Here is a 288,358-nt window from a genome sequence, read left to right as displayed (position 1 = left end):
AACAATATTCCTCTTGGACCAAGGTACAAAACACAGCACTGACATTCATGCACAGCACAAGGTACATTTGGCACATACCAGACAGCACATTTCCACCAGAGTATATTCTTCATAACCTTTAGTATCAATCCCAAGTACTTTAGGGTCACTTTATAAAATTTATTTTTGCATCTGCAATTTCTATAGTTGTGAATGAGTTTGGAATGGAAACCCTGTGCTGGGGGGGGGGTACTCATTGAACAGGTGCACATAGTGACCTACCCATACAATTGATGATTACTAGCTATGGACCTTTACACAGGCATAATTGGCTTTGGATAAAACATTCACATTTATGCTGTAGCCTTTACATTGATTTTGGGTGTTTATTGAAGGCAACACTGATGATACTGCTTCAGATTTCTTCCATGTTTTTGATACAATCCAGATTTCACAGCCATAAGGAAAGTTGGGTATAACTATGGTACTATACAGGGAAAACTTAGATAGATCATGATTGTAGAAAACTAGTACATTAACTTCTTAAACGCAGAAACTATGCATACAATCTTGTATTTTTTGTTAATATTTGTTTCCTAAGAAAGAAACTACCTTGGTAAGCAATGCACTCTGTGTTGTTCAGTACTTATGAATTAAGTCAGGGTGGGAGTGTGGGTTGCATAGAGTTGGTGCAACACGTTAGTTTTTTTCATTGTCATGCTTCAGTCTGATCAGCTGGGGGCGCCAGAACTCTGACGCTCCTCCTCCCATGATTGTTAGTTGATTATTTTCACCTGTGTCAGGTTTTAGTTATCGGTGCACCTGTGCATTGTTCTGTTTCTCCACTTAAGTTCCCTCTGTTTTAGTTATCTTTCTTCAGTCTTGGATATACCTGCCCTGTGTGGAGTGATCCTTGATTCCCAGCCTGTGTTCTCTACAAACCAATCCTCAAGTAAAGATTCTTTGTTCAAATCCACCCTTGTCTCCAGTCTCCTCTGCACTTGGGTCCACCTAGTCTATGTGTTTCCTGGTAGTCCACTGTTTAAAGATATGGAACTGCCATAACAACCCTGGTTCAACCCACCCTGGCAATCACCCCTTTTACACCAAGACTGAGCCACAACATGGAGCCAGCAGCTTATGAGCATCTCCAATCAGATCTGGTCAAGCAGGAAGTCATGGTGAGTTGACATGAGTGTATGACCCAGGAGGTCTTGACCGTTCTGCAGATGCCCACTGAGATCATTCGGCAGAGCCAGCAAACCTCTGCTGCTACCCAACTCCTGAGTTTCTGAGCCTGTTGGTGACCGAGTGATTTGATGGCAACACAAGGACATGTAGAAAGTTTCTTATTTGGTGTTCTCTCACTTTCAAGTTGCAACCCAGCAAGTTCCCTTCTGACTGCAGCAAGATGGCCTATATCATCTCTCTCCTCTCTGGCAACACTCTTGCCTGAGTTACACCACCCTTGAGAAGAACTCTCCAAGTTGTGCATTTTCACCAGGAAGAGAAAGAGTGTCTTTAACTATTTCTTTAGTGGTTTGATTGGGGCACAACTGCGCAAGCATGTGGACGTCAGCCAGTTGGAACAACGAGAAGAGTTCAAAAGAGGACGATTATTTTTTCAGTGGTTTGATTGGGGCACGACTACGCAAGTGCATGGACGTCAACCAGGTAGAACAGCGAGAAGAGTTTAAAAGGAGACAGCTTTATAGAGTGGGCATCGGAGGAGTGGGCGATGGAGCAGATGGAGACAGAGTAGGAAGGCTTTGGTTCAATAGAGCTTTGGCAATAACGGGTTGAGTCGAGGTAGGTTGCCTGTGCAGAATACAGAGAGGAAGAATGTGTGTGAGGCCTGTGTTCTGCACTGTGTGTCAGATGTGGGATGTCTGAGAGACTCCCAGCCTCCCAGACAGCCATATCTGCACCAGCTGCATTGAGCTGCAGCTCCTTATGGACAAGGTTAGGGAACTGGAGATGCAGCACGATGATCTTCATCTGGTCAGGGAGAGTGAAGGAGTGACAGACAGAAGCTATAAGCAGGAAGTCACTCCGGTGCCTGGGGACACAGATAAGTGGGTAACAGTCAGGAGAGGGAAGGGCAGGAGTCATATATTAGAGAGCACCCCTGTGGCTGTACCCCTCGACAATAAGTACTCTTGTTTGAGTACTGTTCGGGAGAGACGGCCTACCTGGGGGAAGTAACAGTGGCTGTGCCTCTGGCACAGAGTCTGGCCCTGTGGCTCAGAAGGGTAGGGAAAGGAAGAGGATGGCAGCAGTGATAGGGGACTCTATAGTTACGGGCCAGCCAGACTATTCTGTGGATGCAGGAAAGAAACATGGATGGTAGTTTGCCTTCCAGGTGCCAGGGTCCAGGATGTTTCTGATCGCGACCATGATATCCTGAAGTGGGAGGGAGAACAACCAGAGGTCGTGGTACATATTGGTACCAACGACATCGGTAGGGAAAGGGAGGAGGTCCTGAAAACAGAGTACAGGGAGTTAGTAAGGAAGATGAGAAGCAGGACCTCAAAGGTAGTAATCTCTAGATTACTGCCTGTGCCATGCGACAGTGAGTATAGGAACAGAATAAGGTGGAGGATAAATGCATGGCTGAGAGATTGGAGCAGAGGGCAGGGATTCAGATTTCTGGATCATTGGGACCTCTTTTAGGGCAGGTGTGACCTGTACAAAAACAGCAGGTTGCAATTGACTCCCAGGGAGACCATATCCTGGCAGGGAGGTTTGCAAAGGCTATTGGGGAGAGTTTAAACTAGAATTGCTGGGGGAGGGGGTGGGAACTGAATTTAAGAGACGGAGGAAGAGGCGTTGGCTCATAAATAGAGAAAGCCTGGAGACGGTGCGAAAGGGAGAATAGGCAGGGGATAGAGAAGGGACATGCTCAGACCGATGGTTTGAGATGTGTCTATTTTAATGCAAGGAGTACTATGAACAAAGTGGATGAGCTTAGAGCTTGGATCAGTGCTTGGAGCTATGATGTTATGGCCATTACAGAGACTTGGATGGCTCAGGGGCAGGAACAGTTACTTCAAGTGCCAGGCTTTAGATGTTTTAGAAAGGACAGGTAGAGAGGCAAAAGAGGTGGGGGGCGTGACACTGCTGATCAGAGATAGTGTCACAGCTGCAGAAAAGGAAGAAGTCATGGAGGGGTTGTCTATGGAGTCTCTGTGGGTGGAAGTTAGAAACAGGAAAGGGTCAATAACTCTACTGGATTTTTTTTTTATAGACCACCCAATAGTAACAGGGACATCGAGGAGCAGATAGGGAGACAGATTCTGCAAAAGTGTAATAATAACGGGGTTGCTGTGGTGGGAAATTTTAATTTCCCAAATATTGATGGGCATCTCCCTAGAGTGAGGGGTTTAGATGGGGTGGAGTTTGTTAAGTGTGTTCAGGAAGTTTTCTTGACACAATATGTAGATAAGCCTACAAGAGGAGAGGCTGTACTTGATCTGATATTGGGAAGTGAACCTGGCCAGGTGTCAGATCTCTCAGTGACAGAGCATTTTGGAGATAGTGAACACAATTCTATCTCCTTTACCATAGCATTGGAGAGGGATAGGAACAGACAGGTTAGGAAAGCGTTTAATTGGAGTAAGGGGAAATATGAGGCTATCAAGCAGGAGCTTAGAAGCATAAATTGGGAACAGATGCTGTCAGGGAAATGTATGACAGAAATGTTGCAAATGTTCAGGGAATATTTGGGTGGAGTTCTGAATAGGTACATTCCAATGAGACAGGGAAAGGATGGTAGGATGCAGGAACTGTGGTGTACAAAGGCTGTTGTAAATCTAGCCAAGAAGAAAAGGAGAGTTTATGAAAGGTTCAAAAAACTAGGTAGTGATAAAGATCTAGAAGATTATAAGACTAGCAGGCAGGAGCTTAAGAATGAAATTGGGAAAGCCTGAAGGGGCCATGAGAAGGCCTTGGCGGACAGGATTAAGGAAAACCCCAAGGCATTCTATAAGTATGTAAAGAGCAAGAGGATAAGACATGAGAGAATAGGACCAATCAAGTGTGTATGGAACTGGAGGAGATAGCAGAGGTAGTTAATGAATACTTTGCTTCAGTATTCACTATGGAAAAAGATCTTGGCGATTGTAGGGATGACTTACAGCGGACTGAAAAGCTTGAGCATGTAGATATTAAGAAAAAGGATGTGCTGGAGCTTTTGCAAAGCATCAAGTTGGATAAGTCACCGGGACTGGACGAGATGTACCCCAGGCTACTGTGGGAGGCGAGGGAGGAGATTGCTGAGCATCTGTCAATGATTTTTGTATCATTGATTGGGTGGGAGAGGTTCTGGAGGATTGGAGGTTTGCGGATGTTGTTCCCTTATTCAAGAAAAGGAAATTATAGACCAGTGAGTCTTACTTCAGTGGTTGGTAAGTTGATGGAAAAGATCCTGAGAGGAAGGATTTATGAACATTTGGAGAGGCATAATATGATTAGGAATAGTCAGCAAGGCTTTGTCAAACGCAGGTCATGCCTTATGAGCCTGACTGAATTTTTTGAAGATATGACTAATCATATTGATGCAGGTAGAGCTGTAGATGTAGTGTATATGGATTTCAGCAAGGCATTTGATAAGGTACCCCATTCAAGGCTTATTGAGAAAGGATGGAGGTATGGGATCCAAGGGGACATTGCTTTGTGGATCCAGAACTGGCTTGCCCACAGAAGGGAAAGAGTGGTTGTAGACAGGTCATATTCTGCATGGAGATCAGAGACCAGTGGTGTGCCTCAGGAATCTGTTCTGGGAACCCTACTCTTGGTGATTTTTATATATAACCTGGATGAGGAAGTGGAGGGATGGGTTAGTAACTTTTCTGATGACCCAAAGTTTGGGGGTTTTATGGATAGTGTGGAGGGCTGTCAGAGGTTACAGTGGGACATTGAAAGGATGTAAAACTAGGCTGAGTAGTGGCAGATGGTGTTCAACCCAGATAAGTGTGAAGTGGTTCATTTTGGTAGGTCAAATATGATGGCAGAACATAGTACTGATGGTAAGACTCTTGGCATTGTGGAGGATCAGAGGGATCTTGGGGTCTGAGTCCATAGGACACTCAAAGATGTTGCACAGATTGACTCTGTGGTTAAGAAGGCATATGGTTTATTGGCCTTCATCAGTCATGGGAATGAGTTTAGGGGCCGAGAGATAATGTTGCAGCTATATAGGACCATGGTCAAACCCCATTTAGATTATGAAGACACGTAGTCCTCTTTTGTTGTCATTTAGTAATGCATGCATTAAGAAATGATACAATATTTCCTCCGGTGTGATATCACAAAACACAGGACAGACCAAGACTGAAAAAAACTGACAAAACCATGTAATTATAACATATAGTTACAACAGTGCAACAATACCATAACTTGATGAAGAAGTCCATGAACACAGTAAAAGTTCAAAGTCTCTCAAATGTCCACATCTCACGTAGACTGAAGAAGGAAGAAAAACTCACCCTGCCATGCCGACCACAGTCCAACTCTGAGTCATTCGAAAACTTCGAGCTCTGATCAGCTCTCCAACACCGAGTACTGAGCACGATCTCTGTCTGAACGAGTCGTCCTCAACCTCAGTTGCTAACAGCAGGCACAGCCATGGATTTTGAGGCCTACCCTCCGAAAGATTCCCGACCACGTAGTAACGACGGCAGCGAACGAGCGTTTCAGAAATTTCTCCAGATGTTCCTCTGTGCTTTCACGTCCATCTCCATCAAATCAGAATTGTCCACGGCCCCTATTTAACAGATATGATATCATTTTACACCAGAGGGCTGCGCACGCACGGCGCGCTGCTCTCTCTCCTCCCGCCTCATTTGGAGTACTGTGCTCAGTTCTGGTCGCCTCACAACAGGAAGGATGTGGAAACCATAGTGAGGATGCAGAGGAGATTTACAAGGATGTTGCCTGGATTGGAGAGCATGCCTTATGAGAATAGGTTGAGTGAACTCAGCCTTTTCTCCTTGGAGCGACGGAGGATGAGAGGTGACCTGATAGAGGTGCACAAGATGATGAGAGGAATTGATCGTGCGGATAGCCTGAGGCTTTTTCCCAGGGCTGAGATGGCTAACACAAGGGGGCACAGTTTTAAGGTGCTTGGAAGCAGGTACAGAGGAGATGTCAGGGGTAAGTTTTTTACGCAGAGAGTGGTGAGTGCGTAGAATTGGCTGCCGGCGATGATGGTGGAGGCGGATATGATAGGGTCTTTTAAGAGACTCCTGGGCAGGTACATAGAGCTCAGAAAAATAGAAAGCCTGCCTATAGGTATGAAATAGGTAACCCTAGGTAATTTCTGAGGGAAGGACATTTTTGGCATAACTTTGTGGGCCGAAGGGCCTGTATTGTGCTGTAGGTTTTCTATGTTTCTACATTCTATGTAACCACCCAATCAGCAGACGAGAGGTGGTCAACAGACTTCTCCAACTTTGTCTGGGTACCCGTAGAGTGGCTGACTATGCAATGGAGTTCCACACCCTGGAGGCAGGGAACACTAAAACCCTAATAGCTATGTTCCACTGTGGGTTATAAACTGAAATTAAAGATGAATTGGCAGCCAGAGACTCTATTGAGGATCTCAAGCCTCAGCAACATCTCCATCCAGGTTTACAATCATCTTCAGGGAAGGAGTAGAGAGCGCTGCATTAAGTCCACTAGGAGTGCCAGTCTCTGGGTCCCACCAGCCATATTGTCCTCATGCACACTTCTTCCTCTCTACTTCCTTCAAAGAGTTTCTGAAACTGGGCCGAACCTGACTTTCTCCGGCTGAGCAGGACTGGAGAATGAAGGAATGTGCTGCCTCCACTGAGGTGAACCGGGCCACTTCCATTCTTCCTGTTCTGCATTGTCAGGAAAACATGCTGACTAGTCCAGGTAAGGGAGGCCTGTGATAGGTTCCACCACCTCTACCAGGTCTATTACATCTGGGTTCATGCTGTCCACCTCCATGCTCATGTGCTTGGAGCCTTTGTGGATTCTAATGCAACAGGCAACTTCATGGATGTTAGGTTTGCAACCCATGTCCAAATTCCCCTGGCCCATCTTAACCAACTATTAATGGCCACGGGTCTGGGCAGAAGACCTCTGGGCCATGATAAGTTCTGTCTCCTCACTGCTCCCATCTATCTATATATAGAAGTAATAGGTCTATCCAGGTTCATCTTATTTATTCTCCTGAGTTCCAGCTGATCTTGGGACACCACTGGTTGGCCCTTCACAGCCACAGATTGACAGATCTGTCAGTGCACTCCACAGATAGTCTTCTTGCTGGCAGGCTGGCTGCCTCCTGAATCCCGCGAGTTGCCCCAAGTTTCACCGGGTATGAAGACCTGCTGGTAAGAGATGGACCACGATACTCTCGCCTCATCAAACCTATGTCATTTAAAGTGCCCCAAGAAAGACTCTACTCCCTGTCGGCTACAGAAAAGGTGGCCATGGAGGAGCACATCAGAGTTGTGTCCCTGGTGTCCCGTTTCATCCGTCCCTCCACTTTCCCTGCTGGAGAGGGCAACCTCTTTGTGGCAAAGGAGTATGGTGGATTGTATAGATTGCAAGACCTCAATAACATCACAGTGAAGAACCTGTACCCCTTGCCGCTGATGACCATGCAAGGTGCAACCAGCTTTACTAAACTGGACTCTGAAATGTATACAATCCGGTCTGCACTCAGATAAGTGATGAATGGAAGACTGCTTTTAACACTCCCACTGACCACTATGAATATCTTGAGTTGCATTTAGTTTAGTCAATGCCCCAGTGGTCTTCTATGTCCTTATCAACAATGTTTTTAGACAGATACCAAATCAGTTTGTCTTCATGTACTCAAATGATAGACTCATTTTCTCCATATTCCACCACGATTGGTTAGGTACAACCTACCATACACAAAGCCATGCTGATTATCCCTAATCAGTCCCTGTCTATCCAAATATTCATTTATCTGGTCCCTTGGAATACCTTCCAATAACTTTCCCACAATTGATGTCAGGCTCACCAGCCTATAATTTCCTGGTTTATTGTTAGAGCCTTTCTTAAACAGTGGAACTGCATTGGCTATCCTCTGTTGTTACAGATGATTTAAATATCTCTGCTAGGGTCCCTGACTTTTCTGCACTTGCCTCCTACAGAGTCTAAGGGAACACCTTGTCAAGCCCTGGGGATTTATCCACCCTAATTTGCCTCAAGATAGCAAACACCTCCTTGTCTGTAATTTGTATAGGGTCCATGAAATTGATACCAATTTGCCTCAGTTTTATAGACTCTATCTGTCTCCTGAATAAATACAGATGTAAAAAAAAACATTTCAGACTCCCCCAACTTTCTTTTGACACCACACATGGATTACAGATCACCATTCTGATCTTCCAGAGGACCAACTGTGTTCGTTGCAATCCTTTTGCTCTCAACATATTTGTAGAATCCCTTAGGATTCTGCTTCACCTTGTCTGCTAGGGTAACCTCATGCCTTCTTTTAGCCCTCCTGATTTCTTTCTTTAGTGTTCTCTTACATTTCTTATACACAATAAGCACCTCATTTGTTCCTACCTGCCAATACCTACTATGCACTTCCTTTCTTTTCTTAACCAGGGCCTCAGCATCTCTTGAAAACCAAGATTCCCTAAACCTGTTATCTTTACCTTTTCTTTTGAAAGGTACATACAAGCTTTGTACTCTCAAAATTTCACTTTTGAAGGTCTCCCACTTACTAAGTATTCCTTTGCCATAAAATGGCCTGTCCCAATCCACACACGCCAGACCTTCTCAGATACCATCAAAGTTGGCCTTTCTCCAACGGATATGTCTCCATTTGAGTGACAGCTTGGTTATCCACCTCCTCGGCTTCCCGAGTCGGAATCCGAGGTGGGAGTCCTGTCTACTGAACAGCTAATCCGTCATTGGTGACAGAAATGGAGGAAAGGACAGATAACCCTGCTGAGTGCCACTTTGCAACAATAGCGACATGCCAACCATTGAAGTTGACTGGGGCCTTCATCTTATCCTGGTCAAAGTGTGTGACTCTGTTTTGTTTGCTTTACACAGTCTTGAGTTTATTTGCCTTGTGTGTAGTGATTCTCAAATGATGTCCTATGTTCTCTATGACCACATCCACAAGGAAAGATTCTTAGTTCAACTCCACCCTTGTCTCCAGTCTCCTCTGAACTTGGGTCCATCTGGTCTATGACTCTCTTGGTAGTCCTTGGATTAAAGATTTGGAACTGCCATAACAACCATCATTCAACTCTATCTGGCAACCGCCTCTGTTATACTCAATATTGGTAGTGAGTCCCTGTTCCTCAACCCTCTGCTTAACCTCTTGCTGGATGGCTGTAAACATGGTACCCTTCCCTTTTTTTCCTGATGCTCTGAGCTCTCTGACCATGCACATACCTTAATTCCCCAATGATTACTTCCATGACTTCTTTTAACCATTCTCCCTTGAGGTCCTCCATGGTGGGATAAGATAACAGTTTATTCTCTTCTCTCACTGATTGATTTTGTTTTTGATTTGCAGGCTAGTCTTTTTTTTAGTGGGTGGAGGGGAGAAGATGTGTCTCTTGCAAAGGAGGTGTAAAGTGCTCCTTTCCTCCACTAGACTGCAGGACACTCTTAAGCAAGGTGAGCACCTGCTTAGCCCCCCAGTCAGGGTCACATGAAGCCATGGAGCAGGTGGTGGATGATCATATGAGCAAATGGTGCATATCACAAGTACTAGTTATGCAACTACTGATGCCAGGCAAACAATCTCTGAAGGGTTTTGATAATGGCTGGGGTCAAATGTTCTTGTAAAGACTCTGCCCAGGAGAAGGCAATGGCAAATCACTGCTGCAGAAAAAATTTAGCAAGTCCAAGATCACCTACATCATTTGACACGGTAAATGATGATGATAAATCTTCTTTAACAACATCTCACACTGAGCCTACTACAGTGATCAAAATCTGTTAGTGTAATTCCCCTTTCATTCATGCTACTTGCTCTACCTGAGATTTCCTCAAACAGCTGTTCATAATCACTTAATATGTGTGTATTTATGGGCATTTACAACATTGTTGCAAACTTGCCAACATACCTGAGAAATGCAGAATTTAGACACGCCAACCCCATCTCAGACTCAATGACAAAACCACTGACATCTTTTCTACTGTGGTGCCCAATGAAAATCCTTCCTGGTACCCATATTCTGCAGTGTTGGTAATTGGTTCACTATTGTCACGTGTAGTGAGATACAGTGAAATGCATGCCATCCAGGCAGATCACTCCATACACAAGTAATCAGGATGGTACAAAAGGATAATCAATAATAGAGTGTTGCAGTTATAGAGAACGAGCAGTGCAAAGGCCATGACCAGTTAGATTGAGAGATCAAGAGTTCATTTGTTTTATCGTACAAGAGGTCTGGCCAAAGTTCTCATAACAGCAGAACAGACGCTGTCCGTGAACTTGCTGGGACTTTTCCTCAAGCTTTTATATCTTCTATCCTCTGGAAGGGAGGAAAATATTCTGTTGCATCACAGGCAAGTATGATAGCTGCTCTCACAAAGCCACAAGAACTTGCAGAGTTGTGGACACAGCTTAGTCCATCATGAAAGTAAGCCTTCCTCCTTTGGCACTGCCTGCACTTTCCACTGCCTTGCAAAATCAGCCAATACACAGTAATCATGATCTGCATCCAGCAGATGATTGTATTTCATGATTCTTGCTAGCCAGACATTTCTTACTATGCCTATTAGGGTCTGGTTCCCCATGGATTACCCAGTCTGTTCTCCTTTGGACAATTACAACTATCTGTTGTGTGGTTTCAGATCTGATAGTACTTTACAATATATTCTTATTGTTTAGGGAGTAATACGTACAACAGCAGAGTCTGATAATTAACTACCTGCAATTATGATTAATAGCTTGCTGACGAGAGGACAGTGTATTTGGGATACGAAGGGAGGTTCAATGAGCTGGCGACTGCCATGGTCTGCTTTATGTACCTGTGAGCTAAGCTTAGCTGGAATAGCCTCATTCACTGCCGCAGCCCGTTTACCCTGAGAAGGTAGTGGTGGGCCTTCTGAAAATGCTGCTGCCCTGCATTGAAGGGATGAATATGACGCAATCACCTTCTGATTTATAGGGGTAAAGGTTTGTTGTTTTTAAAAAGCTGCTCCCTCTTTATGAGCTGTGTCAGGAGTTCTTCATTGATTCCTCCAGGGTCAGTCTGGAGGAACCACTGGAAGAATCAGTAGTGAAGGTTGAAGCTCCCAGATTGTTGTTCAACTCTATATAGTCAAATGAAGAACCCATATATTGCCATTTCCATGGTGCCAGTCTATCGGGTAACTTGGTCATACGATGACGCTCAATGGTGACTCCTTTGTGTTCGTCTATGAAAACAGCTTAATTTCTACCTTTGATCTCTCTCCTTTTCCCTTTCAGGGCGGATGGAGTTCTATCGAAGACTCTGACCTGGAGTTACACTCAGATTTCTGTTCTTTGCAGTGGGGGGACTTGCTCCTGGAGGTTCCCAGCTGGCTGCTTTCCCAAGAACGTGGCCTGGAAGATGAGCGCTCCTTCAGGTCCCAGGGTTTCGTAGCCATGTGCATGAGCTGATTCTAAACCGGTGGCTGCTGACAAGCATCATGGGAGAAAACAGAACATTGGGAAAAGTGGATCAGCGGTCAGAGGCTCTACACTCGGTGAATCTCTCTGTCTCTGTCTCTGTCAGGAGAGAGGTTGTTGCCAATTCTCCAGGCGGAGAACTCCAAAAAATAAAAGCAGCGCGAAAGACTTTTAACACCGTGAATCAGTGAATTGTTTGTTATGTCTTCCCTCTCTCTGTGAAATGGGGACATCCCTTTTTCCCTTTATTAGTGAGGGAGAGAGCCTGTAGTATGCTGAGTTATCGGGTTAACTATTAATTTTTATTATACTGCTGATAATGGTCTTTACTGGGGGCTTTGCTATCGCATGGTTGTGATTTTAAGGTGCTGACGCTTTGTGGAAATGGGTGGAGGTGAGTCGTTGCTTTGCTGTTGCTTGTGTGCAGGAGGTGGGAGAGGGGGCTTTGGGGTTCTAATGTTTTTACTGTCACTCATTCTTTGGGGCACTCTACTGTTTTCATGGATGTCTGCGAAGAGCAAGAATTTCAGGATGTATATTGTATACATTTCTCTGACATTAAATGGAACTATTGAACTATATTCTCCAGTGATAAGAAACTGGTAGGATGCGGGGGAAGTTTGAGGTCTTTTGTGTCACCTTCTAGATTATAGCCTTTAAAATCAACCAATAGTGTCTTCAAAGAGGCTAGGATCAGAAAATTCAATCATGATTTCTTAGCTTTCATGAAATATACCCAATATACAAAATTAATTAATTATTAATCAATAGGCAGCTATAGTTAAAACACAAGAAAAAACTGTAGATAATGGAGATCTGAAATAAATTGACAGAATTCTGGAAATACTCAGCAGGGCAGGCAACATCTGTGATAGAGAAAAGAAAACAGTCCACATTTCAGGTCACAGATTATTAGAACATAATTATTCTCATTGCAATATTCAGAGTTCATGTATATCTTATGGTTTATAGGGTGACTTTTGATCTGTCCTGATGATAATACCTGTCATAATTACTAGAAATAAACTGTCAATAAATATAGTAAATGAAGGAACCAGATAGAGTAAAAGTCCCTCTACACTGGCCTACCAAAGTCTCCCAGGTTATGGACAACACACGTTACACAATATACCTCCCTCTGCACTGACACATCAAACATGCCTCAGTCAGGTAAAGGGCAGGTAATGTAGTGTATCTGTTACAACAAAGCAAAGTTCTACAAGTATCATTTTGAACCCCACTAAAAATCAACAATTTAAGGCTCATAATATCACTGTCAATTTCTGACTAAGAGACAAGCTTTCAGCAAACAATGAAAGGAACCCAAAAGACATTTTGTTTGACACCTCCAATATGAAGGGACAAAGGAAATTCTGTCCATCAATGCATGCCTTGTTCCACTTTGGAGATGAAAGAAGCATCTGGTTTTGACTGATTCACTCAGTCCCTCTCTTGTTAGTTAGCAGAATGCACATTAACCTTTTTTTATGTTTCATTGATTTTAGGCTGATTTTCTTTTCATATCAAAAGTCACTGAAACATTATTGGAAAAAGTCTATTGTGCTTCAGGGTTTTGTTGTTCTGCAAAGGAGATCTGGTGTGTTTTTTGATCGGTGAGTTTTAGAAACCAGCTTGAATAAACTCCTGGGAATTAGTTAGCCGCTGTCTGTATGTATGAGAAAGAATTATTAAAACATGATGCCCTTCTATTTCTGTCATGTTGCACATTTAGCAAGCAAGTTTTCCTGTGCTTCACTCTATTTTCATTTAATCATCTCAATATGAACTTATCGGTACATATTAGTTTATCTTATATTGAGGTCAGATATGAAAGAAATACAGAGCCATTTTTCAGTCCCTTTCCCTGCCTGGTTCTTTAGCGGTAGGCAGGGATGTAGTGCTGAGGTTGCAGTCTTACTGGGTGACTAACCATAGATCTATTTCTGTTTCAAATTCATATGTTCATCTGCTCATCCCATTTGATTCTGCACTCTTCCTATTTCTAGTGTGCTCCATGCAGAAACAAGCAGATATCCATTGGAAATAAGCTAGTCAAAGATGGTTTGTCTTCTGGACATGAGCTACCAGAGGAGGTGGTGATGGCAGGCACATTAACAACATTTAAAAGTCACTTGGATAGGAAATGTTTAGGAGAGTATTGGCCAAATGCAGGCAAATGAAAGAACCTTGGATGAGCATCTTGATCACATGGTTCGGTTTTTTGCTGTATGGCTCTATGACTTTTAGACCTGCTTCGAGGTCTCAGGGGTCAGAATAGAGCCAGCAGTTCAGTGGGTATGTTTTACATTGATTTTACTTGTGTGTTAAAGTATAGGTCTATCCCTGCTGCCCCACCCCAATGGAAAGCTTTGGACCTTCCTCACTTTTTGTTACATCCACAGGCTCCCTATCAATTCCAAAGTGGAATCCCCCTCCCACTCTTGGCCACCAGAAAGAAGATAAATTGGCCAAGTTTAGGCAAGTATTTATAATAATGTGGCCCAGTCACCAATGCTAGTCAGGTCTCCATGCTTTGTGTTCTTCAGGCACTCTGGGACTCCATATTGCCAAGCAGATTATGGTCCACACTGGACTCATTAGGTAAGTGTAAAGTTTGCTTAAGAACATATCTAAAACATTTGGTCAAATTTAGAGAGAGAGTCTGGAGAGTCCGGCTTGTTAGAAAACACATGCAAATGGTTAGAAGTTAAAACAACCTTCAGAATGCAAACTCATAATGTGGCAGAGCAACAATTCCCTAACTCTATGAAGTCCAGCATTAATTCTGTCTTGTTAGAAACACTTCTGATAGCGTCACACATCTCAGCATCAGTGTCTGGGCCACACTGACACTGACTGAGGGCTGCCCTGTCAAAAGAAACTTATGACCCTAAAATGATGTGTGGACTAACTCAGATCCTACCTATCATTCATAGAGTGACTCTTTTAATAATGTTCTTCGTAACAAAGCATTAATGATGATGATGGAAGAGGAATTTCTGATAGTAACCATCATAATGACCAAGTCAACCATGGAATCTCAGTATCTATGCTTAGGAAAACACTCCCTGTTTGTGGCATGACATTCTGTGGTGTTAAGCAGACTGCAATCACCTCTAAACCTGTCCAATCAGAATCACCGAAGTGTTCCTTTAAATGCTCTTCATTTATCTGAGATGATTACATGACAAACTCATTATCTATACAATGAACATAAATTGCATCAAAAACTGCAGATTATGTTGGTAATAACAAAAAAAGAGCATTACATCAAAGGCATCATTATTAGGTACATCAGTAATATGAATGTGGATGGATTGCAGGGTTTCCAGTCTGATTCCCGATGAGCACAATTTCATCCAGCAATAATCTCTAGCACAACCAGATTAGATCACTTTCAGGTGTTTGCACAGAATGCAAGTTGGTCCTATTTCTAGAGTACCTGATGTGGTCTATATCTGAAACAAGAGAAAATCTGCAGCTGCTGGAAGCCCAAGCAACACACACACAAAATGCTGGAGGAACTCAGCAGGCCAGGCAGCATCTATGGAAAAGAGTAAACAGTTGACATTTCCGGCCAAAACCCTTCATCAGGACTGGGGAAAAAAAAGATGAGAAATCAGAGTAACCACCACCCCCCACCCCCCCCCCACTCCCTGCCAGCTTCTTACTCTGACTTCTCACTGTTTTCTCCAGTCCTGGTGAAGGGTCTCAGCCTGAAACGTTGACTGTTTACTCTTTTCCCTGGATGCCGCCTGGCCTGCTGAGTTCCTCCAACATTTTGTGTGTGTTCATGTGATCTATATTTGAAATCTCACTTTCTGTTCTGACCCAACAGCTCTAAGTTAAGGACAGTTGGATGTGGCAATGAGTGCTTACTGCAGAATAATTGCTAACAAACCTCCTGGTTCCTCAAAATCTAATTTTATTCTCTTTTTATTTTCAATTCTTTACATAAATACTTCAAAATAAATTGGCTTTGAAATTGTCTACCATACAAAAATGTATTAAGTAGTCATTGAACAGTGAGTTCACGAATGTCATGTTCCCGGACCAGCTATGGTGGCTGAGTGTTGCAGCCTCATCTGTGTTCGGCTAACCCTGCAAAGTCAAGGCATGCCAAGCACACTGAAGACCAGGCACGAAGAGAGAAGAATTTGCAATCCACACTGAAGGACTCCAATTTTCCATTACATTTTATTTCTCTTGACATTTAACTGAATAGCACACTACAGTCTGGCACTAAACAATCTATTTTGCAGACAAATGGGTTTTCACATTTTAAAAGTTATTTTAAAATATTATTTATGATTTTCAACATTTAATATAGAAATCTGTGTGATAAATGGATATATGTGAGATAATTCCTGATATTCCATCTGTGAGAATTCTTTAATGTGATTGGCTCCTCGGGCACCCTGATGACATCACTCTGCTGGTTGTCAGAGATCCTTTGAACTATCTCTCAACAGCAGTAGATATTGCAAGACAGGAGGTTAGAAATGCGGAGGCAGCCAGATCTCTGTGAGGAGAATTCAACAATGGATGATGTTCCTTCATAATTGTGAACCAATGTGTTTTCAATTATTTTAGCGCTTTGAATTTTTTGTAAAATTCATCTAATTGCCTTGATTAAAACTCGAGTGTTCACAGTTCTCTCATGTACAAAGAGTCCCAGTAATTGGTTATAAAAAGGAAAAAAAAAGAAAAGCAACAACTTCCAAAGAACAAATGTGCAAGTGGACAGCTCATTGGCAACAGTAGGAATGAAGTGATATGATAAATAAAAGAACAGGGGATCTACCGTTCCTCCGAATCTGACTCCTGAATTATATTTCATCAAAAGAATTTGGTGCCTTTGGATCAAATAAACCTGTCCATTCATCAGTGCATCTAAGCATTTTTTTCTGTCTAATCAATATAGATGTGCATGATCCATAGAAATCAAAAGATATTTGCCTTTAATAAGAATTTCAAGTTCCTCGGTAGTGCCTGTTCCTACATCTTTGCAAGATGAATTATTGAAGATGAAGCAGCTTGTTCTGCAGCCCACTGGAGAGAACAGGATTCCGAGACTGTTGCAAATATTTTAACCATGTCTGATATCGTGTAGTTTTGGGGCTGATATTGAATGTAAAACCAAAAAGGTAGAGTGGCTATAAATCTTATTGATGAAGAGTGTTGCCTTCACAATCAGAGAGGGGAGTACTAGTATCAGTGAGCCCTTATAAACAGAGCCTTATTATTAGAGACCCCCCTTAAAGAGGTTTTCTCAACATCTGAGACCCCTTTTAAAGACAAAGTTTCAGCATAGGGCATTCCTTTTAAACTGAGGAGCTCATAAAAACACAAGAAAAAAGAAAAAAACGACACAACCCCTGGCATTCAAGATGAGCATGACTATCCACCACAGACCCCTCACCTCTTCTGTGGCTGATCCTCACAGTTCTCAATTCTTCAATCTCTCAAAGAGTTATCTTATCACTATTCATGTACCCTCGTGGATCAGTCCTACACAACATCAGGCTCAGCCTTGGTTAGGCGGATGTAGGGGTTCTACCTGTGAATCCAGTCTGATGACTCAGGCTCTAGGATGGAGGGCTAACCCCAGAGTGAGTGACAGGTACTCTGAGGCTGAATGTGTTTTGAGATGTTCCTGGTCTTGCTGACTGATCCTCAGAAGTGGATGCATCTTGGGGTACTATATTTCCTGTCTCTCCTGAAGAAATTGAAGAAGATCAGCTTTTTGAAACTGCCCATTTCTCTCCACACTTCCCACATCCAACAACATACTGAGCTTATCCAAACCAGAAGCCCTGAATGAACCAGGTGACTCACAGACTGCTGAGTGCTGGATGAGGTGTATGGGGTGTTAGGAAGGAGTAGTGCCTCTGATGGGGCAGGTATGTCATTGCTCCCTTGGGAGTAGCTCTCCCACCATTGCTCCCCACTTGGCACTCAGTTCTCACCTGTGGCTCCAAGCTGCTGTTTGCTAGTGACAGCAGCCACACCCAATCAGTGGACTAAACCAGGTGAGGGTAATCGAGGGGTGTTCAACCCTTGGTGAGCTTGGGCTTGTCTAGTGAAAACTAGACCTGGCAAACTGTGTGGAGGTAACCATTAGTTTGGCTCAGCAGGCAGGAAGGCAGACACAACAAGGCGCTGTGGACCAATTAGAGCGTGACGAGGCACTAAAGACATCATGGCCGTCCACTGCATCTGACTCCATCTCCAGCTGTCTCGCCACTGAATACAAATGGTCTCAGATGAGTGAGTGAGGTCGACGCTGTGCAACTCTTCCTCACTTTAAACTAAGTCTTCACGCAAGTCATCCATCCTTCCCATCCCAAGCTAGCCCAAGTCCTGGGACGACAGACGAGCAGTAACGTGGCAGGTGTGGGTACTCTGGAAGCCGTAGGTGCAAACCCACACACTGGCGGCCCAGACCACGGGGTCGTTATCCTCTGACATGGCACAGCTCTGGCCTTTAGCAGCAACTTGAGTGAATGAGCAGCCCCTTTCAGGAATGCACTGCTTATCTCAATGGTGTGAGGAAGAAACTGGTGCCCGAAACATTACCTATTCCTCTCTTTCCCTGGCTTGTTTACAGCAGCTGGCGGGGATCCTATCACAGCAGTCGAAATACATGAAAGAGAAAATTAAGGACTTTTCCTCTCACCCTCAGTGTGTGGTGTGTGTGCACACTTTGACAGAGTTGGTGCTGACAGATCTACAAACGTTTGTATAACAGGGGAGTGAGTTAGCCTGATATAACATCCAAATTGCAGCTCTGAGTCATACCCAGCTTGCAGGAAGGTGAGCTTTGTAAAATGGGCATGGGATACACGTTCTTTTGGAGTGGAAGAGGAAATCAAGAGCAATGTGTGCCTGGGCTTGGATTTGCAGTGAAGATGGAGATCACTGGCAAGCTTGCTGGGCCTCCAAAGAGCGTGAATGAGCAACTCATAACCATGAAACTCCCCCTGTTGCATGGTAGGAAGCACATCACCACCATTAGCAGTTATGCTCCAAGCATGACCAACCCAGATGATGTCAAGGACAAGTTCTATGAAGAACTGCACTCAGTCGATGCCACTGTTCCCAAAGCAAACAAGTTTATCATCCGTGGTGACAGCACCTCCTGGGATGGGGTCATTGGGAAGTATGCATTGCTACAACAGCAGTGGTCTTCTACTACTCGAGACATATGCCGAACATGAATTGTTGATCACCAACACTGTCTTCCACCTTCCTGCCTGTGACAGAACTTCATGAATGCATCCCCGCTTGAAGCATTGGCATCTAATTGACTATGACATCATCAAGAAGAGAGGCAGGCAGGAAGTAATGGTGACAAAATCTATGTGTGGTGCTGAATTCTGGGCAGACCACCTTCTCATTGTTTCTAAACAGAACATCCATATTGAACCCAAGAGACTCCCACAAGCAAAGGAAGCCCCAAGATGGCTGAACGTCTCCAAGCTGCAAAGCAACAATATTAAGTAGTCTTTTGTTGACTTGCTGGAGGACCACTTAAACTTCACTCCTCTGGACAATCAGGATGTGGAAACTGGTCAACCCTTTGAGAGCTGGTCTACAATACCACTAGAGAGATTCTGAGGCCTACTGCAAGAAAGCACAAGGAGCAGTTTAACAAAAACTGTGTCGACTTCAAACAATTGCTAGATGAAAAACATAGTTTCCACAAAGCAAAGTGACACTAACTCCATTTCGAAGAAGAATGCTTTCAATAACATATGAAGACCGTACAACACAAACTACGCCAGCTGCAGGATTCCTGGCTGAGCAATAAAGCTGATGAGATCTAGGCATGTGCAGATAGGTGTGACTCAAAGAACTTCTACTCTGCATTAAAAGACGTCTATGATCCTACATAATCAGGATCATCCCCTTTCTTTAGTGCTGATGGGAACACACTGATCATAGGTGGGCTGTGCAGCTTGACAGTGTTCCAAACTGTCCTTCGATTATAAATGACAAAACCATTGATCGCCTGCTCCAATTACCTGCCGATGAAGCACTGGATGTTCCACCGATCTTAGCCGAGGTCCAGAACGTGAAACGTCCTCTCTCTAGTGGTAAGGCACCTGGATCAGATGCAGTGCCGGCTGAGGCCTACAAGGAAGGTGGTGCAATGCCAGCAGAAAAGCTCCATCAGCTCCTCCAACTCCTGTGGGAGCAAGAGACAATCCTTCAGGAATCTAAAGACACATCCATCATCCACCTGTATAAATGAAAGGGAAATCGAAGGTCCTGTGACATCTGTTGGGGAATATTCTAGCAAGATCTTTGCCAGGCTTCTTCTCAACCCTTTCATATCACACCTTGACTGGAGACTCCTACAAGAGAGACAGTGTGGATTCTGGAAAAAGCGTGGGATTATCAACATGGTGTTTGCTGTAAGGCATCTGCAAGAGAAAATTCAGGAGGAAAACACTGATTTGTTCTCCTGCCATATCGATCTGACTAAGGACCTTGACACTGTTAACAGGAGGGTCTGTGGAAGATTACGGTCAAGTATAGATTTCCAAGGAAATTCATCACCATTGTGTAGCAATTCCATGGTGGCACGCAAGTTAGAGTTCAGGACAATAGTGAGACGTCCAAGCACTTCCCTGTCTCAAGCAGGGTCAAGCAGGGTCAAGCAGGGTCAAGCAGGGTCAAGCAGGGCTGCGTCTTGGTGCCAACACTATTCAGTTTGGTGATTTTCGCCATGTTGACTGATGCCTTCAGAGATGACAATGAGATCTCATCAGCATCAGATTCCACACTCATGGGAAACTGTTCAACCTCAGGAAGCACCAAGCAGAAACTAAGGTAATGCCAGACATCATCAGAGACTTCCTTTTTGCTGATGACTGTACCCTCAATGCTGTTTGAAAAGATGATATGCTGTGCTGTGTTGACAAGTTTCCTGATGTGTGTACTATCTTTGGGTTTACCAACAACACCAAGAAGGTAGAAGTATTACATCAGCCATTTTGAGGGAAACTAAACATCGAGCCAAACATAATCAATAGGCAAAGACTCAACCCAGTGAACAGGTCCATGTGCCTTGGCAACACAGAGCCCCAGAACATAGTCATTGATTATGAAGTAAACCCCAGGATCCCTAAAGCAAGTGAAGCCTTCAGCAGGCTGTATACCAGAGTCTTGAACAGAAGAGGTATAAGTCTACAGATGAAGCTGAAGATTTATAGGACCATAGTGCTTCACACTCTGCTTTATGCCTGCAAAATATAGACAGTGTACCAATGGCATGCCAAAACACTGAACCACTTCCACACGGTCAGTCTCAGAAAGCTCCTCAAAATTAAGAGGCAAGACAGAATCCCTGACACTGAGGTACTTACCAAAGTGGGCCTACCCAGCATCTGTACTATCCTGATGCTGTCCCAGTTACGCTGGGCAGGCCACAAAGCTCGTGTGCCAGACCATCAGATGCCCAAGAAGCTGCTTTACGGTGAACTACAGAAAGGAAAGCGTTCCTGTGGAGATCAAAGGAAACACTATGAAGACACCCAGAAAACTTCACTAAAGCCTTTGTCATCAAGCCAGGCACAAAGGAGCTTAACACCCAGGACTGGGTTTGAGTGGCTGTCCTCCCTCCGTAAGGATGCAGTGACACATGAGGCAGAAAGGGCAGTTGCAGCAAAGAGACGTAGGCTGACCAGGAAAGCTCGAGCCAGCAGCCCCAACCCTACACGACTGCCATCCTTTGTCCACACTGCCAAAGTATGTGGATTGGCATCTCCCCCCTTCTATGTACCCACAGACCAGTACAACCCTTACAAATCATGGATGATTAGAGTGGTTCTTATCTTTGCACAATGGACGAATGACAAAGGGTTAGGTCCATTGCATGCAAGACTGGCATACCAGAACCCTACAAGAGGTTCAGTTTGACTTACGAAAGGGCACTGTGAGAGTGAAAAGGCATTTCCATGTGAAGCTGGAGACAATCAGTTGCACAACATCTGTGGCTAGATCCTCATGTCTTTTCTTCATATAAGGGAAAATCTAACAGCATGAATGGCAAAAATTCAGATGGTGATGAGGAAGCATATGGGAGTGAGTTAGATCACATGGTTGAGTGGTTTCAGATCAACAACTTTGCACTCAAATTCAGCAAGATCAAAGAAATGCCTGTGGACTTCAGGAAGGGAAAGTCGTGAGAACATGCACCAGTCCTTTTTGAGGGGATAGTGGAGGAATAGGTGAGCAGCTTCAAGTTTCTGGGCATCAGCATCTCAGAGAATCGATCCTGGACACAAAACATGGACGAAACCACGAAGATGCCATGCATCATTAGGAGTTTGAGGAGATTTGGTACAGCACCTGAGATTCTGGTGAATTCCTACAGATGTATGGCGGAGAATATTTTCACCATCTGGTATGGAGGGGCCACTGCACTGGATTGGAAAATGCTGCTGAGGGTTGTTGACTCAGCTAGCCCTGTCTTGGGGATGGTGGTGTAGTTGTTACCATAACGCTTTACACCAGTGACCCAACTTCAATTCCCATCGCCGTTGGTGACGTGTATGGACATTCTCCCCATGACCACATGGGTCCTCTCTGCGTGTTCCTGTTTCCTCCCACATTCCAAAGACATACAGGTTAGAAGGCTAATTGGGTGTAATTGGGTCGTGTGGGATCATGGTCTGGAAGAGCTGGTACCGTGCTGTATCTCTGAATAAAATAAATAAATAAAAGGGTACCAGCCTCTCCACTGTCGAGGACATCTTCAAAGGTGATGCCCCAAACGGGCAGATTCCATTATTAAGGACACCCTACTACCCAGGACATGCCCTCTTTTCATTACTACCATCAGAGAGGAAGTACAGGAGCCTGAAGCCACATACTCAATATTTTGGGAACAGCTTTCTTCACTCCACCATCAGATTTCTGAGTGGAACGTGAACCCATGAACACACTACAGCCCTCGGGAGCAACCACCAAATTCAATAGTTTCAGAAATCCATTCCAGTCTTGTATCTCATGCTTACAACAGGTTTTTTTCCCGCTTTTCCTTCAGGTGTTTCGGACTTCGTTATTTATCCCTCATTCAGATATAAATGTTCACTGGTCGCTCCCATTCACACTCAGCAGGCATTGTGTCACAGAGCTGTAGAGTTGCACAGCACAGAAATGGCTCTTCTTGCCCGCCCTGTCGTGCCAACTGTTTTATCCAGTTCCTACATGACGATTGTATCCTTCTATGCTTTGCTTACTTACAAGAATAGGTAAATTGGTCTATCATTGTCAATATACCGAAGTACTGTTTTGTATGCAATCTACACAGGGTATTTCATTAGAACAGTGCAGTGAGGCAGTACAAGGTAAAACAACAGGAGAGAGCAGAATAATGTCACCGAGACGGTGACGTTACAGGTTGACAATAAGGTGCAAGGCCATAATGAGGTAGATAGTGAAATGAAGAGTCCATCCCATCACACTGGGGGAACCATTCAATAGTTTTATAATTGCAAGATAGAAGCTGTCCTTGAGCATGGTGGTACATGATTTCAGGCTTTTGTATCTTCTGCCTAATGGAGGTTGGGGAGAAGACAAAACGACTGGGGTGGGTGGGATCTTTGATTATGTTGACTGTTTTACCCCATTAGCGAACAGAGAGAAGTGCAGATATACTGCATAGACTGGGCAGACAGTGGTTGTCCAGATGTCTCTTAAATGGAGTGATTGTATCTGATTTCTCCACCCCCTCTGGTAGGTTTTCAACCACTCAATTACTCTGTGTAAAAAATAAACTTTTCACCAGATTACCGTTATAGCTTCTTCCTCTTGCCTTAAACCGATTCCTACCACAGGAAGAGATCCTGATTATTTACCCTATCCATGCCTCTCGTGGTTCTATTCACATCATCCTCTTTCACACCAGAGAAAACAAGCCTACCGTGTCCAGTGTCTCCCATCCAAGCAACATTCTGGTGATCTCTGCCCTCTCCGGTGCAATCACATCCTTCGTATAGTTTGGCAACTGGTACTGCACACAATAAGTTATTCTTCTCTCTCTCTCATCCTATCACAGCCATTCCTTTGGTCCTTGCCAACTCCTCTGCATTCCCTGCAACTGGAAACGTACTTGAGTTCTAAAGAGAGCGGAGTTGATCTAACTCTGTTTCTCTCACCACCGATGTTGTCTAACCTGAGTATTCATCATTATTACTTTTATCTATTTTAATACAGTATGCTGTGGCCCTTAAGCCTGTGCCACACAATAACATCCATGTGACCAATTAACCCACTAATTCATATGTCTTTGGAATATGGGAGGAAACCAGAGCCCTGGGAGGAAATCCACATGGTCATGGGGAGGACGTACAAACTTCCTACAGACAGTGGCGGGAATTGAACCCCAGTCCCTGGCACTATAGTAGCATGACGCTAACTGCTACTCCGTGTGCCGCCCTTCATTAACAAGGAAGAATATGGATGGTTTATTTCAGACCGGTTTTCTCCTCGTGGTGTTACACCCCACGTACTGTGGGAGTAGGTGTTGCAATGCGTTTCCTCCACAAAGAGCACACGGGTGATCAGCTTCACACTACTGAAGTAGAAATGCAGATTAGGAGGAACCCGAAGAACTCTTCTAATGAAGATCTCCAGGCTTTAATGCTTCTTTCTCCATAGATGGTTCCTTACTTGCTGGGTGTCTCCAGAATCTTGTTGCACATTGTAACATCCACACCCAGCTCACCTGAAGCCCAGTCATATCTACACTTTTGCCAACACAATTCAGCACTTGTGCATATGGTAATAAACTTCTCTTTGACTTTGACCTCTGCTGTCACTGTGCATTTCAGCACAACCTAAAAGCCCAAAGGTACCAGGGCTGATTGCAAGAACTCAACGCCATCATGCCAGGAATCAGCATGGAACCACTCTAGATCTGTAGGGCTGAACGGACTTCGTTTGATGTGGGGTACTGGATACATCTCAGAACGTACATTCTGTTGTAGCAAAGTGTGCTCGAGACATTTAACAGGGGAAGGGTTATATTTTATCTATAACTCATGCTGAACATGCCACAGTCATTGAGAGATAGTGAATAAATTAAATTTGACAGTGTATTAGGCTTCATTTAATTTTAGCGTGACAGGGTTAAGCAAAATAAACGAGCAAATTTCTATTTCAGAAATTACTCTACAGCTGATAATATTACCCAGACTGGTTGGTATTTCATCATTTTCTTAACTTATTATCGCAGGGCTATTGATGTTGTTTTCCGAGACATTTTTGGAGATATGAGGAACCACAATAGGAGCTGTTGCAATATCCTTAATGGGTCTCGTTAGTCCAGAGTGATTTGTGGAATTTAGTATTATTGTCATTATGATAATGTGTAGATTTCTGGAAACATTAAAGGGCTAGAAGGATCAAGGTAGGATAAGTAAGAAATTCTTTCGTATGAGGTTGAGCAGAGGTATGTACATGTGAGATGTAGGTGGATAAATCCCACTGGGCCTTCTACCAGTAATTAATCAAGGATTTGAGTTATAAACCATTCCTGTCTCTTCCTCTTATTATTTTCTAGATAGTCACATAGGCCATGTGTGGATTTTAATTGCTCTTGCATTTTCTTCATGCCTTATCTGATCATTCTGCAAGGCATTCACAATGTTTTCTCAATAGCAGAATTGTTAATTAGTAACTAATTATAATCCAAAACATGCTGAGTTTCTGCTTTCTGGGTCAGACGTGGCACTAATGACTTGTGTGTTTTCTCTTCAAATGATGTAAGGCAAAGATTAAACCTTCTGCAAAATGTTGCCCACTTTCCTGTCTCTGCTGACTTGAGGTGGGTCTGTAGCAGAATGCTGTTTCCTTTCTGACCTCCTGGAGCTGCTGGGGGTGGTTTCTCCATACACATGAGCTGCTCCCATGCATCACCCATCTTTCAGTCAGCTTTGTTTGAAAGATAATCAAAACAAAATACAGATCCTGTAAATCTGAAACGAAAACAGAAAATTCTGCAAACACTCAGAAAGTCAGAAAACATCTGTGAAGCCGGAAACAAGAGTTAATGTCGAAGCCTGAAGATACTTCATCAGAAAGGTTCTTATTTGCAAGGCCAATGTCACTGGAAATGCACCATTTATTGCCCATCCCTGACTGCCCCTCAGTTGTAGATTCACTTAGGTGTCAACCATACGGATGGGTCTGGGATCGCTTCTTGGACTGGATAATGATGGAAGAGTTTGCTTTGCTGAGAAATAAACAAGATTTATATTAATGTCAATCTGCTACTTCTATGATCACTGATCCTCACTGATTCCAATTTTATTTCATTAAACAGATTAAATTCTCCAGATGCCATGGTAGGACTCAATCTCTTGTCCCTGGACTGAGGTGTCAGGATTCTGGATTATAGCCCAATAACTCAACATCTATGCCAATTCACCCATGTTCCTATGGGAAATTTAGAAAAGACATATATTTTTACATTAAGCAAATTTCTACTCTATGACTCTACTCATTGAACAGAATCTGTCCAAACTACATTTTCCAGTGTTGGATAAGGGTGGAGCTGCTTCACCCTTGCTGTGGTCAACTGTGTGTCTGTGCGGACAGTTGAAGGTTGTTTTCAGTTTAAAGTGAAATAGTTAATGGGTATCTTCATTGGTCTGGACCATTTGGTATAATAGGCCATGCGAAGTCCAGAGTCCTCTTGGAAGGAGATGTCATTCTGCCAAAACACTTTTGCGACACAATGTTCCCTGATCTATCAGGCCTGCACAGGCCTGCACATTCCAGTCTCACCCAGCTAACAGGAGCCACCTGCCACTCATTTCCAACTCACCGCATGCAGCCTATTTAAACCTAGCTCTAATGCACAGTCCTTGTTCATCCATCGAACCAGCCAGCCTCAACCAGTTAATCCTAGCATTCAGTTACCTTGATGCCTGAGGTGTTTGGTATCTTCGCTCTTGTTTTGTGGTCCTTCAGGGCTTGTTATTTTTACAGTTTATTATTAAGGTTATCATTCACCATTGAATTGTCTCTGCTGCTCTCCTTTTGGGTCAAGCCTCTTCTGCATTTCCCAGCAGGATGCGTGAACCAGTGCTTGATCCGGCAGAGTTTGCTTGCCCTCAAGGAATCCATCTGCCAACGCAAGCACATGATCCTGAAGCAGAAGGAAACCACTGACCATCTGCTCACCACTTTCAACCAACTCTCCATCTCATTACAGTGCCCCACATTAGACATACTCCTTCCTTGGAGCCCTGGATTCTGGTGCCCGAATGCTTCAATGGATTCCCAGCCTGATGGGAATTCCCAACCCAATGTGTCTTACACTTTGAACTCTGGCCGTCTCTGTATTCTACAGATCAAGCCAAGATTGCCTTCATTAACTCTCTCTTGACTGGGCAAGCTCTGACCTGGGACACTAAAGCCACTATTTGCTATAAATATGAGGAATTCTCCACTGAGAAGTACTGGGTTTTTGGCTATCTAGGAAGTGGAAGGGAGGCAGCGGATCATTCCTTTGCCTGTGCCAAGGCTCACGCTCAGTGCTGGTTTACACGGTGGAATTCAGTACCTTTGCGGCAGAGTGCAGATGGAATGCAGAAGTGCTGCTGGCCCATTACCATCACGGCCTCACAGAGCAGGTGACAAAAGAGCTGCCTACCTGGGAGATGCCCACCGACATCAAAAACCTCATCAATACTGCTTGGGCTTCTGTCTTGACAAGCCTTCAGATCACCAGCCAGAACCCCAGTTCCCATTCCCCATTCCCAAACCCACTTCAGGCTGCGGGACCCTCACCAGCAATGCCCATGCAGTTAGGGAGAGCTCTCTTAAACCCCCAGGGCATGAGCGCCGGTGGAGGAACTACTGCGGAGCAGCCAAGCACCCATTGCATCCTTAAAACAGCACCACCAGTTAGTGCCGTGGGGCTTTCTACCTGGTGAGCTCCACCCGGCCTCTCGTTCCAGCACGACAGCCCAACTCACTCTCTCTGTCCTCCTCCACACCCTGATGGCTCCACACGCACAGGAGGCTCTGGGGGACTATGGCACACCTGGCAACTTTCTGGACCGGACTCTGTGTGTGGAGCTGGGGCTCATCTTGGCCATTGACAGACATCCCCTGGGGCCTGGGATGGTCAAAACATGCATATAGCCTGTGAACATGAGCATTAGAGAGCACCGTGAGTCCATCCAATTCCTCCCTATTGACTCACTCAACACTCCTCTCATCCTGGGTGCACCTGCCTCTCCACTCATGACCCTCACTACACCTGGTCATCTGTTTCACTGCTCAGTTAGGGTCCCACCTGCTGAAAGCTCAGTTGACCTTGTAAGTCCATGGAGACGAAAGAAACCCTCAACCTCACCAAACTCCCACAGGAATAGCATGACTTGGCCATCGCCTTCAGTGAAAGGAAAGCCAGCACCCTGCCAACTCATAGACCAGATGTCTGCGCAATTGATCTCCTCCCAGGCACCGCAACCCCTCCTCCACCCCAAGGTCACCTGTTCTCTCTCATCCCCCCTGAGATACAAGCAATGAATGACTACATTGTCAAAGTGCTACAGTGCAGCTTCACTTGAACATCCCAGTCCCCAGCCGGTTAAGAATTCTTCTTTGTCAAAAAAAAGACAAGGGTCTTCATCTTTGCATCAACTATGGTGGACTCAACAAAATTACTATTAAGGACCACTACCCTCTCCCCATGATGGATAGTGCATTTGAAACACTCCGCAGGGCCCTGTTCTTCTTCAAACTGGATCTATGAAGCACAAAAACCTGATCTGCATCCACGAAGGGGATGACTGGATGATGGCATTTATAACACCCAATGACTGCTGCAAATACTTGGTGATGCCATTCCGAATTTCCAACAATCCCACCATTTTCCAAGCCTTCATGAACAAAATCCTCTGAGACATGTTGCACAAGTGTATGTTCATCAACCTCAATGAAATCCTCATCTTCTCCAAGGACCCTCAAGAACACATCCATTCAGTCCTTCAGCGTCTCCTCAAAAATTAACTGTACTGCAAGTTAGTAAAATGCCAGTTCCACACTCCAGTTATTTGCTCCCTGGGTTATGTCCTTTCACCTGAAGGCATAACTATGGACCCAGAGAAAGTACACGTTCTCATTGAATGGCACCGACCATGTCACTCAAACAGCTTCAGAGCTTCATGGACTTCTCCAACTTCTACTGCTGTTTCATCCAAAACTACAATCAAATCCCTCAGCAAATCACCTCACGGATAACCTGGTCTGCTGTCGCACACCACGCTTTCAAGGAGCCCAAGAGATGCTTCAACCACTCCCATTCTCTGCCATGTGACCCTCTCCAGAACTTTTGTGGTAGAGGTGGATGCATCTGACATGGGAACTGGGGTATTCTCTCCCAGCAAGGTCCAGCTTTGCCCTCTCACGTAAATTCAACTCGACACAGTACCATTATGGAGTAGGAGACAGGAAACTACTTGCCATTAAATGAGTTTTGCAGGAGTGGAGACATTGGCTGATGGGAAATATTGAGCCCTTCCTGATCCAGACTGACCACCAGAACCTCGTATCTGTATAACAGTCCTGCTAACTCAGCCACCTCGGGCTCGCTGGGCCCTTTTCTTCAAGCAATTCAACATCACCACCTCCTACGACCCCGGCTCCAAGAACACTAGGTGGACACCCTGTCACAACAGCTGAAACAGAGATCGGCACTCAGCCCGTCATTCCATCTTTACCCTGATCATCTGAGATCCTGAGAACCAGATCTGCCAGGCCCTACAGCACGAGCTTGCTCCAACCAACACACCTGACAACCACAAGTAAGTGCTGACGGCCTGGCCCTCTGAGGCACTCCAGTGGGGATACTCCTCACTCCTCTCTGACCACTCAGGTGCATGATGGACTCTGAATTTTCAGTGATTCTGGTCCTGATGGCCTACCATTGCTGATGTACATCAGTTTGTCTCTGTGTACCTTCAATATGGCCTGTCCAAATCCTCCAACTCGCAGCCCCCTGGGCTCCTGCAGTCCCTACGAGTCCCTCAATGCCCATGCTCCCTCATTGCTACGGATTTTATCGGCTCAATTCAGTCACTTACTGTCTCCAGCTGCCACTGTCCCTCAGGATCACAACGACCTTCCACGTGTCCTGCCTGAAACCCGTTGTCCAAGGACCACTCAGCTCACCCGAGTCTGCACCTCGAGAACCTAGGATGGTAAAAGGTGGCCCAGTTGATGGATTCACCTCCTCGTGGAAGAGATGTGTAGTAACACACACAAAATGCTGGAGGAACTCTGCAGGCCAGGCAGCATCTATGGAAAACAGTACAGTCGACATTTCAGGCTGAAACCCTTCGGCAGGACTGGAGAAAAAAGTGTGTAGTATCTGGGTGACTGGGAATGGAATAGTCAAGACGAAAGGCCCTGGATGCCATCCAGTTTCATTTTAGATACATCAATAATTGAGGAATTCCACCAAATCCATCCAAATTATGCTGGGTCGTTGGGTGCCAGCTATAGGATGGGGAGCCCTGTCAGACCTGCACAGGCAGGGACCTCCCAATCTCCACAGCAGTCATCTGCCACTCATTTCCAACTCATCGCCTGCAGCCTGTTTAAACCCAGCTCTCATGCACAGTCCTTGTTCACCCATCGAACCAGCTAGCCTCAACCAGTTGCTCCTAGCCTTCAGCTGCCTGGTTGCGTGTGGTGCACTGTCTCGCAGCGTGGCCTCTTGTGGATTGTTAGTTTTGCAGTCTATTATTAAAGTTATTGCTCATCGCTGAACGATCTTGGCTCTTCTGCTTTTGGTTCAAGCCTCTTCTGCAGTTTCTGACACTGGTCTGTTCTGCACCTAATAGGGAAATGTCCTTTACCCGGAGCAGGAGTCACCTGAGTCTACAGTTCTCCCTGAAAATGCTTGATCCAGGGTATGTTAGAGCCATAAGAGATAGGAGTATCAATCATTTAACCCTTCGAGCTTCCAACCTGATCAAATATTGGCTCATCTTCTACCTCAGTGCCCTATGCCCCAGCTCTCAATTCCTTATAAAAGCCAGAAATTTATGAATCTCTCTTTTGAAGGTGATCTGTGAAGAAGTTCTCACAGCCCCATAGATATGAGATTTCCAAAGATGCACCACCTGTATCTGATGAAATTTTCCCTCATCTCAGTACTAATGGACAACCCATTATTCTCTGACCATGACCACTAGTTCTAAACTTCTCTACAAAGGGAGGCATCCTTCCTGCACTAACCTACCAAAAACTAGTAATTTTATATGCTTCAATGAGATTTCTGAAAGCAACATACACAACATGTTGGAGGAACTGAGTATGTCAGGCAGCATCAATAAAAAGAAATGAGCACTCAAGGTTTCAGGCCAAGAACTTTCATCAGGACATTCCTCACCATGGAAACTGCCTGACATGCCGAGTTCCCTCAGCATTTTCTGGATGCTGCTTTGGATTTTCAACATCTGCAGAATCCCTTGTGTTTAATGAGATTTTTCATCCTTTTGAACACTAGAGAATACAAGCTTTACCTACTCAATCTCTGCTCATAAACTGCACTCCCTCAATATAGGTATATCCTTGATAGGTACTGAGAGCAAAACTTACAAAATGCTCAGCCTCAATAAGGAGACAATTTCAATAAGATATCATTATGTTGTACTGGCCAAGTCACTGGATATATTTAATGAGAGGTTGGCAGGTTCCTGATTAGTAAGAGTCTCAAAGGTTACAGGGAGAAGGCAGAAGCCTGGGTCGACAAAGATAACAAATCAGCCATAATGGAATAGCAGAGTAGGCTCGATGGGCCAAATGGCTCCTATGTCTTATACTCTTATGGTCTTATTCAGATCCTCTCATAATAAAGATATATTATTATGATTTGACTTCATATGATTTGCAGTTGTAATCGTTGCTGCACTTGTACGCCAACATTCAGTGACCCTTTGAAGATCAACATGAACTGATCTGTCTCCATTTAGTCTTTTTACATCTTTCTTCCCACATCTCATCTCATCCAGTTTGGTATTATTTGAAAGATGACATTTGGTTCCCATGCTAAATAGTGAATATCGTTCATAAATAAATGAACCTTAAGCACTGAACCCTGGGTACCTCATACTATCCACAGTCTGCCAACCTGGAAAATATCCATTATCCCCAAAGATACTGCACAAGATATTGAAAAAAAGATGCTGGAATGTGGAGATGAAGCAAACTTCTGGAAGAACTTATTTAATCAAGCAACATCTGTGGAGGAAAACGAACAGTCAACATTTTAGGATGAGACCCTTTATCCAGAGTAGACTCTTCCAGACCAGAAGAAGGGTCTCAACCCAAAACATTGACTGTCCATTGTCCTGCACAGATGCTATTTTGATTGGAAGGGGACACTATCAGGGATGACAGCACAGCAGCAATGTTTGGAGTTTCTGGCAACAATTCAGAAGGTGCAGGATCCTTCCTAAAGAGGAAGAAGTCTTCTGCAGGCAGGATGACACAACCGTGGCTGACAAGGGAGGTCAAAGCCAGCATAAAAGCGAAATGAGAGTATATAATAGAGCAAAGTTTAATGGGAAGTTAGAGGATTGGAAAACATTTAAAAGCTAACAGAAGGTAATTACAAAAGCCAGAAGGGAGGGGGAGGGGGGGTAAGGATGAAATATGAAGCAAAGCTAGCCAACAATGTCAAAAGTTTTTGCAGACATATAGACTAAAAGAGAGGCAAGAAAAGATATCGGACCACTGGAAAATGCCACTGGAGAGGTAGTAATGGGGGACAAGGAAATGGCAGACAAACTGAATAAGTATTTTCTATCAGTCTTTACTGTGGAAGACATCAGCAGTATGCTGGGAGCTCAAGAGTGTCAGGGACAGAAGTGAATGCAGTTGCTATTACTAGGTAGAAGGTGCTTTGCAAACTGGAAGTTCTGAAAATACACAAGTCACCTGGACCAGATGGCCTACATCCCAGCATTCTGAAAGAGGTAGCTGAAGAGATTGTGGAGGCATTAGTAATGATCTTTCAAGAATCAATAGATTCTGGAATGTTTCTGGAAGACTGGAAAGTTGCAAATGTCACTCCACTCTTCAAGAAGAGAGGAAGACAAAAGAAAGGAAATTATAGGGCACTTAACCTGACCTTAGTGGTTGGGAAGATGTTGCAGTTGATTTTAAGGTTGTGGTATTAGGGTACTTGGAGTCACACGGTAAATAGGCCAAAGCCAAAAAAATTTCCGTAAGGGAAAATCTTGCCTGAGAACTCTGTTAGAATTCCTTGAGGAAATAACAAGCGGGATAGACAGAGGAGCATCTGCAGAGTATTTTGTGTTTGAGAATTGGTGGATGTTGTGTACTTTGATTTTCAGAAGACCTTTGGCAAGAAGGCGTACATGAGGCTGCTTAACAAGATGGTACTACAGGGAAGTTACTAGCATGGAAAGAGCACTGGCTGAATGACAGGATGCGAAGAATAGGAATAAAGGGAGCCTTCTCTGACTGGCTTTCAGTGACTAGTGGTGTTCCACAGGGATAGCTGTTGCGACTGCCTCTTTCTACATTGTATGTCAGTGACTTGGATGATGGAATCGATGGCTTTGTGGCCAAGTTTGCGGACGATACTAAAGTAGTTGGAGGCACAGGTAGTGTTGAGGAAGCAAGGAGGCTGCAGAAGGACGGGCAGATTAGAAGAATGGGCAAAGAAGTAGCATATGGAGTATATTGTCAGGAAGTGTTTGGTTGTGCACTTTGGTAGAAGGAATAAAAATATAGGGAGAAAAATCAAAAAAATCCATGGTGTAAAGGAACTTGGGAGTCTTTGTGCAGGATTCTCTAAAGGTTAATTTACAGGTTGAGTCATTGGTGAGGAAGGGAAGCACAATGTTAACATTCATTTTGAGAGGACTAGAATATAAAAACAAGGATGTAATGCTGAGGCTTTATAAGACACTGCTGAGGCCTCACCTGGAGTACTGTGAGCAGTTTGGGCCCCTTATTTAAGAGGGTGATGGGGTGAAGATATATCCCCACCAAAGGAGGTGTAAGGCGCTCCTTTCATCCACTAGTCTGCAAGTCACGGTTGAGCAAGGTGTAGCACCTGCTTATCTTGCCGCTCAGGGTCACATGAAGCCATGGGACCATGTGATGGATGGTCATATGATCAACTGGTGCACATCATAAATCCTGGTTCTGCGACCACCTCTGGAGAGTATTGATAATGGATGGCAATACCCGTTTTGTAAAATCACTGCCCAGAAGAAGGCAATGGCAAACCACTTCTGCAAAAAGTTTGCATACAAAATGGCACATAACAATGATGATAATGATTTAAGAAAGGATGTGCTGACACTAAAGATGGTTCAAAGAAGTTTCTCAACAATATTTCCGGGAAAGAAACGCTTATCGTATGAGGAACAATTGATGACCAGAGGGCTTAAAAGGAGGATTTTCATAGCAGTCATTGAATCCATTCTCATGTACAGATGCGGGATGTGGACACTCACCAAGATGATGTGAAAGTCTCTAGATGGTTGCTATACACGAATGCTCTGGATGGCTCTTGACATGAGTTGGTAACAGCACATGACGAACGTTGAGCTCTATAACAACCTACCGATGCTCACCACTAAAATCGTGGCAAGAAGACTGCAACTAGCGGGGCACTGTCTAAGCCACCCCGAGCTACCTGCCAGCCTAGTCATCATATGGGAGCCCAAGCTCGGGAGGATGAACCCTGGGCGACCTCCCAAGACTATGGTCAACACGCTCCTAGAAGACAGCAGCGCGGCTAATGTAGATGAACTGAACACACTGATGAGGGAGAGGGAGAAGTGGAGAGTCCGTCATCATGCCCGATGATGGCCCCCGAGGCCTGAGTCGACGTAGTAGTAGTAGTAGTAACAATTGATGGCTCAGGACCTTTACTCCCCGGAGTTTAGAAGAATGAGGGGGGATCTCATTGAAACCTATCGAATGATGGAAGTCTTAGATATAGTGAATGGAGAGAGGATGTTCCTTATGTGGGAGAGTCTAGTACCAGAGGGCACAGCCTCTGAATAGAGGGACATCCATTTAGAAAGGACATGAGAAAGAGGATGGTGAATCTTTTGAATGCATTGTCACAGGTGGCTGTGGAAACCAGGTCATTGGGTGTACTTAAGGCGAAGGTTAATATGTTCTTGATTATCCATAATGTGAAAGGTTATGGGGAGAAGACAGGAGAATGAGATGGAGAGGGAAATGGTTCAGCTATGATGAAATGGCAGAGCAGAATGGACTAATTCTGCTCCTATGTTTTATGGTCTTAAGGTCCTATCTGACCCACATATTTCCTCCAGAAGTTTGTTTTTGTTGTATTAGTGCCACTTTTTTCCTGACTCATTACATTATCCCTCTGCTCTGTGTGCTCTAACCCTATCAATTAACCTTGTCAATTATCCAGGTAGTCTAGTCAATATGCTATTCTTTGCAATGAGTTCTGTTAGTATATCTTTTATTATAGATTCCGGCATTTACACCTCGACTGTCATTAAACTACTGAGTTAATAGATCCCTCTTTAATTCCTCCTGTCTTTCCTAAATCATGGGGGTCATATCTGCTAATTTCCAATTCACAGGAACAATTCCAGAATCTATAGTCCTGAAACCAAGGTGTTCATTCTGTCTATAACCACCTCTTTCAAACTGCAGGGAAGTAGACTATCAAATCATTAGGATTCATTAGCTTTTAGTTTCACCAAAGAACATAACGGCCAGGTTGGTCCACATGATTCTATAAGCAGCAAGGTCTCCCCTCAAGTGCTCCAGTGCCTGGGTCAGCCTATGTGTAAAGATCCAGCTGTCATCCGTTTCATAAAGCAGGGGAAATCTATTTTCTTTATACACAGGAGTGCTGCTCACAAGGCACTGCCAGGTGAGCAGGGCAGTGGATTAATGGTGAGGGGCTGTTATAACTCATAGCATAAAACAACTGAGCATTGTCGCCTTGATCCTGCCACCTCCATCTCTTGGCCTTTGATCCTGCATTGACTTGGAACTGTTTGTGATTACAGGATCTGTGGACTCATCTTCGCAACTTGAAGGAGAAGAGCTCTGTTCTCAGCTCAGTCAGTTTCGCCCATCTCAGCTTCTTCAACATTATACAATCCTTTGACATCTCTGCATTCCTCTGATCCTCGTCTCCCTGATCACCCCTGGTTATATTAATTCACCACTGGTAAGTAGCTCTCATCTGCCAAGACCTTAAGCACTGGAAAACAATCCCTAACCTTTGTTGCTCTTCCTCTCTCCTTAAAAATGACCCCTTTGACCAGACTTTCAGTAATCTGTCTAGGAACTTCCTGCCCTTGCTATATGTTAATGTTTGCCCAAGCACTTCCGAAATTTTCCTTTGTAGATGTGATATAAATATAGGACGAAAATGAAAATCTAAAACTGCAGATGCTGGAAATTTGAAATTAGTAAAAGAAATGCTGAAATCACTTAGCATATCAGGCAGCATCTTTGGTGAAAAATACATACAGATAATATTTCTGGTGTAAGACCCTTTGTTGGAAGTTCTGATAAAGGGACTTTAATGTAATATGTTAACCCTGTTTCTCTAACCATAGATGCTGCCTGACCTGTTGTGTTTTTCTGACATTAAATGCAGAATGAGCTTGCAGTTAGTCTTAAGAGTTGTTGGTGAACGCAGCAGGCTAGGCAGCATCTAGAGGATGAAGTACAGTCGACGTTTCGGGCCAAGACCCCTCGTCAGGACTAACTGAAAGAAGAGCTAGTAAGAGATTCTCTTACTAGCTCTTCTTTCAGTTAGTCCTGATGAAGGGTCTCGGCCCAAAACATCAACTGAACCTCTTCCTATAGATGCTGCCTGGCCTGCTGCGTTCACTAGCAACCTTTATGTGTGTTGCTTGAAATTCCAGCATCTGCAGTTTTCCTCGTGTTTACAGTTAGTCTTATCATGTTTTTGTAGTTTGTACACCTAGGACTTTCCAATATTGTTCGTTATACCCATTTACCCACATTGCACTCTACCTGGTAACAGATGCTCTTCTGATACACACCAACAATTATATAAAGAATAGAGCTCCCTCTGTATTCCCAAGTTCAGTATATCTCAGATTAGACATACCATAAATCTCCCTCCATACTGTCCCAGGGACAGCACAGGTCAGACACAGAGTAAATCTTCCTCCATATTATCCTAACCCATACTTCACTGAAGTTATCTGAACTCAGTTTGCTGAGGTCATGTACTTGCTATGGTCCGGTCCGCGAAATCCGCATTCCGGTTCACGGTCTGGTCAGTGGACTCCGGGCTCCAGATCTCCCAGCTGTCCCTTGTTTCAGTTGGGCTTAATCATAGGCACCTGATTCTTGTCTTGGGGCTGGGAATATAAGTGGCCCTGGGAATGAGTGTGGTTGCTGGTTTGTCTTGTCAGTATCCCCTTGGAGTAACCTGCTCACGGAAGGCTAGAGCAGCCACTCGTGATCTCTAGGCCTGGTTTAAGGACCACCGCTTCATGGAGTCTTGTTGTCTGTAGTTGGAGCAGTCATCACGGTATGGATTTGGTCGTTTCTGGGGCCAGCTGAGTGGCTGTCTGCTACTCCAAGCTAGATATGGATTTGGTTGTTTCTGTAGCCAGCCAAGGTTGCTGTCTGCCCCGAGACTCGCAGCCACCCTGGATTGAGCTCCCTTCCTGTCCTTGCCTCTGTGGAGTAAGTCAGGCTGTCCTTGCCATTACCCTGCAGTTGGATCTGTCCCTTCCCGTCCTCACCTCCATTGGGTAAGTCAGGCTGTCTTTGCCGTTACCCTGAGGCTGGACTGTTCTCTTCCCCTCCCCATCTGAATCCCTGACAGTTTTCTCGGCGGTTTACCTCAGCAATCATCCTGGTCCCGCATTCTAGTAAGCATCCCGGCCGTGTCCTAGAAAGGGTCCTGGCCCTGCGTTCCAAGAAGGAGTGACTCGAAGAACCCAAGCCTCATACTTGCCTGGTTCCGGAGTCTGAGCCTGAGTCAAGACCCAGGTTCTGGGTCCTTGTCCAGTCTCTGGCTTGGAGTCCAAACCCAGGCTCCTAGTTCCCAGTTTCTTGTCTTGGTCCCACTTTCCTAGCCAAAGTCCTAGCCCAAGTTTATGTTCCTGTCCCAGCTCCTAGTCTGTGTCCAGTCCCGTCCCTAACTCTAGTCCAGTCCAGTTCCCAGTACTTCAGTGTCTGTGTCTTGCATTTGGGTCTGCCATCAACACCCACCTTATGACAGCATGAGAGAGAAGGGGAGGATAATATTCCAATAATATTCTTGTTGGTAGAAGGGGAAGCAGAAGAGATTCCAGTCTTGAAAAACAATGGCATACTTTGGATGAACACAGGAAAAGTGTCGGGGAAAGTAGAAGAGGATAGGACATCACAGAGTTGTACTGGAATTGTAATAACAATCATCAGCTTGTACTGTATTTGAACATCCCTCACACACTGATGACCCTCCCACCACTGATGCCTATCCCAGGATAGACGAAGCTATCTGGGTGAAGAAAACTTATTAATTCTTAGACTGGTCTCAGCAGCGTTCAGTAAATTTGGGTAAAGAGTTCCACAGAAGGTGGGATATCCCCATGGCCACTCAGGTGCTGACTATGTGGAGACTGCATGTTCTCTCTACGGGTTTTCACTGGGTGCTCTTGCTTCTTGCCAAATGCTAAAGGTGAGTGGCTTGGTAGGTTAATTCATCACTATGGATTGTCCCTTCTGTGTCAGTAGGTGGTGGCAGAATCTGGGGAGAGCTGACAGGAATTTGGCAGGACGAAAAAAAGAACTGGGATTCCTTCCTCCCTACCTTGCTGAGGGAATGGAGATCAACCTGTCATTATGGACAGGATAAAGCCACCTCACATGCTGGGGGAGCAACACCTCATATTCTGTCTGGGTAGCCTCTGACCTGAAGGCATGAACATTAATTTCTCTAACTTCTGGTAGTTACTCTTTCTTTTTCCATTCGCTGTTTTCGTTCCCTCCTACACCTTTCTTTTTCCTTACCTGCCTGTTATCTCCTTTTGGTGCCCCACCTCTTTTCTTTACTCCCAGGTTAATGAAACCCAAAGATGTAACGTTAGTAAACTTCAACTGTGGAGGGATGAAAATGACACTTCCCGATTTATTTTTTTTAACTTGGGGGGTGGGGGGGGAAGCTCTGCAAGAACGAGGCGCGGACAAGTGAGAGAAACACAATAAACTATTAGAAACTAAAGATATAAACTGTTAAAAGTGGAATTAGTAGTGAGTATCCCCTACCCTACTTACTTGAAAACTTTGGGGTGAAACCCCTGGGGGTGATACGATATCGATAAAAGTTTTATTGAAGTTACTGCTATAACGAGCAGCAGCTATAGTGGGACGATATCGGTAGAGACGAGTGTCCAAGATCTCTACTGTGTAGCCAGGAATTAGTTCTGTTAAATTATAACAAGGGATCTGGTTAGGTTTTTTGTGTGGGTATTGTGAGTTGACATTCTGTGAATGACACAGCAATTCCTCCAATGAACCAGGAAACAAGATGGCGAGCCACCCGAGATAGAAGAACAAACTTGGGAATGAAATGTTTCATGACGAAGTGGATTTAATATGGTTGGATGTACAAGTTTATTTTTCATTCAAAGGATCTGAATTTGATTTTCGGGAAGAACTGATTTTTTTTTAAAGATTTTAATAAGTTACCGAATGAGATTTTTTTAAAAAGTTGTGATGTTGGAGAATTTGTTGTGAAAGGAGTTAAGCTATACTGTGTATACAGGTGTTGAGCTATAGTGTGTGTGTGTGTGTGTGTGCTTGTGTGTGTATATGTTGAATTTGAATTTGTGGACATTCTGACCTGAACTGAAACTGGATTTAAACATAATACTTAAAAATAGGAATTCAATTAGTTTCCTACCTAGCTAGGGATAAGTAAAAAGGTATGTGTTAGTCTGAAAACTTTTAAATAGAGAATAACACTAAATCTAATTAGTTAGAGAATTTGGAGTAATAAAAGTTATTCTAATGAATGTCATTGATTATAATTAAAAAGGAATTTGGTTTTTGTTTGATATCTGGGATTGGGAACCTAAGACAGAATGCTGGAATTTTGAATTGCTCTTGCTCATGTAAATACTTTGTATATATTGCTATTTTTGTAAACAAATGTGCCTCCAGAAGTGTGTATTTTCTACTCACTGCCTCCTTTCCGATACCTAGAGTTTCTGATGGCCCACTAGCATCTAGTGTGGTACTACGTTACATGAGGTAAGACAAGCCCTACACAGGTGTTACACATGGTCCACTGTCCTCTCCTATCAGGTTTCTTCTTCTTCAGCCTTTTATCTTTTTCACCTATCACCTTTGAGATTCTCACTTCATCACCCCACCCCACCTACCTTCCCCTTCACCTGTTTTCATCTATCACCTGTCAGCGTGTATACCTCCCCTCCCATCACCAAATTATTCTGGCTTCTTCCTCATTCCCTTTTAGTCTTGATGAAGGGTCTCTACCAAAAATGTCAACTGTTTATTCCTTTCCATAGATGCTGCCAGAACTGTTGTGTTCCTCTGACATTTTGTGTGTGTTACTTTGGGTAACGTTTTCGCCTTTATCTATAGAACCATCAGAACAGCTGTGCCTTACCATTGCAACTATTATGCTTCACACTGGTCTTACTTTCCCAACCAAATCATTTCTTCTTTTTTTTTGTTCCTTGTTAATTATTCACCTGAGAATAGATGTGGCTCTTCGTCTTCATGACCATTGCAAACTCTTCAGTGGTTCCATCACCATTTCACCACAAAGCCAGAGCTGTACAGTGACAGCAGTGGGTAGAACAACTGCTTCACAATTCCAGCTAGCGAACTGGAAATAACATCTCCTCCCCACTGACAGTCAACACCTGGGCCTCTCAAGGATTTGTGCTTAGCCAACTACTTTACTCTCTCTATATTAAACAAAAGTTATATAAAACAAAGGTTCTGAACTTAAAGAGGGGTAACTTTGAAGGTATGAGACGTGAATTAGCTAAGATAGACTGGCAAATGACACTTAAAGGATTGATGGTGGATATGCAATGGCAAGCATTTAAAGGTTGCATGGATGAACTACAACAATTGTTCATCCCAGTTTGGCAAAAGAATAGATCAAGGAAGGTAGTGCACCCGTGGCTGACAAGGGAAATTAGGGATAGTATCAATTCCAAAGAAGAAGCATACAAATTAGCCAGAGAAAGTGGCTCACCTGAGGACTGGGAGAAATTCAGAGTTCAGCAGAGGAGGACAAAGGGCTTAATTAGGAAGGGGAAAAAAGATTATGAGAGAAAACTGGCATGGAACATAAAAACTGACTGTAAAAGCTTTTATAGATATGTAAAAAGGAAGAGACTGGTAAAGACAAATGTAGGTCCCCTACAGACAGAAACAGGTGAATTGATTATGGGGAGCAAGGACATGGCAGACCAATTGAATAATTACTTTGGTTCTGTCTTCACTAAGGAGGACATAAATAATCTTCCAGAAATAGTAGGGGACAGAGGGTCCAGTGAGATGGAGGAACTGAGAGAAATACATGTTAGTAGGGAAGTGGTGTTAGGTAAATTGAAGGGATTGAAGGCAGATAAATCCCCAGGGCCAGATGGTCTGCATCCTAGAGTGCTTAAGGAAGTAGCCCAAGAAATAGTGGATGCATTAGTGATAATTTTTCAAAACTCGTTAGATTCTGGACTAGTTCCTGAGGATTGGAGGGTGGCTAATGTAACCCCACTTTTTAAAAAAGGAGGGAGAGAGAAACCGGGGAATTATAGACCGGTTAGCCTAACGTCGGTGGTGGGGAAACTGCTGGAGTCAGTTATCAAAGATGTGATAACAGCACATTTGGAAAGCGGTGAAATCATCGGACAAAGTCAGCATGGATTTGTGAAAGGAAAATCATGTCTGACGAATCTCATAGAATTTTTTGAGGATGTAACCAGTAGAGTGGATAGGGGAGAACCAGTGGATGTAGTATATTTGGATTTTCAAAAGGCTTTTGACAAGGTCCCACACAGGAGATTAGTGTGCAAACTTAAAGCACACGGTATTGGGGGTAAGGTATTGATGTGGATGGAGAATTGGTTAGCAGACAGGAAGCAAAGAGTGGGAATAAACGGGACCTTTTCAGAATGGCAGGCAGTGACTAGTGGGGTACCGCAAGGCTCAGTGCTGGGACCCCAGTTGTTTACAATATATATTAATGACTTGGATGAGGGAATTAAATGCAGCATCTCCAAGTTTGCAGATGACACGAAGCTGGGTGGCAGTGTTAGCTGTGAGGAGGATGCTAAGAGGACGCAGGGTGACTTGGATAGGTTGGGTGAGTGGGCAAATTCATGGCAGATGCAATTTAATGTGGATAAATGTGAAGTTATCCACTTTGGTGGCAAAAATAGGAAAACAGATTATTATCTGAATGGTGGCCGATTAGGAAAAGGGGAGGTGCAACGAGACCTGGGTGTCATTATACACCAGTTATTGAAAGTGGGCATGCAGGTACAGCAGGCGGTGAAAAAGGCGAATGGTATGCTGGCATTTATAGCGAGAGGATTCGAGTACAGGAGCAGGGAGGTACTACTGCAGTTGTACAAGGCCTTGGTGAGACCACACCTGGAGTATTGTGTGCAGTTTTGGTCCCCTAATCTGAGGAAAGACATCCTTGCCATAGAGGGAGTACAAAGAAGGTTCACCAGATTGATTCCTGGGATGGCAGGACTTTCATATGAAGAAAGACTGGATGAACTGGGCTTGTACTCGTTGGAATTTAGAAGATTGAGGGGGGGATCTGATTGAAATGTATAAAATCCTAAAGGGATTGGACAGGCTAGATGCAGGAAGATTGTTTCCGATGTTACAGAAGTCCAGAACAAGGGGTCACAGTTTGAGGATAAAGGGGAAGCCTTTTAGGACCGAGATTAGGAAAAACTTCTTCACACAGAGAGTGGTGAATCTGTGGAATTCTCTGCCACAGGAAACAGTTGAGGCCAGTTCATTGGCTATATTTAAGAGGGAGTTTGATATGGCCCTTGTGGCTACGGGGATCAGGGGGTATGGAGGGAAGGCTGGGGCGGGGTTCTGAGTTGGATGATCAGCCATGATCATAATAAATGGCGGTGCAGGCTTGAAGGGCCAAATGGCCTACTCCTGCACCTATTTTCTATGTTTCTATGTTTCTATATTCATGACTGCATTGCAGAGCGCAGCCATTCTCAGTGGCCATTTTATTAGGTACGTTTGTACACATGCAAATACTTAATCGGCCAGTCTTGTGGCAGCAACTCAATGCATAAAAGCACACAGACATGGTCAAGGGGTTCAGTTGTTGTTCAGACCAAACAGCAGAATGGGGAAGAAATATGCTCAGGATTGGAGAAAGCTGCAGACGGTCGTAAACTCAGCCAGTTCCATCATGGGCATGAGCTTTCCCAGCATTGAGGACTTCTTCAAGAGGTGATGAATCAAAAATGCAACATCCATAATTAAGGACTTATGTCACCCAGGACATGCCCTTATCTCATTCCTACCATCAGAGAGATGGTGCAGGAGCCTAAAGACCCAAACTTAATGTTTCTAGAACAGCTTCTTACCCCTGTTGTCAAATTTCTGAATGGATCATGAACCCAAAATATTACCTCATTAATTTTGCTCTTCTTGCACTACTTGTTGAATTTTAAACAAATATCCCTTAATGTAATTTATAGTATATTTTATGTATTGCAAAACAGTAATTTTCACAATACACATCAGAGATAACAAACCTGATTCTGATTCAGATTCAGTGATCCAGGTTCAATTCTATCTCAGGTGCGGTCTATGTGGAGTTTGCATGTTCTCTCTTTGACAGCATGTGTTTTCACAGAGTGCTTTTGCTTCTTGCCAAAAGCCAAAGATGTGCAGCTTGGTAGGTTAGTTGATTACTGTAAAGTGCCTCTTGTGTGTTCATGGATGGAGGCAGAATCCAGGGAGAATTGACAGGAATTTGGGTGGTTAAAAAAAACTGGTATTCCTCTCTTCCCAGCTTGCTGAGGTGAAGAACAACTATCTCCCCCTTCCCAAAGGGTGTTGGTGAATTTATGTGATAGGGTGAAATAATAGAATATAAAAATTGAATAGTACAGGAACAGCTCCTGCATCCCCCGGTGTCTGTGCAAAACTCTTTGTTGAATTAAATTAAATCTCTTCCGCTTGTACATGATCTGTATTCTCTCCATATTCATGTGTCTGTCTAAAAGCCTCTTAAAAACTTGGCCTAAACTATCTTCCTTAAATTTCTTTCCTTGCACCTGAAGGTTCAGTAGATTCTGGCATGGTTCCGGAGGAATGGAATATTTCAAATGTCTCTCCACTCTTCAAGAAGGAAGGGAGACAAAAAAGGAAATTATAGGTCAGTTAGCCTGAGTCAATGTTTGGGAAGATGCTGGAGGATGTTGTTTTAGGGGTACTTGGAGGCACATGATAAAATAGGCCAAAATCAGCATGGTTTCCTTAAGTGAAATACTTGTCTGATAAATGTGTTAGAATGCTTTGAGGAAATGACAAGGAGGATAAACAGAAGAGAGTCAGTGAATATTGTGTACTTGGACTTTCAGAAGAGTTTTGACCAGGTGGCACACATAAGGGTGCTAAACAAGATAAGAGCCCATGGTGTTCAGGGAAAAATACTGACCTGGCTAGAGCATTGGCTGATTGGCAAGAGGCAAAGAGTGGGGACAAAAAGAGCCCTTTCTCATTGGCTGCTGGTGACTAGCAGTGTTCTGCAGGGTTCGGTGTTGGGACCACTTCTTTTTACCTTGTATGTCAATGATTTGGATAACAGAATTGATAACTTTGTGGCCAAGTTTGCAAACATTACAAAGCTAGGTGGCGGGGGGTGGGGGGGTGGGGCAGGTTGTGTTGAGGAAGCAGGGAGACTGCAGAAGGACTTAGATTCAAAGAATGGGTAAAGAAGTAACAGATAGAATACAGTATCGGGAAGTGTATGCTCATGCACTTTGGTAGAAGAAATAAAAGCATTGACTCTTTTATAAACAGAAAGTTCAAAAATTCAAGGTGTAAGATGACGTTGGAGCCCTTATGCAGGATTTCCTAAAGGTTAATTTGCAGGTCGAGTCAGTGATGAAGAAGGGAAGTGAGATATTAACATTCATTTCAAGAGGACTAGAATATAAAGGCAAGGATGACATGCTGAGGCTTTATGAGGTACTGGTGAGGCCTCACTTGGAGCATTGTGAGTTGTTTCGAGCCCCTTATTTAAGAAAAGATGTGCTGACATTATGGTTTAGTGGAGGTTCATGAGAATAATTACATGAATGAAAGGATTATTGTAGTGAGGAGCGATTGATGGCTCTGGGCCTTTACTCCCTGGAATTTAGAAGAATGGGGTGGGGTGGGGAAATCGCATTGAAACTTAGCAAATGTTGAAAGGTCTCAATAGAACGGATGTGAAGAGGATATTTCCTGAGGTGCGGTGTCTATGGCCAGAGGACACGGCCTCAGAGTAGAGGGGCGTCCATGCAGAACCAAGATGAGGAGGAATTTCTTTGGCCAGAGGGTGGTGAATCTGTGGAATTAATTGCCAAAGGCGGCTGTGGAGGCCAGTTCTTTGGGTGTATTTAAGGCAGAGGTTGATTGGTTCTTGATTAGTCAGGGCCTGAAAGATTACGGGAAGAAGGCAGGAGATTGCGGCTGAGAGAGAAATGGATCAGCCATGATGAAATGGTGGAGCAGTCTCGATGGGCCAAATGGTCTAATTCTGCTCCTGTGTCTTATGGTCTTAAGTGTATGTCTACTGGTAATTTCTACACTGCAGGAAAGAATCTGACTGTTTATCCCATCTACTGCATGCCTCTCATAATTTTATAAACATGAGCATGCCTCCCCTCAGTATCCATCACTAGTCCAAATTCTCTTTACAGTTTACATCCTGTACTAGAGACAGCATCCTGCTAAACCTCTTCAGTACCCTTCCCAGAGCTTCCACTGCTTCTCGTAATGCATTGACCAGAATTACACACAGTACTCCACCTACAGCCTAACCAAAGTTTTATATGACTGCAACATATCAATGCTCTTAAAAGTCTTGCCTTAGAAGGCAGCTCAGCTTATCCATTCATTAATGAATTGTTTTGGAAGAAGATGAATTTCCAGTTCATTAACAAATGAAGGAATTTGAATTAAATGGCCACAAATGCATCAGTCTTTTTGGATGGTTTGAGAAATGTGTGGTCCATGCACCTGTTGGTCTGTCTCAGACCTCTGTCCCAACACTCTTGTGTTATTCCGTACTGGAAAGCTCCTTAGCCCAGTGGAGCGAATAGTCAGTCACTCTGAGAACTTGCTGGATCACATTCCAGTCTCTGCCCATTCCGACATCCCGCACTGCAGGGCATAATCCCGTCAATCAATTTCTTTCAGGACTGTACGCTCACTGTCTGAGATATTTCACACGTGGCTGAGCTGTTTGCTCCTCAACCAGCTATTTTTGATCAGTGTTCATCCCTGTTCAAAGCGTGCCATCTTGCCTTGATTCACTAAGGAGCTTTGAAATGCCGACCTTTAGCTCTGAGCTTGAGCTGAGAGTGCTTGTGAGGGAGAAATGAGAGATAAAAATGGACTCAGTAATGCAAAGCAAGTGTGACAGATGCACAGAGAGATTGAGAGTGAAAGAGACAGAAGGTGAGTTTCATTGTTGATGAGAGGGAGCGCAGCAACTGAATGCTTTTCATTTAGGCTCTGAATCATTACGGCATTACCCCAGACTGGAAAGAATAACTCCCTTTTAACTGTGGTGTAGATAGACAGGAGCTGGTGCTGAGACACACGGACTATACTCTTAACCATGTCCAGATCGCAGTGTCATTTGTCAGAAACAATTTACATGCAGAAGTTTCCACCTGGGTTTGAGGTAATTATTAATCCATTTCCAGGAATTTAAAACTTAGTGGAATGTCGTGAGGCTGAATGATCGGTTGAGTATTTCATTTTTTTTTAAATTTAGAGATACAGTGTGGTATAGTTCCATCCAGTTCACCGTGCCGCCCAGCAACCCCTAATTTACACCCTAGCCTAATCACGGGAGTACTACAATAACAAATTGACTTACTAACCAGAATGTCTTTGGACTTTGAAAGGAAACTGGTGCACCCAGAGAAAACCCACACATTCCACAGGGAGAGTATATAGATCTTTACAGAAGGCGTTGGCATTGAACTCCGACCTAAATCGCCCCAAGCTGTAATAATCTCTACCAACCTCTATGCTATCATAATTTCAAAAGTGAAATTGATCTGACAGTGACAATTACAATTCTGTACAGGACTCCTCTTCTGTTGATTTTGGCAAGATACATGGTGCTGTAAAATTGGATATAGTTGATACCGTTAATGATTGAATCATCACGAATGGCCCTAAGTTACTTTTTTTTTAAAGCAGAAGATGCTGGAAATCCTCCGCAGATCAGGTAGTATCTGTGGAGAGAGAAACAGGGTCAATGTTTCAGTTGAAGACACTTTATTGGAAATGGGAAAGAGACAAATCCATTGGAAGTTCAGGGAGTGGCATCTGCTACAACTCCACCATGGACAGTCCCAAGTCTGCTGCAAAAGGAGGAGGGTTGGGCATGGGGCTAGCAACACTGTCTTGTAAAAACACAGTGCCTCTGAAATGCCAACAGTAGCTCCAAAGACCTCAACTCTGTGAGAGGAAGGATGCACTAAGAAGATGGGCTACACATAGGGACATCTTGAAAGACTAGCCCAAGTGGAAGACTTTGGTGAGCCGCTGTCAGCAGCCCATGCCCCAATGGGGGTGATGGACTCTATTTAGCCAAACCATCAGCTGCGACACATATTTCTTAACTTCACTAAAATCTTTGATAAAGTTGATCCAGGTCAGGCTATCAATAGAGTGTTCAACTCCAGCAAAGATTATGGTGAGATTGGAAACTGAGATTTAAAATGAGTTTAGAAATCTTTAACATACAAAAGTGTAGTGTATTGGATGTAATACCCATTGTAAAAATCAGAAATTACTTTTAAGCATCATGTCAATCATATAACTGTTCTCTGGATAGCAGTAATGTTGAAAGAAAGTTTTACAGAGCAAGGTTTTCCAACCTTTTTTTATGCCATGGACCCCTACCATTAACCGAGGGGTCCGTGAACCCCAGGTTGGGAACCCTTTTTCTAGAGGCAGTCTATGAAGAGTGCTTGAAGGAATCGCATATGAGTTCCTCATAGGTATAAATCTGACAGACTTCTTTAGATGTTAACAGCCTACAGAGCAATGCATAGTTCATAATGGGAATGCATAGCTGAAGGTTTTGCTACGCACCTCTGCCCTTGTTCTTCCAATGGGTAGAGATCATGTTTGGATCATCTGGTGGAATCTGTGTAAAATCTTGTGGGGTAGAGAGGGTGAATACATGCAGTCTCCTTCCCAGGTTGGATGTACAGTGGTGCTAGAAAGTTCTCTATTTCTGCATAAGTATGACCTAATTGTGATCAGATCTTCATGTAAGTCCTAAAACTAGATAAAGAGAACCAATTAAATAAATAACAAAAAAAAACTTGTTTATTTATTTATTGAGAAAAATTATCCAATATTAGATGTATTTGTTTGGAAAAGTATGTGAGCCTTGTACATCAATAACTTCAACCCAACATTTCTGGTAAATGTTGATTAGTTCTGCACATCAGCTTGGAGTAATTTTAGGTCATATCTCCTTACAAAACTACTTCAACTCTGGGATGTTGGTGGGCTCCCTTGCGTAAACTACTTGCTTCAGGTCCTTCCACAACATTTCTATAGGATTAAGGTTAAGACTTTGACTCAGCCAATCCAAAACACAGATTTTCTTCGTTTTAAACTATCCTGTTGTGGATTTACTCACGTGTTTCAGATCATTGCCTTGTTCCATTATCCAACTTCCATTAAGCTTCAGGTGATGGACTGCTACCCTGACATTCTCCTGTAAAATGCTTTGATATAATTTTGAATTCACTGTTTCCTCAACAATTGCAAGTTGTCTAGGCTCCGAGGCAGCAAAGCAGCCCCAAACTATGATGCTCCTTCCACCATAGTTGGGCTGAGGTTTTGGTGTTGGTTTGCAGTGCCCTTTTTCTTCCAAACATAGCAATGCACATTTCTGCCAAAAATTTAAACTTTTGTCTCATTTGTTCAGACTGTCCCAGAAACATTATAAAACATCCAGGTGGTCTTTTACAAACTTTTTTTTTGGAGAGCTATGGTTTCCTACCTGATGTCCTTCCATGAACACCATTCTTATTCAGTGTTTTTCCCACAGTGGACATATGAACAAAGACTAGCAAGTTCTAGAGATTTCTGCAGGTCTTTTGTTATTACCCTTGGGTTCTTTTTCACCGCCTTCAGCATTGCACACTGTGCTCTTGGTGTGGTCTTTGCAAGATGCCCACTCCTAGGGAGAGTAGCAACAGTACTGAGTTTCCCCCATTTGTAGACAATTTCTCTTACTGTGGACTGATGAGCACTCAGGTCTCTAGAAATGCTCTTGTAGTCTTTTCCAGCTTCATGCACCTCTACAATTCTTCTCCTAAGATCCTCTGAAAGTTGTTTTGATCAAGGCATGGTGCACATGAACGGATCTTTCTTGAGAAGAGCAAGCCCTGTCAGTAACCTGACTTTGTGTGTCTTTTTTTATAGGGCAGGGCACCTTTACAACCCACACCTCCAATCTCATCTCATTGATCGGTACACCTGACTCCAAATATCTTTTGTGGAAGGCATTACCCCAGAGGTTCACATACTTTTCCCAACAAATAAATGTAATATTGGATCTTTTTTTCCTCAATAAAGAAATGAACAAATATAATGATTTTGTGTTATTTATTTAATTGGGTTCTCTTTATCTAGTTTTAGGGCTTACGTGAAGACCTGATCACAATTTTAGGTCATATTATGCAGAAATAGAGAAAATTCTGCAGAGTTCACCAACTTTCTAGGCCCGCTGTAGATCTAGGGTGAAAGGGCAGAGATTTAATAAGAACCCGAGGGGCAAATTTTTCACATAGATGAAGGTACATATATGAAATGAGCTGCCAGGGGAAGTGATTGAGGTGGGTACATAAAGGACATTTAAAAGACACTTGGCCAAGGTTCAGAGGGATATTGGCCAAATACAGACAAATAGTTTGGATGGGAATTTTGATCAGCATGGACCCTTTGGGCTGAAGGTCCTGACTCTAAAATTTGGTAAGTTGCAGCAATACTGTACATCTGCAGCAGACGGTATGCATGCTTAGGGGACGTTTCCCTGGTTTAAATTGCCTTATAGATCAAGAGTGCAAACAAAACTTATTTTTGACTGCATTAGATCAAGAACAGTAGTCACTGAAGCGTAGCATGATTGTAAAAGGTAGACATACTTCAGGATCAATCGTTCACCTCATATAAATACAAAAAAGCTCATTCACAGGCCTTCAATTAATGCACACACTTCAATCGATGGCAGAGGTGGACAAATCAGCAGCTCATGCCAGACAATGGAAGCAATTACCAGAGGGAAATTAGAATCACATAAAGAATTATTCTCAATTACCTCCAGCCTGTCTTCTGAGAGACTCTTGTACCATGAGATATTGAGTAAAAGAAAACAGAGTCTACAGAGAGATCTGAACTCTGAGAGAGGACTTTCTGAAGGTGTTGCTTCAGTATAGGACAGTCCTATTTACGAGTATGGTTCCATTCTACACGGGACAAATGATAACAAAAACTGTTATTAAACAAGACTTTAATCTGAGAAGGCATCAGCCAAGCTTGTTCTTTTCCTTACACTGGGAGTGGAGGAGTCACTGTGAATTCTCCCCTTTCACACAGACCCACATGAATGGCTTCACCCTCAGTTGTGTAAGCACAACTTCAGAAATGGCTTCTCTTCCCAGTCCATTGCTCTTCATCCCAATTCATCTCCCTGTCTTCACTTTCACATCCTTTCCCAGCATTATCCACAGGTAGGTACCCCCGTTCTGTTGCCTGTTCATGGGATCCACACCCACCCTCATTATCTTGATGCCGTCATCCAACCTGCCAATGCTGCCCTAGGTAAACCTTGTAAAAATGACTCAGAAGGTGGCTACTTGATCCATCAGACTGATACCAGCTCCATCCAGATCCCATCAGTCCTGCCATCAATTCTTTTCCCTATTTCCTTACAGCCCTGCGCCTCATTCTCTATCACATGCCCCAACACTCCCCCTTGGTTGCTTTGCTATTGACCCCCATCCACAGGCAACTTAGTTAATCCTGTGAGTACATCTGTAGGAAGTGAAAGGAGACAGGAGCACCCATTAGAAATCCATATGACTGCAGAGAAGAGAATACACAAAGTCCAAGCAAAGAGCAGATCCCTGTAATCACTCTTTCCAGCTGCCTCTCCATAAAAGCCTTCTGCAATGGTACCTGTATTAAGAAAGCTCTCAAGCTGCATCATGTGGGCTCAACTGTGGCCTTACTGAATTACAGAAATATCTCCTAAGGAACCACATAAAACATCATATCCATATGCACTGCATCATAATATGGCAACTGATCTGCGCATGGCTGCAGGAAATCGCACAGGTCCTCCAAGACGACCACAACCTTGTCGTGGTTGGAGGCTGGCGTGCCTCACTGACCTGCAGAGCGATGTTGGTTGGAGTCAGGGCTTTATGCTTTGGTTCTTGGTAGGGTCACCCATGTTAAACAGGTCAAAGGGTAGAGGTCAGACTACGAGAGGTTCACTGGTCCTCTAGGTTCAGGTGTTCAGCTCAGGGCTAACAAACCTCTGGTAAAACAAAACTCTGGTGGAAACAGCATTGAAGAATCCTTCTACTCTGAATGTAATGGTATTCCTGAGACCTCACTAAGGACTTGCATGACTGTCAATAGTGAAAACTGAGAGGAAGCTACTAAAATGATGAAGGAAGCCCTGAGCACCACTAGAGATGGAGAACCTTCAATGATGCCCTAAACACCAGCGACATAATGAGCGGTAAGTAAGAACACAGTCTGCCAGGCAAATCAGAATTCCCTCCATTGACTCTGTTTAAACTTTCAGCTGCCCCAAAAAAACAGTTTATGTAATCAAAGGTCCCTCCATCTCAGTCATTCTTTCTACTCCTGGCTCCCATCAGGCAGAAGGTACAAAATCGGGAGCACAGATTCAAGAACAGCTTCTATCCAAGTGTTACCAGACTATTGAATGGACCTCCTGGATCTTTATGCTAAAGATGAATCTCTCTCATTGTGGCCCTTGTACTTTATTTTTCTGTTACGTCGCACTCTCTGTAAGTGTAACACAATACTCTGGAATCTGGTTTCTTTGTTTGTACTTCTGTACAGAATGATATGTCTGGATGGCACACAAAAGCTTTTCACTGCATCTTGGTGCATCAGACAACAAGAAACCAATTACCATTTACACCAGATTCAGGTCAGATTCCTGGCAGTAGAAACAGTTCTGGTGAGCTTAGTAGCTCAGCTGCACATGAAGGCCAGGAGCTGGACTTGGCTGTCAGAAGCTGTTTGAGGTGCCCGCCATTGGGAGCTAATAGGTAATGGGAGCTTGTCGCCATTAACACCCCCAGCTATAACAACCTTAAGGAACCTTAAGGGGCAAAGGTGGGTTTCTGTTGCCTTAAAACTAGTCGCTTTGAGCAGATGGAGCTCATCAGCCATGGTTGGCAGCACACCTAGGAGAAGGAAAACTCTGATCTCAAACTTCTTCTGACTTGTGGCTATACCCACTCATGGGGAAGGCTTCGGGAGTGAACACTGAGGGAAAAATCTGGAGCTGGAGTCCCTAAGGCAGTCCTATGTTGAGTTCAACACTGACGGGCAACTCTCGCAAAGCTGCTGGTACCAAATTGTAATGGCCTCTGCTGTTCATTTGGGTTCATCAGATGTGTGGAGAGGGGAAGCTTGCTCACCATATGGTACCCCCAGGCTTATGTATCTAGAGCTGCTAGGATGTAATATCCATCATTGAGCCTGACCAAAAGAGCCTCTCTCAGGTCAGATTCACTGCACTGATATGGTAGTGATCAAGGAGGCATCCAATTTGCTTCCTTTCTTCTTCTCAGTCCGGAGGTTCTGAGACTAAGAGCAGAAATAAAAACATTGCAATTGCTGGAAATCTTCAGAGCAGTTTATCTCAAAATACCGATGCTGCAAACAGGTGCAAAGATGCTGGGCTGAAGGCTGATGCACAGAATGCAAGAAGACCCCTTATCCTTTATAGGCATGGCTATACATACACCAAGAATGAGAAGAAGAATTTGGAAAGCCGGATGGACAGGATGGTAGGCAGAAAATGGCACTGGAGACAGGGGGATAAACAGTAACAACTTGTTTGGAAGGTGGGAAGGGAGGATAAGGGATTCGGGAGATCCAGTTTGGATCAAAGAAAGGAAGAAAATAAGGGACTCGCCCACCTTCCCCTCCACTGGTCTCATCTATCACCCTCCAGTTTGTACTCCTCCCTTTCTCCCCACCATCTTGTTCTGGCTTTCCCCTCTTCCTTTCTAGTCCTGTTACAGGGTCTCGGCCCGAAACATTGACTATTTATTCATTTCCATAGATGCTGCCTGACCTGCTGAGTTCCTCCAGCATTTTGTGTGTATCGCTTTGTACCAGAGCAGACTTGAAGGGCTGGGTGGTCTTCTCCTGCACCTGTTTTCTATGCTTTTATATTTCAAGACTGTTCTTTCTCGCAAAAATTAGTGAATGGATGATAATATTAGGTCCTTGCACACTTAAGGTGCGGAACATTATAAAAAGTATCACCCTGTGTTTGCACTGAAATATGGCTTACTATGGGACTTTCTCAGATATAGAGGAACACAACCAATGTCACTGACCAAATTTACATCATGCTCATCACCCTGACAGTATTGTGATTGGTGCACAGACACTGGAGGAATTAAATAGTAAAACTGAGGAAGTACATAGGTCTATCTGTCCACCATTCTACCTGGCACAGTAGAGTTCAATGTGACACCTTGAAATTAGCTTGACCCTGAATCTAACTCCCCCTTCTACCTGCCACCAACTGCTTGATATTTGCGGCTAGAATCGAACTTGTACTGCACCCGGCATTTCCATCTCTCACTGCAATGATCAGAAGGCTCTCCCCTTTGCTTGTTTTCTTTTTCTGTGACCTCTATGGTGAAACATTGGTCCTTGCATTAGCAAAGTAAATCAACCAAAGATGCAATGTCCTGAAGGAGACACAATAAAGACAGATTGGAGCTTCCTCAGGAGATTTTATCAACCAATCTGATGTGGACGAAGGAAACTGTGAGAAAAGAACAGCAAATTAAGCTGACCTTGACATGAAAATCATCTCTAAAATAACCACAATTCATAAGCATAACACCTTTGGTAATCTGTAATATAGCTGAAAAATCATTCCTCTTTTTTTATTAATTACAATCTTATTAACATTCTATATTTTGAAGGACAATCAATATGGCCCTATTAGTTCTATATCTTTCTTCAATAAGAAACCAGTTTCTATACTCTTCTATTGAACTTCTGGATGTTGACATGCTCAAATAATTTCTTGATTTTCATCCTTTTCCCAATCAAAGTCTTCTCCTGTAATCTGATGGAACATGATGTTGAAAGGTCTGTAAAACTTTCGCAGTCTATGGATTACATCAGGATCTATTTTTGGATGAGTTCTCCCCTTGGATTTCCCGAGGCATCTTGGCAGGCTGCTGTCTTCAGGTTTCTTCAGGCACGGAAATCCCTTGGTTTTGTTGAAGTAAAAATGCTTGTCTGTGACGATCCTCTTGAGGCCCAAGAAGTCCTGAACTTTTCCCATCTCTCCAGCCGGGTCAATGATGAGCCTCTCCCCGCTGACGAAATGGATCTGGGAAAGGGGAAAGAACTGGAGCCAGTTCTCCAGGTGTAAGGCATAGATCCCAATGCGGATGGCACTCCAAGAGGCATCGATCAGGCCCAGGGTCCTGTTCTTGAAGGCCAGAACCTCAAAGGTTGGAATCTCAGGTTTCTTGGACAGTGTCTGGGTGTAGTCTGAAATGGCTCTGGTTACTGGGTTCCGGACCACCACCACCAGCTTGGTGCCCTTTGCCATGGAGAAGATTCGTTTTGGTGCTTCTCTGGTGACAAAGTAACTGGGTGTTTTCTCCATGGTGAGCTGTCCGTCCAATGTCTTCGGCATCAAACTCCTAAAGGCAAAAAAGAACGGACACTTCAGAACACAATCCAATAGTTTATCTCCCCATCCACCAGCCTCAGACATTAAGAATAGTTCCATAGGCTGTTCTGGCCATTCTTAAAGCACAGCCAATATCACTATATCAGTTACAGGCTTGGCCGTTTATAGGCTCCCTGGCAATAGGCCCAGAGTTACCCAGATCTATTTTCTCAAACTTATGACTAGTACAGTAGCTAAAGCAGTAAACGAATGCATCAGAAACTGAGTGAACCAATCAGAATTGCTCAACTCAACACAGGGGAAGTATCAGTAACATCAGTAACAGAGGGGCATTACCACTGCATTTTAACTCTGGGTGGCATTGTCTGTAGCAGTTCAGGCAGCATCTGCAGAGGGAGGAGCAGAATTAATACCTCTGACCCGAAACAGTAACTCATTTCTCTTTCCACAGACATGATCTGCCCATTCTCAGCGTTCTCCACTTCCAATAGCTGATTTTCATTTTCTGCGTGCATTGATAGTATGTATATTCGTAGTGACTGAGCTGGTAAAGTACATAGTGTACAATCAGGAACAAACCTAACTTAAGTTCCTTACTGGTGCAATTGTATTGCAAATGAGGCCCTTTGCCTACCGGCACACTGCAGCATCCTATCCCAAATTATTTTCACTTACTGGGTGCAATAAATTCTTCCTGTTGAAAGATTAAGTGTAAATTTGTGATAGAGGAAGCTGTAGGACTAAGAGAGGGAGCAGGGAAACGAGCAGCAAAAGAACAGTGGCACGAGCAGAAAATTATGACTGGCCATGACGGCCCTCCTCCTGTGCTGCTGCTGAACGGAGGGTCAGCTGCAGCGTATGTGACAGATGGGAACAGACAGAGCATAACAGAAAGTGTGATTCTGTGACGGACCTTTGCAGTGAAAACAATAACATTATATGTTTACAGCACTCTACCATGTTTTTATTTAATTTGCATTGATTGCCATTTAAGAGGATGTATGAGAGCTGGGTCCCTAGCAATGCATCATGTATTTTAAAATATCTATATTTAGTCACCTACTAAAATAATTTCTCAAGGTACTTTTACACAGCTTAATTAGCTCCAGCAATCTTTTTTTTTTAACAAGGATAAGCAATTTCTTTATCTCTTTTTGAACAGAATCAATAATTCATCTCCTCTGTGGGCTTCTAACAATTTATACAACTCTCCAGACGGGGTGGGTTTGCTGGAGAGTCGACCTACATTTGGCTTGGAAGTGTGATGTATACGCTAAGTGTAGGATTGTCATCTCTGGAGGTGTCACCTCATGGCCTCGTTTGTTGTAGCACATTAGAACAATCCTGGGAGAGGGTAAAATCATAATTGTGTTTCTTACAGGATGCCCTTAAGGTTTGGATAATATCAGTCAGCCCAGATTCATTTCCCAAGGTGATGAAGAGTCTTGGAAATCTAGCATGTGTTCAAATCTAGCAAGATGTCCATTTGCATTGGTTAAACCACAGGACCATGAGACATTGGACAGAATTAAGCTATTCAGCCCATCAGGATTACTCCACCATTCGATCAAGGATGATCTATTTTCCCTCATTGTCTTGCTTTCTCCCCATAACCTTTGACACCATTACTAAACCAGAACCTATTAACATCCCCTTTTTTATGTACCCAATGAATTGGCCTCCATAGCCATGAATGGCAATGGATTCCATACATTCACTGCCCTCTGGCAAAAGATGTTGCTCTTTATCTCTGTTTTAAAAGGATGCCCTTGTATTCTGAGGTTGTGCTCTCTGGTTGTAGACTCTCCCACTATTTGAAACATTCCCCCCACATCCACACGATCCAGGCCTTTCAATATTCAGTAGGTTTCAATGAGAGTATTCCCCTCATTCTTCTAAACTCCAGTATAGGCCCAGAGCCATCATACGATAACCATTATACTGCTCATACATTAACCCTTTAATTCTCAGCATCATTCTCATAAACTTCCTCTAGACGCTTTCCAATGCCAGCATATCTTTTCTTAAATATAGGGCCCCAAACTGCTCATAATAGTCCAAATACGGTCAAACCAAGCCTTATAAAGTCTCACCATTAAATCCTTGCTTTTATATCCTAGCCCTTTGGAAATGAATGTTAATTTTGCATTTGCCTTCCTAACTATCAACTCAACACAATGAACTGTATACTAGGACACCAAAGACCCTTTGCAGCTCCAATTTCTGAATTCGCATCCTGTTTAGAAAATAGTCTAAGCCCTTATTCCTTCAACCAAAGTGCATGACTATACACTTCCCTACGCTGTATTCCGTCTGATACTTCCCTGCCCATTCTCCTAACCTGTCCAAGTCATTCTGCAGTTCCCATGCTTCCTCAACACCACCGATCTTTATATCATCTGTGAACTCAACCATAAAGCCATCAATTCCATCATCCAAATCCAAATCTCATACCTTCTTTGATAATAAATATACTTTGAATCTTGGAATCAACATAAAATGTGGAAAGCAGCAGGTCCAGTACCAACCTTTGCAAAACACCACTGATCACTGACGGCCAACCAGAAAAGCCCCTTATTCTTTACCTTCTGTCAGGCAGCCAAATTTCTGTCTATTCTAGTACCTTTCCTGTAATCCTATAGGCTGTTATCTTCTTAAGCATCCTCACGTGAGGCACTTTATGAGAGACCTTCTGAAAGTCCAAATAAACAACATCCACTGACTCTCTTAAATGAAAATGAATGCAAATAAAAATCATCTGCTTCACGTCCCAATATAAATGCATTGGGACTTTTACTCTCCTCCCATCCGGTAGGCGCTACAGAAGCCTCTGCTCCCGCACCAGCAGGCACAGGAAGAGCTTCTTCCCTGAGGCTGTGACACTGCTGAACCTCACATCACAGCGCTAAGCAGTATTGCATCTGTATTGTACTGTCTCAGTACTTTTATATTTGTGTGCTGTAGCACTTTTTTATTCACAGTTATTTTGTAAACAACACTATTCTTTGCATTTCTGGTCAGATGCTAAATGCATTTCATTGGCTTTGTAGCTGTACTTGGCACAATGACAATGAAGTTGAATCTAATCTAATCTAATCTAATTCAAAGACAGACCCTGATGGGAATTATATACAGGCCTCCAAATAGTAGACAGGATGTGAGATGCAAATTATAAAGAGAGATAGAAAAGGCATGTCAAAAGGGGAAATGTAACAGTGGGGATTTCAATATGCAGGTAAACTGGGAAAATCAGGTTGGTGCTGGTTCCCAAAAGATGGAATTTATAGAATGACTCGAGATGGCTTTTTGGAGCAACTTGTGGTTGAGCCCATTAGGGGAAAGACAATTCTGGATTGGGTGCTGTGTAATGAACCAGCTTTGATTAGGGAGCCTAAAGTAAAGGAACTCTTAGGAGACAGTGACCATAATATGATAAAGTTCACTCTGCAGCTTGAGAGGGAAAAGATAAAGTCAGATGTATCAGTATTGTAGTGGAGTAAAGGGAATTACAGAGGAATGAGAGTGGAGCTGGCCAGTTGATTGGAAGGGACCATCAGTAGGGATGATGTCAGAGCAGCAATAGCAGGAGTTTCTGGGGGCAATTTGGAAGGTGCAGGGCAAATACATTCCAATGATGAAGAAGTATTCTAAAGGGAGCAAAGGAAAGTCAAAGAAAGGAAAAGTGAGGGCATACAATAATTAGTGGGAAGTTAGAGGATTGGGAGATTTTAAAAACCATTGGAAGGCAACTAAAAAAAGACATAAGAAGAGAATAGATGAAACTTAGAGGTAAACTAGCCAAAATATGAGCAAGGTTACCAAAAGCCTTTTCAGATATATAAAGAGCAAAAGAGAGACGAGAGTGGAATGTTCATGCACTGGAAAATGACACTGGAGAGGTAGTAATGGGGAACAAGGAAATCACGGACAAACGTAATAAGTATTTTGCAACAGTCTTCACTATGGAAGAGACCAGCAGTACCCCAGAAATTCAAAAGTGTCGGGGGCCAGAAGTGAGAGCAGTTGCTATTGCAAAGCAGATGATGCTTGGGAAGCCGAAAGGTCAGAAGGTAGATAAGTTGCCTGGACCAGATGGACAACTCCTCAGGTTCTGAAGGAGATGGGTAGCTGACGAGATTGTGGAGGGATTAGTAATGATCTTTTAAGGATTACTAGATTCTGGAATGGTTTCAGAGGACTGGAAAATTGCAATTGTCACTCTATTCTTTAAGAAGGGAGGGAAGCAGAAGAAAGGAAATTATAGCCCAGTTAGCCTGACTTCAGTGGTTAGAAAGATGTTGAAGTTCATTTTCAGGATGCTTGGAGGCACATAATAATACAAGACAAAGTCAGCATGGTTTCCTTAAGGAAAATACTTGCCTGACAAACCTGTTGGAATTATTTGAAGAAATAGAATAGACAATGGAGAGTTAATGGATGTTATTTACTTGGATTTTCAGAAGGCCCTTGACAAGATGCAAAACCTGAAGATGCTTAACAAGATAAGGACCCATGGTATTACAGGAAAGGTACTAGCGTGTATAGAAGATTGGCTGACTGGCAAGTGACAAAGAGTAGGAATAAAGGGGGCCTTTTCTAGTTGGCTGCTGGTGACTAGTGGTATTCTGCAGGGGTCTGTGTTGGGATGGCTTCCTTTCATGTTATATGTCAGTTATTTAGTCGACGGAATTGATGGCTTTGTGGTCAAATTTATGGACAATATGAAGACAGGAGGAGGGACAGGTAGTGTTGAGCAGAGAGTCTGCAGAGGGAAATAGACAGACTGGGAGAATAGGCAAAGGAGTGACAAATGGAATGTAGTGTAGGGAAGTGTATGGCCATGCATTTTGGTAGAAGAACAAAGATGTAGACTATTTTCTAAATGAGGAGAAAATTCAAAAATCAGAGGTGCAAAGGGACTTGGGGGTCATTGTACAGAGTTTCCTAAAGGTTAACTTGTAGGTTGAGTTGGTGGTAAAAAAGGCAAATGCAATGTTAGCATTTGATTTGGCTAGAATACGATAGCAAGGATGCAATGCTGAGGCTCGATAAGGCAGTGGTCAGTCTGCACAGGGTATTGTGAGCAGTTTTGGACCCCTTATCAAAGAAAAGTTGTATTGACATTAGAGAAGATCCAGTGGACCTTCACGAGAATAATTCCAGGAATGAAAGGGTTAAAGTATGAAGAGTGTTTAATGCCCCGGGGCCTGTAATCACTGGAGTTTATAAGAATAAGGGGAAAATCTTATGAAAGGCCTAGATAGGGTGGATGTGGAGGATGTTTCCCATAGTGTGTGAGTCTAGGCCTCGAGGACAGCCTCAGAATAGAGGGACATCCGTTCAGAACAGGGATAAGCAGGAATTTCTGTAGCCAGAGGGTAGTGAAACTGTGGAATTTGTTGCCACGGGTGGCAGCGGAGGCCAAGCCATTGAGTATATTTAGGGCAGAGGTTCATAGGTTCATGATTAGTCAGGGTGTCAAAGGTAACGGGGAGAAGCTGGGTTTGAGAGGGATAATAAATCAATCATGATTGCATGGCAGAGCAGACTTGATGGGCTAAATGGCCTAATTCTGCTCCTATGTCTTATAGCCTTATGTCTCTGTGTGATTCCTAAGTTATGTGTTTGTGTAAGTATGTGTGCATGAATATAAACAATGTCTAATTGTTGTAGTGCATCTGTGCATGTTGTGTTTCTACTGTATCTTTCAGCCTGCCTCTGGATCAGTATCCTGCATGGATGAATACGTCAACATGCAATAAAGTCTGCTCAGACTGATCAACCAGCTACATTTGCCCCGGGAGAACTCTGGGAACAGCGTAGAGGGAACTTCACATTGCACAGAAGTTGTGCTGTACCAGCCCAGGGAGAGATTGATGAAACATTGCCGAGGGAGCATTGCTCAAAATAAACCCAGCATTGCATCCAACCTGTGAGTATCAGCTGTGACAGTGCGGTGAATTCATTGAATGGAAGCGGATCCGCTGTGCAGTGAAGTTTGATGTGTCTGGTCCAGCCAGGAGGTTCTCAAGGGAAGGTGGAGAGGAAGTGATTCTCCACTGCAAACAGATTCCTTCATGTTTATTCCCGGCCCCATTTTTAAAAATTATTTTATGTATACATTGTTCTAAAATTACTATAGTTGAAACACTAACAAAACACATACGAGAATGACGAAGGGTCTGTGATTTGAAAAGTTAACTCTGTTTTTCTGTCTGCATACTGTGTGGCCTGTTCCACTGAGTGTTTCCAAATTTTTTAACTTTCACTCAGTTAAAACGATCTCTTAAAATGATTCTCTTTATCTGAGATGCAGCCCACACTCTGCAGTGTCCCACCTATCCTAAAAAGCCTCCAGTCAGCCAGCAGGCACTGCATGCTTCCTCTCCAATGATACCCAGGCCCAAGCATAACCTAGGAAGATGGGCAAACTGTTGGTCCAGCAGATCCTATGTTCTCAGACTTGTGAATGGCCAAGTTGAGGGCAGACAGGCAGGAGGCTCCCAGATGACTCACAACCCTCCACACTGGGTACCCAAAGATCAGGAGTGTGGGACGGAAGTGCAATCTAAATTTCGGGAGCATCTCCTCCCCTACAAATCCTCAGATGGGGCCCGCAAACTCTTCAATTCCGTGGGCACATGAAATTCGGGCTCTCCCATGCTGGAAAATAATACAGCCTAGGAATCCATGAGTTGACTTAAGAATTTGTTGCATGGTATTGCTCTGTGCAGCAAACTCTATCCAAGTTCTCAAGCACAAAAGGAGAAAGACTCCCATGTAGGGAGATCAGCACATATCCAAACCCCCTTCACCTTCAGTCTAGATGGAAGTGAACAGCTTACAGTATCAGCCTGTGCAGGAAACCCTCCTGATCTTGTAGAAAGACCAGGGGGTGTTTCCGAGAGAAAGAACACTGTTTTAGGACCTATTTTAAAGGGTATCCAGTTGTGAAACTGATGGATAATTCCAGCTGAACGGGCTCAAATTGTGCTGCGCTCTTGAACATCTATAGAAACTGTAGTTGCACCTCCATCCAAGGCTGGTTATTTTACCCTCGCCTCTGTTGGTGGGGACATCTTGACTGGAGGCAACTATGTCCCAGGCTTGGAGAAAGTAGGTGACTCCCTCACAGTGGAATGGCTAATACCCACTGATCTTCACGTTGCTCTGTCTGCAGAGTACTGGTGGGAAAATATATCAGTAATATACAGCAACAGAAGGGTAGCTCTTGCATAGGCAATCCTGCAGGGTCTGATAGCAGGGAGTAGCAGTGCAGATACAGACTCACAACTGCCAGAAAGAGCCTCTCAGTCAGGAGATTCAGAACATTGCAGGGGACCAGGGTTTCCTCTCAGCCCAGAAGAAATCATCAAGCTTTTTCTTGATCTTGGTGGCAAAAGCGAAGGGTGACCACTGTGTTCAGATTATAAGCGCTCAGCCCTTGTAGGAAAGCTCTTTGTCTTCTCTGGTGGCCCAGTAAAGGGCATGACTTTCACCCCGGGGACTGCTTGATGCATCACTCTTTCCTAAAGTTCCCCAACATAAAGGACAATGTTAACTTATCCATGCGGGGGTTCAGGTATACTCCCCGATAAAGGATCTACATGCTGTTCCAACAAACCATCTCAGTCAGTCTGCCAGGGAGGTTACCCACCAGGAATCTGGAACACTTCCCACCAATGGATCCCTGTGCAAAAGGTGGTAAATGTTGAACTACCATTAATCTTCTGCAGAGCAACAGGACCTGTGACTGCAAGGAGCACATCATCAGTGTAAGACGAGAAGACCACCCCCTTCCCCTCACACCACGCCAGCTTGCACAGCCACACAGCTATCAAAGGTGAAGACACTAATGGCACCAAGTAGATGCCTCATTAAGGACTGGACAAGCCGTATGAGTGGGACAGCTGGACGTAATGGTGCATTAAGGTACCTTAATCTATGCACAATCCACTGCTAACCAAAAACACAAAAGATAAAGAGAGCTTTGAGCAGGGTGAAATGATACAAACATTATTCAAATCTAAGACTGATGGCTTATGGAGTATGAGATTTATAAACTTCATCACATAAAGAATAGTGATGGTATCTTTGAACAGCAGGAAATATAGCATTGATTTTGTTCATTAGTTAATACATGAAGTAGGATTGCTCATCACCTTCTCCAACTGGTATTGTCAAAGCAAAGAATTTCAACAGCTTAATGGAGTTGCCAGGAAATGCAACAAGCAAAATGATATGCTTGGAGAGAGAGTTGTGTGGTCTGCCTTCTACTAAATTGTCTATTGGAGAGCTGATTGAGAAGTCGGTGTTTTACAGCAGGAATAGAGCTGACAATGTTGATTGGATGGATTCCTGGAGATTTCATCTCATGACCTCTCCGCTTGGCTTAGATGCAGCTTGGCAAATCAACAGCACTTTTCCACCTCCAATATTTTTATACTTAATAAATGAGAATGTTCAAAGGCATTGAAATGATCACACCATTTGTTAATCCTCTATTTTTATTTCTGGGTTGCTCAGGGCCACGATGCAGAAATTAATCCTTAATTCCTGGAGAGTGAGACAAGTCAGGATGGTTGCCAATGTTAAATGAGAATATTTCAAGCTTACCTCATTTCCTTTGCTATCTAATTTCACCAGGGGCGGCCTAGGGGGCAGTGCAGGGCCGTGCAACACTTCAGCAGGCTTCCTGTGCTCATGTGTGATTTCAAAGGGACAGCAGCTTATCAACAGGACAGCTCTGAAGAGAGCTCAGTCAGAGATAGTACCTTTAGAGGGAGATGCAATAGCCCTACAGAATCTATAGCAGAATGAGAATTGTAAAAAAAATCTTTCAGAGACAAAATCCCTGTAAATCCATAGATCGGGACCATTCATGTTAACTATCGATTAAGAGCAATCGCTGTGCTGTGGATCAGAGATAATTGCTTTTGCAGTTTTCTTCAGAAAACATGGAATTAAAATTATCTCCAGCTACTTAGAAACTGTTCTGGCTGCAAGTAAGCTCAGAGAATGTTACATATATTGAAAAAGGTATAAACAATTATTGACATTTTAATGGGCCTCCACCTTTCCTTACAACTTGACTGACACTAAGAAACTTACCTTATGATTGTGAAATCAGATTTTCAGATATTTATTTCAAAATACTATGGCTTTTGAGTTCTTAACTGTGTTTTAAGTTTATAACCTCTCAAATTTGTCTCTAACTTTATGTGTATGTCCTAAACTTTATTTATTTATTGCGATATAGTGCAGAACAGGCCCTTCGAGCCGTGCCACACAGCAATCCGCCAACTTTTTTTTCCAATATTTTTATTATTAATTTTACATATAAGACATGGACTCACGCCGATTTAATCCCAGCCTAATCACAGGACTACTTACATTGACCGATTAACCTGCTAACCGGCAGATCTTTGGACTGCAGGAGGAAACCAGAGCACCTGGAGGAAACCCACGCGGTCACGGGGAGAGCGTACGAAGTCCGTATAGGCAGCGGTGGGAAACGAACCCGTATTGTCAAGCGTTGTGCTAACCACTACGCCACCATGCCCGCCACACTGTTAAAATAAAAATTGTTGATGCTTTTTAGCTGTGGGAATTCATCGGTGTGATTGGCTGCTTACTCAGCTGATGATGTCACAACTGCTGGGCACCAGGGATCCTGTCAGCTGATGGCTGATGTATTAGCAAAAGGGAAACCTATGCTGCAGACACTCTCACAGCTCTGTGTGCAGCTTTCTTCAAAATTACTGGCAGGCAGGAGTGTGAACAAAGGGTCTGAGCTACAGAGACATGCTCCTGTGCTATAATCATTAAATATGCATCCACATGCATGACTGTGTACTTAACATGCCCCTCTAAAACAAACTCTGGCAGCAGGGACTGTCACTTTGCTACTAATCAGGCTTTATAGAAATGCATTTGCTGCCACACACCACTGCCTGTCACGGAAAGGTACAGCACTTACAAGGCGTTGCAACTGCTGAAAAATTAAATCAATCACATTAACTCCCATTAAACTACAAGTCCTCTATCAGCATACAGTAAAGAATGCGCGGGTTGTCTGGCGAACAAGTGAGGTGGTATGATCACCTCGGTAATGTGCACACTGTGAGCAGTGAAGCATTTTATTGCCACTCTAAAAGGCATTGCGAGGAATTGATGGCCCTGTAGAGCTCGAAAAGCAACCAAAACGGCAGAAGCTGGAAATCCCAAATGAAAAACACTGGAACTATTTGGCAGGTCAGGCAGCATCTCCAGGGAGATAAATGGAGTCAATGCTTCAGGCTGCTGGCCTTTCACCAAAATCCCAAAAGTTAGGAGGCAAGCATGTTTAATTTGTGGGGATGTTTAGCAAAGGCGATCCCCAAGTTTCCAGCCGCCTGTCACTTTAATTCTGTATGCCACTCTGATCTCCCTGGCTTTGGCCACCTACACTGTTTCAATGAGGCCAGGGGACAGCTTTCATTGTCTGACATGGCAGACTGCAGCCTTCAGGACACGCAATTCATTCAACAATTTCCCATTTCCAGTTTGTGTTTGCACTGATATGCTGTAATCTCTGTAAGATTCAACAAAACTTTCCCAATGGCCCCTGTGGTCATTGCAACATTCTCTACGGTTTAAGATCTCAGGGTGGTTTTTGAATTTCACATTACTGTGACAAGAATGTGGGGCAATTAGGACGGGACTGTGGAGGAATTAGAGGTCAGGCTGGAGTATAAGACTCTGTTCCATGTTGGAAGGCCAGCAAGGTGGAAGTGGGACATCTGCGATTGGATCTCGAATGTCGGCCGGCAGACCAGCATGGATGAGGCCTGATGGCAGGTTGTTGGCGGGTCCCAGAGTCGGAGTTCTGTGTGGGCAAGAGGAATGAGGTCCGATGACCCCCTGGATGCGCAACTGGAATTCGAGGCCTGGTGCTCAGCAATCGGCGGGTCCTGGGACTGATGCTGAGGCCCAAGGGTTGTTCGCAAGTCCAGAAATCAAAGTCCATTGACTGGAGCTCTGAGTCTGCGAATCCCCATGCACCCGCTGGGGAAGTCAAAGCCTTATGCCTGTAAGTCTGGGCCCATTGGAAGCTGAAGACTTGAGGCCACAGACGCTTGTCTTGGGGTTGGAGAACGTTCTATGTGTATGGGTGGGTGGGTGGGTAGGTGGGAGGGAGGAACATGACTTGTTTGCTGCCATTATTTTGTTGCTTCCTGAGTTCTGTGTTGTTCTGCAGAGTGTTGTGGGCATGCTTTGTTTGCGCCAGAATGTGCGCTGCCCCAGCACATCCTCAGTTGTGTTGGTTGCAAATGAGACATTTCAATGCACACATAATAAATAAGTTTCAATCTTGAATCTGCTGGCATCATTATTTCGCTCTCTCTTTCAGTTCACTCTATTTTCATCTCCTTCAGATGAATCTTCTACAGTTAACTCGCTCTCCCACACTCCCTCAGTCAGCACCACCTTCATCTGCATCATCCAGTCTCTCTCTCTTACACTCACGCCTTCCTCAATTTCCTTTGTTCTCCCCATTCTCCAGCATGCCTGATTTCTAACAGGAGACACAAGAGACTACAGATGATGAACCCTGAAGCAAAAAAAATCACCCTGTTTCTTTCCCCTCTTGCACCCATTCCATCTGCTCATCACGCACCTATTGAATGATAAAAGGTCTAGGTAGACTGGCAGTGGGAGGATGTTTCCTATGGTGCTGGCATATAGAACCAGAGGTGCAGTCTCAGAATAGAGGGGTATCCATTGAGAACAGAGATGAGGAGGAATTTCTTCAGCCAGAAAGTGGTGATTCTGTGGGATTCGTTGTCACAGGTGCCTGTGGAGTTGGAGTCATTGGGTAGAGGTTGATAGATTATTGATTGGTCAGGGCATGGAGGGATACAGGGAGAAGGCAGGAGATTGGGGCTGAGAGGCAAATAGATCTGCAATGATGAAATGGTGGAGCAGACTCGATAGGCCAAATGGCCTAATTCTGCTCCTGTACATTATGGTCTTATAGTCTCTTACATGCTCAAAGTTCTCTCCAGTTGTCCTTCCTAAATGTACAGCTGCACACGACCTTGAGAGTATTTTCCAGTAGCCTATGGACCAACCAGTTCACCTTTGTGGTTTGGGATATGTGATTAAACCAGAGTATCAAGGGCAAACTCACATACAAACATATAAACTCTACACAGACAACATCTGCGATTAGGACTGCAGACATCCTACCTCTCCTGCAAATTAATAGTGGCTCCCTGATGCCTGCAAATTATATACAATCTCCCTGAAATTGATTTTTTTGAGAGCGAGTGTGAGAGAGCACGCGAGAGAGAGCGAGAGAGCGAGCGCAAGAGCAAGAAAGCAAGCGCGAGAGAGCAAGCGTGAGTGAGAGCGACCACAAGAGAGAGAGAAAGCAAGTGCTAGAGAGCGAGAGTGAAAGAGCAAGAGAGAGAGAGAGCGAGAGCAAGAGCCAAGCGAGAGAGTTCCAAAAAAAGTCAGAGTGGCAGAGTGTTCCAAAAAAAGAAAATATAAAACGTACGTCACCCACTACACTAAAGTTTCCCCCTGCCTAATAGGGGTCAAAAATAATGACAGTGTTGTTCGCTGCACTGTTTGCAACAGTGATGGGTTAAGACCGTAAAAGACATGTTGAGGTGAGTTTAACAGGTGTCATTCATTCATTAGCATAGTTAATGTTATTTAAACTAGCTGGCTAGCTGCTAAGGAGCTACTCTATTACAGACATCCCACCTCTCCCAGAAATCTCCCGCAAGTTGATGGTGCTACCTCCCTGAAATGAGTTTTTGCAGGGTGGGATGTCCGGGATTGAACCCAGGAATTACGTATACATGGAACAAGAGCTAAAATGGAGTAGTGTGATTAAATGTTTTTACTAAGTCTTGTTAGAAGAGATACACGCCAGGCAACTTACTGTGTAGGAATGATGACCCGGGCCCACTAAGACAAAAGGCATGCACATTCAAAAGCCACACAAATGCTGTAGGGAGAGCCCTCCGTGCGTAAGAGGCCCAATCGATGCACCATTCGATCAATTGGCCGCATTCGATCAAATCCGGTTCATTAGAGCTCAGAGGTGTGAGGTCACTATATCACCAACAGATAATTCATCTGCACCATCATCTCCTCTCGACTTCTGTTATCCCACTAAATCTGTTTTACCTTTCATCCTCAGGGAGACCTGCTTCTTTGTTTTCTCACTCCTCCCCCAAGATCCCAAACCAATCTTTCTTTACATGTTTAAATAATTATTCCTAACTGTTCCTCATTCTCATTTGGCTGAAATGTTAATTGTTTCTCTATTCTTGGATGCTGGATATTTCCAGCATTTTCTGGCCTGACTTCTGTTGCAACAGATTTTCTCATTCATTCCTGGGGCAAGGGCATCATTGGAAGGATCACATTTAATACCCATCCACGGGTCCCCAGAGAAAATACTGGCTGCCTTTCTACATGACATGCTGCAGATTTTTGTGGTGAAGGTGGCCCAGAGCTGCGTTTTGCAAGGAATTCCCGGGTATAATTGTGCATTGTGTCCGTGGAGAGAGATGTGTGTGTGTGACAAGAGAGAGACTTTGAAGGGAAATTAGGGATTATCACTGAATCCATAATCACCAATAAAATGTTTCCCTCCCATTCACGTTTGCTGAACAATGCTTTGCTCTTTTAATGTAAACTCAGAAATATTAGATCTATCCTGAAGTTAACTGTTATTTTGTTGCCTGACATTGGTGTTGTTGGAATATAACATGACAGGTATTTTTGGAGTATAACACGATTCGATCACTAATTGTGTCAACAAAGGTTCGACAAGGAAAATTTAGGTGCTGCTCAAAGTTCTCTAATTTATTTGAAGGATAGGAACCTTCAGATTGGCACTGGATATTCCAGGGTGGAACACCCACAGGGAGTTTCCTGCTATAACATTAGCTGATGAACATCAGAAATAATGCAAGGATAGAGAAAGCAGCCTTCCGTACACTTCTTATATGCTTTGATGATCTTGTGCCTGAAATATGAAACCTCATGCGAAGATCCTTAAATTATTATAGGTATTAATCTTACCACTCTGTCTATTCCAATCATTACAGTTTAACATATTCTAAAGTCAACAAAGTGACCCCACACTTGCTCTATATAGAATGACAAGATTTTTCTACTCAGCACTTTTCATTGAACAGAGAGCTGTTTAATGAGACACTCCGTGTAAAGACAGCTCAGTCAAGTGATACCACTGCAGGGAGGTGAGGCTTTCATCTACAGGGCTTTGCAGAACCTAGAAGCAAAGATTCACAACCTGACTTGCATATTCAAGGTATAATGTGCTACAATAATTGATTCTCAACTCCTTGCAGCTTCTGACCTAGCTACCCATTCTCAATGTAACACTCTCATGCATACATCCCCCTCACTCTGATGCACCCAGCATCCTCACTGTAACACTCTCTCACTTGGCCACATCCTTACTCTGACACTGTTGTACTCTATACTCTCACTGAAACATTCTCTGGCATGTCTAAACCCTCACTATCTGCTAGAACCACAGAAGAACTACAACACAAATGGAGGCCATTCAGTTCATTTCTACCAGAGCAACACTCTTGTTACAGCCCCCTTTGATCCTGGCTTCTGGAAGTCCACATAATGAAGCACCCATTGGCATTTCCCTATCCACCAGGTTATTAACCTCCTCTAAACATTCAATTCTCTCTCAAAGTCCAACTTTATGTCCCGGTCATGACAGCTGGAAATGGGTAAGTCTGGCCAACGTAGCTCTGGTGAAGTTGTATAGGCCAATCCCTGTACAGTCAATGCAATGGATTACAGAAACATTGATGAGCTCCAACCATACCATTGACTTTGGATGATGGAGACAGGAGGTCATCAATGGTCTATGCACCACCAGGAACTAAGGGCCCAAGAAGAAGAAACATTCAATTAATTCCATCGTATTTGAAATGAATTTTTATATATTCCTTCCCTCACTGTAACACTGACTGATAGTGGCATACACGTTAGGGGATATAGGATCAGTCCAAGAAAGCGGTGCCAAGGTGAAATGTTGGTGGTAGAGAGGGCACAGGCTCTGAATGTCTACTCCTGCCTCAACTTCTCATGTTCTATTGTATATCCAACACCATTACTGATATAGCCCACACTGTCTCTGTAACATTTTCTGAAATGCCTCATATCTTAAGATAATATATAATAGATGTCAGGGCATATTCTGGACTTAGGGTATATAGCAAAATATTAACTTCAGCAAGCGATCTTTAGACCTGAATGTGGATTGTAGATTAAATTTAAAATGCAGTCCTCGACAATAGGGTGCTGGAGCTGTGGACTGCAGTTAATTGAAAAACTAGACAATGCTGATTAACATTCATTTTGGGTGTCTGGAGTGTGCATACAAAGAAGGAGGTGTGAAAATACATGTAATTCATATGTACGCCATTTTGAGTACAGTTGGGGTGGGGGGGTTGAGGAACCTACCTGGGGGAAGCAACAGTGGCCATGCCTCTGGCACTGTGTCTGGCCCTGTGGCTCAGAAGGGTAGGGAACTGGAGAGGATGGTAGCAGTAATAGGGGACTCTGTAGTTCGGGGGTCAGACAGGCGATTCTGTGGACATGAAAAAGAAACACAGATGGTAGTTTGCCTCCCAGGTGCTAGTGTCCGTGATGTTTCTGAACAGCCAGGGTGAACAGCCAGAGGTCATAGTACATAAGGAAGCTGAGAAGCAGGTCCTCAATGTTAGTAATGTCAGGATTGCTGCCTGTGCCATGCGACGGTGAGGATAGGAATCAAATGAAGTGGCAGATAAATGAGTGGCTGATGAATTGGAGCAGAGAGCAGGGATTCAGATTTCTGAATAATTGGGACCTCTGCTGGGGCAGGTGTGACCTGTAAAAGAGGGATGGGTTGTACTTGAATCCGAGGGGTCAATATTCTTGCAGGCAGTTTACTCGAGCTGTTGGCCATGGTTTAAACTAATATGGTAGGGGGTTGGGAACCAGAATGATAGAGCTGGGGATGAGCCAGCAGGTTTACAAGTAGATGATGGGTGTAATATTAAAGACAAGCCAAAGCAGACAGAGCAAAGAGTTAAACTGGACCACAGAGGCAAAGTTCAAAAGGGTGAAGAATGCAGGACTGAAGGTGCTGTATTTAAATGCGCATAGCAATTCGGAAGAAGGCGGACAAACTCGTGGTGCAATTAGAGATTAGTCAGTATGATGTTATGGACTTCACTGAGTCATGGCTGAAAGAAGACCATGGTTGGGAGCTTAACATCAAAGGATACACTTTGTATAGAAAGGGCGGGCAAGAAGGCTCTGTTAGTATGAAATGGAATTACATCTTGAGAAAGAGGTGACATAGGGCCAGAAAATGTTGAATCTTTGTGGGTGGAGTTAAGAAACTGCAAGGGTGAAAAAAAACACAATTGGAATCATATATAGGCCTCCAAATAGTAGCCAAGTTGTGGGGCTGATATTGCAAAAGGAACTGGAAAAGGCATGTAGTAAGAATAATATCACAATTGTGATGGGGGACTTCAATATGCAAGGGGATTTGGAAAATCAGGTTGGTGTTGGATTGCAAGAGAGGGAATTTGTTGAATGCCTATGAGATGGCTTTTTAGAGCAGCTTGTGCTTGACCCTACTCAGAGAAAGGCTATTTTAGATTGTGTGTTGTGTAATAACCCAGATCTTATTAGGGAGCTTAATATAAAGGAACCCTTAGGAGGCAGTGATCATAATATGATTGAATTCATACTGCAATTTGAAAGGGAGAAGCACAAGTCACGTGAATCAGTATCGCAATGGAATAAAGGGAATTACAGAGGCATGAGAGAGGAGCTTGCCCAGCTGGATTAGAGGAGGATACTGGTGGGGATGACGGCACAGCAAACGTGGCTGATGTTTCTGGGACTAGTTCACCAGACACAGGATATATATGTCCTACAGAAGATGTTCTTAAATGACTGGGGTAGGCAAGTGTCGCTGACAAGGGAAGTTAAGGATTGCATAAAAGCCAAGGAAAGGGCATATAAGGTAGCAAAAGTGAGTGGTAAGTTGGATGATTGGGAAGCTTTTAAGATCCAACAAAAGGCAACTAAGTAAAAGCTATAAGAGGGGAAAAGACAAAATATGAGGACAAACTAGCTAATAATATAAAGAAAGGATACTATAAATTTTTTTCAGTTACATAAAGAGTAAAAGGGAAGTGAGAGTTGAAATTAGACCACTGAAAAATCATGCTGGTGAAGTAGTAATGGGGACAAAAAATGGCAGGTGAACTTAATGGGTACTTTGCACCAGTCTTCACTGTGGAAGCACACTAGCATTGTGCCAGAGGCCCTTGAGTGTCAGGGAGCAGGATTGAGTGCCATTGCTGTTACAAAGGAAAAAGTGCCAGGCAAACTGCAAGGTCTTAAGATAGATAAGTCACCTAGATCAACTGGGCTACATCCCAGAGTCCTGAAAGAAATTGCTAAAGAGATAACAGATGCATTGGTCATGGTCTTTCAAGAATCACTTGATTCTGGCATGGTGCCACAAGACTGGAATATTGCAAATGTCACTTTACTCTTTCAGAAGGGAGGAAGGCAAAAGAAAGGAAATTATAGGCTAGTTAGCCTAACCTCAGTGGTTGGAAAATTGTTGGAGTCAGGGTACTTGGAGACTAATAATAAAATAAGTCAAAGTCAGCATGATTTCTGTAAAGGGAAATCTTGCCTGACAAATCTGTTAAGAGTTCTTGGGGAAGTAACAAGCAGAATGGACAAAGGAGAGGTAGTGGATGTCATTTACTTGGATTTTCAGAAGGCATTTGATAAGGTTCCATACATGGGGCTGCTTAACAAGATAAAATCCTATGGTGTTACAGGAAGGATACTGGCATGGATAGAGGAATGGCTGACAGGCAGGAGGCAGCGAGTGGGAATAAAGGGGGCCTTTTCTGGTTGGCTGCCAGTGACTAGTGGTGTTCCTCAGAGGTCAGTATTGGGACCACTACTTTTCACATTGCTTGTCAATGATTTAGATAATGGAATTGATGGTTTTGTGCAAAGTTTGTGGATGATACGAAGATAGGTGGAGGGGTAGGTAGTGCTGAGGAAGCAATGTGATTGCAGAAAGACCTAGACAAATTGAATGGACAAAAAAAGGTGGAAGATGGAACACAGTGCTGGAAAATACATGATAATGCATTTTTCTAAAAGGAACGATAGTGCAGACTATTATCTAAATGTGCAGAAAATTCACACATCAGAGGTGCAAAGGGACTTAGGAGTCCTCATACAAGACTCCAAGGTTAATTTACGGGTTGAGTCTGTGGCAAAGAAGGCAAATGCAATGTTGGCATTTATTTTGAGGGGAACAGAATATAAAAGCAGGGAGACAATGCTAATAAAACACTAGTCAGGCTGCACTTGGAGTATTGTCAACGGTTTTGGTTTCTCTATCTCAGAGAGGTTAACATATGTGGAGTGTTTGGCAGCCTTGGGCCTGTACTCACTGGAATTTAGAAGAATGTGGGGGGCACCTCATTGAAACCTACCAAATGTTGAAAAGACTAGGTATGGTGGATGTGGAGAGGATGTTTCCTATGGTGGGAGTATCCAGAACTAGAGGGCACAGCCTCAGAATTCAGGGGCGACCTTTTAGGACAGAGGTAAAGAGGGATTTTTTTTTAGCCAGAGAGTAGTGAATCTGTGCAATGCTCTGCTACAGATTGCGGTTGAGGCCAAGTCTGTGGGTTTACTTAAAGCGGAAAGTGATAAGTTTCCTGATTGGTCAGAGCATCAAGGGATATGGCGAAAAAGCAGGTGTATGGGGTTGAGTGGGATCTGGGATCAGCCATGATGAAATGGCAGAGCCGACTCGATGGGCTAAATGGCCTAATTCTGCTCCTAGGTCTTATGATCTTATATATTCCATCCTTGCTAGAACATTCCCACGTACCTCGCACCTTTATCATAACTTAGACCAATACAACACAGGAGCAACCTTCAGCCCACGATGCTGTGCCATACCAATTAAAGAAGTAATCAAATTGTCAACTAAACTAATCTCTTCTGCCTACACTACGTGCATATCCTTCCATTCTCCTCAAATTCATGTGCCTATCTAATGTCTCTTAAAAATCCCTAAGGTATCTGCCTCTACCACCACCCCAGGCAGTGCCTTCCAAACACCCTCATACCTCCTTTGAGATTGCCCCTCTCATCCAAAGTGCATGCCCTCTGGTATTTGACATTTCAAATCTGGGGAGAAAGTACTATCAGTCTATTTATCTATGCCTCTCATTATCTTATAAGCTCTGTCAGGTCTCCCCTTAACCTTCACCTCTCTAGAGAAAACAACCCAAATTTGTCTAACCTCTCATGATAGCACATGCCCTCTAATCCAGACAGCATCATGGTAAACCTCTTCTGCACCTTCTCCAAGTCCTCGATAGCCTCCCTGTAATGGGACGACCAGGACTGTGTGCAATATTCCACATGTGACCCAAGTAGAGTTTTATAAAGCTGCAGTATAACTTCCTGACCCTTGAAATCAGTTCTTCAACTAATAAAGGCAAGCATGCTGTACGCCTTCATAATCACCATATCAACCTGTGTAGCCACTCTCAGGGAGCTATGGACTTAAACCCAAAGATCCCTCTGTTTGTCTACATTGTTGAGGGTCTTGTCCTTAAAAGTGTACTATCTCTTTATGTTTGAGCTTCACAGTGCCGAAGACGGGTCTCAGCCCAAAGTGTTGACTGTTTATTCATTTCCAAAGATGAGCCTGACCTGATATACCACATCCTCATCGCAATATACTGTCGATGCCTGATAGATTCTTTATAACAGCTTGATTTCTAGCCGGGTATAGGTGTCAATTGTAACTGACATTTCCAAAATAAACTCTGCTATTTTCATCAGAGATGATGTCTGGGCATGTCTAGTCCGGTGGTACTTATACCCCCATCCTTCATCCCTCCTGATTGGTTAGTCCTCATCCAATTAGTTATCCATTGCCCCACCTGGGTGGGACATAGATGCTGCCCGACCTGCTGAGTTCCTCCGGCATTTTGTGTGTTATCCGCTGTTCTACTTTGTTTGCAATCAAATTTCAGTTCTTACTTAGAATGAGACCTTCATTTTTGTTGAAATTCTTTTCCTCTAGTTTTATTTCAATGGCTTTCTTTATCAGGAGGTCCCAAAAAGTTATTGGCGCGGCGCAGTAGTTTTGTGCCATCGAAGTCAATCCTATGGCCATTGCGAATGCAGTGTTCTGCTGCCGCCGATTAATTTCCTTCACCTTGTAGCCATTCTGTAGGAAGGTCCTGCATATTTGTCTTATTTCCTCCTGGAGAATCTTAGGGTCCTCAATAGTTTTCACACAGTAACCAAAGTAGAAAGAACCACTCTACATTTGGGCCCTTAAAAGGGCCGATGGAAAAACCAGGAAACCTAACAACGAGGAGGGACCCATTGTTACTGCCTGTCTTCCCTGTATTTCCATGGTCTCTGGAAGGATCACCAGGATCCTGAAGAAATACCAGATTAATACCATCCACAAGCCCGTAAGGAAGCTCAAATCACAGCTTATGGGGGTCAAAGATGACCTGGGATTCAGGATGGCTGGCATTTACAGGATTCCCTGTGAATGCAAAACAGCATATATCAGCCAGACAGGACACATGGTACACACCCACATTGAGGAGCACAGGAGGGGTATCCATTTGGGCTATCCGAAGAATTCGGTGATTTCGCAATGGCCACAGGATTGACTTCAATGGTACAAAACTACTGTGCCATGCCAGTAGTTTTTGGAACCTCTTGGTGAAGGAAGCCATTGAAATAAAACTAGTGAAAAAGAATTTTAACAGAGATGAAGGTCTCACTCTAAGTAAGAACTAGAATTCAATTATAAACAAGGTATGAAGAGCGGAAAACTGATTGGATGAGGGCTAGCCAATCAGCAGGGATGGACAACAGGGGTATACATACCACCAGACTAGGCATACCCAGGCATCATCCCTGAGGAAGATGGCAGAGTTTGTCATCGAAACATCGGTTAAAATCGATGCTTGAACCCGGCTACAAGCCCGAGAAGTGCTTATTTGTCATATACGCCAGGAAAGCAGTCGATCATTTTTCAGTCTAACGTATATTGCACATTCATTGTAACTTCCTGATATTAACCATATCTTCAGGGTACCATTCTGCAATATGGCAAACTTTCAGCTTAACACTGTGATATGCTCTCCCTTTATTGCTGATAGACAACATAATCTCACCATATCACTTTGACCCGTACTGTGCATTCATCATGACACTCTGATATAACCAATATCCATCACCATCAGGAACTTCAGTTATAACACCAATTTACTTCACATCTACACTGCGAGATTCTCGTATAACTCACACGCACCATTGTAACACTGATGTACCTCATATCCTCATTGTGACACACACACTGAAAAGAACAATGGTGATTACTTTATTTTCATTGTGTGCATTATGTCTCAGTGTCAAATCACACACAAAGGGGAAAATGGAATGATTCATCCCTGCCTCTGACATCTTCGGCATGTGTGTGAGTTCAGATTACAGTCAATTTTTGTATCTTAGACTAAGAATCCTGTGAACAAAGAGAAGCCACTGAGCCACACTCAGTGAAAAGGGATTGATTTCTTTGTTGTTCTGTGTCAGCCCCACTGTATGTGAGTGGCTTCCCTTATCAATTCCCTAGAAGAAGTGGACAGACCTTCCACTTCACTGAACTGCATAATTCAGCGGAAGTCAGGAACCCAGGGCAAAGGTGGAAGTCTCAAACTTGTACACTGCTGATTTCTATTCCTGGGACAGCTTGCCTTTGTTGCGGGACTCCTCAGAGACTTCAGGTGAGCTACCGTAGTGCTGAACTTTGAACTGGTAGCATCTGATTGGACGAAATTATTGAAAACAGTTTGAACAGTTTATTCTGATCATTAGATCATGACTTAACCAGCATTTAAAAAAAGTAGGCAGGATACTCAATCTAAAGCTTAGTTGTAGCTTGCAGTTCTCTTTGTTCCATGGGCATGTATGACAACCAAGCCTCCAACATAATCAGAATGACAAAAAGTAAGTATGGCTGCAAGAAGAAAGATATTCACAGGCATTCACTCTCCTAGACAGCTGGTAAGAGTGAAGGAGCAACTCTGTGGTGGGACTTGCTTAATGAAAGGTCTTGGAATCTCATGGAGCCTGCTGATCGGTGGTATCAGGGGTGGGTATTTTCATCAAAAGACAACCATTTTTGCCTAAAGATATGGAGTTTGTGGATAATTGTTCCACAGGATTAGTAAAGTATGTTCAATCCAAATCCTTTAAAAATCACCTTTGATGCCAGAAGCCTTGGTGTCATGCCCATAAGATTCTCTCTCTGATTTGATGTAGGAATACTTGAAACGACTGAACAGCTTGAAACCTATCAAGTTTATCCCAGCTACAGAAATGAATGAATTTTGAACTTCAGTCAAGCTAGATCGGGCACAATGATGAATGTTGCTCACCTTTCACAGTGCAGATCATTAGACCTTGAAATGGAATTGCCCAGTAATCAGTGGAACATAAGACAGACTTCGCTACCAGTTGTGCATGGGCAAAACTCTGACATTCGTACACATAAACAGCACCAAGTTCTGCTCTGCAGTTGACTTGGAAACTGCAAACTGGTGGACACCTCTCCGCCAGCAATTCTACCAGTGCATTCCAGCACTAGACTCATCATGGGGTCTAATGCCATTGTGCATCGATGCCGCAATTCTCCAGGACTGGAGAATCTTCCAGAAAAACCTGCACAAGGCTGGACCTGAGGAGGATACATACAGCAGATCAATGATAGATCACTGACCTGAAACACTGTCTCCCTTTCTCCCTCCACAGATGCAACTGATCTATTAAGCAATTTCTTCTATTTTCAGGTATCAGTTCTTCCAGGTATTTTAAATGATTACAAAATGGTTTTAATCTTTATTTGAAGTGCAGATATTTTTATTCATTGTTTTACTCATTTAAATGGATTAATGATTTTTTTTACCTTTGGAATATTTTTGAACATGCCTGGATGTCAAAAGAATTCATCATAATTTAAAGTTTTGGACAGGTTTGACAGCTGATTGAGTCACTCATTTTAGTTCTCTCAGCTGTTCCATGAGTGAGGCTCATTCGGTCGCCATCCCTCCATCTTTCCACACTAATCACTGAAAGTTAGCATGCAACTAACCAAGCAATTAGAAATAAAGGCTGGACATGCTGGAACCTGGAGCAAAAAAAAACAAGTTGCTGGAAGAAGAACTCAGTGGGCTAGGCAGCGTTTGTGGAGGGAAAGGCATTATCAACATTTCAGGTTGAGATCCTGCATTGGGACTAAGAGCAAAGAGGGAGGACAGCCAGTAGAAAGTGGAGAAGTAGAGGGGTGAAGCAGGGGCTGGTGGGTGACATGTGGATTGAAAGATGAAGGTCAGATGGAGCCATACACAGAGGGGAGGCATGAAAATGGGAGAAAGAAGCTGGGGATGACGGGTGGAATCAGATAAGGGAAGGGCAGAGTGAAAGTAGAGATAAGTAGAGGCACAAGAGGTACAAATGCTGGTCTCTGATAAGCAAGAAACGATAGGTGGAGGTAGGAAAAGGAGAGCTCGTAAGCAGATGAAATACGATATCTAAGACTATGGGAAAAGTGTGTGGGTAATGGAACTAGGTGGGGGGGAAGAGGTAACGGGTGGACTAGATGGTGTAAAAAAAGTGGATATTGTTTGGGGAGACAGACAGACAGACAGAAACATAGAGACAGAGGGAGAGAGAGAAAGAGAGAGACAGAGAGACAGAGACCACAGTGAAAGAGCTATTTGAAGACAAATGGTTATTTCCACAGAGACAGACTCTGGTAAATTCTGCGCAAACATAATGTAGAGCTACACAGATATGCCAATTTTAAGCTGGTACCAACCAACATTCAGTATGGTAAATAACTCGTTTAAAGGATAATTTGTCATTGATTGATCATTATGGCTGGGAATTTGGCCAAAAATATCTAGGAGTAACTTTACTAAATTTAGCATATAGTTGTCATGAAGAGAAAGGGAGTGGGACAATTAGAAAGGCAGATTATTGGTGAAATACTGTAAGACTAGGACATGTTGATGTACAACAGGACCCGGGAGTCCTTGAAAGCAAACATGCAGGTTCAGCAAGAGGTTAGAAAATAAATGTAACTTAGCATTCTTTGCAAGAGGATTTGAATTTAACGGCAAAAATATTTACTGCAGCTAAGACAGGTAAGACCATACTTGGAGTATTGTATGCCGGTTTGGTCTCCCATGAAATGACATATTTGTCACTTAGGTAATCTAGCAAAGGTTCACCAGGCTGGTTGCTGGCATTGTAGGACTTTAGTGTCTGCAGAGATTGGGTAGACGAAATTCTGGGAAGATGGTGGCGTGTTCAAACACAGTGGCCTCTTGGGGGCCAAACAAAGGTGCACTTTTCTTTTTAAAATGTGCTTTTATGACCATAAGACTATACTGGACTCTAAGAACAATGGGTACAGCAACTCTACAGCATCAATGAGCTGTTCGTTGTTTGGAGCAGCTGGCCAAGGTGTTAAAGGAGCTGACGTACGAGTCAGAGAAGAAGAAGCTGGCGCTGGGGCTAGAGAAGGTGAAGCCAGCACTCAGGTCGGAGAGGTTTTAGAGGAGCTGACCTGGGAGCAGACTGTGTGGCTGCCTGCTACTTGAAGACATCAGAGTTGGTGCACGAAAGCAGCATGCAGTATAACCGTGAGTGACTCTCTTGAACATTTCTCTTGCAATCACAAGACCCTGTTGGATGTTGATAATGTAAGGGAATAATGTTTCCCTTGTTCAGTGGTGAGACAGGTGACAAGGCAGCTGCATGGCCTCGGATGTAGTGAGGACTAGGCCTCAAGCCGCGGTGCAGCCTGCTGCTGCTGCAGTCTAGGTGAGTAAATGCTGGAGGTGGTGTAGCATAAAGCCCATGCTCGGTTGGGAGCTGGCCTCTCCCATCAGTGCTGCCCTCCGGCGTTTGATTAATAGGATGACAGTCTGGATAGCTGGGAGCTGTACCATCAATTTGCATGTTGCTTAGGGGCTTGGACTATACATGTGTTTTCTTGCATAACAATGTGTGTTTTTTTCTCTTGCTATTTTGAATGTATGTTATGCACCCTGGCCCCAGGGGAATCCTGCCTCGTTCAACTGTATCCAAACCAAGTATGGTTTGAATGATAATTACACTTGAATTGATTTAAGGACAGTATTTGCTATAGTTTAGTAGTGGGGATCTTATTTTAATATGTAAAAGTCCAAAGGGACTTGACAGACCTGATAAGGGAGGATATTTCTCCTGAAGGGATCTAGAACAAGGAGTCACAGCCTCAAGCTATGCAATAAGATATTTAAGACTTAGATGAAAAGATGTTTCTTCACATAGAGGGTTGTGAAACTGTATATTTAATAGTATGAGCCAGAATTATTTATAATAATTAATTTTCCTTTGATGTTAAATTGATGAACTCAGAATACCTCTTCCCATTGTTTCAAGCTCCCTTCACATCGGGCTTGAGCAATAATGGAAAGCACTTTCTATGTTCCTCCCCTCGCTCATCTTATCACTTTGGCCTGCAACTTGTGCACTTTCAAAGAATAGTAAATCCTCCTCAGTAGGTTTATCTCAGCCAATATTTCACATTTCTATTCCTGAACCTCACCATTCCTCTCTTTAGGGTTCTGACCATTCCTCGGGGGCTTGTGAGAGTAGACTGTTTCCTTAGAGGGTAAGAGAATGCACACAGGTAAATATTTAGTAGTTGAGATCTATAGCTCTTTCCACTCTATAAGGAAATAAATGATTATAGGGATGGGGTGCAACAGAGGGCCAGGTAGACACTTAACCAATTCCCCACTCAATGAAGAGCCGACTTGTAGATCTCCAGGGATTACTCCTGTCCTTGTCTCTTAGTTTTTCACATAGAGAGTGGTGAACAAGCTGCTCATGGAGATGTTGGAAGCAGATACAATCATAATGTTTAAAAGGCATGAAGCCTTTTAAACAAGAAAGGCATGGAGGGGTATGTGCCTACTGCAGTGGGATTAGCATAGATAGACATCACGGTCTACATGGATAAGATGGGCCAAAGGGCTCATTTCTGTGCTCAACAATTCCTTGATGCCATGATCACTCCCATCCGGTGGAACAGGCAGCTTCAGTACAATGTTACTTAATGTGAAAACAGCCAATGTATAATCAGAGTCTAAAGCAGGAATCATTCGATACAGGGGAAAAAAGTTATCGTTTAGCAGATTGAATCTGTGTGGATTACAATCAGTTTTAGTGTACATAGCAGACAAAAAGAAACCATTCCCTTCCCTCTGGGAAAATATTAAAATTGGTTCAGAATTTATATAAAATCCATTTGAAATATTCATCTTGTTCGAAGTGAACCTCCCACTTACCAGGGATCTCTTGCTCAGAACTCCTGGATTCCATTTCTGCCCCCTTTTAGGTTTCGTTCCATTGATAGAATCTACCCTTCTGCTGAAACGGACCGTCTGTGCAGCTTGTGTATGATTCACTGTCTTTTATTCCACGGCTTATTTCACTCCAGCTCTTGTATTTACAGTACACACAGGTCTGAGATGAAAGAACTGCTAAAAAACTCGAGTGTACGTTGTATATTTTGTGCAGCCAGAGCTGATATTTGAAAGCATAAGTGGGTTGTTCTGCATTAAAAGCTCTGTTATCAGGGAGGAGGTAAACTGGTTTAACAGATATGTTGATGTTGCCCTGACTGTGTCACAACCATGGATCTGGCAGCACAGCAGATACAGCAATTACACTCGTGAATATGCACATGTTAGCTAATTATTATTTCATTGTAATGGCATTGAACTCCATTCTTTTTGTCATAGCACTCGTCGAGACTTGAACAAAGCACAGCGACGTTTTCACTGCCTGCTTGCATTCGGCCTTGCCTGAGAAATTGGACTGTCGAGTCAACTGACTCTGAAGACTAGCGGTATTCGTTTTATATTTAGTTATTCCTTTCAGCCGCAGTGTAGGCTTCATTTTACATTTGAGGGTTTTAGTTAGCAGCCCTGTTTGGCCAAGAGTTTATTGTTTTCTTTTCCCTCAATCCCTGTTTGCAGTAAAGTCTGTGAGCTACCGACCCGCTTCAGTGTGTCTCGCTCCGCACTTGGGCAATGTCTGAACGTAATGACAGCCCCATCCTTCAGTGATGCATTGATGTTGGCCTGGAGGATCCCTCAATGAGGCCCCAATATTCGCCCAGGTGCTCCTTCACTGCTGCCCCAGTATCATCCCAGGTACTCCCTCAATATCACCCTGATATCAACCCTGAATGGTCCCTCATTACCACCTAAAGCTCCCTCAGTGCAGTCCTACTTCAGCCTGTGGTGCACTGACTGGGAGTGCTGGGACTATGCTGGCAGATGAAGTGCCCCTTTGCCTGTATTTTACAAAAAACTTGGTGGAGAAGCAAGAGATTTCACTCAATATGTATATGCGGAGGTAAATACAGAGTGTGCTCAGAACTGGAGTCGGGGTTAGAAAGCACATGAGATCCTCATGAGCAGAACTGAGATCTAGCATTATATTTCATAAGAAGCAAGCAACAGAGGGAGACTTGGCCACACAATGTTGCTCAATAATTTTAAACCATATGGCAATGAAAATCAATGGGATAAGGCAGCTTTGAGAGCTTTTAAATTGCTGTTATGTGCTTTGTTCCCCAGTACATAAAGTGATACCATCTGTCTGGGTACGGTCAGTTTAACTGCATTCTATTACTGTATTTTACCAGTCCAGTATAGGAAGTCTGTGTACAATTACTGCACCTTCCTGATTGTTTGACAAACAATGTCCCCAGGAAAGCCCTAGGCTCATAGAATGTGTTCCCAACTGATGACCTGAACATTAGCTTCCGCAGTCCTGCAGACATCTGGAGACCTGAAGATGATCCAGATTCCCAATCAGAGCCAAACACATGCAGCCTTTGTAACCAATGGAAGGCACAGTTGTTCAGGAGAGATGGTCTTTCAGGTGAACTGGTGGGTCAGAACCTGTGGCAATTCTGTGATGGTGGTTCCGAACAGGAGAGATGGTAATTCTGTAGAGATAGAGGTTCAGGACAGGAGCCTGGATTAACATCCTCAGGAGAGATGGTGGATAGGGATGAGGAGAGATGGTAGATTTGGTAGAACGGAAAAGACAATGAATCAGGAAAGGAGGAATAAATGAATTGGAAGGAATGTCTTCCACTTCAGTGTGAATTTACAATCAAATATAGAAGTTCAAAACAAAATACTATTGCAGATATGGTAAATTCACAAAATTACCACATGAAAAGTCAGATATTGAGAGTGAACACATGACTTTCACAGTTAAGGAGTAGGAGATGCTTTTCTGGATCTTGCAGTGAAGAGAAGTGAAAAGACACAAAAGACATATTGTTCTCAAACGAGCATATGAAAAGCTTCAATGGAAGAAGTGAAGCAAACAAATGTCTCGATGAACACATGGACTACTATAATTAAATCCAGATGAAATATAATCACAGATGACACAAGCTCGTGACAGAACAAGGTTGTGTTATCTGAGGACAAAGAATTGTCATGCCAAGTTTATTGAGAAGGTAGATTTTAGAAGAGCTTTATTTGAACATTTTGTTGTTGAAGTGAACATGAGGAAAGTGAACCAAAGCTTTTGTACATTCACTGGGATTAGATGGAGATCCTGTAGACAACTCGTTCTCTGCCAAGATTGAAGAGCCTAGCCAACAAAGACAGTGTAAGAGTAGTCAATGGCCAACACACCTTTTCCAAAGAGTACACATTGGTTATTACTTTCTCACATTCAGTATTGATAGAGAGCCACTTGAAATACACCAAGTTGAAACATACTGTGCCCAGTACAATACGGAGGATTCTGTCGAGGAGTTAACATCCATTTTCGGATGTCATACTTTACCAGAAAAATGACAATCTCTATCCTATTCGTTTTTGTCTGAGTGCTTTATGATACACAAGGTATTAAGCAGATGCTTGGTTTGTTGTAACATTGTGCATCAAAAGGCGCTGTTGCATGATCAGTCAGAGTTATCAAAGACAGAGTGAAGAATCAAGTATTATAAGGGTGCTCACATTTAACAATTGCAGTTTGATTAACAAACTTCTTGCTAAACTGCAGTGCAATGCCACGTCACACCAGGTTACACTCCAAATGAATTACTGATGTAAAGAAAACTCAGAACCGGATTGAGCTTAGTTTGGTCAAAAATGGAAGAGCAGATATAGCGACATGACTCCAGTGACACGGGTTCAATCTTAACCTCAGGTGCTGCCTGTACTGAATTGCCACATTCTCCTAGGCTTATCAGTTGCTCCGACTTCCTCCCACATCCCAAAGACATGCAAATTGGTAGGTTAATAGGTTATTGTAAATTACCCCTTGTAAAGCTGTGTTGGAAGAATTAGTGGTTGGGTGGAGGTGTCGGGGGGGGGTGGGATTGCAGCTTAACGGATAGTTGAGAGAGAATAGATTTTATAGGGAATTATGGATGATGGGATTGCTCTGAGAGCTACAGCGACTTGATGGGCCAAATGGATTCTTTCTATTTTACAAGACATTGAATCATAGAGCATGGAAACAGGCTTTTGGCCCAATTCATCCATGCCCACTATGAACCCACCAAGCTAGTCCCAATATCATATCCCTCAAACCCCTCCTATCCATGTATTTAACAAAATACCCTTTGAAAATTATTATTGTGCCTGTCTCCACCAATTCATCTGGCAGATGATACCATATACTGGTTGAAGAAATTGACCTCCTGGTCCCTTTTGAATCTTACACCCCTCTTCTTGAAACTACGCCCTCTAGTTTTTAGTTCATCTGGAGACAGAAGCAAAATTGCAGCTTCACTCGTGGAGAGAAACAACGAAAGCTCCATGACATAGTTTGGTAAGTAACCAGCTTTGTCAGACATTTGGAAGTAGCCTGCTGGAGAGATCATCCAGTGTGCTTTACAATGAGAGATCGACGGGAAACAAGGGATGAAGCAGGAATTGTTTAATTCCTGCAAGAGATACGCAGGGGAATGCTGAAGATTTATGTGATTAGGAGAGTAATCTGGAAGTTGTTAAAAAAGCGACACAAGATTCTAGTGAATTGAGTCAAGGTGTGACACCTTCTTAAATTCAGGAAATGGTACAATGTGAATGACTAAAACGCCTTTCAGATTATTGCAGCAACTCAGGGAAGATGCCAATACATTAAATTTGCAAATAATGCATATACGGTATATGCATTTTTTCCTTTCAACAGAGAAGTGAGTCCTGTGTATGTCAAAGTATGATATATTTAGATGACTCATGTTTACCTGTGCAATATAGCCAGAGAGTTTCACATTGCAGCTTTCCCTGTCTCATTGTGTTGCTCTGTATGTCAGATTAGCTTAATGTCATGTACACCAGGGTGCAATGAAAGTCCTTGATCGCATGAAACTCACAGAGTAAAGAGCGTATATGGCAATCATAAATATAATGGGAAGTGTAAGACAGTGGAATGGTGCAAAGATGGGTCATGCAGCCTGAAGCCATGCAAGGAGAATTCTGACATAAAAATAGAACAAGAGAGGTAGAATTAATCTCTGTTGTTTGGATTTAAACAATTGCCTGTACACGGACATAGATAATAGTCAATTTAATGTGAATAAGAGTGGCACAGCTGCCACCCAGCTCTAGCAGCCCAGCTGTGATCCTGAGCTCTGGTGTTAACTGTTATTCTCAAAGACATACAGGCTGCTAGATTAACTTGCCACTGTAAGTTGCTCCTACACAGATAGATGGCAGGGGAACTGGGAGAAGATGATGGACATGAGCGAGAGAGAATAGACTGTAGGAAAATAAGTGGGGAAATGGGATAGATGGGATTGTTCTGGGATTGAGTATAGACTCAGCAGACTGTAAGGAAATATGAACACGAACATGCATTCGAGGAATGGGCCAAGACCGATATAAATTCTGGAAAATAAGGTAATTGAATCATTAATCATGGGTGATGAAAAGATTGTTTTGCACAATACTTCTTTATCTCCTAGTTGCTTGACATTATGAATTACAAATGTTGTTTATCCAGTGTCTGACCTCTGGGTTAGTTGGTCATGCCTCAGTTATTCCAATGCCTTTAAACAGCCTCTATGCTTCTGTTCCTGGCTGCCAGCCAGTAAACTCTACACACCACCATGAGCTGCCTATGCCTATACACACCACTTGAGAAAAAGTTACGTCACTCACTGCCTCAGTTCACAGGAAAAGGTGATCATGATGTGGGAAGGATGGAAAATCACTGCCGGTGGATAGAAATGAAGGGGTAGGGACAGATTGGGAGAGAAAAGCCATGCATTTACTGCCATTCCCTTACTGTTGAAAATTTGTCCCAAACCACCTATTAAAGTTAGCTCAGGATCTCTCTCAGAGCTGAAGTACATCTTCAGACGATGACCAAGATCCTGCTGAAGGACATGGTGCCTGAAGATCGGTTTGGTGGAGGAGAGAGATGTGGAGACATGAAGGATAAGGACAATGAAAGGAACTTGGTCACTGATGAGAACCACCAGAATGGAGAGGTCAGAAGAGACAGTTGTCAGGTAAGAGGAGGTCACTGAGATCAAATGGGAATGATTATTTTTATTCTTCCTTCTTCCCTCTCCCATCAGGCAGAAAATACAAACACCTGAGAACACGTACCAGCAGAAGGCCAGCATCTATCCTGTTATTATCAGATTTATGAATGGATTTTTAATACGCTAAAATATAAACTCCTGATCTCCCAGTCTACCTTGTGGTGACCTTTGAAATTTATTTGTCTACCTGCACTGCATTTCCTCTGTAAATGCAACACAATGTTTGGCATTCTGCCTTCTGTTTTCCTGTAACTACCTTTGTGGCATGATCTGACTGGCTGACATGCAGACAAAAGCTTTTCACGGTATCCTGCATATTATGACAAAGCAATACACCAAAAGGGTGGCGGGTTGGAGATGTGTCTCTACCAAAGGAGGTGTAAGGCACTCCTGCCCTCTGCCGACCTGCAGGTAACCCTTGGGCAAGGTGTAGCACCTGCTTAGCCCCATGATCAGTGTCACATAAGGCCATGGGAGCAGGTGGTAGATGGTCATTTAAGCAGCTGGTGCATATCACAAGTCGTGGTTACCCCAGGCAGGCGATCTCTGAACAGTACTGATAATGACTGGGGTCACCCATCTTTTAAAGACACTGGCAATGGCAAACCATTTCTGTGGAAAAATTTGCCAAGAACAATCATGTTCAAAGACCATGATCGCCCACGTTATACAGCACAGCACGTAATGATGATGATGATGATGAATACATGGAACCCATAAGATATAAAACAAACATTATACATCCCTGCACTAGGGAACAAAGGAAATGTTAAAGGGTCAGTGCACGATTGGATAGGGAGAGATATCAGGGATTTGTACAGGCCTGTGGAATTCATGGACAGTAGAGGATGAATGACGGGGCCAGGGGAGAAGAGTAGTTCAGTAATGGGAGGGATGAGTGCTTCAATGGAATGGGTAAGGAGCGGAATCAAATATCTAGATAAAAAAATGATTTGAGGGTCAGCAGCTCACCACAATGTGAAATGGCTGTGCAGCCTGCAGTAGTCACCTCTTCTCCAAGACTTTTCTGCAGAAGAGAACTTAGACATTATGAGCCTGTGTCATGGAATTGGCAGGTACTGAATGAATCCTTCATTTCAAGTACCAGTCGCTCATTTACCATTTATTTCTAGAGAAGTCTGAATCACAAAAATCCCCACCTGCAAAAATAGTTTATCAATCCAGGATAATTGCAGAATGCAAAGGTATTCCTAGATAGTTTTCCTCACCACAGCCCCTCCCCCATACCACCAGTTTGACCTTTTGACTTTTGATCCTGAGTATCCAATTCTGCTGATTTTTCCCCAGACTAAACCTTACTTTCTCCCTTGCCTCACCCCAGGACTTTTCCCAGATCCCTTTGCCTCTGGGCCAACCTTTCCTCCTTCAGTTCTATTCCTAACAGACCGCTGACTGACCCAACTCAGTACACTGGTGAGACCACATCAGGATATTGTGTACGGCTTTCATTTCCACATTTAAGAAAGTATTAGAGGCATGTGGAAGATTGACTAGGCTGGTTCTTAATTTAGTATTAATTGATATTTACAAGAATGAAAGGTTTTCTTATTAAAACAAATAAGGTTCTGAGAAGGATGTTCCCCTGGTGGGGTATCTGGAACCAAATGGCTTGGGTGCAGGGTAAAACCTGACCCATTACAGACAGAAATTGTAATTTTCTCTCCTCAGAGGTTTGTGAGACTTTGGAGTTCTCTACCCTAGAGAACTGTAGAGGCAAAGGTATTGAATATATTCAAAGAAGAGATTGACAACAATTAGATTACACTGAAGTCAAGGGATTTGGGGAGAAAGCAGGAATGGGTCATTATCTTACCTAATGCAGGAGCAGGCTAGAGCAGCAGATTGGGCTATTCTGCCCTGTCCTTATGTTTAATCCGACATTACCAGCGGTCTCCCATTTTTTCTTGTATAGCTCATAGTTCTGTCCCAATTGTGACTCTCCATTTCAAATATGTTATCATCACCCTTCCTTTCAATAAGGAATCATGGTTACAAACAAATACCTCACCTCAAATCTCAGTCCCCTCTCCAAAGTTCTTGAACACACTAACAGCTGCCAAATCCAGGCACTTCTTGCTGAGAACTCCAAGAATGATTTTGTCTAATCAAGTATTCATCACCATTAAAGTCACAATTTGCTTCCTGTGATGGTGATGAAGGGAATGTCCTCTATCTTTCTGCAGCCACTGACACATTTGTCCTCCAGTTCCTCACCCACTGTTAACAATGCCAATGTGCCCTGCTGGTTCTGCTTTCTATTCGATTATAGTCAGAGGGTAACCGACAAAGGCTTCATTTCGCATGCCAACCCAATGCCATTGGATTCCTCAAGGATGTATCCTCAGCACCCACTCAGAATCAGAATCAGGTTTAATATCACTGGCATATGTCGTGAAATTTGTTGTTATGCTCCACCATTCATTCCAATAGTCTAGAAGATTTGCTTCTCTGGCACCACCAAAGTCTGGGGTACATAGACCATAGAACATAGAAATCTACAGCACATTACAGGCTGTTTGGCTCACAATATTGTGCCGACCATGTAACCTACTCTAGAAACGGCCTAAAGTAACCCGATCACCAAGCACCTTAAAACTAAGCCCCTCCTGTTAGCCATTTCAGCCCTGGAAAAAAGCCTCTGGCTTTCCACACAATCAATGCCTCTCATCATCTTATATACCTCTATCAGGTCGCCTCATATCCTCCGTCATTCCAAGGAGAAGAGGCCAAGTTCACTCTACCTGTTCTCATAAGGCATGCTCTCTAATTCAGGCAACATCCTTATAAATCTCCTCTGCACTCTCTCTATATTACCCACATCCTTCTTGTACTGAGGTGACCAGAAATGAGCACAGTACTGGATTATTCATTTACTGGGTACTGGATTATTGGATTTTACTGTAGTTGACAGGTGTAAAACTAATTGACATAAACCAAATCTGTTCAGTATTACTTTAACAATGTGAGACTGCCACCTCCTGCCCGGCCTGGGCTACCTGTGTCTTTAGTCTCCCATCAGAATCAGCCACTAATTGTAAACCACTAACTCATATCCTGAAGGCTTGGCACCATCGGCATATTAGCCCACCTCCTCATTCACCTTGGAAAACAGACAAGAAAACACACAAGTGTATCGCAGGGAGAAAGTGAAGGAAGGTTCATTTGCATCCATCTGATCTGGGATGGCCTGGCGTGATGACTTATTTTAAATCCCAATGAGATATTATAGGTGACATTCATCCCACCTTCACCCCCATCTGTGGGTGGGTAAAGACCCTTCCTTCCTTTTCATCATGGCCACAACCTAAGTCTATTGTCGTTAAACATTCTTCCATTGCATAATTTTTAATTTATCCTTTTCTTCCCTCTCTGCAATTCGCTTTGTCATTTAACTTTCTCAGCTGATTGCCCCTTGGTATATAGTTTCAGTCAAGCCTCATTAAATCTCCCAGCCCCACCATTCTCATTTAGGTATAATGAGTGTAACTGGCTGTGTGACTCCCAGACTTCATAAACTCACAGCACAGATCTGCTGATTCATTTTTTAACTCACCGGGGCCCAGACAGTGCTCACAAGGAAAATGTGAGAACGCCCTGTAATTTTCAGCGCAATTAACAATTCATTAATGGATGTGGGAATGTGTGCTTAGGGAGTACATGCTTCCTGAAGACCTCACTTCTTCAGTTGTAACAACACACTTGCAGCCAATCATCACACACCAGCAATAATAACATTACAGGCCGTTAAAATGTGACCAAGCTGTTGGAAACTTCAAAACATTTGTCATAATGGTTCTGTGTGATGCTACCTTTGGCAATTGAGAAAATACCATTTGAACTCATCCTTAGTACTCGAAGCTTCCAAGAGAGACAGTACTACAGAATATAGATATAAAGGAAGCACCAAACACAGCAAAGTGTCAGCGATAGAGCCAACTCTTGTCTGGGACTGTACAACTGTGTTCGACAGTGTTATCTTCTGTACAGTGCACAGCAAGTAAAAGAGAATGACTTATTCTTGTCTGACATGGCATGTCCATGTGAGTGTGCTTGTGTTTGCACACTTTAGCTCATGCCTGTGTGTTAACGACAGTTACAGTCTTTTTCCCTACTCTACATTTAATAGTGAGAAATTCATTACAATTTCCATTCTCTCACTTTATTCAGTGTGTTCTGAGCCCCTTAGGAAAGTCAATTTCCCAATGACTTCCCCAAATTCTGTTTTGCTTCAGTCAACAAAGCCAGGGCAATTACCCTTGATAGTCCAGTCATTAGCCAGGAGTCCATCATTTCCTTCTTCCATTGCAAGGTAGATTCCTTTCAGGGACATACCTTGCAGTGGCCAAGGTATGAAGACCTGCTCATCAGTATTCACTAGGGACAAGGAAGTGGAGGCTGGAGAACTAAGGAGCGTTATTCTGGAGTATGTCTGTATTAGGAAGGAGGAGGTGTAGGAAATATTGGTGCTCATTATGGTAGATAGATTCCCATTATCTGATGGGATCTGTCACAGGAAGTGAAGGAAGTGAAGAGTGGAAACAATTGAAGCTCCAAGGGGGAGGTCAGATAACAGAAGACAGGAGGATAGCTAATATTATCCACTTGTTCAAAGTGGATCGTAGGTACAGCATAAGCCTATAAATTGCAGGTTCAGTGAGCCTTACATCAGGAAGTTGTTGGAGAAGATTCTGAGGGACAGGATTCATGGTCACTTGGAAAAACAGAGACCATTTAGGAGGAGTCAGCATGGTTTTGATTGGCGAAAATATGACTCTCAAATCTGATTGTTTTTTTTTGAGGAGGCAACTGAGGAAAGTGACGAAGGCAGCACAGTAGATGGATTGATTGGTTGAGTGCCTTACATAGTAGTGACTAACACGTTTGCAACAAGACACTTGCTGCAAGAATCCGTGTTGGGGCCCCTGTGGGTTTTTACATCTAAAAATAATGACTTGCATGAGAATGTAGGTGGTCTGATTAGAAAGCTTGCAGACAAGATGAAGATTGCTGGACTCGTTAATAACAAAGAAGGTTTCCTAAGTATAGAGTGGAACATAGGTCAGCTAGAAAGTTGGTCAGAGAGGTAGCAGAATGAATTGAGTCCAAACAAGGATGAGATAATGGATTTTGGAATCTCCAATTCTATTAGTTAAATGGCAAGGTCTTTAGTAGCACTGATGAACAGAGAGATCTTAGGATGCAAGTCCATAGCTCCCTGAAAGTGACAACACAGGTGGAAACTGTAGTGAAGAAGGTGTTTGGTACATTTGCCTTCATAGTCTGTGGCATTGTGATTAAGAGTTGGGACATCATGTATCAGTCAAACAAAACATCGATAAGCATTATCTGCATTTCAGCTCACTACAGGAAGATGTGACGGAAATAGAAAGAGTGCAGAAGAGATTCACCAGTATATTGCCAGGAATGGAGGACCACAGTAATAAGGAGAGATTGGATAGGCTGGATTTAATCTCACTGGAAAATGGGAGCTAAAGGATGAATTATAGAAGTTTATAAAATTATGAAGGGCATAAAAAGGATAAAGACTCTGAGTCTTTTTCCCAGGACAGGGGAGTTTGGAACTAGAGGGCACAGGATTAAGGCAAGAGGGAAGAGATTTCAAGAAACTTTTGTGGTGCATATTCATTATCCAGGGCCCAAGATTCTTACTGATAACTTCAGCTTTCTAGCAGAGCCTTTCCAAAGAATCAGATTTGTTTGTGACAAAGTTAAACTCCAAAGCAATATTCCTTCTTCAGCTTGTTGCAAACAAGTAGAGAATGAGGTCTTGTAGGCCCATGTTTAATCAACATAAGACGGTGGGGTTATGTTAACTGGCTTGCATCAAACCAGACAATACTGACTAAGTTATTTGCACCATTGGAGCTGAGTTATGAAAGTCTGCAGACCAAGCTGATTTTTTCACTTAGCACATCAAACGTGGTCACAGGTATAGTTGATCAATTATAGAAACATAGGAACATAGAAAACCTACAGCACAATACAGGACCTTCGGCCCACAATGCTGTGCCGAACATGTACTTACTTTAGAAATAACCTAGGGTTACCCATACCCCTCTATTTTTTTAAGCTCCATATACCTATCCAGGAGTCTCTTAAGAGACCCTATTGTATCCGCCTCCACCACTGTCTCAGGCAGCCCATTCCACACACTCACCACTCTCTGCGTAAAAAAACTTATCCTGCCATCTCCTCTGTACCTACTTCCAAGCACCTTAAAACTGTGCCCTCTCATGTTAGCCATTTCAGCCCTGGGAAAAAGCCTCTGACTATCCACACAATCAATGTTTCTCATCATCTTATACACCTCTATCAGGTCACCTCTCATCCTCCGTCGCTCAAAAGAGAAAAGGCTGAGTTCACTCAACGTATTCTCATAAGGCATGCTCTCCAATCCAGGCAACATCCTTGTAAATCTCCTCAGCACCTTTTCTATGGTTTCCACATCCTTCCTGTTGTGAGGCGACCAGAACTGAGCACAGTACTCCAAGTGGGTTCTGAACAGGGTCTTATATAGCTGTAGCATTACCTTTCGGCTCTTGAACTCAATTCCACGGTCGATGAAGGCCAATGCACCGTATACCTTCTTAACCATAGAGTCAACCTGCGCAGCAGTTTTGAGTGTCCTATTGACTTGGACCCCAGGATCCCTCTGATCCTCCACACTGCCAAGAGTCTTACCATTAATACCTATATTCTGCCATCATATTTGACCTACCAAAATGAACCACCTCACACTTATCTGGGTTGAACTCCATCTGTCACTTCTCAGCCGAGTTTTGCATCCTATTTATCTCCTGCTGTAACCAATGACAGCCCTCCACACTACCCCCAACCTATGTGTCATCAGCAAATTTACTAACCCATCCCTCCACTTCCTCATCCAGGTCATTTATAAAAATTACTAAGAGAAGGGGTCTCAGTACAGAGGCACACCACTGGTCACTGACCTCCAAGCAGAATATGACCTGTCTACAACCAGTCTTTGCCTTCTGTGGGCAAGCTAATTCGAGATCCACAGAGCAAGGTCCCCATGGATCCCATGCCTCCTTACTTTCTCAATAAGCCTTGCATGGGGTACCTTATCAAATGCCTTGCTGAAATCCATATACACTACATCTACTACTCTACGTTCATCAACGTGTTTAATCACATCCTCAAAAAATTCAATCAGGCTTGTAAGGCATGATCTGCCTTTGACAAAGCCATGCTGACTATTCCTAATCATGTTATGCCTCTCCAAATGTTCATAAATCTCAAGATCTTTTCCCTAAACTTACCAACCACTGAAGTAAGACTCACTGGTCTATAATTTCCTGGGCTATCATTACTCCATTTCTTGAATAATGGAACAACATCAGCAACTCACCCAATCCTCCAGAACCTCTCCCATCCCCATTGATGATGCAAAGATCATTGCCAGAGGCTCAGCAATCTACCCTCCCTTGCCTCCCACAGTAGCCTGGGTACATCTCGTCTGATCCCGGTCACTTAACCAACTTGATGCTTTCCAAAAGCTCCAGCACATCCTCTTTCTTAATATCTATATGCTCAAGCTTTTCAATCCATTGTAAGTCATCCTTACAATCACCAAGATCCTTTTCCATAGTGAATACTGAAGCAAAGTATTCATTAAGTACCTCTGTTATCTCCTCCGGTTCCATACACACTTCTCCACTGTCACACTTGATTGGTCCTATTCTCTCATTTCTTATCCTCTTGGTCTACACATACTCGTAGAATGCCTTGGTGTTTTCTTTATTCCTGATCGCTACGGCCTTCTCATGGCCCCTTCTGGTTCTCCTAATTTCATTCTTAAGCTCCTTCTAGCTAGCCTTATAATCTTCTAGATCTCTATTATTACCTAGTTTTTTGAACCTTTCATAAGCTTTTCTTTTCTTCTTGACTAGATTTTCAACAGTGTTTGTTCACCATGGTTCGTGTACCCTACCATCCTTTCCCTGTCTCTTTGGAACGTACCTATGCAGAACACCATTCAAATATCCCCTGAATATTTGCCACATTTCTGCCGTACATTTCCCTGAGAACAACTGGTCCCAATTTAAACTTCCAAGTTCCTGCTTGATAGCCTCATATTTCCACTTACTCCAATTAAATGCTTCCCTAACTTGTCTGTTCCTATCCCTCTCCAAAGGAGACAGAACTGTGATCACTATCTCCAAAATGCAGTCCCACTGAGAGACCTGACACCTGACCAGGTTCATTTCCCAATACCAGATCAAGCACAGCCTCTCCTCTTGTGGGCTTATCTACAAATTGTGTCAGGAAACCTTCCTGAACAGACCTAACAAACTTCACAGCATCTAAACCCCTTGCTCTAGGGAGATGCCAATCAATATTTGGGAAAATAAAATCTCCTACCACGACAACTCTGTTATTATTACAGCTTTCCAGAATCTGTCTCCCAATTGGCTCCTCGATCTCCCTGTTACTATTGGGCGGCCTATAAAAAACAAGCAGTAGAGTTATTAAGCCCTTCCTGTTTCTAACTTCCACCCACAGAGACTCAGTAGACTCAGTTTTGCCTCCCTCCCTGTCCTTTGTGAAACCTCTAAAGCCTGGCATTCGAAGTAACCATTCCTGCCCCTGAGCCATCCAAGTCTCTGTAATGGCCACCAGATCATAGCTCCAAGTACTGATCCACACTCGAAGCTCATCCACTTTGTTCATAATACTCCTTGCATTAAAATAGACACATCTCAAACCATCGGTCTGAGCGAGTCCCTTCTCTATCACCTGCCTATCCTCTCTCTCGCATTGTCTCCAAGCTTTCTCTGTTTGTGAGCCAATTGCCCCTTTCTGCGTCTCTTCAGTTCGGTTCCCACCCCCCAGCAATCCTAGTTTAAACTCTCCCCGATAGCCTTAGCAAACCTCCCTGCCAGGATATTGGTCCCCTTGGGATTCAAGTGCAACCCATCCTTTTTGTACAGGTCATCCCTGCCCCAAATAAGGTCCCAGTGATCCAGAAATCTGAATCCCTGCTCCCTGCTCCAGTCCCTCATCCACGCATTTATCCTCCACCTCATTCTATTCCTATACTCACTGTCACGTGGCACAGACAGTAATCCCAAGATTACTAACTTTGAGGTCCTGCCTCTCAACTTCCTTCCTAACTCCCTGTAGTCTGTTTACTGGACTTCCTCCCTTTTCCTACCAATATCGTTGGTACCAATATGTACTACGACCTCCCACTTCAGGATATCGTGGACACGATCAGAAACATCCCGGAGGCAAACTACCATCCGTGTTTCTTTCCTGCGTCCACAGAATCACTTGTCTGACCCCCTAAATATAGAGTCCCCTATTACTGCTGCCTTCTTCCTTGCCCTACCCTTCTGAGCCACAGGGCCAGACTCTGTGCCAGAGGAACAGCCACTGTCACTTCCCACAGGTAGGCTGTCCCCCCCCCACCCCAACAGTACTCAAACAGGAGTACGTATTGTTCAGGGGGACAGCCACAGGGGTGCTCTCTAGTATCTGACTCTTGCCCTTCCCTCTCCTGATTGTTACCCACTTATCTGTCTCCCAAGGTCCTGGTATGACTACTTGCCTATGGTTTGTCTTTATCACCTCCTCACTTTCACTAACCAGATGAAGGTCGTCGAGCTGCAGCTCCTGTTCCCTAACGTGGACCCTAAGGAGCTGCAGCTTGACGCACCTTGCCCATATATGGCCTCCAGGAGGCTGGGTGTCTCCCGATCCTCCCACATTTGATAACCAGTAGAGAACACCGGTCTCACAGACATACTTCCTGTTTTTATTCCTCACAGGTAACTTCCCTCATCTCGTCCTGTTATCGCCAAAGCCAATCAATATTTGGAATTTTTGAGTACTCAGAGAGTCAGTCCTCACAGCCTCAGTTTTGGATGTCTGAGATATCTGACCCCAGAATCTTTTAGACCATATGCAAATTACTTTGTCCCAGTGACGGTATCTGAAAAGATCACATGCAGACAATGTCAACCAGTAGCAAACAGTCTAATTGTTAGAAAGCAATGGGGATTGTTAGGAATGACACAAAGAATGGGAGACAGATGGGGTGACAGAGAGAAGAAGCAGAATGTATGTTTTTAGCTCATAAGAATTGTACCCGTGATTGGAAATTCTTTGTAGTTAAAAAATTTGTAGTTTATTGGTAGTTTACCATAATTTTGGTAATTTGGAAATCTTTAATAAATCAGAAATCCACTGTGAGTGTTAAATGTGTGTTCAGAATGATTTTTCTAATTGTAAAGTTTATCATTAAAAATAAACTGTTTAAACTATTTTGTTAGCTGGGCATATCTCCTCCTTGGTAGAAAGCGGGGTGGGGGGGGGACCCACTGCTCATATAATGGGTTTTGGCAGCTGGACCTCGCCACAGAGACAAGACAGGGAAGTAAGTTACTCTTTGAAGAGAAGGCAGATACAGTATGATCTCCCTATAGTGAGGGTATCCACAGTTTGCTACTGAACATCAATGGGGCTTAGAATTTCCTTTCAAACTTCCTTTTGAGTTTAGGGAATCCAATACCATCATATTCAGAGGGCAAGTTGTTCACAAAGATGGTGGTGATGACCTGGACCGAAGGACCAGGGAAGGTGGTAAAGGCAGATATAATTACAGCATTTGGACAGGTATTTAGAGTAAAAATGAGTAGAGGGGAAGGGGTGTAATGCAGGTAAATGCGGATCAGCATGGGCACAGATCAGGTGGGGTGGGAGGGCCCGCTTCTGTGCTGTATGCTTCTTTCATTCTGTAACTCTGCACCAATGCCAACAAGTCAATGTGAACATGAAGGAAAGGAGTTACACTGCAATGGTTCCAGTTCTCACTGGCAAAATATGATACATTGCATTAGCCCCCTTTGAAAGGAAAAGAAGAAAGCTAGTAATGTTTGGACTGTGGACAGATAAAGGCTCAGGACCCACTAGATCACCTTTGCCGTCTGACAGCTGCAGGACATATTGGCAGAATTATGGGCCAATCACAGTAAAAAGGTCTCCATCAATTACCCTACAATAGATCCAGGTATGAGGGCAAGAAACTCTCTTGGTGGAGAGCTGGTGGGAGTAACAGGTACAAAGCCATATATCGTGTCTACTCTTGTCACTGCCTCAGTAAAAGCAGCCAGCGTAATCAAAGACTCCACCCACTCTGGAAATTCCCTCTTCTTCCCTTTTCCATCGGGCAGAAGATACAAATGCCTGAAAGCACGTACCATCATGCTCAAAGACAGCTTCTATGCTGCTGTTATAAGAGTAGTAAATAGTTCCCTCATGTGATAAACTGGACACTTGACCTCACTTTCTACTTCATTATGATCTTGTCCCGCAGTGTTTACCTGCACTCCACTTTTCTCTGTAGCTGCTATACTTTATTGTGCTTGATTATTATTTTTCCTTGTTAACATAGAATATAGAACAATACAGCACAGGAACAGACTATCCAGCCCACAATGTTGTGCCAAACCAGTTAAAAAGCAGATCAAAATCCCTCCTACCTTCACCATGCCCTTATCCCTCTATCTTCCTTACATCTATGTGCCTATCCAGGCATCTCTTAAAAGCCTCTAATGTATTTCCCTCTTCCAGAAGGCACTGTGTAATGATCTGATCTGTATGAACAATATGCAAAGCAAGCCTTTCACTGTATCTCGGTACATGTGACAATAATAAACCAATTCCATTCCCAATTGCTGAGCCCGCTGTGCTCTCCAACATCGTAGTTCAAAGTACTCTCATGCTGTCTCACGAAATGGTAGATTCTGAACGAAAGCTGAAGCATGAAAAGCCCTTATTTGGGGTAGACAGGGTTACAGGAAAAAGAAGGGGAGGGGAGCAAAATCCATTCGAAACAAGCGCATCAGTTTAGTGCAGTTCAAGCAGAAAAAGTAATTTCCCTGCAAATAAATATTTCATCTCTTTTGAATAAAGATTTGCAAACTCCTTTCAAATAGAGTGCAGCGTGATTCATCAAGGGTGCATTCAGATAGCAGACTGCTCTGCTGTCTTCTGGAGAGTGCTATTCTGATCAAAATGTGAGCACCAGAATATCAGATCCTCACAGTGCCTGGTGAAGGATGAATGCTATACCACTCACAGGTTAGAGAATGCCAGAAATTCTGCTCACTGCTTCTATTCCCTGTGGTTGTACTGTGCAGAGGACTTGATCTATAAGCTTCTGTACCCTGTCTCATTGCTCAAAAACATTGAATAGCATTATCATTTTGGATAAGGAATTTGGCACCATTAATGTTGCAACAACAGGATTCAACATCGTCAATGTGACAATAAAAATTGGCCTCAACAGAACAACAAAGCAATTGACTGGGATCGATACAGTACGAAGCGAGTCAGCTGGTATCATCGTTCCACCATAGGGAAGCTGTCAGAGTCAACCCAATACCACAAGAAATGGTCCGAGAGCAATAAAGTATGAAAGCAGTCAGTTGGATCAATAAGGAAATTAAGAAAACATGGAATGTTAGGACATGGAATACATACTCTTTTCCTTTCATGTCCACAGTAGGTTCCAATCTATTTTAGACTTGAACTAAAAAAGGTTCAAAGGTTCATTTATTATGAAGGTATACAACTCTGAAATTCTTCATCTCCAGATAGGCACAAAACCAGGAAAGAAAAGGACAGCAGCACGATCATCAACCCCTAAAACCCCCTCCCTACACAAAAAAATGAGAACAATCAGGCAAAAAACAGAATATAAAAATACTATAAGACTGAAAAAAATGTTCATAGTCCATAGTCCAAGTCCATATCCACATCCAAAACGCAGGAAATCTGGGTAACATTCTCCGGACACAATGGCAGGCCACAGAGGCTTTTCTCTCCGGCAGCAGAGCAATCCCACCAGCAATCCAAAGGCAGACAGCCGGTGCTCACCTTCCGCATTCCACTGAAGCTCCTCGCCCAACTCAGTCCCCCATGTCATGGTCGCTATTCACCCGTGAATTTTCCCTGCAGTGGACTCAACACAGTCATGAAATGTCATCCCTCAACCCATATATATTCTCCTCTATGACTCACCCACTGATTTTTCTCCCACACTCCATATAAACTCTCCCCATTGTGAACTTCTCCCACCCGATAAATCTCCTCTCACATCACATCTACACTCCCCGAGACACAAGAGAGGCAGACGCTGGAATCTAGAGCAACAAACAGGAAGACAGAGGAACCGTCAGGTCGGACAGAATCTGCGGGGAGAAATGGACAATCAACGTTTTGGATCCTGCTACGGACACTACCCAAACACTGACTCTCCTTCAATCTATGTACTCTCTCTCCTACACATTGCATCTCCTCCCATGCCCCTTGCACTGTCGACCAGTGAGTGCTCTACTCCATCCAATGGGGAAAGATTTAGGATGCTGCATGCTGCTCTCTTCTGTTTGAAGATTCACTTATCCCAGATTCTTGCACCATAACTAATTGCCATCCTTGGCATTACATTTTCAATATTATTTCCAAATGTCAGCCTTCACTACTGAATCAAAGGAATCAACCACTATTAGATTTAAACCAAAAGAGTCTGTTGACAGTAATGTGATGCAAAAGGAGTTCAGTGACACTAAGTCTAAAACGAATTTACTATCAAAAATGCCCAATCTACAGCACATTAAATTGTGACTTCTGCAAGGCTGCAAGCACCCTTGCAAAATTGACCCTGTTTAAGGAACGCTCAATCACTGTCATTCATTTTAAGCAAGGCTATCAGGTTTAGGATATCACCTGAAGACCTTGACCACCTTCTTGTTTTGCAATCCTGATAGCTGTCAATCATCTTCTGCACAGTGCACAGAGACAGCAATGAGGTCATTGTTGGAACCTGAAAGACTATTTTGGGCATATCTTCACAGTGAGAATTAAGGATGGTGAGAAATGTTTGCTATATGCATTAGAAGGTTCAGATTTTGAATGATGGCATCATCCCAGTGTCAAGTGAATTAAGTTATGCACATTTTTTTACATTAATCTTAAACACAAATTCAACAAACCCACACCAAAAAAGAAATACCCCTGGAAAAGCTCTTCTGTAATTCAAGCAACACACATCGAAGTTGCTGGTGAACACAGCAGGCCAGGCAGCATCTCTAGGAAGAGGTGCAGTCGACGTTTCAGGCCGAGACCCTTCGTCAGGACTGACTGAAGGAAGAGTGAGTAAGGGATTTGAAAGTGGGAGGGGGAGGGGGAGATCCAAAATGATAGGAGAAGACAGGAGGGGGAGGGATGGAGCCAAGAGATGGACAGGTGATTGGCAAAGGGGATACGAGAAGATCGTGGGACAGGAGGTCCGGGAAGAAAGACAAGGTGGGGAGGGGAACCCAGAGGATGGGAAGGAGTATAGTCAGAGGGACAGAGGGAGAAAAAGGAGAGTGAGAGAAGGAATGTGTGTATAAAAATAAATAACGGATGGGGTACGAGAGGGAGGTGGGGCATTAGCGGAAGTTAGAGAATTTTTTTCTCTCTATGTTGTTTGTTCTGTAATTCAACCTTGCTTTACACAAGTGTTGGTCTTTAACAACTTGACTCAATAGCAGCACTTTCATGTTGAAGTGAGAGACAACGGGTCTAAGCAACACAGTGGAACCTTCGGCACGCAGACTGATGCTGTGCAATTAGAGCCTCAGGTACTGTCCCTGGAGGAATGTTACACCGAGGACCTGTCCGGCACTTCACGTGGCCTTACATGAACCTTTGCTAATAATCACTTCGTAACTAGTATCATTACTGATTGCCGCAACACTTTCAAATGATTTTCTACAAGCAAAGCTGAGGGGGACGCTAAATAAACATTTAGGCATGTGAAACCCAACTAGATAATATTAGTCCATGAACAGCTTTTGCACTTGCCTTAACTTTCTGACCAAAGTCTTCGATCTGTAACTTGGGATGGCACAGACGTGTAGTGGTTAGCACAGCGCTTTACAGTACCAGGGCTCAATTCTTTCTGCTGTCTGTAAGGAGTTTGTACTTTCTCACCACGATCGTGTGGGTTTCTTCTGGGTACTCCAGTTCCCTCTCACAATCCACAGATGTACTGGTTGGTAGGTTAATCGGCCAGTATAAATTGTCCCATGATTAGACGAGGGTTAAATCGGGGGTTGCTGAGTGGTGTGGTTCAAAGGGCTGGAAGTGCTGGAAGGGCTTACTCCACATTGTATCACAAATAAATAAATAAATAAACTTTAACTGGTTCTCTCTCCATTGACGCTACCAGACCTGTTGTGCATTTCTAGCATTCCTCGTTTTTCATTTATTCCTTCTGTGAAATGGATGTTGATCTGTTCCAGCCTCCAGTGCTTTCTCACCTTGGTGATGCACTCATATATCAGGCTTTGTCCCCTTTCGCTCACCTCACTTCAGCCCCCAGAACATCCTAGCCTGCACGGAAGCTTACAAGCAGGAACAGAGCAAGAGCGGGGGGCAACATTGTACCTGCTCTTAAATATGATTGGCAGTAAACCTATTTTAATTAATGAATCTTCCCCCAGCATGCTCTACTTTCTGATTGATTACCACATTTTTAAGGCTCAAGCAGCTTTTCTGAGGAATGCTTGTAAACTTGGAAAGTAATTATACAGCTGTGAAGATTAGCAACTCTGTGTAAACTCTCCTCTGCAAGGTAAATAGAGGTTGCTGTTGTTTGCTATGAAATATTAAATGTTCTCTAATAGCTAACATAACATATATCTATTATCGATATATATTAAATAGAGACATATTTGACATCACAGACTAGATACTGAAATATGTCACAAAATCTTTAAAGGGAAGGACAAAAATGGTACGGAGTTCCACTTTTTTGATGCAATTTTCTGAAAAGACCTACTGACTGCTAGTCATTCTGAGGAGTTTACAACAGCTCCAGGGAGATGTGTTTAAAGGAGAAGTCATATTAACAGCTAAGCATTATAACTGAGTTCTGAAACCCAAGGGAATATAATCCATGTTTTATGCAAACTGAAGAAAGCTGAATTTATGCAGTGTGTTTCACAATCTCAAAAGGTTTTAAAATGCTTCCTGGCTAATGAAGCACTTTTTGAAATATAGTCACTGCTGTGATATAGAACTAATGTGCATACTGCAAACTCCCCCAAGCAGTAATTCAAGAAATCACTGAATTATCCACTTTAACTCATATCAAATAATATATGTAGGATACAAGTTGACCAGGGCATGGGAGACCATAACTCGTTTGCTTTTCTTTGAAACAACACTGCGGGTATCTTTTACATCCACACAAGAGAGTTGATCCCACGAGAGATGAGTTCTGAGAATACAGGACTCCCTCAATATTGCACTGAGGCTGTCACAGCCTTTGGAGATGGGAAGGCCACCAAGAGAGTTATTGCTCCAATGTTAACCTGTATGTCTTAGTATTATTTAACTGAGTATTTGCTGAAATCATTATTTCCCAGTTTTGTAGGAGGGCAATGATTTTCATCTCTGACAAACTCTGGGTTCTCATATTCATAAAGTGACCCCAGAGAAAATCAAGCATCACTGCGTTAACACCCCATTCTCACCTCAGTATTTGAATATCCCTAAGTCACTCACAAAACTCCTGTTTACCAGAAAGCCCAATAAACCCCTGATCAAGGACATCCCATACACAACACTAACATAACCTATGAATCCTGCTAATAATCCCAGATCTGCCATTTTATTCCTGGTACGACCAGAAGTGGACACTTTGGCTTTCTTCACTGGTTTACATTCTATTTGAAACTGAAATCCACGCCATATGAATTGCAGAGCACAGGACTCATTTAATGCTGAAATAATCCTGAGAGCATTATTCAACATAGAGTATTGCCCAAACTTGACAGAATTTCTGCTTTGAAAAGGCAATGTCTAGTGTTTTGATAATTTCCCATGTTCTTCTTTATCAGGCCTCAGGTCTACCTTTCGACATGACTGCCGTATTCTTCCGTGTCTCAAAATGTAAACAAGAAACACTGAGTTGAAGTTGAATTCCAATAATTAATCTTCTTCTCTCTGAAGAAGAATGTTTTAACCCCTGTACCATAACTTTGGAACTTACTCCAACTCTTAGGGCTATATGAATTGCATGCAAACTTACCTAATTGGTCTCCAAGTATGTTGAATGAAGCCATCAGAGGATTGTCCTTGCAACACAGCTCAGAAATTCGCGCACTGAAGAAATTTGAACCTTGACTTCTTGACAAAAGTTGGTCCATCCTCCCTGCACCTCATTGAATTGGTCTTTCTCAACCTCAGCTAAGTTGTATACCAAGGACAAGATAGACACAGGTAAGGTAGCTGTGAAATATTTTATGTCAAGCTTTGATCACTTATGGTCGTACTGCGGTGGAACCTCAAAAGGCACAAGATGATCCACATTGCTTGGAGCATGCTTAAGGTACTTGTTTTCAGGACACAGAATTGGTTACTGGCAGCTGTCTGGGTGTCAAAAACAACAAAAGCCTGCATGATCATGGTCACATTGAGTCTTCAGACTACTATTCACAGCAACAGCTCAGTTATATCATGTGATGGAAACTATGGTTTCCTGCAGTATCCTAGTGCATGATGGGCCATGATACTGTAAGTATGGTCTCTTTCCCTGCCGATCATTGTTTGGAGAAGGTCATGGGCTGGACATTTTTGCCGCAAAATGAACCTTTCTCCTTTCAATCTCCCTGTAGTGTATTCAATACTTAAGTACTATTTGAATAATATTGTAAATATGTTGTTTGATTAAGCATTTTTGTTTGTTTACATAATTCATTATGGGTTACATGTAAGAAGTAACTGAATAACATACACCATGTCACCTCTGTGGTCTTACTGATGAAGAACTGACTATACAAAACATATCCTGGCTTCCGTGTTTTACTTTCAATTAATACCTGTAGTTACAAAACAGAACAGTGGTGATGAGGAAGGTTTAAAGTAAACCCAAGGCAACTACCTACCAGTTGAAATGCAGCACATTTTCTTTCAGAAGGGGAGACAGAGAGAGACATGCAAGAAAAAAAACACAGCACATTCTTCTTTCAAAGGGGAGAGAAATGATAGAGTTAAAAAAAAGTGCAGCACCTTTTTCTTTCAAGGGGAGAAATACTTTAGAGTTTAAAAAGCACTGCACATTATTCTTCAGAAGGGGAAAGAGACATTCAAGCTTAAAAAAAGGCAGAAAATGAACAAAATTAATAAGCAGCCATAAATAATAAGTACCAGGTAACAATAATAATAAAATAAAAAAGCAGAAATGGCTGGATACATTGAAAAGATAGATGCGCATGTTTGCATGGCAGATAACTGATGTAAACTGAACAAATTGAAGAGTATTTAGAAGCAAATGAAATAGCTAATGAAAAATGAGTGCCAGTGTTGTTGAGTGCAATAGAACATAGAACACAGAAATCTACAGCACATTACAGGCCTTTCGGCCCACAATGTTGTGCTGACCATATAACCTACTCTAGAAGCTGCCTAGAATTTCTCCACCACATAGCCTTCTATTTTTCTAAATACCATGTACCTTAAAAGACCCTATTGTATCCACCTCTACCACCATCGCTGGCAGTGCATTCCATGCACCCACTACTTTCTGTGTGAAAAACTTAGCTCTGACATCCCCCCTGTACCTACTTCCAAGCACCTTAAAATGATGCCCCCTTGTGTTAGCCATTTCAGCCCTGGGAAGAAAGCCTCTGGCTAGCCACACAATCAATGCCTCTCATCATCTTATACACCTCTATCAGGTCACCTCACATCCTCTGTCACTCCAAGGAGAAAAGACCAAGTTCACTGAACCTATTCTCATAAGGCATGCTCTCCAATCCAGGCAACATCCTTGTAAATCTTCTCTGCACTCTCTCTATAGTAGCCACATCTTTCCTGTACTGAGGTGAGCAGAACTGAACAAAGTACTCCAAGTGGGATACCTTGGAGGAAACCCTCAGATAGACTGGCGTATGTCGCACCAGGGAACAGCGTGTTGCAACTATTCCCTTAGTGAGATATATCACTGCCATTCACACATGGATTGGAGGTCCTGACATCACGAAATTCCTTTGAAACTTAGTGTTATAGTGATAAATTATCTCAAAGTCATGAGGACATGACTATTTTTGGTGGGGGAGAGTTCATCCACCTTGTTTATGATAGTCCTTGCATTAAAATAGAGACATCTCAAACCACCTGGCTGAGTGCATCTTGGCTCTATCACCTGTCTATCCTTCCTCACAAATCCCTACAAGCTGTCACTACTTGTGCGCAACCGCCCCTCTGTCTCGTCACTTCGGTTCCCACCCCCTGCAAATCTAGTTTAAACCCTCCCCAATAGATGTAGTCTGGTGAGGAGGGTGTGAGGACACCCAGCAGGACTAAAAGAAACAAGAGCTGACAAAGGGCGGATGAGCTCCTTGTACTTCCGTGGAAGAGATTAAAGCCTCACCACGTATCTACGAATCGTATGCTATGCAGTTAGTTAGAAGAGATACGATGAACTTGGGCGCTGCACCGTGTGCCTGGACCTGCCCAAGGCCTCCGCCTAAGGAAGGGCCGAGCTCGAAGAAGAGGCCGCGGCTGGGGGCTGACTCGGCCTTGGGCTCAAATTCGGCGGGGGCAGCGGCGGGCGGTGCCAAGGCAGCCAGCGAGAACAGACTGGAGGAGAGGCTGTACTCGGTGCTGTCGCAAGATCGAAGAAGATGGAGGTGCATAGCCACCAATCCCAGATTCAGGACGGCACCCACTGACTGACTGAATAACGTTAGCAAACCTTCCTCCCAGGACATTGGTTTCCCTCTAGTTCAGGGGCAACACATCCCACTTGTACAGGTCACCCCTTCTCCAGAAAAGATTCCAATGATTCAAGAACTTGAAACCCTGCCCCATGCACCATCTCTCCAGCCACTCATTTGTCTGTGCTGTTTTCCTGTTCTGACCTTCCCTAGCTTGTGGCACCGGGAGTAATCCGGAGATGACCACCTCAGTGGTTCTGTTCTTCAGCCTGTTTCCTAACTCCCGAAACTTACTGCGCACAACCTCTACCCCTCTCCTGCCTGCGTAATTTGTATCAATATGTACCACGACCTCTGGCTGCTCATCCTCCCTTTCAGGAATATTCTGCAACCACTCAGAAACATCCTGGACCCTAGCACCTGGGAGGCAACACACTGTCCTGGCATCGCTTTTGCTGTCACAGAATCCCTTATCTGTCCCCTTAACTGTTGAGTCCCCTATGACTATTGCTCCGCCTGACTTCACCCTACCCTTCAAAGGCTCAGGGCCAACCACAGTGCCATTGGTCTGGTTGCTGTTGCCTTGTCCAGATAGGTCACCCCCTTCAGCAGTATCCAAAGGTTGCTGAGGGGAATGACCACAGGGGGACCCTGCACTGACTTCTTTCTGCCTTTACCTCTCCTGGTGTTCACCAGCTACTCCCTGAATTCTGCACTCTGGTGTAACCACCAGCTCAAAAGTCTTGTCTGTCAATTGCTGACTCCTGGATGATCCTTAGTTCATCCAGCACCAGCCCCAGCTCCGTAATGCAGTCTTTCATGAGCTGGAGTTCTCTGCACTTCGCCCAGGTGGAGTCATCAGGGAGACCGTGAGGTTCCGCAAATTTCCACATCCTACAGGAGGAGCATTCCACTGCCATATCTGCCATTCTGCCTGCACTGTACAACAGGCAACCAAGACCAAATCAGCAATAACAAAATGAATAACTAACCTTTCTAACCTGTTTCTTTGGCCTCAGCCTCTTCTGATCAAAACCTGATACTCCTACTCACACCCCTGGCCTACTCCCAACAATGGCTGCCCTGCTTGCCCCTTCCGTACTTTTATTTACTTCACAGTGCTCTGCTCCCACCGTTGATTGGGCCTCCGGAATGTCTGAACACCCGCAAACCTCTCCTTTTATACAAGCTTTGTTGACCTGCGAGTAACCTCATCAAAGTACTCTGCTCCCGCTGCTGATTGGGCCTCTGGAATAGGTTGAAAAGCATACAGCTAGCTTAGAAGTTTAACTGCTCCAACCAATCCAGCCGAAATGAGTTTTGCTGTACAATGAACATAATGCAAGAACATTTAGAACTAAATCCTTTGTTGATTGCAGATTGCTTTAGGTTTCATCAGCAGAATCAAGAGGAAGGGTGTCCATTTCAGCTTATGTGGCTAAATTGAAGAAATTATTTGAGCGTTGTTGGTTCAGTGATAGGCTTAATGATGCACTGACCTGACTGAAACACAATACACATTCAAAAGACCAGTTGAAATCACTGTATCAATAGAAACAGCATCCAGAGATGCAACTGAGTTGCAGTCAGGAATGAACGCGAGTGTGAACGAAATTGTGACGTCCAAACAGAAACCTGCCTGGCTGAAAAAATTGTGTTACCATTGTGGCAGGGGCTCACATACTCCAGAATAATGCAGATTTAAATGCAAAACTTGCAGAAAATGTGATAAAGTAGGTCACAGACAAAGATCATGTCAAGCAGACAAAAATACATGCACTGCACAAAGAAAAGATAAAATCTCGAGATGCATTTTCAAAAACAGCACAACCTGCATGCTGTTGATGAAAAATCTGAAAATGATGGGAGCGGCCCAGGACTGAGTAGCCTTGAGATTTTCAGTTGTGAAAACTAAAAAGAGACAAGCAATATAGCTTACACTGGATGTGAATGGCAAATTAATTAAAATGTAATTGAATACTGACTTGGCTGCTTCAGACATTCTACAAATGAGTTTGAATGGCATTTCAGATATATTGAACTGATATCTGCAGATATCCAACTAAGAAATTATACCAGCGAATAGATAACTCCTGCAGGAATGACATTTGTAACAGTGAAATACAACAACCACAAGCTGCATTGGGCTTGTATGTGGTGAAAATAGGAGGGTCAGTATATTGGGACTGTGATTGGATGAGACAACTACAACTTGATTGAAGATTCATCCACTATTTGCATGCCACAACCCCTGCAATAGAAACAACTGAAAGCGAATTAAGAATGGTATTGGATGATACCACAGCGGTGTTCAAGGATGGCATTGGAAAACTCAAACATTTCAAGGGTAAAATAGTGTTAAATGAAAATGCAGACATTTTACAAATCTAAAGCAGTTCCTTATGCCATCCGCGATAAAGTAGCCAGTGAGCTAGAACGAATGGAGGCTGAGTTGAGTCGAACCCATGGGCCAGTGGCCCCAGTAGACAAGAAGGATGGGTTTGTCAGGATCTGTGACGATTTTGATGTCACCATCAACCCAGTACTGAAAATAAAATCTTCCCAGGAGAGAGGATATCTTTGCAAACCTTGCTGGAGGGAAACACTTCAACAAAGTGATCTTAGCTGAGGCCTACCTACAGATAGAGATGGAAGAAGAGTCCAAAGTGTTTCTCACCATAAACGCTCACTAAGAATTCACTATAATAAACCTATTTTTGGAGTAGTATCTTTACCTGCAGTCTGCCAGAAAGCAATGGACCAGGTATTACAAGCCTGCCCAGGCACTCAGTATTATACCAATGACATCATTGGTTCCAGTAAGGAGACAAGGAATATCTCCAAAATCTCAAGATATTGTTAAAAAGATTAGAAGATTATGGGTCAGAACATGACACAACTAGTGTAAATTCTTTAAACCAAGCATCATTTACTGTGGTCACACCATTGACACACAGCATTTCACAAATGTGCTGAGAAAACTCAAGCTGTGGTAGATGCCCCCATGGCCAAAGTTGTGGTCTTTTTTAGGATTTGTCAATTACTATAACAGTTTCTACCAAACTTAGCTATTGTACTCCATTTCTTGAACTCATGACTACAGATTGGAAAGAAATTGCAATGAACAAAGCAGTGTGAGATGGCTTTCCAAAAGGCAAAGGATATGATGATAACACACACTGGACACACAAATTATGATCCACATTGTCTAGTAAAGCTTGCTTGTGATGCCTCACCTCATGGTGTATGTGCAGTCATGTCACATGTTATGAGTGATGGAAGTGAATACCCATTGGCTTTACATCACGTTTCTTTACCACTGCAGAGAAAAATCATGCACTGATTGACTGAGCGGACTTGAGTCTGATTTATGAGTTTTAAACGTTTCGTCTAGTACTCTATGGGAGAGAGTTTTCCCTCATTACTGACCATCAACCACAGGTGTCCATTGTCAATCCACAGAAGGGTGTTCCACTAACAACAGCAGCACGAATGCAGAGATGGGCTCTGTTTCTTGGAGGACACAAATACAAGATTGAATTCAAGAAGATAAGCAATCTTAGAAATGTTGGTGGATTGTCCTGTTTATCTTTGGAAAAGGAATTGCCTGAAAAATTCACAAAAGAGAACACTCCTCTGATGCAAATCAGAAGTCTCTCTATTATGGCAGAGATGATCAAGAGGGAAACCAGAGAAGACCCCACACTGTCTCAGGTCTACATGGAAACCCAAAATGGCTGGAAAGTGCAGCAGGAATTCCATTTCCCCTATTTTTACCAGTGCTGGGATGAACTAACTCTTGACGGGGTTGTCTTACGTGGGGATTCAGAGTTGTTGTACCACCTGTGACGACAAACCAAGTTATCAGAAGATTGATGTTGATGAGAGAGATAAGGGAGACAATGGAGAAACATTCAAAATGCTACTAAGAGAGAAGAGAGAGATTAATGAGAAAGAAACACATTTCAGAGCATTGACAGACCGCTTGCTTTGAAGCTGAACTGTTTGAAGTTTAATGGACAGGCGATACCCCAGCAGGGGGATAAAAAGAACAGATTCGCTAAGGCACGACACACACCATGAGATCACGAGATAATGAGACCCTGGAAGAGCGGTGTGCCCCCACAAGTTGGTGAGAGTTTGGAGGTCTGGTCGCGGGAACCGACCATAGATGCACAGGGTGAAAGGGTACGATTGGCGGGAACCTGGTGTGTGTGTCCGCCCTTGCCTGGGTGCCGGGTTCACCGCGGAAGAACGGTTGTATCCGGAGTGGAGAGGTCACAGTCGGTGACCACAGAAGACATAACAAAGGGTCCGCCTGAGAGCTAACTGCGAAGAACATCAAAAGTCTGCTGACTCAGATTTGAATATCTCTATCTCTCTCTCTCTCTCTCTCCAATGGCACAACAGCGATTCTGCGAACAGTACTAAGCTGAACTGAACTCTGCATCACTTGAGACTGATCATTTTACCCCTAGACTGCGATAGAGCTTGGTTGATTCCTATTACCCTAGTTCTGTGTACATGTGTGTTTTATCATTGCTAACCTGTTGCATTTATATCCTTACGTTTAGAGTACTGTGTTACTTATTTCTTTAGTAAAACTTTATTAGCTTCTGTTAAACCAGACTCCAACTAAGTGGTCCATTTCTGCAGGTTTGGCAACCCAGTTATGGGGTACGTAACACACCCAAGCTGAGAGCTGAAGTGTTGGAGGAGTTACATATTGGTGATCTAGGTGTGGTCAAAATGAAAGCATTGGCTTGAAGTTTTGTCTGGCGGTCTGGGATAGATCAGCAGATCGAGCAGTTTGCCGTGCACTGTTCAGGATGTCAACGTGTCCAGTAGATGCCAAGAGCAATGCCTCTCCATCCCTAGGAGTGGCTTGTATTGCCCTGGCAGAGGATTCATGTGGATTTTGCTGGACCATTCATGGGCACAGATTTCTTGGTAGTAGTGGATGCAGCTAAGGTGGCCAGAAATGTTCCCAAAAGCCTCCACTACAGCCTTACACTGTTGATGTGACAAAAAGCTCGCTTCTCAAGGACTGCTGTTCCAGAACACTTAATCAGTAACAATGGACTACAGTTAGTTGTGGAACAGTTTCAGTTATTCCTGAAAATGAATGGAATAAGACATATTACATCTGTACTGTACCATGCAGCTACAAGTGGCTTGGCGAAAAGGTTTGTCCAGAGTCTAAAGAATGCCTTGCGAGCAATGTCAGCAGAACACACTACACTGACACTGAATCAGAAGATCACCAATTTCCTTCTTGCATATCGTAATGCAGCACACTCCACAACCAACAACTCATCGGCTATACTGTTCCTAGGTTGTCCCTTGTGCTCATGGTTAGATTTCCTCAAACCTAGTCTGAGAAGAAGTATGCAGGACAAACCGCTGAAACGATCTCATGGCTCCTCAATCAATGAGGTTTGCTGCTTCACTCCTGGACATCAGTTCTGTTGAGATACTACAGAGGTGATCGAAACTGGGTACTCAGAATGATTAAGGACAGAACTGGACCACTCTGCTACACAGTGTAGATTGCATCTGATGCTGTCTGGAGACGACACGTCGATTGTTAGAGAGGAAAGCCCAGAGCTGTCAGAACCACTTCCTGCAGTTTCAGAACCACCACCTACAACCGTCAATCAGGAGGCCTCAGAACCTGAGCTTGTCACTCAGACACAAGTCTCATTTGCCAAGCAGAGTCATCCCTTTGTTAGGGAAGACGTTATCCCACAAGAGTAAAAATCCTCCACGGCAATTAATTCTTTAGGCCTAAATGGGACAATTTAAAATTTTTGTCTGTGTGTGCATATGTATATACATACACACATTATAATATTATTATTAAAGTTGATACTATAAATATCGGTATTATCTTTAATATATACTGTATATTGAAGTTATATATGGATAGATAGATAGAAATAGAGAGAAGTGTACTGTATTCAATATTTCAGTAATACTGTAAGTATTCTTTGTATACATAATTCATTATGGGTTATATGTAAGAAGTGAATGGCATACGTCATTACGCTATCAACGTCATATGTGTCCATCTTATTAAGGAAAAACAAAGTATACAAAAGGTACCCCATTTCCTTTGTTTTTCTTTCACTTAGCTCATAGAATTACAAAACATAACACTCCCCACATGATCTTCCAGGCTTTTCCTCCCACTTTTGTTTCTAACAGATAAACAGTGCTATTTCTAAATTACTACACCTTGATTTATCTTGCAATTTACTCTTTTCAATCCTGTTGGCACCTTGAGTAAATTTTTCATCGGAAAAAGGCCTTGATTATTTTTAATTAGTCCTACAACTCTCATAAGAATGTGGCAAACTGTTAGACGTCACTTTCCTACCCCACTGACAACCTTCTCAGGAGCTTTTGAAGCACTGGGCATGAGAGAATTTGCCTTAATGCTGCTCTGAGGTACCACAATGACAAGATAGCATCTCAATAATGCAATCCAAAAGGCTCTGTTTCTTGGTCGTATAATTAAATTACCTTTCCTGCTGACTGTGGCTGTTTTGTATGTGTGAACATCTAACACATTAATCAATTTTTTTGTCCTTTAGTTTTAGATGAAAGATTCTCACTTGTTCTTCTATAGTTAATGGGGCAGTAGCAGTCTCTAAATAGCTTTATTGCACTGTTAACATGGACAGTGTAGCTGGCACCATTTCATGAGGAGGCTAACAGTGGAACTCCAAAATGCTAGGCAGAGAGTGATACCTCTTTTTAAGAGAACATGGTATAAAAGAACTTGGATTCCAGTGCACACAAAATGCTGGAGGAAATTAGCAGGCCGGGCAGCAGCCATGGAAATAAGCAGACAGACATGTTTCAACCCAAGATCCTTCTTTAGGACTGGGGAAGATGCCAGAATAAAAAGGTGAGGGGAGGGGAAGAAGGACTGTTATAAGGTGATAGTTGAAGCCTGCTGGGTGGGACGGGTAAAGGGCTAGAGATGAAGGAATCTGATAGGAGAGGAGAGTGGATCATAGGAGAAAGGAAAGGAGGAGGTGATGGGGGCTAAGAAGAGGTGAGAGGGGGAGGGTAATTTATTTTACCAGGAGGAGAAATCGATATTCATGCCATCAGGTTGTAGGCTTCCCAGATGGGATATAAGGTGCTGGTCCTCCAACCTGAGGGTGGTGCCATCATGGCGCAAGAGGAAGACATTAACTGACATGTTGGAATGGGAATGGGAATTGGAATTAAAATGTTGGGCCACTGGAGCAGAGGTGATCAAAGATGCGGTCCCTCAATTTACAACAGGTCTCACCAGTGTAGAGGAGGCCACATCAGAGAACCAGATAAAATAGATAACCACAGGAGATTTGCAGGTTAATTGTTGTCTCACCTGGAAGGATGATATGGGGCCCTGAATGGAGGTGAGGGAGGAGGTGAATGGGCAGGTGTAGTACTTTGGGAGCTTTCAGGGCTAAGTGCCGGCAGGGAGATTAGTGGGGAGGGATGAATAGACTAACGCATCACAGAGGGAGTGACCCCTGGAGAAAGTGGAGCGTGGGGTAGATGTAAAGATGTGTTTGGTGGTAGGATCCCTTTGGAGATGACAGAAGTTGTGGAGAGTGATATGTTGGATGCGGAGGCTCATGGAATGGTAGGTAAGGGCAAGAGGAACTCTATCACTGTGAAGACAGTGGGAAGGTGGGGCGAGTGTGGACGTCTGGGAAATGGAGGAGTTGCAGGTGAGGGCAGCATCAATGGTGGAAGAAGGGAAATCCTGTTCTTTGAAGAGGGAGGACATCTCCGATGTCCTGGAAAGGTAATTCTCGTCCTGGGAACAGGCGGTGGAGATGAAGGAACTGAAAAAATAGAACAGCATTCTAACAGGAGACAGGGTAGGAAGAGGTATAGTCAAGATAACCATGGGAGTCAGTAGGTTTATAAAATATATTTTTCAACAGTTACTCCCCAGAGATGGAGACAGAGAAATCGAGAAAGAAGAGAGAGATGTCAGAAATGGACCAAGTGTATTTCTGAATTTAAGGGCAGGGTGGAAGTTAGAGGCACAGTTGAAGAAATTGGTGAGTTTGGCATGAGTGCATGGAGCTGCACCAATGCAATCATCAGTGTAGTGGAGGAAGTGTTGAGGAGCAATACCAGGGAAGGCTTGAGGCATGGACTGTTCTACTTAGCCAACAAAAGCCAGGCATAGCTGGGGCCCAAGCAGGTGACCATGCCTCCGTTGTCTCCACTCATCTGTTCACAAGATGAGGCTTTCCTTTCCAGAGCATCAGAGATGTTCTCCTTCTTTGAACAATGGGGTTTCTCTTCCTCCACCATTAATGCTGCCTGCACCTGTAACTCCTCCATTTCACAGACATCTGCGCTCACCTCTTCTTGCCCCAGCTTAACAGTGATGGGGTTCCTCTTGCCCTTACTTGCCACTCCATGAGCCTCTGCATCATTCTTGGCAACTTCCGCCATCTCCAAAGGGATCCTAACATCAAACACATCTATACCTGCCCTCCACTCTCCGCTTTCCTCAACGATCACTCCTCCCTTGTCTAACTGTTCCTCTCAACTAATCTCCCTCCCAGCACTTATTGCTGCAGCAGCCCAAGAGCCCATTCACCTCCTCCCTAAGCTTCACTCATGGCCCCAAACAGTCCATCCAGGTAAGGCAACACTTCACCTGCAAATCTGCTGGGATCATCTATCGTATCCGGTGCCTCTTCCACATTTATGTGATCCAACATAAATATGGGGAGCACTTTGTTGAGCACCTCTGCTTCATCCACCAAAGGCAGAACTTCCTAGGAGCCCAACATTTTAATTCCTATTCCAATTCCCATTCCAACAGATCGGTCCCTGGTCTGCTCTTGTGACATGTTGAGGCCTCCCTCAGGGTGGAGAAGCAATGTCTTATACTCCATATGGGTGGCCTCCAACCTGATGGCATGAATATCAATTTCACCTTCCAGTAAAATAAATTTCCTTCCCCCCCCCCACTTCCTTCTATTCCCCTCTCTGGCTTCTTATCTCCTCTCACCTACCTATCACCTCTCCCTGGTGCCCCTCCTTCCTCTCTTTCTCCAATGGTCCCCTCTCCTCTCCTACTAGATTCCTTCCTCTCCAGCCTTTGACCTTTCCCACCCACCCGGCTTCACCAATAACCTTCCAGCTAGCCTCCTTCCCCTCTCCCCACCTTCTTACTCAGGAATCTTCCCCCTTCATTCTGAGTCCTGGAGGAGGGTCTCGCCTGAAATGGCGACTGTTTATTCATTTCTATAGATGCTGCCTGACCTGTTGAATTTCTCCAGCATTTTGGGCGTGTTGCTTTGGATTTCCGGCATCTGTAGAATCTCTCGTGTTTATGGCCCAAATTCCAGCGTTGGTTATAACTATTTCCCTGCACTGGTCAGGCTTTGAATGGTTTTGTCGACAGTGGAATGGAAGATACTCAGTACATTCAGGCACTGTTGTTGGAGTTGATCCGTGTTTATGAATCCTCACCCATCTTTCTGACAAATTCATTTATTTATTTACTGATACAAGGAGGAGTAGGCTCCTCCAGCTCTTTTCCTCACTGCCAGCGACCCCCAATAACCCTGATTTAACCCTAACCTAAATACTGGTCTTCTCTGGAGCGTGGAAGGATGAGGGGAGATTTGATAGAGGTATATAAAATTATGATGGGTATAGATAGAGCGAATGCAAGCAGGCTTTTTCCACTGAGGCTAGGGGAGAAAAAAACCAGAGGACATGGGTTAAGGGTGAAGGGGGAAAAGTTTAAAGGGAACATTGGGGGGGCTTCTTCACACAGAGAGTGGCAGGAGTGTGGAATGAGCTGCCAGATGAGGTGGTAAATGTGGGCTCACTTCTAACTTGGACAGGTACATGGATGAGAGGTGTATGGAGGGATATGGTCCAGGTGCAGGTCAGTGGGACGAGGCAGAAAAATGGTTCGGCACAGCCAAGAAGGGCCAAAAGGCCTGCTTCTGTGCTGTAATGTTCTATGGTTCTATGGTTCTATGGCATGGGACGATTTACAATGACCAATTAACCCACTCTATAAGAGGAAACCCACACATCCCATGGGGAAGATGTGCAAGATTCCTTACAAAGAACATTGGGATGGAACTCCAAACTCCGATGCCCCGAACCGTAACACCACCTTGCTAACCCTACGCTCACATGACACCCAATTCCTGGCACTAAATCCAGGAAGTTCCAACACAAGATCCAGGGCCCACGTTCCTCTCCGTAATGCCCACTGAGCCAGTGTACTCTCAGCCCAAACTCAGTGCCTGGCTTCAAACATCCTGCCCAAATGATCACTAAGACTGATTGTTTTCACCATTGTACCCTGACTGACTCACTTCCTGCCGCAGCTCATCTGCTGCTGAAAACCTCACCCACCTTTTTGTTCCTTCTGCGGTGACTATTCCAGTACTCCCTTGGCCCATCTTCCACAATCGCACACTCACCCAAAACTCTCACTGCACACCTTAACTCTCAGAAAGGCCAGCTTCTCCCATCATATTTGTGTTGATTGAGCTGCATTGTATTGCAGCCTAACAGCATCAGTACTGAATTTGCATATCTATCAGATTCACCCTTCTTTCTCGGTAACACACTGCAGTTCTTCAAGATCTCCAACCTCTTCTGATATTAATCCCTATTGATTTTCTTTCCTTCATTGTCTTCTGCTACCATATCCTGAGCTTTGAAATGTCCTGCCTGAAGTTCTCTGCATCACTTTTCCTCCCTCTCTTACCAGCTTTCAGACACTCCTTAAAAATATCCCCCTTTGTTCAAACTTCTGAGTCATCAGTCCAACAGCTAGCAGAGCTGCCACCTCACAGTGCAGACATCTGGGATTGACCCTGACCTCAGCTTCTGACTGTGTGGAGGTTGCATGTTCTCTCTAGGTTCTCAGGTTTTCTCAGCAGTCCAATTGGTAGGTTAACTGGTTGCCGTAAATCGCCCTGAATGTGTAAGGGTAAATCTGGAGATTTGATGGCAATGTGGGGAGAATGAAAATAGGTTTAGCATAAATCGGTGTCCAATTGTCTGTCTGGAGACAGTGAACCATTTGACCTGACTAGTCGAAGACTCCATCTCTGATGTTCTTTCTTCCGTGCTTTGATGTGATGCAACTGTATTGATTATGGTCTGATTAGGTACCTTAGGGTGTCTTACTACGGTGAAGGTGTTTTGAAAGTGAATGTTGTCACCAGTTTGGTGCCTTGTATCTTGCCTGGAGAATATTAGAAGTGGCTGAGGAGAGAACTCCTGTGGGTTAGTTCACTGCCAGATGATTGGCCATGCACATTCCTGTAACACGCCGCTATGGGGCAAACAGCAGCCACAGCTCCACCACTACAGCTTGTTTAAAACCTTTCCTCTTACATTCTCTAGATCACACTTCGAAGGTGCGGTCTAATTCTATAGAACAATTATCTTCATGGTAACATGGACTGGCCATCTGAAACAAGGGTCACACTCTCTAGAATTTAGCCAGTTAAGCAGTGGCATGATTAAAGTCTTGAAGGCATCAAGGAAAACCTGTTGAGTTAGGTTGATCAGACAGGCTGATGATATTCAGATTGTTGACATTTCACCTTTTTTATGCTGCAACTGCAGAAACTGAAAGTCTGAAATAAAGTGCTGGAAACACTTAGCAAGTCAGGTAACATCTATGGAAAAGGTTAATGTTTCAGGTCTGAGACCCCTGGTCAGAACTGAGAAATAGAGGTGAAAAGGATAATATTAAGTTGCAAAAAAGACATTAGAAGGAATTGAGGCATTGATCGTGTGGATAGTCAGAGGCTTTTTCCCAGGGCTAAAATGGTAGCATGAGAGGGCACAGTTTTAAGGTGCTTGGAAGAGGTACGAAGGAGATGTCCGGGGTAAGTTTCTTTACGCGGAGAGTGGTGAGTGTGTGGAATGGGCTGCCGATGGTGGTGGTTTAGGTGGAAACGAAAGGGTCTTTTAAGAGGCTCCTGGATGGAGACATGGAGCTTAGAAAAATAGAGGGCTATGAGTAACCCGAGGTAGTTCTAAGATAAGGACATGTTCAGCACAGCTTTGTGGGCTGAAGGGCCTGTTTTGTGCTGTAGGTTTTCTATGTTTCTATCTTTCTATGAATGGATAGGACAAAGGGAAATTAGTGAAAAGGTGAGGCCAGGATTCTTGTGGGGATAAGTCAGCCAGTCAGTTATATTAGTAGAGCCAGATAAGTTACTGCAGGATGGCATATATCCAGTGTTTTATTTTCAGGTGAACAAAACTGACTGAAGGTTTTAGTAGCAGGAACCTTGTGCATGCATGGTGTAATGCAACCAGGCAGCGGAGACCATGTGCCAGTTCCACACTACAAGATACCTGCTGCTTTCTGAGAGGTGTCAATTACCTTTAATCCTGCTGAGCCACTAACAGCCATTAGAAAGGTGTATCATGCCAAAGTCTGCTTCTCCCGCGCGCGCCCCCCCCCCCATCCATCTCAGCAAGTGGCTAATATCATGAGCTTCATGATCAAGAGCAGGAACCGGGGAAAGGAACAGCCTTCCCTCCCTCCCAATCACTCTACATCTTCTCCGCTCCCACCTGCAGTGTTGGTTCCTGTTGGGAGCACAGTAATTCTGAAGTTCCAGATGGCCAACAGTTAACCAAGATGCTGGCTGAACTCCCGTGACAGCGGAAGGTGTGTCTTTTGGTAGTAGGGCTCCACGTTCCTGTGCATTGCTTGCTTTAGTGAATAATCCCGTGTTTGAGTCCAAGTAGATTGGCACCATGGGTCAAAGTGGGTTATTGGACCAAATACTACTATGGGAGAGAGGAAGGAGGGCAGACAGCAAAGCAGAGGTTTACTGCAACCATCTCTACAATGTCAGGGTAGAGTTACTGCAGGACAGGACCCTATCGTAATGGAACATGAGTATGGCTGGATAGTTCCTATGCCCAGGGGCATTTGTGAATAGTGAGGGGGACCTCCAGTTGTGACAATGTGGGTGTGTGGTCTCTGCTGAATATGATGTACTACAATTGAGTCCTATGTGAGAGAACTTGATAAATATAACTCAAATAAAATACAGGTTTGCCTCATGTGGAAGTGCCAAATGTACAACAGATGTAGATCGATGCACACATTTTTGACACACTTCTCATGCACAAAACGGTACTGCAGTTAAATATTTTCAAAATGGCATTGTTCCCATTTTTTTACATATTTAATGGAATTAATATTGATTGGTTTTTGATGGTCAGCGTGTACATGGTGGGGTAAAGGGCCTGTTTCTATGCTGCAAAGCTCTCTTAACTCTGAATCCTGTAGATGGCTAATACTGGAAATTCGTCCTAAGACCATGGTGACCTCCACTGCACTCTGTACATGAGAGACCAGGAACGGAAGTTAAATCAAATACACTGAAAGTCTGAAATAATATGCTGGAAGCACTCAGCAAGTCAGTAACACCCATGGGAAAAGAAACAGGGTTTATTTTTCAAGTCTGTGACCCTTTATCAGGACTGGGAAAAGGTAGTATTAAGTTGTAAAAACGACAGTGGAAGGAATGGATGGGACAAAGGGAAATTAGTGAAAAGGTCAGGCCAGGATTCTTGAGGGGATAAGTCAGCCAGTCAGGTGGGTTAATGGAGTCGGTTAATGGGTGATAAAGAGTCTCAGCCCAAAACATCAACTGTTTACTCTTTTCAATAGATGCTGTCTGACCTACTGAGTTCCTCCAAAATTTTGTGTGTGTTGCTTTGGATTTCCAGCATCTGCAGATTTTCTGGTGTAAGATATGATAATGCTTCTTTATATGTATTATGTGTTATTAATAACAGAGTAGTGGGACATGCTGTACTAATAGCTTGGAACATTAAAGTCAATGTCAAAGTCAGTATAATTTATTATCCAAGTCTGTATACATTATACAATCTTGACATTCATCTTCTTACAAGGCAGTTTCAAAACAAAGAAACCCAAAGGAACCCATTAAAACTAAAGAAGACTGTCAAATGCCCAACTTGCAGAGAGAGAACAAAAATGTGCAAAAAAAATTAAAGTAAGCCAGTCCCATTCAGAACAAGTTCATGAAGTTGAGTCTACACTGTGATAGTTGCAGACCACACTCACCGTTCGATGCAGAAATGAATAAACCCCATTGAACAATGAGCTGAATTTCAGTGCGGAGCTGAGAAAAACTCATGGAGCAGCCACATGGCCCATCCCTCGCCTCTAGCTCCACCATCCTGTCACTTTCAATCTGGCAACACACATCAAAGTTGCTGGTGAACGCAGCAGGCCAGGCAGCATCTCTAGGAAGAGGTGCCGTCGACATTTCAGGCCGAGACCCTTCGTCAGGACTTTCAATCTGGCCTAGCATTTAAATCATCCTGATCTTGCTGTCGGACCCAGACCATGCCGCCTCAGTTTGGCCCCTACCCAACTTTTCCACTTCGCCTCGGCACTTGAATTGATCAAACCTTGGGTCTTTCCCTGTTTACAAACGCAGGTCCGGGCCCCACCACCTTGACTCTGCATCGTCTCTACTCTCCTTGCCTCGGTTCTACTGAATCAAGTTGCCTCCAAGTCTACACCAGCCAACCATGAGCTCATTCCCGGCTCTCCGGCCTGGTCTTTGCTGCCTCACTTCAGACCGTACACACCACGCCGCAGCCGTCCTGCACCTTTGAGACTTTAGTTCCCACCGTAAAAATGCCAGGTTGTACTCTTCAACAGGGAAGTTACAGTCTATTGTTTGCAGTGATCGCTCAGCAGACAAAGTGTGATTAATGAAGTATTTAGTTGTTTTTTTAGTCTTATTTGCCACTAGCAAGCAGTCGCTGAGATTCACACCACCATCTTAAACTGGAAGACTACCAACATTGACACATCGAGCTCCTTTTTTGGAAAACATGACCCAGTTCCATTTCTCTCACCCTATTTTTCAATACACTCCATACCAATTGTGGACCTGTTCTACTCGTCAGTTGAGGTTGGGATGTCTAGATTATGCATGCATTGTATCATTTTGTAATATTATGGATAATCTGCAATCTACCCCACCAATATCTGCCAAACCAACTGCCTTAATTTCCAAATTATCAACTTTAACTCTGCGACTGATAAATTTTTGGTAAAGAAAGGAACAAATTAATTTGGGGCAGAGGCAAATTCTTGGAGTGGCAGCACAAATTAACTAGGATCTCATTGAAAGATGGGAGCAGCTTAAGAGGCCAAGTGACCAAAAGCTCCTGTGTCATACTTTCCACCATTTCATTATCGTGACAGCAGCCAGACACAGGACTGAAAACAGTGTGCTTCAACCACCATCTTCCTCACAGCTGTCTCTCTATACAAACTTTCTTTGGCCGGCTGCTGACCTTTTTGCTCCTCTGAAGGAACCTTAATCTTGTTATCAGGTTTAAGATGCTGTAAGATTCTAAATTGTTGTGAAGTAATAAATGGCGTGACTGAGATATTAAACTTGATTTGAAGAGAAATCAGGATTGTCTGTTTATTTAGCTAAGCACTTTGACTATTAAGAATCCTGTGTCAATCAGGGTATGGACAATCACAAACAAGAGAAAATCTGCAGATGCTGGAAATTCAAGCAACACACACAAGAAGCTGGAGGAACTCGGCAGGCCAAGCAACATCTATGGAAAAGAGTACAGTTGACATTTCGGGGCAAGACTCTGGTCTCGGCCCGAAGTGTTGACTGTACTCTTTTCCATTGATGCTACCTGGCTTGCTGAGTTCTTCCAGTAATTTTTTTATGTTGCTTTAATCAGGAATGGAGCCAGGTACAACTATAGACTTATTTAGATGAGCATTAGAATCACTGAGACACAGAAGACTGAAGACAAAGTGTAGCCAAGTTGGGTTGGTGTAGGTAGGGCATCTTGGACCAGTAGGCCAAAGAGCCCATTTCTGTGCGGTACGACTCTAGGAGATAGAAGATTTGAGAGACAGTCCTGTCCTTCACATGGAAAGGTAATCTGCTGAAGATTAAAATGATTGTTTAATTGGAGCCCAAGTCTATGAAAGTACAGAACAGATCAGCATAGATCCTGTGGTCAAACCTAGTCAACTGAAGGAGCTGATCTTTTTAGGGCAATGTGCCAACACAGCTTGAAAGCACAACCTACATGGTGCAAAATTAACCGGAATTCTAACGGGCAATTATCACTTCAACATCATTGGAAAGATGATCAACAATGTTGAGTTCCTCAGGAAACTCACCTGGTCCTTTCAGACTGGTTAGGCGATCAAGAAAACGCATCAATGTATTTATTTTCTTCGGTGCCTGAAAAGATTCGGCTCGTCCATGAGGATTTTCTTGAACCTCTCCAGCTGCATGTAGAAAGTATCCTGATGTTGCATCTCAGTCCGCTCTGGTGGAACCTGCAGGCAGTGGTTAACATTGCCCAATCCACCACCAGCTTGCCATTTCCTTCCACCCTGTCCATCTTCAAGGTGTAGTACCTCAGGGAGGCTAATGGCATTGTCAGGGATACCTGCCACCCTGGCCATTCCATGTCCTCTCTTCTGCCTTCTGGGAGAAGACACACAAGCTTGAAAGCCCAGACAATCAGACTTAATTACAGCTTCTTAGCTACTGCTATCGGGCTTTTGAGTGAATCCTCTCCTAATCACGCCTTTCCCATGTTGCAGCCACATTCTGTTACTCTTAACTCTACCTCTCTTAGTTACTCCATTATTTTCACTCTGGTATTTCTTTTTGATTGACTTTTGATTGCACTACTTTCTACGCACCATTCCTGTGTTTTGCACGCAATATTGTATTTAATGTATCTTTAAGTTATTACCACATACACTATTTACTTCATACGATTAAGGAATTTCCCTGGTGTACAAGACAATAAACTAACCTGAATCTAAATCTGAAAGTAGATGAAGATTTTTGGTGAGGAATGAACAGGTTTGCAGTGAATTATCTGTATGACATTCTGCGTGAATTTTAAAGTGAGAACTGCTCTGCCTGGTGATTTTATGTTTATAATCTATTCTAGTTGAGGATCACAGAGAGATTGCTCATTTTAAGTAAAATCAAAGCTACTTTGTACATAGTAGTTCACAAAACAGTACAAAAATATTTGGATCCAAGGCAAAACACATCTGGAACCTCGAGCCAACCATATCAATTCCACAGTCCATCCTGCAGAATCAAATAATTCCCCTTCAAACCACACTAGCTACACAGTTCAGAGGATTATGCAAATCTCATGATAGTTTACATTCTTGTTATTCTCAACCGAAGCCTCCAGCACAAAAACACACAATGTGACCTCAATTTAGCAATGCAGCTTTCAGAAAATAATTAAAAAATGTTCCTCGAGGTCAAGATCAAATGCTCAAACCTTGGCTGCCAATCTGCATTAATGCTTTTTATACCTGCAAACATCCTCGCCAGATGATCCCATTATACAAGTAAATGAATCACTAATCCACAAGCTTCCAGAAGATCATGAGCGCAAATGAGTAGCAACGGGTGTACTGGGGTTCATTGGGAACTAAGCTTTTATTCAATGCAACAGATACATTCCTGTCTTGGCATATATCATATATCATCTAAGCAAAGGAAACTGAGGACAAATACACATATGTATAAAGCAGGTTTCAGATCATTTGCATATCTAAATAGTTGGTCATTCAGAAACAGAATTGGGTTTAATATTACCGGCATATGTCGTTAAGTTTGTTAACTTTGTGGCAGCGGTACAAAGTAATACAGGATAAATCTAGCAAAAAAATCTGAATTACAGCCATTAAATATTTATGTGTATATTAAATGGTTAAGTTAAAATAAGTAGTGCAATAATAGAAATAAATTTTAAAAAGTAGTGAGGTGGTGTTCATGGATTCAATGTCCATTTCGAAATCGGACGGCAGAGTGTGTGCCTTCAGGCTCCGTATTATTATCACATACTGACGTATAGTGATTATCTTTTGTTTGCTTGCCATGCAGACAGTTTATTCCAAACATGTGCATCGAGGTCATAATAAAGGAAAATAAAACATAATGTAGAATAGTGTTCCAGTTCCAGTTATACAGAGAGAGCAGTGTAGGTAGACAAAGAAGGAGCTAGGGTCTTGATGAAGTAGACTGAGAGATCAAGAGAGAATATTCATTGTTGCAAAAGGGTCTTACAACTGCAGGGTAGAAGTTTGAGCCTGGTGGTACATGTTCTCAGAGTTTTGTATCTTCTTCCCAATGGAAGGGGTGGTGGGAGGGCTTCTTGATTATGATTATGTTGGCCGTTTCCCTATGGCAATCAATATTTTTCAGGTGAGACGGTCTCACTGGGAAGAGAAATAGTGTCAACACTTTTAAAGTCACATCATTAGAACAACATGCAGAATGTTTTGATTGAGTGTTTTGATCAAAATTGAGAAGGTTACTATTGTTTTTTTAGTATTTCAATAATATTTGAGTAATATTGTAAATATATTGTTTGATTAAGCATTCTTTGTTGTTTACATAATTCATTATGAGTTATACATAGAAGTACGTGAACAACATACGTTATCACGCCACCACATCATACGTACATGCTTCGCTGAAGTAAAAATGAAAATAAGCACACACATCTCCCAGTTCCATGGTTATGCTTTGAAGTTCCAAAACACAATGGTAAGGAAAGCAGATAGGGAAGCACACTGAAGAAGGAAGCTGTAGCCACAGTTGTGAAGAGAAAAGGAGTAATGGGCTGAAATTGTTAAATTCTATTGTTAAATCAGGAGAGATTTACACGGCCGGAGACAGAAGCTTTGGTTGGAGGCTGAAGAAAGGGAGGTGAGAGCGGGAATGGAATAGAGAATTAAAGTGGCAGGTGATTGGAAATTTAGGCTGATCCTTAAAGACTGAATACAGGGATTATACGAAGAAGCCACCCATTCTCCTTTGGTTTTTCTGGTGTAGAGGAGGCCACATCATGAGCACCAAAAGGTCACCTGAATTTATAAAATTACAAGAGACATAGACAGAGTAGTCAAAGTTTCTTTCTCAGGGTAAAAATTTCAAATACCAGAGGGCACAGCTTTTAGGTGAGAGGAGAAAGTGTAATAAGGAAAAACAAGGCAAGATTTTTACAGTTGGAGGGACATGGATCACATATAGACAGATGAGATTATGTAGGCGAAAGGGCCAGTTCCAATGCTACACTGTTCTACAGTCTAGTAAATTAAGCACACAAAAAGCAGGAGTATGAATTGATTTTTTGGCCTTCTGCCACTCATTAAGATCAGCACCATTTTCCTGCACCATTCCTGTATCCCTTGATTCCCTTAATATTCAGAATCTATCGATTTTTGTTTCAAATGAACTCAGTGACTGAGCCTACACTTCCTGCCAGGGCAGAGAGTTCCAAACATTCACCATTGTTGGTATGAAAATATTTCATCACCCTTGTCTCAGACCCAGAGCAAATACTCTGAAACCATGACTTCTAATTCTAGACTCCATGTGCAATCTCATCAGGCCCTGTATAATTACAGCAGCATTGTTTTACTTGAGTATGCAATTCTAGTCATAGAGACAGGGAGCAGAGAAACAGCCTATTGAACCCCTCAGTTCTGCACAAACCATTAGGCATCCACTTACACAAATCCCATTATATTTCCCCCACATTCCCACCATAGCCCCTACCCCACCCCCACCACCACCCAACCCCACCAACACTCACTCCCACTAATGCCCAATCCCACCAACACCCACCTCCACCATCAACCCACCCCACCAACACCCAACCCAACACCAATGCCCAACCCCACCAACGCCTAACCCACAAACGCCCAACCACACCAACACCCACCCCCACCCAACCCACCAATGCCCAACCCACCAACACCCACCTCCACTATCAAGACACCCCACCAACACCCAATCCCAACACCAATGCCCAACCCCACCATAACCCACCCCACCAATGCCCAATCCATCAACACCCACCCCCACCATCAACTCACCCCACCACCCAACCCACCAACACCCAACCCCACCAATGCCCAACCCACCAATGCCCAACCCCACCAACGCCCAACAGCACCATCAACCCACCCCACCACCACCCAAACCCACCAACGCCAAACCCACCACCACCCACACCCACCATCAAACCACCACCACCACCCAAACCCATCATCAACCCACCCAACCACCACTCACTCCCACCCAACCAACACCCACCTCCACCATCAACCCACCCCACCAACATCCACCCCCACCATCAACTCAACCCCACCACCATCCAACCCACTAATGCCCAACCCACCAATGCCCAGCTCCACCAAGGCCCAACCCCACCAAAAGCCAACCCACCAACACCCAACTCCACCATCAACTCACCCCCACCAACATCCAAACCTACCAACGCCAAACCCACCACAACCCACACCCACCATCAAACCACCACCCAACCCCAACACCCACACCCACTACCACCCACCCCCACCACCACCCAACACCAGCATCACCCAACCCCACCACTACCCAATCCCACCAGCACGAAACCCCCACCACCAACCCGCCCTACCACCACCCAACCCCACCAACACTACACTGCCACCACCACCCAACCCCCACTACCCAATCCCACCACCAGCCAACCCACCATGACGCCACTCCCACCGCTACCCACCCGCACCCACACCCAAACTCACCATCCAACCCCCACCACCACCCAATCCCACCACGACCCCACTCCCACCACCAGCCCGCTCAGATTCGACCACATTATTGGGAATTCACAGTAGCTAATTAACCTACCAACTCTCACGTCTCTGGGATAAGGGAGGAGAGCAGAGCACATCAAGGAGACTCTTGTGGTCACAGGGAAAGCATACATATTCCACCTGGAGACCTCTGCAGGTCAGGATTGAAGCAAGAGCTCTACTAGCCACGTCACTATTTCCCCTTACCTTCTGATAATAAAGGCCAACATGCCTTCCTTATCATTCACTCCACTTTCATTTTAGCTCTCAGTGACTGGTATACAAGATCACCTAGGTCCTTTTGAATATCAACAGTAACCAGGTTCTCACCATTTTAAAAAATACCCCGCTTCTCTGTCTTGAGCACCAAGAAGATAACTAGATAACAAGAAGATTTTCCACTTTACATTGCAACTACCATAATCTTCCCCACTCACTTAGGTGGTCCTATATCCCTTTGATACCTTTTTATATCCTACTGACAAGCCTATGTAGGTTTCTGTACCATCAACACACTTGACCTATTCAGCAAACTTATGGACATGGATTGAGCATTGCTATAGTCCAGCACTGCTCCCGGTGGTATTTGAAAGGCTGAGAGATTTTAATTTTTACTCATCCTTTGTGTTCTGCCCAAAATCTTGTTCTCTGCTGATATCAGTACATTTCTACCAACTCGATATGCTCTCCCCTCATTGACTATCCTACTGCTATTGGATGTCATTGACATTTAAAATCACAACCTTAGAAGAAGTGTAAATGTATTGTAGCTTCATCTAGAAGAACTGTATGAATCCTTGGATGGTAGAAGAGGAAAAGGTATTGCACCACCACAGTTGTATGGGGAGGTGCTATGAGAAAGAGAGTGGCTAATGGAAATGGAAGTGCAGAACAGGAGTCACGGAGGGGATTATCTCCTGTGAATTACGGAAGTGGAAGGAGAAGGAACAGGATGTGAAAGTAATCAGCAAGTCAGGCAGCATCTATGGAGTGGAATAAACTGTCGATGTTTCAGACCACGATGCTTCATCAAGACTGGAAAAGAAGGGGGAAGAAAGCAGAATAAGAAGCTGTGGGGGGGGGAGGGAACTAGGTGGGTGGGTGGGAAAGGTGGGGGGAAATCATGTTGTGCTGCACTCCCATTTATGGAAATAATGGAGATGTTAGATTGAATCCAGAAGTTGGTGAAAAAGTAAGGTTAGGATAAGGAAATCCTCTCTATATTCTGACTAGAAGGAGAGGAAATGAGAACAGAAGCAGAGGAAATAGAAATGTGTTTGACGAAAAAGCCCTGGTCGACTATGGTAGAGCAGAACAACACGCATAAAGTCTTAGAGGAACTCAGCAGGCCAGGCAACATCTTTGGAAACAAGTACAGACAATCCTGCCCTAGGTAAAGTCATGCACATGCCTATAAAGCTGATGGCCTTCCTGATAAGGCAAATACTGTCAAATACAGTGGTAATAAGGGTTGGACAGGGAGAAACGTGTCCCACTTCCTGACACAGGGGAGTGTGCCCCCTGAGATTAGAGTGTGAAAGGCTAACTTTGTGAGGTTTCATGTATTCTTCCTGCAGCATTGCTTTTAGAGAGTTCATATGGCCAGATTTCTGGAATGGGTAACCAACTGATTTATTTTACATTCTGTATAATATTATTTCATACAATGTGCACAGTTACAGAAAATTTGGAAATTAAGTCTGTGCATCTCCTGTTGTTCTTGTCATACTTCTGGCCACAAGCTGTCCTTCATTGGTGGAATATGACAGCAACCTTTGGTAGAACTCTGTCACTTACCTGGGAGTGTCGCAGCACCAACAGCTAGGAGCTCCTACCACAATTTCCAGCATACTAAGTAACATCAAACAGCAACAAAGCTATATATGGTGGAGGAACTCAACGGGTTGAGAAGCATCAGTAAGAGAAAAGGAATCGTCAACATTCCGGGTCAAAACCCTGTAGCAGGACTGAGAGAGAAGAGTCAAGATAGCCAGTGCCACAAATGCACCTCAACCCACTGAGTTCCTCCAGTAGATTGATTTTTGCTCCAGTTTCCAGCATCTGCAGTCTCTCAGTAACATCAGACTGCTGGGATATCCTCCACCTTTCCACTTAATCATGGGACATTTGATAAGGGGATAGTGTACCTAAAAAAAAAAAACAAAATTCCTTTAGTTTAGACTTAGACTCTAGTACAAGGACTCTGGAGATGGTGAGTCAAACTGCTGCACTGAGGGAGAGTGGCAACTCATTGTTAAACAATGGAGTTCAAATCCGGACCAGGGAAAGGTAATGTCTCTTCGGTGCCGGGGCAATAGGGGAAATGATTTCAGAGGCAAGAGCCCAGTGAACCCTGTTAGACTTGCATCACAGGGCTCGGAGAAGAATTTCTGATGAGCACCATGGGAGAAGGCCTGGTACTCCACTGGTGGTTGGACTGATGGTCTTCTGGGATTGTGGTTCCCTGGAATGAAAATGAGATGACATTAACATCCTTCATCTTGCCGAGCAGAGAATTCATTTGGGAAATAAGCTCATGTGGATTAATTCAGAGCATTGACTGAGCGACTGGACATGTGGAGGTTAGGCTCCTTAAATTTACAGTGTATTTTCTTTGCCTTTTGGTGGGCGGGAGGAACAAATCTCACATAACCTGAGGAACTGCTGTCAAGTATTACCCCACCTCATACACTGTCACTAATGGCATGGCATTCTGGATAAATAAACACTGTAGCAAACTCTGCCACATTAAGCAGCTGCTACTGTGTGCATAATCTGAGTGAAAACTTGACTGTCACATCACCGTTTATCCCTTAGAAGTTGAAAGACAGAACTTCTGCAGAGAGAATTGGGGGATACTTGAGGTCATCTCTCCTTGGAATTGCCTGTAACTTTCAGCAATTATCCATCGCTCTCCATAGTTGTCTGCATCTGTCTCTCTCACCAGCGTGTTATATCTGTCTCTCCTCTACAGCCTTTTACTGCTCCTGGCTCCATCTGCCTCCTTGCGTTTTTATTTGTTTTCTGATTAATCTTCTTCTCTGTTCAGTCGCTATCTGTGCTTGTCATTCTATCTTCCTTAAGAGGCATCCTCTCTCCATCATATCCCCTCTCCAATGCATCCCACCTATTTGCATCTCCCTCACTGGCTTCCAATCTATTTGCTCCTCTTTCTAACTTACTATCTCTCATTCTATCTCTCTCTTCCTTCCATTCAGTTTCCTTTTCTCTCTCTCAATTGTTTGCTCCTTTTCCTTTGTTGTCTCTCGTTCTGCCTGTCTCTTTCCATGTATCTGTTTCTCTTCCTCCCTTTTCCCTTTCCTTTTCTTTCTGTCTCTCATTCTCCCTTTCTGTTCCTCTTTCTCTGTACCTGTCTTTCTTTCTGCCCCTCCCTGCTTATCCATTTCTCTACCTTCTGCTCTGATTCTTGCCATCTCTGTTTTGGTCCGTCCATTTGAAGCAACCTCACTTTTAAGAACTGACTTTCCTTCGGATGTTCAGCAGGACTTAGGAGCTTTGTCCTTTATTTATCCGTCAAAACACATCACAGTTTTTTCTGTAGAATGGGGAACATCACAGGTGGTTTATTCTTGCCACTGACTTGACAACTGACAAGCACGCAGAGTGCTTCCTTGGGTCATAAGTCTACCCAGGTGAACTCTGTACATTGTGAGCAGTTTAGAAAGGGGTGAAAAAATCTCTATCACCTAAGTGGTTTATGAGAGTCAGGGAGGGCTATATCCTGAATCCAGACCACAACACAATGCTGTCTCTGTATCTCATAGCACATTCCCAACTCACAGGACTCTCCAGCACCTGCAGTTCTTGCATGAGTTATTTAAAGCCATCAATCTTCTCTGCTTGCTTAAAGAGAATATTCAGGAACATATGCATTGCAATAAATCTATTAAATGATCTAGGCTCAACTGAGGTGTTTCAATTTGTCTGAAAGATATAACCTATTTAGTCAACATCATTAACAGCACTTACCTGCCCATCAAGCTGCCCCAGAGCACTGAATAAACAAATCAAAACTTACCACATGCTGTCATTACTGCAGAATGGAAAGACAGAAGCCAGTTCCTCAGTGCAAATACCTCACTGACCAGATACCTCACTGTTGTGTTTAAAATGAGAAAGGGTCTAGATATTTTTGATTTAGAGAAACCCCTTCCACTGGTTGGGGTGTTAAGGAGAAAAAAAGTATATTCAGCAATTCCTTTTACATCAAGGGCAGCGGACAACCTGGAACTGGAATGGTCAAGGAAGAGATTGTGATTTATGGGATTGAAACTGAAATTTTCATTGCCAGAGTTGTAGATTTTGTTGAGCAAAGAGAACAAAGCGTTTGGAGCAAAGACACGTATATAGGGCTGGATTACAAATCATCAGGTTACACTTGAATGGTGGAAATTTTCACACCAAGTTATTGGAAAGATGTGATTGCTCACAAAAAATGTTGGATAAGCTAGACTTGCTCTCTATAGAACAGAAGAAGCTCAGAGTTATGAAGTATAAAATTATGAAATGTCTTGGGAGGATTATATGTTTAATGTAGATCACAACACTGTTTCTGAATTCTCATGGAACACTGCCTTTTTACTCCTGCAATCCTTGGACCAGGATCTTCGACACTTTGAAGTCAAAATCCAAGGCATTTCACACAGAAGAATTAGTGCAGAGGTGAAGAAAAGAGCCCTTCACCCAGATAGAAATTTAGAACCCACTTCCAGAAAGGGAGGTGGAGACAGAGATCCCCTACACATTTGCACAGCGGCTGGGCATGGACATGAAGAGCTATGACCAGCACTACCATGTACCCAGTGCTGGAGGCTGGCATTAAACGTGGACCTCCTATTCAACATGCACAGATATGATGGGATGAAAAACCTCCTGCTGTGTCGAGAATCAGATTGAATAGTCATCCCTGAGGAATTGCATGGTCTATTCTTGTTCTTTTTTGCAGTTAATTAGATGCAGTGACCTTCTGGCTGCCTCATTGCAGATACTCCCAGCTCCAAAACCCCGGATGGTGGGTTCACATGCCATCTGACACTCCCTTTACAGACCCTCAAAACTGCAATTGTCCCCCTTCCTGCTAACTTCCTGCTGCTGATACACTTAACACATGGTCTCCCACAAACCCTCACCAATTTAAATATCACTGCTTTTTCATTCTGAACCCAGCTTGGGGTGGCTCCACTGGCTTCAAAAAACAATCCCTATCCTCACTGACTCCACAACGCCATTCTCAAATAAGTACATTGCTGGACCGAATTCCCTTCAATAGCATTGTCAATCCTTTCTGTTCTCACCAATTATATTGCCAATCCTTTCTGCTCTCACCAATCATATTGTTGATCCTTTCTGCTGTCACCAATCACATTGCCAATCCTTTCTGATCTCACCAATCACAGTGTCAATCCTTCCTTCTCTCACCAATCATATTGTCAGTCCTTTCTATTCCCCAATGCCCCAAAAATCACATCATCATTCCCCCAGAGCTCCCAGTCAGATTGTCAGTCCTCTCCATTCTATTCCCCTCACCCAGCCACTCAAGCACATTATCAGCCCTCCCTACCCGTCTCCATTCACATTATCAGTCGTGGAGTCACAAGAGACTGCAGATGCTGGAATCTGGATCAACACACAAGAGGCTGGAGGAATTCTGCAGGTCGATAAAGGGTATCGGATGGTCAATGCTTCGGACCAAGACCCTTCATCTGGACTGCCAATATCAGTCCTCCATGTCCCCTAAAATCAAAGTGTTAGTTCTCTCCACTCTCCCCCACTATTGTTAGATCTCACTGTCCTTCTCCAATCACATCAGTTCTCCTTGCTCCTATTCAATCTACGTTATCCCCAATCACATTCTCAGTGCTCCATGCTCCCCTGCGATCACACTGTTAGTTTGCCTCACTCCTTCTAATACATTCTTTGTCCTCCCTATACTCTTCCAATTACAATATCACTCCTTTTGCTCTCCATCACCCAATTCCAACTGCTTGTCATTCTCCCACCAGAAAACTCCTCAACTCTCAGCAACACTGCCAAAAACAGGGAAATTTGTTCAATTCACCAGACACTTACACGCAATTCAAATGGCACTTTCACGTAGAAGCAATCAAGATGAGGAGAATTTCCTCATACATTGGATGTCAAACTTGAAGAATTCTCCACCTCTGAAGATTGTGGAGGGTGTCATTAAATATGTTCAAGAAAGAGGTAGATGTAGTTCTTAATGTCAGTGGGATCTAAAGTTACAGGGAGAACAGGGTGGATGAAAGGTGTGTTCATAGTGAGCTACGGAGCGTGGGAGCGTGACCAAATGGATTACTCCTGCTGTTGCTTTTTCAGTTTTTTGCCCTTCACAGCCAGAGAAGCACTTCCTGAAGTGCCACCCTCACAACTATCAAGTCAGGCGGACAATGTATCAAACACCCCCTTATATTGACAAAAGAGGGACAGATATTGCCCAGTACAGTGGGAGAATGTCTATTTGCATTTTAATCTGGTCATCGGATATCTGAAATCCTATCTTGTGCAAAAAGGACAATTGATTTTTGATCTTGTCAATAACTGAGAATAACCGCTGCATTTGCTTGGGTAACGACAGCTACTGCATCTCAATGTGATGTGTTTTAGTCAGTTTCTCGGAGATGAAGATCTAGGGAAATCCAAGGATGAATTTTTTGCTGTGAAGGTACAGAGTGAGCAAAAGAAATCTCACTTTAAGAGCAGCTTCTGTGATCTTGTCTTACCAGTTCAGAATGGAAAGCCCTGGTTTATAAGTGGATTGGACTACAAGTGACTCCAGGGGTATGGGGAGAAAGAGTGAAGTGATACTGAGGCCAAGCTTAGATCAGTCTTGAATTGTTTAAAGGGTTAAGTGGCCTACTCTTGCTCCTGCTTTGCATCTTCTTATGCCTGGGATTCCTACATTTTAGATCATAGAATGCACAGGACTCCATTCTCCCAATTGTGTTCTAGACAGATCATTGAAGAAGCTGTCCAACTGGTCCCACATTTAATTCTTTCCCCGAATCACTCCAATTCAATTTCTTTCCAAGTAATTATCCAGTACTCTTGGATTTGGTTACACCATTTTAACAACATAAGAACATAATAAACAGGCTATTAAGCCCTTGAAATTAGTCCAGAAGATCATGGTTAGTCAGACATTAGACTCAGCTTCACTTTACTGACTGTTTTTCATAATCACTGAGTCTCCTGAAGAGCATAAATCTTTCTGTTTCCACCTCCGTGACTACCTCCTGGGATGAGGAATCATAGAATCTGAACACTCTTGAAAGAAAGGCTTTCTTCGGTCTTAGTGGGCTATCCCACACTTTGAAGCCATGCTCTGTAGTTCTAGATACCCCACCTGTGGAAACATCCTTGGTTCAACCACACTGTCAGTTCCCCTCAGAATCGTGTGTTTCAATAAGATCTTGCTCTTCTAAACTGCAGTGGGTACAGCCCAACCCACTCAGACTTCTCCATAACCACAGGAAACTTTACCAAACCATCATCAATATCCTATCTCAAATATGGAGACCAAACTGTGCATGTCTAATCACAGTCTCAGCAGATTTTGCAACACTCCTCCTTACTTTAATATTCCAGTCCTTTATCAAAAGAAGCCAGCGTTTCAGCTGTGCAGCACTCCTCCCTTATCCAGAGAACAAAAGTCAGAGTCCCAAAGACTCCTGATATTTTTGCAGCCTATCCAAAGATGAATAACACACCCATTTTTGTTTGCAGTGTGACAAATGACTCTTCACAAGACTGGCAGTTGAAGTAATCATGAAAAGCTAACAGTTATCCCTGCTCACCAGAACTGTTTTGACGTTTTAAAAAGTGACATTAAATCATTTATGCAAGGGGGAAAAAAAACAAGTGAAAGCATGCCACTCAAATAGTAGGACTGCTCGCCAAGGAATGATACTTATACTGACAGTCTGGATTCAAGTCACAAACATCAATGAGCTTTCTCATGCTCTTTGGGAGGGGCTCCCCCCCCCCCCCAACTCTCCAAGATACGAAATTGAGTTTGGAGAACCTTTCTCCCAATTATCTCCACCTGAGGATCACAGGGTCGACTTGCTTGCCTTGGATCTCGATCCAGTGCTGACCTATTCCTGCACAGATATTTCTGATTTTGTGTCTCTCTTGATTTTTGTTTCCATTGGCTTCAGTTGAGGAGATAATTGGTAATCCATTTTATTATTATCTCATTTACTGAGATATGGTGAAATGCTTCTATTTGTCTGCCATCCAGACAGATCATTCCATGGATGAGTATATCGAGGTAGTACAAACAGAAAGGCAATAACAATTGCAGAATACAGAATATGTTGTTACAGATATAAAAAAGGTGCTGTGTACATAGTGACACACAAAATGTGTGTGCTGTTCGGATTTCCAGCATCTGCAGATTTTCTCTTGGCTGTGTACATAGGCAAGATGTGAGGGCCATGAGGAGGTACACTGAGAGATCAAACTTTGTCACACCAGAAGTCGATTCCAGAGTTTTATAACCATAACATCATAAGACTAAGGAACAGGATAAGGCCATCTGGCCCATCAAATCTGCTCCACTATTCCATCATGGCTGATTTATTATCCCTCTCAACCCAATTCTCCTGATCTTCTCCCTGTAACCTTGGACATCCTTACTAATCAAGAACCTATCAACTTTGGTTTTAAATATACCCAATGACTTAGCCTCCACGGCTGTCTGTGACAATGATTTCTATAAATTCATCACCCTCTGGCTAAAGAAATCCATCCCTATGTTCGTTTATAAAGGGACATCCTTGTATTATGAGGCTGAGCCTTCTGGTCCTAGACTCTCCCACTATAGGGAACACCCTCTCCACTTCCACTCTATCTAGGCCTTTCAATATGCCATATGTTTCAATGAGAACCCTCCTCATTCTGCTAAACTCCAGTAAGTACAAGTCAGAGCTATCAAACATTCCTCATACATTAACCCTTTCATTGCTGGGATCATCAACATAGATCTCCTCTGGACCCTCTCCAATGCCAGAACATTTGTTTCTTAGATAAGGAGCTGAGAACCGCTCACAAAACTCCAAGTGCAGACCGGGCTATGTTCACAATCCTGCAATTTCTTTCAAGAGGGAGAGGTGTGACAGACAGTTGAGCCAACATCAGCTTTTATACACTGTTGTTCAGATAGAATGGGTGGTTCTTGTTGAATCGGAGATGTCAGTTTGATACTCATTTTATTCCAAATTTCAGTCCTGCCATCACCATATGACCATTGTGATGTGTGCTTCTTTGATACTTACTGATGAAAAAGAAACCTTCTCAGCTTTGCCCCACTACAGCAGTGACTAATTGGGAATTGCAAAGTCGAGTGTAGCCCACTTTCAATCTCTCACCAAATTGCAATGCCTGCCCACTCTGTACCCTTCCTCCCTGCAACCCATCCACCTGTATCGTCGTACACCTACAACCCCACAGACCAGAGCTCACCTCACACATACAACCACAACTATAACCCCTCCATTCTTCACCAGCTCACTCCATACCCTTCACCTGGTACTCAGACCTGACATACATATACAAGACAATGAGGGGTGTAGACAGGGTGAAAGTATATAGCCTTTTTCCCAGGGAGGAGTCGCTAACAACAAGAGAGAATGGATTTAAAATTAGAGGTGAGAGATTGAAAGGGAACATCGGGACAGTTCTTCACACAAAGGGTGGTGTGTATTTGGAAAGAGCTGCCAGAAATAGTGATAGTGGTGGACACATTAGCAAGGGTTTAAAAGCCATCCAGATAAGTACATGGGTAGGAGAGGTTTAGCAGGCTATGGGCCAAATGCGAGCAGGTAGGACTAACTCACTGGGCAATGAATTCAGCATGAACCGGTTAAGCTGAAGGGTCTGTTTCCGTGCTGTGAATGAGAGAACATCTGCTTTCCCTTCCCTCTTTGAACAATGGCCTTGAACATGCAAACTACCTCACACATACTCTCATTTGGTTTTTTTTTTGAGATCAGACGAGGCCAATATTTACTGCCTCTCCTGAACTGACCTTGAAGTGAGGTTGTTAGGCAGTTAAGGGAGGTCCACACCATCTGAGTCTGGAGGTCAGACCAGCTAAGGATGGTGGATCATCTTCCCTGAAGGTCATTAATGAACCATCCAGATTTATAATGACCAAAAAGTAAATTCCACAGCTATCACAGTGGAAACTTGGAATTGCTAGGTTGTTAGTCCAGGCCTCTGGATTACCAATTTAGTAATTTACCTGCTGCACCACTACAGTACTCATGTTATGGACTCACATTAAAGATATTTCCTAAGGATCCAGAAAGCTAATGCAGTCTCGGTCCTTCCTGTGCGCCGGAATTAGTTCCAGACCTCCAGTCTCTTCCCACAAGCTGGGTGCCTTAGCCTGGATATCACGTGCCTTGTCTGTAGAGCCACTGTCGGATTATAACTGTTGCAGTACAGGGCTCTGAACTGAACCTGGGATATCAAGTGCACAGGTCCATTTGTAACAGGCACGTATCTTCCTTCAACTGTTCAGCCTGTCCGTGGCAGTCTTAATCGACTTTCTTGCTCCTTCTGCTCTCCCACTTCTCTGCTACCTCTTCACACACACTCTATCTAGGCCTTTCAATGTTTGATAGGTTTCAATAAGATCCACCCTCATTCTTCTAAACTCCAGTGAATACAGGCCCATAGTCATCAAATATTCCTCATACGTTAACCCATGCATTCACGGGATCATTCTCATGAACCCTCGACCATCTCCAATGTCAGCACGTACTTTCTTACATAGGGGCACACAACTGCTCCCAGTGCTCCCAGTATGGTCTAACCAATGCCTTATAAAGTCTCAACATTAGATCCTTGCTTTTTTATTCTACTCCTCTTGAAATGAATGCTAATCTTGCATTTGCCTTCATCACCACTGACTCAATCTGCAAGTTAAACTTCAGGAACCCTGCACAAGGACTCCCAAGCCACTTTGCATCTCCGTCTTTGAATTTTATCCCTATTTAGAAAATAGACTATGCCTCAATTCCTTCTACCAAAGTGCAAGACCATATACTTCCATACACTTCATTCTATCTGTCACTTTTTTTCCCAATCTCATTATCTGGCTAAATCGTTCTGCAGATTATCTGCTTCCTCAGCACTACTTCACCCTCCATTATCTTGGTATTGTCTGCAAACTTGGCCACAAAGCTATCAATTTCATTATCCAAATCAATAACATATAACATGAACAACAGGAATTCTGCAGATGCTGGAAATTCAAGCAACACACATCAAAGTTGCTGGTGAACACAGCAGGCCAGGCAGCATCTCTAGGAAGAGGTACAGTTGACGTTTCAGGCCGAGACGTCCTGACGAAGGGTCTCGGCCTGAAACATCGAAACATACAACATGAAAAGGGTGCAAAACTAACTTCTATGAAGCACCACTAGTCACTGGCAGCCAACCAGAAAGGCCCCCTTTATTCCCACTCTTTTCTGCCTGTCTGTCAACCAATCTTCTATCCATGCTAATATCTATTCTGTATACCATGGGCTCTTACCTTGTTTAGCAAACTCATGTGTGGCACTTTTTCAAAAACATTCTGAAAATCCAAGTAAATAATGTCCACTGACTCTCCTTTGTCTATCCTGCCCGTTATTTCCTCAAAGAATTCCAACAGATTGGTCAGGCAAAATTGCCCTTTAAGGAAACTATACTGACTCTGGCCTACTTTATCATGTGCATCTCAAAGTACCCCCGAAACCTCATCCTTAATAATGGACTGCAACGTCTTCCCAACCACTGAAGTCAGGCTAACTGGCTTATCATTTCCTGTCTTTTGCCTCCCTTCTTAAAGAATGTAGTGACATTTGTAATTTTCCAATCCTCCAGAACCATTCCAGAATATAGTAGTTCTTCAAAGATCACTATTAATGCCTCTACAATCTCGTCAGCTACCTCTTTCAGAACCTTGGGTTGTAGTCCATCTGGTCCAAGTGACTTGTGTACTCTTTCATGCCTCTATAATTCCCTTTGCTCCACTGTAATACTGACACATCTGATTTTAGGTTCTCCCTTTCAAATTGCAGGGTAAATTCCATCATATTATGATCAATGCTTCCTAAGGGTCCCTTTCCCTTAAGCTCCCTCATCAAATATGGTTCAATGCACAACACCCAATCCAGAATTGTCTTTTCCCTAGTGGGCTCAGCCATAAGCTTCTCTAAAAAGCTATACCTGGTAATTAACAGTCATTATAGTGACAGAGATTACTGCCGGTTTGGTGAATGGCAGGTTAGACTGTTTTGTTTTGTATTTTTTATTAGAGAGCACAGTGAGCCAGAGAGAACAATGGTTAGACTAGTTATAGATTGGAGTAGCTTCTATAAGCTTTCATAGCATATCAATAAATTGTATAATTTATATTTTAGGAACTAGTATTATTTTCTGCAATCTATTAAATAAACAACAACAAGCACTGTAAACATTACAGTACTTTTCGTGCTTAATCTACTGGTAATTAATGATACTTTGGTAATTGTTCATAATTCAAACTAAATTTAATTGTAGTTTGTTATCACTATAAATTACTTGAGTTTGACAACTATTAATAAGTACACTGTACTAAAGTTTTGTCGTTGCAGTTATTGGAGATAGCTAGTATCATTACTGCTAGCTATAACAGTTGCTGTTGTTTAACAGGTACTGCTATTGTTTGTAATTCTCTATTTATCAGCTCAATAGCAGCACTCATCTGGTTGGGGTAGCTACAATAGTTTTTCTAGTTTAGTCATTGGTCTTATTGCATGAAGTGGTGATCATTGCTGTGAATCTGTAGTCCGATCGAGCACAGTGTTAACCAATGACGCAGGCCACTTGTTAGATCATTCGATTAGATATACAGTTCTATTAATCATTATAGAAATATTAAACCTGTTTACTGAGAACCAAGTACAAACCAGGCTGGTGCAACTTAACACTCTGGCCAGGAGCATCTTGGTTAATGCCCTCCAAGGATGACCTTGAATTTATATCAGCTTGCCTCCCTGGAAACAACAGCTCAAAATGAAAGGGGGAGTCTGCTTGTTATCTTCAACTTTTTCACTGGACCATAAAAAGCTCCTCTTCTTCTAACCAATCTCCAAATCAAATGTCATCACACAGACCCTCCCATCTCACACTAAGCAGACAAGAAACACTCCTGCACTTATATGTTAAAGAGAAACAAATTTAGAAAGGAATGAGCATTTACTGCTGGATCAGGAGGCCATGTGGCTTAGCAAGCACAGAGTGATAGCTGAATAGATCCGACATGAGGTACGGCATGGGGAACAGAATTTTAGTTCACAAAGAATAGAGTGAAGAAGAATGGCCAAGACTACAAAGACAAAATCAAGTCGAAAGTAATAGAGGCATGAGTGGGGGTTGTAGGAGAGACAGGGGATGTAATATTGATGGAAACAGGTGGACTTAACAATGTTGTTCATCAGTAATTCAAAGCTGTGAATAGTCTGCTTCAGGAGGATGAGGTCAAAGGGAAGAAGTATCTGAAGACAGCTGAAGCCAATGGATCAGAACCAGTAATCTGTCAGGAAGTCCAGGCAGTTTCATGTTGTAGAAGTGCTTTGAAGTTTAGAGCAAATTCACAAATCAGGAATTCTGGAAGTTGGTGATTGATTTTCATTGTGTTTTTGCTGAGTGCACTCCAATACAGTGGTCCCTGTGGAATCTGGTGTGGAATGTGAATATGCAAATCGATTGATTTGCTTCACTGGGTGGTTGCTTGGAGACGGGAACAACTTTAGGTGGTTCCGTGCCTGTGATGGTATGGATACAAAGCAAACTAACAAAAGTTGTGCACTGTATAATAACTTGCATCCTTTTTTATAGCCAACAGACTTCTTTTCAAATGTACTTACTGCTGTTATGTTAGAAATGCAGCTGATTTGCAAAATTCTCACAAGCAACAATACTATACTAAAAACAGGCAATGCTGGAAATAAATTAGCATCTGTGCAGAGCTATCTGAAATATTAACTTATCCACAAATGCTTAATGTTAGGGCATATTCTGGAGTTATGATATAGAGAAAATACTAATTTCAACAGCAGCATGTTTTCAAACCTGAACATGGATTGTAGATTAAATTTAAAATGCAGCTCTGAACAATGGGCTTTCTGGAGCTGCATTTTGGGGTTGATTGCAAACAAGGAAACACTCCATTTTATCACAGATACCTGCATGTGTAGGAATGTGGTCTAGAGTCAGTGGGAATTAACATTCATTTTGGATATCTGGAGTGTGGTGTGAAGATGGAGGTGTTTAAAAATTATATGTAATTCAAAGGAAGGATTGTAGATACATTGTAACTATAGAATTGCTGTTACCTTTGATCTTTAGCATATTAAAATGTCATATAATATTGGGTCAGGCAGACCTCTTCTTCCAAGAGAGTCTCAAATATGATGCCTGCTGCTCATTTTTGCTGAATAAAGACTTCTATATTCATTAGCTTCAGTGGATCTCCAGTGACTTTGTTCACAGCCACATTTGAATAATTTTGATCCAGGAAAGGTTAAGACTTATATTTTCAGCAACTTCTGTTTTTGATTCAGATTTCCAATAGGCAGTTTTTATTTGTATTATATTGACCAGATAATATGTGTTCTTATTTATGTTGATTGCGAGACTATTGCTGGTTATAACACTGAGAGAACTTCCCTAGCCTTCTTCAAAACAGTTCAGAAGATTTTCTATATCCAGCTGTGAGGATAGACAGGATTTTAGTTTAATGCCCAATCTGAAAGTCACAAGCTCTGACAGGTGTCTGGTGTCAGCTGAGATGTTTAACCACTCTCTGGAGTCTAACTTCAACCACAAACTTCAACTCTGAGGTAAGCAGCTTTCCTCTGTACCTCAGCTGACATTTGGAAAAAGTAACTTCCTTCCATCTGCATGTGATGATAGAATATGATCAATTGGGCATAGGGTCGTGCATAAAAAAAACTTTAACAGCCTTTGGAGAGGCACACCAGTAGCATACATATTATATGCATTTCTTCCAGGACATCCACCAACCACCCCCCGCCCCCGCACTCCCCAGGTCACAAATTGTCTTGATTTGGAAAGTGGTAATTGATTTATTATTGTCACATATACAAGGATAGAGTGAAAACATTTTGTTTGCATTCCACCCAGATGGATTCTTCCCTGCATCAGTACATCAAGGTAGTACAACAGTAAAAGCAATAACAGAATGCAGAATGTAAGGCCATAAGATGTAGGAGCAGAATTAGGCCTGTTCTGCCATTTCATGATGGCTGATTTATTTTCCCTCTCGGCACCAGTCTCCTACCTTCTCCCCATGCTCTGACCCATCAAGAATCTATCAACCTCTGCCTTAAATATACCCAATGTCTTGGCCTCCACAGCCACCTGTGACAACAAATTCCACAGATTCACTTCTCTCTAGCTAAAGAAATACCTCCTCATCTCCATTCTAAAAAATCGCCCCTCTATCCTGAGGCTGTGTTCTCTGGTCTTAGACTCCCCCACCATAGGAAACATCCTCCCCATATCCACTCTAACGAGGCCTTTCAACATTTGATAAGCTTCAATTGATGTCGCCCCTCATTCTTCTGAATTCTAGTGATTACAGGCCCACAGCCATCAAACACTCTTCATATGACAAGACTTTCAATCCTGGAATCATTTTCATCATCCTTCTTTGAACCCTCTCCAATGTCAGCACATCCTTTCTTAGATAAGGGGCACAAAACTGCTCACAACACTACATCAGGCCTCACCAGAGCTTTATAAAGCCTCAACATTACGTCCTTGCTCTTATATTCTAGTCCTCTTGACATGAATGCTGATATCGCATTTGCCTTCCTCACCACTGACTCAACCTGTAAATTAACCTTATTCCTGCACAAGGACTCACAAGTTCCTCTGCACATCAGAATTTATTTTCTTTTACCAAAGTGCATAACCACAGACTTCCCAACATTGTATTCCATCTGCAACATCTTTGCCTATTTTCCTAATCTGTCTAAGTCCTTTTGTAGCCTCTCTACTTCCTCAAAACTACTTGCCCCTCCACCTATTTTTGTATTGTCTGCAAACTTGGCCACAAAGCCATCCAGTCTGTCATCCAAGTCATTGACATATAACATAAATAGAAGTCCCAACACAGACCCCCCGTGGAACATCACTAGTCATCGGCCGCCAACTAGCCACTGGCTCCCTTTATTCCTACTCTTTGCCTCCTGCCAATCAGTCACTGCTTTATCCATGCTAGTAGTAGAGAATATGCAGTGCAGGGAAACTAATTAGATGCAACAGCCATGATGAGGTAGACAGTGATGTCAAGGGCCCACCTCATCATACAAGAGTTCTGTTCAATAGTCTCATAACAGCAGGACAGCAGTTGGCCCTTCAGTCTGGTGGACTGAGCTTTCTGCTGTGTCTAAATCCTGGCAGATTTCAGATCCTAAGAAATTGACAAATACTTAAACCAAACATGTAAGTTTGCAATAATGAGCTTAATGTTTATTGCAGCAGGCAGCGCTGCTGCTTCAGCCTGCACATCGCTGAGTGGCCGAAGGAGGGCGTAAGTTGTGTGCCTTTGGATTGTACTCAGTGCCACCTCCTTCAGGAGAGGGGAGAGAATATTGCATTTAATGGGGAGTTGGTGACTGTGGGGAAGTGGACAGTAAGGGCAAAATCTCTGTCCGGTGCTCCCGATGCAGACTCCTCTACATTGGAGAGACCCATCATAAATTGGAGGACCGCTTCATCGCCACAAGCCAGATTTCCCAGAGGCCAAACATTTTGATTCCCATTCCCATTCTGACATGTCTGTCCTTGGCCTCCTCTTGTGCTAAGAAGAAGCCACCCACAAGATGGAGGAGCAACAACTTATATTCCATCCGGGTAGCCTCCAACCTGATGGCATGGAAATCAATTTCTCCTTCCAGTGAAAAAATTCCTCCTCCTCCCCTCTTCCTCTATTCCCCACTCTGATCTTTTTCCCACTCTCACCTGCCTATCACCTCCCCCGGGTCCTTTCTCCTGTAGTCCACTCTCCTGTCTTATCAGATTCCTTCTTCTCCAGCCCTTTACCTTTCTCACCCACCCGGCTTCACCCATCACCTTGTAGCTAGCCTCTTTCCCCTAACCCCCACCCACCATTTTATTCTGGCATCTTCTCCTTTCCTTTCCAGTCCTGAAGAAGGGTCTTGGCCGGAAGTGTCAACTGTTTATTCATTCCCATAGATGCTGCCTGACCTGTTGAGTCCCCCGAGCATTTTCTGCGTGTTGCTTTGGATTTCCAGCATTTACAGTCTTTCTCATGTTTAAAGTCTGTAGATGCTGGGAAAAAAATTTGAAAATGCTTGAGAAAGTGTCAGGCAGAAGGAAGGGAATTAACATTTTGGTTGGTGACCAGAACTGGAAAGCTGGGGGAGGATTCAGCTTAGAGAAATATTAGTTTTCTCCATCCCATCTGTAACATACATCTGGGAGAGGGAGGAGAGTTAATTTTCCACATAAATTCGGCTCTCGTAGAGCTGTTGAGACACTAACGCATTAGACTGGGTGATAATTGAACACTCAGGATAATTCATGTTCAAACATGGTAATGGCTGTGCATTTGTTTTTTCACTGTGTAATAGCATTGTGTCACTCATGGATCTGTGGCACCATATCATCTTTACACTTAGCTACCATTAAGTGGAAAGAATATCAGTCAGTGTGATTAACTAAACACTCCAATCCTTGGTTCACCTAAGTGACATTTTCTGTGCTAATGAATAAATAATAGCAGGGACACAGCTCGAATTCTGTCAGGAGATTGTGTCCTCTGGTATCATCTTGGCTGGTGCTTCCCTCTGCTTACTGTCCTCTTTCTCACTTTGTCGATGACTTTATACTTCCATCTGCTGGAATCTGTGTTTCTCTCTTTACATCCCCCATTCCCTATTCATTCCTCTTGGTTTCTTCATATCCCTCTGTATTAATAAAACCCTCTTTATTAGACTTTCTCCAGTGTTTTCCTCCACTCTTCTGTTTCTCTGCCTTTCCCACTTTGCCACTCGGTTTTATTTTTCCTGTCTGCTTTCCCTCTCTGCTACCCACCTGTAGTTACACTTCAGAAAGTGCTCTGTGTGGGAAGGTGTTCTGTAATGTCCTGAGGTCCTGATGGGCCCCTGAGAATTTCCTTCTCTTCCTGTCTCTGCTAAAGTTGATGACACAAACAACTAACTTTAGTAAAAATAAATATTTAGAGCCAGGAGGTATTCAGAACACACATCGAACAGTTGTAAATCAAGGCTACTAAGGGACTTGCTGTGTTGTCTAGATTACTGTTCGCCACTCATCCAAGAGGCTTCTTCAGTTCTGATTGATGGTGGGTAGTTTTCTGGTTTATAAACTGAGTTGTTTATAGGTAGAGCAATCACATGAGGATCGTTAGGAGTTGTAGAGGTAATGAGAGGGTCATTAGTCTTATCTTTGCATGTACAAAGGTGTGAACTGTGGTGGAGACGCCAAGTGAAAAAGTTAGGACTGCACTGTAAGTGGCTAATAGGAGGTGTCGTACCCCACCTCCTCTGTTCAGGGATGGGTTTTCCAGTTTGACAAAGATGGCTTCTGTAACCCCTCTTTCAAACCCCCTGACCTCCCTGTCCAAAATATGCAAATTGTTATCATCAAAAGGGTGTCCTTTGTCCTTCAGGTGTAGGTATACAGCCGAATCTTATGTTGGGCCAACCATTTGTGAAGTGGCTGTTTTGTCTCACCGATATACAGATCTGTGCAGTTCTCACTGCATTGTGTAGCATATACAATATTGCTCTGTTTACGTTTGGACACAGCCAGATTCTGTTTGGAAGTGCGGCACGGTAGCATGGCGCTTTCCAGTACAGGCGACCCGGCGTGCCTGGAGCTTGTATGTTCTCCCTATGACCACGTGGACTTTGTCCGCGTGCTCCGGTTTCAAAAGGGCGTACTGGTTGGTAGGTTAATTGGTCAGTAAATTGTCCAGTCACTAGATGAGGGGTTGCTGGACAGTGTGGCTCGAAGGGCCAGAGGGATCTATTCTATATAGAACATAGAAACATAGAAAAGTACAGCACAGTACAGGCCCTTCGGCCCACAATGTTGTGCCAACCCTCAAACCCTGCCTCCCATATAAGCCCCCACCTTAAATTCCTCCATATACCTGTCTAGTAGTCTCTTAAACTTCACTAGTGTATCTGCCTCCACCACTGACTCAGGCAGTGCATTCCACGCACCAACCACTCTCTGAGTAAAAAACCTTCCTCTAATATCCCCCTTGAACTTCCCACCCATTACCTTAAAGCCATGTCCTCTTGTATTGAGCAGTGGTGCCCTGGGGAAGAGGCACTGGCTATCCACTCTATCTATTCCTCTTATTATCTTGAACACCTCTATCATGTCTCCTCTCATCCTCCTTCTCTCCAAAGAGTAAAGCCCTAGCTCCCTTAATCTCTGATCATAATGCATACTCTCTAAACCAGGCAGCATCCTGGTAATTCTCCTCTGTACCCTTTCCAATGCTTCCACATCCTTCCTATAGAGAAGTGACCAGAACTGGCGCTGTATCGCTTTCTGATAGATAGATAGATAGATAGATAAATAAAATTCTCTTACACACGTATAGTGTTCTTCAGCTTACCATACCATCTCCGTCACTTGCACAAGCAAGATTTTAGTTCCGACAGCACTTGAACCCTCGCGGTCCTTCTGGTGAAAGCACTCCCCCAGCGCCGGGGGCAGAGAGTTCCGGCATTTACATCCGGTGGTGTCGAAGGAATGACATTATCTTTTCCAGTCCGAATGGTGTGCAGCTCAGCAGTATAACTGCCACCAGTTATAAACGCTGTCCTTGTCAGAGCTACTTTACTTTGAATAAGTAAGAGCCTAATCTCCCTCCCCTTGCAAAGCCGGGAATTTTAACACTTATCATCATCGTCATGATCAGGTGACATGCCCAGTTTGAGCTTTGACTGCCATGGCCCACACACTCCTGTTTCGGGTCAAGTGGATCAATTCATTGGTATTCATTTCCAGTTCTCTGGCTGCTGTCTCCATCATCATTTGTCTTTGTCTTCCTCTTGCTTTCTTCCCTTCAAACTTTCCCATAATTACCGTGCATTTTAACTCCTCTTTCCTAATCACATGTCCAATGAAGTTATGTTGCCTTTTCATGATCTCGTACATTATTTCTCTTTTTGTGTTTGCTCTGTTCATGACATCCACATTAGATATTCGTTTCATCCATGATATTCTTTGCATCCTCCTCAAAAACCACATCTCTGCTGCTTCAATTCGTTTCCTCATGTTACTAGATATTGTCCAACTTTCTCATCCATATAACATAACTGGATAAACGTAACATTTCAGTACTCTGAGGCGGGTTGTCGTGCCTAGTTTAGTATTGGTCAGTATACTCTTCATTCTCATAGAAGTGTCTTTTGCCTTCACTATCCTTCTTTTTATGTCCAAGTCGTACCTGCTATCTGATGTCACCCAGCTTCCTAAGTAGCAAAAGTTCTGTACTTGTTTTATGGCTTCCCCGTTAATTTTCAGCCTACAGATAGGATTCTCCTTCTTTTTGGATATCACCATACAATCTGTCTTTTTGTAATTGATAGATAGAGCCATTTTTGCACTTTCTTCAACAACTATATCAATTAAGTTTTGTAGTTCTTCCTCTGTACTTGCAATTAACACGGTGTCATCTGCATATCTGAAATTATTGATGTTTTCACCACCAACTTTGATTCCCAAGATGTCTCTTATCTTTTGTAATGTTGTTTCACAGTACACATTAAACAAATCAGGGGAGAAAACACACCCTTGTCTAACACCTCTCTTGATTTTCGTAAACTGACTCACTTCTCCATCTATTCTTCCAGCGAAATCCTTTCAACACTTATACCACCATTAAATCCAAGTATTCCAGACTGATCAAAGCTTGCTATCAGCTAATGTATCGTTGAACAGAAATAAAGGTAATTGAATATAATATAACCTACACATTCAAGGGCAGGGAGGGGCTGGTTTATTACTGGAATAATAATATTTATACACTGAAACTAATATTGACATTACATTAAAATATCAGGTCCAACAGCTGGAAGATGATTATTAGGAGGATATGAATATCAAACAGTAGAAAATAATATTACAGTAATAAGCACTCAATCATCAGGGGGGATTTATTACAGAAACATAAGCCCTAATTTAGTGAAACCGACAGTAATTTCAGTAATTAACATGTGCAAATGATATGCCGCAGAATTTGGAGCCAGGGTTGGAGAAGAGACAGTGGATTTCGTGTACTTGGGCTTTTAACAAGTTCCCACACAGAGATTAACATACAACATTGATTCAGGTACAGAAGGAGAGATGTCTTACTGCAATTGTGTAGAATTTTGAACAGACACTTTGTGGAGCTATCTGAGGAAGGATGTTCTTGTTGTGAAAGAGGTGAAGAAAAGGCTCATCAAACTGATTCCTGGGATAAAATCATAAAACCATTAAATATAGGAGTAGAATAAGGCATTTGGCCCATCAACTGTGCTCCAACATTTGATCATGGTTGATTTATTTCTCCTCTCTACCCCCTTCTCCTGCTTTCTCCCCGTAACCTTTGATGTCCTTCCTAATCAAGAAGCTATCAACTTCTTCTTTAAATATACCTTGTGACTCCACGGCCATCTGTGGCAATGAATTCCACAGATTTACCACCCTCTGGCTGATGAAATTCCTCTTTATTTTTGTCCTAAAGAGGTGTCCTTCTGTTCTGATGCTGTGCCCTCTGGTCCTAAACTACCCCACTATAGGAAACACCTTCTTCATGGCCGCTCTATCTAGACCTTTCAATATTCAGTAGGTTTCGATGAGATTATCCCGTCATTTAATCAGAATCAGGTTTAACAACACTGGAATATATCATGAAATTTGTTGTTTTCTGCCAGCAGTTTATTGCAGTTCATAGTAAAAAAAAACATAAAATAGAATAAGAAATATATCTTTTTTATAAACTCTAATAGGTACAGGCCCGGAGCCATCCAATGCTCCTCATACAATAAGCCTTTCATTCCTAGAATCATTCTCATGATCCTCCTCAGATCCCTCTCCAATGCCAGCATGTCCCTTCTTAGATAAGGGGTCCTAAACTGCTCACAATACTCCAAGTGCTGACCAATGGCTTATAAAGCCTCAGCATCACATCCTTGCTTTTGTATTATAGTCCTCTCAAAATAAGTGTTAACATTGCAATTGCCTTCTTTACCCCAACTCAGCCTGCAAGTTAACCTTCAGGAAGTCCTGCACTTCCAATTGCTGAACTTCCTCCCCATTTACTTTACTTTACACTTTACTTTACTTTATACTTTATTGTCGCCAAACAATTGATACTAGAGCGTGCAATAATCACAGTGATATTTGATTCTGCTCTTTGTGCTCCCTGGAGTACAAATCGATAGTAAATATTAAAAATTTAAATTATAAATCATAAATAGAAAATAGAAAAGGGAAAGTAAGGTAGTGCAAAAAAACTGAGAGGCAAGTCCAGATATTTGGAGGGTACGGCCCAGATCCGGGTCAGGATCAGTTGGAAAGAAGCTGTTCCCAAATCTGGCCGTACGAGTCTTCAAGCTCCTGAGCCTTCTTCCGGAGGGAAGAGGGATGAAAAGTGTGTTGGCTGGGTGGGTCGTGTGCTTGATTATCCTGGCAGCACTGCTCTGACAGCGTGCAGTGTAAAGTGAGTCCAAGGGTGGAAGATTGGTTTGTGTGATGTGCTGGGCTGTGTTCACGATCAATTTATAAATTGTCTATGTCTTTACTCCTACCAAAGTGCATGACCATTCACTTCCCTATATTGTATTCCATCTACCACTTATTTGAGTATTCTCCTAGTATGTCCAAGTCCTTCTGCAGACTCCCTACATTCTCAATACTACCTGCCACTCCACCTATTGTCCATAAACATGGCCACAAAGCCATCAATTCCATCATGAACACATAACATGAAAAGAAGTGGACTGAATACCAACTCTTACAGAACAACATTAGTCACTGGCAACCACCCCAAAAAGGGCCCCTTTATTCTCACTCCTTGCCAGTCAGCTAGTCATCTATCCACGCTAGCATCATTCCTGTAAAACCATGGGCTCTTATCTTGTTTAGTAGCCTCACGTGCAGCACCTTGTCAAAGGCCTTCTGAAAATCCATTCCCTGACTTGTGGTCAAATGACTTGTATTTCCCATTCCAGACAGTGATACAGCTCGTCGGGTAGTGCAAGAAGTAGCAGAGTTGTGAACACAGTCCTGTCCATCATTCAAGCCAGCTTCTCCTCCATTAGCATTATAAAAAATGTGCTAGAGGAACTCTACAGGACAGGCAGCATCTATAGAGAGGAATAAAGAGTCGAGATTTTGGGCCAGGACCCTTCATCAGGACCGAACATCAACTCTTTATTCTTCTCCGTAGTTGCTGCCTGACCTGCCGAGTTCTTCCAGTACTTTTTATGTACATTCCTCTGAGTTTCCAGAACCTCCAGAATCTCCTGTGTTTCTGATCCCTTCTATTGACCCTGTGCAAACTTCTCTCTGCTTCAGAAAACAGCCAACATAATTGTAGGTGCCTCCCACTTAGGTTATTCCCTCTTCTCCCCTCTCCTGTCAGGCAGAAGATACAAAGGAGCACTAATCAACAACTCAAGGAGCAGCTTCTATTCTGCGGCTATCAGACTCTTCAATGGACCTCATACTCCAAAAGATGAACTCAAGCTCTCGATCTCCCAGTCTACGTTGTTGTGGCTCTTGCACTTCATTCGTCTACTTGCACTGCATTTCTGCTTTTTTCTTACTACATCAGTGGACTTAGGTATGGCATGATCCCTCTAGACGGCATGCAAAATAAAATCTTTTCATTGTAAACAGTAAATGTGATAATAATAAACCAATCCAACCTATTAAACTGATAGTCAAGGAGGATCTACACGTCACTGGTTCCACAGAACATAGAAGTATGAAGTGGGACAAGTTTAGAGAGTAAGAATGAGGAAGACTAGCAACATAAACATAACAGAAGCAGGAATAGATCATCTGACCCATCGAGCCTGCTCCGCCATTCAATAAGATCATGGCTGATCGGGCCATGGACTCATCTCCACCTACCTGCCTTTTCCCCATAACCCCTCATTCCCCTACTATGCAAAGATCTATCCAACCTTGTCTTAAATATATTTACTGAGGTAACCTCCACTGCTCCATTGGATAGAGAATTCCACAGATTCACCACTCTCCGGGAAAAAGCTGTTTCTCCTCATCTCCGTCCTAAATCTACTCCCCTGAATCTTGAGGCTATGTTCCCTAGTTCTAGTCTCACCTACCAGTGGAAACAACTTTCCTGCCTCTATCTTACCTATCCCTTTCATAATTTTATATATTTCTATAAGATCTCCTTTCATCCTTCTGAATTCCAGTGAGCACAGTTCTAGGAGACTCAACCTTTCCTCATAGTCTAATCCCCTCATCTCTGGAATCAACCTGGTGAACCTCCTCTGCAACACCCCTAAAGCCAGTACATCCTTCCTCAAATAAGGAGACCAGAACAGCACACAGTACGCCAGATGCGGCCCCACCAGTACCTTGTACAGTTGCAGCATAGATTTCCTGCTCTTAAATTCAATCCTTCCAGCAATGAAGGCCAACATTCCATTTGCCTTCCTGATAGCCTGCTGCACCTTTTGTGACTCATGCACAAGCACTCCAAAGTCTCTCTGCACAGCAGCCTGCTGCAATTTTTTACCATTTTAAGTAATAATCTGCTCTTTCATTTTTCCTTCCAAAGTGGATGACCTTGCATTTACCAACATTGTACTCCATCTGCCAGATCCTTGCCCACTCACTTAACCTATCTATATCTCTCTCCAGACTCTCTCTATCTTCTGCACAACTTGCTTTTCCCCTCAATTTAGTATCATCAGCAAACTTAGATACACTATACTCAGTCCCTCTTGGGATTATTAACACGTATCATGAACAGTTGCAGGCCCAGTGACCCCTGTGGCACACCGCTCACCACTGATTGCCAACCAGATTAAACCCATGTATCCCAGCTCCCTGTTTTCTATTAGTTAACCAAACCTCTATCCACGCTAATACATCACCCCCAACTCTATGTATCCTTATCTTATGGGAAGTCTTTTATGTGGCAACTTATCGAAAGCCTTCTGGAAATCCAAGTAAATAACATCCATCTGTTCCCCTCTATCCACTGCGCTTGTTATATCCTCAAAGAACTCCAGTAAGTTTGCCAAACAGGACCTGCCCTTGCTGAATCCATGCTGCGTTTGCTTAATGGATCCATTTCTTTCCAGATGCCTCACAATTTTTTCCTTAATGATAGCTTCAAGAATTTTCCCAACAACAGATGTTAAACTAACTGCCCTTTGGTTACTTGCCTTTTGCCTACATCCTTTTTTGAACACTGGCATGACATCCGCCATCTTCCAATCCACCAGGACCTGCCTAGAGTCCAGAGAATTTTGGTAAATCAGCACCAAAGCCTCTACTATAGCTTCTGCCATTTCTTTCAGTACCCTGGGATGCATTCCATCAGGACCAGGGGACTTATCTTCAGGCCCACAAGTTTGCTCAGCACTCCCTCTTTAGTGATAGCTATTGTATCGAGGTCCTCACCTCCCATCGCATCCATGACATCTCTCTTTGGTATGTTAGATGTGTCCTCCACCATGAAGACTGACACAAAATAGTCATAAAGGACTGGAGCACTAATGTAATGAAGAATGACTTGGAGAACACAGAAGGTGATAAAGTGATTCACTCGGCAAAGTTGGGTTAGATGTAGAATGCCACAGATACAAGTAGAAATTCAGAGAGACAGAGACACTGAGGAATGAAGGGGAGAGAGAGTGGCAATTTCAATGGAATAAGAATAGCGAGAGGCGTCAAACAGATTGCTGGCTTACATTCTCCCTTTCGTCTATTATTGTACAGGGTAAATATTGGATTTTTGGATAATAAAGGTAAGATGAATCTTCCCCAGCATTTGAGGCAATGGACCACTCAAACTCAAACCTAAATGTGTAACCACCCTCTCTAAGAAAGTAGCTAAAGAATGGAGATCACCAATACAGATACAAGCAGGCGACCAGCTTCAAGGTAAACCACACCTTGTTGCCACACCAACAGGGCTGTTACCAGGCAGTCATTTTCATTTTAATTAAGTGGTGCAACTATGACCTTCGGCAGACTTCAGCCTTCCTGTTACCATAGTGATGTGTGACAGAAATGATCCATTCCAAAGAGTGTTAAATCTTCTGAATTTTCAAAATTTTTTCCTAATCTGGCCCTGAAGAGTGACCTGTTCTACTGGAAATGATTTTTGATTAAAAGGACAATGAAAGAACCTGAGGAAATACAATATGAGCAACTTTGCAGTACCCAGAGGAGAAGATTAATTCCCTGCAAAGTACACATGCACTCGCAAGACAGATCAGTAAATTTATGGCAAAGATTCAATTAAATTCAGTGGCCAAAGTGGAGTTATGACAAAAATACTGATATTATGACTTAATTTATTGGGATGCTAATTGCACACTTTATGGGAAGGAAGAGAACACCAAAATTTATTGAGAGGATGAATGTGCATTGTGACTGGCATCTTCTGCCTGAAATGAGATTAAAGATGATTGATCCATCTGTTAGTGGTTAATAAATATGAGATTAGTCTGGTCAGTACATATCACACGTGTTTATTAAACAGTGATTACTTGGCAGGATCATGCAATGAATCAGTCATTATTGTAAACAATGACTTCTTCAGACTGAGATCAAGTAACTAAACTCACACACAATGTGACTCTGTTAGCATAAAAGAAAACAGAAACCAATTAAAGTGCATTAACTTTTCTTGTATGTTGATACTTAGAGAGCCCCTTGTAATGAATAAATATATCAATTTAGCATTACATGTTGAAGCGCAATATGTTTATTTCCTTTGTGGGAATTAGTTTCTAAATTTTGAGCAAAATTTGCAAACAAATATGAACTCGCGGACTCAACACTGCGGAATGCAGGTACGGTACCTTTTAGCAGATGAAAGTATATCATCGTGGCTGGATGAGAAGCAAGAAGGGAGGTATCCAAGCCAGATGAAAACAGTGTAAAGCTTCCTCCATCCAATATTTTGTTAGAAAATGTACAGTCTCTGGAGAACAAGATTTAGGACCTAAGGACAAAATTTCTATATCAGAGGGAAATGAGGAATTGCTCTGTTCTCCGTTTCATGGAGACTTGGCTCACCTCAGACATGCTGGATACATTAGTCAGACCAGCACTTATGTGCTGGACCCTGGATAGATATAGGAGGGAGACTAAAAATTTGGCTGAGTGGTGCCACAGCAACAACTCAAATAATAGCAAGACCAAGGAGCTGATTATTGACTACAGGGGGAGGAAATCAGATGATCATGAGCCAGTCCTCATTGGGGGAATCAGAGTTGGAGAAAGTCGGCAACCTTCAATTCCTTGCAGCATGTAAGTGCCATTTATAAACTTCTCAAAATACTGATGGATCAGACTGTTGATTTGAAGAGAACAAAACGTGCGGGTTTCATGATAAACTCTTCAAGGTGCTTAGATGTAGTGGACATATCGTGGTCTTGTTCCCCCAACTTGACACATCTAATGATTAAATGCCATCCATTCTACTTACAGACAGAGATCCTGTCCACAGTTTGCATACTGCCAAAGGCCAATGTTAAGCAATGTCAATACATGAAGTATTGAGTGCCACTATCAGCAAATAAGAAACAGCCTATCCCAATGTCTTTCAAAACATTGAAAGGTATCTCAATTAGGCTTTTTCGAAGAAATATCTGCCCAATTATCATCGCCATATAACTGCAGCTCTACCATAAAGAATGCCTACATTTCCATCCCTAGAACACATTTTGGGAAATCTGATCATCTGGCTGTCCTCCTCCTGTTTCCATGCAGCAGAAGATAAAGAGTAAGGCTCCAGAAGTGACAGCAACGAAGAGGTGGTTGCGGGAGGTAGAGATGCAGCTATGAGATTGCTCCAAGTGAGTAGACTGGGCCATGTTAAAGAACCGATCAGAGGAGCTGAGTGAATATGCCACGGTTATCATGGATTTTATAAAGACAGACATGGATGTGTGTGTTCCCACAGAACTATTTAAAGTTCCTCAAACATAAGCCCTGGGTGAACCAAAAGATCTGCAATCTGCTGAGGGACAAATCAGTGGTGTTCACTTCAGGCAACCTACTAAAATACAAGAGGTCCAGGTACAACCTCCAGAAAGCCATCTCACATACAAAGGGGCAATTCTGGACCAAATCAGAATCACAGAAGAATTTTTGATAGCTGTAGCAGGGCTTGAATGCTATCAGCATCTACAAAGTAAAACCAAGCAACATATTTGACAACAAGGTTTTGCTCCCAGATGAGCTCAATGCCTTTTACGCTCACTTTATGGAGGCACCTACACAAACTCCCACAGTCGCCAACAACCCAGTCTCTGAAGCCAACGGGAGTGCATCCATCAGGCGGATGAACATATGGAAAACATCTGGCCCAGACGGGATACCTGGCCCAGTACTGAAGACTGTGCTGATCATCAAGCTGGAGTATTCACTGATATTTTTAACCTCTCCTTGGAGCGACAGAGGATGAGAGGTGACCTGATACAGGTGTATAAGATGATGAGGGGCATTGATTTTTTGCCAAGGTTGAAATGGCTAAAACGAGGGTCATAGTTTTAAGGTGCTTGGGAATAGGTACTGAGGGGATGTCAGGGGTAAGTTTTTCACACAGAGAGTGGTGGGTGCGTGAAATGTACTGCTGGCGGTGGTGGTGGAAGCAGATACAATAGGATCTTTTAAAAGCCGCTTAGCACATGGAGCTTTGAGAAATAGACGGCTATACACTAGGGAGATTCTAGGCAGTCTCCAGAGTAGGTTACATGGTCAGCACAACATTGTGGGCCGAAGGGACTGTAATGTGCTGTAAATTTCTATGTTCTATGTTCTCTCGCTTTGGCAGTCTGAGGTACCCACCTGCTTCAAGTAGGCTTCAATTATACTGGTACTCAAGAAAAATGCGGTGCCTGCCTAAATGACTGTTGTTCTGTGGTACTTCACCCACTGTGATGAAGCTCTTTGAGAGGTTGGTGATGAGACATATCAACTCCTGCCTGAGGAGCGATTCAGAACCACTCCAGTTTGCCTAAAGGCACAACAGGTCGACAGCAGATGCCATTTTGTTGGCTCTTCAATCAACACTGGAACATCTGGACAGTGAAGGTGCATACATCAGGATGCTCTTCATTGACTACAGCTTGCCACTCAATACTATCTTTCCCTCAAAACCAATCAATAAGCTCCAAGACCTAGGCCTCAATACCTCCTCGTGCAAATGGATCCTCAATTTCGTCACTGGCAGACCCAGGTCAGTTCGGATTGGTAACAATAACTCTACAATCACCATTAGCACAGATGCATCACAAGGCTGTGTGCTTAATCCCCTGCTATAGTTGCTTTATAATTTGTGACTGTAAGGCTAAGCCTAGTTCCAATGCCACATTTAAGTTTGTTGAGAACACCACTGTCACTGGCCAAAAAAAATGTGGTGAAGAATCAGCATATAGGAGGGAGACTGGAAATTTGTCTGAGTGGTGTCACAACAACAACCTCTTACTCAACTAATAGCAGGACAAAGGAGCTGATTATTTACTGCAGGAAGAGGAAATCAGAGGTCCCCGAGCCAGTCCTCACTGGGGGAATCAGAGTTGGAGATGGTCAGCGACTTTCAATTCCTTGACGTTATCATTTCAGAGGATCTGTCCAGGGTCAAGCTTATCAGTGCCATTTACAAACAAAGCACAGCAGCGCCTTTAGTTTCTTAGAAGTTTGTGAAGATTCAGCATGTCATCCAAAACTTTGACAAATTTCTACAGGTATGTGGTGAAAGTATACTGACTGGTTGCATTACTACCTCGTATGGAAACAACAATCACCCCATACCAAACTATTTCTACATCCCTTGGAATTCTTTCAAAGGTGACTCTTCATCTCATGTTCTCAGTATCTATTCCTTATTTATGTATTATTATATTTTAGTTCCTTTTCTTTTTATATTTGCACAATTTGTTGTTGTTTGTCCATCTCGTGTGCATTTTTCATGGATTCTATTGTGTTTCTTTGTATTTACTGTGAATGCCCACAAGATAATGTATCCCAGGGTTGTATATGGTGACATATATGTACTTGGATAATAAATTTACTTTGAACTTTGAAGATGAATCCAGAGGACTTTTCCACCAAGGACAGTTTTAATTTCCTTTTTGCTACTTCACTTGTCTGAAGCTGTTGCCTTTGCAATATCAGGTACAGTAGATCAGCAAATTGTGCTGCATCATTCCTTTGTGCATTCTGTGCAGGTGAACCAAGTGAGGAGAAATTTGTATTTTTCCATTGCTATCACACTCTGGCCAGGATTACTAAAGGTGAAAATTTTCCCTTGAACTTCAGCTGCTGCCCAGCTGCAATATTCAACACTACTGGGCAGAAACTGCACCATAAAACCATACGATATTGGAGCAGGATAAAGCCATTTGGCCCATCGAGTCTGTTCCGACATTTCATCACAGCCGATCCGTTTCCCTCTCAGCCCCAATCTCCTGCCTTCTCCGCATAACCCTTCATGCCCTGGCTAATAAAGAACCTATCAACCTCTGCTTTAAATATACTCAATGATTTGGCCTCCACAGCTGCCTGGGACAATGAATTTCACAGATTCCTTACCCTTAGGCTAAAGAAATTGTTTCTCATCTCTGTTCTAAATGGATGTCCCTCTATTCTAAGGTTATGCCCTCTCATCCTAGAGTCCCCCACCATAGGAAACATCCTCTCCACATCCACTCTATCATGGCCTTTCAACATTCAATAGTTTTCAATGAGATCCAGCACCACCCCTCCCCACCCCCGTACCTTATTCTTTTGGATTCCAGGTAGTACAGGCCCAGCGCCATCAATCGGTCCTCATTAGGTAGCCCTTTCATTCCTGGAATCATTCTTGTGAATCTGCTCTGAACTCTCTCCAATGTTAGCACATCCTTTCTTAGATAAAACACCAAATGAGGCCTTACCAGTGCCCTATAAAGTCTGAACATTACATTCTTGCTTTTATATTCTAGCCCTTTCGAAATGAATGATAAAATTGCATTTACCTTCTGATCCACCAACTCAATTTCCAAATTGACCTTTAGGGAATCCTGTGTGGGGTCTCCCAACTCCCTTTGCACTTTGGATTTTTAATTTTCTCTCCATTTAGAAAATAGCCTATGCTTTTATTTCTTCTACCAAAGTGCACAACCATACAATTCCCAACACTGTATTCCATCTTGTCCATTCTCCTTATCTTTCTAAGTCCTTCTGCAGCCTCTCTGCTTCCTCAACACTACCTACCCCTTACTGATCTTTGTATAGTTTGCAAACTTGGCCACAAAACCATCAGTTTCACCATCCAAGTTATTGATATATAATGTAAAAAGAAAGGGAATAGCGCTAGGTACTGGCAGCCAACCAGGAAAGATCCTCTTTTTCCCACTCTTTGCCTCCTGCCAATCAGCCAATGCTCTATCCATGCTAATAATACCATGGCTTCTTAACTTGTTAAGCAGCCTCATGTGTGGCACCTTGTCAAAGGCCTTCTGAAAATCCAAGCACACAACATCCTCCAATTCTCCTTTGTCTATCCTGCTTGTTATTTCTTCAAAGAATTCCAACTGCTAAGTCAGGCAAGATTTTCCCTTAAGGAAATCATGCTGATTTTGGCTTTTTTTAAATCATGTGCCTCCAAGTACGCTGAAACCACATCCTTAATAATCGACTCCAACTTCTTCCCAACCACCGAGGTCAGACTAATTGGCCTATAATTTCCTTTCTTCTACCTCTCTCCCTTCTTGAAGAGTAGTGTGACTTTTGCAATTTCCCAGTCCTCCGGAACCATGCCAGGACCCATTGATTCTTGAAAAATCATTACTAATGCCTACACAATTTATTTAGCCATCTCTTTCCGAATCCTGGGTGTACACCATCTGGTCAAAATGATTTATCTATTATCAGAGCTTTTTGGTTTCCCAAGCACCTTCTCCCTAATAATGGTAACTTCACTCACTTCTTCCGCCAGACACTCTTGAACTTCAGCATACTGCTAGCGTCTTCCACAGTGAAGAGTGATGCAAAATAGTTCATCTGTCATTTGCTTGCACCCATTGCTACCACTACAGTATCATTTTCCAGCAGTCCGATATCTACTCTCGCCTCTCTTTTACTCTTTTTATTTCTGAAGAATGTTTTGGTATCCCCTTTAATAATATTGGCTAGCTTAGTTTTGCATTTCATGACTTTTTATGACTTTTTTAGTAACCTTCTGTTGGTTTTTAGAAGTTTCCCAATTCTCTAACTTCCCACTAACTTTTGCCCTATTATATGCCCCCTCTTGGGCTTTTATGTTGGCTTTGACTTCCCTTGTCTGCCACAAATGCATCATCTTGCCTTTAGACTACTTCTTCTTCTTTGGGATGTACCTGTCCTGTGTCTTCCTGATTACTCCCAGAAATTCCTGCCATTGCTGTCTTGCTGGTGTCCTCTTCCAATCAACTTTGGCCAACTCATGCCTTTGCTCCACTGTAATACTAATATGTCTGACTTTAGCTTCTTCCTCTTCAATTGCAGGGTGAATTTGATCATATTATGATTACTTGCCGCTAAGGGCTTCATTACCTTAAGTTCTCTAATCAATTCCAGTTCATTGCACAACACCCAATCCAGAATAGCTGATCCCCTAATGAGCTCATCTAAAAATCCATCTTATAGGTGTTCTTCATGTTCCCCCTCTTGGGAACCAGCACCAACCTGATTTTCCCCATCTACCTGCATATTGAAATTTCCCATATCTATTGTAAAATTGCCCTTGTGACATGCCTTTTCTATCTCCAGTCGTAATTTGTAGACCACATCTTTGCTACAGTTAGGAGACCTGTATATAACTCCCATCTGGATCTTTTTACCATTGCAGTTTCTTAGCTCTGCCCACAAGGATTCTATGTCACCCAATCCTATGTCACCTCTTTCCAAGGATTTGATTTAATTTTTTACCAACAGAGCCACCCCATCCCCTCTGCCTACCTGCCTGTCCTTTCAATGCAATGTGTATCCTTGGATGTTAAGCTCCCAACTATGATCTTCTTTCAGCCATGACTCAGAGATGCCCACAACTTCATACCTGCCAGTCTGTAACTGTGCTACAAGTTCATCTGTCTTATTCTCTATACTGTATGCATTCAAATATAACACTTTCAGTCCTGTATTCATCACCCTTTTTGATTCTGCCTCCATTTTACATTTCGACTCATCCTTTAACTGCAATTTTGCCCTGTCATCAGCCTGTCCTTGCTAACAGTCTCACTACACACTGCTTCTATTTGTAAACCAACTGTCCCATCCTCAGTCCTATCATGCCACCCCCTGCCAAATTAGTTTAATCCTTCCCGAACAGCTTTAGCAAGCCTGGCTGCAAGAATTCTGATACCCTTTGGGTTCAGGTGTAGCCCATCCCTTTTGTACCGGTCGTATCTTCCCCAGAAGAGATCCCAATGATCTAGAAATCTGAACCTCTGCCCCCTGTACCAATTCCTCAGCCACACATTTATCTGCCAAATGCTCCTATTGTTACCCTCGCTGGTGTGTGGCATAAGCAGCATCCAGAGACTACTGCCCTGGTGGTCCTGCTTTTCTGCTTTCTACCTCTTACCTTTATACTTTATTGTTGCCAAATAATTGGTACTAGAACGTACAATCATCACAGCGATATTTGATTCTGCGCTTCACACTCCCTGGATTGCAAATATTAAATATTAAAAATATTAAAGATAGTTAAAATTAGTAAATATTAAAAATCTAAATTATAAATCATAAATAGAAAATAGAAAAATGGGAAGTAAGGTAGTGCAAAAAAAACCGAGAGGCAGGTCCGGATATTTGGAGGGTACGGCCCAGATCCGGGTCAGGATCTGTTCAGCAGTCTTATCACAGTTGGAAAGAAGCTGTTCCCAAATCTGGCCATACGAGTCTTCAAGCTCCTGAACCTTCTCCCGGAGGGAAGAGGGACAAAAATTGCTCCTTAAAATCTTTTTTCAGGACCTCCCCACCTTTCCTACCTATTTCATTGGTGCAAATAAGTACCAAGATTTTGGGCTGCTCTTCCTCCTCCTTAAGCATTCGGTGGACCCTTTGCAAGGCAACCCATACCCTGGGAAGCAACATACCTTCCAGGCGTTGCTTTCACGTCCACAGAATCTCATCTCCGTTCCTCTGTGGAAACTCCTATTGCTAACGCAGTCCTCTTCACCTCTCGTCTCTTCTGAGCCTCAGCACCAGACTCGATGCCAGTGCTGTGGCTCCCCTCAGTAGGTTGTCCCACTGAACAGTTTAAAAAATAGTATACTGTACTTATTACTGAGGGGAGCAGCCACAGGGGCTACTCTGTACTGGCTGTCCATTTCCCTTCCTTCTCCTGACAGTCGCCCAGTTACCTGCCTCCTGCAACCCAGGGGTGACTACCTCCCTGTCTTTCCTTTCCTCAGTCAGAATCAGGAACTGAAGCCTTCTCCGACTGTATCCTATCCAGCATAAGGAGCATCAGGCCAGATGCATTTTGACCAGCTCCTCAGACTTATCATTTGCTTTAATAACTCCCACTTTTAACTGTAACCTTGACAGTCAGAGCACAAGTAAAAGAAGCTTTCTCTTTAACAGACGTCGTCATTAGAAGTATTAATGGAACAGTGGTTATCCCTTTTTTTTCGTGCCATTGACTTGGAAAGAGAACACTGTAGGTTTAGAGGAAAGATGAGGCTACATGAACCCAGTGATGCACATCCTGAAAGGTTGAGAAAGGCAGAAACCTTCATCACATTTAAAGCTTTGAATCAGCAGATGGACTTCAGGAAGGTGTGGCCTGCAGAACAATGAACCCAGTGCTGCAAGGTGGGATTATATTGGATGCAACTTTATTTTTGCTGGTACACACCTGATGGGCCAAATGGCCTTTTTTCCATGTCATGAATGTTCTCTGATTCTACATTACGACAGTTAAAATGGATTTCAGATTGTGGTGTGAGATATCAGCACAAAAATAGGTAATAGCAGAAAAGAGAATGTAGAATACACTAAACCTGATGCAGGGTTTCAACCCAATTTACTGGCATTTCCTGTCCTCCACAGATGCTGCTCAGCCCCTTGAATTCTTCCAGCAAATTGCTTGTGTCTGGTGACCCCAGTGTCTGCAGACTCCTGTCTCTCCATGCAGAAAAGTGTGTTGCAGTTACAGAGTAAGTGCAGTGCAGGCAGACAAATAAATTGCAAGGGCCACAGTGAGTTAGATTGGAAGATCGAGTGTTCAGTTCATATGAGAGGTCCATTTAAGAGTTCGATAACAGTGAGTCTGATGGTTTGTGTTATCACACTTTTGCATCTTCTCCCTGCTGGGGAAAGAGAGAATAAATAGGCCGGGAAGGGTTCTTCATTATGTTACCTGCCTTCAAAAGGAAGGGAAGAGTGTAGAGAGTAAATGGAGAGAGGCTGACATGTTTGATGGACTGGGCTGTGCTCAGAACTCATGGTAATTTCAAGTGCAGCACAGTTGCCATACCAATTTGTGCTGCATTCAGACAGGATGCTTTCTGTGTTGCATCTGTAAAAATTAGTGGAGGTCATTGAGCATATGCTGAATTTCAGTAAAGGCACTGGTGTTCTTTTTTGGCAATAATGCCCATGAGGTTAGACCAGGACAAGCTACTGGTGATGTTTACACTCAGATACTTGGAGCTCTCAACCATCTCCACCTCAACACTACTGATAGACAGGGTATATACTCTCAACTTCTTTCCTGAAGTTACTTGCCAGCTCCTTTGTTTTACTGATACTGAAAGAAATGCTGTTGTATGCTCACTTACTACTGGACTCTCTCTCCTTCTGACACTCTGTCTCATTCTTTGATAGTCATAGTCATACTTTATAGATCCCAGGGGAAATTGGTTATCGTTACAGTTGCACCATAAATAATAAATAGTAATAGAACCATAAATAGTTAAATAGTAATTTGTAAATTATGCCAGAAAAATAAGTCCAGGACCAGCCTATTGGCTCAGGGTGTCTGACCCTCCAAGGGAAGAGTTATAAAGTTTGATGGCCACAGGCAGGAATGACTTCCTATGACGCTCTGTGCTGCATCTCGGTGGAATGAGTCTCTGGCTGAATGTACTCCTGTGTCCACCCAGTACATTATGTAGTGGATGGGAGACATTGTCCAAGATGGCATGCAACTTAGACAGCATCCTCTTTTCAGACACCACCGTGAGAGAGTCCAGTTCCATCCCCACAACATCACTGGCCTTATGAATGAGTTTGTTGATTCTCTTGGTGTCTGCTACCCTCAGCCTGCTGCTCCAGCACACAACAGCAAACATGATAGCACTGGCCACCACTGACTCGTAGAACATCCTCATCGTCCGGCAGATGTTAAAGGACCTCAGTCTCCTCAGGAAATAGAGACGGCTCTGACCCTTCTTGTAGACAGCCTCAGTGTTCTTTGACCAGTCCAGTTTATTGTCAATTCGTATCCCCAGGTATTTGTAATCCTCCACCATGTCCACACTGACCCCCTGGATGCAGACAGGGGTCATCGGTACCTTAGCTCTCCTCAGGTCTACCTCCAGCTCCTTAGTCTTTTTCACATTAAGCTGCAGATAATTCTGCTCACACCATGTGACAAAGTTTCCTACCATAGCCCTGTACTCAGCCTCATCTCTCTTGCCGATGCATCCAACTATGGCAGAGTCATCAGAAAACTTCTGAAGATGACAAGACTCTGTGCAGTAGTTGAAGTCCGAGGTGCAAATGGTGAAGAGAAAGGGAGACAAGACAGTTCCCTGTGGAGCCCCAGTGGAGCTGCTGATCACTGTGTCGGACACACAGTGTTGCAAGCACATGTACTGTGGTCTGCCAGTCAGGTAATCAAGAATCCATGATACCAGGGAAGCATCCACCTGCATTGCTATCAGCTTCTCCCCCAGCAGAGCAGGGTGGATGGCGTTGAATGCACTGGAAAAGTCAAAAAACATGACCCTCACAGTGCTCACTGGCTTGTCCAGGTGGGCGTAGACACGGTTCAGCAGGTAGACGATGGCATCGTCAACTCCTAGTTGGGGCTGGTAGGCGAACTGGAGGGGATCTAAGTGTGGCCTGACCATAGGCCGGAGCAGCTCCAGAACAAGTCTCTCCAGGGTCTTCATGATGTGGGAGGTCAATAGGCAGAGGTACAAACCACGTAGGTTTCCAACATCCCAAACACATGCTGATGTTTAGCAGGTCATCAAAAAGTGCTTGGATAGTATGGATGTAGAATGAATGTTTCCACTATTCAGGGAGTCTAGGATCCGAGGCCACAGCCTGAAGCTGTGGAATTCGCTGCACACAGGGCTGTGGAAGCCAAGTCATTGGAGGTATTTAGGGCAGAGATTGATTGGTAAAGGGGTTAAGGGTTAAAGAGAGAAGACAGGAGACGGTAGTTGAAAATAATTAGCCATGATTGCATGGTGCAGCAGATTTGATGGGCCAAATGCCTAAGTCTACTACCACATCTTATGGACTATCTACCTTAGGGTGAGTTAGTATAGATTGTGGTAGGAGGGGTAGAGGAGAATTGATTGGTGTTGGAGAGAGTATAGGGAAGGGGGTACAAGAACGCGACTGATTGGATGCATCCTTTGATGCACAGACAATGTACAAAAACATAACCAAACCCACTAGCTGGAGAACGTAGATGGAGCCTCACTCTGAATTAGGTCTGCGGTGTTCTTGGTTTGAACAGTGTAGAGAGAGCTCTGTGCCACTATTTGTTAATAGTACCAAGAAAAACCATCTTCTAAACACCCCACAGCCCCAACATTGCAACAGGTGACAATTTCAGAGACCATGGTTTCCACTTTCTGGGTATTTGCTTGTCTTTTGTTTTTAAATAATTTTTAACACATCAGTGAAACAAATACAACCATTATGCTCTTTTTGCTGAGATGCAACCAAAACCTGCAGAGCCCATCAATTCTGGAAGAGTTCCTGTGAGTCAGTGGTTACCATGTGTTCCCTCTCCATGAGCACCTGGCACAAATGTAAGAGGGACAGCAGTTTGCTTGGAAGGACCATCACCCCCAGCAACGTCTGCTCGGACCCAAGTCTGTAGAAGTCACCTTGATGAGGCCTCTAAACCAACCTCTCCCAAAGATCAAGACCATGGGGAACTGCAACCAGACTTGAGCAATAGCCTCCCCAAATACCCGAAGAGGGACTGTAACATACTATCTTCTGTGTTTACATGGACCTACCTAAGAAAGTTGGATGGAGCAGAACAGAAGCAGCCTTACTTTATAGTGAATCTGTCCAAACCTGTAACAGGAATATTTTAAAGATAAGGGAGCTTAATTTGGCAATACTTGCTCTGGTAGATTGGGATGTGACAGCTCAGCTGGAGGCTTTCAACTGTATTTAACCCATTTTTGTAAATCTCCTGTGAATACCTGATGTCAAAATTGGGTTCCTTACTGTAAAATTAAGCCATGATTATTGCTCCGCTCCTTATCGTACACATATTCAAAATGGACTGGCTTGTGAGTAAAAGGGAGCTTTAAGGATAATTCTGTATATGTACATCTCTTGGAAAACACACATGCTGTCAATTTTCCGCGAACTTTCAAATCAACAAGTGAGGTTTCTTTTGAAGGTGTTAGGATTTTACTCATCTATTATTTAAAAGAAACTACTGCTTGACTGGACTTCTTTTATCAACATGACAGTAATCTCAGCGTAACTAATATAATTACATTTCCAATTTTTAAACCATTTTCCTGTGCAGAAGAAACTAAAATCTCTTCTTTACAATTGCTTTGTAAATCTGACCATATTTCCTTTCAAGGAGATTTTATTTCTGTTCCTTTCAGATCCTCTTTAAAGTCCATCAATCAAAAATCATCAGTGCCTCTACGACAGCTTGTGAATTAGTGCCCAAGTCTGACCTTAGGAGCAAAATAAAGTATAATTGTTGACACAAGAGGCTGACAATAATGGAATCTGGTGCAGAAACAAACTGTTGGCAGAACTCAGTAGGTCAAGCTGCATCTGTGGATGGGGTGGCGAGAGATTTCAGGAAAGAACTATTGACATTTTGCAAACTTTGACAATCCGTTTCCCATCCACTTACACACCATGTTCCTCCAGCAATTTGTTTTTTGTAAGCATAATTCTTTCTACGCTGGATCAGTGAGTGCACTGTTAAGACATTCTTTGGATGCTGCACTGGTGCAGAGTATACGAAGGAAATCAGGAGCAGATCTAAAGATGGGGAAAGAGGCAAATATAGTGGAGGCCGTGAGAGGGGTTGTGATGAGGACTGGTGGGAGGTTGGGGAGGAGTAGCTTATGGTGAGAGCTAGTGGAAGGTAGTCGGTAATGAATTTCAGGGGTGGGATCAACGTTTGATGGGAAATAGTTGGGGTACCCAGCAATAGTTGTGGGAACGTTATGGAGGGAGAGGAGGACAGTGAAGGTTATGTGCAATAGAGAGACAAATAACTAATTGATGTGTGGGAACTTAAATGAGTTAGGTTTCAGTAAAGGGTAGGATCCACTCAGGTAAGGCCACTTTGACTCCACTAAAGTAGGATCCATGGCTTATGAGGAAGTCGGCAAAAATTTACAGATACGCTATGGTGAGACAATGATGTGCATCACTGGACACCCAGTCCTCCATAGACATTAAGTCACAGTAAACTGAAAATTTGGGAGCAGGGAATTCAAGCACTATCCCCCTTGGGGGGGGGGGGGGAAGCAAAATTGATTGTTTCCTTCACTCTGCACCTCTGTGTTGGCTTGTTCCTGGTTGAATTTCAAAGGTGCTGTAATAATTTGCAATGTGTTGTAAATAAACATAGCTTTATGTAGCATCCATTAATTCAGGAAGAGGAAAATACCCTTCACCCTGACTCATCCTCTCAATGTCTCCCACCCCTTTCCACCTCCCATTCAATCCTCATAGCCCAAACATTCAAAGTCACAAGTCAAAGTCAAAATTATTCTCAAAAGTAAGTATTTTTACCATATAATATGCAAGATTCATTTTCTTGCAGGGATTTTACAGGATTTTTTTAAAGCAATAGAATTTACAATAAAAACCATACATTGAAACAAAGACTGACAAATAAATGATGTGCAAAAGAACACAAATTATGCAAATAAAAAATACTGAGAATATGACTTCCATCTGCTCTCCATATCCCACATACTCACTTTCCACATTCTCCCACATTCCATTTTCTATATATCCCACCCTTCCTTCCAATTCTTCCCCATCTCCTGAATATCCCACTCCAAACTCTCCACATATTACCTGCATTGCTTTTCATATTCTCCCATCTCATTCCCAGCTCCTATCTTTAACTCCAGAAAATATCCTCAAGTACTGTGGAGCCCAAATAATCACCTTATATATGTTATCAGCCTATCCTACTGTCCGTATAACATTTCTCCCCATTTCCTACAATCCTCTGTCATTTCCTCAACACTCCTTCCAACAATTCCAATATCCCTCACTCCTAACATCAATTACCTTCCAATCTCCCATACACGACATCCACCTTCTTCCCCAATCCATCAGACAACCAACTATCTGCTCACCATATCATCCAACCCAACCTCCCATTGTCTCCCCATATCCCACACTATGCATCTTATTCCTTAAGCCACATACACTGGGTCCCTTTATATTTATTCTTTACTTAGAGATACAGCATGGTAACAGGTCTACCCAGTCCAACAGGCCCGAGCCACGCAACTGTACCCATGTAACCAATTTACCTCCTGACCCATACATTCTCTTTGGAATGTGGGAGGAAACTGGAGCACCCAGAGGAAACCCACGGGAGATGGAGGGAATTTAAAAACTCCTTACAGATGTAGGTGAAACTGAACCTGGGTTGCTGGTGCTGTAATTGAGTTATGCTAACTGTTATGCTACTGTGCTGCCATAGGGTTTATTCCCCGATTACAATTTCCATCTTCTCTCACTCCTTGCCCTCATGTTTTCCCACAACTATCATCCCACCTCTTCAATCTATAATCCTGCATTCCCAACTTCTATCTTTTTTCCATTCCACCTTCCATCACTATTTCATATCATTCACCTGAGTTCCTCTTTTGTACATATCCTACTGTCTCGCCTTCCATTATCTTCTCATAGCCCTCATCCTCACCTTCCCCAAAATGCTTCCCAATCTTCCATTTCCACTTCTTACACACCCAAGTTTTTAATCTTCTCTCACATTCCATCTTCACTCCCTTCCCCATCTCATCTTCTCAACACTTTCTATACTCCCACTACATTCTACATCCTAACCGTACATTTTTCCCATATTCCACATCCCCACTTTTTTCTTGCAATATCCCCCATGGTCAGGATACTTCCTTTTAATACTGTTCCCCATCTTCCTCCCAAACCCACATTCTCATCTTCCATCATGTTCCTGTACCTCACTCACCCTCCATCTTCCTTCTGTGCTCTACAGTCCGACCTTCCATCTTCTCCCATATCCCTCTGTCCATTCACTAAAACATGCCACCATTGACATTTTGTGGGTAGCTTACAAAAGTTCTAAATATACTTCTTCTGAACTACTTTCACTGCAACCTGCAGCTTGTAATTTCCCATTAAGAAATGTACTTTTGAATAATCTTAATGAACTAGCCATTTCACAATCTTCTTAAGGGTCTCAGCAGACTTAAATCTCAAGCATGCAGGTACGGCACCTTTAAGCAGATGAAGGTACATCCCCAAAAGAGTTGGAGTTGGGGAGGACTCTAATCCAGACTAAAACGAAGAGGCATGAAACTTCCTCTACCTGGTATCTTGTCAACATACGAACAGTTGTTGGAGAACAAGATTAGGCAAGATTGGAGGGAAATGGGGATTTGAGGCATTCTGTGTTTCACTAAGATATGGCTTACTGTGGACATGTTGGAATCAGCAATCAAACCCGAGGGCTTCTCAATACACAGGATGGACCGAACTGCAGATTCTGAGAAGGCAAGTGGTGGGGATCAGTGTATCACGATAAAGCTCTTTGTGGTGTTTGGACACAGTAGTCTTGTTTCACTCTTGATACCCTGACCTGGAGCATCTAATGATTTACAGCTGACCATTCTGCTTACCAAGGGAGTTCTCCTCCATGATCCTGACCGTAGTTTACATACTGCCAAAGGCTGAAATTAAACAACTACTCAAGGAAATAAGTGCTGCCTGCAGCAAACAAGAAACAGCCAACCCCGAAGCCTTTCAAATCACTGCAGGGGTCTTCAAGCAGGCTTGTTTGAAGAAATCTCAGCCCAATTATTAACAACGTATAAGCTGCAGCACCAGAGTTCCCAAAACACTTGAGCAATGCTATACCACAATTAGGAATTCTTACCGATCAATGCCTAGACCGTATTTTGGGAAATCTGATCACTTAGCTGTCCTTCTCAGCATTGAGCACATATACAGTGGGATGCAAAAGTTTGGGCACCCCGGTCAAAATTTCTGTTACTGTGAATAGCTAAGCGAGTAAAAGATGACCTGATTTCCAAAAGGCATAAAGTTAAAGATGACACATTTCTTTAATATTTTAAACAAGATTACTTTTTTTATTTCCATCTTTTACAGTTTCAAAATAACAAAAAAAGGAAAAGGGCCCGAAACAAATGTTTGGGCACCCTGCATGGTCAGTACTTAGTAACACCCCCTTTGGCAAGTATCACAGCTTGTAAACGCTTTCTGTAGCCAGCTAAGAGTCTTTCAATTCTTGTTTGGGGGATTTTTGCCCATTCTTCCTTGCATAAAGGCTTTTCTGTGAGATTCTTGGGCCGTCTTGCATGCACTGCTCTTTTGAGGTCTAACCACAGATTTTCGATGATGTTTAGGTCAGGGAACTGTGAGGGCCATGGCAAAACCTTCAGCTTGTGCCTCTTGAAGTAGTCCATTGTGGATTTTGAGGTGTGTTTAGGATCATTATCCTGTTGTAGAAACTATCCTCTTTTCATCTTCAGCTTCTTTACAGATGGTGTGATGTTTGCTTCCTGAATTTGCTGGTATTTAATTGAATTCATTCTTCCCTCTACCCAGTGAAATGTTCCCTGTGCCACTTGCTGCAACAAAAGCCCAAAGCATGATCGATCTGCCCCCATGCTTAACAGTTGGAGAGGTGTTCTTTTCATGAAATTCTGCACCTTCTTTTCTCTAAACATACCTTTGCTCATTGTGGCCAGAAAGTTGCTATTTTAACTTCATCAGTCCACAGGACTTGTTTCCAAAATTAATCAGACTCGTTTAGATGTTCCTTTGCAAACTTCTGGTGCTGAATTTTGTGGTGAGGATGCAGGAAAGGTTTTCTTCTGAATGACTCTTCCATGAAGGTCATATTTGTGCAGGTGTCGCTGCACAGTAAGACAGTGCACCACCACTCCAGAGTCTGCTAAATCTTTCTGAAGGTCTCTTGCAGTCAAACAGGGGTTTTGATTTGCCTTTCTAGCAATCCTACGAGCAGTTCTCTTGGAAAGTTTTCTTGGCCTTCCAGACCTCAACTTGACCTCCACCGTTCCTGTTAACTGCCATTTCTTAATTACATCATGAACTGAGGAAACGGCTACCTGAAAACGCTTTGCTATCTTCTTATAGCCTTCTCCTGCTTTGTGGGCATCATTTATTTTAATTTTTAGAGTGCTAGGCAGCTGCTTAGAGGAGCCCATGGCTGCTAATTATTGGGACAAGGTTTGAGGAGTCAGGGTATTTATAAAGCTTTGAAATTTGGATCACCTGGCCTTTCCTAATGATGACTGTGAACAAGTCATAACCCTAACAGGCTAAATAAGGTCTGAGACCTTGGTAAAAGTTACCTGCGAGCTCAAATCTCTTGGGGTGCCCAAACCTTTGCACAGTACTCCTTTCCTTTTTTCTGCTCTAAAATCATACAAAACAGAAATAATACACGAATCTTACTTAAAATGTTGAAAAGAATATTTCATCTTTAACTTTGTGACTTTTGGAGATCAGTTCATTTTCTACTCACTTAACTATTCACAGTAACAGAAATTTTGACCAGGGGTGCCCAAACTTTTGCACACCACTGTACATGGAGCGCTGCTGCAGGAAAACAGCATCCATCACCAAGGATCCCCACCACCCAGGACATGCTCTCTTCTTGCTGTTACCATCAAGAAGAAGGTACAGGAGCCTCAGGACCCACACCACCAGGTCCAGGAACAGTTATTACCACTCCTCCCCCTCCCCCCCAGCATGAATGCTCTTGAACCAACCTCACCCCATCACTGAACTGTTCCCACAACCAATTGGTTCACTTTCAAGGACTCTTCATCTCATGTTCTTAATATTTATTGCTTATTTATATTATTATTGTTGTTATTTCTTTTAGTATTTGCACATTTTGTTGTCCTTTACACATTGGTTGTTTGTCCTGCTGAGTGCAGTCTTTCATTAATTCTATTTTGGTTCTTGTATTTACTGTGAATACACACAAGAAATGAATCTTTAGGTAGTATGTGGTGACATATATGCACTTTGATAATCTATTTACTTTGAACTTTGAACCATTATCCATCTACGGCTTTTACATTACCTTTCTAGAATCTTTCCTGCTCCCCTCTCCTTTACTTTAATTCACCAGCAGCAGAATTCTTTCTTTTCCTTGTTTCCCCATTTACTTTCCACTTCTGATGTCTAAACTTTCTTCAAAAAGTAGCAACTTGTTTTTATTCATCCTTTTTTCAGAACTTTACAGACATCAGCTGGAATCACCATTTGATTTTCTTCTTAAAGGGGAAAATGTGGGAGCTGGAAGATCAACCATCCCCTTTAAGAGATCCCATCCATTTAATATTTGTGTATGAGGGACCTATTTTAATTGCATACCTGAATGGGCAAACACGTCCACTTTTCCTGACAGAGATTTAATTGTAGCTCTACAATATGGCTCTACCCATTAAATATCTCCTGGTTTCTATAAATCACTGAAAGCTGACAGCAAGTCTGGTTGGTCCAAGGAGTAAAATATAATTTATGGTTCACCGAAGTAAATTCAGTGTCTGCAGCAGGCTTTGAACCTATTTTTCCCCATACTTGAGGCAAAATATGCTGTTTAAACTGCAGTAACAACAGAGGCAAAGAGAGCTCACTGAATATACTTACCTCAAAATCTGAACTGGGGATTAATGAGGTAAATGAATTAAACACCTGGGGACAATGATGGAGAATCAGTAGACTCCTCCATCCCCTGGATAAAAGTGGCATGGTCTTCCTGTCTGTCACCTTCTGCTTCTCTCCCCATCCCTCCAACTATCAGCTGTGTGTAGCATCACAAGATTCAGGCAGTCTTCTGCAGTATGGTCAAGCAGAGCTCTCAGCAGGCTATTGATAGTGGGAATCTCTACGTCCACCATCATGGGCAGAAATTCTAGTTAGTAATTCCTTTTTTTCCTAGCTGAGGGGCCGTTGGGAATTGTAGCATTCCTATTGCCTCCTTAACTGGGATTAAACATTCAGCACAGAGGAGCAGGAGCGGGGCCCATCCAGTGCAATAGGCAAGCTCAGTTGCTCATGTTTACCAATGTGGTTGTAGGCTGGCCGTGTGCTTGGTATTAATCATGGAAAGCGCTGGGGCTCAGTGTTTTCACACTTTGCCTTGCTTCCCAAGTCAACGGGCCCAGGTTCAATTCCTTGTGGAATCCCAGCTTCTCAGATAGCCGCCTTGGTGTAGGAGGTAACACTGGCATGGATAGAAGATTGGCTGGCTAACGGGAAAAGGAGCAGGTACAAATGAGTCTTTTATTGGTTGGCAAGTGGAAGGCTGTGAAGGCATGTTTGCTAAATTTTCTAATTGCCAGCCGTGAAAAGAGCAATATGTAGAGGTTACAAGGAGCTATAAAACGATAGAGATAGGTTAAGTGAGTGGGCAAAGGTCTGGCAAATGGAGTGCATTGTGGGAAAATGTCTATTTGGCAGGAAAAATAAATTATGAAATATATTACCTAAAGGGTGAGAGTTTATAGAACTCTGAGATGCAGAGGGACCTTGTTCATGCATGATTAGCAAAAGGCTAATATACAGGTACAGCAAGTAATTAGGAAAGTGAACAGTTTATTACCATTTTTTATAAGGGGTATTGAAAGCATAAGTATCAGAATCAAAATCAGAAGCAAGTTAAATATCATTGGCATATGTCATGAAATCTGTTGCTTTGCAGTAGTAGTTTGTTGCAATACATAATAATAAAAATATAAATTACAATAAGTAGTATATATACTGTATTTATTAAGAATAATTAAATGAGTGCGAAAGTGAGGAAAAAATTCTGAGGTAGTGTTCATGGGTTCATTGACCATTCAGAATTCTGATGTAATGCTGCAGTTATGTAGAGCACTGGTGAGACCACAGCTGGAGTACTACGTGCAGTGTTGACTTCTTTGTTAAAGGAGGAATACTGGCAAAGCTTTAGATAAAGTTCACTAGATTGTGGCATAAAGTAGAGGGGTGGTTGTGTGAGGAAGTGGGGGTGGGGGAGGTGGTTTGCAAGCTCTGTTTGCATCCACTGGAGTTTAGAGCAGGGGATTTAATTGAAGAATTTAATGTGGGTATTGGGTATTGGTATTTGATCCTCCACAATATTCCACGTGGGAATTTAAACCGGAGGTGGCAGTGTTTTTTTTTAACGAGGTCGAGTTGCGAGCTTGACATCAACCCGGCAAGGATGGAGAGCACGCTCGGGAGCGGTCTATCACTGGATCGAACTCGGGAACCTCCGTTCTCGAGCCCGGCGCTGATCTCACTGTGCCACCAGCCGACCTGAGAACCTTTCCCTTCACAGAGAATCTACAAATGAGTTACAGTTTTGAAATAAGCGTTTAATAATTTAAAATAGAGATGAAGGGACAGTTTTGCCCAAACAGCATTGAGAACCTTTGAGCCCTTACTCAAAGGCCACTTGAAGCTGCCCCTTTAAATGTAGCACCGTTCATCTGTGTTTAGTGATGCTGCCAAAGTGTAATATTCAAAATTCATCTCCATTGAGACTGGCCACCTTGTTGTTTTAAATTACAATTAGTTCTGTTCAATCACAGAGGAGCTAATATGGAAGGCTTCACAGGAATTTGTTTAAGGAGCTATTTCTTGTGTGTTCTTAGACAGAATGCTACACAATCCTCCAGAAAACAACCATATCAACTAACCCACACAGTCACTTGCTCTGTTTCTTTTTCATTTCACTCTCTCTTTTTCCCTGTCTGGATACAATGAATAGTGGTTTTGCCATAAAACTATTAAATGTAAGGGCACGGGTTCATACTCCAGAAGATCTGGCCTCCAAATATGGTAACTTCAATAAAATGCAAGAAAAGTAAGCCAAGTATTTTAAAGTAAACCGGGACCTGCCTTTTGTAAGAATCCTAAGCAACAAGCAAGATGCTGGAGGACCTCAGGTGGTCACACAGTATCTGTGGAGGGAAATGAACAAATATTTCATATAGCCTGAAAGACTATATGAGGGGAGACAGCCAGTATAAAGAGGTGAGGGGGAGGTGTGGAGCAAGAACTGACAAGTGATAGATTGGACAGGGTGAGGAGGGGTGATAGACAGATGGAGGAGGGAAATGTGAACATAGCAACAGACGCTGTGAGGTGGAAGGTAGAGGCAACAAAGAGCTGCAGATAATTAAATCTGATAGGAAAGGAGGTGGAACATGGAACCAATTGAGGGAGGTAGGGAGAGGAGATAGGAACAAGTTGGGGGGAAGAGACCCATTGGGATACAAGAGCTGGGAAGTGTTAGGTGGATCCAGATGAGGATGTGCAGATGGAGGAGGGAAGAGTGGAAATGTGTACTGGAGCTACAGAGAGAGTAAGAATTATAGTGGTATCATTGGTCCACTGGAATATATGTGATTTCAGTACCAGCCCATAGAAATGACCCCAAACTCTACCAAGACCATCTCAGCACAGCAAGGAATGGGGAACAATTACTGGCCCTGCCAACCATGTTCACATGCTGAATATAAATATAAAAATATTATTTCAAAGGATATATAACCACAACAATGATTGAATATTCACTATTAATAAACAATGAAAAGTTGGCAAGCTGCCCTTAAGGCCAGTAATTATGAACAATGGGTTGTCCAGGCAGCTGAAGTGAGAGGCAACTCAGTGACTGAAAGAAATCCTGTTTATTCTGAATTTCTCCACTCAGTCTGTTTTACTCTCTGACAAATATATTCAGCAATAAAACTTAACCTAATCATTATAAATGAAGACAATCAGACATGCTTTCCAGACAAAACAGCTATGATTACAAATTCATTTTCCAAAGGCAATACTTAAGTGATCTTTAGCTTCCAACCTTCCCTGAGGCAGGCTTATCAAGGCAGGTAACACACCCAGAGAGGCTGAGAGCTGTGCCTGGCTATATTGTGAGTAAAGTTCCAAGCTGTACTTGCTGTTGGTGAATATATGATTTTGTGCTGTATGCTGTCGATATGCTTCCCTCTCTAACATTAGCCAATTTAAAGTACAATGAGCGGCCACTGTAAAGAAGGACATCCACTTTTGCAGTTGAGAGTGAACCCTCAGGGCTCGGGGAAGAGCTGTTAGCTGAATAACTACCAGCAGAATGGCACCCTTTCTGCTTTCTCCTTTCTCCTTTCGGCCACTCTCTGCGGTCATCACTCAACAGTCATTCTTGTTGTGCTTTGACCCACTTCAGATGAAGAAAGACAGCGACAACAACTTGCCTGAGGCCTATGCTGTCCTCACCCAGTTGGAAGCCTAGACACCAGCTAGAAGCAAACACAGAGCCTCTAGAGAGAGTCGTAGTGTCTTCAACACAGAAACGGGACCTTTGGCCCACCAAGTCTACAGTATACCTACTATTAACTACCCACTTACACCAATCCTACACTAACTCCATTGTTCCCCCCCCACACACACACACATTTCAATCAACTTTACATCTTTCTATTGAGACACAGCATGGAGTATTGCGGCCCTTCAAGCTACGCCACACAGATTCTACCACTCCCATACACATCAGGAACAATTCACCGGGGCAATGAAGCTACCAACCTGCACATCTTTGGGATGTGGGAGGACACTGGAGAATGGGGAGACCAGCGACCTGGTCACAAGGAGAACAGCAAACTCCACATCAATAGCACCAGAGGACAGCCTGAGCTTGTTCGATTGGAACCATGAGGCAGCAGCCTTGCTGATCTTGACAACTGATTCTAGGAATAAACTGACTTAAATAATGGAATACAAGGATCAAATATAATAAACGTTAAAGCCCTTCCCCCCCCCATCTCTTTGATTGCAGAACAGAAGTATGGCAATTATCCTTTGAGAGAAGAACAGAGTAGTTGTTTGAGGGTGGTGTGTTACTAAAATGCTCGTGAGTAAGTGAAAAAACAGTTCCAGAGTCTCCCGGTCAATTCGCTCACTGAACAAACAATCCTCAAACAAGAAGGGCTTTTCATGCGACTTCTAATACAGCTTTTACGGTATAGGTGATTGTTGGAGCCCTGAGCTTCACCAAGCATATTTTTATTATAATATAATTAGAAAGGAAATGTGCAGCATATCAGCTATTGTCTGTGAGAAACAGACCCTGACTGTAAAATACAGACGGAGCTAAAGGATGTGCTGACAATCACTTCTATACACACCCCACAATTCAGCGCCAAGTAAACACCAGCCCTTGTAATCACTGTCACAGCAAACAATTGAATATTATGTATGCTGCTTTTCAACACAGCAAGGGATCATTTGCCACTCCTCTCAAAGAAATATACATTCTGTCATTATGCTTTTTTGTCTATTGAGATTCACCATCATTTTGACAATCTTTCTACCCTTGTCTCAATCTCCTCTTGTTCCCCATTGTTCTGGGAATTGGCACAGACTCAGTGGATCACATGACCTCTTTCATTTCATGAAAGAAATATGAAGTTATCTTCCACATCCTTTCCGATGTTCTCTTTATCTCCCCCTCCCCACTCACCCTTTCATTTCTTAACTTTCCTTCCTTTTTTCCTCTCTGTCCCTTCTTCAACACGCTGTATGTAATCTTTACACATTGCCCTTCTCACTTTCTCTTTCTTTACTCGTCATCAGCTCTCCTTTCTCACCGCATTCAACACTGGGGTCACAAGTTGTTATGTTTTGTGACTTCAAAACATTAAACTAATTCGAACAAAGACACAGGAGTCGGAAATGTGGGTCTAACTTAGAGTTTACCATAAGCAAGGTACACACATATCACTGGTAGCATGATGGCGAATGTATTATTTTTACATATAACCTGCAATGAATTATTTAATTAAACAAGAATGCTTACTCAAATAATATATATACAAAATTACTCAAATATTACTGAAATATTAAACACAGAACACTTCTCCCTGCTCAATTGAGAATACATCTCAACTATGTACACAATACAACTACCATATACAGACATTCACAGCATAGTAAATTTTAAATTATGCCATCCAGGCCTAAAGATTTAATCACTGTGGAGGCTCTCTTACTCTTGTGGGATAAATCCTTTCCTAACAGGAGAGACCTGTGGCTGCGAAACAATCTCAGGTTCTGGGGCCTCTTCCATGGTGGTTGTAGGAGTTGACTCTGGGACTGCAGGAAAGCAGGGAGTGGTTCTGACAGCCGTAGCCAACTTCCTTCCTCTTCCTTTTTCTTCTTCTAGTTTGTGCCTCTTGATCTTCAGAAGGTGTTTTTAGTGCACTGGAGTATTCTTTTATAAATCCTTCTATTGCTCCCTTTATGATCTGTTCTCTGCTCTTGGTTTCCTCATCCACAACATCATCTGATAAATTCTCTGTTTTCCTATCTCCATTGACTCCTTTCTTTTTCGCTTTCCACTCATCCAGCTGGGCCTCGGTCTTTGCATCTACTTTTACAAGCAACTTTTTAAAAACTTGATGTTCCTTGCTGCGTTTTTTAAAATTTCAAATCGCGCTAAAATATTCAATTCACAACATAATTCCTTCAATGATGAATGTTTATCCCTGGGTTAAAGCAGCATCTGCACATTCTATCCTTTTCCAAAGTTCTGTCTCGTTGCCTTGGAGCAAGCTGAACTTTGGAAGTGTGACCAATGGGCATGTTGAACCGTGTGTGCATCAACCTCCCTTTCTCACCCCTCTGTACTGTGTCCCTCCAAATTCTTGCAGGTCAGCAAATTGTACAGCAGCAGCCAATGCTTTTCCTTGCTCTGTTGTTGAAAAGTTGTTTTTGTTAAATAATGTATTGACTTATAACAAAAGCTAATAGCTAATACACAGAAATAAATTACCATAGTGTACCCTGTCAGACTAGACACAAACTCACAAATTCTTGACATTGATCCGGTGACTCATCATCCCGTCTTTGATACTGGGTATTTCAGGAATTCTGCTCAATAAATAGCGGTCCTTGAACCAACCAGCAAAACCCCAATCACTACACTTTAGCAACACGAAGACCACTTTGCAGTAAAACTTTTTTTTTGTTGTAGTTGTGTTTTCTTATAAAAATTGTATACAATTTAAGTTTAATATATGTTTTTTCTGATGAATGATGCTTTTAGGATTCTATGTGCATCGACACTGCCACAAATAGGCTTTTCACTGCACAAGTGCATACGTGTACTTGTGTATATGACAATAAACTTGACTTTGGCTTGGAGCATTCTCACTGAGATGGGGGAAAGGAACTGCTCACAGAGGGTAGGCGCAAGGTGAACGGAGGGTGGGTGCAGGATGAGGTGTGGGATGACAGAGAGAAAGCAAACAGATAAAACACTGGAGGGAGTCAGCAGACCAGGCAGCATCTATGAAAAAAAATCTTTGGCCCAAAGTGTCAACAGAACTTTTTTCCATAGATGTTGCCTGGCCTACTGAGTTCCTCCAGCATTGCGTGTGTGTGTTGCTCGGTTTTCCAGCATCTGGGCGCAGAGCTCAGAAAAAGCGACGCAACAGAGTGTTAACATCATAAATCAGCGAACATACATCAAAGTTGCTGGTGAACGCAGCAGGCCAGGCAGCATCTATAGGAAGAGGCGCAGTCGACGTTTCAGGCCGAGACCCTTCGTCAGGACTAACTGAAGGAAGAGTGAGTAAGGGATTTGAAAGCTGGAGGGGGAGGGGGAGATGCAAAATGATAGGAGAAGACAGGAGGGGGAGGGATGGAGCCGAGAGCTGGACAGGTGATAGGCAGAAGGGGATACGAGAGGATCATGGGACAGGAGGTCCGGGAAGAAAGACGGGGGGGGGGGTGACCCAGAGGATGGGCAAGAGGTATATTCAGAGGGACAGAGGGAGAAAAAGGAGAGTGAGAGAAAGAATGTGTGCATTAAAAAGAGTAACAGATGGGGAACGAGGGGGAGGTGGGGCCTAGCGGAAGTTAGAGAAGTCAATGTTCATGCCATCAGGTTGGAGGCTACCCATACGGAATATAAGGTGTTGTTCCTCCAACCTGAGTGTGGCTTCATCTTTACAGTAGAGGAGGCCGTGGATAGACATGTCAGAATGGGAATGGGATGTGGAATTAAAATGTGTGGCCACTGGGAGATCCTGCTTTCTCTGGCGGACAGAGCGTAGATGTTCAGCAAAGCGGTCTCCCAGTCTGCGTCGGGTCTCACCAATATATAAAAGGCCACATCGGGAGCACCGGACGCAGTATATCACCCCAGTCGACTCACAGGTGAAGTGATGCCTCACCTGGAAGGACTGTTTGGGGCCCTGAATGGTGGTAAGGGAGGAAGTGTAAGGGCATGTGTAGCACTTGTTCCGCTTACACGGATAAGTGCCAGGAGGGAGATCAGTGGGGAGGGATGGGGGGGACGAATGGACAAGGGAGTTGTGTAGGGAGCGATCCCTGCGGAATGCAGAGAGAGGGGGGGAGGGAAAGATATGCTTAGTGGTGGGATCCCGTTGGAGGTGGCGGAAGTTACGGAGAATAATATGTTGGACCCGGAGGCTGGTGGGGTGGTAGGTGAGGACCAGGGGAACCCTATTCCTAGTGGGGTGGTGGGAGGATGGAGTGAGAGCAGATGTACGTGAAATGGGGGAGATGCGTTTAAGAGCAGAGTTGATAGTGGAGGAAGGGAAGCCCCTTTCTTTAAAAAATGAAGACATCTCCCTCGTCCTAGAATGAAAAGCCTCATCCTGAGAGCAGATGCGGCGGAGACGGAGGAATTGCGAGAAGGGGATGGCGTTTTTGCAAGAGACAGGGTGAGAAGAGGAATAGTCCAGATAGTTGTGAGAGTCAGTAGGCTTATAGTAGACATCAGTGGATAAGCTGTCTCCAGAGACAGAGACAGAAAGCTCTCACTCCATCCTCCCACCACCCCACTAGGAATAGGGTTCCCCTGGTCCTCACCTACCACCCCACCAGCCTCCGGGTCCAACATATTATTCTCCGTAACTTCCGCCACCTCCAACGGGATCCCACCACTAAGCATATCTTTCCCTCCCCCCCTCTCTCTGCATTCCGCAGGGATCGCTCCCTACACAACTCCCTTGTCCATTCGTCCCCCCCATCCCTCCCCACTGATCTCCCTCCTGGCACTTATCTGTGTAAGCGGAACAAGTGCTACACATGCCCTTACACTTCCTCCCTTACCACCATTCAGGGCCCCAAACAGTCCTTCCAGGTGAGGCATCACTTCACCTGTGAGTCGACTGGGGTGATATACTGCGTCCGGTGCTCCCGATGTGGCCTTTTATATATTGGTGAGACCCGACGCAGACTGGGAGACCGCTTTGCTGAACATCTACGCTCTGTCCGCCAGAGAAAGCAGGATCTCCCAGTGGCCACACATTTTAATTCCACATCCCATTCCCATTCTGACATGTCTATCCACGGCCTCCTCTACTGTAAAGATGAAGCCACACTCAGGTTGGAGGAACAACACCTTATATTCCGTCTGGGTAGCCTCCAACCTGATGGCATGAACATTGACTTCTCTAACTTCCGCTAGGCCCCACCTCCCCCTCGTTCCCCATCTGTTACTCTTTTTAATGCACACATTCTTTCTCTCACTCTCCTTTTTCTCCCTCTGTCCCTCTGAATATACCTCTTGCCCATCCTCTGGGTCACCCCCCCCCCCCGTCTTTCTTCCCGGACCTCCTGTCCCATGATCCTCTCGTATCCCCTTCTGCCTATCACCTGTCCAGCTCTCGGCTCCATCCCTCCCCCTCCTGTCTTCTCCTATCATTTTGCATCTCCCCCTCCCCCTCCAGCTTTCAAATCCCTTACTCACTCTTCCTTCAGTTAGTCCTGACGAAGGGTCTCGGCCTGAAACGTCGACTGCGCCTCTTCCTATAGATGCTGCCTGGCCTGCTGCGTTCACCAGCAACTTTGATGTATGTTGCTTGAATTTCCAGCATCTGCAGAATTCCTGTTGTTTGCATCATAAATCAGCGAGTTGGTTGTTATGTCTCTCCTCTCACTGTGAAACGGGGACACCTCTTTTGCCCTTATTAGGGAGAGAGAGCTTGTGATATGTCGAATTGCCTGGTGAACAAGATTGGGTCTTTATAGATGCTTTGCTGCACGCTTGAGTGCGCGGTGGAGGACGCCAATGCTTTTTTGCTGGTGGTGGTGGAGGGGGTACGTTACCTTGGTGTGGCTTGTGCGTGGGAGGGGGAGCTGGGGGGGGGGCTTTGGGTTTCTAACATTTAACTGTCATTCAGTCTTTGGGGCACTCCTCTGTTTTCATGGATGGTTGCGAAGAAAAAGAATTTCAGAATGTATATTGTATATATTTCTCTGACATTAAATGTACCTATTGACCTATCGATCTGCAGATTTTCTCTTGTAGAGGGAAAGCAAACTTCGGTGAGGGGAGGGGAAAGTGGCATGAGTTGAGCTTAAGAAATGCTGGTCTGCTGAGAGAGGATGGAACAAGATCGGAAGGATGGAGAATGGGATTGAGAGGGATAATAAATTAGTCACGGTGTAATAGTGGAGCAGACTCGATGGGCTGAATAGCTTACTTTTTCTCCTGTTTAATGTACTTGCAGACTTTTGAAAGGAAGGAGCAGAGAGGGAAAGGGGAGGAGGGTGCTTTATAGTGACTGCAGCTTAGCCCAAATCTCATTCCCTTCAAAGGTTGCTTGTCACTCTGCATGGTTATTGGCTCCTATCCATAGCCGTCTCTACCTACCCTTTTCTACTTCTGCCACTTGCTCCAGTACCCTTTCACTGTTACTGAGACTCTCTCTAATACGGTTCTGATGCTGGGGCCCTCCTGTGAAAAGGGTCATTGACAATCAGGGCCATCGAAGGCTGGGTCTGCTCCAGGAAGACACACCATTGGATAATTGTCTTGCCTTTGACGTCTCCAGGGAATCCCAGGGACTGTGAGTTCAGTTTGCCAGTCTTTTCAGGGTCAATTATAAGCTAATTGTTAAATACCGTATATTGATGTTTCCAGTATTATCTAAGTGTGTCCTCAGCATTGGCGGTTCACTTTCAATGTTTGTTGCCAACAGCTAAGGCACTGGGCTGTGCAAAAAAAAACAAACAGCAATCAGTATTAAAGTGGCTCGGTCTCTCTGTTCTTCTCGCATTCTCTTACCTTTAATGCACTAATGCACTAATGGAGAGGCTGAGTTTGTTTTCAAGTGGGCCTTGTTAAAATCCCCCAAAATGATAGGGAAGGCATCAGGTTCGTCCCTGTTATGTACAGCACTCAGTTAGTCTAGAGCCTGTTCGACACTGGCCTGAGATGCGATGTACACCACTACTGAGATGATCGCTGAAATCTCCTGCAGCAGGTGAAAGAGACAACACTGGATCGTGAGAGGTTCCAGGTGGGCTGAGCTCCATCATGGGCACTGGGCTCCATGGTATCCAGGACAGCTTCAAAAAGCAATGCTGCAAAAAGGCAGCATCCATCATTAAGGACCTGACTTGTTCTCATTGCTACCATCAGGAAGAAGTACAGGAGCCTGAAGGCACACATTCAGTGATTCAGGAACAGATTCTCTGCCTTTTGACCAGATATTTTCTTTTATGGTTCAGTTTGAAACTATATTTAATGGCTCTCCAGTGAAGGTATCCGGGACTATTTTAGTACATTAAGGATGCTTTATTTGTTGTTTAATTGCCAACTGAGAGATCTGATGCTTTTGCTGTCTCCGGATTAATGCAGTGAGGTTTAGTGCAGTGTAAGGGGCCTAAAGACGGAGGCTAAACCCATTACTCCTCACTGATTAAAACCTCGAGCGAGATTGAAATTGACAAGGATGAGAGCAGAAGGCAAGTGGATGTTGGGCGCAGTCAGCCTGTGTTTGACTGCTCTCCCTCTCCCTCTCGCTCGCTGCTGCCAGAGGAAGGCGCAGGAGTCTTCCTCTGCCTCGAGGGTTGATTGGCATGGCTCGTGGCTCTGCTCTCATTCTGGGACTCTGCGGTTCATGTTACATGTGTTTCTGGTTTCTGCTTTTTGCACGATTGGGTCGGGGTGCTTTGGCACGGTCTGGGACGGGGACTAGTTCTGTGGTCAACAGCCAACAAACAACACTGCACCAAACTGAACACTCCTAGACTGTTTCGAGGATTCTGGATTGATGTTTAAGACTCTCTGTGTTACTCACTTGCTTTTTGCTGTTTGTGCAACTTGTTCTTTTTTTTTAGGTGTTGGACATTTGCTGTTGTCTTTGAATGGATTCCATGGTGTTTCTTGGTTTTGTGGCCGCCTGTGGAAGGACGAACCTCAGGATTGTGTACTCTATGTATACTTTTAGATTTTTAGATTAGATTAGATTATGAGGACACTCAGTCCTCGTTTATTGTCATTTAGTAATGCATGCATTAAGAAATGATACAATGTTCCTCCAGTATGATATCACAGAAACACAAGACAGACCAAGACTAAAACTGACAAAAACCACATAATTATAACATATAGTTACAACAGTGCAAAGCAATACCATAATTTGATAAAGAACAGACCATGGGCACGGTAAAAAAAAAGTCTCAAAGTCCCGATAGCCTCATCATCTCACGCAGGCGGTAGAAGGAAGAAAAACTCTCCCTGCCATGAACCTCCAGCGCTGCAAACTTGCCGATGCAGCACCCTGGAAGCACCTGACCACAGCCGACTCTGAGTCCGTCCAAAAACTTCGAGCCTCCGACCAGCCCTCCAACACCGAGCACCGAGCACCATCTCTGCCGAGTGCTTCGACCTTGCCCCGGCCGCCAAGCAACAGGCAAAGCTGAGAATTTGGGGCCTTCCCCTCCGGAGATTCTGGATCACACAGTAGCAGCGGCAGTGAAACAGGCATTTCAGAAGTTTCTCCAGATGTTCCTCCGTGCTTCTCGCGACCGCCTCCATCAAATCAGGATTGTGCACGGCATCCTACTTGACAGATTACAGATATTCATTCCGGAGTGGCTGCTGCGTACTGTGTCGCACCACCATCTTAACTGTACTTTGAATTCTTGTAGTTCTTTACTGTTCTAGTGCCCTTGGATGAACATACAAGTGTTTCTGTTTCTGTAGTGGTACACCACGGAGAAAGATCCTTTAGCCGACCGAGTTCATGCTGATTGTCAAGTATCTATTTCTTCTAGTTCTACACTGACCCTCTTTCCACTTTCCCCTCACTTCCATGGGGATCATGCTGTAGCTGTACAAAATGGCTATTGTACATTTGTGGTCACCACACTACAGGGAGGATGTGGTAGCAATGGAGGAGGTTCACCAGGATGTTGTCTGGAATGGAGAGCTTATAAGAGTGGGTTTTGGAACATAAGAGGCTGAGAGGTGACCTTATAGAGGTTTACAACATTATGAGGGGCATTGATAGGACAGATAGTCAACAGCCCTTTCCTCAGGGCAGGGAATCTAGAACAAAAAGGCTTGGCTTTAAGGTAGAAGGGGAGAAATTTAAATGAGCTCTGAGTTAGGGAGAGGTGACGAGGGAGGTACTGGAGACAGGACATTTACAACTCTGGTGGCAAAGGAGCAGGCTCAAAGCAGGCAGATGGGATCAGGATAGAGGGGTATCACGGTCACCATGGCTGTGAGGACCATTTCTGTGCTGTGTGTCTCTGTAATTCCACAAACTCCACCCCACCCTCCGCTGGATTCCACCACGCACCCGCTCACCAGAGGCAATACACAGGAGCTAATTAATCTACCATCTTGCATGTCTTTGGAACATGGGAGGAAAGTGGAGCACTCAGAGGAAACTCACACAAACGTAGGTTAGGACGGAACCCGTGCCGCATTCACCTGCAATATGATTAAACGCAGTAGCTCCCTCCTAGATACACCAAACCCCGCCAGCCCCACTGTCTACCCAACCACAGACCACAGAATTGGTAAGAGGACATGAGATTTGAAACGTCTCTAACCCCTGGACTATAAAAGTGCTGGTGCCCTGTCCCACATATGCCCTGACCCACTCAGGACAGGAAACAGCTGAACAGATCCCCAACTAAAGTGTTCAACAGATCTGTCAGTGGTGCAACCAGCTGTCAATTAAATAAAGTGTTTCTGGACGCATTGGCCGTGTGTAGGGAGCTGCAGTTAACAGATGGTGTTAACGTTATGTCAAACTCAATGCTGAGCCTTATCTCACAGGCGAAGTCCTCCCAGACAGAAGAGATGGCAAAGTCCTATGAGAATCTGATGGGTGTGGCCCAGACAGCGCATACGTTTTGTAACTAAACTTGAACTTACTTAACATAGATATCAACAGAATATACCCTCCAGTTCTTGTATAATGGCTTGATGATCAGTCCTGACGAAGGGCCTCGGCCTGAAACGTCGACTGAGCCTCTTCCTAGAGATGCTGCCTGGCCTGCTGCATTCACCAGCAACTTTGATGTGTGTTGCTTGAATTTCCAGCATCTGCAGAATTCCTGTTGTTTGAGTTCATGCTAATTTCCTGCCAGTCTCCCCAGATTTATAGCAAGTCCAAGCTTGAATGTATGGGCAAACCATTTTGCCAGTTAAAAGCTCATTTTTATCAACATTTCCCCCATCTTACAGCAGACAGCACTGTGACAGTGCAAAGGATTGTCAGATAAAGCAACAGAAATTTGATTTGTTCCTCCTGTTTTTGATTGCCGCAACTTGCCTCATTGCTTCTGATTTAAAGTTTGCTTGCACACCCTTGCGTTTAATTAATTTGTTCTGTAGCAGCTGACTGATTTGTGGAGAAACCAATGGATGTAATGCGTTTGGATAATCAAAAGCACTGAATAAGGTGTCACACATGAGGCTGTTACACAAGATTAGCAATAATAAGACTGGTGATAACTGCATGGATGGAGAATTGGTGAACACAGTGAAAATAAAAAAGCAAGAATTTCCAGCATCTGCAGATTTTCTCTTGGTTGTTATTGCTTTGTTTTCAGGCTCAGAAGACAAGCCATTGAAGCAATCCATAGGGTCAAACAGTATCCGTGGAGGCAAAGGAATAGGCAGTGTTTTGAGTTCAGATCATGCATCAGAAATGATGAAAAGACTCAACCTGAATTATCAACCATCCCCTTCCCTCAGAGGCTGCCTGACCTGCAGAATTCCTTTGCTGGGGGAACTTAGCGGACCTGACCGCATCTATGGAAAAGAGCAAACAGTCGACGTTTTGGGCCGAGACCCTTCATTGGGATGGTTTTGATAAAGGGTCTCAGCCTGAAATATCGACTGTTTACTCTTTTCCATAGATGCTGCCTGCCCTGATGAGTTCCTCCAGCATTTTATGTGTGTTGTTCAGATTCCCAGCAACTGCAGATTTCCTCTTGTTTGGAATTCCTTTGTTGTTCCTCTCCATGCCCTGTGCTGCATTGGGCAGAAACCTCGCTGTTTCTTTAGCGCTGGTTGAATATTTTTACGAGGCCGAGTTGCCAGCTTGATGCTCAACCCAGCAGAGATGGAAAGCGTGCAAGGAGCCAGCCGGGTTTGAACCTGGAATCACTCACCTGGAAGCCACCACACCACTGGTCAGATGCTGGAATCCGTCAGCGGTTAGTTATCTCTCCAGATTCCAGCATCTGTGAGCTCTTGCTTATTCCTTTTCAGGCAGATTGGCTGTAACTAGTGTAAGGAAACAGTGTCTGGACCTCAACTATTTATAAACGATCCAGTCAATGGGTCCAGTGTGCTGGGGCACACAGTTGAAAGATGATTCCATCCAGCCCATGTTTCTCACCTTTGCTAGAAGTTCGGTCCAAGGAAAGGACCCTGACTGAGCTCTGAGCCAGGTATCGCAATGAGCCTGGATTCACAGCCCTGACTGCGCCAGGTTCAGGGACCTAAACTCAAGATACTTGGGGACCAGAGATTCAGGACCGCATCAGGCCTGACTGAGTTCCGAGGCTCCTTCCAGATCCAGGTACACGTGCACCCTGAGAGCTAAGTCTACGATACTGGGGGCATTTGTCCCTAATGTATCTGTGAGTTAGGCCATAGACGACAGTACGTTATGGAGGCATAATATTCCAGAGCTGAGACAGACGAAGTAATGCAACAGAGGAGGGAACAGTTAGTGTTAGTGATGATGGGGAATTACGATACAAAGCTCGTCAGTTGTCAGATCCAACACCAAATATGGAAACTGTCTGGTTCTCCCATGAACAGCTTCACAAAGAGAATGGAGATGTGGAAATCATAGAAAGGATGCAGAGGAGATTTGCAAGGATGTTGCCTGGATTTGGAGCATGCCTTATGAGAATAGGTTGAGTGAACTCGGCCTTTTCTCCTTGGAGCAATGGAGGATGAGAGGCGACCTGATAGAGGTGTATAAGATGATGAGAGGCATTGATCGTGTGGATAATCAGAGGCTTTTTCCCAGGGCTGAAACGGCTAGCATGAGAGGGCACATTTTTAAGGTGCTTGGAGGTAGTTACAGAGGAGATGTCAGGGGTAAGTTTTTTTAACACAGAGAGTGGTAAGTGCATGGAATGGGCTGCTGGCGGCGGTGGTGGAGGTGGATACGATAGGGTCTTTTAAGAGACTCCCGGACAGGTACATGGAGCTATGGGTAACCCTAGGTAATTTCTAAGGTAAGGACATGTTCGGCACAGCATGTGGGCCGAAAGGCCTGTATTGTGCTGTAGGTTTCCTATGTTCCTATGAGATAGTGGATAGAAAATGAATTTTGTTACAAACAAGTAAGAAATTATGATCAAGCACAGGGCTGTCACTCTATGACTCTGAGGGTGCAGGTGGATCATATGTGACACTGTGGTACCGTAATGTTGCGGGACAAATCTGTCACTATATGACAGTGTGGTACAGAACCACTGGGGGTGGGTTTGTCACTGTACGGCATTGCTGACAGTGATTCTCATTGTCAAAAGCTCAGAGGCCGTGAATCCTTTCCCAGTGCCGGAGTCACGGGAAGTGATGCATCAGCCGATGTTAGACAGTAATCTGCTACCTGGCTGTTTAGAAATCCCAATGATTTGGCTTCTAGCTCACCAGTTGATACTTGCCATTTTCCATTTAAACTTATCGTTGTACACTGGAAAACATTTTATAACATTGTGTAACAGCTAAAAAAAGTGAATTAAAAGTGTTCTGAGGTGTTAAAATAATTCTTGGAAATATCCAATAGTCTGGAAATCTACTAATCCCATCCTGAGCATGCCAGATTATCAGAGCTTTACTGTCTCTGCATCCTCTGATTCTAGCCTCCAGATTATTCCCTAACTTTGTTACTCTGGTAAACTGAGGTAGGTGTCAAAAACCTTATCCTCTAGAATTCTCTTTGAAAGCCCATTCACCTGTTTGCTTTTCTTCCTCTATCCATCTATTTCTTAATTCTTTCCATATAGACTAGGGTATCTTACAAACTGCCCTCTTACCTCCTTTCAGAGGCCGAGATCCAGCACTGCTTGCCAAAATCACTTGAAGCACCTTAGATCATTTTACCAGATTAAAGGTACAATATACAGTACTGTGAAGAAGTCTTAGGCACCCTAGATTTTTACATGGTTTCAAGTGCTGTGGCCTCCACAGACCCTGATCTCCACATTGATGAGGCTGTCTGCGATTATCCAGGGAGACAGAAGCAAATGAGATGGCCAAAATCTGCAGCAGAACTATGGTAAGTTCTCCAAAACACTTGGAACAACCTACAAACCAACTTTCTTATTAAATTGCACAACAGTGTATCTAAGAGAATTGATGCAATTTTAAGGGTGGTCACATCAACTATTGATTTGATTTAATTTTTTTACTACAGGAATTATTGTGATATTTAGAAATTTTTCATTTCATTATTTTTGAAAGCATCTTTATCTTACAGATTTTTTACATGTACCTAAGACTTTTGCAAGTACTGTATATAAAAGTCATTTATATAAACCCCTCAAATTTACTTCCCAGTGAATGTGTCATCAGAGTGATGCGTTTGATGACTGATCAGAGTCTTGAAGGCTTCAGCAAAACAGGAACTCATGCTGGGGTTTTGTCTGCCACATATAATGCAATGCTGTGTCCTGCCCCCTGGCTTTTCATTCCATGAAGTCAAAGACAATGACATCAACCTGATGGGACTAGGAGTTCTGCTCTCTGAAGACCCTGGGTGAAATATGCCCCCAACAAGGGTCCTTCTCATCCTCCCTTCTCTCTGAGAAAGAGCACATGGATGAACATAGAAATTTACAGCACATTACAGGCCCTTCGGCCCACAATGTTGTGCCGACCATGTAACCTACTCTAGAGACTGCCTAGAATTTCTCTCACGCATAGCCCTCTAGATTTCTAAGCTCCATATACCTATCTAGGAGTCTCTTAAAAGACCCTATTGTATCCACTTCTACCACTGCCGCTGGCAGTGCATTCCATGCACCCACCACTCTGTGCTAAAAAACTTACTCCTGACATCCACTCAGTACCTATTTCCAAGCACCTTAAAACTATGTCCCCTTGTGTTTTAGCCATTTCAGCCCTGCAAAAAAGCCTCTGTCTATCCACACGATCAATACCCTTCATTGTCTTATACAGTACACCTCTATCAGGTCACCTCTCATCCTCCGTCGCTCCAAGGAGAAAAGGCCAAGTACACTTAACCTATTCTGATAGGGTACACCCTCCAATCCAGGCAACATCCTTGTAAACCTCCTCTGCACTCTCTCTAAAGTATCCATATCCTTCCTGTAGTGAGGTGACTAGAAATGAACACAGTACTCCAACTGGGGGCTGCCCAAGTTCTTATATAGCTGTAACATTACCTGTCAGCTTTTGAACTCAATCCCACGGCCGATGAATGCCAACACACCATATGCCTTCTTAACAACACTGTCAACCTGCGCAGCAGCTTTGAGTGTCCTATCGACACAGAATAAATAAGATGAAGAAAGGAAAGACAGCAGGTCCTGATGAATTAGTAATAGAACAAATTATTGCCCTTGAAGATTATGGAATTGAAAAACTTACTGATTTAATCAATGACATTTATGAGACTGGAATAATACCAGAAGAGATGAAAAAAAATCAGTATTTATCACTTTTCCTAAGAAACCTGGAGCAATAGAATGTGAATTACACAGGACCATAAGTTTAATGATCATATCACCAAGATACTTCTAAGAATTTTGATGACAAGAGCTAAAAGTAAGATACAAGCTGAAATAGGTAAAGAACAATGTGGTTTTGTTAAAGACAAAGGTACAAGAAACGCAAAATTGATGTTAAGGATACTATCAGAACGAGCTATTCAAGTGCAAAAAGATTTGTTTGCTTGTTTTATCGACTACACAAAAGCATTCGTTAAAGTGAAGCACAATAAGTTATTTGAAATATTACAGAAAACTCTAGATCTAGATTCGAAAGACCTCCGCCTAACCAGAAATCTGTACTGGGAACAAACTGCCACTGTAAGAATAGATGGAGAAGTGAATCAGTTTACGAAAATCAAGAGAGGCATTAGACAAGGATGTATTTTCTCCCCTGATTTATTTAATGTGTACAGTGAAACAATATTACAAAAAAATAAGAGAAATCTTGGGAATCAAAGTTGGAGGTGAAAACATCAATAATTTCAGGTATGCAGATGACACTGTTAATTGCAAGTACGGAGGAAGAACTACAAAACTTAATTGATAAAATTGTTGAAGAAAGGACAAAAATGGCTCTATCAATTGCAAAAAGACAGAATGTATGGTAATAATCAAAAAGAAGGAGAATCCTATCTGCAGGCTGAGAATAAATGGGAAAGAAATAAAACAAGTACAGAACTTTTGCTACTTAGGAAGCTGGGTGACATCAGATGGCAGGTGCGACATGGACATCAAAAGAAGAATAGGGATGGCAAAAGACACCTTTATGAGAATGAAGAGTATACTGACCAATACTAAACTAGGCATCACACCCGCCTCAGAGTACTGAAATGTTACGTTTATCCAGTTATGTTATATGGATGAGAATGTTGGGCAATATCTAGTAACATGAGGAAATGAATTGTAGCAGCAGAGATGTGGTTTTTGAGGAGGATGCAAAGAATATCATGGATGAAACAAATATCTAACGAGGATGTCATGAACAGAGCAAACATAAAAAGAGAAATAATGTATGAGATCATGAAAAGGCAACGTAACTTCATTGGACATGTGATTAGGAAAGAGTTAGAATGCACAGTAATTATGGGAAAGATTGAAGGGAAGAAAGCAAGAGGAAGACAAAGACAAATGATGATGGAGACAGCAGCCAGAAAACTGGAAATGAATACCAATGAATTGATCCACTTGACCCAAAACAGGAGTGTGTGGGCCATGGCAGTCAAAGCTCAAACTGGGCATGGCACCTGATGATGATGGTCGACACAGACCCCAAGATCTCTCAGATCCTCCACACTGCCAAGAGTCTTACCATTTACATTATATTCTGTATTCAAATAGGACCTACCAAAATGAACCACTTCACACTTACTGGGTTGAAGTTCATCTGTCACTTCTCAGTCCAGTTCTGCATCCTATCGATGTCCTGCTGTAACCTCTAACAACCCTCCAGGCTATCCACAACACCCCCAACCTCTGTGTCATCAGCAAACCTACTAACCAACCCTTCTACTTCTTCATCCAGGTCATTTATAAAAATCACAAAGAGGAGGGGTCCCAGAACAGATCCCTGAGGGACACCAATGGTCACCGGCAGAATACAATCCATCTACAACCACTCTTTGCCTTCTGTGGGCAAGCCAAATCTGGATCCACAAAGCAAGATCTCCTTGGATCCCATGCCTCCTTACTTTCTCAATAAGCCTGACAGGGGGTACCTTATCAAATGCCTTGCTGAAATCCATATACACCTCATCCACTGCTCTACCTTCATCAATGTGTTTTGTTACATCCTCAAAGAATTCAAATCAGGCTCGTAAGGCACAACCTGCCCTTGACAAAGTCATACTGACTATCCCTAATCAGATTATGCCTCTCACGACACTAACCAGTGCATCTTTGGACTGTGGGAGGAAACTGAAGCACCCAAAGGAAACACATGTGGTCACAGGGAGAACATACAAACTCGTTACTCAAAGCATAAGCACTCACTTTCTCTTGTGGTCTGTCCATTGAGACCATAGATTATATACTTTTTTTTAACACAGTCTGGAAAAATGATGATCAGGCTTTGGCGAAATCTCGACTGTGTTGTAATGCCCTCAAGGCAGTCTCTCTCTTATGCAGTCTTGTCAGTCAATTCCCCGCAGCAAGTGAACTACGAAAGTGAAGATGGTTCTAAGTGGCACTCAAAATACTCAGCAATGACTTGTTTCGCTCTGCTCAGCTGGTTGCTGTATAAGTGGCTATTAATTCAAGCGCTACCCACCGCAGTGTCGTGCAGCCTCTTTAATGAGCAGCCAATCAGCCTCATGACAATCCTCCAGGGGACTGTTCCTGGTATATGATTCAGTTCCTTTCCAAGGTGGCACGACGACTGGGAGAAGCAGCAGCCCAGGGGCTCATTTTGTCTATGTTGAGTGCTGGGGGAACTCAGTAGGCCAGGCAGCAAATGTCCAGGCCGGATCTTTAATCCGTGTCGAAGGGCTCTTTAGTGGCTATGATGTCTGGGGAAAATTGACCACAAATAGCTGAAAGAAAGACACTTGCCAGAAAAAACTCCCGAACTTCCTCTTCTCTTCTTCATACTTCATCTTGCACAGCATGCCTCTGTTTCAGCTGCTGAATTTATTCATTTCTTCAGTGCTGTGGACACTGAAACAACCCTTTCAAGTGATTGTTTTGTGCAGTTCTATGGAAACTCCTTCAGATGGGAAGAAAAATCCATACTGAAGAACTTAATCCCGATGGCACTCTAAACCCATAGCTAACTGGTCCCCAAAGGGTACTCGGTTTACTGGCACTGCCTGCAAACACCATGCAACATCACCAACACTTAAACGGCAGAACTCTCTGATCCCAAAGATTTGATTAAACCAAAAGGAAAATTAAATGAGTCGTGCTTTATTATATAACACTGTAGCTTCACAGAGTCAGGAGCTTGGTTTTGAAATAAAAAAAAGAAATCAATAAGGCATTGCTTTGGCTAAACTGCCTCTGACAATCCCCTCATCGACCAGCTGAAGCACAGAGTGTATGTCTTGTGCATTAAGACTCAAAGCCAGATTGACACTTAGAAGATATTTCATTCTGAGAGGGTCAAAAATTCACTGTTCAGTGTTGCTATCTGAGTGTCATTATTTTCTGGTTTTGAACCTTCAAACTCTCAGCTTACCCTGTTTTTTTTTTGCATTGAATGAGGCACAGGATCATTGTCAGCCAATTCTTCTCTCCCAGTTACCCTCCTATATCACTCCAAATCATGAATAATTATTCATGTGATGCAGTGCTGTGTCCTGACTCCTGAGTATTATTAACTGCTTATCAGAACTTAACAAAGCCTTAACCCTTGAAATCAATATTGGTGCATACCTCAGAATAGTCAAACCCTAAACCAACCCTGGTCTCTTGCTCCTCGAATGATCTGCCAAAACTTGCATGGAGTTTGGGGATGTGACTAACTTCAAGGATGAGGGCTGAGGCAATGGATGAAGTGAGTTTCTGCTCACTGGAAGATTAAGAATGAGTGTGGAGGCATACTGATTCAAAATTAGTTGGATAAGGATATAGTGGAAGAAGGAATTTAACTCTTTGAATATCTTCTGCCCCTACAGTTAGTTTCTGTAACTCAACAAATTAGTCTGTCATTGTTCTGAATTCCATGAAAGTAAATATATGGTGCCAGTACAAAGAAAGACATCAAGTTCAGCATCCTCAAGATGTGGTGTCTGGTAAGTAAGGAACCATTAAGAAGAGGGTGTTGCTGAAAAAATTAAACAAATCCATCAAATTAAATAATCATTTTAAGACCAGTAGGGCGGGGCAGGGAAGATGTAGCAGCTGCAGGGTGTTGGAAAGCCTCGGGATCCATGCCAGCTACAGCAGGATGAAATGAATTCGGGCAGAGTTGATGAGCTGGAGTTTGAGATTCAGACATTGAGATGCATTGCAGAAGGGATGGGGAATTTACCTGGGTGCTTCCATCATTGAGGCACTCACCCTTCTTACATTAAGTACTGTAGATCTGGTCAAGTGAAGAGGACTCGAAGGTGTAGCTATATGTTAGGCAAGTATACAGGTTCAGAAGTTAGTTTTGGAGAAGCCTCAGCCCTTGTACTTGTCCAACAAACACCAGGTCCTTACAGTCTGTGTGCTTTAGAGAAGAAACTACAGTGTAGGTAAGAAAACTCACCACAAAACAATAGTCATTCTAACTGAGGGATTGAAATGGAATTCAGTGGTAATGGGAAATAGTTTAGTTAGGGGATAGATGATTGCCTCTGCAGTTGCAGTTGTGATTGTGAAAGGTTGTGTTGCCTGGCAGGAACCTAAGTTAAAGATGTCTCTGAGTGCTGGAAAGGAATCGGAGTGAGAGGGGAAAGATCCATGATGGGATCAGTGACAGTGAAAACACAAAGAAGGACGTCCCATTGCAGGAGTGTGAGCAGCCAGGGCACAAATTAAAAAGCTGAATCACAAATGAAATAATCTCTGATTTACTACATAGCCACATGCAAATTGGCAGGCAGTAAATGAGATCAGAGAATTGGATGCAAGGCTCAAAGATTAGTGGGGAAGAAAGGGATTTAATCAAGTGGCACAGTAGCACTGGTCCTGGGGAAAGGGGAAACCATTTCCTTGGGAAGGTCTTCACTTGAGTGGGGCTGAGACTAGGATCTGAAGAAATCGAATAATTAGGACTGTAGATAAGAGTTTAAACTAAATCATGTGGGGAGGTCTGGTTCTGGTGAAGGAAGGGACAAAGCAGTGGGGCAGGGCAGTAAAGTGGTGAATGATAACAGAAGTCTGTCAGAAACACACAGGATAATGTGTAAGAGCATATCTGCAGTTAGAATCAGAGAAAACAGAAACTGTATTAGGACAAATCTGAAGGCTCTTTATCAGAATGTGTGTAGCATTTGTTACAACACAGATGAATTAATGGCAGGAATAAAGAAATAAAGGGTAGAATTAGGATTCAATAGCCACTACCAAGACATGGCTGCAAAAAGACCAACATTGGGAAATATATATTCCAAGATACTTCTCTTCGAAAAGAGAACGACAAAATGAAAAATAAGGCAAGTAGTTCTGATATTAAGCCAGCAGAGAAAGGCACACAGGTTGTGGAAGGAGATTCAGTGGGGGGGGAGTTGAAGATCTGCAGGACGTGGAAGGAGATTCAGTTGGGGGTAGAGAGGGAGGTTCAGGGTACATAGGCTGTGGAAGAAGTTTAGATTTAGTGGGGGTGGGTTGATGGTAGACCAAATGTGAAAGGGGACTCACCGGATGGGTAGGCATGGAGACTGGACGTGAAGGAAGATTTAGTAGTGGGAGTTGAGGCTACACGTATTATGGAAGGAGATTCAGTGGTGGGGAGGAGAGGTACAGAGGGAATGGAAGGAGATTCACGGAGTGAGTAAAGGGTAAAGAACATGGAAGGAATGGTACCTCAGTCCTTGAGCTTCATTGCTCTGTTGATTTGGACAATTGCAAGAAGTGGCTCCGGGCCAGAGTCCAGCTGACTGTAGCTGGCATGGAATCAGGAATGGCCAGTGCATGCCGACAGCTGTTGGTCGTCAGCCCTCTTGCAGCTACTCACCTAGCTGCCAATCATAGCCATCCCCAGCTCCCCTGCCCCGAGCAGGCTCAGTAACCACTTTCTACTTGGCAGCATCCATCTCTCCCCCGAGGCCCTTCTACGAGCACCAACTATGATGCTGCATTTTAAACCAACTGCATTGGCAGAATAAACGTTACACAGCCTGAGGTTGGTTCCAGCTGGATTGTCACGACTCCTGCAGTTGGACACAGTGCCCTTGGCTCCAGAGACAACAGGGTCACTCAGAGCTGCTGCTACAGACTGCGGTCTGGTCACCCACATTGAAACATCGCACCCAGTACAGTACCTGCATTCTTCCGCCTCTGGATCAGGCAACTGAACAGTCTGCATATTTTGTCTTCCACATGCAGAGCGGTGGCTGGAGATTGGGCATTGCCTGCATAATCATGGCCAAGAAGCAGCCAGCAGCATCGGCTGAGCTACCCATTTGACCAAGACCATGAGACAGAGGAGCAGAATTAGGCCATTCAGCCCATCAAGTCCATTCCATCATTCAATCATAGCTGAATTATTATCCCTCTCCACCCCACTCTCTTGCCTTCTCCTCGTAACCTTTGACACCCTTACTGATCAAGAACCTATAAACCTCCACTTTAAATATACCCAATGCCTCCACAGACATCTGCAGCAATGAATTCCACAGATTCATCAACCTCTTGTTAAAGAAATTCCTTCTCATCTCTTCCTTTATTTGGAGACTGTGCCCACTGATTCTAGACTCCCCCACTACGGGAAACATCCTCTCCATGACCACTCTACATTGGCCTTTCAATATTCAATAGTTTTCAATGAGATTCCACCACCCCCCCCATTCTTCTAAACTCCAGCAAGTACAGGCCCAGAACCATCAAAAGCTCCTCATACTGTATATTAATCCTTGCACCCTCAGGATCATTCTTCCTTTGGACCCTCTCCAATGCCAGCACATTATTTCTTAGGTAAGGGACCTAAAACTCCAAGAGCGGTCTAACCAATACCTTCAAAAGCTTGTTGGGAGCAGTGGCTTTAGGAGATCTCCAATTCAGCTGAAGGGAATATTTTGGATTATTGATTTTGCAAGGCAATGCTTGGAGAGCAAAGAAGGGATGAGCCCTCAGAGCAGGAACAGGATCTCTCAATTCATTGTCAGGCCTGGTGCTATCCTACAACAGCTGAATGGTTGGACATACAAAAGACTTCAGATGAAGGGACATGACCAAAGTGTCAGCTGTCTCTTTCCCCTCCGTAGATTCTGCCTGTCCTGCTGAGTTTGTCCAGTACTTCTTTTGCAGGATAATATTGTTACAGAGAGCTTGAGCTCCCCCTTCTCTCATCTCTTCCCACCATCAGCATTCTCTCTTGTAACATTCTTCTGCTCTTTTCCTTCCTATCTTCTGAGTTCACCGATTTTACTCACTACCATAAACATTGAGAAATCCACCTACTGCCACTCATTTTCTTGAATTCACCCATAAGAACAGCAAGGGTTAGAGACAGAATGAAGCTCTTTCTGCACTGTATCATCTTAACACTCTAAGGCTAGTAACATCATTGATTAAAGATATAATAAAATACTTCTTTACTGTCCTGTCAAACATCCAGGGCCAGAACTGAATGAGTTATATAGATTAAAAAATCATACTACATATCTCTTCAAACACTCTCAGGAATTAGGGAAAGAGCAAGACTTGTCCCATCACACACTGTCAGGGAGGGGAAAAAGTGGATGATATACACGCTTACTCTTTCTGCTCTGTCCCTTCCGACACCAAAATCCTGGATATGTGGACTGATAGAAGCATATATCATTGGAGTAGAGCAGCTGTATCACAAAGTGGAACTCCAGAGCAGAGAAAATCTAGGGAAAGAATGGTTCTTTTTCTGGTGGATAGGACAAGAAGACACGACTCTTCGAGAATAAATAAGAAGAACATCGTTTACCTGTTGTAGGTTGATGCTAGATATACGGGGCTACTGAGGGAAGAAAAAGAGGCTGTAACATTGCTGTGAAGCATCTGCCTGTAGAAAGGCTTCATTTGACCATTCCAGCCAATTGGTTCAAGTCACCTGAAGCAGCCAGTATGAAGAAAACATTGATGAATGACAATGTATGTTATCAGAAGCTCCTGAGCGAAGATGCCTGCATTACCCAATAGTGTTATTTGACCTGGAGCTATCACCCTTATCCTTCCACTCCCCCTTCATCTCTGCTCTCCCAGAGTTGCTCATTTTCATTTCAGCCAGTGGCTGCTGTGCATTCATACTTCTTCTCCAGTGAAGGTGGTCAGTCCATCTTCTCTGGAGGTGGGGCCTTCTTACACCAGCTGCAGCCAGCTCTGCTGCCCCAACAACCACGCACCTCAATTGCAGCCTTTTCAAAGTTAATGGCTGACGTTGCTGGCCCCTCTGTCACTGTAGCAGCTTCTAAAGTGTAAAAGGTGGTCCTCTTTTTACTTAAAACCAAGCAGGTCCTGTTCCTAGCCCTGCACAAAGGACTCACCACTTCTCCAGAGGTGCCGCTTCCCCAGGATTCCATCAATGTGCACCTAGGACTGGGAAGGATCACAGCACATTGCCACCTACCACCCTGAGGTCCCACCGGATGCTATGGAGGACACCAGGGAGCTGGCATTGTGATAAAGGCAAGATCTGCTGCCCCTGCTGGGACCCACTATCAAACCGGCTCTTTGGCCACTGCTGTTAATTACCTTGAGGAGAACGGTGACTGGATTTGAGGTACTGGGAAGGATTTCAAATCTAGTACTCGCAATGTGGTAAACACCTTTGTACCCTTTACCAAATTCACCCCTCGTCCCTATTGTGAAATTCTGGGGCTTCTTTGTAACTGATATTGTCCTTGCCACAGAGAAATGGAGAAGGGAGTAATTCTTTGGATTCAAACACAATCAGTTCAAAATGCTCCTCACTGGGCTGTCAAGAAAATGGAGGGTGATGAGTGACTCCACTCCCCTGGAACAGTGGGTCACTAGGTTTGGCAAGAAGGTAACCTTAGTGAACTTCAACAGCAACAACAGCAAAGGGCATTTCCTAATTTACAATTTCTCAGTCCTCAGTGAAGGGAAAAATGCACTATTTTGGGAGAAAAAGCCACTTTCCTCCTGGTTAGCAAGGCAGCGTACTGAACAGTAGTGTTTCCTGCATGCTCTTTACCCTCTTCACCTTCATCTCTTCTCCACACCCACCCTGATGATCCAGTTTGTCAGCTGGTGGGAAGCAGAGGTCTCTCTACGCAGGAGTAGCTCTCCTTTACACTGGGCGCCTGGATGGAGGGGAGAACTGCACAGAGCTGTCCTGTGTGACAGGCTGTGAAGCAGGTTCATTGCCTCTCATTCCTGTGGTCTGGATGAGCCTCAAGTTCTGGTTGCAGTTCATCCCCATGCTCCAGATCTACGGACAGTCAAAGTTGGGGCAAGTGAGCTGCTGGACTGATCAGGGAATTTCCTCATCCATCTGCTCTTAGACCTGATTTGAATGGCCAATCACAGGTCCAGGCAGAGGGCCACTGAGGATCCTTTCAAGTTGACTGCCTTCCCCACTTCCAAGGTTACCTTTGCACCTGGGTGTGGCAGGAGATGGGAAGGTGCACACAGTGTCAACTGATCAGAATGATTCTGGACCAGGAGTCTCCAAGGTGCCTAAACTGTATCTTGGACACGGAGTGCAGCATCTTAAGTTTTAGAATCAGAATCAGGTTTATTATCACCAGCATGTGTCCTGAAATTTGTTAACTTAGCAGCAGCAGTTCAATGCAATACACAAAAAGAAAAAATTATAATAAATAAATGAATTACAGTATATGTATATTAAATAAGTTAAAAATTATGCAAAAACAGATATAAAATATATTAAAAACTGAAAAGTGAGGTAGTATTCACAGGTTCATTGTTCTTTTAGGAATCGGATGGCAGAGGGGAAGAAGCTGCTTCTGAATCGATGAGTGTGTGCCTTCTGGCTTCTTTGTTTTCTTTGTTGTTATTAATAGTTACTTAATACATTTTTTTAAAATCAACTAAAAAGAATTATTATCGTGAAAAAGAAAAACTGGGTTAATGGGAGGAATGAAAGATTGAGATAGAGAGTGAAATTCCCCTTGTATGCCCCCAGGCACAAGTTAGATGCAGTAGAAAGCGCTCTGTGCACTAATCACAACGAGGGGAAGAATTGCAGTAAAAGTAAAGATCTTTTTTATCCTGCCTGGTCACACTCTCCCAGCATATCAGATACAGAGTAAAGCTCCTTCTGCACTAATGATAAAAAAAATACTCAGAAGTAAATAGAAAATAACACTCTTTCTATAGACAGGGTTACCGTGACACTGTAAATTGCGTCCTGAAAGAAAGGGCTCTAGAACCATAAAGTTCACCAGATACAGCAAGACAGAGAACTGCGATAGAGTCCAGCTAACTTTGCAGATGGTGCTCTGTATCCGGAATTAGCCTTAAGCGTCGTAATATTTACACCTTCATCAGAAAGCACCATTGCTAATCAAGGGATATCCAATTAAAACAGCGCTTTACTCTTACCTTTGTACACGAGCAAAGACTAACAAAACATTCTTTAATATTAGTCCTCAGCAAATTTTTAAGCATTCTGAATGTCCTGGATGGGTGGAATGTATTTTTCCTGGAGAACAACAGCTCCACAAATCAATTAAGCTGTAGCGCTGGAGCGTGAAGATAATTGTTTGGTGAAATATTCTATTCTTTGGAGTACAATCCTTTTGACGCACAGCGTGTCTTTTCTGTCTCTCGTTCAGCCTGGTATACGGCGACCGGTTGCTATGCAACTCCACCCACCAGTCAGTCAAGGGACAGCTGTTTGTTTTCTTTTCACTTCATCTCAGTAACAATTGCTCAAAACTATTGTGTCCTTGACAGTAAACTGTAGCATGAAGATGTGTTTTGATGCGTGAGTTTTGTATTTTTAATGTGGACAGGTGTTGCTGCATCTCTTGTGTGCCGGGGCTCAGAAAACAGCCGCTGTGTACCAAGCCTGAGGGGCCCTACAGAGGAAAATGATTGTCTACAAATCAAAAGCTCAATGCTTGTTTGCCCCTTTAGTTCTTCTGGGCGTATATTTGCTATAAACACTGATTTTGGGAAAACTCAAAGCTTCCAGAGAAAAGTATCTTCAATGTTTCAGCAGACTGAAGATCCAGCAGTATAGCATCCTCCTGACTGGGAGCTCTGCAGCTGTGCTGGGGCTTTGGTGCACCTCATTAGTCAGAGGCCTCCTTTCTAGGAGCTGGCTTGCTGGTATGCAGTGTGAGGGCTCGGGTGGAATGAGGATTTCTTACCCATCAGCCACGGATTCCTCTCTCTCCGACACCATTCCGGCGCTCAGTGGAGAGTCGGAACTTTTTTTTTCAATTTACCCTTCGACCTACAGGTGTCAGCTGAGCCATTGGATGCATGCCAGCAATGGGGAATGGACAGAACATTTAGAGTTATACAGCACAGCAACAGGTCCTTCAGACTCATTTCTCCACCACACTGACCAAAATTCCCATCTAAGCTAGTCCCATCTGCCCTCATTAGGCCCATATCCCACTAAACCTTTCCAATCCACGTACCCATCCAAATGTCTCTCAAATGCTAACAACAGGAATTCTGCAGATGCTGGAAATTCAAGCAACACACATAAAAGTTGCTGGTGAACGCAGCAGGCCAGGCAGCATCTCTAGGAAGAGGTGCAGTCGACGTTTCAGGCTGAGACCCTTCGTCAGGACTAACTGAAGGAAGAGTGAGTAAGAGATTTGAAAGTGGGAGGGGGAGGGGGAGATTCAAAATGATAGGAGAAGACAGGAGGGGGAGGGATGGAGCCAAGAGCTGGACAGGTGATTGGCAAAAGGGATACGAGAGGATCATGGGACAGGAGGTCCGGGAAGTTAGAGAAGTCAATGTTCATGCCATCAGGTTGGAGGCTACCCAGACGGAATATAAGGTGTTGTTCCTCCAACCTGAGTGTGGCTTCATCTTTACAGTAGAGGAGGCCGTGGATAGACATGTTAGAATGGGAATGGGATGTGGAATTAAAATGTGTGGCCACTGGGAGATCCTGCTTTCTCTGGCGGACAGAGCGTAGGTGTTCAGCAAAGCGGGCTCCCAGTCTGCGTCAGGTCTCGCCAATATATAAAAGGCCACATCGGGAGCACCGGACGCAATATATCACCCCAGCCGACTCACAGGTGAAGTGTTGCCTCACCTGGAAGGACTGTTTGGGGCCCTGAATGGTGGTAAGGGAGAAAGTGTAAGGGCATGTGTAGCACTTGTTCCATTTACGCGGATAAGTGCCAGGAGGGAGATCAGTGGGGAGGAATGGGGGGGACGAATGGACAAGGGAGTTGCGTAGGGAGCAATCCCTGCGGAATGCAGAGAAGGGGGGGGGAGGGAAAGACGTGCTTAGTGGTGGGATCCCGTTGGGGGTGGCGGAAGTTACGGAGAATAATATGTTGGACCCGGAGGCTGGTGGGGTGGTAGGTGAGGACCAGGGGAACCCTATTCCTAGTGGGGTGGCTGGAGGATGGAGTGAGAGCAGATGTACATGAAATGGGGGTGAAATACTGCGTCCGGTGCTCCCGATGTGGCCTTTTATATATTGGCGAGACCCGACGCAGACTGGGAGACCGCTTTGCTGAACACCTACGCTCTGTCCGCCAGAGAAAGCAGGATCTCCCAGTGGCCACACATTTTAATTCCACATCCCATTCCCATTCTGACATGTCTATCCACGGTCTCCTCTACTGTAAAGATGAAGCCACACTCAGGTTGGAGGAACAACACCTTATATTCCGTCTGGGTAGCCTCCAACCTGATGGCATGAACATCGACTTCTCTAACTTCCGCTAATGCCCCACCTCCCCCTCGGACCCCATCTGTTGCTTATTTTTATACACACATTCTTTCTCTCACTCTCCTTTTTCTCCCTCTGTCCCTCTGAATATACCCCTTGCCCATCCTCTTGGGTCCCCCCCCCCATCTTTCTTCCCGGACCTCTTGTCCCATGATCCTCTCGTATCCCTTTTGCCTATCACCTGTCCAGCTCTTGGCTCCATCCCTCCCCCTCCTGTCTCCTCCTATCATTTTGAATCTCCCCCTCCCCCTCCAACTTTCAAATCCCTTACGCACTCTTCCTTCAGTTAGTCCTGACGAAGGGTCTCGGCCTGAAACGTCGACTGTACCTCTTCCTACAGATGCTGCCTGGCCTGCTGTGTTCACCAGCAACTTTTATGTGTGTTGCTTGTCTCTCAAATGCTGCTATGTATGCCTGCCTTCCACACTTTCTCTGGCAGCTTGCTCCATATATATAACAAGTGCATAGAAAAATAGTTGCCCTTCTGTTCCTAATAAATCTGGCTCCTCTCAGCTTGAACCTTCACCCTCTAGTTCTCGATTCTCCAAGCCAGTGTACAAAAGACTGTGTACATTCACTCTATCTATTCCCTTACAATCTCATGCATCTCCATGAAGTCGCCCCTTGGTTTCCTGCACTCCAAAGAATAAGGTCCTGACCTGCCCTACCTGTTTTTCTCAGTACCTTAAGTCCTGGTTATAGCCTCGTAAATCTTTTCTGCACTCTTTCCAGAATAATAACATCTTTTCTATAGCTGGGTGACAAAACTGATGTCAATACTCTAGGTGCAGTTTTACCAGCATTTTTACAATTGCAATATAATATCCCAACTACTATAGTTAGTACCCTGACTGATGAAGGCCTGCATACTTTCTTCATCTTCCTGTCTACCAGGGAACCATGTACTTATACATCTTGGTCCCTCAGTTCCACACAGATTCTGCTCCTAGTTTCTTTATTGCTCATAGGTTGTGGACATTTATTGATGTTCCCTGGTTGCCCATGAATTGAAATGGCAGTTAAGAATCAGCACACTGGTGGGACTGAAGCCACAACAAGGTTGGACAGAAGATTATGCCACCAAGCTCGATGGACTCAGTTATTTGGTCCCAGACTTTGTTTCCTGCAGGCACAGATGATGCAGTGGCTAGCAAAGTCGAATGAACGCTGAACAGGGGCAGGGGAACTACCCCAATCCCCTGTAATCAGAAAAGGTGAACAAACCTGGTAGATCTGTGGGGAAAGAGAAACAATTCATGTTTTAGGATGACCACCAACCCAAAACGTTTGCTCTGTTGCTCTTTCCATAGAAGCCGCTGAGTATTTCCAGCATTGCCTCATTTTATGTCTGATTCAGGGGTGAGTAGACTCAGCAATGGTTAATTTGCAATGCCGACTCCCCTTTTGGATCTCAGGGATCCCTACCCTGAATTGTGGACATTACTGAGTGTGTTGGGTCAAATTTAGAGAGGTCCCAAACATAGCAAGATGCAAGCCGAAAATTGGAAGTAGGAGAGTGGTGGTTGTGAGTTTAAAGAAATTGCTCCAGGGAAAATATGACAGGAACAGGCAATAGCATCTGCTCTTTTCTTGATTTTCAAGTTGTCTAAATTAGCTGCTCTCTAGGGTTTTTGTGAAGAGTATACAGTGTGTTGGTTTGCTTCTGGCCTTTTTCAACCAATTCCAGTCACCTCAGGGACTAGGGCAGACCCTGGATACCAGGACAACTTTTTAATTTTAACCTTTCTCTTTTGTTTCTTTCAAAATGATTTTGGTAATCAACTCTAAAGCTCGAAATTAAAGTCCCATCAAATACTTACCAAAAGATGTAGCCACTCTTTCAAACAGATGGCACTCATTCCTTTGCAAAGTAAGGTAAGCTTTTGGATTTGTCTTGAAGATCATTTGTGGAGCCCTATATAGCAATACAGACACTGTTCACTACTTTGGGCAAGAATAGACAAGTCCCGAACATAGCAGGAAGGAAGCCTAAAGTAAGAGACATAGAGTATAACTCAGTTCATGGTGCTTACTAAGCTAATCCCATTTGTCACATTCGATTCATATCCCTCTAAACCACTCCTATTTCATGTATTTATCCAAATATCTTTTAAATGGTTTTTTTGTATCTGCTTCAACCACTTGCTCTGACAGCTCATTCCAAATACACCCCATCCTCTGCTTGTGTTCCTTTTGAATCTTTAACCTAAGTTCCCTAATTTTTAAATCATTTTCCCCGAGAGAAAGGGACTACAGTCTTCACCCTATCTATACCCCTCATGATTTTACAGGCTATAAGGCACCTCTCAATTTCATACATTATTGCTCCTTTCTGCACCTTGTGGCGCATCAGACAGCAATCTTACCATTTCTTTAGTATTTTTGTCTGTTTTTTATGAGTTACTAGCTCAATGCCCAACTCAGCACAGACGGAAAGCGTGCAAGAAGCCAGCCAGATTCGAACCCGAAACCACTCGCCTCGAGGCCCAGTATAGATGCCACTACACAAGTTTCCTGCATTCCAAGGAATAAAGTCCTAGCCTTCCCAACCTTTCCCTATGAACAAGGCTCTCGAGTTCTGGCAGCATCTAACATCCTGGCAATTTTCATTGCAAACTTACCAGTTTCACAATATCTTTCCTATAACCGGGTGACTAAAACTGTACGCAATATACTTGTGTCACCCCACCAACATTTAGTACAACAGCAACATCCTTCATTCAATGCCCTGACTAATTATGCCAAACACCTTCTTCACCACCCTGTCTACTTTTAACACTGCTTTCAGTGAACTACGTACGTATACTCCTAAGACCTTCTATTCCACAACATTCCCCAGGGATCAACCATCACTGCACAAGTTGTACCCTGCTTTGACTTCCCAAAATGCAATACCTTACACGTTTGAATTGAAAGCTCTGTCTAATTCTCGGTCCACTTCCTTAGTTGATCAATATCCCCCTGTAAATTTGGATAACCTTCTTCACCTTCTATGATACCACCTATTATCCAAAAGCTTACTAACCATGCCTCGTATATTCACATCCAAGTTTTTCATGAAAATAATGAATAGCAGTTATTCCAGTATCAACCCCTGTGGCATAACACTACTCACAGGCCTCCAGTCTGAGAAACAACCTTTGACCAGCATTCTTTGTTTCTTTTAAATGAGCCAATTGTGAATTTCAGCTTTCTCTCCTCAAATTCCATGCAATCTTAGCTTCCAGGCAAACCTGCCATGTAGAGCCTTGTCAAAGGCCTTGCTAATGTCCATATAGACAATGTCTACTACCCCACCCTTATCTATCCTTTGGTTACCTAAGCTTCAGGAAACTTTAAGAGAATAGCCAGACATGATATTCCACAAGCAAAACCACACTGACTTCCTCTACTTAGACTTTGCCTATCCAAATGTTGAGAAATCTGACTAATTCTAGTTGTTTGGAAGAAAGCTGAGAGGAAAGATTCAAAGAGGAAGTATCACAGGGGAGAGTGGAATCAGCCCCCTGGACTGAGGTTAGTGGAAAAGAAAATCAGTTGGACTGTGTAAATGAAACATCAGTGAGACAAGGCAACAATAGAATCAGCAATCTGCCCCAATGTTGTCTGCATAGGGACCATACGCCCATCTGCAGGTGCACGATCCAAGCAGTGTGTTTTAGTCTGAGATCTTTTTGTTCTGGATTGCTGTAACACTGTACTGGGTTGAGCTAGTGAGGAAAAACAAATATGAGTTCCTTCATTGCAAGTTCCTATGTGAGTTATGAGGGCTGGTCCCAATGGATTGTCCTAACTGAATTCACCCCGTGCTTTCCTGCAGTTTATGTCCACCCTGAAGCAACCCATTCCTATTGCTGCCTAAGCCAATTTGACAATGCCCGAAGACAAGGTCCCTCTCACACAGCTGTATCAGTCAATAGGGGGTAGAATCACATAGATATACAAGTCCTCAATTAGATGGAGACCTTTCTGTACATATGACCAACATAGCAATTGATCTCCAAGTCCAAATAGGCTTAAGCATGTAAGAGTTATTTGCCTGTCCAAAAATCTACAAAGTCATCAGTTGATATCTAACTGTGTGTCAGGCGTTTCTCAATGCTGAGGAGAGGAACTGACTGGTGAGTAATGACGCTCGACTGAATAAACTGCATCACGCAATGTGGTACTAATCTATGTGGAGCGACTTCTGAATCAAGTTATGCTGCATGAGCTGATCTCAGCCAAAGCTCTGGGAGGGAGGGACTGCAATTACTTCTGGTGACCCTTAAGCTAGGAGGCAGAAATAACAGCCATCCATTATTTTTAATCACAGAGTCTCACTCTTTTATGAAACTGCATGGTGTGCGCACAGCATCTCCAGATGTGATGGCAAACGTGGTTGATCTTCCCTGCTTGGATCAGGCTGACTTTTATCAGTGATGTTGTCAGACAATCCCTTACCTCTTTACGGAGTAGTCAGCACATTCAAAAAGGAAAGAAATCATGGATTTGCATAAATCTTTAATTGGGCTTGATTATTTATTTCCTGCCCAGCTTCTCCCAAATCCCTTGCTGGGGACATTGATACTTTGATGAGGTAGAGATGCACTGTTGCATAGCAAACCTCCAGATGTAAGTCTTCCACCACAGGGGACTCACAGTGTTGTCTGATCTAATACTTTATCCGCATGCTGACTATTAGGCTGCAGTGGGAATCTTGCAAACACGAGAAAATCTGCAGGCGCTGAAAATTCAAGTAACACACACAAAATGCTGGTGGAATGCAGCAGGCCAGACAGCATCCATAGGAAGAAGCACAGTCGACGATTCGGGCCAAGACCCTTCGTCAGGACTAACTGAAAGAAGAGATAGTAAGAGATTTGAAACTGGGATTGGGAGGGGGAGATCCGAAATGATAGGAGAAGACAGGAGGGGGAGGGATAGAGCTAAGAGCTGGACAGGTGATTGGCAAAAGGGATACAAGGCTGGAGAAGGGAGAGGATCATGGGATGGGAGGCCTAGGGAGAAAGAAAGGGGGAAGGGAGCACCAGAGGAAGATGGAGAGCAGGCAAGGAGTGATTGTGAGAGGGACAGAGAGAGAAAAAAAGGAAAAAAAAATTAATAAATAAATAAGTAGATAGATAAATAAATAACTAAGGGATAGGGTAAGAATGGGAGGAGGGGCATTAACGGAAGTTAGAGAAGTCAATGTTCATGCCATCAGGTTGGAGGCTACCCAGACGGAATATAAGGTGTTGTTCCTCCAACCTGAATGTGGCTTCATCTTTATAGTAGAGGAGGCCATGGATAGACATATCAGAATGAGAATGGGATGTGGAATTAAAATGTGTGGCCACTGGGAGATCCTGCTTTCTCTGACAGATAGAGCATAGGGGTTCAGTGAAACGGTCTCCCAGTCTGCGTCAAGCCACACTGGGAGCACCGGACACAGTATATCACACCAACCGACTCACAGGTGAAGTGTCACCTCACCTGGAAGGACTGTCTGGGGCCCTGAATGGTGGTGAGGGAGGAAATGTAAGGGCATGTGTAGCACTTGTTCCACTTACAAGGATCAGTGCCAGGAGGGACATCGGTGGGAAGCAATGGGGGAGGGATGGGGGGGATGAATAGACAAGGGAGTCGCATAGGGAGCAATCTCTGCGGAAAGCAGAAAGAGGTGGGGAGGGAAAGATGTGCTTGGTGGTGGGATCCCGTTGGAGGTGGTGGAAGTTACGGAGAATTATATGTTGGACCTAGAGGCTGGTGGGGTGGTAGGTGAGGACAAGGGAAACCCTATCCCTAGTGGGGTGGTGGGAGGATGGGGTGAGAGCAGATGTGCGTGAAATGGGAGAAATGCCTTTGAGAGCAGAGTTAATGGCGGAGGAAGGGAAGCCCTTTTCTTTAAAAAAGGGAGACATCTCCTTCATGCTGGAATGAAAGGCCTCATCCTGAGAGCAGATGCGATGGAGATGGAGGAATTGCGAGAAGGGGATGGCATTTTTGCAAGAGACAGAGTGGGAAGAGAAATAGTCCAGGTAGCTCTATCCCTCCCCCTCCTGTCTTCTCCTATCATTTCGGATCTCCCCCTCCCCCTCATCTCTTACTATCTCTTCTTTCAGTTAGTCCTGACGAAGGGTCTTGGCCCGAAATGTCGACTGTGCTTCTTCCTATGGATGCTGTCTGGCCTGCTGCGTTCCACCAGCATTTTGTGTGTGTTGTGGGAATCTTGACTGGCTTTTCTTCCAGTAGTCCAGAGACATACATTTAGAGTAAAATTGTATCTCAAATTAAGGAAGCTGATCTGCAATCTACAGTGATACTATGGCCGTATAGAAAGGACCTTCAACTTCAGGGAAATAGAGCCTCATTCTCTCAGGGAACTGCGACCTCAACTTATAATCAAACATTAGTTTAATAAGGCAAGAAAAATGACCAGGAATTCCCCTCACACCTGCTGTGTTATCTCAAAATATCATGCAAGATCCTCTACTAAATGCCCGCATTCCCATTCCATGTTTCTTTTCGGTCTTTGGGTGTTAGCTACCTAATTTTGAAAGTACTCAGTGACTGAGAGTCAACAGCCCAATTTTTCTCAGCACTGGCTTAAAGTGTTTCTCTTCACCTCAATTCTCCAGAGTCAATCCTTTCTCATAAAAATGCCTCCCACTTCATTAGGAGCTCCAGCCTAAGAAAGCAAGTTCTCAGTATCAATCCACCTGTCCGATTGACTTCATCTCAACTCAGACAGTAGCAGTCTGTCCTGTTCAGTTTCTCCTGGTAGACAACCCTTCAACGAAGGGGTCAATGCATTGAATCTAGTGGCCCCAAAACAAAGAACCCAAACTCTCATCACAGCAAAATTTCCTTTCCTTGGGTTCCATTTATTAGAAATAAAAGCTATTTCATCATTTTGTTTCCTGATTGGGTTTTGTACCTCAATGTACCAGTGCTCTGAATACCAATCGCCCCTCCCTGTTTAGAAAACTTCCCTTTCAGTCTTCCTATCAAAATGATATCCTACCCTACCCTCATTCTCTCCAGCTTCCCACCACGTTCACTCTTCTGCCCATATGTAGACTTGCTTCTTTTCTTCAACTAAGCCATTAGTAACAATATAAAAAGCCGGGAACCAATTACTGATCCCTAGACACCACAACCAATAACTGACTGCCAGCCTGAAAAAGACCTGTTTATTTCCAGTCTCTGTTTCCCTTGACCAATTCTTTATCCATTCTAATTGTACACCAAACCCCATAGGCACTTATTTTGTGTACAGCCTTTGCGTGGGATCCCTTCAAATGTCTCTTAAAAATCCAGAGGTACTGTCTATTTAAGCTTTATTAATCCTGCCAGTTGCATTATCAGAACCTCTATCAGAATCAAACACAACCATGTCAACCTTGCTCAATCAAGTATAAATTCAATTTCATTTATTAAATCCTTATTAATGGATTCCAGCATTTTACCAACGTGACAGCAGTGTGTTTCCCATTTCTTCTTTCTCTGTTTTCTTTAATAACATTGCTACATTTGCTGGTTCCCATCTGCTGTGTCTGTTCTAGAATTTAGAGAACTTTGGAAAATCTCCACTAATCCATTTGCCATCTCAGTAGCTATTACTTTTGGAAGCCAGATCTGAAAACTAACAGGGTCCAAAGAAATGTAGAGTTTTAGCTGCCTTATTAGCACCATCTTCAAACATGTCTGTGGATCTGAAACCTGACTCTAGACAAGATGTAAGTGAAGAAACTGCTCTGCTTTCAGTTGCATATACATGTAATGTACACTGGTTCTGGAGACCAACTGTCCATGCCAGGTGGGTGTCCCCCTTTGAGTTATAAAACATAGCATTGGAAAAGAGAAATTAAGGTCACTCTTGTTTTTCAGAACCTGGGGATTATATTATTTTATTATTTCTTACATTACTATTGCACATTTGTAAATTATTATTCTGTATATTGTTATTCTCTATTTTATTATTGGCTAATATTGCTATTATTATATTTATTAATATTATATATTATTATTGCTAAGAGTGTTTTTAAATGTTGTTGTTGTAACAAAATGATTTCCCACTCGGGATCAATAAAGTATTATTATTATTATAGTGAACTATGGAGGTCACTACAATTTTCCACAACCAGGGGATTATGATGAACTATGGAGGTCACTGCTATTTTTTCACAGTTAGGGGATTACAGTGGACAATGGATTAATGTAATAAATAAATATAATGAGAGAGAAAAGGCTGGAAATGCAGTAAAGATTAAGCAATTTTCAGTAACACGAGGTGTTTAACCTTGTACTGGGCTACACATTTAACTGGTGGCAGACATGGTATGAATTGAAACCCATTCTCTTTATGGCAAGGATATTAAAAATATACCAGAAGACCTTTTTTTCCAACATGGTGATTGTACAGCATATGGCTCTTCTTCCAATGCCTGCACTGTCAACATAAAATCACAGAATCATTATGGCAAAACAAATCCATCCCAGAAATCTCTTCAGTCCTGTTCCCTCATTTTCACATTGGAGCTCTGAAAATTAATTTCTTTCCTTCCTTTCTACTACCCTTTTGAAAGTTCTGCTGACTCTGCTCCCATAACTCAGGCCAGATCAACTTACTTGCTGTGTAGAGACATTTTCCCTCAAGTGTTCTCTGCATCTTCTACCCATTTTTCTGAATCTGTGGTGCTTTCTATTAGAAAAATCTTCCCTCTGCTTACTCTGTCTATACACCCTTGTCAAATCTTCTCTCAACCTTCTTTGCAACACAGAAAATACTTCATCTTCTCCGATGTAACCTTCTAGCTGAAATCCCTAATCTGGAACCATTCCAGGAAATCTCTGCTATATCCTCCCTAGGACCTTCATATTTTCCTAAAGTAGCTCTCAAGAGTTGGTCAGTAGTGGCCTAACCTTTATATTATAATTTAAGTAAGTCTCCCTGCTTCTGTATTTTGTGCCTCTTTTTATAAACTCAAGATCCCTTATGACTTATTAACTACCCTATCAACATGTCCTGCCATATCCAAAGATCTATAGTATAGATTCCATACATACACACACCCAGGTCCCTTTGCTCCAGTACAACCTTTAGATTTGTGCAATTTAGGTTAGATTTTCTCACCTTGTTATTTTCTGCCAAATTGTACAATTTGGGTGTATTGAACTTGTCTAGCCATCCTACCAGTCTGTCTTTGTTTCCTTGAAATCGATTACTCCTCCTCCTCAAGCTCCTAAGTTTGGTATCATTTGCAAAACTTGAAATTTTATTTTAAATCTATATCCAAGTCATTAATAAATATAAAAAAAGCACTAACTACAAAGGAGCACAAGTGTTGATTATCTAATCTGAATATAAGCTTATACCATGCTTCCTAATCTTATGCTATTTTGTTAATTTATACATCATCATCATCATCAGGTGCCATGCCCAGTTTGAGCTTTGACAGCCATGGCCCACACACTCCTGTTTCGGGTCAAGTTCCAGTTCTCTGGCTGCTGTCTCCATCATCATTTGTCTTTCTCTTCCTCTTGCTTTCTTCCCTTCAATCCTTCCCATAATTACCATGCATTCTAACTCCTCTTTCCTAATCACATGTCCAATGAAGTTATGTTGCCTTTTCATGATCTCATACATCATTTCTCTTTTTGTGTTTGCTCTGTTCATGACATCCTCGTTAGATATTTGTTTTGTCTATGATATTCTTTGCATCCTCCTCAAAAACCACATCTCTGCTGCTACAATTCGTTTCCTCATGTTACTAGATATTGTTCAACATTCTGAGCCATATAACATAACTGGATAAACATAACATTTCAGTACTCTGGGGCGGGTTGTCATGCCTAGTTTAGTGTTGGTCAGTATACTCTTCATTCTCGTTAAGGTGTCTTTTGCCATCCCTATTCTTCTTTTGATGTCCATGTCGCACCTGCCATCTGATGTCACCCAGCTTTCTAAGTAGCAAAAGTTCTGTACTTGTTTTATGTCTTCCCCGTTTATTCTCAGCCTGCAGATAGGATTCTCCTTCTTTTTGGATATCACCATATATTCTGTCTTTTTGAAATTGATAGACAGACCCATTTTTGTCCTTTCTTCAACAATTATATATATTAAGTTTTGCAGTTCTTCCTCCGTACTTGCAATTAACACAGTGTCATCTGCATATCTGAAATTATTGATGTTTTCACCGCTAACTTTGATTCCCAAGGTCTCGGCCTGAAACGTCGACTGCACCTCTTCCTACAGATGCTGCCTGGCCTGCTGCGTTCACCAGCAACTTTAAATAGTGTTGCTTGAATTTCCAGCATCTGCAGAATTCCTGTTGTTCCCAAGACGTCTCTTATTTTTTGTAATATTATTTCACTGTACACATTAAATAAATCAGGGGAGAAAACACACCCTTGTCTAATGCCTCTCTTGATTTTCGTAAACTGACTCATTTTTCCATCTATTCTTATAGCAGCAGTTCGTTCCCAGTACAGATTTCTGATTAGGCGGATGTCTTTCGAATTTAGATCTAGAGTTTTCTGTAATATTTCAAACAACTTATTATACAACCATCTTTATTTTACAAGCATCAATTTTCCTTATAGCCTTAAATGGACTTTGTTAAGTGCCTTCTAAAAATCCATATGGAAAACACCTGCAGGATTCCTTTAACCAACTTCCCCTGCAACTTCTTCAAACAAAAGCATCGGTTTTGTTAATAATAATCTATGTTGGCTCGCTATTGATTCAAACTTCAACACGTGCTTATTAATTTTTCCTTGATTATTAGTTCTGAAAGCTCCTTCTCCCTAGAGTTCAGCACATGTGCGTTTACACTGAGGAAATACCACACTACCTAGGATGAGATGTTAAACATGTGCCCCATCAATCCTCCCAACTGGAAGCAAAAAGATACATGGCACTGTCTGAAGAAGAGCAAAGAATCATCCCTAGTTTCTTGTCACTCATTCGTCACCAATGATTATCTGACCATCATCAGAATGCTGCTTGTGGGATCCTGCTGTGCACAGCTTTATTACTGCAAGGCTTTCTGATACAAACCATATTTCAAAAACACCTTATTCACTGCAGATCTTGATGATAAGTGGTGAGATTGTTCATTATCAGACTGCTGGTCAAAAAGAAGTTGTGCTTCAAATATTGTTTCCCCTGTGAAATATGAAAGACTTGATAGAGCAAGAGAAAAACTATGACTCAGAAGGATGCCACTCTGCCCATCATGTATGTGCCATTAATGAAGGACTTTCCAGTCTGACCCCTCCCTCCGGCACTGGGTCACAGTCCTGCAGCTCATGGATCTTCAAGTCCATATCCAAGTCCTGTTTAAATGCGACGACAGTTTCAGTCTTCGTTACCCTTTGAGGCAGTGAGATCCAAATTCCTGTTAAAAATATTTTTCCTCATTCCTATAATCCTTCTTCTAATTATTGCATATCTATCCTCCCAGCTAAGGGAAATTGGTTCTTCCGATGTATTCCACATCTGTCCATCATAATTTTATATATCTCAACTCAGTCTCCTCTCCATCTCCTCTGTTCCAAATACGAGAAGCCTAGTTCATCCAATCTTTCCCCATAACTAAAATGTTCCAATCCTAGCCACATCCTGGCAAATCTCTTCTCCAATACAACTCTATCTTTCCAGCCCTAGGAACCAATGATCCATCATTGTCATAACTATCTCTACCTTTACCCCTTTCAAGATCTCGTTATCTGATTGCAGTGACTTACTGCCTTTTAGTTTCACGTTTTTCTCCAATTATACTTCTATGAATGCTAATTTCTTTCCACTCCTCAGTCACTTAAGAATAGTTGTTCTTCATTATTTCAGAGAGGCTTTCAGCATCAGCTGCTGTGAAGACAGGCACAAAATACTTATTTATTCCAAATTGTAATTACGTATGTCTCATCCCTGAGGACCCACATTAAATTTGGCTAAATCTTACTCTTTTACATTTCTATAGATGCTTGTACAGTTTGTTTTTATGTTTTGCTTTTGTGCTTCACTTTCCCATTCCTTGTCAACATCTTCCTTTCACTGATTTCTAAAATATTCTAATCCTCAGGTTAGCTGCTCTTTCTAGCAACAATATAAGCCTTTTCCTAAATCAAGTAAGATCTTCAGCTTCCTCTGTTAGACTTGGATGGAGGATTTTTTTCTTTTTAATTGTTTGTGCTATAAATTATGTATTAGTTTTTTTAAAGATGTTAATCACCATTTGTGCACTTTCATCATCTTTAATGAAGTTTTCCCCGTCTACTACGGCTGCCCCAAGCTGCCCCATGCCTCTTTGTACTTTGCTTAGTTTAGATTTAAGATCCTTATGCCAGATTAAACAAAACAACTTCCCAGCTTCCTATGAAATTCTATTGGGCTATTGTCACATTTCCCTAAAGGCCATTTAACAGACAGATTGCTAATGAAACCCTTCTCACTGCACAGTACTAGATCTGAAATAGGCTATTCTGAGAAGGTTGGTCAATATACTGATCTACTTAACCGTTAGTATACACCTATGAATTCATCCTCCCGCTATTACTTAGTTGGCCCAGCCAATACATTGATCAAATGGCCTCCATTATCCATTTTATTTATGCCTCTAACTTCCTGATCTACACTGTGCCGCAGTGTGAGGGCTGGAAGTGGTAGTGTTATGCACTACTCCTACCAACATTTTCAGCCCCTTACTTCCTTCAAGCTGATTCAATGTCAGAATCAGAATGAAATCAGGGTTATTATCACTAAAATGTGTTGTTTTGGCTAATCCTTACCTTTTTACATATCTACAGAACCTTTTACTGTTGGCAGCAGCACATAAAAATCATTATAAATTGCAAAATAAAATAAATGGTGCAAAAAAAAAAGGGAAGGTCACGTTCATTGGTCATTCAGAAATCCGATAGGGAGGAGAAGTAACTGTTCCTAAGATACTGAGAGTGGGTCTTCAGGATCCTGTACCCACTGCCCGTGGTAGTAATGGGGAGGCCTCCCCGCTATTGAGTGCACTAATATGGAGCATTGCCATAAGAGAGCTGCATCCATCATCAAGCACACCCACCAACTAGGCCAGGAGTTCGCAACCTGGGATCCATGGACTCCTCACGTTGGGAATCCCTGATCTAGGCCGTGCTCTCTTCTTGCTATCACCATTGGGCAGGATGTCATTCCCACACCACTAGGGTCAGGAACAGTTAGTACTCTACAACCACCATTGCATTCAAACCATATCTCTGAACTGGCTTTTGGGTTGAGCACATTTGTGTTTCTTTACCTTATTAAAACCATAAGATATAGATACAGGTCAGAATTGGGCCATTTTGGCCCATCGAGTCTGCTCCACAAATAATTCCTCTGTCTTGCTACAAATTCTATGCAAGTTCAGATAAATAGCTTTTTTTTATTTTGCTTGTTATCATGTCTTCTCACACCATTTGGAGTTATGGTCTTACATCCACATACTTGGTTCCTTCATGACACATTCTGGTTATAAAAGACAACAGCACAGTACAGGAACAGGCCCTTCTGACCACCATGTTGTGCCAAACTAATTAAACCCTATAATTAAATGCCTAATTAAATTAATCCTCTCTGCCTACAATGTCAATATCCCTCCATTCTCTCTCATTCATATGCCTCTCCAAGAGCCTCTTACTTACTTTTATCACATTTGCATCCACTATCACCGCTGGCAGCCCATTCTAGGCATAAGCCACTCTCAGAGTAAAAAAAAACTTACTCTACACGTCTCCTTTGAACTTCCCCTCTCCTCTCTCACCTTAAATATATGCCCTCTAGTATTAGAAATTGACCCTTGGAAAAAGATACCAGCTGTCTGCTCACCTATGAGTCTGAAGTTTCCTTCAGAACTCCCCTCATCCTCCGTTGCTCCTGACAAAACAGCCCAAGTTTGTCTAAAGTGTCAGAGCAGATGCCGTCTAATCCAGGCAGTGTTCTGGTAGACCTCTTCTGCACCCTCTCCAGAGCCTCGACATTCTTCCTATCCCTATGATGGGAGGCAGAACAGGATGTGATAATCCAGATAAAATGCAGGAGGAACTCACCCAGGTCTGGCAGTACCAATGGAGATAAATACACTATCGATGCTTCAGGCCGAGAACCTTCTTCAGGACTGAGAAGGAAGGGAGAAGGAGGAAGAAGGGCTCAGCCCAAAACACGGATTTTTCATTCATTTCCATAGATGCTGCCTGGCCAGCTGAGTTCCTCCAGCATTTTGTGTGTGTTGCGCTGGATTTCCAGCATCTGCAGACTTTCTCCTGGTAATACTCCAGATGCATCCTAACTAGAGTTTTATAAAGCTGCATCATAACTTCCTGACTATTGAACTCAGTGCCTCAACTAACAAAGGCAAGCATGCTATACACCTTCCTTACCACCCTTTCCACCCGTGCAGCCACTTTCGTGAACCTATCGACTTGGACTCCAACATCGCCCCTGTACATCAACACTGTTAAGGCTCTTGACAATTCCCATTAACCATGTACTCTATCTTTACATTTGATCTCCAAAAATGCAATCTTGTCTTTATTACCTGTCTTCAGCACTATTTATTTATTTATAGTTATTATTATGTCTTCCAATATACTGCTCCTGCTGCAAAACAATAGTGATTGTAAAACAGTCTGTTGCTCTATCCTTCCTTCACCAGAACAAACCCTTCAGATACTATTTTGTTTAAGCCCTTACCCTTAGCCCTGGTGATTTAACTTACTAAAAACACTGGGCCCAGCCCAATTCAAGAGAGGGTGTTCCCAAGAGAACAGCTCCCTTTGTCGCAAGTACTCTTACCAATGTCCATGAACTGGAACCTGTTATTCTATATCAGTCTATGAGCCATGCATTCAGTTCTGAGATATCGTGTATTGCATGACAACTTACATATGTCTTGCAGAGTAATCCAGAGATCATCATTTTTCTGGTTCTATCTGCAGCCCCTGGCTAATCTTCTTCAGTAGAATATCCTTCTTCTTCGTCCTTTCAATGTCATTGTTTCTAACATGGATAACAACTGAATCACCCTCTTCCCGTCCTGCCCTACAACCTCACCCCCACCAACCACAACATCTCCAGTCCTGAAAGAGTGTCCTTAACCCTGGCACTGGGTAGGTAAAGTAAAGGTATCCGTTAGTCTTGCTAGACCATGGATCTGCCCCTGGAAAGTCTTCACTCTCCAGAGCACAGGCCTGGGCAAGCTTGTATGGAAGACCAGCAGTTGCCCATGTTGCAAGTCTCCCCTCTCCACGGCACCAATGTTGTCCAAGGGAAGAGCATTAGGACCCATACAGCTTGGCACCAGTGTCATCACAGAGCAAGGAAAATGCAGGAAAAATATATTCCAAGAAAAAAGAAAATCATGAATGGAAAAATGGCACAAATGTGGCTAACGAGAGAGGTTAAGGCAAAAATAAAAGCAAAAGAAACGGCGTACAAGGAAGCAAAAATTAGTGGGGAAAATGAGGACTGGAAGACTTTTAAAAACTTACAGAAGGAAACTAAGGAAGTCATTAGGAAAGAAAAGATGAATTATGAAAGGAAGTCGGCGATTAACATAAAAATGGATACTAAGAGTTTTTTTAAATATATGAAGAGTAGAAGAGTGACAAGGATAGATACGGGACTGATTGAAAACGATGCTGGAGAAATTATAATGGATAACAAAGAGATGGCGGAGGAACTGAATGAGTATTTTGCATCAGTCTTCACAGTGGAAGACATGAGCAATATACCTGATAGCCAGAGGTAACAGGGAATAGAATTAGGTACAGTCAAGATTACTAGAGAGAAAGTGCTTAGGAAGCTAAGTGGACTAAGAATAGGTAAGTCTCCCGGTCCGGATGAGGTGCACCAAAGGGTTCTGAAGGAGGTGGCTTTGGAGGTTGTGGAAGCATTGGAAATGATCTTCCAGGAATCAATAGACTCTGGCATGGTTCCGGAGGACTGGAAGGTCGCAAATGTAGTTCTGTTATTTAAGAAAGGAAGGAGGCAGCAAAAAGAAAATTACAGACCTATTAGTCTGACATTGGTAGTTGGAAAGATATTGGAGTCAATCCTCAAGGACGAGGTTATGAAATACCTCAAGGTGCATGACAAGATAGGCCAAAGCCAGCATGGTTTCATGAAGGGAAGATCCTGCCTCACCAACCTATTGGAATTTTTTGAGGTAATCTCGAATAAGATTGACAAGGGAGAGGCTGCGGATGTTGTGTATTTGGATTTTCAAAAGGCCTTCGATAAGGTGCCGCATATCAGGCTGCTTAATAAGATGAGAGCCCATGGAATTATAGGAAAGATGTTGGAATGGGTGGAGCATTGGCTGATAGGCAGAAAGCAAATGGTGGGATTAAAGGGATCCTATTCTGATTGGTTGCCGGTTACTAGTGGTGTTCCGCAGTGGTCCTTGTTGGGGCCGCTTCTTTTTACGACGTATATCGATGATTTAGATTATGGATTAAATGGTTTTGTGGCTAAGTTTGCGGATGACACTAAGATAGGTGAAGGAGCAGGAAATGTTGAAGAAACGGAAAGGTTGCAGAGAGACTTAGTCAGTTTGGGAGAATGGGCAAAGAAATGGCAGATGAGAAGCAATGTTGACAAATGTACGGTTGTACGTTTTGGAAGAAGAAATAATCGGGCAGATTATTATTTAGATGGGGAGAAAATTCAAAAATCAGAAGTGCAAAGGGACTTGGGGGTCCTCATGCAGGATACCCTAAAGGTTAACCACCAAGTTGGATCAGCGGTAAGGAAAGCGAATGTTATGTTGGCATTCATTTCAAGAGGAATAGTGTATAAGAGTAAGGAAGTGTTGATGAGTCTCTATGGGGCATTAGTGAGACCTCATTTGGAATACTGTGTGCAGTTTTGGGCCCCCTATCTTAGCAAGGATGTACTGATGTTGGAGAGGGTTCAGAGAAGATTTACTTGGATGATTCCTGGAATGCAGGGGCTAACATATGAGGAGTGTTTGTTGGCTCTTGGACTGCATTCATTAGAGTATAGAAGAATGAGAGGGGAACTCATAGAAACATTTTGAATGTTGAAAGGGTTGAACAGAGTAGATGTGGAAAGATTGTTTCCCTTGGTGGGTGAGTCCAGGACAAGAGGCCATAGTCTTAGAATTAGAGGATACACAGTTAAAACAGAGATGAGGAGAAGTTTTTTTAGCTAGAGGGTCGTGGATTTGTGGAATTCGTTGCCACGTACAGCTGTGGAGGCCCGATCATTAAGGGTGTTTAAGGAGGAGATTGACAGATATCTAATTAGTCAGGGTATCAAGGGATATGGGGAAAAAGCCGGAAATTGGAACTACATGGGTGAATAGTTTAGCTCATGGGGGAGCTGCGGAGCAGACTCGATGGGCTGAATGGCTCCTTTGTCTTGTGATCTTGTGATGTGTGATTAAGTGCCTTGTTCAAGGACACAACATGTTGCCTCAGCTGGGGCTCGAACTCACGACCTTCAGGTCGCTAGTCCAATGCAAGCACTTAACCACTTGGCCACGTGCCCACGGCATTGAGTAGGCAATGCAATTCAAGAATCACAACATCAGGAGCCAAGAAAAGGATCTACCCTTTAACCATACAAACCACTATTGCCATTATTTTTCCCCTTCTCCCCCCCCCTCAAAAATTCCTGTTCCATTAACCGTGGTCTGTCTACTATACCCTCTACCATCTCTGCTCTCAGCCCCACAGATTGAAAGAACCTCGTGCCTGTTTTCATATGCAAGGACTGAGGTACAGTACTGTGTAAAAGCCTTCGGTACCCTAGCTATATATAATGTGCCTAGCACTTTTGAACAGTACTGTACATAGACTGAAACATATCATAAAATGTGTCATTTGCATCATATCAAATCAGAGAGAATTGTGCTGGGGACATCCCAGAAATATCGGCATGCTTCTGGTGCGCCCACAACTCACTAACCCTAACTCGTACATCTTTGAAATGAGCAGTCACGGGGAGAACATATGAACTTCTTACAAACAGCAGCCGAAATTGAACTCCCACATTACTGCCAACACCGTAATAGCATGATACCAACCACCTCACTACCGTGCCTTCCATTTGAGGCAATGGCAGGCTTTTAAAGTAAAAATACCTCAGTTGTAACCTACATACGTTGATATAAGGGGTAAGGAGAGGATAAGGGTGTGGGCTCATTCGCAACACTTAAAAGAAATTTGGATAGGTACATGGATAGGAGGGATTTGGAAAGGTATGATCTGTGTGCATATAGAGCGGACCAGGCAGAAGCGCAGGTTGGCATGAACTAGATGGGCTGAAGGGTCTGTTTCTGTGCTGAAGTACTCCATGACTCTATGATAGGGAAATGACAGCCAAAGCTACCCGAATGACCAAAAACAAAATATAACAGGAAATTAGGAAGCTGTTCCTAAATCATTGTGTGTCTTCAATTTCCTGGACCTCCCTCCTGATGGTGATAACAAGAAGAGGGCATATCCCAAATGGTGATGGACCTCAGTGATGGATAGATGCCACTTTCCTGTGAATGTCCTCGATATTGTGCCCATAATGGAACTACCTGAGTCCATACTCTCTATAACCCCTTGCAATCCTGCGCATTGGAATCTCCATTCTAGGCTGTGATCCAACTGGTCAGTACACTCTTCCCTGTATATCTATAGGATTTGTAAGAGTCTTTGGTGACAAACTGGAAGTCCTAATGAAGAAGATCCACTGGCATGTCTTCTTCATGCTCGCATCAATGTGTTGGGTCCAAGAAAGATCCTCTGAGATGCCGACATCCAGGAACTTGAAGATACTTATACTTTTTACCACTGACCCCTCAATGAGGACTGGAGTATGGTCATTTGGCTTTCTTTTCCTGAAGTCGACAAGCAGTTCCTTGGTCTTGAGTGCAAGTTTATTGTTGTGTCATCACTCAACTAGTTGATCTATCTCACTTCAGTATACTTGTTCATTATCATTTGAGTTTTTACCAGTAACAATAGTATCATCTGTGAATTTTCAGATGGTGTTTGAGCTATGCTTAGCCATACAGTCATGCGTGCAGAGAGAGTAGAGCAGTGGGATAAGCTCGCATTTTTGAGTGTGACTGTGTTGATTGACAGCAAGGAGGAGATGTCATTACCGATCATGATCAAGTAATTTGATCATGATGTTTCATGATCAAGAAGCTGAGAACTCAGATGTGGATGGAGGTACAGAGGCCCAAGTTTTGGAGTTTGATGATTTATTGAAGGTATTGTTCGCCAAGCTGTCAGCAATAAACAGCAACCTGGCATACAGTACTGTGCTAAACTCTTAGGCACATATATACAATATATATAGCTAGGGTGCCGAAAGCTTTTGCATAGTACTGTGTTTATATTACTACCTTCCTGATTTCTGTATCCTGCTGATCCATTCTACAGATCTTAATTTAACGGGCGCTTCTTGGAACAGAGGGTGTGCATGCTCCTCCCCGATTGATCTGCATGTCCAAAGCTTGGACACCAACAGAACATCAGAGCTGACGTTCTTTGAACTGAAGTCACTTTTTGCAAATATGGTCATCATGGACGTTTCTTTCCATGAGTTTTCACACACTACAGATGTAACGTGTCACCTCTCCCGCTGTGCCTGTCTTAATTTATTTAATGATTAGATTAATAATTTATTTAAGTCTTTAAGCATCAAGGAACACCATTGTCCTTAGCTCATCAGAGTCCCCTACTCACCAAAGTCAACATTCCACAGAGACCACAGCGCTGCATGACATGCTGTTTAACAGAACCCAGTGATCTATGTCTATTCCCAGGCACTAGAGTCCTGAGTCAGCTGACAGTAACTCCAGTTAACTGTTTCAGCTGATTACCAAATTAACCTGACAGTCTACTTGCTTAACACTTTCATGACCTGCTTGCCACTGATATGAGAACGGCATCCACTAGTCTTGCGAGACCATGGATCTGCGCCTGGAAAGTCTTCACTCTCCAGGCGCAGGCCTGGGCAAGGTTGTATGGAAGACCGGCAGTTGCCCATGCTACAAGTCTCCCCTCTCCATGACACCAATGGGCAAGGGCCGATACAGTTTGGCACCAGTGTCGTCGCAGAGCAATGTGTGGTTAAGTGCCTTGCTCAAGGACACAACACGCTGCCTCGGCTGGGCCTCGAACTCACGACCTTCAGGTCGCTAGTCGAATGCCTTAACCGCTTGGCCATGTGATCACACAAATGAGAACAATGGACTTAACAAAGTCAAATAGTAAAATTGAATTAAATAAATTGATTGTGAAAATGAAATCATTCCACTCCTTGTCAAAGTCCTCATACTATAGTCACTGCATTGCACTGGGTGGTGTGGGGGTTGGTGCTTCTTTCTGGAGCAAGTGGAGGGGGACAGATGATGCTTTTTCTGCTGTCTGTGCGCGGGAGGGGGAGGGCTTGAGGTTCTAACGTTTTCTGCCATTCAGTCTTTGGCATTTTTTTTCCCTGTTTTACGGATGTCTGCAAAGAGTAAGGATTTCAGGTTGTTTACTGCATACATTCCCTGATATTAAATTGAACCATTGAAACTGATCAGTGTGTTAACAAACTGGTCCAGTTCTGTAGATACTGATGGGATTTGATGTTTGTTGTTTAATTATTTCTTCTGTCTTGTTACTCAGTGATTAACCTTGGCAATAAAAAAACATAACTAGAACTGATGCCATCACTACGTGTGCCAAGCAACGAATGACAAGCTACAGGGACAACATCTGTTGTCAGCTCCAAAGAGTCTTGTGTCTTCTTTCTTTTTTCCCCATCCTCACTGCAATAAGGCACTGTGTATTTGCTTACCACTTTAACGACATGCTTGCTAATGAAAATGAAAAGTGCATCTCCTGTTTCCTCCGTCTGTCTGCTCGGCTCTAAAACAATGTCTTCTCAGAACAGTGAAATAAAAACTCATTATTCCCATTCACATTTAAATGCCTCTGCTTCTAGGAGGCTATGGAGTTCCAGCCACTCTCCCCCTGTCTTTCTTCCCTCCACCTCCTCTCCCACTATTCTTACTGCAGTTCCCAATCTCCTTCTCTCCACATTCTCTCATCCTCCTCTCCAATTGTTCCCACTCCTCACTTTTCCTCCATCACTCCACTTATCCTCTCCGCAAGACCTGCCTCCCCTACCCTCTGTCTAGAGCCCACTCTCTGCTTCCATCCCACACCACCTCCCACTACTCTGACCTCCTCTACCACACCTGTCCTCCATAGTTCTCCCACTCTTTCCTGCTCTCCCATTCCCACTATCCCGATCCTCACAACACTCTCACCCTCCCATTGTTTCTGACACCCGTTGCCCAGCATTCTCCTTCTTCCCCCTATCCTCCCTCTCCCCAGCCACCTCCACCTCCCCCTCCCACCCCCTGGTTGCTCGCCCACTCCCTGGGTAATATTTTCCGTCACTCCAGGTTCATGCAATTTAGTTACATTTTTATTTAAAGACTCAACCTACCACACTCTTAAATTTGAGATAATTGTGAAGTAATGTCATTTAAATCAACTTCCTGTGAGAAGTGAAAGCCACCTGTAGCAAGGAAGTAAAATTAAACTTTATGCAATCATTAAGTTTACACCAAGGCTCTAGCTTCTGCTAATCCTTGCCAGCATGACACTTCTGCCATCCTGAAGAGTGAGATTTCTACAAATCAGAATAGTTTGGGGGCTAATAATGACATATCCATTCCCATTCACACTTCCATGTTAGCGACAATTTGCTTCTGTACTTGTCGCATTGCCACCAGGCCCCTCCCCAACCCATCCAACCCACTGCTCTACATTAACTCTTTGTCTTCCACCTAACAACAACATTTTATTTCATCTCTCTTTTGGTCTATTTTATCACATTTTCCCCTTTTCTATCTTCTGCTTGCTGTATAGCTCCGGATAGTAAGTCTGTAATAAAGTTGAAATTTAGCTTATAGATGCATCAGGTTGGTTATTGGAGGGAAACATTAGCGACAAGATATAATGGTAACATTCAAAATATTGTGATCAGGGAAGACAACAAAAGGAAAAATAGAGCATTCCTTAATTTAAAAGCGCAATCAGTTTATATTTCACAGGGCACCCAAAGCTGCTGCTTTGGTATCCAGGTAAAGCCAAGAGACACTTCCTCTGGAGAAATACAGCGTGTTCGCTGAGCTGCAGATCCTAGCATCAATGGTGTTGACAGCTTGTGCCATCGGAGTGAAAACAGTGGGCGCAGAGCTCACAAAAAGCATGCAACAAACTTTTAACATCGTAAATCCGTGAGTTGTTTGTTACGTCTCCCCTCTCGCTGTGAAAGGGGGACACCTCTTTTTCCCTTATTAGGGAGAGAGAGAGAGCCTGTGGTATGTTGAATTACCAGGTGATCGAGAAGTTTTTGGGGCATTGCAAGTCCATGTCTTTATTGATGCTTTGCTGCACGCTTGAGTGCTCGGTGGGGGGTGCTGATGCTTTTTTTTGGTGGGGGGGGATTGTTGCCTTGCTGGTGCTTGTGCATGGGAGGGGGGAGACTTTGGGATTCTAACATTTAATGTCATTCATTCTTTGGGGCACACCTCAGTTTTTGTGGATGTTTGTGAAGAAAAAGAATTTCAGGATGTATATTGTATACATTTTACTGACATTAAATGTATCTGTTGAATCTACTGAATAGTTGTCTAACCAGGACAGACCAAGATTACTTGAATAAACCCAGAGATAGGGAGGGTCATCATTAAACTGATTCAAAAGAGGATATGAGTGTCCAAAATGCGGGTCTAACTTCGTGTTTACTTTCAAGCAAGGTGCACACTTATCACATAGTAGCATGATGACATATGTAATTCACATATTTATGCATATAAAGAAGAATGCTAAATCAACTATACATTTTTTCTCATCCCTTATGGGTGGAGTGTATGTGTATTTTTCCCTCAATCTCGTGTCCTCTACCAGAGGCCCTGGGAGTTTGAGGATTCAGCGCAGTATTCCTAATAATGCACGCTTCTGGACCAAGATCTCAGCTGTTGTTCCTGGGATTTATTAGAGCCACTCTCCTATAAGTGTTACAGCTCCAAATCCACATCACCACTAGGATTACTCAGGCTTTAGCCTTCCACATCCTTTCTATCTGCTCTTTCAAGCCCTGGTATTTCTCCAGCTTCTCGTATTCCTCCTTCCTGATGTCACTGTCATTCGGGATTGCCACATCTATTACTATCGCTTTCTTCTGTTCCTTGTCCAGTATTACTATGTCTGGTTGGTTGGTCAGCACCTGCTTATCAGTTCTGTATTTGGAAGTCCCACAGGATCTTAGCTCTGTCATTCTCCACTGCCTTCTCGGGAGTTTCTCATTTGGACTTGGGACTGTCCAATCCATACTCAGTGCTGATGTTCCTGTACACAATTCCTGCAGCTTGGTTATGGCATTCAGTGTATGCTGTCCCTACCTGCATCTCGCACCCTGCTACTATGTGCTGGATGGTTTCAGTGGATTCCGTGCACTGTCTGCATCTTGACTCTTGTCTTGTGTGATAGACACTGCTTCTACTGCTCTTTGCTTAGTGCCTGTTCATACACACACACACATATATATATATATATACACACACACATACATACACACACACACACAAGATTACTCAAATATTACTGGAATATTAAATACAGAACAGCCATAATTATACTATCTAGTCAAAGTCTGAGATACCTGCCTGCTTGTAATCAGTTCATTGGTGGGCTGAAGTAAGTAAGTTGAAGGTGGGCAGGAAGCAGTTTTCACCTGCTGAAAATCTGTGCAGGAAGAGTGAAGAGCAGAGAGCTGGCCAGCAGCTCCGTGAAGCAGATCCATACAACTATTGGCTGAATTGTTTAACCAGGTAGAGAAATCCAAAGGGAAGATTGTTGCTCACCACTTGCCAGGGGACACTTCATTGTTAATGTTTGAATGACCAGTCCATTGAGAAGGAATTTTCCAATCTGTCGTGGATTATAAATCTATTTTCTATCATTGCACTGTGATAATTGCTATAACTGTCATTTCTCTACTGCTGAAGCCTTTGAATAGGCTTTAGAAAAGGTTAAGACTCTCTAGTTGGCAGCAAGGTATTGACAAGATCAGGAACAGGAGTTAGCGCTGTCATGTTCATTTATAAAAACTGATGGACTTTAGTGCCTCAAGACCCTGGGAAAGAAATAAGAACCTTCTTTAGAGAGCTTTCGAGAGGGTAGTTCAGCTCAAGGAGTGATGGGAAGACAGGTTACTTACATGAAAGAGAAATGATCGGTTTAAACTTTTTCCTGAGAGGGGAGATAGAAGCACCACAATTAAACGTGAAACCAGGGAGAGTGGGATTGGTGTATCATGATGGAACAGGGTGAATGGTTTCGAGGACAAGTTTAGTACAACTGAGGTAACAAAGGTACTGGAGCTTGTAGGCAGATATGGCTGGTGCTTCAAGTATATGCTAGACAAAACAATGATGCTCAGTTGCAAAAAAAATTGTTAAGGAAAGGAAGAGATAAGCTAGCTTTGTGTGTGCTCTGCATTCATGACTGAAGTAATGTGTAGATTCAGTTAGAGGCACCACAGAAAGAATGTGCAAAAAGGCAGATTATACTGTGAGCAGGCAATGCAAGCAACAGACACTTGAGCAAAATACAGAGCTAGAAACAGAGAATTCCGGGGATTTAGGAGCAGTATGGCAGCCCTTGAGAAAATTTTTGGGACCAATCCATAGCTCACTCCAAGACAGAATATGTTCTGTGCCAGGGCAAAAGTCCAAAAGCTGGTTGCTTCACAAACACGTTGGTTATAGTTGCTACATTCAGAATTAAAGGAGGAGACTGTGGTCACTGCAACAATGCAGTAAATGAAATCTAGGTTTGGTTTGTGTGAATGGGTATCTGTATCTTTGTCTGAGTATTTCCCTTAAAGTTTAAAAGTACATCTTTAAAAAATGTCTATTGTTTGCAAATAAGTTTTCACCTCTATTCTGCTCATAGCTGTTAACCCTTTGCAGGCTTGTCTTTCTTGTTGTAAAAGTTCAGCTTTGACTTCATTTGTCAACAGTGGATCAGGTTTTAGTTTAAAGTGATTTAAACGGTACAAACAATGGGCTCATGATGTCAAATACTGTTAATTGGGACACCTCATGACCAGTACATTTTTGCCCAATAAAGCAGTTGCCCCTACGAGCCGAAGTTTCATGGTAATAGTTAAAAAAGTATAAAAAACACAAACTGAGTAACAAATGATGTAGTTAAATGAAACACAGAACAAATCAGAACACCACTAATAGTAAACGCGAACACAAGGAAATCTGCAGATGCTGGAAATTCAAGCAACCCACACAAAATGCTGGTGGAATGCAGCAGGCCAGGAAGAAATATAGTCGACATCTCGGGTCCTGATGAAGGATCTCGGCCCAAAACGTCGACTGTACTTCTTCCTATAGATGCTGCCTGGCCTGCTGCATTCCACCAGCATTTTGTGTGTGTTACTACCAATAGTAATACAGTACTAAAAAAATGTATTAATTCCCAATAGTTATCGACAGAGGAATTCATCAAGTATGCACAATGAACAAAATTAGTGCAGGCAATGGACTGTCTTCATACAATGCTTTCAATGATTGCATCATCCAAAAACATCACTTTCATTGTAGTAGTCAAGATGATTGTCAAGCCCTTTGAAACACCCTGGTTTCCTCCGCTGTGTAAGTGCAGGGAAGACTTACCCGCCAAACTCGTGAGATTGAGGCAAACTCTGACCCCAAACCCCAGTTTGTGTGGATTCTGGGCAATTTGCTACTCTTACAAATTAATGCCATGAAATAACAGAGAGTACACGGCATACAAATAAAGGAATTATATTTATGAATCTTAACTAAATAGTTAGTAAAGAATAACAAAAAGAAAAGGACCCATTCTAATTACACAGTCAAATGTTCACAAGTTGGAGCTCATCTTGAATTTCTCTGTCACTCACGCACTGGGCCCTCGGTCAACGTGAAAGTACACACCACCTTCTGAATGTCGCTCACAAGCCATCCCGAACAAACGGGTCTCCCACTGGATCGTATGCTACGACCGGTTCTCCCCAGCATCTTCCCTTTCCATCTCCTCTTGAACAAAAGCCCCAAGCCCAGCCTTAGTGTCCCTCACCAGAGAAACCTCCCCTTAATCCGACCATCCTAATTGGATGGCACACATTTCTCCTCATCTCTCATCTTCAACAGTAACCCAAACAAGCATGAAAACAGAACAGACTGCTCTTGCAGAGCTGCCAAAATGAAATACATACAGCGTAACAGTAAAACTATGAACCAGGGCATTACACCTTCAAATTCTTTGTCGTTCCTAACTGGCTGAAGTGATGAAAAAGTTTCATTTTTCACTCCCGGCTGTTTCTGGCATCTCCAAGCCTGAATGCTTGAAACCGCAATGAGCAAAATGGTTCTAAATTGTCTTACTGCTTATTTCTCGCCAACTATCAGTGACAAAAATCACTGCTTTTCGAACACAAACACACAGACAACTGACGCTATTTAAAAATTGTTCACTCTAAGCATGGTGTAGCGTCTAACAGCCATGCAAGTGCATGCAAATGACACCAGTTAGAAACTGTTCAGCAACAGTCTGCTGTCCCAATTAACCAGAATCCACTGTATTTCCATAACAGTCAGCTCCAGAAGCATTAAATGATTCAATCTTCCTAAATTCTATGTATGGATAATTCCTGATTCCTAATTCCTGACTGGTGAAATTTTAAGTTTGTAATGCCATACTGGAGATAATTTTGGACTAAATTCTAAAGATTAAAGTTTTAATGCAGATTTTGGGATGTGTTTGTTTAACACTTGCCAGGTGTGAAGAATTAAGAGATTTAGAGCTGTGATGTGGGCCAAACCCTAAATGTTAAACCAATGTGTCTGCTTTTAACTGGGTGAAAGCTAAAAGTTGTCCTTGTTAAGTGAATGAGTGAGAATTAAGTTATTCCATCTCTATTCAGTTCTTCCCCGCACCTCCCCCCAGTCACCAGAAAGTTGCTACAAATAACTGTTTGTTTACAAGCATGTGCTTTCTGTACAAACATGAGGAAATCCAAAGCAACACTGACAAAATGCTGGGGGAACTCAGCAAGTCAGGCAGCATCTATAGAAAAGAGTAAATAATCAACGTTTTGGGCCAAGAGGGAAGGGGGCAGAAGGTGGAATAAGAAGGTTGGGGGAGGGGAGAGAGGCTAGCTAGAGGGTGATAGGTGAAGCCAGGTGGGTGGGAAGGGTCGAGGGCTGGAGAAGAAGGAATCTGATAAGAGAAAGGGAAAGAGGAGGGGACCAGGGGGAAGTAATAAGCAGGTGAGAAGAAGTGAAAGGTCAGAATGGGGAATAGAGGAAAGAGGAGGAGGAAATTTGTTCACTGGAAGGAGAAATCAATATTCCTGCCATCATGTTGGAGTTTTGCCCATCTTTATTTCTTTGATGTCTTGTTTCATCATTTAATAAATACTGATCCACATTAAAGCTGGTAGAAACAAGGACCTGAATCCCACAATGTTCATGGACAATACTGTCTGATATTATCAGAGAGGGCTGTTGAGATACAGTGTAGTCCAGTGACTTCATGCCCAACACCAAGAACCCACTTATTAAAAAAAACTCTAATCCTACCCTAACCCTTATTCTCTCTACAGTCCCCCACATTTTACCATAATCAACCCACATAGATGCGGAGATAAAAACTGGAGCAGGTGCAGGAAATCCATGCTGTCACAGGGAGAACATACACAGGCAGCACCGGAACTCAGGATTGAATCCAGGCTCAGATCCACAAGTCACACCATTGTGCCATCCAAAGTATTGCAGAATGTCTGCCTCTGGACATGAGATTACTATGCGTTAAACATTAGCACCTGTCAAGTTATTTAATTTACCATTCTGAGGCCGTTTTGCCGACTTAATTTTTGATTTATACCTAAAATGTGGTGAGATATCAAAACTTATAAAGAATGAATATTTTGTAATGGCACCAAATTAACCCCACTGGTCTCTTCAACAGAAGCACAGTGGATTTAAATTTTTAATCTTAGCACAGATTTCTTAACATAGGAGGCATTATAATTTTGGATCCACAAGAGGCATAGCCGAGATCATGTTCTGGGAATCTGAGGCTTTACCTACAGCTGTCAAATCACACAGTATGGTGACAATAGGGTTGTTTGTCACTTTCCTAAACAAATTACAGCAAGGGTATTATCAAATCTTGATTGAAAACAAAGAAAATGCACAAACAATGTGTTTGCGACATCAAAAAGAAAAAAATGCTTTAATTAAGGAAACACAACAGAACTTCAACAAAAACTGTCAGTCTAACAATTTTTAGATCAGAGATTTCAAAATAAAAAGAAAATAGGCAATGTGTTGTGATATTTTTGGGCCATTTCCAGAATTTAAACTAATCAAGAAAAGCTGCACTATTAACCTGCATTTTGCAGAGATGTTAGATTAGTGTTTTAAAGGTGTATAAATACATTGTATTACACTGTAAAATTGTCCCACAGCTCTTGGTGAAGATGAAACAGTATTTTTAACAAATATCCTCAATCACTCACAGAGAAAAATTACATCACCAAATGAGAAATATTGGTTTGGAACAGCATTAAATTATCTGGTATCAACAGACATTATTTGATATTGATGTTAAGCCTATCAGAGTGTAATTAAGAATAGGTAATTAGTTATCTTGGTGAAATTTGTCCCTGAAGATTTTAAGATCAGAAATATGTTGGGCCAAATGGGCTTCTTTATGTGGTAAGTTAATGTGAAAATAACCTCTCACTCTTTTGATGGTCTCCTTCAAAGGATATGTTGCAGTGAATGAACAGGTGGCCCAATGCTGGGATACCACTGTCAGTGTGCAAACGTGATTGGTTGTGAGTGACCTTACAGACCTTGTACTGAGGGGCACGTCTCAGAATTGAACTGATGATAACATCATAATGTGTGAAATAGTTAACATGGCTTAGCAGAAAGAGAAAAAGAGGGAACTGAATGCATCAGCAAGGCACTAACTGTGGCTCCATCAAGAAACTGATATTGAAACAATTGAGAAGAATTGAAATGCATGAGTATCTTTAAGACAACTAAAAGATGGGAATGAAATCATATAGATTTTAGATGGAGAATGATGAAGGCTAAGAAGAGATTATACTTAGCAATTATAAAAAGGTTGAAGGCACATTTTAAAAAAGCCCTGAGAAACAAACATCATTTCTGCATCAACTCTATGAACCCTTTAATAACTGTAAAGATCCTTTAATTTAGAATTTTAAAACTAAAAACTAATTTTAAACTTACTATATCATTTAAAATAATAGTATTAATAATTAATATTAATAATGTTAAATTATTATTTAAAGATAAATAATGAAAGTAAATTTGAACTTCCTTTAAATCTTGAGAGAGTTTATGTCTTAACCTTTGAACACAGTTTACAGCTGATTGGTCTCCTGTAAGTTTCTCTCTCCCAGTTCTGGTCCATTCCTGAAGTTGGTTTTATATGTAATGCCCTGGTTCACATGGTTCATATTTTTTCTCTGTTAAGCTTTCCTGTTCTCTGTTTAAGATGCTTGTTTGGGTTACTGTTGATGATAAGAGATAGGGGAAATGTATGCCAACCAATGGGGAGGAACAGATTCGGGGAGGTTTCTCTGATGAGGGACACTAAGGTTGGGCTTGGGGCTTTTGAGAGGGGAGAAGAGAGAAGACGCCGGAGAGGAGAGTCGATCGATCCGGAGCAGGGCCGTGATTCAATGAAGCCCAGGGAGATCGAAGAAAGATCGGCGAAGGGGAAACTGTGAGCTCCAACTTGTGCACATTAGAGTGTTTCAGTTAAAATGGGCCCTTTTCTTTTTTTGCTTTTCCTTTACTAACCTTTTGGTCAAATTAAGAATTATAAAGCTAAATCTTTTAATTGTATGTGGTATACTGTCTGTTATTTCATGGTACTGATTTGTAGTCGGGTAACAAATCAAGCAGCGTCCACACAAACAGGAGGATCTGGGGGGCTTCCCTAGACTTATGCAGCCAATGGAACCAAAGTTTCACATATACTTTGTCTAAGTGTTTCCCCCCTCTTTGTAAATGGGAGACTCGAACCATGTCAACTTTCTAATTACATTGCAACCAATGCTAACAATAATGCAAGAATCAGGGGCAGAACCTTTTGGCCGTTCGACCTCATTCTGCCATTTGTCAAGATCACAGTTCAATGCCATTCTCAAGCATTATTCCAGGTATCCTTAATATCCAGAAATCTATGGATCCGGTTTTGAACTTATGCAATGACTGAGTTGAGCCTTTCACTTTAGAGACTTCCAAAAGTTTACAACTGTCTATGTGATGGCATTTCTCCTTATCCCTGTCGTAAATGGTCTATCCCTTATTCTGAGTTGAGACATTGGTTCTGTTCTCCTTTACTGAGGAAAACATGCTCCCATCATCCATCCTATCGGGCCCTGGAAGAATCTAAAAGTTTCAATGAGATAATTTACTATCTTTCTAAACTTTAAAGAATATAGTCCAAATCTGTCCTCAAACAGTATACCTACCATCCTTGAAACCAGCTCACTGAATCCTTGCTACACTCAGTCTGTGCAGGAAGACCATTCCTGGGTTACATTCTTTTCGAGGGAGAGGTTGCCCTACTGATAAAGGAGAATGTCACCGCAGTACTCAAGACAGGACATACTGGAAGGCTCATCTACAGAAGCAATTTGGGTGGAACAGAGAAATAAGAAAGGTGCGATTATGCTAACGGAATTACACTATAGGATCCTTGATAGCCATGAGGAGTGGAGGAATAGATATGTAGATACATAGATTATGGAAAGTTGCAGAAACAACAGGGTTGTCATAGTGGGGGAATATAACTTGTGATTGAATCACAATCAGAAACAGGTTTAATATCACTGTCATGAAATAGGTTGTCTTGCAGCAGCAGTTCATTGCAATACCTAATAATAAAAAAAACTATAAATTACAGTAAGAAGGATATATACAAAATTAAATTAAATAGTAGTGCAAAAAGAGAGGAATAAACCCTGATTTAGTGTTCATGGGTTCCTTGTCCATTCAGAAATCTGATGGCGGAGGGGAAGAAATCCTCCCGGGAGAGGGGAGAAGATGGCGGCGCGACAGCAGCGCGCATGACCACTTCGGTGATGATGTCTGTTATCTGTCAAGTAGGGGACCGTGCACAATTCTAATTTGATGGAGATAGACGTGAGATCACAGAGGAACATCTGGAAAATTTCTGAAATGCCCACTTCGCTGCTGCTGCTACTGTGTGGTAACCGGAATCTCCAGAGCTGAAGGCCCCGAAATCCTCGGCTTTGCGTGTTTCAGCGACCGGGTAGAGGTCGAAGGCGCTCGGCAGAGGATGACACTTGGGAGGCTGTATCGGAGAGGCTGGTCGGAAGCTCGAAGTTTTTTAGATGGATGGACTCAGTGTCGGCTGTGGTCAGCTGCTTCCAAGGTATCGGCAAGTTGACGGTGCCTGGAGGTTTATGGCAGGGAGTTTCTCCCTTTTGCCGCCTGCTATTGGGGACTTGGGAGTCGATCGACTCGAACTTTGAGACCTTTTTTTACTGTGCCCATGGTCTGTTCTTCATCAAATTACGGTATTGTTTTGCACTGCTGTAACTATATGTTATAGTTATGTGGTTCTGTCAGTGTTAGTCTTTGGTCTGTCCTGTTTTCTGTGATATCACTCCGGAGAAACGTATCATTTCTTAATGCATGTATGCATTTCTAAATGACAATAAAAGAGGGCTGAATGTTCTCATAATCTAAAAAAAGAAGCTGTTCTTGGAACATTGAGTGTGATTCTTCAGGCTTTTGTACCTCCTTCCCAATGGTAGCAATGAGACAAGGGCACGTCCTGGGTGAACAGGGTCCTAATGCGCCTTAGCTCCCATCGTACACTATCATTATTTGCCCTCCTGCAGTTCAGCATCTTCTTGCAAGATCCGATTTTACCCTCACTCATAACTACCTTAAAAGATAATGAGTTATGGTCACTATTCCCAAAATATTCATCCCCCCTCAGGTCTGTCTCCTCACCTGGCTCACTTCTCAACCCAAGTCCAGTGTGTTTTCTCCTCTGGGTGATGCTGCTTATACTCTTTTTAGGACCACCTTAGATGCACTGAGGCCTTGAGGCATTGTCTTTTGAAGGTGACCTGGAAGCTGGGAGGCTGGTGCCTATGGTGGAGTCAGCTGAGTTTACAACTTTCTGCAGCTTTTTCTGATGCTCTGCAGTGTCCCCACCCCTATACTAGTCAGTGATGCAACCACTGGTTGCACTGGTCCTCCATGGTTCACCTATAGAAATTTGCAAGTGTCTTGAGTGTCTTTGGTGACATACCAATTCTCCTCTCTAATACAAGAAGTTTAGTTGGGGCAGGATTTCCTCAGTGCATCTAAGGTGGTCCTAAAAAGAGTATAAGCAGAATCACCCAGAGGAGAAAACACACTGGACTTGGGTTGAGAAGTGAGCCAGGCGATGTGACAGATCCGAGAGGGGATGAACATTTTGGGAATAGTGACCATAACTCATTATCTCTTAAGGTAGTTATGAGTAAGGATAAAATTGGATCAAGAAGATGCTAAACTGCAGAAGAGCAAATAATGACAGCGTACGATGGGAGCTAAGGCACATTGATTGGAAGTAATCCACATCTGACCTATGTGAATTGTTTGGAGAACAGCTGAACTGAGTTCAGAATCACCAAGTTTCAGTGAGGAGTAAAGTCAAGGGCAATAAGGTCAGGGAACCTTAGATGACCTGAGAGGTCCTAAATTTAACCAGGAAGAAAAGGAAGCATATGTAAGGTTTAGGAAGCTAAAACCAGCCTGGGCCCTTGTAGAATATAAAGAAAACATGAATTTGTTCAAGCAAGCAAATAGGAAGGCCAAAAAGGGCCATGAAATGTGATTGGTGAGCAGGATCAAGAAGAATCTCAAGGCATTTTATACTTTTATTAGGAAAAAGAGGACATATGAAGGATAGGTCTACTCAAAGATACAGGAGTCAGAGCAAGTGGCTGAGGTACCTCATGAGTACCTTGGTATTTACCAAGGATAGTGAAGGCAGAGTAGGGTATACTAATGTGCTCAGACATTTTGAGATTAAGAAGATAGAGCTGGGCGTTCTGAAGAGCATTAAGGTGGATAATTCTCCAGGTCCTGGTAGTATAATGTATGTCCAAGAACACTGAATTAAGCAAGTGGGGAGACTGCTGGGGCTCTGACAAAGATCTTGTGTCCTCACTAGCAACAGATGAGATCCCAGAGGACTGGAGAACAGTATATGTTTAATCTTTGCTCAAGAAAGGAAATAAGGAGATCCCGGCACCAATCCCTGTGGAATACTATTGGTCACAGACTTCCAGCCAGAATAACTGTCTTCTACCCTTACTCTCTATCTTCTATGGGCAAGCTAGTTCTGAATCCAAACTTGAATTTCACCTTGGATATCATGCAACTTTATCTCCTGAAACAAATACCATCAGCAACCTTATCAAATCCCTTACTAACGTCCACATAAACTACTGCCCATTGTCTTACCCTTAACAAGCTCCTTTGTAACCTTCTCAAAGACCTTGATAAAGCTTGTAAGGCATGACATCCCACATAAAATCACACTGATTGTCCCTCAGTGGGCCATGTCTTTCCAAATGCACATATATCCTATCCGTCAATATTTCTCCAATGGCTTCCTTGTGTGAGGCTCATTGCCTGCAATTACCTGGATTATCCTTATTTCCTTTCTTAAACTATCTTGGTGTTATCAGCAAATTGGTTAATTCACCCATCTACATTTTTGATCGTATCTTTGATACATACCACCACCAGCAGAGATCCCATGCATTAGATACGGACGGAAATGTAGATGGGTGAATTGTCCAGTTTGCTGAAGTTATAGACATTGTAAAGGACTATTGAAGAATGCAGCAGAATATACACTAAGTAGCCACCTATTAGGTACACCTGCACACGTCATTAATGCAAACTTTATCAGCCAATCTTGTGGCAGCATCTCAATGCATAAAAGCATGCAGACAAGGTCAAGAGGTTCAGCTGTTGCTCACTCCAAACATCAGAATGGGGAAGAAATGTGATCCAAGTGACTTTGACGGTGGAATAATTGTTGATGCCAGATAGGGTGGTTTGAGTATCTCAAATACAACAGTCTAGAGTTTACAGAGAATGGTGCAAAGAAACAAACAAAAACATCCGGTGAGTGGCAGTTCGAATGGGGATCCGAGAGAGGTCAAAGAATGGTCAGGCTAGAAGGCACCAGTAACTCAGATAACCACGCATTACAGCAGCAGTGTGCAGAAGAACTTCTCTGAATCACAACATGTCGAAACTCGAAGTGGAAGAGCTCCAGCAGCAGGAAGGCCACACTGGATTCCATTCCTGTGACCACGTTACTAGGTGAATACTCCTGTACTTAATAAAGTGGCCACTGAGTATAGTTCTGGTCACTCCATTATAGGAAGGAGGTAGAAGCTGTGGGGACAATACAGAAGAGGTTTACCAGGATGCTACCTGGATTAGAGAGTATGAACTATAAGGAAAGGTTGGACAAACTTGGGTTGTTCCTGTTGGAGTGTTGGAAACTGAGGGCAGCCCTGGTAGAGTTTGCTTTTAATTACGAGAGGCATACATCGGGTAGATGGTCAGAATCTTTTCTGCAGGGTGGAAATGTGAAATGCTAGTGGGTTGGGGGTGGGGGAAGTGGAATTTAAAGGCCATATGTGGGTCAAGTTTTTTTCACAGTGGAATTGGGCAGTTTGGAGGAGTTTAAAAGGTATTTAGTTAGATACATAAATATGGAAGGAATAGAGGGATATGGATGATACAGAAGAGGAGACATTTAGTATCAAATGGCATCAGGGTTGGCACAATAACACAGGCCAAATGTCCTGTTCAGTGTTATAGTGTTCTATATTCTAAGATGTCTGCTTCTTTCATACACCATTTAGAAACTGCTGTTTTTCACTTTTGCACACCAGTGAGGATGCCCTCATTTTTTTTTTCCATACAGTATTTTATATAAAGTTTACATACATTTTTCGCTTTCAATTCCTCTGGAAGCCCCAGTCCAAAATTGCACTTACTGTGATTTTCGCAAGCTCATTATTTCAAACACCTATACATTTATACCCCATACATAGATTATTTTATACCTCCAGATTATTCATCTGATTTGATGGTACAGTGTTGAGGGAAATTTATTCTTCATCTAACCCATGCCATCCCTGCCCTGGGATTGTCTGATGGGATAACGCAGAGGGAGCTTTATCTTCTATATCTAAGCCACATGGTCTCTACTTTGGAACGTTAGGTGAGACAGTATAGAGGAAGCTTTAATTGATTTTTAATATATCTAATCCATATTGTAGCTGCCCTGGGGATGTCCTGGGACAGTGTTGGGAATGTTTTTGTCTCGGTGGAACCTATGCTGTACATGGCCCAGGAAGGTTCCATGCCAGGGTATATGTTTGTTCATTCAAATCACAGGATGTCATGGCATTTATAATCCATCCCCAGAACTGAGAAGGTATTCAGTCAAATGCAGGCCAGACTGAGCAAGGTGACAGGCTTTCTTCTCTGAGGAACATTGGAAAGCACTTACGACAAAGCAGTAGCTTCACAATTCCTGTTACTGAGGCCAGGATTTTAAAAAAAGTTGCTGATGAATTAACCACTCAAATTTGATTCAGGCTCATGTCTCTGGTTCAAAGTTCAAGCTGCTGGCTGCTCTCTGCTACTTCAACCACCAGTCATCTACTGAACCCATGGTGTAGCGAGGGAGCTTTGCTGTGTGAGCAATCCCACATTGTCAGCACACGGAGAGTGTCTAATGCTACCTTTGCTTTGAAAGTGCAGAAATCCTTAGCGCTGACATCACTCACATAAACATCTCCATAATTCATGTCCTTATTTTGAATTGACAGTGATACATACCATTTAATAGAAACCGCTGGTGAAGAGGATCTTCTCAGGATACCCTTCCACGCCAGGAGGGCTATCTGAAGAAAGGCATATGTTTACCAACAGAGCTGGTGAAAAATTTAATAGATAGCATGCTTGGATGGAGGTAAGCTGTCTTTCAAGACATTTGATTAGTGTTGCTGTCACTTTTTTTTTTCTCTGTGGTTTACATATTACCTGCTGTGAAGATTGATTCCTTCATGCTTCACAGCACCAGGAAAGACCTTTACACCCATCTTAACCCAGAGTCACATATATTTGCAACAGTCACTGAGTCTCGATGAATGTGCACCAGCCACACGCTCTGAATAAGCAGGCAACAAGTTCAGCAGAGCACTAACTGCTGAGTTCATGTCATGTTTCCCCTTTCAGGAGATGTGTCGACGGACGCCAATGTCCTCTCCTTTCTTGACATGTATGCCGGGGCAGCTCCACTGCCAAGGGCGGCAGCATTTCCTGGTTTCTGAACCTCTCTGCCCCAGGATCAGGAACAAGGCTAGTTCCTCCATGCTAAGCCATGGCTCACTGTACAGAAATCAGTAGACAGAACTCTGGCTATTTCCCCTGGCAATAACCCAGATACCATGGGAAAGTAATCAGAAAGTAACTGGAAACTTGGCCGAATCCCTCAAAATCTATCAGTTATGAATGATTCAGGTGTTGAATTAATGTGCACCATCCTAATCACTCTTTCAGAACAGTAATACTGTGGCCACTTTGACCACTTGGCACTGCAACAGACTTTATTTTTTTGTTCTCGTTATGTTCTTTCCTGTATAATTTATGTTTAACTTACACTTGTTCTATGGATGTTGTGCCCGTGATTCTATTTTTTGTGATGCCTCTCCAAGTAAGTTTTTCATTGCACCTGTGCTGTGGATCCACAGACTTTGTAAAAATCAAGTCAACTGTATTGTCATTTAACTTTATACTTGTATACTGCCAAACGAGAAAATGCTCCTCCAGACCAGGGTGTAAAGCACAGTAGTACACATAACACACAATAACGTCGGAAAGCAGAAATTAAATCGACAAATAAATTATGCATAGTCAAACAAAGTGAAGTGCATAAATGAGACATTTATTTATAGTAGATGTCTGTCAACTCCTTGAGCCATAAGGAGAGCTGGAACAAATCAGGTAAGACACTCTCTTCTCCCCTGCTTCCATCGGGGAGAGTGTAAAAAGAATGTGAACACATGCCACCACATTCAGGGCAGCTCCTATCCTGATGTTACAAGGCACTTGAACAATTTCTTATACAATGAAGATGAACTCATAATCTCTTAATCTACCTTGTTATTGCTCTTACACTTTACTTGTCTGTCTGCACTGCCCTTTCTCAGTAACTCTAACACTATATTTTGCATTCAGTTTTGGTTTCCTTTTTTATGACCCCAATGTACTTTGTATGGAATAATCTGTCTGGATAGCACATAAAACAAAAGCTTTTCCCTGCAGCACAGTAAACATGACCATAGTGAGGCAATTACCATCTGGCAGAGTGAATGATTCCAGGGTATCCACGAGTAGGGTTCATCATCTCATAAAGAGAGGACAACCACTTGAGCAAGAAATTAGATAAAAAAAAGGGATCGCTCCCTACACAACTCCCTTGTCCATTCGTCCCCCCCATCCCTCCCCACTGATCTCCCTCCTGGCACTTATCCGTGTAAGCGGAACAAGTGCTACACATGCCCTTACACTTCCTCCCTTACCACCATTCAGGGCCCCAAACAGTCCTTCCAGGTGAGGCATCACTTCATCTGTGAGTCGACTGGGGTGATATACTGCGTCCGGTGCTCCCGATGTGGCCTTTTATATATTGGTGAGACCCGACGCAGACTGGGAGACCGCTTTGCTGAACATCTACGCTCTGTCCGCCAGAGAAAGCAGGATCTCCCAGTGGCCACACATTTTAATTCCACATCCCATTCCCATTCTGACATGTCTATCCACAGCCTCCTCTACTGTAAAGATGAAGCCACACTCAGGTTGGAGGAACAACACCTTATATTCCGTCTGGGTAGCCTCCAACCTGATGGCATGAACATCGACTTCTCTAACTTCCTCTAGGCCCCACCTCCCCATCGTACCCCATCTGTTACTCATTTTTGTGCACACATTCTTTCTCTCACTCTCCTTTTTCTCCCTCTGTCCCTCTGAATATACCTCTTGCCCATCCTCTGGGTCACCCCCCCCCCGTCTTTCTTCCCGGACCTCCTGTCCCATGATCCTCTCGTATCCCCTTTTGCCTATCACCTGTCCAGCTCTCGGCTCTATCCCTCCCCCTCCTGTCTTCTCCTATCATTTTGGATCTCCCCCTTCCCCTCCAACTTTCAAATCCCTTACTCACTCTTCCTTCAGTTAGTCCTGACGAAGGGTCTCAGCCTGAAATGTCGACTGCACCTCTTCCTATAGATGCTGCTTGGCCTGCTGTGTTCACCAGCAACTTTGATGTATGTTGCTTGAATTTCCAGCATCTGCAGAATTCCTGTTGTTTACGTTTAAATTCACTACTGCGAAGCCTCTTCCGGTGATGCCTACACCGAAGAAGTTTAGATCCTCTCTTCGACGGGAGTTCAGTGAAACCATCTCTCACTGCTCCCCATCTGTAATTTCTTCGGCTCTTCAACTTTTCGACCACACTTTGACTCAAACTTGCTATCACAGCCATATATCCTTTCTTGGAACGTGCCTCCGTCGCCAACTTACTCCAGTTGGCTTTAGGATTCGTTTCCAAGCCTCTCAATTTGGACCTTCTGAGGATCCCAGGTACTCACATTTTATTGACTCTGCCTCTCGCCGCTTCTCCCGTCAAGCTCTGAAGGCGACCCTGTCCGCCATGAGGAGGTACTTGGTGTCTCTATCCCAGACCCTTCCACACCTTCGGGACACTTCCTTCGCCGTCTGTAATGGTCCTACCCGTTATTTCATCCTCCGTCGGATTCACACCTGCAATCGCCGTTTTTTTGACTATGTCATGTTAGGCAAAGATCGCAAGATCCTACATCTACGGACTCCAGAGCCTGCCGGCCCTGACGCTAGCAGGCATGAACTTTCAATTGCGGCCCCTGCCATTGATCTCGGCGGCTCCAACACCTCAGGACATATTCAAAACCCGGACTCCAGCAACGACCATGGACACCTTCACAGCGATTGCGCAACCACCAACTGCAACTCCAGCCTTGAACTCCAGGCCGGGTCTTTATGTGCTGCTGTTGTGACTCCCGTCTCCCCTTCCCCCACCACCACTCCGCAGCCCCATCTTCCTCAGATCCCACCGTCAGCTCCTGGGCCCTCAGAGGCTCCATCTTCCTCTCACCCCAACCCTCCCCTCTCCACTGACACCCCCAGCCTCCCCCCTCCCCCCTCTGATCCCAGCTCTCATCCGTGCCGGGTCTTTCCTATCCCCTCCGACCTTCAACTGTCGGAGGCAGAAAGCTCTGTTCTCAGTAAGGGCCTCACCTTTGTCCCCCTTCGCCCACACCTCAGTGAGTTCCGTGTTCGCCATGATGCGGAACTTTTCTTCCGCCGTCTCCGTCTCCGAGCCTACTTCTTCGGCAAGGACTCTTCCACCCCCACCGATGACCCCTTCTCCCGTCTTCAACCCTCCTCTTCTTCATGGACACCCCGCTCTGGATCTCTTTATTGCCAACTGCCGACGGGACATCAACCGTCTCGACTTCACCGCACCTTGTCCCCATTCCAACCTCACTCCTTCCGAACGCTCTGCTCTCCACTCCCTCCGCACTAATCCTAACCTTATTATTAAACCCGCTGATAAGGGGGGTGCTGTTGTAGTCTGGCGTACTGACCTCTACCTTGCTGAGGCACAGCGACAACTCGCGGATACCTCCTCTTATTTACCCCTCGATCGTGACCCCACTAAGGAGCACCAGGCCATTGTCTCCCACACTATCACCGACTTTATCCGCTCAGGGGATCTCCCATCCACTGCTACCAACCTTATAGTTCCCACACCCCACACTTCCCGTTTCTACCTCCTACCCAAGATCCACAAACCTGCCTGTCCTGGCCGACCTATTGTCTCAGCTTGCTCCTGCCCCACCGAACTCGTTTCTGCATACCTCGACACTGTTTTATCACCCCTTGTTCAATCCCTTCCGACCTATGTTCGTGACACTTCTCACGCTCTTAAACTTTTCGATGATTTTAAGTTCCCTGGCCCCCACCGCTTTATTTTCACCATGGATGTCCAGTCCTTATATACTTCCATCCCCCATCAGGAAGGTCTCAAAGCTCTACGCTTCTTTTTGGATTCCAGACCTAATCAGTTCCCCTCTACCACCACTCTGCTCCGTCTAGCGGAATTAGTACTTACTCTTAATAATTTCTCCTTTTGCTCCTCCCATTTCCTCCAAACTAAAGGTGTAGCTATGGGCACCCGTATGGGTCCTAGCTATGCCTGCCTTTTTGTTGGGTTTGTGGAACAATCTATGTTCCGTGCCTATTCTGGTATCTGTCCCCCACTTTTCCTTCGCTACATCGACGACTGCATTGGCGCTGCTTCCTGCACGCATGCAGAACTCGTTGACTTTATTAACTTTGCCTCCAACTTTCACCCTGCCCTCAAGTTTACCTGGTCAATTTCCGACACCTCCCTCCCCTTTCTAGATCTTTCTGTCTCTGTCTCTGGAGACAGTTTATCCACTGATGTCTACTATAAGCCTACTGACTCTCACAGCTATCTGGACTATTCCTCTTCTCACCCTGTCTCTTGCAAAAACGCCATCCCCTTCTCGCAATTCCTCCATCTCCGCCGCATCTGCTCTCAGGATGAGGCTTTTCATTCTAGGACGAGGGGGATGTCTTCCTTTTTTAAAGAAAGGGGCTTCCCTTCCTCCACTATCAACTCTGCTCTTAAACGCATCTCCCCCATTTCACGTACATCTGCTCTCACTCCATCCTCCCACCACCCCACTAGGAATAGGGTTCCCCTGGTCCTCACCTACCACCCCACCAGCCTCAGGGTCCAACATATTATTCTCCGTAACTTCCGCCACCTCCAACGGGATCCCACCACTAAGCACATCTTTCCCTCCCCCCCCCTCTGCATTCCGCAGGGATCGCTCCCTACACAACTCCCTTGTCCATTCGTCCCCCCCATCCCTCCCCACTGATCTCACTCCTGGCACTTATCCGTGTAAGCAGAACAAGTGCTACACATGCCCTTACACTTCCTCCCTTACCACCATTCAGGGCCCCAAACAGTCCTTCCAGGTGAGGCATCACTTCACCTGTGAGTCGACTGGGGTGATATACTGCGTCCGGTGCTCCCGATGTGGCCTTTTATATATTGGTGAGACCCGACGCAGACTGGGAGACCGCTTTGCTGAACATCTACGCTCTGTCCGCCAGAGAAAGCAGGATCTCCCAGTGGCCACACATTTTAATTCCACATCCCATTCCCATTCTGACATGTCTATCCACGGCCTCCTCTACTGTAAAGATGAAGCCACACTCAGGTTGGAGGAACAACACCTTATATTCCGTCTGGGTAGCCTCCAACCTGATGGCATGAACATCGACTTCTCTAACTTCCGCTAGGCCCCACCTCCCCCTCGTACCCCATCTGTTACTCATTTTTATGCACACATTCTTTCTCTCACTCTCCTTTTTCTCCCTCTGTCCCTCTGAATATACCTCTTGCCCATCCTCTGGGTCACCACCCCCCCCCCGTCTTTCTTCCCGGACCTCCTGTCCCATGATCCTCTCGTATCCCCTTTTGCCTATCACCTGTCCAGCTCTTGGCTCTATCCCTCCCCCTCCTGTCTTCTCCTATCATTTTGCATCTCCCCCTCCCCCTCCAGCTTTCAAATCCCTTACTCACTCTTCCTTCAGTTAGTCCTGACGAAGGGTCTCGGCCTGAAACGTCGACTGCGCCTCTTCCTATAGATGCTGCTTGGCCTGCTGCGTTCACCAGCAACTTTGATGTATGTTGCAAGAAATTAGATAACATTTCTTTACTCAAAAGGTGATACATTTTGGCATTCTCTATGCAAGAGGATCAACCGCTATGTTCACTGATAGATTTTTTTGATATTAGGAAACTACTGATATGGAATTAATGCAAGGAGGTGGTGCCGAAATAAAAGATCAGCCACGATCTCACCGAAGGCCGAATGCCCAGCTCCTGCTTCTATTTCACTTGTTCTTACTGTACGTAGTAAGCCTGTTTTGAATAGGCTTCTGATTAAGGTAATCCAGAACCCCTCTGTAAGGAACTCTGACAGATATCCAATTGTGGATGTTCCTGTCAGTAAGTCCTGAATTGAAATCTTTGCCTCCAGGTCAAAGGTCTGTGCTTCGACCTGTCCCTCACCTAAATAGAAACCAGCTAAAGCATTCAAGGTGTGAGGAATCTCGCATTCTTTTTCCACTGAAGAGAAATAGTTGAAATGTTTAACAGTAAGATTAATCCCCAATCAGATTATTTGTTTCAGGAAGGTAGATTCAGGAAAGTACTAAGTTTCAAAATCCAATTACACAGAACCAACTTCAAGCACTAAACAGACGGATGGATGTGACAGATCGCTGGGGCGGCAGGGAGCTCCACAAACTTCTCACTTGACATGGTGTCTCAGGCGCCTGCAGCTCTGTGTAGCCACGGAGCTGATCTGAAAATAAAAGCATGACCGTACTAATTGGCTAATTGGCTGCTACACTCGTCGAGGCTCGAGGTAGGCAGTTTGAATGAGCTCTCTGCCAACATGCAGGCTGTTCAGTCTAGTGTGGCACCAGCTGTTCTCACCTCCACGTTCCATTTGGATGAGACATTACAAGGTGTCAAACAAAGACAGAAATACACTAGCTTAATATGAGTAGGTCTCATCCACCCCAATTCCTCCCACACCACCTCCGACACATTTACTGCGCAGAGTATAGCACAGAACATGGAAGCGCTGGACGATGGTCGGCACTAGGAAGTGTGGCTCTAAATCAGGGACTCTGGTAGCTTTATCATTACTTGCCCAAAATGTTCTGAGCCCAAAGTTGGAGATATTGATCCACTGTGGATTCAGCTCCCTTTTTATTGCAGAGTAACAATATACAAACAATACCCTCTTCAGCATTTACTTGGCTGTGTGTTTTTGTCTGCTCCCGCCTCTCTGCACCAGATACTTACCAGCAATTGCTTCTCTTCCTGCCCCAGCCTCATTCTACCCTCCAATACATTGGTGTTCAAATCCCTGTGCCCATGCCATGCCTGGAACTAGATTCTTTTCACCCATTAGCCCATTGCCTACTGCTCGGCAATTGCTCTCAGTTAATCAACTGATTTATAAAACCTTGATCCTCATTTCCAAATCCCTCCATGTGCTCACTCTTCCCCATCTGTGCAATTCCCTCCAGCCACACAACTCCTGAAAATACTCTTACTTCTCCATTTCCAATCTTCCCATCGTTCCTGAACTTCATCATTTCTCCCCTGATGGCTTAGCAAAGCAAGTTCTAGAATTGTCTGTCTAAACTTTTCTAAGTAATTGTTATTCTTGTTGAGGGGTGGGTGTGTGTGTGTGTGTGTATGCACGTGTGTTAAACAGCAGAATATCCTGGCTGCATTAGTTAATTAGGGAGGTTCATATCTCATTAATTGCCATTGAACTTGAGACAATGACTTCAGGAGAAAGGAAGAAAATTGGACAGAATATGAGACATAAAAAAGATCAACCACCTTCAAAAATCAATATCGCAGTGAAATCCTCCTTGAAATCCTCTCCTGCAAACTGTTAACAAGATGCTGCAGTTATATAATACTAATGGGATCTGATATTTGCTGTTTAATTATTTTGCTGTCTAGTTACTCAGTGATTAGCCTCAGCAATAATAAACACAATTAGGATTGATGTCATCATTATGAGTGACAAGCAATGATTGACAAACTACAGGGACAACATCTGTTGTCCGCTCCAAGAAACCTAGAATCTTCTATCTCTCCAAATCTTCCGGATATTGAAAGACTCTATCCTGTGTTTGTTTACCTCCTCTGGGGACTATACTTCTAAGTAATCCTCAATACAGGACGTATTGTTAGGTGTGTCTTATCCTCCGGTCCACATGCAATAAAGGTAGCACCCCTCCCTTCACTCTGCATCTTCTCTATCCTAAGATCAATGTGGCTCCTGGTATGCCTGTTCTTGTGCTGTTTGTCCTCTCTCCCCCATTACCCAAGTCTCGTGCAGAGTCCCACCAACATGCAATGGCCTCATCAGATCATTGATCAGAGAGCCTTTGGCTATCGTCCTGTTCTAACAGCCTATGTTTCGAGTGGAGCTATTCTATCAGAAATCTACAAGCAGAGACTACTCACTAAGGGCTCCTTCTTTGGAGTTTATGCGGCACACGAGCCTACAGGCACTTGGGTCCAGAAAGGGAGTCTTCATCCCCTTCTCCTGCACTCTAACCTTGAATCAATCTTGCGAGGACCTTTGAACTCTGCAGTTCCTTCCTCTTCTGCTATCTCCTCCCATCTGTGGTACACAGGATCTTAATTCTGAACACTGTGATTTGTAACACACACAAAAAGCTAGAGGGACTCAGCAGGTGAGGCAGCATCTTTGGAAATGAATGTAATCACCACCTTTCTAACAGGACCAACCTTATCCTTCTGTATCTTGGTACTGTTCTCCACACTCTCCCTGCACTAGGTGTTCCCAATCTTTTTTATGCCATGGAGCCTTACCATTAACCGAGGTGTTCGTTGACATCAGGTTGGGAACCCCTGCCTTTGAATGTTTAAATATTCAGAAAGGACAGGCTGTGTGGTAAGAAATCTAGGAACATCTTTCAATCTATTTATTTTTGAGTAACCCAAGAATATTGGCGGAACTCAGTAAGTCAGACAGAATCAATGGAGGGACAGGGACAGACAATGTTTTGGATCAAGACCCTTCATCTGGACTGGAAAGAAAGGGGAAGATGGGTAGTATATCAAGCTGGAGGGATGGGATGGAACACAAGTTAGCTAGAAATATCTCCACTATTTATCTTTAGGATCTGGGTAATCTTGCCAATGCCAGCATTTATCTTCTATTCCTTTTGAGCCTTTCAAGAACATGGAGGTGAGCTCCCTGAAGCCATTGGAGACTGCATTACAGAATCAACTGCACCGGTGGGTCTGGAGCCACATATTGATCAAACTAAGGAAGGATGGCAAATTTCCTCTCTTGAACGATACAGTTGACAGGACATTTGGTACATGTGGTATTTGCTTGGCTTGCACAAAGTGGGTATTACACTATGACAAGCAAAGACATTTATTCCTCATTCTCTCAGCAACTGGGTCTTTTAAGAAAGAGCCTCTGCTCCTCTATAAACTACAATGAGCTTGGTAGTTGTGCTCCTTCTGGTCTACGTAAAGGACTGATCAAAGGTCTATCTGCCCCAAATGTTCATCTCATCTGTATGATCTTTTGTGTTTTACCCTCTGCATTCTAGATACATGACAACTTTTAATTCTTCCAATTTGCTATTGTTCCTTGCGGGCTGCAAGAAACTCAGACCTACTGGAAAAGTGCAAGGGCTGAGACTCCTGTAACAGTACTCTCCAGATCTTCATGTCTGCCTTACTTTTAATCGCACCTTCTTGCCTCTCTTGACTGACCTACTTTAATCTAATGGGTACGACTGCCTTCTGGATCAGCATCCAAGTAACTCTCCCGGGTGCATCACAGCACCCGTATTGCTAGTTCAGCAACAGCAAGATCTATTTATTTCTGTTCCTTGCTGCGCCCTGTGGCACACCGCGTGGCAACCTTGCCACTTCTTCAGCATTTTTTTGTCTGATTATGAGGCCAAGTTGCCAGCTCGATGCTCAACACGGCATGGATGAAAACCATGCAATGAGCCAGCCGGATTTGAACCCCAGACCACTCATCACAAAGTCTGGTGTGGATGCCACTACACCACTGGCTGGCCTGCAAAATCTATATTACAAATCTATATTATTAATCTATATTATAATTCTCATTATAGTAATGTGTCACTCTGACACTCTTCAGCATCCCTATACAGCAACAGCATCACATCCTGCCCAGTTATGCCTATCTTCATTTGATTTACTTCATTAATTTTGTTCTCTTAATTTGTTAAATATAAAATGATAACTCCTTGGGAGTCCCTTGCTCACCAGACACTGTCAAACACTCACACTAGTGGACATGGTTTGTTGTGCTGAGTGTCCTATGACATCACAACGCCAACAGTCTCATTTCCTCATTCCACAAGTCCTGAATTATCTGACTTCAAGAGGACCACAACCTTGTCGTGGGGTTTGGAGGCTTGAGTGCTCAATGACCTGGAGAGCCATGCTGACTGGAGTCAACTCTTTATGCTTTGGCTCTTGGTAGGGTCACCCATGCCAAACAGGTCAAAGGGTGGAGGTCAGACTAAGAGTGGTCCATCAATCCTCCAGGTTCGGGGGTTCAGCTCAGGGCTAACAACCCTGACTGGTCAAACAAAATTGCTACAGAAAGAGCAACGAAGAATCCTTCTGCATCTGAGAGCGACGGTATTCCTGACTCTCCAGATGGAACTTGCACGACTGACAGTAGTGAAAACTGAGCTATAGACATGATGAAGGAAGCCCTGAACACTGCCAGAGATGGGGAACTTTCATTGCTGCTCTAAATGCCTGTGGCATAATGGGCAGTAGGTAATTTTCCAGTTTACATTCACTTTCCAATCATCTGCAAGGATAGTTGTTTTTCTTTTATATGTCATTGAAGGGATGTGACTTCACAGGCTGAGCCACTATATATTTGCCCATTTGCCTTTGAGACAAGTTTTTCCTCTTGGATGCTGCAGTAAAATGTTATTATAGTCTTATCACTGCAAATGAAACCTACATAACCATCTAATTGTTAAGGTAAATTAAATACTTAAGATGGAATTACCTCCTTACTCACCAAGTCCACATGTCATAGACACTGCAATCAGTGAACACTGTAAAACTTTGTTAAACTACTGTGTTTCCAGCAGAGCACAAGAGGTTGTGGATGCTGAGCACATGGTAACAAAAGAGACTCTCTATTACAGAGCAACACACCCAAAATGCTGGAGGAACTCAGCAGGGCAGGCAGCATCTATGGAATTGGGTAAATTGTTGACGTTTCAGGCTGAGACCCTTCTTCCAGACCGAGGACCCTCTTTCTCCATTACAGAGTATGTTGAACATACACTATTACACGACTTCCAAATGCACAGGGTGCTGAACATGTATCAAGTGAGAAAGCTCCTACATAGGTGGCTGAATGGGTACAGACAGTGCTGATATAACACATGAGAGTGGGTGGCAACCACCTCCCCAGGTGTGTACTCCCAGTGGAAAGGGAACTGACTGTACCGCAATGGTGCATCCTCTCAGTAGTAGATGCTTAATGTGTAAGGATAAGGCACATTCACCAAAATAAGGCATCTAATAGGATACCAAAGAAACATATGCTCACTGCAAATGGAACTAATTGTGTCCAGCAGTGAACACTCCTGTTGTTGTGGGTATATGGATGTTGTACAATTCCAATGTAGAGAACATTGAATATGTACTAACGGGGCATGTGATCTGAAGGTGCAGAGTGTTACTAACGGAGTACACTGCTGAGACGAGGGGGACAATTGTGTACCAGCGGTGGGCTCGCTCGCCCATATACACAGTGCTGAAAATGCAACAGTACTAAGACGTTGAATCCATACAAGAGAAATGCCCTCAGAAACGTTGTGTACTGAACGTGTTCCAGAGGTGCGCACTCCTCCTACAGAGCGGATGTATGCAAACACACTGCAAGCACAGACAGTACTGCCTGTATACTGACTGACACCCCGAAAGCCGAGCTGCTGAGCGTGTACTGATGCTGCACATTTCCACCACAGGGAATGCTGAGTTTGCAACAGAGTGCTGAATCTGTACCAGGTGTACCAACACCTGGTACAGGGTACACTTAATGTGCATTTATGCTGCACCACCCCTGGGCAGAGGGAGTTGAATACATACCAGTGAAACACACATTCACTATGCTCGTGAACCCATAATGGGCTTTCCAATTGCAGACAGGGGTAGTGAATATTGCTGGTTCCCAATATATAGAATCACCCCAGGGTGCTCATTGTGAGCTGACCATGATACTCATAGGACAATGGTACTGGGTTTGTACCACTGTTCCACTCGCCCAGTACAGAAGTATTTAAGTATATATCAGCGTTGGATGATCACAGTGCAGACCCTGAGCCAATGACATATACTCTGGAGCATTTAGGAAATTAATGTCTACCAACACTACACACTTCCAATATACTGAGAACTCAATGAACATCAATTGTGCACAAACCTATTATAAAGGGAGCTGCTTCTTTACCAAGGTGCCAACTCCCATTAACCAGTATGCAGGATATCCACCCCCAACATTGAGGGAGCTGAATATGTACAGTCCCAGTGCTGAAATGTATTGCATGCTCCCACTGTAAATTTTGCTGCAACAGTGCACACTTCAAGTAGCGTAAGAGCTAATTATAAGACCATAAGACAAAGGAGCAGAAGTCGGCCATTCGGCCCACCGAGCCTGCTCTGCCATTTTATCATGAGCTGATCCATTCTCCCATCTAGTCCCACTCCCCCGCCTTCTCACCATAACCTTTGATGCCCTGGCTACTCAAATACCTATCAATCTCTGCCTTAAATACACCCAATGACTTGGCCTCCACTGCTGCCAGTGGCAACAAATTCCATAGATTCACCACCCTCTGGCTAAAAAAATTTCTTTGCATTTCTATTCTGAATGGGCGCCCTTCAATCTTTAAGTCATGCCCTCTCGTACTAGAGTCCCACACTCCCTGTACAGTAGGAACTGACTGTTATCAATGGTGCACACTCCCAGTACAGTAGGAGCTGACTGTGTTTTCAATGGTGCACACTCTCAGTACAGTAGGAACTGACTGTTTTCAATGGTGCACACTCCCAGCACATAAGGTTCAAATGCCTGATTGTTTCAACTTGTTTCTGGACATCCTGAGGTTACGAAGGTGGCTATCTAAATCCAAGACTTAGATTTCCTGTTACTGCAGATGTTGTCATTGTCTACAGGCAATATGTTCCAACTCTGATGCTATGCAGAGTCAACAGACCCCTGCTTGTACACGTGACAGTTGTGGAATCACCGCTCTCCACCTCCTGTAAAACATGGCACCCTGGTACAAATACAGTTCTGCCTGTTTCCCGTGATTCTGTCCTAACAGAATCCTGCGTAGGTGAGGTACTGGACTAGAGATCTCTGAGAACGGCAACGGTCTGGGTCGACCCCTTTTCAGCCCCGGAGAAGTTGTAAAATCTACATAAGGAGATGATTACTTTGAGCAAGTTTTAGAAGCTCAGTGTGAAAATATCCATCCGCAAGAACGGCAGGACATCTGAGGAAGGTGTGTCCCAGAAAGTCTCCGACAATGACTGAATGCTGCTTCAATGTACACAGACAGACTTTCTCAGCATGAGTTTAGAGACAGAGCTATAAACAGCCTCCGTATGTTCAGTGTGAGAACCTTGGCTAAGCTGAACTCCTCACTCTCCTTGCCCACCCTGTGGTGTGCACTGTACAACACGTGACTGAAATCCGCAGCACACAGTCTGTTTCTGCGCCAAATTCACTGTGAACTTAATGTGTGGAATAAATTTTCCTTCTTTTGCCTGGAAGTTATTGCCAAGTGACGACTGAGATTGAAAGATATCTGCGAGTACAGGTTGGGTGTCTAGTTTATAAATAACCCGTGTTCCTATGTAAAGTGCGGAGTGGTTAACTCTCCTCAGCTGAATTGATCCCAAGAAATAGATATCCATCAGCTCTCCGGCTGCCTTAATCAGACTCCGGCTAGTTGGTTAACACCCACCGTTAATATTGATTTGTACCTTGGTAAGAAGGTCACTACCTTCCTAACAAGACTCAGTAGACACTGACCCTGTCCCCGAATAAGTTGTTTAAGTGCTACTGCAGAGACTTACAATGCAAAGTGATACTTAAGTAGGTGAAAAGATCATTGTTGTCAAAAGTATAATAACAGGAACAGTGCTGAAGGAGTACTGCATTCTCTGAGGGGCAATAGTAATGACATATAGTAGTAATAATACTAATGGAGGCATTAGTAATGATCTTTCAAGCATCACTATATTCTGGGATGGTTTCAGAGGACTGGAAAACTGCAAATGTCACTCCACTCTTTAAGAGCAGAGGGAAGCAGAAGAAAGGAAATTATAGGCCAGTTAGCTTGACTTCAATGGTTGGGAAGACGTTGGAGTCCATTATTAAAGATGAGGTTTCGGGGTATCTAGAGGCACATGATAAAATAGTCCAAAGTCAGCATGGTTTCCTTAAGGGGAGATCCTGCCTGACAAACTTGTTGGAATTCTTTGAGGAAAAAACAAGCAGGATAGAGTAAGGAGAGTCAGTGGATGCAGTGTACTTGGATTTCCAAAGGGCCTTTGAGAAGAGACCGCACATGAGGCTGCTTATCGAGAGCCTCTGTTATTACAGGAAAGATAATAGCATGGATAGAGGATGAGCTGACTGGCATGAGGCAAAGAGTGGGATTCAAGGGGCACTTTCCTGATTGGCTGCCAGTGACAAGCGGTGTTGGGACTGCTTCTTCTCACGTTATATGTCATTGATGTGGATGACAGAATTGATGGCTTTGTGGCCAAGTTTGCGGATAATATGAAGATAGGTGGGGTGGCAGGCATCAAATGAGGAAGTAGGGTCTGCAGAAGGACTTAAACAGATTGGGAGAATGGACAAAGCGCCAGATGGAATATAGTGTAGGGACGTGTACGGTGATGCACTTTGGTAGAAGGGATAAAAGAATAGACTATTTTCAAAACACGGAGAAACTTTTAAAAATCAGAGGTATACAGAGACTTGGGATTCTCCATGCAGGATTCCTAAAAGTTAATTTGCAGGTTGAGTTGGTGGTAAGGAAGGCTAATGCAATGTTAGGATTCATTTCGAAAGGAAAGCATACAAAAGCAAATATGCAATACTAAGGCTTTAGAAGGCACTGGTCAGAATGAACTTGGAGTATTGTGAGCATTTGGGCCACTTATCTAAGAAGAGATATGTTAGAATTGGAGACGGTCCAGAGGAGGTTAACAAGAATGATTCCAGGAATGAAAGGTATGAGGAGTGTTTGATGACTCTGGGTCTGTGCTCGCTGAAGTATAGAAGAATAAGAGGGAATCTCATTGAAAAGTATAACATATTGAAAGGCTAACTGAGAGTAGATGTGGAGACGATGTTTCCCAAAGTAGGGGAATGAGGAAACAAACCGAATGTGTGCCACACTCTCAGAGTAACATACTGAGCGAGTGTCACACTGTCAGAGGGACATTACCGAGGGAGTGTCACACTGTCAGAGGGGCAGTACTGAGGGAGTATCACACTGTCAGAGGGACAGTACTGACAGAGTGTCACACTGTCAGAGGGACAGTACTGAGGAAGTGTCACACTGTCAGAGGGACAGTACTGAGGAAGAGTCACACTGCCTGAGGGACAGTACTGAGGGAGTGTCACACTGTCAGAGGGACAGTACTGACGGGGTGTCACACTGTCAGAGGGACAGTACTGAGGGAGTGTCACACTGTCAGAGGGACAGTACTGAGGGAGTGTCACACTGCCTGAGGGACACTACTGAGGGAGAGTCATACTGTCAGAGGGACAGAACCGAGGGAGGGTCACACTGTCAGAGGGGCAGTACTGAGGGAGTGTCACACCGTCGGAGGGACATTACCGAGGGAGTAACACACTGTTGGAGGGACAGTACTGAGAGAGTGTCACACTGACCAAGGGACAGTTCTGAGGGGGTGTCACACTGTCAGGGGGACAGTACTGAGGGAGTGTCACACTGTCAGAGGGACGGTACTGAGGGAGTGTCACACTGTCAGAGGGGCAGTACTGAGGGAGTTCACACCGTCGGAGGGACATTACCGAGGGAGTAACACACTGTTGGAGGGACAGTATTGAGGGAGCGTCACAGTGTTGGAGGGACATTACCGAGGGATGGTCACACTGTTAGATGGACGGTACTGAGGGAGTGTCACATCGTCAGAGGGAAAGTACTGAGGAAGTGCCACACTGTCAGAGGGACAGTACTGAGGGAGTGTCACACTGTCAGAGGGACAGTACTGAGGGAGTGTCACACTGTCAGAGGGGCAGTACTGAGGGAGTGTCACACCGTCGGAGGGACATTACCCAGGGAGTAACACACTGTCGGAGGGACAGTACTGAGGGAGCGTCACAGTGTTGGAGGGACATTACCGAGGGAGTATCACACTGTTGGAGGGACAGTATTGAAGGAGTGTCACATTGTCAGAGGGACAGTATTGAAGGAGTGTCACATTGTCAGAGGGACAGTACTGGGGGAATGTCACACCGTCAGAGGGACAGTACTGAGGGAGTGTCACATCGTCAGGGGGACAGTACTGGGGGAATGTCACATTGTCAGAGGGACAGTACTGGGGGAATGTCACACTGTCAGAGGGACAGTACTGAGGGAGTGTCACATTGTCAGAGGGACAGTACTGGGGGAATGTCACACTGTCAGAGGGACAGTACTGAGGGAGTGTCACACAGTCAGAGGGACAGTACTGAGGGAGTGTCACACTGTTAGAGGGACGGTACTGAGGGAGTGTCACATTGTCAGAGGGACAGTACTGAGGGTGTATCACACTGACTGAGGGACAGTACTGAGGGAGTGTCACATTGTCAGAGGGACAATACTGGGGGAATGTCACACTGTCAGAGGGACAGTACTGGGGGAATGTCACACTGTCAGAGGGACAGTACTGAGGAAGTGCCGCATTGCCGGGGGCGGGCAGTACTCGGAGAAAGCAACACTATGAGTAATTATCGCTGGGGTGCTGCACTGCCAGGTGACCAATACTGATTTATTAGTCATTTCAGATGCAGTATTAACCTCAAGCACTCTCAGATCGATTTAGAAGATTATTTGGAGAAGTTGGGGGTGGGAGGGCTCAAGAAAAGATGTTTTAATTTGTCAGCTTATTCCCTTTATATACTAATTCATAATTGTCTTTTTATTAAAATGCATCTGTCACCTTACAGTATCATCTGTCTTATGTCGCAAACTGAAGGAAAGTTCTGTGTTTATTTTGTACTGCTTACACCTCCGGACATGCCAGAGCACTGAGGAGATGTGTGCGGACAAGCTGCAAGCTCTCCAAGCCACCCCTTGCTCTGCCATCTGTCAGACTGCTGCTCTGGAACATCTCCCCTCATCACTGGACTTTGCTCCATCCTCTGCTGCCTTTAAACCCTTCAAAAGCCTGATGATTTATGAAGTGCACTACCATCTCCCAATCCCCACTCAGTGAATTCTTCCTCTGCCACTATTTCAAACACCTGGGTTAGATGTACAATGGCATTGTTGTTGCTGGGTCCACTGGTCCTTCCAACCTTTATTGTAAATTCTTCTTGAAATCAGCGATTCTTCAGTATTGCATGCTAGCTGGGCAGAAACAGCACATTACGTGTGCTGGGCTTTTATATTGATTTTCCAACAGGATTAAAGCAAGCACCTACTACTCCTCAATCATCTCAGCACTTATCCCCATTGTGTTAGTTCCATGGCTATAACACGAGTTGACCTAATTAATGTGCTTTGGTAACAGATTTGTTATGTTAACAATGCTCGTTAGCTGCTTTAAATTAAGTTGTATTAAATACCGTTTAGAAGACTTGGGCTCATCTCAGTGTATACTATTGGGTCAAGTGCCATCAGTAGAGTTTTTCCTTGTCCTTTCACTAACTTGTCATCAGGAAGGTGTTAGCTCCCCATCTCAGCCCAATGAGGAAGGGCAGAAGAATATGGGATGGAGGGTTGAAACAGCAGCATCTCAGGTTAGTGCAGGAGTGAACGTAACATCAAACTGTAATGAACGTGGAGTACATTGACTCTTAGTGAGGCAATGCTTGAAGTATTCAGACTCACGCTATGGGAATGACCTTGAGGTAGCTCAAACAATGCTATGTACGTTTAGCTCTTTCCCCCAAGAGGAAGGACATGATTTACAGGCTGGTGTCTTCTAATAGATTTGTGAAGATTAAAAGAAACTGATATACCAGAAATATTTAATTAAAGGATTAATTGTAAAGGGTAGATAATGATGCTGTGTTGGGTGAGATGTCATTGGATGAAGAAAGGCAATTAGAACAGAAGGTAGGGGAAACTCTTCCACCCACATGGGCAGGAGGCTAAGGAATTCTTCATTTCAATGATGCCTGGGATAGAAATGGGACTAATATTCACAAGTACATTGGATCTGGAAGGAAGAATGGGAGATGGTGGGATGTGTAACAGGCTGAGGAAGTGTGATGAGGAATATTTGCTCCTGTGGTAATTATTGCATCTGGTCCTTCCTACCTGCTCCACACCCAACTGGATGAAGAGAGCGGCACTCCTTTCTTGTACTAATCCCTTCACACCGGAAATATCCACGTCGCTAACTGATTAGGCTGGTAAACTGGCCTTGAATTGCCTCCAATAGTTGAAATAAAACAGAACTTACCATGGAGTTTTGAGGATTAGTGTTTTCTCGAATAATCCTGCTTTTGCCTCGGCCATGTGTGTCAAAGGGTCACGCCAAAACCAAATCAAGTACTAATCCTACACAAAACCTACTTCTCCCCACGTTCCCAGAATACCACTTACCTGCACACTAGGAACAATCAACAGTGGTCAACTAGCCTACCAATCTGCAGAGCAGACGCCATAATACCGTGCATCTTTTTTTCCTATTTTGCAATGAAATCTCTGGGCAGTCAAAGCACTCTCACGAAGCTGAGTCTGTGGGTTCAGTACGTCATCATGACTGACATTTCAGTGCCAAACGAAAGAAGTACACCAGAGTTGGAAGGTCCAGGCTGGAGTTTAACCCGAGCTAAGGAGGCTCATGTAGGTGTGTGCCACGTGTCAGCCCACTGAGAGGGAGAAGGAGTCCCAGATCAAATGGTTTGTGATAGTCTGATGTACAGAGAAGCATATATAGCAGTGAGTTGCAGGCTGCAATCTAAACTAGCATGTGCAGGTTAAAGAATGGCAGGCAGTTTAACAGAAATATCTCACAGGCTGGAATTTAATGAGGGGTTTTGAAAGGGTTTACATATAGAATAAGTTACATGCTGGGATCTAATTGAAGAGTTCATATGAGGTGTATATATAGAATAACAAACAGCTATGAGTGAGTTACAGGCTAGAATTTAATTAAGGAGTTTGGATGGTTTTTTTTATAAAAGCGTTCTTAAAACGATTTAACTAATTTTAGACACTCATGCAGGAACAATTTTCACAAACACCCACACAGATTTATGAAAAACAATTAGTTGCTAATTTGTGATGATGGTGAAATATCTTTGTGATTCCGAAGTAAAGTCGGTGTGAAATCTATTGTGTCAATTTATTGCAATTTGTGTCCTGCTGTGACTGAAAATGGGAGCTAAGGAATGTGGGTGGCTCCATTGGCTGGATCACATCCTCTCACCCCTGAATTCCGCTTCCAAATCCAGCACAGAGAGAAGGGATGGACATCTCCCTCTTGGCTGGTCGATGGAGTCAAAGGAAATTGGGTTCGGGGTGAAAAGGAATGGTTGCCTGTGTACTGCTCCTGCAGAACACTGCCATGGAGCTAAACTCTGCCTCACCACAGGACTAATTGGCATTAAAGGATATACTTAATGAACATGTGGTGTGAGATTTAATTAGTAAAATGTGTCTAAATCAGCCTCACAAGAGCACAAGAATAATTTGGGTACATTATGAAACGATATCAATGTGGGTACTTTAATAAAGTAGATATGTATATTGAATATGAGAAAAATGGAGGGTTACGTCGACCCTCTTGTGTACCGACTCTGGGAGGATATGATGGAAGAGCATTACTCTGTATTTTACTGTACTGCACCAGTCTTCAGACCGTCTGATGGCACAGAAATGGGGGGGGGGGGGTTAACTTTGTATCTAGTCCATGCTGTATCTGAAATATAAAAAAAAATCAAATCATGGAAACACTCAGCAGGTCAGATAGCATCTGACATAGAGAAGAGAGAAGCAGAGTTAACATTTCAGTTCAAGTGACCATCCAGATAAAGTTCATTAACCTGAGACATAAATTCTTTTATCTTCCCAGATGCTGCATGACCTGCTGAGAGTTTTCTTTTTTGCACATCCAGCATTTGCAATTCGTTGCTCTCCATTCTGTGCCTGGCTTGAGAGAGAGTTGAAAGGTCACTGAAGAGGAGGTAGCCTTACCCCATAACTACCCCTTGCTCCACTTGTCCAAACAGTTTGATGAGAATGAAGTACAGCACTGCAATCCTCTCCTTGGCTGTAGTACATCCACCTGCACAGCATCTTTCTAACCCCTCATCCGCATTTCTTTGCAATCCCCATTCTCCATTATGTGCAAGGATAAAGGCAGCTAATATATTGCTCCCAATGAGTCAGGCTGCATCTAAACAGTGGAATAAATGGTCAACGTTTCAGGCTGATGAAGGGTCTTGGCTACTGCTTATACCCTTCCATAGATGCCACCTGACTTGCTGAGTTCCTAAGAATTTGTGCGTTTTCCTCAGGATTTCCAGCATCTGCAGAATCTTTTGTGTTAGTAAAATGTCTTTCCTTTACTGTCACAAGATCCACTGCATCATGAGACTGCAGCCATTTAAGAGGACAATTCACCAGCACATTCTCAACAGAAGGTACAATAGGGATAGTTAATAAATGCCAGCTTTGGGCATGGTTTCCATCTCCCATAAATAGATTAAAATTAAAAGCTATCTGCTCTCTGATTCCAGCCTTGGCTCAGCCCTGAATCTAATTGCTCTGCCACTGGTGGCTGCCTGGCCTTAAGCCCTGAAATTCTCTCCCTGAACCATTCTGCCTCTCCACGTCTATTTAGAAGCTCTTATATGGCTACATTTTTAGTAAATGCTTTCATCATTTGCCTCTCTGAGGTTCAGTGTCAATGCTTTGTCAGATGACATTCTTGTGAAGTGCCCTGAAACCTAAGCACGACATTAAAGATGCCACATCACTGGAAGTTATTATTGTTGCTCGATACAGGAAGAGTTCAATTACTGAGTATGAACACTCTTCACCTAGACAAGTTCAAAATGAAAGTGTTAACTATAATGACTGTCAGAGACCCTTTTTACATTCTGGGCTGCCACAGGTTAAACCCATTGTCGAGCATGCTGTTTGAGTGACTTAAATTAGAACAGGTTGAAGTCTTCAAGGTGCCAAAATCTGTGGCAGTATCAGTTGGTGTTATCTGGCATGAGGTGAATGTTTAATCAGGCTTTGAGTGTTATGCTAAGGGAGGTTTCAGTGATTTTTCACACCGCCATCTATCTCTGTTGCAAGTGTTATATTTTTTCCCTGAATCTGGCATTTAGTAAGGAAGGAGGAAGTGGGAGAACAATCGACATTGGATCTGAGAATAGCACATGTTGTGCCACGCTAGGGTCTGACGTGTGCTTAGTTGCTGTCCTACCCAGCATAAAGTGCTGACGAAAACCGGACAATGGTCTTGCAGTCCAGAGCAGAACCTTAGTCCCCAGTTTCCTCTACCCACTGTCCTAGCTGGCCTTTGGACTGAGTGGCAAATTGATCCAAATGGATTCCACATCTGAACTGGGTCCAGCCCGACCCGACTGTGAGATGTTGGAGCAAAGGCGCTTGCAGGTCTATGGAATGAGAGGGGTGTGGATGGCAAGGGCAGGTGAACGGGACTAGCTGGATTGCTCTCACACATGCTGATGGGCTAAATGCAACATCTCCATTTTTACAATGGACTTTAGTTGCATCACACAGCAGTAAAACCTTTGAAAACAGCAATTCTCGTTCCATGTGAATTTTACTTCGGAATAGTGGGAGCAAGATCTGTGCAAGAGTGGGAACAAGAGTAGGTCTTTTTCATATGAGTTTCACTTCGGCCAATAAAAAGACATTAGGTTTAAGCGGAGCGGCCATTGTTGTAGTGGGCAGAGTTAGAGAGGGGGGCTGAGGCTTTGGGTCAATAGGCTTCAGCAAAAAGAGGTAGAGGAAGAGGTGCCAGAGGCTATTTTAGAATGGCCATTGTGTAGGTGGAGCATTGGAGGAGTCTAAGATCTGAGGCTTTGGTTCAAGAGGCAAGGAGGCACAGGTGAGCAGTTGGTAAGAACTGGTGAATGCTTTTTTATATGTAGTGGTTAACTAAAACAATACCAAATTTCAACAAATTAAATAAAATAGAGATGTGTTGTAGCTGCATAATTTGGCAGCTGGTGGACACCATTGTGTTCTAGGTGACTATATCTACAGCAGGTGTTGGCTGCTTCATGAACTCAGGCTGAAAGTTGATGACCTGGAAGCTGAGCTTCAAAACTGTGATGAATCATGGTAGGGGAAGACCTACCCAGACTGGTTTCAGAGGGCAGTCACACCCATTAGATTAACTACTTCAAATTCAGTCTGTGGCAGGGACAAGATGGTGTGACTGCAAGTGAAACAGGAGTAGGGGTGGAGAGGACTGAACCCTTGAGTTTGCCCAACAGGTCAGAGACTGAGGACGAGAGATGGGGCTGTAGGAAGGATGAGCAACTGAACCATGGCAGTGTGGTTCAGGGAGCCATTCCAAAGGGAGGAGAGAAGATAAACATAGTTGTAATTGGTGACAGTATAATCAGGAGAATAGACTATTTTCTTTTGCAAGGACTGAGAGTCCCAAAGGCTGTGTTGACTGACTGGTGCCAAGGTCTGGGACATCTCATCTGACTTACAAAGGAGTTTGGAGTGGGAAGGATCTAGCTGTCGTGGTCTAAGTATTGCAGGTATCAACAATGCAAGAAGCACAAAGAATGAGATTCTGCTGAGGGAATTTGAGCAGCTGGGGACTAAATTAAACTGAAAAACCAAAGAGGTGATCACCTCTGGATCGCTACCTGAGCCATGTGCAAACTGGCACAGGGTTAACAAGATCAGAGAGCTGAATCTGTAGCTCAGAGATTCATGTGGAAGAAATGAGTATGAATTTGGGTGACATTGGCACCAGTATTGGGGAAGAAGGGAGCCATACCAGTGGGACAAGCTCCACCTGAACCTGACTGGGACCAGGGGCCTGGTGATTAGAGCTGTAGATAGGGCTTTAGGCTAAATAATGGGGAAGATTCAAGTTTCAAAAACTAGGGATAAAGTTAAAGAGAAAAAGAGTGCAGGTGAGGTCACGGAAGAATCCAGAATAAAGAATAAGAGAGTAAGACACAAATATTTTAAAAGGGTTTAAAAATTTAATTTCAGGCAACATAGAGACAAATCTGAAAAGGAGGTGAATACGAGACTGAAGGTGTTGCATTCGAATGCATGTAGTTTACGTAATAGGGTAGATGATCTTGCAGTGCAGTTAGAAATTGACAGGTATGACATTGTAGGCAGCACAAAGTCATAGTTAAAGGAAGATCACAGCTGGAAGCTTAGCATCCAAGAGTACACATGGTATCAAAAGGACAGGCAATATAGGCAGATGAGGTGTGGTGACTTCGTTAGTGAAAAAAAAAGAAATGAAATCCTTAGAAAGAAGTGACATAGGATCAAAAGATGTAGAAGCCTTGTGCGTAGAGTTAAGAAACAGCAAGGGTGAAAAGACGTTGATGGAAGTTATACACCAGCCTCCAAACATAGCCAGGGCGTGGGATACCAATTACAAATGGAGATAGAAAAGGCGTGAAAAGGACAAGGTTCATGGGAGATCTCTTGTGCTTAAGGAGAGAAAAGATGCATTATGAAGGTAAGCTATCCAATAATATGAAAGAGAATACCAAAATTTTTTTCATATATGAAGACTGAAAGAGAAGCAAGAGGTGACATCAGATTGCTGGAAAATGACACTTAAGGAGTATGCGGGTCAAGCAAATAGTGGACAAACTCAATATGCACTTTGCATCAGTCTTCACTGTGGAAAACCTCAGAGGCATGCCAGAAATTCTAGTGTCAGGAGGTGGAAGTGAATGTAATCTTACAGGTTGAGTACCCCTTATCCAAAATGCTTGCAGCTGGAAGTGTTTTGGTGTTTGGATTTTTTCAGATTTTGCAATATATGAGAAAGCTCGGGATTTCCATCATTTCCGACTCTGAATTTATATGCTACTGGTAAGCAGTCTTTGTCTTGCACTTGTTCATCACACATATATGCTCAACAGTAAAAACATTACATACCATTAACATAGTAAATATATAACGTGTGCATGGTAACAAAAGCAGCTCTACAGCATCAGGAGAATCCCTGAATCAGCTGTTGAACAACAACAAACAATGGCAGGCTTTTAGTCTCCACCTACAATGCCATGTTTTGATTAAAAGGTTACAGTACACTGTATTTGTATTTTAATTTTTGTTAGGTTTTATGTAAGCTATGAAAACAATCTGCATTGTAGACATGTTCTGGTGTTAAGATTTTGATCAGCCATGATGAAAAAAATTTAATGCCATTCCTTTTCTTAAATTTCTGCAACCAGTCTGCTGAATATTCACAATTACCTTCCATTTTCAGTTCATCATGATAGATCTTTGCTTGTTTCATGATCAGCATACCGTTAAGCAGCATATGTTCACTCTGATGCTGATGATACACGATCGAGATCTTCATTTTTCGCTTTGTGCAGTATTTTTCTATTTTTCATTAACTTCTGTTCATTAGATATGTGAGGTCAGTTCTCAGAACTATTTGTGGTGATGAAGTTTCAGGGTACTTGGATGCAAATAGTAAAACAGGCTGAAGTCAGCATGGTTCCCTTAACAGGAAATCTTATCTGATAAATCATTGGAATTCTTTGAGGAAATAACAGGCAGGATAGACAATGGAAGGTCAGTGGATTTTGTTCACTTGGATTTTTAGAAGGCCTTTGACAAGCTTCAGAAGACCCGCTCGTGAGGCTGCTAAACAAAATAAGAGCCTGTGGTATTACAAGATACTAACATGGACTGAAGGTTGAATGAGAGGTAGAAGTCAAAGAGTGAAAATAAAGAGGGCCTTTTTAGGTTGGCTGCCGGTGACTGGTGTTGCAATATGGGTTGTTTGGATTTCCAGCATCTGCAGATTCTCTCTTGTTTGTGCTGGTGACTAGTGATGTTCAGTAGGAGTCAGTGTTGGATCTGTTACTTTTCACGTTACATGTGAATGATCTAGATGACAGAATTGATGATATTGTGGCCAAGATTGCAAATGAAAGAGCAGGGAGTCTGTAGAAGGACTTGGACAGATTAGGAGAATGAACAAAGAAAAAGTGGCAGATTGAATATAGTGTAGGGAAATCTATGGTCATGTACTTTGGTAGAAGGAATAAAGGCGTAAATTATTTTCTAAATGGAAGGGAATTCAGAAATTGGAGGTCCAAAGGGACTTAGGAATCCTAGGGCAGGAGTTCATGAAGATTAACTTGTAGGTTGAGTCGTTAGTAAGGAAGATGACCGTTTATTTAAAGAGGTCTAGAATATAAAAGTAAGGATGTAATGCTGTGGCTTTATAAGGCATTGGTCAGACAGCATTTGAGTATTATGAGCAGTTTAGGGTCCTTTTTCTAAGAAATAATGTGCTGGCACTGGAGAGGATCCAGAGAGAGCATCTCATTGAAACCTACTGAACATTGAAAAGCCTAGATTGAGTGGATGTGGAGGGAATATTTCCAATAGTGAGAGAGTCTGGTGCCAGAGGATGTCCCTTTAGAGCAGGGATGAGAAGGAATTTCTTTAGTCAGAGGGTGGTGATCCTGTGGAATTCATTTCCATAGATGTAACTGGGTATATTTAGATTGGAGGTTGATAGGTTCTTGATTAATAAGAGCATCAGATGTTACTGGAGAAAGCAGGAGAATGGGGTTGTCAGGGAAAATAATTCAGCCACAATTGAATGGTGGAGCAGACTCAATGAGCCAAATGGCCTAATTCTGCTCCTGTGTCTTATGGTCTTATGGAATTACACCTGCATGCAGTTTTGATTATATTCAGTGGTAGAAAATTGCATATTACTGGAGGAAGATGAGAAACAGAGGTAACAGAGCAATGCTCATTAGAATTCCTATGTCTTATGGGCAAACCAATGACTCGGAGATCATCACCCACAGAGATAACTGGAAGTTGACAGTTAGGTTTGCCATTCAATAAGATTATGGCAGGTCAGCCATGAACACATGAAATGGCAAAGTAGGCTCAATGTCCAAAAGACCCTGCAGCCTGCCCCTATTCCTGATGTTCTTATGTCTAAACACATCCACACAACGCGGGAAATACTTACATCAGAAAGACAGCAATTCAAGAGGTAAAACATGGCATGGCTGCAATCAAACTCCAAAGTGGGACTTGCAAACTGACACTCCAAGTGCAGAAGACAAACGTAGACTTCAAATATCCCAGGGACACAGAAATGACTTCTATAGTTCCTGGACACAAAGAGACTCTTTAACCAAATAAAGCCAAAAGCAGAAAAGTGGGGTTGCAAGTTGTAGCTTGTCGCTAGCATATGGGTTTACCAAGATACTGAATTAACAGTGCAGTTAGAGTCACTACAGTGCACTCGTTTCTGCTGGAGTGTAGGCGATTGAGCGATAACCAGAGAGCGGGCTACAAAATGATGGAAGTAGTTTAGGTACATAGTAAGAATCTCTTTTCCCATGGCAGGGCTATACAATAAAAGTGGGTAGAGATAAGGTGAGGAGGTTTAAAGGGAATCTGAGGTAGAAATGTTCCACACAGAGAGTGCTGGCTGATATCTGGAATGGTCTGCCTGTGAACTGATAACATTTGTGAAACTTCCAGACAAGCATTTGCATTGCCACAGTAGAGACGAGCATGGACTGAATGCATATTAATGGAATAACTATTAATAAGCACAATGCTTGGCAAGGACATAATGGGCTGAGGGCTCTGTTTCCTTGCTGTGTGACTCTATGAGGATATCAAGAGTGAGGACCTAACTCTAGAAGTGATTTATTGAATTAGCATCTGTGCAGCTAAATTCAGCAACACAGGGCATTGGAGAGTGGGGTCACTAACTGAGGGTGTGAGCTGCTTGCTGGATGCACATCAGCAGAGCTTTACACTGGAGAGAAGAATTACCTGGTGGGAACATCAGAAAGCTGGGTTAACATCAGTAGAGTTGTGTATGGTTTTATATGCACGGCAAAAATCGGCAGTCTTCCCTAATGAAGACTGTTTTTTTTTAAGTCTTGAAAACTATAAAACAAATACAGTATTTGTCATGGTCTGCCATCTAGCACCAAATCGCAGGGTGAATCTGAGACCAAATGATTTCTGGGTTGAATAGTCGGCACTGCAGTGAAGTAGCTCTCACCTGACCTATTTCTAGCCCGGAGTGCCAGGTTGAGTGAACTTCACTCCATGAATACATAAGCATTGGAAGTGATTCACTGTCATCTGAATTTCTGAATGCAAATAAGTAAATGCTGCTGGATTATTGTGTGACTTTTGGTTATGGAGAGTGAAGCACATAATAGGAAATGCACAGAGCAGGAAGATCTGCAATGCATGAATGCCACCTTTAGTTATGTGAATGAAAGGTGATCCTACACATAACTCTCTGCATTTTGGGCAGAATTCAATAAAAAAAACTTCAAAGAACAGAAGCACAGTGTTAGAATGAAAATAGGAAGGCAGGCTGCCACTTAACAGGCCAGTGTATCCCTTGCCCAGCCGGCAGCCTAAGATTTCCCGCATCCTTTCCCATCTCTCCTGAACTCATGCTTGTGTCTGTGGTCAGTTCTCTCCACACGTTACCTCAGCTCCAAATGCCAACTCCTGAAAGTTCTCACTCCTCTCTACAGTTTTGCCAAGTTGCACCCAAAACTCGTGGACCTTTTCTGATTCATCCTATTGCTGGCTCTCAAAATGTTAGCAGAGACACACTCTTACCTATCTCCCACTGCCATCCATCCTTGGAGCATTCCCATCTGCAGCCTGGTTCACCATATTGCCTTACAGTTTTTTGTTACCCACCTCTTTTGTTAACAATTACCCATATTCTCTCCAAGGGTCTACACAGATGTAACTCTACCAGCATGTAGAACCATAGTGAACCATAGTTATTGAAATCAGAGAACTAGGAGGGATTTTGACCCTGCTATGGATGTTGGAATAGCCCATCTCCATGGTTACAGAAGGCCACAGCTCAGTGGCTCAGCAAGTAATGCTGCCGCCTCACAACTCTAGTGACCCAAGTTCAAACCTGATATTAACAAATGCTTCTGTATGTGTTATAAATTGGCAAATTGGTTATTATCATCACATGCCACCCTTACAGTACGTTTCATTATGTTGGTGTATCGAGGTAGTACAATAGAAAGCAATAGCAGAAAATGTAGCGCAGGTATATAATAACGTACAAGGGAGATGACAAGGTAAATTGTGAGGTCCAGGACCTCAGCCCACAATTAGTAACCAAATGCTCCAATACCCTGAGGTTGCGTGGGTCTCCTCAGGATGTTCCTGTTCCATCGTACATTCTAAAGTTGTGCAAATTGGCAGATAAATTGCCCCTGGAGTAAGTAGGTGTTTGGAGACTCAGGCTGGAGTTGATGGACATGTGGGAGGAAATAGGTTACTGGGAAATAAGAGGCTGAATGTGATTGATTAGTTTACTCTCAAAACAGGCATTGATGCAGTCAGCCAGTTTCCCCCTCCTTTTATGATGTAAGAAAATATGAAAAGAAATCTCTAATTTGAGTAAAGCAACAAATTCTTGAAACTACAGGGGCAAAGAGTGCAGGAAATGTAAGTCAGGAAAATGTGGAGAACTAGACAGTCAGAATGAACTGTCATCCTGGGACAACACCTCTCTTACACTTGACAGTGTCTCAGCTGCTAGTGACTGTTGCCTAAAGTTCAAAGTTCCATAACTAACCCTGACCACTTGATGCTCACATACAAACCAATCAAAGTTAGTTTAATCAGAATAGTGGCAGGTGCAAAATTACAGCTACAAAACTTGAAATGTTAGATCCATCCCTATCATCATAGAAGGATCAAAACAGATTTAGCATTTAAACGATTGAACCTTCATCTTTACCTACAACTTGGACCTTCACTATGGAAGCCAGCTGGTGGGAGACTCACCAATGAGACCACAGTTCAAGATAAGGGGCCAGTCAGGTGAAACTATGATGCATGGAAATTTTTCCTCTCTGAGGGTAGCAAATCTTTGGAATTCTCTGCTCCTGAGGGATGGAGATTATGTGAGAATATTCACAGTGGAGATATTTGAAATATCAAAGACTGGGCTAGATCAGGTTTGAGGGGTCAGGTGAGCTCCTTCTATTTCCTCAAGGCTGCAAGCTGTACTTCAGTAAACAAAAAATACTCTACAGATGCTGGGGTCAAAGCAACACTCACAACACACTGGAGGAACTCAGCAGGTCGGGCAGCATCTGTGGAAATGATCAGTCAACGTTTCCGGCCAGAACCCTTCGTCAGGACTGAAGAGGGAAGGGGTAAAGAAGGTGGGGGGAGGATGGGAAGGAGAAGGCTGGTAGGTTCCAGGTGAAAAACCAGTAAGGGGAAAGATAAAGGGGTGGGGGAGGGGATAGGCAGGAAAGGTGAAGAAGGAATAGGGGAAAGCACAATGGGTAGTAGAAGGAGGCGGAACCATGAGGGAGGTGATAGGCAGCTGGGGGAGAAGGCTGAGTGAAATAGGGATAGGGGAAGGGAGGGGGAGGGAATTACCAGAAGTTGGAGAATTCTAAGTTCATACCAAGGGGCTGGAGACTACCTAGACAGTATATGAGGTGTTGCTCCTCCAACCTGAGTTTAGCCTCATCATGGCAGTAGAGGAGGCCATGTACGGACATATCCGAATGGAAATGTGAAGCAGAGTTGAAGTGGGTGGCAACCAGGAGATCCTGTCTATTGTACTTAAGTAACAACCTTCGGACTCTCCAAACTGAGGTAAATAATGAAACATAAAATAATGAGGGAGGACCATAAAATTCTGTCTCTTGCTGTGCATCTTTCCAATGCTTCCAGCCAAATGTCAGTTCCATTCTGTCCCATTCATACAACTCAGACAACAACCAACCACGCTTTACACTTGAGCAACGCACGTCATGGAGAGAGCTACTTCCAAAATATTCTCTCTTCTTAATCTCCCTGTAATACTACACGTGTGGTGACTCAACAACTGAGCTTGAGATTCCACAGTTATGTGTGGCTTTTTGTTAAATAAGTCTGTGTTACACTTTTTTGTTCGTGCTCAGTGTGGATTTCCCAGTTAAAAACAGCTCATGACTCATGACGCATCCATTCGATTTCAAGGCCAGTAACTTATCAGAATCACCATTCTGTCAGTAACAACTCACTGATTACGAGAGTACAGGTTCCCGATATGACCAGCAAGTCTTGTTTCACTAGGCTGTAGTTTCTGAGCATTGGAATAAGGTCACAATCAGTCAAAGGGTCAGTGAGAAGCTAATGCCACTGAGGAGGTGAGGGAGGAGCTATCTGTCTCCATTAAAGGTCAGAGTGTAATAATGTGGCCCCTCAAACACAACAATGAGCACACTTATAACATTTGGAAGAGTTTCACAGGAGATGAATCAAATACTGACACTACCATACTGAATGCAAGGACAGGTGACCAGAGATCTCGTCAAAGAGCTGGGGCTCATCATAAAAGAACAAAGGAAAGTAGAGACATTTAGAGAAAGATTTAAAAATGTCAGGGGCTTCCAACTGTATACACATCCTCTTGTCCAGTAGGTGGAATGTGGACGTACAGGTTATGTAAGAGTCGGAATTGGAGAACCACCGAGACCCCCGTGGGCTGTGAATTGGAGAAGATTACAGAGACAGGCTGAGGAAGTGTGTGAAAATAAAGGGAATTTTATCATCTCACTCTTTCAAGCTTTCCTTCTCTTACTTCCTGTTTCTCTCTGCTGTCTCCAGTGAAGACTATCCTGTCCTATAGACTGCTACAGCTGCTGGGTTGAGCCTCTGAGATATGAAGTGGTCCTCAGGATGAGAGACCACAGGAGAGATACAGGTTGGGATTTAGTGAAGGCACATCTTCACATGGGGCAGTGGATGCAGCTTCACCCATACAATTGAAGCTCTCAAGACCTTAGACACAGACTGGGGTCTTTCAGGATACAGACATTAGGGTGCTCAATATACAAGCTGAGAGGAATGGAGTCATAATGTAGAGGTTATAGAGGAACACTGGTTAGGAAACCATTCATTTCATTGTCCCAGTGAGAAGTTATTGACCTGAAATATTTATTGTTTCTGTGCCATATCCATATCTCTCCTTCTCCCTCTCCCTCTCTCCTGTCTGATCTGCTGTGTATTCCCGAGATTAGGGAATTATTTGCAAGTGTGCAAGTGGTGCGGAGCTGGATGGGAGTGTGAGCTGTGAGCAGTATGAAGGGAGGCTCCAGTGTGATTTAGACAGTTAAGTGAGTGGGCAAACGTATGGCAGGTGCAGTATAATGTGAGTAAATGTGAAGTAATCTGCTCTGATAGCAAACAAAAACAGGGTGACAGATTATTACCTGAATGCCAATAGTTTTGGAAAGGGAAAGGTGCAATGAGACCTGGGTGAATGTGATCCCTAGTCACTGAAGTCAGACATGCAGATAGTGAGGTGATTTAAGTACAGGAGGTGGGATGTCTCATTGAAATTGTACAGGGACTAAACAACATCACACCTTCCCTACTGTGTGCAGTTCAGCTCTTCTTGTCTTTGATATGGAGGGAATACAGTGAAGTTTAATCAGACTAATCTCTGGCTTGGCAAGACTGTTTTGACCCAAAATGTTGAGGGTCCGTTTTCCTCAACAGATGCTGCCCCTGACCCGGTTTCTCCACCAGCTCGTATTATTATTTTGTTTTGCTAGATTGGGCATATATTCGCTAACGTCAATAAGGAGACGGGAGTTCATTGAACCTTATGAAATTCCGCCGGCACTGGATAGGCCGGATGCGAAGGGAAATTCCCAGTGATGAGGAAGTCCAGAACCAGGGATCATGAGATAATGGGAGATTTCTCCAGCCAAAGAAAAGTGAGCGTGTGGAATTCCCTGCCACAAGGGAAACTAAGGACAGATTATTAAATATTCTCAAACAGTCAGAGATGTTACAGAGATCGACGGATGCGGGGAGAAAGCAGGAACAAGCGACACCAACGGTCTCGTTCTTGGTGAGGGCTGATTTGTCTCATATATCCCCGTTTCTAAGTAGCGAATTCGCTCTTTACTTCAGCGACTTGCAGCAGCGATTTTGTTGCTGAATCGCTACCGAATGAATGAAAATGCAGTTAGCCCACTCTCCAAGACTTGCCCCCTCTACATTTTTTTCGACTGTTCATCCAAATCCCTTTGAAAAGTTCCCACCGATTCTGCCCTCCCAGGTCACAATTTGCCGGGAAAAGATAGGCTTGCTTTTTTTTGAATTATTTTGCCATAGAGTTTAAACCTTTCTCCCGTGGTTACCGACTCTCCCGGTCTACACGGAGACTCCATATCACTGCCAGCACAGTTCAAAAGTCCCGGGTGGATTCTCCAGTTATAGAGGCACAGAAAGTCGTCTTCCGCGGGATCCTCACTTTGACAAGTCACACATAGCTCGCCGTATATCATGATACAGATCACATCGTGCAGTCTGATTTCAGTAGGATAATGCAAGCACTCTATCCAGGATTATAATGCACCTTCCTGTCCGTGAAAGCTGGCATTAAAAAGATAAACGCGGTACCTCCCTCCCGCAGCCCTGGTCCACTTCTGCCCTATAATGGGGGTAAGCTGCCTCGGTGCTTTGCCCCAAGCCCTTCTCAGGTGGAGAAATGCGCACAAATATACTCATTAGTCTTACATTCTACCCCAGTAGCTGTACGTCCAATAATCATGTAAAGATCCCAACGATCATTCTTAACCCATCTCTCTTTCGCAGCTGCTTCAATCTCTCGCAACTGAGCGGGGAGCATTGATTGATTCCAGGGCTGTGCCGGGAGGGGGGGGGTGTTTTCAGTTACTTTGTCCGCTGCCCCAGAATGCGGAGGTGAATCTCGGGCGAATTCGCAATCCCCGGGAGTTGTGTGTGTGTGTCACCCCAGAGGAATGCGGATAGCCCGAACCGAACTGAACCGGTGCACGCACTGAGGAGGGAAGCACATTGTATGAAGTGCAGCGTGGACGCGCCGCACCGGCTGAGCAGGGCAGCGGAACACATTTTGCCACCATACATGTTGCATTTCTCCTCGCATGCATTGGACGCAGCACGGGCGCGCTCCAATTAAGCTCCAAGCTTTGAGCTGGCGGATTATAAATCAACTGTGCAGAGCCAAAACATTTTAACTCGTTGGGCGCCGGTGCAGCGTCACGGGTCTGTGGTGGGGTGTCCGACTCACTCAGGCAGTTTGTACCTTACCTGTACCATTCCAGCCCCTTGTCGTAGTGTCTGTCGAAGAAGTGGGGCTCGACCCCGACTGCCCTAACGTCCGGGTGCACTCGGATCGCCTCCAGCAGCGCCCTCGTCCCTCCTTTCTTCACGCCAATGATGATGGCCTGAGGAAGGCGTTGCACGCCAAAGTCAGGGGTACTCGATTCCTGGACGTCCCTCTCCAGCCAGTTCTGCACCGTGGATAGCTGAGGCGGGCTGGCGGCTCTCCAACCTCCCGTGCTGCCTGCAGCCTCTGCCGGCGGCCCGGCCGAACTGACCGTCTCCACCCTGACCCGGAGCCTTGGGGAGGTCGGTCTCTCCTCAGCCGCCTCCTCCGCCCTCTGCTCGGCCCGGGACTGGGACAGGTAGCCGGTGTCGTGCAATGGGAACCGGATGGAGGTGTAGCAACTCATCAAAGTGTAGCACACATAGGTGAGGGAGAGAGAGAGTGTAAAGGCAAAGAGCACCCGCTGTGATACTTTATATGGCGGGACTGTTGCACTGGACCAGAAAGCCATTTCTGTCAGCAATGCTGCTCCGATAACAGTTGAGAGACATCTTCTCACTCCAAGTATAGCATGAGCCGTTGCAACAAACTGTCCCCATCTAATTCTGATGGAACGAAATGACCTCTGATTTATTTCAGTCCAAGGCACATGCTGTTCCGGTCCCAACGTTAGCTCCTGTCTTGCTTCCCCTCTTGTTTTTCCTCTCTTTCCCCCCCGGATTATCACAGGTTTTTGTTCTTACAAATTGCAGTTTGGATCCTCCTGGTTGTGGCAGAGTCCATCCGCAGCCACAGCCCGCTTAGCACGGGAAGCATCTCCGCTTCATGGTCAGAGAGTCCGCCGACTGCCGCTCCCTGACACGGCGCGGAGCATCTGCCCCGGGGATCCGGCTGAGCGATCCGCCAGTCGGCAGCGAGCAGCCCAGGTGAGAGCCGCTGCCGGCAGCGCCGCGTCTCCGCGATGTGCGGGGCAGCTGGTCCTGAGCGCTGGCCCCTGCCTCTCATCTCCTCCTCTCTCCACCTCCTCCTCCTCCTCTCCTCCCATCTCCACTCCGCCCCTCACTCTCCACTCGCCAGCTCTTCCAACCTTCATTCCTCATTCCTAGTCTCCCATTCTCTGCTCTTCCTCACCACCCTCCTCCCTGCGCTTTCCTCCGTCGTTCCCTTCTCTATCCTTCCGTCTCCGCTTTCTCCCTCCCAACCTCCACACCTTACTCTCCTCCTCCTTTCCTCTCTACACCCTGTGCCTCTCCCTCCTCCTATTCCCTCTCCTAGCCCTTTTCCATCCTTTCCCCGCCCACTCTCATTGCTCTCTTTCTTCTTCCCTCCCCATTATTATTTCTCCTCTCTACCCTCAGATGCTTCCTATCCTGCCACCCCTCCATCCACCTCCACTCCAGCTCATCCCTGCCCTCTACTCCTCACTTTCCTCTCTCCTTACCTACACCATCCTACTAATCCTCTTCTGTCCCTCCCTCCTCTCCCTGACCACACTTTCTAACAGTTTCCCCTTTTCCCTATCTAATTCCTGTGTTTTCCACCTGCAGTTGTTGGGAATATTCCTAATTCCCCGCAGTTTTCGGTCACCGTTAGAGAATCCCCACCGCTGGTCAGTAACAGCATTGACAACTGTCCCATTGCAAATCATAAACAGCAGATTTTGTAGATGCTGGAAATCCAGAGTAACAGCCACCTTCCCCCTCACCTCACTTTACCTATCACCTTCTAGCTTGTACTGCTCCTCCTTCTTATTCTGGCTTCTTCCCCCTTCCTTTCTAATCCTCATGAAGGATTTCAGACCAAAATGCCAACTGTTTATTCCTTTCCACGGATGCTGCTTGACCTGCAGATTCCCTCCAGCATGTTGTGAGTGTCCCATTGCAAACGCCATTCTGCCCGATGCCCCTCAAAGTGCTTTCCCTCAGCTGCCCAGTCACCAGCTGGAAGCACACTCACTGGTAACAGTGGTACGGCTGGTAGAACCATGGCCTCACAGTTCCAGTGACCCAGGTTCCACCTTGACCTTTGCATTCTGAACTCGGCCATTCCCCTATGAATGTGTATTTAATCTGATTTCCTCCCACATCCCAAAGACGAGCAAGTTGCTTGGTTCCTTGGCTGCTGTGAATTGTCCAATAGGGTGATGGAATCCAGGGGAAATTGATGGGGATGCAGGGTGAATAAAGAGCATCAGTGTAAATGGTCGTTTGGATCAGCTCAGGGTCGGTGAATCAAAGGGCTACTTTCCACACTGTGTCACGGTGATTCTGTGACTAACCCTGTCTCAACGCTACCTTCTGACTGCTTATCGTGTCTGAATTGTCATTGAATTTGTCCAACGCCTGACACTGGATGAGCAGGGATTTCCTCCAAACATATTCGGAAGACTCAGGGTCTCCATCACAAACTTGGTTCCTTAGCCACCATCTCCATCCCTTTTCCTACCAACTGTCCAAAACTGACTGAAGTCTTGGACCATTTTCATGACAACCTTTGAGCCTATTTGTAGAGCGGACCATGGGGCTATGACTGAGACCCATTGTTACAACCTCTAAAGCTTTCATAGACTCCACCTCCCATTTGTTACTGAATCCTTCATCTTTTTACATATAGACTTCACTTGCCCAGCACACTCCTGGCCACTATGCTTCAACGTTACGTCACCAGAAACACAACCTACTTTTAATTATTCCTCCACTGGCATAGCCTTGCTGTCATCTACTAAAGGCCTCAGCTCCTTGGTGCCCTTCCTTACGCAATGCCTTTTACCCTCTCTTTTTTAAATACAAACTTCCAAACTTTCCCATCGTCATCTTGTGTCAATATTCCTTTGAGAGTGTGGGCACAGGGTGCTTGGGATGGGTACTGGACTGAAGGTTTTATACAAACGGAGGTGGTTGTGGTTGGTTTTCTCTCAGTTTCTTTGGAGTTTTGGTGGAAATATTCTCTGGGTCCTGGAAACATTTTAATCAGCATGTACAGGAGTTGCTGGGAGTATTTTATCCAACAAACTGATGGATGCTTGGCTGCCCCCCCCCCCCCATGTTTACATCCAGATTAGTTAGGTTTGCCTGAATCAATGAAGGTGTCTCATCTACTTATTTTTTCCCTCTATCTTTTAAGTTAGGGGCTTGTGTTCTGCATCTAACAAACTCACACTGACTAACAACATAATTGTTCTATTATTTGAGGCTTTACACATTGACAATTCAGTCGCTTCAGTTTTCTGCCAGCATTGTTTTGAGCATGTTGCTTGATAGAAAATGTGAGTTATTATTTCACATCCTCGGTGTGTGGAAAGAGAAGACTAGAAGCTTAAATACTGCAATAATTTGGAAAATCCACATTAAACCTCTCAGAATTTCACAAAGCTTTGCCTTTATAAAGTTGTATTTAAGAGGAGCAATGGGATGATGTGAAATTAAACCATCTGTCATGGCTGAAATCTGAAATTTGCACTTAACATTGTGAAGGTTGTGTCAATAAATCCAGCTAAATACTTTGCAGATACCAGACCAGTTCCAGACCACAGCTACACAGGACTGTTAGGCACATTGTAATCTCCATGTGCTCTCTCCCTGGTTACCCATCTCTTCATCTTGCAATTTCCTCCCCTGCTCCCCTTTCCTTTTTTTTCTCAAGTTAATTTATTATTTCTCGTATTTTCTGACAGCGAGGAAGGAAGCTGTTTAGCCCGTTGAATCAACGCTAACTTTTAGAGCGTTCTCATCCGTCCATTCCCTCCTTACTGTGTCTCGCATGCCCTACCCACCAATCTTCCTGCCACCCACCTAGATGAGAGGCAACTAGCCTTCTGACACACCTTCAGGATATGGGAGGGAACTGGAGCACCCAAAGGAGAACCACATGATCACAGGAAGAACATGCAAACTCCACGCAGACGGCGCAGACTCAGGATCGAATCAAGTCGAGCAGGTGAGGCAACAGCTCCACCTGTGCCCACACCCTCCTGTTTACTTTTCTACCTCCAGGCGCTGAGTTATGGGGAGAGGTTCAACAGGCTAGGAATTGGAAAATAGGAGAATGAGGAATTCACCTATGGAGTTGTATTACATCACGAGGAGTATAGGTAGGGTGAATGCACACAGCCTTTATCCCATTATCTCTTTATAAAGACTATGCACATTCTCCCTGTCGTGATAGCTCTCATGATTTTATACACCTCCATATGGTGTATAAGGTAATACTGGGAAGTCAAAAACTAGAGAACATATTTAAGGTGAGAGTGGAGAGATTTACCAGGACCTGAAAGGCAATAATTGCACTCAAAGAGTGGTTAGTATGTGGAATAAGTTGTTAGAGGAAGTACCTGACAAGGTACAGTAACAACTTTTAAAAGGCACTTGGATAGACACCTGGATAGGAATGGTTTAGACCCTAACCTGGGCTCTACAGAGCTCTTGTTTAATAGTATTGATCCATGGCATTAAAAAGGTTGGGAACCCCTGGTTTAGAGGGATATGGACCACACACAGGCAAATGGGACTAGCTTGCTCACCATTGACCAGATGGGACGAAGGGCCCATTTCCCTGCTGTACCACTCTATTTTGTCCTCCCTCCTCTAATCAATCTTCCTACTGTCTTCAGTGTTTCAGCAAATCAGTTGGTTTAGAGGGCAATTATGAGTGGGCAGCACTGCCCCGATGTGAAAAATAGATCACCCTCCCAAACTCATCACTTCCTTCCCCCCCCCAACATATTCACCTTTAGCATCTCCTAGTTGACTCTTATCACATTCCACCTGCCTTTCTCTCTTCATATATTTTACACTATATTCTAATTTAGACTATCTCTAAAGACTGCAAAAGGATGTTATTTAAAGTACAAAGAGGCTGCAAAATCCTTCTGTGACAAGCTGGCACTTGTTTCTATTTGGATTTGTTTTCCCACTCCAAATGAGTCCCCTTGCCAACCTAAACAGATTCAGCAGCCTTGATAAAGACAGGTACTGAAAGTGGGTAGAAGGTTACAGAATGCAGTTGCTGCTGGAAACAAGACAAATGGCACAAAATTGTGGACATAATTTCAGAGATATAATCTCTTTTTTTTTGCAGTATGTAACACTTAATCTGCAATAACCACCTAGTGTTGGAGCTCATGTTCGAGAAGCCATGTTTGGCATACTGATACTGAAATGCAGCCCACCTCTAATCCAGAACTGCCAGTCTTAACAAAGGTGCACCCTGACTAGATCACAGCTCAGCTTCAATGGAAACAGAATAATGGTTTAACATTATTCTTTCTTTGCTGATTTCTGGTTTGCATTTCATGGATTCTCTCTCCTTTTTCTCACTCCCTGTCTCCTTCTTGCGATCTTTTTACTTACGCTCACTTTCACAGTCTTTCTGCCTCTATCTGCCATACATTTTTCACCCTCTACTTCTCATTCTTTTCCTTCTCTTTCCCACACATCCACTTTCCCATCCATCACACTTGCTTTTTTTTTTGCCACCATCTTTCTTCCTCCCTTTCTTGCTCTTTCCCTGCACAGTGAGGTAGTCTCTGTACACTTGCTAACCAGATGTAACAGGAGCAAAGACAGGATGAATGGAGAGAGAGCACCACAATAAATCTGCTCTCAACAACATTCAGAAGAGCAGGTAATGTTTGTGGGAGGTTATTTGCTGCCCCCCTCTGGTCACTGTCAGGCATTAAAATGAAAGGGAATGAACAGCTCCTGCCAAAGACAAGTTCTTTCATAATAACTATTAAGTCATTCCAAACTCCTTTGCAACATAGTCCCTTTTATCTCAAGTGTATGGCTGTTGCAAGACAGGAAACACAGTTGTCAATTTGTGCAAAGCAAGCTCCCCAAAAATGGCAAAAGCAATAACAGTGAGAGTGATGGTGGGGTAAGTATGAATACTATGCTCTTATTTCATATAGAGCTATGGGACCTATTACGTCAGCCAAATGTGTTGGATCATACCCCAAAGGCCTTTGCCGAACTTTATTAACGGATTGTCGGGATGCATGCCAGGAACATTGTTGGGAAAAGGAGCGTAATGTTGTGTATTTGTAACATTGCAAGTCGGCATTAATCAGATGAATTGATGGTTTTTATCAATTCACCCTTCAGTTTATCCATCACCATTATTTGAATGAGTCCCCCTGGAAGTTCAATTTATAGGCAGGGGGAAGCAGTTATTGAATCCTGTAGATGACACAAAGATCTAATAATCAGCTGCAGACTGCAGTGTATGAGAGTAAAACACTTAATGAAAACAATAACAGGATAACAACAGAAGTCCAGTGCTCCACAATTATTGCTTCCATTTTTCTGGATGATGCTGACTCACTATGGGGCACAACTCCTCATTAACTCAGACCATGACTAACTACCGAACACTCTGTGCATCACTGACAAGGCTGAAGCTGACCTGCAGTCACTGGATTGATTGGTTTTGATCCATTGAATACACTCACTACCATCCATTCTCATAACAGATCTGAAGCCTTCCAGAATTGTCACCAGCAAAGCTCTTTCGATCCCACATTGAAATGAAGGATCTGATAAACTGCCAAAGTGCTGCAACTACTGAAATGGTACAAGAAATGTCAAGAACAAGTACTTCAAGAATTTCAACTTAGTTTTAAAATTTGAATCTTAAAATACTTCAATCAGTAAAAGTGACCATGAAGCCTTTCAACTGTCTTAGAATCACAAATAGTTCAATGGTCCTTCAGAGAAAGAAATTTGCCAACCTTGAAAAGGGGAAAATATCATGTGGCCTCAACTACAGATTGATACAGCACAGAAACAGGCCACTCAGCCTCCTATGTCTATGCTAACTCTTTGAAATAACAATTCAATTGGACATCCTTCTCATTAATACTCATTCACATCAGTACGTTACAATGAAAATGTGCTAGTGGTTGCAACACTGAATGATTCTCAACAAGTCCAACGCCATCCTGTTCCTTTCAAGCACAGACTGCTCAGAGGACAGTTTCCATGCATGTCCCCAAACCACCTTCTCTTTGAAAGAGTCAAAAAAGATTGGTAAGGAGAATGAACAGGCAGTCATCACTGAAGGGGAATTCCACAGAATTATGAAAGTAACAACGCAAGCAGATAAAATGGTCAGGAAGCCATATGGCATGTTTGCCTTCATTAGTCGAGGCAGTGAGAACAAGAGTCAAAAAGTCATAGTGAAGCTGTGTAAAACCATGCACTTGGATATAGTATGTAGTTCTGGCTGCTCCATTAAAGTACATACAATGGTGGCATTGAAGGGGGCTTTTAGATAGGTACATGAATGTGCAGGAAATGGAGGAATCTTAAGAAAGGATGTGCATTCGTTGGAGGGAATTCAAAGGAGGTTCACGAAAATGAATCCAGGATTGAAAGGCTTATCATAGGAGTGTTTGATGGCTCTGGGCCTGTACTAACTGGAATTCAGAAGAATGAGGGGGGATCTCATTGAAATCTATCAAATGTTAAAAGGCCTTAATAGAGTAGATTTGGGGAGGATGTTTAAAATCAGGGTACACAGCCTCAAACTAGAGGAACCCATTTAGAATGGAGATGAGGAGGAATTTCTTTAGCCAGAGAATGACGAATCTGTGGAATTCATTGCCACAGGTGGCTGTGGAGGCCAGTCATTGGTTTATTTAATACAGAGGTTGATATATTCTTGATTACTCAGGGCATAAAGGGATACAGGGAGAAGGTGGGAAATTGGGGTTGAAAGGAAAATAGATCAGTCATGATGAAATGGTGGAGCAGACCCAATGGGCCAAATGGCCCAATTCTGCTCCTACATCTTATAGTCTAATACGGATCATGTGGATCAGACAGAAGGGATTCATTTAATTTGGCATCATGTTCAGCAGAGACGTGGGCTGAACTGTCCTCTGGTTTGCTGAGGGAAGTAAGGGATTTTGCTGCCTGTAGTCATCCCATTCCCCTTGGAAACAGAGGTGGTCCCAGCTATCAAAAGTTCAGAAGGAAACAAATAAAGGATCCAATGCAGAATTGTTCAAGGAAAATTATTCCTGATTAACTTGATTTAATTGTTGATAACGTTCCCAAAAATGACAGGTGACTGAAGTGTAGGAGATTTGCACATTGGACGCACGTTCAGTAAGACGAGTTCACAAAGTGGAAGTGCACAGGATTAATCAGTATGGATATATTTTATAAGAATTAGTGGCCGGCTGGTGGCACAATGGCATCAGCGCCGGACTCCGGAGCGAAGACTCCCGAGTTCAAATTCAAGTCGGGCCACCCCCCTAAGCACGCTTTCCATCCGTGCCGGGTTAAGCGTCGAACTAGCCACTCAGCCTCGTAAAAAACAAGGGTCCAGTCAAGAACGTTCATATCGTGACCCGGTTAATCCGAAAGGAAACCAATCCTGACACCACACGCCAGACAAGAATGGCTGACTGTCTGGTGCGACACGCTAAAAAAAAAAATTAAGAATTAGGGAACAGTTGTGGTTAATGACACTTCCTTAGTCCAGGAGAAGTGTATGGTGAAGCTCCCAGGACTGAGTATTAGGATTTGTCACCTTGCACTTGAGGTTCAAGGTACAATTTTGAAATTATTTGCTGAATTATTTCTTGATGGTCTTCAAGAGACTGCCCGAAAGAAATGGCGGATTCTTGATTGGTAAAGTTGAATGCAGATATTGTAAGTGGGCAAATCTTTTCATGAAGGGAGAGGTATAACAATATCCCATAAGTAAACATTTTTACAGGGGGTACAAGGAAAAAGACTATGATCTATGCAAACAAGTTGATAGTAAGATAGATTTCCAAAGTATGCAGTAATCCAAAAACTTTAAATTGAGGCATGGTGTAAAAGCCAGGAAATCACACCAAACCTTTACAAATCACTAGTTCAGACAGAGCTGGAGCTTTGGGTCTGTTTCTGGGAAACCATCTTAACAAGGAGGTGGAGACTTTGGAGAGAGTTCAGAAGTAATTCACTGGAATGGACCTAGGGAAGAAGGATTGTAATTTTGTAAATAAACTACAGAAGCAGGGGCTATTCCCCTTAGAACAGAGCCAGTTACGTGGATATTTTGTAGATATATTTAAAACCAGATGATTTGAATAACTGGGTAAAATAGAGGGTTAAGAGCTGATAACCAGCCAACATCGGTTTGATTTTGGCAAAAACATTTATTTTCTCTAAGCTGTAACTCAGATTTAGAATGTACTGCCTGATAGTTTGGTGGATTCTAATCCAATTTTAAAAAGGGATCTGGAGTGTGGACAAGTACATGCAGGGATTTGGGGTAGATGGGGAAAATGGCTGACTGAACCAAAGCAGACTCAATGGGACAAATAGCTTCCTTCAGTTCTGAGACTCAACCACACCCCGATACCATTGGTTACATGAATCCACCCATAATGACAATATGGTACCCACAAACTACTGGGTTAATCGCATGAGCTCAGTAGAAGACCCAGAGTTTGCATTACCCATTAGATAAATTGCAGCTCAGCTGTTAGTCACAGGTTTGATTTTTCTCTCAATTTGCTTTTAAATGTGTCCAGGAGATTAATCTTCAATCATAGAATCTTGGAATAGTGCCACATGATAGCCAGTCAGTCCATCACCTCTTTAGAAGTACAATCCAATTAGTCCTTAACTGAACCAGATGGATTTTTATGACAATCTGATAGTTTCACGGCAGCCATAACTGATGCTAGTATTTTTTAATATATGTATATAAACTCCATCTTACTTAACTATGTTACTCTCAATTCTGTATCTGCATTGCTGTGATTTAAACACTTAACTCTTACCATTGCCAAGCTTTGTGTAGGAAAGGCAAAGAACTCTGCCCACAGCAGCCATAGGGAAGCCGCCAGGACGGCAAGGGGAAATACCGCCCTGGAACAGTTCACTGCCCATACACAATACTGAGTCGTAGGATTGACATGAAAATGAAAAGCTGCAAGCAACAGGGAAATAAGGAGGAAATGAGCAGGAAAGCATCCTCTCCTGTACAATATAAATCCTGCAGACGTTTTGATCAATACATCAACAAGAATGGAGACTTGCATTCACATCTTGTTGCGTTCACCTCCTTGCTTGTTGTGACTTTTGAGTAAAGATTGTAGGTTGCACCTTTAAACTCCAGTTTATGTTGGGAAGGACAGAAATGATTCGCATGAACAATGGTGCAGCTAGTAGTATGCCAGAGATGAGAAGCACACAGGTGCAGTACTTGGTCTAATTTCCTAGTAGGTTTGATTTCACCCAGAGATGATCAGTGCTGTAGTCTGACCCATTTACACACAATTTGTACATAATGAAATAATACAAATTAATCCATATTGCAAGGTCAAATCTTTGAGATTTATCTAGTTACTACTGTATCTTAGTACAATACAGTGTGATCCAATCAATGTTTAAGAAAATTGTTTCATTAAGCAATTAGTAACAAAGGAAAAGATGCTTGCCCTATTAAGCACACAATTTTCATAGTCCTTTAGTAAGTGTTTGTGTCTCTGGCAACAACAAATGTAAGAATTATCTCTATCCCTTACTACCACTCTTAACAATGGCTCAAAAGGAGTGGATCTAAGTAGTAAACAGTTCTCAAGCAAAAGCATTCTCACATTCTTTCAGTTGCTCTGGATCCAAAGAAACAACAAATACAAAAAGCATCATATTATCTGCTTATGATTTTTTTACCAACCCCAAGACAGAAATCCACACCATTACTGTAACCCCCAAAATACTCCTTTTATATCCATGATCAACTTCCTGTCACATGACATACTCTTCCTGTCACACACAAATGTGTAAACAGGATTTAATTAAGTTGTTTAACACATTAACCATTACCACACTAGTAGTTTTAGCAATGTTAGTTTCAGATATCAGAGAGTGTTCATAAACTCAGTAGAATGTCTAATATCATTATTCTAAATTGATTACGCAGTTGTTGTCATTTTGCATATCACACTACCATTACTTAGAGGAGGTGTTGGTTTCTAATGTATTAACATTTCTGCATAGTGACATGACCTATAATTGGATTACATTTCCATACATGGATTTAAATTAAAAAGTTAATTTATCAAAAGACCCGGGCCAATTCAGGGTTATACTTCATTGCCAAAAACTATTTAGAATTGATTCTAATCATATTTTCCATTTCACCACTAGCATAAAATTTCATCTGAGTCGGAGCATCCACCTGTTGACACTCTTTGGGGCAGATGTAGATGTCTCATCATCAAAATATGATCAAATTCTTCAATTTGCTTGCTGGCTGAGAGCTCCACCTACACTTGCACTGTCATCTTAAAACAAAACACCCAAAGCTATGTCTCTGTTCCAAGGCTGTGGAACACAACTGGAACTTTCTGTCTACACTTTACACTGACTTGGGAAAGCAGCCAACACAATCAAAGCTGCAAAACTCTCCTTCCCAGGGCATTCTCTCTTCTCCCACTTTCTGTTGGGCAAAGATGCAAAAACTTAAAAACACGCATCACCAAGCTTAAGGGCAGCTTCCATCTTGCTTTAAAAGATTCTTGAATAAGCGTCTTGTCCAATAAAGGTGAACAATTGATCTCAGAATCTACCTCATCGTGGCCCTCAAATCTTACTGTCTTCTTGTATTGCACTTTCTCTGTAAGTGTAACTTCGTGCTCTGCATTCTATTACTGCCTTTATTTTCATACTGCTTTGATGCACTTCCTCTATATTTTGAAATGATTTGTCTGGGTGATACGTTTGATAATAATAAACCAAGACAAACTACCAAAATACCCACAGCTTTCGCTGCTGTGGTTGAACTGCTCTCACTGGTAGATAATGTAAATGTGAGCTTATTGCAATGTTTTCTCATGGGCAATTTGCCTACAAGTGTTTGCTGCTCAAGCCTTACACACTTATAAATATGTGGATACGGGATATAGCGTCATAGAAAAGCACAGCACAGAAACAGGACCTTTGGCCCATCTAGTCTGTGCTAAACCATTTAAACTACCCATGCCCATCGACCCGCACCTGGACCATAGCCCTCCTTACTCCTACCATCCATATATCTATCCAAACTTCTGTTAAACTTTGAAATTGAGCTCGCATGCACCACTTGTGCTAGCAGATCATTCCACACTCCCACAACCCTCTGAGTGAAGAAATTTCCGCTCATGTTCCCTTTAAATGTTTCACCTTTCACCCTTAACCCGTGGCTTCTGGTTGCAGTCCCACCCAACCTCAGTGGAAAAAGCCTGCTTGCATTTACCCTATCTATACCCCTCATAATTTTGTATACCTCTATCAAATCTCCTCTTAATCTTCGATGTTCCAATAGGAGCCACATCAGAGGACAGCAAAGACAGGTCAACTACGTGCAGTGGGAGTGGAAGCACTTGTAAGTTAAAGAAGGTTGGGAAACATTGTGACTAGCTCTTCTGCCTCACAGGCACATAGAGCTGAGTTCAATTTTGACCTCAGGTACTGTCCATGTGAAGATTGCATTTTCTCTCTGTGACCGTCCGAGTTACTCTGGGGACTACAATTTCCTCCCACAAAGAAATGCTGGGATGGTAAGTTAATTGGCCACTGTAAATTGCCCCTAGCTTAGGTGGGTTGTAGGAGAATTGTCGGGTGGAGGGACTTCATGCAGATGCAAGAAGAAAAATGGGATTAAAGATGGCCAACATGGATATGTTGGGCCAAAGGGCCTGTTCTTGTGTTCTTTTACTCTGTGAGTTCCTTCAGTGAAGCACACCATGAGCAGGATAAGTTTTTACAACTATCTGGCAGCTTTCATGGTCATCTTATGCTGCTAACTCCTAAAAATTTTGAATTGGATTTCACAGTCTATAAATCCTGCATGGCACGTGAACTCCCTGGATCAGGAGCAATGTTTCAGTGTTGGGTTTACAAGTTTCCCATTCCACCAAGTGGAGTGCATGCCAAGCCTCCTGGAGCTCCATGATAATTGATGTCATCACTTGGGGAAAGAAGGCTCAAACTTTACGAAGGGCCAACACCAAGACATTAAGTAGGGAATGGGAAGGTGGATAACGGAACTAGATTAATGTGGTCCCCAGTGATAAATGCACACAATTTGGACAGATGGCAGTTCAAATTATTTTATAATTTAATGTCATTCCCGAGGTTTCACACATCTTTTCCTTTGGGATGAAGAAAATTAAACATCATCAGCAATGTGCTCAGTCATATAGGAATGGGTAATCAATCACAGTACTCATTGAGAAAAAGCCCTGTCCCAACCAGTCTGGTAAATAACTCATGGTTATGAAATCCTCTGGAGGTCAGATAATGGTCTTCAAGTCTTCTTCTATTTATTCATTTCTGTTCACCATGGCAAATGCATCATCAGGCACGATGCCGATCTCAAAGTTTGAATCAGCTTTCCCAGGGGAGTGGGTGAAGCACCCCAGTGGCTGCCAGTGCCGCTGGGCAAGAGAACGAGCAGGGCTCCCATCCTGTCTAAAACACTTGCTGGAGATGTTGCAAAGGGGAAACATTGGGGTTGTGAAGTTACAGCCGTGAAATATTACAAAGTCCCAGCACAGCTACATTAGCAAATCAATTTATTTCTATTTGTGCTGCCTTCTCTACTTTCATCTCTCAGTCTCTTCACCAATTGCCTTTTTTATTCTTGGTTATTTCAAACTCCATCGACCAAGCAATTTCTCTGCTAGTTCCTTTACAAGTGTACTGTAATTTCACCTTCACAGCCTCTATTCACTGGGCATCTCTGCAAGAGCTGATCACACCCATGATGCCATGTGCCTTGAAGCCAGTGCTCTCTCTCTTATCCATTCATCAAACCACAGGACTTACAGCACTGCAAGATCCACATGTCCTTGTTAAACAGACACTCCTGTTTCCCAACTCTTTGTCCTCAATGCAGTAAGATATAACTTAGTGGGCTAAATACACAGAGCATGTCTTCCTTCAATATCCCCTCCTATAACAAAATCCCACTACTCTTCGGTTGATCCCCTTTGATTCTTCCACCAGTGTAAGTTCCCTTGTTATCAACCTCTCTGCCGAGAGACACGAGTTTCTGTTTATCCTCAGTATTCCTCTCAGAACTCTGTACGCCTAATTTGAATTTCCCCTCACTTGCAAAGGCAACAACCTCTGACAACTATAGTTCTCCATGTTTGTCAACATGGAGTCACACAGCACGGAAGCAGGCAAGTTGGCCACCACGATGCTAAAAACCCGCCTTCTAGCACTCGGCCTAGCGTCTTCTAAACCTGGACCATTCGTGTTCAGCTGAACCCTTCTGTTGTGACGCTTCCTCCACCGCTCACTCCTGGCAGTGATTCCAGGGACAGCACATCCTCGTTGATCTCGCCTGTCCCCTCGCTGGTGCTGTTGCATCCTTCCTCGGGTTTGGTCATAGAACTTAAGACTGGCCATCACTGGAGTCTAACCGTTCCAGCAGCCCCTCCAGCTGCTCCAGTCAATGCCCTGGTAACTGGTCCCTGAGCGGCAGATGAAAGACTTCAGCAAGTGCCCCTGGGCAAGCTGACTAATGCAGTCCGGTACACCGAGGTGAACCAAGTTCCTGTTCACCTTGCTGCACTGGATTGATTCGGTCAGCCTGTTGCGAATAACTTGCTCCGCCCATAATGCAAGAAATTACAGAAGGTTGTGGAAACAGCTCAGTGCATCACAGAGACCAGTGTCCCCCACCCCACGAACGTTGCCTATACTTCTGTACCTCTGTAAGGCAGCCGACATAATCAAAGACCCTGTGTACCCCAGATACTCTGTCTTCTCCCCTCTTCCTTTGGGCAAAAGATGCAAAAACCTAACGGCACGTGGCTCATTGAGGGCTTCTACCCCACTGTTAAAAGACTATTAAATGGTTCCCTAGTATGACAAGATGGACATTTTCCTCACAATCTACAGTATTGCAATGTGATCGGGCATCTTAGTGTCTGCCTGGCCTGCACTTCCTCTGGAGGTGTAGCACTTCATCCTGCAACACTTTCTATGTTACCTTATGAACAAATCTGTGTGAACAGCATGCAAGACAAACTTTCACTGGACCTTGATATATTTGACAGGAATAAACCAATCCATCCAACATTGGCCAGGCTGTGGGGAGGATAGGATGGGTCCAGACCTGCTGGAGGAGCTCGGGATGATGTTTCCAGCTGGCAGCATGAGAGAATCCGTGAGGAGGGGCAGCATCACCTTATTTGACAAGAGGGTGGGGAGGAATGAGTTCAGGATTGGCAGCCCATTCCTCTGCTGACTGAAGATCACAATCAAGCCTGCTCCAGCACTTGGGATTCCCCTGGCCACTATCCATTACCCAGCAAGAAGATCTGAAAGG

General features: G+C 43.5%; 1 protein-coding gene across 1 annotated transcript; it reads right to left on the bottom strand.

Moving 5' to 3' along the window:
• Nucleotides 1-52,837: 52,837 nt before the first annotated feature.
• On the bottom strand, nt 52,838-274,024 carry LOC134351882 (heparan sulfate glucosamine 3-O-sulfotransferase 4-like). Its single transcript, XM_063058734.1, has 2 exons — nt 273,013-274,024; nt 52,838-54,882 (listed from the first exon to the last, which is right to left on the bottom strand). The coding sequence occupies exons 1-2, from the start codon at nt 273,540-273,542 to the stop codon at nt 54,240-54,242; spliced, it is 1,173 nt and encodes a 390-aa protein (XP_062914804.1). The 5' UTR covers nt 273,543-274,024; the 3' UTR covers nt 52,838-54,239.
• Nucleotides 274,025-288,358: the final 14,334 nt, after the last annotated feature.

The sequence above is a fragment of the Mobula hypostoma genome, chromosome 9 (genome assembly GCF_963921235.1).
Source record: "Mobula hypostoma chromosome 9, sMobHyp1.1, whole genome shotgun sequence".
In the NCBI taxonomy this organism is placed as follows: Eukaryota; Metazoa; Chordata; class Chondrichthyes; order Myliobatiformes; family Myliobatidae; genus Mobula; species Mobula hypostoma.
Note: the sequence above shows the minus strand (reverse complement) of the source record. Positions and strands in the feature narration are given on the sequence as shown.

What these genes read in the sequence shown, in the direction of transcription:
- LOC134351882 (XM_063058734.1), bottom strand. Translation starts at nt 273,542, where the DNA reads ATGGCTTTCTGGTCCAGTGCAACAGTCCCGCCATATAAAGTATCACAG. An exon ending in AAGGGGCTGGAATGGTACAG is followed by an intron (nt 54,883 to 273,012) that starts GTAAGGTACAAA and finishes TTTTGCCTTTAG; the next exon opens with GAGTTTGATGCCGAAGACAT.